This window comes from Eulemur rufifrons, chromosome 6 (assembly GCF_041146395.1).
Source record: "Eulemur rufifrons isolate Redbay chromosome 6, OSU_ERuf_1, whole genome shotgun sequence".
Lineage (NCBI taxonomy): Eukaryota > Metazoa > Chordata > Mammalia > Primates > Lemuridae > Eulemur > Eulemur rufifrons.
Genome location: NC_090988.1, coordinates 101,250,824 through 101,509,056, shown reverse-complemented (window position 1 = coordinate 101,509,056; position 258,233 = coordinate 101,250,824). Strand labels below are relative to the sequence as shown.

Here is a 258,233-nt window from a genome sequence, read left to right as displayed (position 1 = left end):
TTGGGAAGGATGCCCGGATGTGGAGTGGCTGTACCGGGGATACCAACAGTTTCAGGGCTCTCACTGTACATTGCTAAATGTTTCAACACTTGGCAGAGAATTTTTCAAATGTCATATAGAGTTCCAGAGAGCACAGCCGGAATCTATTACCAGATTAGAGTCCCTCGTGCTCACTCACTTGGGGTGTTCAGGGGGACTATCTCAAACTCTGTTGTGGGGAATATAGTGTAAATTAGAACAACTTTTCCAAACAGCATTTTGACAACACATATCAAAAGCCTTCAGAAGGACTGTGTCCTATGAGCCAGGGTTTTTTGTTTTGTTTTGGGTTTTTTTTTTTTTTTTTTCTTGAAACAGAGTCTTGCTCTGTTGCCCTGGGCCAGAGTGCCATGGCGTCATCATAGCTCACAGCAATCTCAAACTCCTGGGCTCAAGTGGTCCTCCTGCCTCAGCCTCCCAAGTAGCTGGGACTATAGGCGTGTGCTGCTATGGGCCAGCTAATTTTTCTATTTTTAGTAGAGATAGGGTCTGGCTTTTGCTTAGGTTGGTATCAAACTCCTGGGCTCAAGCAATCCTCCTGCCTCAGCCTCCCAAAGTGCTAGGATCACAGGCGTGAGCCACCAAACCCCACCCAGGATTTTTTTTAATACTTTTTTTTTAGAGATGGGTCTTGCTATATTGCCAAGGGTGGCCTCAACCTCCTGGACTTAAGTGATCCTCCCACCTCAGCTTCCCAAGTAGCTGAGACTACAGATACACACCACTTTGCCCAGTTGCCAAGCCAGGATTTTAAGAAAGCTATTAAATGCTGCATTATTTGTATTTCTGAAAAAATCACAAAAAACATAAATGTCCAACAAGAGAGGAATAGTAAAAGAGATTATGGTTATCCACTCAATGGAAAATTGGGGAGCCATTAAAAACTGTAGTAATGGCCAGGCACAGTCGCTCTTGTCTGTAATCTCAGCACTTTGGGAGGCCAAGGCAGGAGGATCACTTGAGTCCAGGAGTTTAAGACCAGCCTGGACAACATAGCAAGACCCTGTTTCTCTAAAAATATATATATGTTAGCTGGGTGTGGTGGTACACACCTCTAGTCCCAGCTACTTGGGAGGCTGAGACAGGAAGATCACTTGAGCACAGGAATTTGAGGTTATGGAGAGCTACGATTAGGCCACTGCATTCCAGCCTGGGCAACAGAGCAAGACCCTGTCTCTTAAAAAAATAAACAAATTATGGTAATAAAGGCTATGTGGAGATAAAAATTATAGTAATGAAGACAAGAAAGATGCTTATGGTATAAAGGCTTTTTCTTTTTTTGTGATAGAGTCTCACTCTGTCACCCTGGGTAGTGGGCGTTGGCATCATCATAGCTCACAGCAACCTCAAACTCCTGGGCTAAAACGATCCTCCTGCCTCAGCCTCCTGAGTAGCTGAGACTACAGGTGCACACCACCGGGCCTGGCTAATTTTTCTATTTTTTGCAAAGACAGGGTCTTGCTCTTGATCAGGCTGGTCTTGAACTCCTGAGCTCAAGCGACCCTCCCACCTCGGCCTCCCAGAGTGCTGGGATCACAGACGTGATCACGGCGCCCTGCCTGTATAAAGGCTTTTGCTTTCTCAAATCCAAAGGTTAACTTAGGGAAAAGGAAAGTTTGAGTATTTGGGCCAGTATTACCAAATAGAAAGCTGTCTGTGTTGTAGACTTCCCTCGAGGCTGCCTGATCATCTGCCAAGTGCCACACCCTAGCATTCCCACCTGCTCCCCTTGTTCGGGACACTTAGGTCCCTAACTACGTTTCTTTCTGTCACTGTAATTGACCTCTTTATGTATGGAATTCTGTCCCTACAAATAAACATTTTGAGAACAAGCTTTCTTACGTTCTGGTTAAGGAGAGGAAAATAAGTGACATGAAATGACATTAAACAAGGATCGTCTTAACTAAGAAATGCACTGATAGGGGAATGTGAATGAGCAGGGCTTACTGCATCTCTCTGCTGTCTCCTAACGACCTTGCCTATGGTCCTTGTGATGCTCCCTCCTACGCCCCTTTCTCTCACCCCCAGAGAGTGCCTGCCTGGGACACCCAGCAGGCCAGCGCGCGGGGACCACCCAGCCGCAAAGGCAGCCTCAGCATCGAAGATGCCTTTGAGAGCATCAGCGAGCTGGGGCCCCTGGAGCTGATGGGCCGGGAGCTGGACCTGGCCCCCTACGGGACCCTCCACAAGTCCCAGTCGGCCGACTCCCTGAACTCCATCTCCTCCGTGAGCAACAACTTTGGGCAGGACTTCACGCTGGGCCAGGTGGAAGTGAACATGGACTACGACGCCACTTCCCACACCCTGCACGTGGCCGTGCTGCAGGGCAAGGACCTCCTGGAGCGGGAGGAGGCCAGCTTCGAGTCCTGCTTCATGCGCGTCAGCCTGCTGCCCGACGAGCAGATCGTGGGCATTTCCCGGGTAGGTGGTGCTGGCGGGCAGAGGTGTGTGCCGGCTGCCAGCCTCCTTCCCAGGTCTGCGGGACCAGGCAGGACCCACGGAGGGTGCCAGAGAGCAGGCTGGATGCTGATGCCAGAGCTGAAGGGTGGGGACTGTAGAGGGAACAGAGCCAGGAGTTTGGGGCCTCCCCCTAGGGCTCTCCTGCCACAGGGATACGGTGTGTGGCAAGTGTCCGTTTCCATGTCCATCCCTGTGTCCATATGGGGTCTTGGCAGAGAGGGATGGCATAGGGCTGTTTAGAGTGCTGTGGGTGGGGTGTGGGGCCACCTCAGGGAGGCTGGCACCCGGTCTAGTACAGGAGGGGCTGAACGATGAGGGGAAGGGGAGGTTACCAGACCCAGAAGGAGAGAGGCCGTGGAGAGGGCCACCTTGACAGGGGCTGTGCCTTTGGTCAAGGCCATGGTCAGCCTGCAGCAATACTGCCGAGAAGGACCTCAGAGGATAAGTACTCGGACCTCCAATTTCCCTCTGCTCACGCCCACGGGCTGACCCCGCTGGAAGCCAGAGGACGAGGGGCCTGTTGATGCAGCCGATGGGGGTCAGCTCCTGCGTGGAGAGCAGAGTGGGGAAGGGTGGAGAGTAAACTAGGGGTACCCCCCCGGGCCCCCCTGCACGCCCCTCTGCCTTGCTGAGAGGGAGCCAAGCTGAGCTGAGACACGCCCCACTGCCCAGCAGCAGGTAGCTCTGGGCTGAATGGACACCGAATCCGGGAGCTGCTGAGATGGGCGCGGTCAGCACGCGGTAGCTCTGACCGGAGTGGGCGGAGCCTGAGGACCCGCAGGACCAAGTGCCCTCCGACTCCTGGAGACCCACCTGTGTCTGGTCACTTACCATGCTGAAAATTGGCTGGCCGGCCCTCAGTGCCGGACACCGTCCTCCCTCCCCCACTCCACCCTGTGCCATCATTCTAGGAAAGTCTAGAACTGACCGCCAGCCCTGTGTATGTGGGGCACCAAGAGCGGGTGGCCCAGCTTCCGAAAGGCAGTACAGTGGGTAGTGAGGAGCAGGACCTAGGAGCCTGACTACCTGGGTTCAAATCCCAGTTCCACCACTTCCTAGCAGTGTGACCTTGGGTAAGTCACTTTAGTGCCCCGTGACTCAGTTTCCCCAATCTGTCAAATAGGCATCATAATTATTGAGGAAGAGATGGGTCAATACATGTCAAGTCCTTGGAAGTGCTCAATTGGCTCTGAGGACCACGGAGGGCCCCTTTTGGGCCCGATCCATGTTCCCTGTGGCCTGAGCTGCCCAGAGGACTCTGGGTGGTTCAGGACACATCCCTTGAGGAGGGACGTTGGCAGACAGCAGCCACATAGCCTGACGCATGCTGAGAACCTGGCTCGCAGAGCCCCACACATCCATGATTCTCTCAGTAGTCCCCTGAGGCCAACAGGACAGACTGTTAGGGCATCTCACAGATGAGGAAGCTGAGGCCCAGGAATGCACTTTGCCCCAACAAGTAAGAGGAGACCCAGAACTTGAACCCAGGGTTCCCATCCTCCTCTACCACATGCCCATAGAGCACAGCACTCAGACAATGGGTGGCTGGGAGCCCGAGCCCCTACGGCAGGGGACAGCAACAAGACCAGTTTGATGGGCGGCAGGAGAGATGGAGCTGGAAGGGCATAAGGAGCCCAAATGCCAAGGTCGGGAGTTGGGAGCTGGGCTTTATCCCTTGGGGACAAGGCACCCTTGAAGAGCAAGGCATTGTGTGGGGAGCGTGGCTCCCAGGGAGCACTGCAAGAAGAGCCTTCCCAGAGCCCAGGCAGTGACAGAAGAGTGTGGTGCATGGCGGTGGAGGCGCTGGGGGATTGGTTCTGGGGAAGGCAGGCTTCTTAGCTTCACGACCTGGCCAGTCCCACCAAGTGGGTGCTGCCCCCAGGCTGGGCAGCCCCCCAGCTTCAGGCAAGGTGCCCGGGATGAGAGGTCCTTTCTTTAAATATCGCCAGGCAGTGACTCAGGCAGCCCCCATGAGAGGAGAGCAGTGCCCGCGAGCGCACCTTCCCAGGGGGCCTGCCCACGGCTTCCTGGGAGGAGGCCAGTGGCGCCCACCAGGCAGGACTAGGCTTGGAAATGGAGTCTGCCCAGCCTTGCCTGTCCCCTCCCTCCCTCCGTCCGCCCATCCCTCCTGCAGCATTCAGACCAGACAGTCCTGGGCCAGGCTCTGCAGGGGGCTGGGACATCAGTGGCTTTTGACTTCACACCCCCACTGCAGGCCTGGCCCAGGGCTGGACTCGAGCCCAGCTCAGCCAGAACACCACGAGGGTTCGGTGGCACCATGGGCACTGAGGGTGGAGATTAGTTGGGATCAGATTGTGGCAGCTTCAAATGCCAGGCCACTAGATCAGCCACCACTGAGGAAAGGACAGAGAACTTTTAAACTTTTAAGGCTGAACCACCAAAGGGAAGACTGGCTTTGAGGTTGTTGGGACTCTAGCGCAGGTCTCTGGAGTCCCTGCCCCGTGATCTCTCCCTGCTGTGGCCTCTCAGGCCCCTGGCTGCCACCGCCCCAGCTTCGGCACTCGCTCCATGGCCCTTTCTCTCTGCAGATCCAGAGGAATGCCTACTCCATCTTCTTCGATGAGAAGTTCTCCATCCCCCTGGATCCCACAGCCCTGGAGGAGAAGAGCCTGCGGTTTTCTGTGTTTGGCATTGATGAGGACGAGCGGAATGTCAGCACGGGGGTGGTGGAGCTGAAGCTTTCTGTGCTCGACCTCCCACTGCAGCCCTTCAGCGGCTGGCTCTACTTACAGGACCAGAACAAGGTAAGTCTGACCTGCTTCGGCCTGTCCATCTACCCCTGAAGAAAGCGCGCGGACGCATGCAAACTTCTGAGGGGGGCCTCCATTGTCCTTGCAACAACCTGAACCCTGATCATTAGGAGGGCAGAGAAGGAGACCTGAGCCACGTTTGAGGAAACTCTGATTACTGCAGGCAAGTGACAAAATCATCTTGACCACTGTTTATAGCTCGTCTACTGCTCTTTCCACCAAACTTTCAGAGGTTCAACTTCTGCAGAGCTTCTGTTAGGGAAACACTCCTCTGGCCCTAAAGGGGATTATTTCAGACAGAGGCCGAGCTGAAGTTTACCTTTATAAATGTAGGCGTGCTCAGGGAACATTGTTGTTAAAGCAATGGATTTAATGCCATTCCACTTGGATCTCTATACACTACCACCACATAGTGGTTCCTTGGCCTAGAATGAGGGAACAAAACTGCATTTGACTGCTACATTTGACAGGCTGCCTCCGGCCCTCCCTCCAAGGCACAGCTCACATCGCAGCCAGGGGAAGGGAGGGGTGGCGCGTGCTGCACGCAGTGTGGGGAGAGGGGGAAGTGTCCCTTTCTCAGTCCTGCCAGTCCAGTGCCCTGGTGTAAGGGGCCCCAAGGACGGCCACTCCCCTGTGGAGAAGGGAGCCTGTGCCTTTCCCTGGCAATCGAGGCCTTTCCCTAGACCGCTCAAGTCCTAGGGGGAGAAGCCTTCTGAGCCACCCTCCTGTCCACCAGGCCGCCGACGCTGTGGGAGAGATCCTGCTCTCGCTCAGCTACCTCCCCACGGCGGAGCGCCTCACCGTGGTCGTGGTGAAGGCCAAGAATCTCATCTGGACCAACGACAAGACCACAGCGGGTAAGGCCCTGCGGGCTGCCTGGCTCCTCCATGTGGCTCCGTGGAAGCTGTGGCCCAGCTGCTGTGCTGTGAGCCCTGGAGGCATCAGCAGGTGTGGGACACAGTGCCAGGGTCCCCCGTGGCTTCAGCTGAGCTCAGGACCCGTGCACAGTGGGAAGATTAGTCCAGCGGGGGAACCGTGGTAGCCCTGGAGGATGGCAGGGCCCCCTGTGAGGGCAGAGTGATGGTGGCCCAGGGTGATGGTGGCCCAGGGTGACGGGGGGCCCAGGGTGACGGGGGCCCAGGGTGATGGGGGGCCCAGGGTGACGGGGGCAGGGTGACAGGGAGGCCCAGGGCGATGGGAGGGCCAAGATGACAGGGGCCCAGGTTGACAGGGGGCCAGGATGATGGGGGTCTGAGAGCAGGAGGCAGCACTCAGGGCCGGGGGCGCTGAGCAGGGAACCAGGGAGGTGCCTGCTTCCCGGAGCTGGAATTCATGATGGAGGCTCCATTCTCATTCACAGGGCAACATCCCAGGGGACTGGGGCTGCTGGGTCGGGTGGGTGCCAGGCAGGACCTGATGCCCTGGTCTGCGAGACCCTCTGGCCCTCTCAAAATTGGGACCCGTGGAGGCAGCTGTACTCTGGGTAACCAAAGGCAGGGCCTGGGGGAGCCCGACCTACTGGGATTTGCAGGCAGGCTCAGCAAGGACACCCTCTGGGCAACAGGTGACGGCCAGAGGGCAACTTGTTCTTTCAGAGCTGCACACAGTTGCGTCAGGCTCTGCTGAGCGGGAGCCGGCTGACTCACAGCTGACGTCTGCACTCGGACCATTTATAGAATGAAAAGTGGCAGGTCCGCTGAGCCCCCAGAGCACCGCGTGAGGGGAGTGTGTGGGCGTGAGGCAGGCGCTGAGTCCAAAGCCCAGCCCTCTCCTGACGTGCCATGTGAGCCTCAGTCTTCTCAGCTGTGAAGTGGGAGAAAGGATGAAGGGCCAGTGGCAGGACTGTGGGAGATAAGGGCACTAGCCGAGGTGTGGGGAGTCTGGAGCCCTGGGCCGAGCGGGACTAGGCAGGCTGCGCCAAGCAAGTGTGGCCTGGCCCTCACCCCCTACCTGCCTGCAGACCCCTTCGTCAAGGTATACCTGCTGCAGGATGGGAGGAAGATGAGCAAGAAAAAGACGGCCGTGAAGAGGGATGACCCCAACCCGGTGTTCAACGAAGCCATGATCTTCTCGGTGCCAGCCATCGTGCTCCAGGTGAGGAGGAGGGGCAGGGAGGAGGCCAGGTCAGCCTGGGACTCGGGGGCCAGGCCATCTCTGCAGCTTCACTTCTCGGGGCTCCTGCAGGTGGTAATGGTTTGCCTCAAGCCATCACCCTTCTGGCATTTATTGAGCACCCACTGGGTACCAGCCCTGTGGTGGGTGCTGGGGCACAGGCACTGTTTTCCTGGTACACACAAGAAGTTAGGTCCCCAGACAGTTCTAATCCACTGAGAGCATCTCAGACTTCAGCAGTCGAGGGGTGGGGGATCCCGCAGGAGGGGCTGGCTCGGCTGAGGTCGGGGATAGACAGTCCCCAGTGGAGGGAACTGCAGAGGCCTGGAGATGAGCCGGGGTAACCCAAGGCCCAGAGTGCTGGCTCTAAATCTCCCAAGGCTCAACCACAGAGGCCCTGCTGGGCACCCCCATGGCTTTCAGAAGGTGATGAGCCCCAGGGAGACCCCCTCCCAGCAGGGACATCAAAGACCGTGGGTTGGGGGACTGCAGAGGATATGGTTGGGTCCTGCTTACATGCCTCAGAGGATGGGGATCTCACTACCTCCCTTCACTATCTTCTTCCATCCCTCAGCACTTCTGACAGTGAAAAAGTCCTTTGTGTCTTAAGCCGAAACCCGTGGCTGTTGTGGCCCTGGGGCTGTAGAAAGCCTACCTAACCTTCCCTCCCTGGGGCAGGCACCCAGTCTGGATCTGCATGCCCAGAACTCTGCCTCACCCTGGGTGTTCCTACCCCAGGCAAACATCCCAGCATCTCTGGCTGGTCCTGGGTATCGTAGCCTTGCCCTGCCCTTGTGGGACAGGCTTCCCACCTGTCCCCTACCTCCCCCAGGTGGTCATAGTGCCACCACTCCACAGCCTCTACAAACAAGATCATGGGGGAGGATGGGGAGGACAAAAGTCGGGCTGGGTTCTAGTCTCACTTTTACTGCTTTGATCTCAAGCAAGTTCTTTCCCTTCCTGGGTTGTGAGTGCAACATAGTGACGATATTCCTAATAAGGACAGACCTCTGTGATGCTCTGTGTACGGGCGCCACGCGACACATTTTAAGTCATTTTGTTCCCGGAACAGCCCTATGAGGTAGGAACCATTATTATCGTCACCATTTTACAGATGGAGAAACTGAGGTAGCAAAAGCCCAAGTCACTGCCTAAGGCCATGCAGCGAGGGGGTGGTGAGGCCAGCACTGGAGCCCTGGCGGTGTGGGAGCCACTGTGTAGGGAGGCAGCAAGAGAAGGCTGTGGGGACCTAGTCGAGACCCTTACCTGCCAGTTATTTCCTGGGTGACCTTGGAAAAGTCCCCTCACCTCCCAGATCAGAGGTGAGAAATCAGGGAGCTGCGCCTGGCCCCCCGCTGGGGCCTAGACATTAACAGCTTGGGACCCAGGAGCCAAGGGAGACCTCTGGTCGCTCCTGGTCCCCAACACCCATGTTGCCTCCTCCCCAGGACCTGTCTCTCCGCGTGACAGTGGCAGAGAGCAGCAGCGATGGTCGTGGGGACAACGTGGGCCACGTCATCATTGGGCCATCGGCCAGCGGCATGGGCACCACACATTGGAACCAGATGCTGGCCACACTGCGCAGGCCCGTGTCCATGTGGCACGCTGTCCGGCGAAACTAGCAGCCAGCGTGGGCCAGGCGGGCGGCAGAGCCGCTGGAGCCTGGCACAAACTCAGCTCTGGCCCTCTCCATAGCCCGCTGGAGCCATGAATGCTGGGGTCCCCGGGCAGAGTCCTCATGAGCCATCTCCGTCCCTTTGTGCAGATTGGAGCGGCCGTGGCTGCATGTCCAGCGACCCAGGGCTCTCTCCCACTGAGGACCAGCTGTGGCTGGGCCAGGACCCAGGGAGTGCAGCTGGGCACTGGCCAGTTGGGCTCCATCTCGAGCTCCCCCCACCCTGCTCCCGCCGGGAGGCGAGCTGCCAAGGCAGGCCACCGAGTCTTGGGTACAGTCACTGGGCTAGGCACCTAGGACCGGCAGGGGTAACACAAACAGAAGCCTGCCCCCAGGACATCGGGAAAACAAGACCCCTTGCCCCAGGGGCTCTGCTCTGTGCTGACCGGTGGCCCAGCCCCACAGGCTCCAGAGGGCGCTGAGGGAGGAGGGGGCGGCAGGGAAGGAGCTGAGCATGTCCCAGGCAGGGGCCCGCCTGGGAAAGGATGGGAACTTTCCGGCACAAACGCAGGCCTCAGCCCGCTGCAGTGGATCAGGAAGGGACCTCTCTGGGCAGGAGAGACGGAGAGACCAGGCCCAGGCGGAAGCCTGCAGGCCGCGTGAAACGTGGCTCCCGAGCTATTCGCTGTGAACTCCGCTCCCGAACCTCAGCCGTGGCGAGAACCCAGGTCCCCGCTCCGTCCCGCGCAGACAGGCACTGGCTCTGCAGGCGCTTGCTGCGGCCCTCCAGGCCAGGTCGCTGGCGGTGGTGGGGCCGGTGGAACACTGGCGGCAGAGGTCTTGGTGGGCCGCGGGCACCTGGAAAGATGTAGTGGACAAGGAAGCCCCTCGGCGGGGCCTTGGAGCCGTGGCAGTGAGGAGGGACTGTCCAGGTGGCTGAGGCATGATGGGAACTTGGGGAAGATCAGGGAGGTTGGGTGGCTTGAGGGACAGCCCGAGAAGATTGAATGCCAGTCTAGGAAGGGGTGGCTCTGGAGCATGGCTCCAACCCCCAGGACGCCAGGTGTCTAGGTCAAGTTCCCTGGAAGTAAAACCTGAGATGGGGACTCCTGCGCCCGGGCTTGTTGGGGGAGGAGCTCCCAGAGAAACTTGTCAGGGAGAGAGGGAAGCTCAGGGGGTGGAGGGGCGGTGGGGGGGGGAGCCAAGCACTTTGTGGCTTCAGGGACACTCAGCCTCTGCCCGATGGCTAGGGGGGGCCTGGAGTACAAGTGCACCCCCGGGGCTGCCCAGACACAGAGGGGCTGGCCTGTTACACTCCACAGGAGTCAGTCTTTGGCTGCCACCCCAGCCCCACCTGGAGTGAGGGCGTATACGCCTTCCCAGGTGTCGCAGGCTGAGGTGGCTCTTGGCCACCAGGGGCAGTCCCAGAGGAGCAGTAGCTTCCTGCCCTCCGCAGCTGAGGGAAGGAGGCCACCCACAGGTGAGGGCGTGGGCTCTCAGGCTGGCTTCCTGTTCCTTGGCCCTGGGCCAAGCTGTGGAGACCCAGGTCCAACCAGTTATCCCCAGTGACATGGGGAGTGTCTAGAAGAGGGACCCAGCGAGGTCATGGGCCTGGAGGCAGGACGGTGGCTCTCCCCACCTGACGCTGCCATGGCCCAGCCCTGAGGCCAGCTCCCTACCCTGTGGCCAGCAGGAGTGAGTACAGGCCAGGAGACACATGGCTGGGCGAGCCTTCGCCGCCTGGGCGACCCGACTCTCTAACCCGGTGGCTGCGCGGTGCAGGCCATCCGTGCCCCCACTCTCTGCCCTCCCTCTCACTGCATGACATGTTGACTGTGTACCCGGGATGGCCACGGTGGGGACTGTGTGTGCTGACTGGAATGATTCTAGAACCAAAATAAAGTTGGGGCAGGAAGAGGGGCTTCCAGGGAGCCCTGCTCACCTTTGTGTCTTCTCCGGGAACAGGGACTCGGGCTCAGGGCAGTTACTACGCAGCCTCCCTCCTCTGCTGCGGGGTGCCCGAGGACCAATGTCATCAGGCTCCTTGGGAAGCTCAGAAGAGAGTCCCTGAGCCGGTGCTGGCAGGGGAGGGTGGTGACAGGGAATATCGAGGAAGGCTTCCTGGTGGTGACACTCTGCTGAGTCTTCAGGGCCAGAAGGAGAATATTCCTGCCATGGATATGTCAGCAAAGCATTCCTGGCAGGGGGAAGAGTTTATACAAAAGGGCAGAGCGGGCAAAACCTGGCCAATTTATACACCTTGCCGGGCAGAGTGAGGGCCGGCGGGAGCGGGGGTGGAGGAAGGGAACAAACGGAGAGGCCCGGAGGGGAGACGGCCTCGCGAGTTCAGTGGACGCCAGTGCCCGGTCCACAGGCCCGCAACACTTCAAAGTAGGTACTGTTGTCATCCCCTTTTTGTAAACGTGGAAAGCAGAGCTCACAGAGGTTCGGTAACTAGCCCAGGGTCACACAGCCAGACAGGCGCAGAGTTGGGGTCCAAGCTCAGGCTGTCTGGCTCCAGGGCCTTGCCCTTGGCCACCAGGCACACCGCCCCTCCCCACTGCTCAAAGGGAGCTGAGGGGGAGCTGAGGGGCAGCAGAGAAGCCTGTCTGGCTCCAGGCTGCTGGCTTCTGCCACCCTTCCCCTGGAAGGTCACTAGCACAGGACATGAAGCGTGGGGAGAGAATTCCCAGCAGCCCTGGAGGCCTGCCCACCCCAGGAGCTGACTCTGAAGAGCTGCTGTGTCCCTCCAGCTGGGCAGACAGAGGTGACCAATGAGACAGGCTGTTGCAGGAGCCTGTGAAAAGGGCAGAGACCAGGGAAGGCTTCCTGGAGGAGGTGGAAGCATGAGAGCTTGCCTTGTAGGGCAGGAGGACTGTACACATGGAGCGGGGAGAGAGGCCTCAAACTGTCTGAGCAGGCCAGGCATGGTGGCTCATGCCTGTAATCCCAGCACCTTGGGAAGCCAAGGCAGGAGGATCTATTGAGGCCAGGAGTTCAAGACCAGCCTGGACAATGTAGTGAAATCCCATCTCTACAAAAAAACTAAAAAATTAGCCGGGCATGGTGGTGTGCACCTGTACTCCTATCTACTCTGGAAGCTGAGGCAGGAGGATCACTTGAACCCAGGAGTTCAAGGCTACAGTGAGCTATGATTGTGCCACTGTGCTCCAGCCTGGGTGACAGAGCGAGACCCTGTCTCCAAAAAAAGAAAAAGAAAAGTGCCCAAGCAAAGGTGTTGCATGTGTCTGGGGAGACACAGCCAGGCTGAGGCCTGAGAGGCCAGGTGGGGCTGGGCGATGGAGGCCTCCCATGTCCACGCTGAGGCAGTAGGTCCCTGCCCTGCCAGCAACGGGAAGCCATGCAGGGGTCCTGAGCCCGAGCAGGTCTGAGGGAGGGAGGGGGTCGCTCTAAGGAGCTCTGGAGGTGACATGGAGGTCCGGGTAGGCAGGGCAGGCGGGAGGCCTCTGAGCTGCCTTTAGGTTCAGGTTCACTCAGCAGGACGCAAACCCAGGTGCTTTCCTGGAGAGGAGTCAGCAGGGCTGGGAGAAGCTGTCTTCCCTCCGTCTTCTCTCTCTTGTAACCCTCCAACCTCTTTCCGTCCTTTCTCTGACCCCCTCTCCAGGCCCCCGTCCCTTCCTGCCCCTTCGTCTCCCCTCCTCCCGCCTGGGCCGTGGGCCTCCAGGGCCCCGTGCCTGCTGTTCGGGAGCCCACCCAGGGGGAAGGGCCGGAGGTCTCTGCGCTGACTGGCGGCCTTGCCTGGGCCAGGCCCGCGTCGGGGAGAAGCAGGATGCGCTGCTTTAGCACCCACAGTCGACAGCAGCTCCGAACTGCACTTCCTGTCTCCTGCCTGTAGACACCCAACGGGACAACCGAAAAGCCTAAGAATGTGCTAAGATCAGGCCACAGTGCTCCCTGTCTCCACCCACTCCCACCCCATTATTGACTCTCCTGTCCCACCTGAAAGATCAGTCATGGTGAGGCAGGGAGAGGACACGGGACAGGAGGCTGGGTCCCCACGGCCCTGGGCTCCAGCTAGATGACAGTAGGGCTTGAGTTGGTCTGGGGAGACCAGACAGAAGAAAATTGGGAGAAAAGGCTCTCTGGGTTTTGCCTGGCATAGACCTGAGTCTGCTGCTTACTTGCTGTGTGACAAGTTCCTTCCCCTCTCAGAGCCTCAGTTTCCCCATCTGGAGAATGAGGGTGTTAGATGAGATGGCCTGTAAAGGCCCCGGCACCTCTCACTTTGGGGGATTCTATGTGTATGGACTCTGGAGCCCAACTTCCTGGGTTCGAATCCCAGCTCCTCCACTTACTTACTGTGGGACCTTGGATAAATTTTCTGTTCTCTTTGGGCCTCAGTTTCCTCATTTGTCAGAGGAGGATAAGAACTGTACATACTTCATGGGGTGGAATGAAACGACATATGCCAAGTGCCTGGCACAAGCAGGTACGCGGTAAACGTGAGGTCAAGGCTTTGGGTGGAGGAGTTCAGGCCGAGGACAAGGGCCCTGGAGATCCGGTGTTCAGGATGACAGAGAGGGGAAGGTCCCAGGGAGGCACGCAGAGGAAAGGGCTTTGGGAACCACACACCGGGGCCATGCGCCTGCCACGGGCTGGGGACTCTGCCGCCGCAGGCAGTCTCCCCTCACTCCGCCCGGCACAGACACCCCGCCCAAGCCGGGACGCCAAGCCCTGCAGGCAGCCGGGTAAGGACAGTGCAGGGAGCAAAGCGGCCACACGGAGGCAGCAGAGAACGGACCCGACGTACAGGACTCGCCTCAGGATGGGGGTGGGGAGCCAGAAAATGGGGCGGACCCCCATTCAGGTCCTGCGCTGCATCCACGCATCCACGCAAGCATTTGTTCCTATTCACTTCTTCAGTTCGTCTATTCCTGTGAGCCAGCCCTCTGCCTGCCCTCTTCCCTCCCTCCCTCCCTCACTCTGTCCTGTCCTTCCCTTCCCTCGTTTGCCCAGCCAGGCAGTCCACGGGACATTACAGCTCACAGCTGAGTGCCAGTCTGGGACAGGCCCTCCTCTCTGGGCTGCAGCGATGGTCAGCCTTGGTGGCTGCCCTCGAGGTGTTCATGGCTTAGCTGGACCCTGAAAGATCCTGTCTGGCCACCTGTATCCAGGAGGGGACAACACGTCAGACCAAGGGCTGGCCTGGCCACCTCTGCTGTTCTGGAGTCTGCAGGGCAGTAGCCCACGGTGCAGGGTTCCCAGAAGACTCTGGGCTTGGGATTGGTGGGACGTTGAAGGGACTGAGTCACCCGCAGGCCAGAAGTCAAGAGCAGCCACAGTAAACGGCCAAACAGTAAACAGCACCCTGGCCAGGCAGACTGTGACCTGGGCCACCACTCCAAAAATAAACTCCAGGAACAGTATGGTCCAGGGCCCAGCGATGTCTGGGATTCGGGGAATTCCCTGCCAACAAGGCAGATGTCCGGGCAGGCGGGATCTCCCTCCTGCAGGAGCGCGAGCATGGGGGGCGGTGAGGCTGGGCTTGACACCAGAGATCCAGCCCTGGCTCTGGTCTTGCTGGCCCACGACTAACCACTGCCGCTGTCTGAGGCTCAGTTCCTGAATCTGTAAACTGGGGGAAGCAGATCATCCGCTCTGCCCACCGCACTGTCTGAGAGCTGCAGGAAGTAAGGAGTGTGAGGTGTTGATGTTGGGAGAAAGCCTGGCTTTGGGGTCACACCTGGGTCTCAATCCCAGTTCGGTCTCTTACTAGCTGGGGATCTTAAACAAGAACTTAACCTCTCTGGGCTCACGTTCCTCATCTCTAAAATGGAACTAATACTTCCTGCCTCCTAAGGGACAGTACCTACACATGGTTTGCAATCCATTAATGGGGCTGTTATTATTAGGAAATGCTCAGTGAAACTGTAAAGCATGACAGACATCAAGTGTGTCATTAGAGCGATTATCCCCATAGCAACCAAGGCCAAACACCTCTGCCTGACTCTCAGCTCCCTCCACCCCCAGTCCAGCCCCACCTGCCTCCCAGCCTCGCCACCCAAGGCCTGATGACAGCAGCAGTGGGGATGAAGAGGCTGACAGCTGATCAGAGGGGGACAGGGCCCCTCCCTACCACTCCCTGGGGCAGGGAGCCCTGCTCGGTAGCTTCACACCCAGCCCTATGGCAGTTTCGGGGAGGAAGGGACACCTGAAAGGTGGAGCCGTGCTGGGGAGGCTCTCTCCGTCCAGGTGAGGCTCCATTCAGCCTGCGACCACAGCCCTGGGGCGAGCCTGGGCTGGGAGCAAGGGCAGCTGGCCTCGGCCTCTCCCTGCAGTGGGCAGTGACTCCTGCCTGGGCTGCCTTTTTGGGCCACAGTGAGATTCGAAGGGGGTTGAATGTGCGTTTTCACCTGCCTGGCTTTGAACTCCATGGAGGATGATGTCATGACCAGCGTGGGGTGGGGGGCAGCAGGGACCCAAAGACCTCTGCCTCCGGTTCCTTTAAGCTTCAATGGAAACAATCCAAGATCTGGGGAGACCCTGTACCCATTTTTAAAAGACTTAAACCCTGGCCACTAAGAGGGGTGGAGAGGTCAGGTGACAATGAGTTTCCAGTTCAATGTTGGACTTATTCCGGCATCTGAAATGCTCCACCATCCAGCACCAGCTCCCCAACCCAGCCTCGCCCTCCTGTGGGGGCGGGGGCGGCATTCCCTGGCTCTCGCCTCCATACCTTTGCACCTGCTGTTCCCTCTTTTGGAATATCTTTTTCCCTCCTTCATCTGACATATCTCACTTCTTCCTCAAGACTCTGGCCCCTCTCTTGGAAGGGTTTCCTGACTCCCCCAACCTGGTGAAGAGCCCCTTTTGTCCCACCCCTACCCCCAATGTAGCTTCTGTCACACTGATGTCCTGTCTGTCTCCCATTCTAGGCCGTGGGCTTCTCGAGGCAGGGACTCTGTCTTGAACAGTTCAGGATCACGAGGCCCTCAATACCAGGTGGCCATATGACGGTTAAATAACACGAACCACTCACACATGGCACCAACCACAGGCCCTGTTCTAAGCACTTTATAGATGGAAGGTTCCATCACTTTCTCTAGATCATGCCCCAGTCAGGGTGAGACAGGTGGTCGCTCACCTGCAGCAAAGCTCCCTCCCTGGTGCTGGTTGAGGGGGGCTGTGCCAATGACTGACCCATAAGGGCATGTCCAGGTCACCTCCTTCCCACCTGGCCTGAAACACCTGGATGGAGGACTGTAGTGTGGTGTCTTCAGAGCCCTGGGAAACGCACATTCATTCATTCATTCGTTCAGCAAAGGCAGCCGGGGACCCAGCCCCTGTCCCCACCAAGGGGGGAAGGCCGACATGGTGACACCCCCCACGCCGCCCCCGCTTCCTCCCAGGGGCAGGGGGCCGCAGCCCCACCGCCACTGTCACTGTGCAGACGTCACGCGGCCTCGGCGCCCGGACGGGGCTGGAGGCGAAGGGCCCAGCCCGCCCGCCACGCCTCGCCGCCCCAGTCCCGGCTCGGGCCTCTCACCTGGGCGCGCCGGGGCGCCCGCCCGCCCGGCCGCCGGCTCGCACTTCCTCCCGCCGCCCCGCCCCTTCCACATTCCTGCCCCGCCGGCCGGCCCCGCGCCAGGCCCCGCGCCAGGCCCCGCGCCGCCGCGGGATGAAGGAGGCCCAGGCCGCGGGCGAGGAGGCGCCGCCGGGCGCGCGGTCCGCCAAGGTGGTCCTGGTGGGCGACGGCGGCTGCGGGAAGACGTCGCTGCTGATGGTCTTCGCCGATGGGGCCTTCCCCGAGGTGAGTGCCGGCGCCCCCGGCCTCGGCGCATCCCGCCGGTTCGGCGCCCCGGGTCTGCCAAGGCTGTGCGCCGCCCCGGCCTCCCAGGGGCTCCCAGCGGGGTGTGGGGTCAAGGGCAGAGTTCTTCTCCCTCTGCCTTTGGGAGCGAAGGCCTCAGTGATGTCATCTGTAAAGCGGGGGGAATGGCATCTACCTGGGACGGGTGTCACAGGGACTGACTGGATTAGGCAACCTGGGTGCATAGCGGGTCCTAAGAGAGAGCTTGGAGGCACAGCTTAGCTGAAAGGGACCGAGAACTTGGTGCCAGACCGCCTGGGTTGAAATCATGGCTCTGCCACTTACAGCCAAGTGCCCTTGGCTAAGTCCCTTAACCTCTCTGTGCCTGTTGCCGTAACTGCATAGTAGGAATAATGATAGTGCCCGCGTCACAGGGTCACTGTGAGCAGTTAGCAGAGAGGTCAGGCGCTCGGCTCCGAGCCCACACGCAGGGAGGACTCCCGGATCATTGGCAACGGCCTTCTTAGGGAACATCTCTCTTCTCCCGCTCTGGCTGCTACAACGCTCATCCCATGGGCTCTGCCTTGGAGGGTAAGAGCGCGCCAGGCCTAGCATTGGGTGGCTGGGTTGGCACCTCTACTCTCCTCTAACGGACCCTGTGCCCTTTAGTAACTTGCTTAGCTTCTCCATTTGCTCTCAACAGCCTGGCGGGGTAGAGGGACTGTAGATGGTGGTGAGGTGGAGTTCAGGCAGGACCAATAGACAGCTCCCATGCGGTCCCTGGCACGTCCCTGGCGCTCTGGGCATGGTGACCGTTCATCCTTTCCTGACATGACCACTGACTGTCCAGGCAGACTGCACAGGCACAGGCCAGGGGCAGGGCCTGGACCCACCTGCTCTGCCAGCCCTCAGCCCAGCTGCCCTGGGGTCCCAGAGTTGCTTCCAGTGTCTTTCCTTCTGCCTTTCCTACCCCAGCATCCTCCAGGCCCCTGGGGTCGTGTAGGCGCTGGGGAGTCTGACGGGGGAGGCAGGAGAGGCCGGGCCTGGGAACAGTGCCGGGCCTTGACTGTGTGCTTCCCACTGTGGCAGCATCGAGCCACTCTAAGTTGGGGGGACATGTTTCTGGGCCCCCAGATTCTGCCAATGGGAACTCAACAATTACGGCACCCTGGGGAGAGCCCACTGAGGGGCCAGGCCACTGGGGACCCTGGGCAGGGTGTCTGACAGCCTGGGGCTTGTGGGGGGGTGCCTCACCACCACCTGAGACATCTTTGATGGTGACATACTTGATGGCGACACCCATCCCAATTTCAGAGAGGACATGATGTGGAAATGAGCTTCTTGCAGTTGATGAAATGTATGTTTTGAAGGACATGCTGGGGCAGCCAGGTGAGAGAAGGGTATGCTTGTCACCAGGGGATGGACTGGCCTTGTCTAGGCTCTTGCCCTTCTGGAGGCCCTGCCTTTCCTGGAACAAGAGAGACCTCATCTTTTTTTTTTTTTTTTTTGAGACAGAGTCTCACTTTGTTGCCCAGGCTAGAGTGGGTGCCGTGGCGTCAGCCTAGCTCACAGCAACCTCAAACTCCTGGGCTCAAGCGATCCTCCTGCCTCAGCCTCCCGAGTAGCTGGGACTACAGGCATGCGCCACTATGCCCGGCTAATTTTTTTCTATATATATATTTTTGGTTGTCCATATAATGTCTTTCTATTTTTAGTAGAGACGGGGTCTCGCTCTTGCTCAGGCTGGTCTCGAACTCCTGACCTTGAGCGATCCACCCGCCTCGGCCTCCCAGAGTGCTAGGATTACAGGCGTGAGCCACCGCGCCCGGCCTCTTTTTTTTTTTTGAGATAGGGTCTCACTCTGTCACCCAGGCTGGGGAGTGCAATGGCCTCATCACAGCTCACTGCAACCTTGAACTCCTGGGCTCATGTCAGCCCCTGAGTAGCTGGGACTACAGGCATGCGCCACCATGCTGGGCTACTCTTCCCTTAAAGACCCATGGTGTCCAAGAGCTGGAAAGGCTTTATTTTGCAGATGGGAAAACTGAGGCCAGAGAGGCAGTCTTGCCTGAGGGCACATGACTGGGGGTGGCAGTGCTGATCTAGAGCCCAGGTCACCCTGCCTTCTACCAGGGCCCTCTCCCCAGCCCCCAGGGCTCTGCCTGCTGGACTCAGCCTCCTCCTGCCCCTGCCCTTCCCCAAGACTCTTCCTCCAGGCAGCCCTTGAAGCCCAGGGAGCTAGCAGCTAGGAGGCTTGGGGTCCTGTCTCCCCGTCTTCCTGCCTACGGCAAAGGGCAGAGAACAGGCTGAGGATGTGGAGGGCTTCAGCAACCCTTATCCAGCTGTGGCCCAATCTTGGGTTCAGGGCAGGGGGGCAAGGTGGAGAGACCTCCTAGGACAGAGAGGGATACCGGGGCTAGACGCCAGCCCCTGCCCATTTCTGGCTGGCATTTGGGCAACGACCATTCCCGCAGGGGGCAAAGCCCAGCAGCCCCCACACCAGGCGGTGGCAAGGAGCACCCAGCACTGCCGGGTAGAACCAGCTGAGTCCTTCCTGTCTGCACTCGGACTCCCATGGGTGTCCTACCTGGGGATACCCTGAGCTGTGTCCCGTCCTGTAATGATCCATTTTCTCTCTGAGAGCCCCGGGAGGGCAGACCCAAGGCTGAGTCATCTCTGTCCTGGTTCAGCACAGGCCCAGCCCTGACCTGCTGGCTGGGGAGAGCTTAACAGATAAGATTAGGGACTTAGTGGTCCCATGGACAGAGGGTAACCTTGCCTGGGGGTCAAAGAACACAACAAAAGGTAGAGACAGTCTCCAGGATGACATTCCAGAGGAAGGGGAGGGGCTGTGGCAGTTCCAAGCCAGAGGGGCAACCCAGCCCCTTTCCTGCTCCCTCCTGGCACCAGGAACTGGAGTTGGTGACCTCAGGAGAAGCAGGTGGCTGCAGACAGAGCCCGGTCCCTGGAGCCAGAAGGACTTGGCTCCATCACCAGCTGGCTGCCCAGTGTGTCACCTTAGGCAAGTCACTTCCCCTCTCTGAGCATGATCAGGAACATGGGGATTGCACCAGGTTTCCAGGCTTGTGAGGATCGGAGATGGTGCCGGCAAAGGGCCTGCACAGAGGATCCTTAGAGAATGGCGGGTGGTGATGTCATCACCGTGAGCATCTGCAGAGCACTGACACGTGGCAGGCCGCTCTGCAGCGAGGATCGGGAAGGGCGCTGTAGCTGGGGGTCCTATGGGTGGCCCCGCTGGAAGCTCAGACGCAGATGTCTGTGCCCTCCATGAAGCAGGCCCCCACTCCAGGGCAAGGACCAGAAGCTGGGGAGGGCCGGGGACGGTGGCACCACTTGGAGGGACAGACGGGGGCTGGTGTGGACATTGCTCCTGGCAAGCAGCTTTCTAAGTGGTGGGCATATATGCGGGGACCTCACCTGCCAGTCCGTCCTCCCTCCCACATCGTGAGCTGACACTCTTCCCCTTTAACCAGTGAGAGGACTGGCCCAGGGTCACACAGCCGGCAAGCGCCAGAGCTGGGCCCTAAGCCAGGCACATCTAATCCCAGAGCTAGTGCTCCCAGCCACCAGGTCACACTGTCTCCTGCCAGGCAAAGGCCTGAGGGAGGGGCCCCAGGCAGGCAAGGGGGTACAGGGAAGTGGGTCGGGCCCTTGTCTGTTCCTTTTGGTTCCTCTTGGAGGGAATGACAGGGTGGCTGGAGTCCAGGGCAGGGGCAGCCCCTACCTCAAGGCCATCCTGACTTCTGCGTCTTCCCTAGCTGCCCACTCTGGGACCTACTTTCTTCCCACCCGTCCCCTGCAGCTTCCCAGGTGTCCTGGAGGACAGCGCTAACCCACCGCTAAGGTGCTGCTGCTCCCAGCTGGCCAGGGCCTGACTCAGAGGGCCAGTGGGCAGGCGGGCAGGCATGAAGTCCTCCTGCGTCACGAGCCGGTGGGGGCCCCACCCAGCATGGGAAGGGAAGAAGACAGGGGCCCCCAGACTGTGGCCCCACCAGCCTAGCCCTGAGCAAGCAGTCAGGGCCTAGGGACCCAAGAGCAGGTGGTCCGTGCCCCTCAGGGCAAAGGGCTCGCACTGTAGTGGAGTTTTGAAAACCTCACCTATTGCTCCCACCCGTCTTGCAAAAGCTCCCTGTTCATTCATGCATATTCATCTGTGTACGATGGAACCTGTCCTGTTTCCCATCCATCTAGCCTTTGCAGAGAGGGAGTGAGCTCGGGCTGGGCAGGGCCGGGGGACAGGGGGCTCTGCCCGAGTGACCCCTCCCGAGGCCAGACAGGGCAAAGAAGAGGCTAGAACATGGGTGCTCGGGGTGAGGGGACCAGGACGGGCATCCCAGCATTGAAGGTTCTGGTTTGGACTTTGAGACATCGAGAGGCAAAGGAAGATCCCAAAAAGCTGCGATCTCCCCAGGGCAGGGACTGAGCCTTGTTTATTGCTCGTTCCTCAGTGTCCAGAACTGGGCCTGGAGAAGGTGCTAATGTTTGTTGAATGAATATAAGCATGAACGAACGAGCAAACGCAGGAATGAACAAACAGGTGTAGGCCAATGTCATCCCAGGAGGAGGAGAGGACAGCATGAATGAAGGCTCAGAAATGGGAGTCCCCAGTGGCGTGTGCCAGCTATTTGGGAGACTTGAGCTCAAGACTTCAAATTTGCAGTGAGCTATGATCATGCCTGTGCATAGCCACTGCACTCCAGCCTGGGCAACATAGTAAGACCCCAACTCCAAAAAAAAAAAAAAAAAAAAAAGAAAGAAGGAAATCAAAGTCCCCCACACCCGTCCAGGGGGACAAAGGTAAAAATAACAGCAGCTGGCATGTATAGAGTGCTTATGTTGTGCCAGGCCCTGTGCTAAGGGCTCCACATGGAGTACCTCATTGAATCCTTATAGCAACACTCTGCCGTAGGAACTTTTAATATTCCCACTTTGCAGCTGAGGAAAACAAGGCCAGAAAGGTTCAGGACCTTGCCGAAGTACACGGCCTCTCAGCCTCCCGCCAGGCAGACCAACTGCGAGCCTTCCCAGAAACAACTACACTTGGTGGGGCTGGTGCTGCGGGGGCTGCTTCCTCAGAAGCTTCCTCACAGCCTCCCTGCCCCCTTCGTCCTCAGAGCTACACCCCCACAGTGTTTGAGCGCTACACCGCCAATCTGCAGATGAAGGGCAGGCCTGTGCACCTCCAAATCTGGGACACAGCAGGTGGGTGTGCAGGGCTGGGGAGGTGCAGGGTGGAGGGGCGTCTGTGGGCCCCAGATTCCTGGGACAGAGTCCTAGCCGCTTCCTTCTGAACCAGGGAGGCCAGCCAATCTCCAAGGGACAGGTGTTGGCCAGGATTGGGACCATCAAGAACCTGAGCCCTCCTTGCTTCTGACTGGAGTCTGAAGCCCATCCCAGGGCATCCCACTGTGTCCTGGAGATTGGGGGAGGGTCCAGAGCTCCTCGCTCTCAAGGGGTGACAGTCCCAAGCATTCCACCCCGGTTTTAGCTTCTATATGACCTTCCTGACCTTGGCTTCTGCCCTCCAGCCTCCTGACCTTGCCCACATAAGGGTTAGCTCAACGCTAACCCCAGGGAGTCTCCGCAGCCCTCTTACTTGGTACTTTAAGATGTCTTTGCCCGGCTCCCCCTGCCCCTTCCTCATCGCCCCCTAAGCCCAGGGCAAAGTGGCTTCTGAGTGACGGGCCTCAGCCCCTCCAGGCTGCTCCAGGCCTGGCCTCTGCCCCGGCCCTCACCTCACTCCCCCTGGAACAGTGTCTCAGCAAGTGGTCCGGCACACCCCACAGGCAGGCCGGGGGGGACATTCATGTGGAGTAGCCACCTAAGGGCCAAGTTTGTGTCGGACACTGAGGCTCCAGATGCTCCCTGTCTGATGTGACATTGGGGAGCTGCCGGCAGCGGGCAGGAGGTCTGGAGGGAGTGACCATCCCCACTCTGCCCAGGGCAAGATGACTATGACCGCCTGCGGCCCCTGTTCTACCCTGATGCCAGTGTCCTGCTCCTCTGCTTCGATGTCACCAACCCACACAGCTTTGACAACGTCTTTAACCGGGTAGGTACAGGAGGGCGGGGAGGCACAGCGCCATAGCCAGAGCACTCCACCCCACCCCCCACCTTTGACCCAGCTGACTGTCAGAGCTTGGCTGGCCCTAGATGACATCAAGTCCAGAGCCTTTGGCATATATATGGGGAACCTGAGGCCCAGAGAGGAGCAGTGACTTGCCCAAGGTCACACAGGGATTTGGTGGCAGGGTCTGCCCTTTTGACTCCCAGTCCAGTGCTCCTGCCTGGCCTGGACTGCAGACTCGGTCGCTGGGCCTCTTTCCACTGTGAGTCTACCTGAGAAGGCCGGGTGACCCAGAGGCCCTGCATCTCCCCAGGCTGCCTGTCCGGGTCACATGAGCCGGAAAGCCAGATTCCTGCAGCTCCCTGCGTGACTGCCAGCCCTCAGGCGCCTCCCAGCATACTCCCCCACCATGGCAGGGGTTCCGAGGCTGCTCACAGATGTCAGGATGTGGTCCCTTGAGTTCCTCTGCTCCAGCCGCCTCTGGCCCTGGCATAGCCCCTCACCCACTGCCGTCAGGGCCTCCTTGCAAACGGCGCTCTCCAGGGTTCCTCAGGGCACAGCCAGTGGCATTAGCAGTAATAGCAGCAGTGACGGAAACATTTCTTGAGAACTCACCCTGTACCAGGCACCAGTCTGGGCCCTCACATATATTGACTCATTTACTCCCCTGACGACCGTATGGAGTAGATACTATTATTATTCCCGCCTGAGTCACCTGTCCAAAGATGCACGTCTGTTAAAGTGGTAACACCGGGACTTGAACCCAGACAGTCTGCCCTGTGCATTCATTCAGAACTACTGATTGAGCACATCTGTATGCCAGGGGCTGTTCTGGGCCTTGGGGACCGGGAGAGACAGTGGTGCCTAGGACCAGGCTGCTGGCGGTGGGGGTGGTGAGAAGGGGGTGGATTCTGAGTCAGTCTAGAAGGCAGAGCCGGCAGGATTTGCTGATGGCTTGGACGTGGGTTGGGGGAGGAGTTTGACCAGAGCCACCAGCAGGTGCAGTTGCCATTTCCCTGGCTGAGAAGCGCGGAGACGGGAGGCTTGCTGGCCATCCCAGCGGGGGTGTCAGGCAGGCAGTTAGAGGCATGAGTCCGCAGTCCCTCGCAGTCCCTCCCAGAGGGTGGGCCGGGCTGGAAAGCTCACGTGGGGCTCTGGTGGGGTAAAACCATGGCTGGGGGAGGCCACATGGGGAGTGAGAGCCCGTAGAGGAGAGGAGAGAGCACCGCTGAGCCTCGGGGAGAGGAGGAAGGTGGCAGGACCCCAGTGAGAGGCAGGAGAGCCAGGAGAGTGGGTCCTGGGGTGACCTGCAGACCGGGTCACAGAGGAGGGAGTGATGCCGGGTGTCAGGCCCGTTGAAGGCTCAGGCAGGAGCACAGCCAGAAATTCACTGTTGGATTTAGGTGGGGTCACCAAGGAGACCCTTTTCAAGGGAAGGGTGGGGGGTGTGGGGTCTTCCCAGGACCCCACACAGGCTGCATTTGGTCCGGAGCTGGACAGTTTGATGCCTGAACAGGGGGGATGTGCCCGTAGAGGCAGGAAGCCCCTCTCTGGGTTCCCAGCTCCCCAGCTGTCGTCCTGCCTAAAATAACCCGGCCCGGTGGCCTCACATTCCACAGAGCAGCCAGGGCCCTCCTTCCACCAGGCAAGCAGCTGAGACAGACAGCTGGGGCTGCACCCATTTCGTGAGCTGACTTTTTAAAGGATCACTTACTTGTTTCCTTATATATTTTGCCGGGTTTAGGAGGTGGCCGTGAGAGCCCTCACCTTGCAGAGAGGCAGGATTCTAGAGGTGGTGGGTGCAGGGCTCTGGGCCCACCCGCTGGGCTTACATCCTGCCATTTCCAGTTGTGCATTCCGGGCCAAGTTACATAGCCCCTCTGTGCCTCCATCACCGCATCTGTACAATGAGATCGATGATAGAACTTGCTGCCAGGGCCCCGGGGGTTAATGAGTTCTTACATGTAAATTCTCAGATCAGAGTCCGGCCCCAAGTCATTTCTCCCTAAACGGTTGCTGTGCTGCCAGGCTGGGGAGCAGGAGCGTGGCCCACTGAGAGGGACGGAGCTCGCAATGGCTCACACACACACACACACACCCCTCCCCCCCTGCAGTGGTACCCAGAGGTGAGTCACTTCTGCAAGAAGGTGCCCATCATCGTCGTGGGCTGCAAGACTGACCTGCGCAAGGACAAGTCGCTGGTGAATAAGCTGCGGAAAAACGGGTTGGAGCCTGTGACCTACCACAGGGTAGGAAACCCAGCAGGGGGTGGGGAGGGCTGGGAGAGGCCACCTGTGGAGACCTCCCAGTGGCAGCAGGTGTCTGGCACACTCGGGATGTGGGTCAGGAACCGCCAGCACTTGGAAATGGTACCTAGAGTACTGTGGGAGGTTCTGCCTGTAGGAGGGAGGACAAGGGAGAACTCCGCGTGTCACAGTGACTTCTGCCCAGTGCACCACGGACGGGGAACCTGAGGCCCAGAGAGGATGCCCGGCTATTCAGTCTTTGGGCCCTGCTCTGCTACGTGCCCGGGTTAGTCGGAAATTAAACAGCTGGTGCCTGGAGAGGCAAAGAGACGCAGCCTGGAACCGAGGCAGGAAACACAAGGGAGTGGATGAGAGCACTTGGTCAAGCCGGGGTGCAGAAGCTGTGGGTGCCCCAGCAAACCTGTCTTCCACTCTGGTCCTGGAGACCCCCTAGGAAGCAAAGGGCTGCAGGGAGGCCAGACGTGAGGCCCACCCAGCACCCCCACCTCACGGCAGTCCCGCCCACCTCTCCCCGTCAGGGCCGGGAGATGGCGAGGTCCGTCGGTGCAGTGGCCTACCTCGAGTGCTCAGCTCGGCTGCATGACAACATCCACGCCATCTTCCAGGAGGCAGCCGAGGTGGCTCTTGGCAGCCGCAGTCGCAACTTCTGGCGGCGGATTACCCAGGGCTTTTGCGTGGTGACTTGACTGGCGTGGGGCCCTCCCCACCCTGGACCACCTAGCAGCATGGGAAGGAGCTGGGCGCTGACCTTCTGCCGGTTGGTTGCGCTGTACCCAGTCCTCAGCTGTGGCTGCCGAGCTGCACCTCAACAGACGGGCGTCACCAAGGCTAGGCCCAGGGGCCTGGGAACCTTGGACTGAGGAAGGGGGTTCCCAGGCCCACCAGCCCTGTGGAGCGCTGGTCCTGCAGTCCCCTGGAATCACTCACAGACCCCCAGCGCCCAGTCCTGGACTGACATCCCGGAGTGGCCCGTGCAGCCTCGCGCCACCTTGTGGCTGTTCCCAAGGCTGCACCTGCAGGACCTGAAGATCTTAGGACTCTCCTGCCAGAACCCCACGCCCTGCCCCTTCCCCCTTCCCTCTACCCTTCCCAGTGGTAACTGTAACAACTACGATGACATCACTTGTCATTTGTGTCATGCCTCTTATTTCAAAGCAACTTTATACACATGCTCCAAGGTGGGTAAGGGCCCATCCCATGTAGGTACTAGAGTGGGACTGCTTGGATCCAAACCCGGCTTTATAGTTTCCAGGACCTTGAGCAAGTTCTTCTGGGCCTCGGCATCCTGACCTGTGAAATGGGAACAATCTCAGACTACGTTATGGAGCTTTGGGATGAGTAAGAGGGTCATGAGGACCAGCACATGCAAAGAGCTTAGCAGGCACCTAGCATGCAGTAAAAGTTTGCAAAAGGTTCAGCCGGGTGCGGTGGCGCGTGCCTGTGGTCCCAGGTACTCGTGAGGCTGAGGAGGGGACTCACTTGAGGCCGGGAGTTTGAGTCCAGCCTGGGCAACATAGTGAGACCTCATCTTTGAAAAAAAAGGTTCACAGTTTTACTTTTATTTATTTATCTATTGTATTAGGCTTCTCCAGAGAAACAGAACCATAGGATGTATATATGGATATCTATATAAATATAGAGAGAGGGATTTATTTTAAGGAATTGGCTCACGATTGTAGGGGCTGGCAAGTCTGAAACCTGTAGGACAGGCTGGAAATTCAGATGAGTTGGTGTTGCTGTCTTGAGTCCGAATTCTGCAGGGCAGTGGGCTGGAAACTCAGGGTCTCTGTTGCTGACGTGAGCAGAGTTCCTCCTTCTTCTTCGGAAAACCTCAGTCTTTTCTCTTTAGGCCTTCAACTGATTGGGTGAGGCCCACCCACTCTGTGGAGGGTCCTCTGTTCCACTCAAAGTCTACTGATTTAAATGTTAATCACTTCTAACACAATGCCTTCACAGCAACACACAGACTAGTGTTTGACCAAATAACAGGGCACTGTAGCCTACTCAAGTTGACATAAATTTAACCATCACATCTATTTATATCTCTACCTAATCATCTCATGCTTAATACTCATAATACTGCTGAGAGATAAGAGACAACAAGGCAGAACTTCTCCCACCATTTATCAGATAAGAAGAAGCCAATCACCACACCCACCTTCTTGCTAACACTCTCAGCCTTCGCCGTGCCCTCCTGTCTCACTCACTGGGCAAAACTCTCAAGCCTCCGTGATGAGCTCATCGTCTCTGTGCCACGCACCCCCCCCCCCCCAGGCTCTCTCCCCTGCTAACCGCCCAGCCACCCCTTCATGCTGGAGTACAGGCCCCTCCTCTGTGTTTATTCCAGGATGTTACAGACCTGGCTTCCTGATTAGGCTTTGAGGGCACAAACTGTGGGTCCCCTGTGTGACATTCCTAGCTCTTGTCATAGTGTTGAGCACATGAGAGAGCTCCTTAAACACCAGGCTGTTTATTTTATTTATTTATTTATTTATTTTGAGACAGAGTCTCACTCTGTTGCCCAGGCTAGAATGCTATGGCGTCAGCCTAGCTCACAGCAACCTCAAACTCCTGGGTTCAAGCGATCTACTGCCTCAGCCTCCCAAGTAGCTGGGACTACAGGCATGCGCCACCATGCCCGGCTAATTTTTTCTATATATTTTTAGTTGTCCAGCTAATTTCTTTCTATTTTTTAGTAGAGACGGGATCTCACTCTTGCTCAGGCTGGTCTCGAACTCCTGACCTCGAGTGATCCTCCCGCCTCGGCCTCCTAGAGTGCTAGGATTATAGGCGTGAGCCACCGCACCCGGCCCAGGCTGTTGAAGGATAGATGGTGGAGTCCCCGATCATCTCAGGGAAGGAAGCTGAGCCAGCATCCAGGTCTCGTGACATCCCATCAACATCTCGCTCTCATGAATAGGACACACTGTCCAGCCCAGCTCTACTCCGTACAATTCATTCCACGTTCCTGTACCTCTCCTCTGTGCCTAGTGCCTTGCTGGGCAACAAACGAGCATTTTGTCACTTCATCCTCACAGCAGCTCTATAGGATTGGCATGATTGAGATATTGAGGCCCAAAGAGGGAAACTCCCAAAAAATCACACAACTATGGGAAATGGCAGACTGAAATTTGTGCCCAGATCTGCCACTGACTCTGGAGACAGAACACTCTGAAACGCCAACAGGGCAAGCCACATCCTCACCTAGGAGCTGGGAACAAAGAAATGAAGGAGACAAGGACCCGACTTCAAGACAGCTGAAGTCTCTCGCAAGAAGAAGGTCTGCGAGAAGTCGGTGTAGTGATAGTGAAATAGTTATCAAGGGCTCCAGAAACACGGTTTGGGAAATTGGAGAAGAGAGCTGTCTGAGCTGGCATAGCTCCCCGGGCTTGAGGAGAGCAGGAAAGGTATTCTGGGCATGGGGTATGCTTAGGGGAAGAACAATCAGGCTAGAAATGGGGGCTGGGTTGTTTCCCATCCCTGAGCAGATTGTGCTAAAAACCCAAAGTGCAGCCTGTCATCTAGGTAGGGTTTCCCATATAGGCCCATAATACCATTTCACCTGCCGCAGCTCAGCCTGGGACCTGCGCCGTGAGCCCCACCTGGCTGATGTGGTCCCTCACCTGGAGCTGTTTCTAATGAAACCTCCGTGATGGGCGTCAGTGGCCCGTTCTCCTTGAGTGTTACGTGTATCGGCCCAAAAGAAATGGTCCAGTTCAGGTTCAGGGAATAATTTGATGTTCCAGGTTTGCTCCGACTCAGCAATGTTAGAAAACCAGGGGCCAGGGTTATTATGCTCCTCCCCCTCCGCCAACAATCCCCCCCTTCAATTCCTCACAACCCCGGCTGCCAGGGCGGGCGGGGCCAGACGAGTGGGAGCTGGGGAGGCACGGCCCAGGGGCCAGCCGGGGCCAAGAGCCACAAACCACAGTCTTCATTTCCCCACACCGCCTCCGCCCGGCCTTGGGGTTGTCTGCCGGGAAGGCAGAGGGCAGGGGTGGGGACCCCAAGTCATCTCCTCCAGGACAGACCACTCCCTGGCATCCTCAGGCAGGGCAGAGGGTGGGGCGCAACCGTGTGAGTCACAAAGCTTCCCTCTCCCCTCTGCCTGGGCCCCGCATCTGGGTGAAGGGAGGAGGTGGTGGCTAGCAGATCACCCCACTTCAGGCCACTCTCTCTGGCCTCCTCTTCCTCCTGGGGGTCATTCCTTTGGAGGATGAGCACTTATGGCCCCCAGGAAGTCACCCCGAAGCCGCTGGCTAGGGAGCCAACAAAGCTTTTGACCAGGCTGCTGGGGCAGTGAGATACCAAGCAGAGAGGAACAGCTGCTGCCCGCCCTGCACGGGAGAGCCCGATCTCCGTGCTGACGCTTCTCGTCAATAGGTCGGATTGTGAAGAGAAGGGGATTTTCTTGGGTTCACATCCTAGCTCGGCAATTTACCGGTTGTGTGACCTTGAACGAGACACCAGGGCTCTCCTACCTGTTGGTTTCCTGATCTGTATCTCTTTTGTGTCGGTCTCCTGATCTGTAAAATGTGGGCAGGGTAGTTCTGACTCCCAGAGTGGTTGGGAGGATTAGAATGGATGCAGATAGTGCTTATTCACTCACTCCACTCCTTCGTCTCAACTCCTAACTGGAGTTATTAACTAAGAAATGAGGGTAATTGTTTACTGCGCAGGGTTGTTGCAGGGCCTGCAAAGCAGGAACAAGCATGTAAGCGTTTGATGCTGGTCCCTTCTTCCCAATCTGGGTCACCAAGCCTGGGAGGAGATGAGAGGGGAGCCTCGGGCGGGAGAGGAAAGAGCAGGAAGCAGCCGGCTCTTTGCAGGCCCGAATGCAGGCAGCTAGGATGAGGTGGGGCGGGAATTTCCTCCAGGGCCCGGTTTGCAGGGGAGACACCAGGCTGGGCAGTGCAGAGCCCAGGGCTGACAGCGCATTTGATTAGGAAATAGGTAGTTTTGGCTCCTACCACATGCAGGCCCTGCTCTAGGCACTGACATCTTTTAGCACCAAGGGAGGCAGACATGGGGGTGCAGAGAGTCCTGCCATGGAAATAAACAGGAGGGGTTCACTAAAGCTGGTTGCCGTGGGACCCCCGCTCCTGTCTGCCCCCGGGAAGATCATCACCCAGTCATATCTGGCCAGGCAACGTAGGTGACATTCTGCCCTTCCTGCCTTATTCAGGACCCATAGTTCCCTCACTTTACAGATAAGGAAACTGAGGTTCAGAAAGATACAGAGCAGTAAGTGGCAGAGCTGGGCGCACAAGACCAGGAAATCCAGCCTCAGCTCCTGGCCTCCCCTGGGCGCCGGCCAGGCGGCTGGACCTCCACCAGCAGAGGGCAGCAGGGCCCAAGGAGCGAGACTTTCCCGGCTCGGGGGAGGCCAGCGGGCGGCTGGCAGACCTGCCCCATGGCTCCCGGGCACCACTCCCTCCAGTCACCGCCCACTGCACCCCGCCCACCCCACCAACCTTGCAATGAAACACTGGGGTTCAGTGTGGCCAAGTACCTTGACCCGCAGCCAGTCTGGTCACACCCAGAAGAGAATCATGCCGTCCGAGTCTGCCGTGGTTCTAAGGTCAGAGACTAGGCTTGGAATCCCGGCTCAGCACTTACCAACTCGCGGGTTTACAGTCAAGTGCTCAGGCAGGCTGGACTGAGATCAAAGAAGATGTCACGCCCAAGGTGAAGCACTTGCCACAGCACACCTGAGTACCATGTAGGCCAGCCTACCTTGATTTTGTCTTCGCTACATTATGGGGGGCACACTGGGACAGAGGGCCACCACTCCTGCTCTCTCCAGAATTTGCAGCACGGTTCAGGGTTCAGGGAGATGATGAAAGTACTTATGATTCACTGGGCGTGGTGTGTGCCTGTAGTCCCAGCTACTCAGGAGGCTGAGGAGGATCGCTTGAACCCAGGAGTTTGAGGTTGCTGTGAGCTAGGATGACGCCACAGCACTCTAGCCTGGGGAACAGAGTGAGACTCTGTCTCAAAAAAAAAAAAAAAAAAAAAAAAAGTACTTAAGAGTGACCAGGGCCGGGCGAGGTGGCTCACGCCTGTAATCCTAGCACTCTGGGAGGCCGAGGCGGGAGGATCATTTGAGCTCAGGAGTTCAAGACCAGCCTGAGGAAGAGTGAGACCCTGTCTCTACTATAAATAGAAAGAAATTAGCCAAACAACTAAAAATAGAAAAAATTAGCTGGGCACAGTGGCGCATGCCTGTAGTCCCAGCTACTCGGGAGGCTGAGGCAGGAGGATGGCTTGAGCCCAGGAGTTTGAGGTTGCTGTGAGCTAGGCTGACGCCACAGCACTCTAGCCCGGGCAACAGAGTGAGACTCTGTCTCAAAAAACAAAAAAAAAAAAAGAGTGACCAGGACAATCCTGGGGGGCTGGCAGGAGTAGGGGAGAAGCTGCAGGACCTCCCTGCAGGAGAACAAACCCCACAGAGCCCCAGCCCGTGTGGGGCGCTGGCAAAGTTCTGCTGAGCTGTGAACACTCTGCTCCCCCTACTCCCTCCAGCTGTGACAAAGGGCTGCTGCCTCCACAGAGCCAAGAGGTGACAGCTCTAGGGACTTCCATGTGGCCCAGCCCAGCCACTTCACACTCCCCCACCAACTCTTTTCACCTCCTTACCCCAACTCCTTCCCCATAATCAAAACAGAAATGTCCTGATAAGGAATTCTTTGCACTACTGTCGCTGGTCGTATCCCCTTGGTCCATCTCCCTACAAGTCCCACTCTCCTGACCTACGTCCCCACCCCCATCTCCAGGCCCACGACTCCAGAGGTCGAAGAGGGTAATGCCCCAGGACCACCCTGCCCATGTCTCAGGAGGTCACAGCAGAATCCTGGAGCCATCGCCCCAGAGTCCACCTCTCAACACACACTCATGGGCTTCTCTTTGCCCATCTCATTTTCCCCTCTCCTTCCCTCGCTCCTGCTTCCTGGATCTCCTCCCAAATGGCTACAGTATCCCCCCTTATCCATGATTTCAGTTACCCACAGTCAACCCAAGTCCAAAAATGTTAAATGGAAAATTCCAGACACACTTTGTAGGTTTTCAGTTCTACACCATTCTGAGTAGCATGATGAAATCTCTCGCCATCCGGCTCTGTCCTGCCTGAACGAGGAGAATCATCCCTTTGTCCAGTGTCTCCACGCGGTAGACGCTGCTCGTCCTCAGAGACTCAGTAGCCGGCTTGGTGATCAGATGGGCTGTGCGATATCACAGAGCTTGTAGTCAATGGTAACCCCTATTTTATTTAAAAATGGCCCCAAAGCACAAGAGTAATGACGCTGGCAATTTGTGCCATAAACTGCTTCCCTTAAATGGAAAGGTGAAAGTTCTCAGCTTATGAGAAAGGAGGGGTGTGGTGGCTCACTCAGCGCTTTGGGAGGCTGAGGCGGGAGGATCCCTTGAGATCAGGGGCGACAGAGTGAGACACCCGCCCCCATAAAAAATAATTAGCCGCTTTGCGGCGAGAGCCGGTCGCCCCAGCTCCTCGAGAGGCTGAGGCAGGAGGATCACTCGAGCCCAGGAGTTGGAGGCTGCAGTGAGCTAGGCTGACGCCACTGCACTCCAGCCTGGGCGACAGAACGAGACCCTGTGTCAAATAAATACATGAATGAAAAAGGGAAAAATAAAAGAAGATAGGGAAGGAAGGGAGGGAGGGAAAAAGGGAGAAAAAGAGGAGCAAATGAACAATTTTAGAAATAACTTGATTTTTATATTAAAAGTTAATCAAAACACATAATTTACCCCTGTGCTCATCCTTCCAAAAACCCATAACCCCCTGATTGTGAGAAAAACTTCAGACAAATCCAACTGAGGGACATTCTACAAACTGTCTGATAGGTTCTTCTCAAAACTGTCAAGGTCGTCAAAATCAAGGCAAGTCGGAGACACTGCCACAACTCAGAGGAGCCTGAGGGGACACGGTGACTAAATGCCATCGGTGTGTCCTGGATGGGATCCACGGACAGAAAAGGACATTAGGTAAAAACTAAGGAAATCAGAATACAGTATGTTCTCTAATTAACACTAATGTGTCGATATTGGTTCCTTACTTGTCACGAATGTGACCCTTTAATATGAGCTATTTACAACAGGGGACACTAGGCTCAGATGTATATGGAAACTCCTCACAATTTTTTTGTAAATCTAAAACTGTTCTAAAGTTAAGAAGTTTTTTTTTTTTAAGAGACGGGGTTCTCACTCTGTCGCCCAGGCTGGAGTGCAGTGACACAGTCAGCTCACTGCAGCCTCCAACTCCTGAGCTCAAGGGATCTGCCTGCCTCAGCCTCCCAAAGTGCTGGGATTACAGGCATGAGACACTGCTCCCAGCCAAAAGGTTATTTTTAAAAAATTAATCTAAGTAGTCCTCAGAAATCTTCATAGTAGTCAAGTGAAATCTTCAGAGTTGGTTGGACTTCTAGGACTTTGTTTAGCCCCGTTTTTATGTCGTTTGTCTATGCGGGGATAGATCCCCTAATCTTTCCACCTTGAGAGCTTCTAAAGGCCCTAATCTGTCAGAGCCTGAGCTGCGCCCTTGAGCACCTATTCCAGACTAGCGCACCACCATGGCTGGGTGGGCCGCCTGCGGGGCTAGCTGCCCTACCTCATCCAGCCCCTAGCAGGTCCCACAGCCTCCACGGCAATCCCTCTCTGCCTCTCTCAGGGCACGGCGTTGTTCAATAAACGCATGTGCCCTGATCTGCCTCAACTTCAGGCAAGACGGATGGGATGGGTACAATTCAACCTGCTTGTAGAACTATAGTGGACGCCAGCAGCAGCCCATGCGAACCAGGGAGACCTCTGGAGGTTTAAACAAACGAATGCTGGCAGCTGACAATAGAAACGTAAACAGTGCCTGATGGATTTGTTCACTCATTTTCCCTCCTGGTGCCTGTTCGCCCAGATTCCCTTGCCTATCCCTCCGGATCTCTGGGCTGTGGGTAGAGCAGCTCCTAGGGGCCTCTCCAAGCTCAGTGTCTCCTCTTCCCACCTCCAAATGGCTTTGTCAGCAGGAGAGATTACTGCAGGTATTAAAAGCCTGCCAGGGCGGGGCAGAGATGTCAGAGCCAGTGTAGTGGACGCCCCGGGCAGCTGCAGGGCCACATGGCTCAGCTGTCCACCAGCCAGAGGGGCTCTGACCGCCCACTCACCTGGCACCTGCCCCTCCCCATGTCTCTGGCCAAAATTATCTCTGTCCAGCTCACAGGGCAATGGTCTATGGTCACCTGTGCATGTGGCTGGGCTCTGGGATGCCAGGGTCATGTGGGAGGGTCAGGGAAGGACTTTGGGCTGAGCCAGGCTGGGGGACGCTGGAGCATTTTCGCAGCTGGGCTGAGGGTGGAGCAGAGTGAGATCGAGGCGGATGGGCTGGACAGACCTGCAGACCCATCTCGATGGTGAATGCTCGAGCACACGCTCAGGGCCCAGACCAGTCAGGGTCCAGGACCAAGACCTCTCACTTGAGAAACAAGGGACGAGTGTGTCCCTCGCCCTGCCACTTGAACTGGGGCAGAAACTGTCCTCTGTAGGGAGAGAGAAGTGCCCACACTGCAGGAGGATGCTGCAGGTCCAGGGAGAATGGTGACAGTCCTCTCTCATGAGCAACGAGGAAGATCGGTGAGTCTGGTACAGGGGCTGCAGCCTTCCTGCAGCAGGGCTACCCTCTGCCGCCTGCCCCTTGGCTGCAACCCCTGCAAACCCTGGCCCATCCGGGTGTGATCTCTGAGGAGGTTAAAGAAAAGGTAACTTATTCCTGGCTGCGGCTGTCTCTCGGAAGCGATCAGAACAAACTTGTCCCCTGCCCACCTCAGAACAAAGCTTGAATCCTGCAGCCCAAAGTTATCCTAGAACAGCTCCCGGGGAAAAGGGGTGCTCTTCATCTCGCACAGCTCCTCAGCACCCAAAGAGCCAAAGCATCACCCCAGACACAGCCAAAGCCAGGAGGGCTCAGGACTGAGAGAAAAGACCATGACTTCCTCACTCTGCAAACCTAGTGCTCATGACACCTGACACATGGTGACTTCCGCCTTGGGCTCCTCAGCCGTCTCACGTGGACGCGTCTCATGCCCCAGCCAGCAGCACTCCTGTCTCCCTCCTCTGCCCAGGGTGACTTCTTCCTCCCTAGTGCCCTGTGCTCTACCCATGCCCAGCTGTTCCAAGTCCACCTTCCCATGGGAGACCTTCTGCAGCCATCGGAACCCCAACTCATTTAGCAGATGTCACTTGTCATGTGTGTTAATAGAGCAGGAAAACAACCTCACCTACATTTTTAAATAACCCTTCTGGGGAGGTGGAGAGCCCAGGCCTGGGAACCATGCTACTCGCATTCAAGCATGCTAGAGCCGTAGTAACCTCTTAGTGTTTTTCCCTCAGTCTCTGAAGCTCGAGGATAATCACGCCTTCTTCACAAGGAGTCAAGGATTCAGTGCAACAGGGTGGGCCCTTAATAAAAGTCATTAGTTTAGGCCATCACAGTGGCTCACGCCTGTAAGCCTAGCACTCTGGGAGGCCGAGGCGGGAGGATCCCTTGAGCCCAGGAGTCTGAGGCTGCTGTGAGCTATGAATGCACCATGGCACTCTAGCCTGGGTGAGTCGCTGGTTTAAAGAGCACCTCTGGCTGTGGCTAGGGACCAGGCTGCAAGGAGGTGGGAGGCACTACCCGCTGGCCTTCCTATCACATGCCTCCTTCCTTCTTGACTGTCTCTTAGACGCCTCAGGCTGCCTCCCGTCAGTCTGGGTCCTCCCGAGTGGGACAGTGGCATAGGAGATTTTCTTTCCAACTGCCTTCCTATGCCACATCTGCAAGTTCAAACTCAAAACTCATCATCCCTAGAAAGCCTTAGTGAAGGATGTCTCTAAGTCTGACTTTCCCTCTGGACTGACCATTCCTTCCCAGTGCCTGCCATGCCCTGTCCAGTTCTCTCAGAGAACCTGTAGAACTCTCCACTGCATTCTGTAGCCCTGGACGTGGTCCTCTGCCATGGGCCCTTGCAGTCCCTCTCTGTGTCTCAGGCCATTGACTCTGCACACCTGGAGGACAGTGAATGCGACAGGGAGCCGACAGGCTCTGGAAGCAGTCTGCAACCAATGACAGATGGCAGCTGGTGGATGAAGGAAGACTTCGAGGCCTGTTCTACACTGTCTCCCAAGGTGTCCAGCCAGACTGGGCGCCAGTGACCTGCTGCAGTAGTTTGCGTGACCACGTACCCGTAGTGGGCTCTCTTTCCTTCCTTGTCTTACTTTCCCAGTCCCCTGGGACCATTTCCCAAATAAACTACTTGCACTTGACTCCTTGTCTGGGATTTGTTTCTGGGTGAATTCAAACTAAGACACACTCACTTGCCTACTTAAGACCAGGGTCTACTGTATTTGTCTTTCTGCCCCCAGTACCTGGCGTACAATGTCTGGCACATGTGTAGATGGATGAACAAACCTGCAGTGGTTCTGTAATATTCTACAAGGTGCACATCTGCATAGGAATCTGACAGCATTCTCACGCTTTAATTAACAGGAATGAACTCTTTGATTTAGGCAGAGATCTTGGTTGCAAGCAATAGAAACTGACTCCAACTAACCAAAGAAGAGAAGAGTTTAAGGGAAGCATGTGCCTGCATAGGTGTACATGTCGGGGGTGGTGGAGGTGGCTCCCAGAATTGATTGGGGACTGGAGGACCAGGTTTGGGAGAGCCAGGAAGCCAGGGAGCTCTGTGGTCCCACTGCCAGTGGCTTAGTGAGAAGAGGCTGCCTGCCAGTAGGAATGACCTCCATCTTCCCCACTTCCTAATGTCATCTGCTTGGCCTTGGCATCCTGAAAGAGAAGGTGTGCTGGGCCACACCTAAGCCACACCAGGGGCACTAGGTGAGCAGAGGATAAGCTGGCCCTTTCAGCTTCCATAGAGGGAAGATGGCTCTACTCCCTTCCTGGCCTCTCCAAGGGAGACCAGGAATCTGCAGGAACAACCCGGTTGAATGGGGTTGGATGGGGACCACCAAGAAATGCAAATATTTATCAGCCTTTCCTTACTCCTTTTCTTCCAATCATGGGGTAAAGCTCAGACTATCTGGGTTACCCCCACCTTCCTTGTCCCACACCCTCTGCCAAACACTGTTCTTTCTCTGACCCACTTGGACTCCTCACTCTTCCATCACTGGTCACTGTGTCACTCTAGTCTCTGCCCATCTGCACCTCCTCCCCGCAGGCATCTGGCTTCCAGCAACTGCTGCCAGGTGCCCAGCGCTGGTGCTAAGCTGCCCTGAGCATACTGCCCTTCCTAGAGCTTTCGTAGCTGTCAGTGACCAACTTATTCCCATCCTGAGCTCTAAACTTGCCACCAGCTCTTTCTCCCCAGGCTTTCCTCTTCCTTCCTCTTCTTCCTCCAACTCCACCCCTACTGGCTGGAACTTCCTAGCAGTGACTCAGTGTCCCCTCCCTCCCATAATTTTGCCCCCATTTGAGTCTTTGCTCAGATGCAAATACTTTATGTGCCTGCAATGTTCCAATCGTTACTTTTACAAATTCCACCTCCTTCCTGTCTCTGCTGCTCCCTGCCACTGGCTACTACACGGTGACCACTCTCAAGTTTCCCTTCACAAGCATTTAGTGAGTGAAGAACCGACCATTTTCAAGGCCTGATTCAAAACTCGGTGGCGGAAAGCAGCACACAGCAAGGCCCAGTCTGCAGGAAGCTTACTCCTCTGGACAGGGAACCAGACATACTCACTGGAGACCCTGAGACACAAGCAAGCGTGCAGTAAATGCCACACTGGGTGGGTGGGTCTGCAGGGCTGTGGGACTTCACATGGGCAGCAGGCAAGGCTTGCCGTTTGGAGGCAGAGGCAGCAACGGGGAGGAGAGAGCACAGCCTGAGCCAGCTCGGAGGGGAGGATGGGGCGGGAGCCCCCATTCCTTGCCAGCGATTCCAGAGGATCAACAGCAAAGTTGCCGGCTGGGTCGTGGGGGCAGGTCAGGGCCACGGTAGCCATGGGAGTCGAACCCACAGAGAAGATAATTGAAGTTGTGAGAATAGACAAGGACCTCAAGGGAGAGAAGAGCTGAGGGTCGAAGACTAGGCTTTGCAGAAAGCCCAAGGGCAGTGCTGGGAGAAGGGGCAGAGGCTGAGCCTGTTTATCTGTCATTGTGGGTCCTCGAGGCCTGTTTTGGATTCTAAGCCCTCCTTCCTGTGCAAGGCACCTGTGGGCAGTGCCTGGACCTGCCTGGGTCTCACTCACCCTCAGGCTGCTCCCCAAATCTACCCCCTTCTCCCTCCACTTCAGTGGGGTATAATACTATGCACAGAAAGTAGTCAGTTAAGAAGAGTAGTAAGATGTGGCTTCCGTCAGAGAGAAAGGGGTTGCCACTCCACTCCTGTCTGTCTTGTGCTGCTATAACAAAATACCCGAGACTGGATAATTTATGAAAAACAGAAATTGCCCAGACTTGGTGGCTCACGCCTGTAATCTCAGCACTTTGGGAGGCTGAGGCAGGAAGATTGTTCGAGCCCAGCAGTTCAAGACCAGCTCGAGGCCGAGCGCGGTGGCTCACGCCTGTAATCCTAGCACTCTGGGAGGCCAAGGCAGGTGGATCGCTTGAGGTCAGGAGTTCAAGACCAGCCTGAGCAAGAGCAAGACCCCGTCTCTACTAAAAATAGAAAGAAATTAGCTGAACAACTAAAAATATATATAGAAAAAATTAGCCGGGCATGGTGGTGCATGCCTGTAGTCCCAGCTACTCAGGAGGCTGAGGCAGGAGGATTGCTTGAGCCCAGGAGTTTGAGGTTGCTGTGAGCTAGGCTGACACCACGGCACTCTAGCCCAGGCAACAGAGCAAGACTCTGTCAAAAAAGAAAAAAAAAAAGACTAGCCCGAGCAATATAGTGAGGCCCTCTCTGTATGAAAAATAGAAAAATTAGCCCAGCATGGTGGTGTGTGCCCTAGTCCCAGCTACTCGGGAGGCTGAGGCAGGAGGATCGCTTGAGCCCAGGAGTTTGAGGCTGCAGTGAGCTATGATCGTGCCACTGCACTCCAGCCTGGGCAACAAAGCAACACCCTGTCTCAAAAAAAAAAAAAAACCCCAAAAACAAAACAAAACAAACAAACAAACAAAACAAACACCAAACAAACAAAAAACAAAACAAAACCCCCAAAATCAGAAATTGACTTTCTCACACTTCAGGAGGCCAGGAAGTCCAAGATCAAGGCGCTGGCATGTAGTGAGGGCCTTCTTGCTGTGTCCTTGCATGGCAGGAGATAGCAAACGCAGTCCTCTTTTACAGTAACGTTAATCCGTTCATGAGGGCTCTGCCATTGGCTCCGCCTCCTCTGTTGTCCTGGAGATTAAATTTCTAATACATGAATTTTGGGGGACACATTCAGACCATAGCAATTCCCAAGAATATTCCAGGGGTTTTCAAGTGCAAACTCCCTCAACCTCCTGTGCCCACATCCTCAAAATGATCTCCTTGCACGTGGCCCTGGTAACCTTTCCTTGGCTCAGAGGAAGACATGAACTCTCTCAGGCAAAACTAATCATCTCAGGGCCAGTCCCCACCCCCTGCTCTAGTCCCACCCCTTATTCCACTTATTTTGGTTTCTACTTTCACTCCCCTCTCTTTACTGACACCTTCTTGCAGGCCACACACAAACTATTTTCTTTCCCATTACAATCCCCATCCTGTCTTCCCTCTGCTCTTCTTTTCATAGCCAGGTTCCTTGAAAGAAGTGTCTACACTTGTCATCCTTTCTTCCTATTCATTCTCAGCTCACTGCATGCTGACACCCACACCCCTCACCCCAACTTTGCCAACATTGCTGTCAAAAGCCACCAGTGATGTCATAATGATTCCATCTGGGTGGTCCTTCCACTCTGTCACCCCTCGACCCCTCTCTCTGCGACACTCTCCTCCACGCTGCTCTCATTCTCTGTCTCTCCTGCCTCTCTGGTCTTTCCTTCTCAGATGCTTTCACTGGCTCCTCTTCCTCCACTGGTCACTTGGCACATCCATCCATTCTTCAAGCAGCTATTTGGCACCTACAGTGGGCTGGCCACATTCTCCTCTCCGCGGCCTGGGCCCTGGGACCCGAGCCTCCTTCTGCACGTGGTCCTCCTGCAACCTGGATCTGGTGCTGGCGGTTCCTGGACCTTCAGCTCCAGCGCAGACCACTCTCCTCCTTTCCAGTCCTCACAAAGCCAACAGCAGGGGTCTCAGAGTCCCTCAGACTCCGCGTGTCAAATGTGACCTTGTCCTCTTGGCCTGCCCGCTGCCTCTCCTGTCCCGCACATCTGAGTGACCAAATCCTATGGAATGTTCCTGCGTTACCTTTCTCTCATCTCTGCTCCCCTCTCCAAATCCCTTCACTGCCCGAAGCCACACTCCTAACTTCTCTCATGCGGATGAACAGAAAACCTTAACTCTCACACTAGCATCCTGCTATCACATCAGAGTTCTTTCTGACACATGAACTTGGCCTTGTCATTGCCCAGCTTCTATGCTCACCATGGGTTGCTTCTGCCTTGAGAGTACACTCAGCTTGCTGTAAGTCTTGTATGGCCTGGCCACCTGGCCAGGCCACTCTGACTTCATCTCACATCACTCTTTACCTCGGCCACGGTGCTCCAGTGACTCTGGCCTGCTGCTTTTTTCTTTTTTTAAGAGACAGGATCTCACTCTGTTGCCCAGGCTGGGGTGTGGTGGCACGACCATAGTTCACTGTAACCTCCAACTCCTGAGCTCAGCCTCCTGAGCAAGGACTACAGGAGTGCAAGACCATGCCTGGATAATTTTTAAATTTTTTTGTAGAGATGGAGTGTTCCTATGTTACCCAGGCTGGTCTTGAACTCCTGGGCTCAAGTGATTCTCCCACCTCTGCCTTCCAAAGTGCTCAGATTACAGGCCTGGCCTGCCTGCTGCTTTTTGAGTACACCAATGCCTGTTCCCACTGAGGGTCTTTGTTCTAGCCGTTCCCTCTACCTGAAATGTTCCCTTTTGTCAAGGAATCTCAACTCCACTGAAGCTGCTCCTCCTCACTGAACCTGCCTCTATTTTCTTCATAGAATTTATCTAGTAAGAGCAGGGTGCCGTGGCTCATGCCTGTAATCCCAGCTACTCAGGAGACTGAGGAGGGAGGATCACTTGAGCCCAGGAGTTGGAGACCAGCCTGGGCAATAGAATGCGATCCCATCTCTAAAAAAATGAAAAAAATTGGCTGGGGCTGGTGGTGCGCACCTGTAGTCCTAGCTACTCGGGAGGCCGAGGTGGAGGATCACTTGAGTCAGGAGTTAGAGGCTGCAGTGAGCTATGATTGTGCCACTACACTGCAGCCTAGGTGACAGAGCGAGACCTCATCTCTTAAAAAAAAAATTTATCTAATAAATCACTTGCTGTGATTTTCAGTTTTATTTCACAAACTCGCTTGCTATGTTCCAGAAGCTGTTCCAGCACTGGGAATATTAACTCATTGAGTTTCCTGAACAACCAACTATGAGAAAGAATTCTTATCCCCATTTTATCAGGAAACCCTGACAGCATCATGGCTTGAGCAAGGTGACAAGTTCACTGTGTGGTGCAGCTGCACTGGGAACACAGTGCATCTCCAGGGCCCCTGCTGGACCATTACACGATGTTACTCAGAGCAGGGATCATTGTGGTCCACGGTACTCCCAGTGCCCACAGCAGCACCTGCTGCACAGCAGATGTTCCATAAGTGTGTGTTCCCTGGGTGACCAAATACCCATCCCCAACAAAAGACAAAGCCCCATCTACTTGCTGAATATGGTGGGATCCCTCCTCTCCTCTGCAGGCTTAGCTCTAGTCTGTCGGCGCCATTCATCACGCTGCATCCAGAGCACACCAGAGGTGGGAAATGTCTTCTCCCACTGTCTTCTTGGTAACCAGTAATTTTTAAGTCAGCTCAAGCACAGCCTCCTCCTAGAAGCCTTCCCTGACTACGCACCCCTCCCCCTACCAGCAGATGGAGGTGGGCCCCTCCTACCTTTGTGCCCTCACAGTGTCCTGTGTAGACTGTGTATATATCCTGTACAGATCCATGATGGTACTCAGTCCTGGTGTACACCTGATGTGCACAAATAGCTATTATTAGACCCTCTCACTTTTTCAAAGGGTCTCAGTTTGGAGGCTGATTTTGATGTTTCCCTGACTTATCCCCTGACAATGTGGCCTCATGTCACACATGTTGTAACCCCAGTGCCTCGCACAGGCAGATGCTCCTTCTGGGAAAGGAATGAATAAATGAACATGTGATCTGATGGTGAGAAAATGCCATCAATTAGAGGTGTAGCAGAAAGTGCACGAGACCAGCTATCAGAAGACATGGTTTATGGTTCCAATTTCATTACTAAACTGGCTACATGACCTTGGCCAAGCTGCTTAACATCTTTGGGCCTCAGACTGCCATTTTTTAAAATGAACAGGTTGGAGTAAATGACCTCTGACCTCCATGCCAGCTCTAAGATTCTGTGATTCAGAGTTAATATCCCCTTAATAGATGAGGACCCAGCAGACACTACATGGAAGAAGTTAGTGAAGCACCACGTACACACACTGGGAAGTCCCAGGAGATCGAGCGTATTGCTGCAGCTCCTGGAGCTGTGCACGAACCATCTTCATTTTTCCCTTCTCCAGCTCTGTCATGCTGTTTCTGTCTCTGGTTAATATGCACAGTGGCTGGTCTTCTCCTCGATTCTGTCCAACTAAACTGCAAGTTCCTTGAGGGCAAGGTTCAAGTCTTATGTTTTAAATCTTGAGGACCCAGCAGGTAGTTAGAAATTGGCATATATTTTGTGGTTGATAATAATGGTCACATAGAGATCCAATGAAATGTGAGACAGTGGGTGGCATATTTAATCAGAAATAAACCAGAGAATGAATGGAAGGCGGTGAAAATTAGGAGCATTGTTCTGCTATCAGTAGCATCCAAATTATATCTCTGTGTATTAAGGAGCAACTTCAGTGCATATAGAAAGAAATATGGTCCCTTCAAGAGGAATAACATGGATTCAGAAAAAGAAAGCCACTCCAGATTCTATATTTATCTTCCAGCAAGTCAGAATTGTGAATTCCATTTGACCATTTTGAATTTGTTGACAATAAAAATGCATAAGATATAGATTATATTACATGAGTAGTAAATACTAAAATAAAATAGATAATGCTAAGAAATATAAAAAATACCAACATTTATGCAAAGCACAAAGATTCACCCATGGAAACATATGCATTAAAAACACAGGTGAATCTTGTCATTAGTTCCAGTAACAAAGGATTAAAGTATAGCTGTATGGTCTCCCACACTCCTTATATCAACCAAATTATGCAGAAATAGAAAGTTAACTAAGGCTATACAGCTCACCAAGAAGATAATTAGATCAACGGTAGAAGCAGATCTAGTAATTATGACCAAATCAAAACATGAACTCTAAGTTGTGGCAAATCAAGTATAATTGCAAAACATGTAACATAGAAATCTCACCTTAAACTCAGTCAATATTTTCTTGCAGTCCCTCAGAGAGTGCAAAAATAGATTTAGCCAGAAAGAAAATGAAGACTAAATACATTTCAGAGTTAAATACTTAGCAGGCATTTTGGGGAAAAAAAGATTGTTATTTTAAAGTTATACCCTTCTTAATATAATGAATGATATTAACATAATTAAAGAGACATTTTGAAAAATAATTGGAGATATGAAGTTTATAATATCACATCAAAAGCTGTGCTCCGATGTGGACTCTAAAGACGACGTCCTGAATTGGACACAGCAGAGAGAGATAAGTGGAGCAGAAAGACTAGATCACAACAGAAGCTGGAACAAAAAGAGAGTGAAGAACGTGGCCTAAGATTCGCACACTCACCTCCTGGCTTGGTTTGCAGTTGTAGGGGCATCAGTTTCTATCATCTCTAATCCAGCTACAGTGACAGCTGTAGGAACAGGTCCCCTGGAACAACTGTTATTGCATCAACCCTTTGCTCCAGAATATACGTGCCCCTACTACTCTATCAAAACCAAAACTTCTCTGCAACAAGTCAAAGGCCTCTAGCCTTCACACTCCTCCCTCCCTCAAAAGTGTCACAACTCTACTTTATTCATTGATTCAATAAACATAAATGAATGAGTGCCAGCTATGCCTGGCACCATTCTACACATCAGGAATGCAGCAATGAACAAAACTTCCTGTCCCACAGGGCTTACATCCCAGTGGAATTCTACATCCAGTTCTTATTGTCTACATCATTTTCCAACAATTCACTGTAATGATGATTGTTCTTTAAGTATGTTACATCTTCACAGTGTCTTCTGCATGAGGTGAAGTCTTCAAAGGTAAAAATCAAGTCTTCTAATTTTTCAAAATCTCCTTTCTCCATCCAAGTACTTAATTTAGCATTGGGCACAAGGTACTCAGTAAGTACCCAAATTCTTCATGTAGGAAAAAAAGAAATCAGAGAATGTATTGTGCACTTAAAGATTTGCTTAAAGAGTAGATCTCATGTCAAGTGTTCTTACTACAATAAATTTAAAAATAGGAGAACCAGCAATCCTTTTAAATATGTTGTCTTCCAATTTCCAAAGGATGTTCATGCCCATTAGTCCATGTGACTCCACAACAATCCTAGCAGGAAATAGGCAGGAATCATTCTCCCTGTTTTATTAAAGAGAGAACTAAGCTTCGGACAAGTCAAGGGGCCTGGGCTAATAATACACAGCTGGCAAGTACCCCTCGCAAAGCAGCTGAAGGAACACCAGCGTTAGTAGGAGCTAACAAAAGGCAGTGATGCCCTTGAAGAAGATGAACAAAGATCAGATCCACTGGGAGGGTCTGGGAACAGGTCTAAGTGCTTAGCAATTGGTCCTTTGGGGACGAGGCTAGAGCACTGCACAACCATCACAAGCAACCTGAGCCAGTGAGCACAAAATTGCAAACAGATCCTGAAACCCCAGAAACTTTCCCCTAGCAAGCACAGGTGTAGCTGAGGCATGGGGCATGAGGTTCTGCATCTTTCAGCCCCATTCCCAGGCAGGGCAGAGTCCTACCCTTTTAGAAGTGAGAAGTGAGAATTGAGGGTGGCCTAGCCCCAGAGCAAAGCTAAGGCTGCTAAGGAGCAGGTGGATCCCAGATGCTCCTGCAGCTGCCCCAACAGCCAAAGTCAAAACCCGTGGCTCAGGAGAGATGGGAAAAGACGGCAGCAAGGAAGCACCAGGACAGGAAAGGGTGTGATCACATGGTCCCAAGGAAAGGGTCAACCACACTCCATGCAATCGACAAGAATCTCATGTGATGTCCATGTTCAATGATAAAAGAATCTACAGGGCATTTCTGGCTTTTTTTTTTTTTTTTTTGAGACAGGGTCTTGCTCTGTCACCCAGGCTAGAGTGCAGTGGTGTCATCACAGCTCCCTGAAGCCTCAGACTCCTGGGCTCAAGCAATCCTCCTGTCTTAGCCTCCCAAAGTGCTAGGATTACAGGCATGAGCCACTGTGCCCGGCCCTGTTTTTTTTCTTGATCAGATCAATTTAGATTCTACTTCCAGACTTAAAAAGAAAACTTTCTATTACTTGAAGCTCATAATCACCCCACCCAACACTCAGTTTTTATTTCGCCTAGGGTTAAAGCAGCATGTAATATTAATTTTGGAAGGTCCTTTGAGGAATACAAATGTGGCCTGGTCCTTGTCTTCAAGGAACTTATAGTCAAGTAGTGGGGGAGGGCTAGAGGGAAACAATCTGGAAATGATTAAGTAACAAAACTAGAGAGCCTGTGATTAAGTGCACCAAATGGATGGTAAAGGGAAGTGGGCAGGCAGTTCAGTCAGATGGTAACGGCTCAGGAGAGAGAAAATGAACACGGGAGGTAGGGAGTGGGCAGAGTGATGGAGAGAAGGATGGAAACAAAGAGACTTCAGGAGGCAGATGATGAGAGAGAGGCAGCTGGGGGCAGGGAAGAGAGAAAAATGGACAGCAGAGACACCAGGGGCTGAGGACGTAAGGGAGACTAGGAGCTAGGAAAGGACAGAGAAGCTATGAGTAAATCAGTACTTAGCTTTGTATAAACTCTTGTGAACCATGTAAAAGCTCTTTAATTTACTTAAACACTGAAGCATCTTTACTCAAACTTTCCTTAAAACTAGAGGTCAGAAACATAGAAAATGTTCGTAAGTAAAGGCCATTATGTGCCAGACACTGAGCTTTAAGACATTATTCATTTCATCGTGAAAGTTTGGTATTTTTCCCACTTTTAGATGAAAAAGCGAGGCTTTCATTAAGATCGAATAGCTAGTAGCCAGCAGAGTAGCCCTTCAGTCCTGGATGCTGAAGCTTTTTAATCACTGGTTATGCTACCTCCTAGGGGGTCTTCAAGACCAGCTTCTCTATTTTGGTTTAGATCTACACTGTTTGGGACATCTTTACTTCCTCCTTAACATTTAAGGAGAAATTGGAAATAGTTTAACTTAGTTACCCAGATTATAGAGTTCTCTTCTCACCCCTTAAAGTCTCCCAAAAGAAGTGGGTGATCTGGCTTTTGACTCAGGATTTGTTGGGTCTTAGCTTTGCTCAGGAAGGCAGAGATTTGTTGATATCTTATTAAGGCACAGCTTATTCCAGGCAGGGACCCTCTTCTCAACAATTCTAGAAGGAATTTTTCTTTCCTTCTTCCCACATACCACTCTCCCCCCATCCCTGCAGCTGTAGTTGAAGTCATATAGTTCATAATTCTATCGGCCTTCTTGGGGACTCTCCCAAGCTCTATTCTCCTTGAACATGGCTCTTTCAGGGCACAGTGAGCCTCACAGAGCTGCCCTTGCCAATCAGAGCCACTCACTGTGATTGTGGGGGAATGACTGGCCATCTGCCTATCTCTTATTTCACCCTGCACATCTGCTTTGGAATATTAACAAACCCTGCCTGTGGAGAAACCATTGCGTGTATCTGTTTAAATGCCCCCTTCCTCCAAATCAGACTAGTTAACAAATGGTTTTCAACTGGAAAAGAGCTGGCTGCAATCTGACAAACTTTGCTCTATTTGCAGTTCTGTTCAAAATAAGTACTATTATTGTTCTGGGGCCTTCCTAGGTTTCCTCCCAGCATGCTCACCTGAGTTAAACTTGGAGGTACCTGTTTGCCAAAGGTGAGCAACTCAGTTCCTTGAGGGTTAATTACTTAAGGGGCTCTGGACCTTAAGAAAAACAGGGAGACCAAATTGAGTTACTGCTAGAGACCGCTCTCTCTCTTTGCCCCCAAGTATTCCCTGGGCTATAGGAATGAGTGGAAGGAAATAAAACTGTTTATTTTGCAAGCAGCAATGAGGCCAAACACTTAGTTAATCTGACAGTGGCAAAAGTCTTTCTTTCCTTAAAAACAAAACAAACCACTAAGTTTTTCTACACCTAGACAGAGCCAGATGCCTACGGTTGCACCAATGTGAAAGACTGGTGCTTTTTAAATATATTTTATTAGCCTGAAAGATTTCAAAAAGCTTTAGATCTGATAGTTTTGGTGATTATCCTCTTTGTATCAGTGCTCTGTACATTTAAGAAGTCTGAACAAAACTGTTATCAGAATAAACAATATTTTCCAGTGACCAGAATGCAAGAGGATGATACCACATTGACAAACCTTTTCTATTGTTTGAGATGTTTCAGTGGCAATTGCTGAGTGCTGGACTCCTCTCTGTCGGAGCAATTATGCAAACTGTTTTAACCTTTCTATACTTCAATTGTCAGTGTTTAAAATGAATATAACTCTACCTGGAACTTCAGCTTGTCTCCTAAGGATGCTGTGAAACAAAGCAGAGAATGTCTGTAAAAACTCTTAAGTTTGAATGTAGAAAAACCTTGTGTGGTAATAAATAATATCTTGCGTTTGTTTACGTAGCGCGTTTACCCTAGAGTTCAAACCTTAACAGAAATAGAAGGTATCATTATTTCAATTCTTTCGCTAACGTCTTCCTAAAAGAGTTGAAAGCTGCTTATGCAGGTTATGTGATTCACTCACTTCATGCCCTTCCTCTCGTCATTCCCGCCTCCCAGGAATCAGAGATTAAAGAGTGGGAAACCAAGGCAGGCAGGGAGAAAAAGATTCGTCTGACACCACTCAGCAAGGGCGCAGTGAAGCCAATAGTGCCAACCCTGAGGTGTAACGCCCAAGCCAGGGTCCTTTATGGGATTTACAATTTAAACGGGCCCCAAAGCAAGAGATTGGCTGGGGAAATGCCCGGATCGCGGTTGGGCTGCTCTCATGGCATTGCTCGGATACCTCTGGCCGGGCTCCGTCGACGTCTGGAGCCTGCCTGCCCGTCGGGCAGCTGTCGAGCCGCGGGAGCCCGTCCGTGGGCAGGGCCGGCGCAGCTCGGGCGGCCGCTGCCCCGTCGCTGACCCTCGCGCGAAGCTGCGCGCACCGAGAGGAGACATCTTCCCGGCCGGGCCTCCCGCGCCCGCCGCGGCCCAGGGCGGCGGGGTCGGTCCAGGGGCCGGGGGCGGCCCGTGCACCCCTCCGTTGGGGGCGCCCCGACTCGCCGGGGGCGGGGTCACGTCCCACCCGGGCCGCCGGGGGCACCGGCGCTGCGGAAACCTGAGCGTGGCCGAGGAGCGGGGGCTTCCTGGGCCACCTCCCCGGGTGCCTCCGGCCCGCGGTGGGTGCGCCGGCCGCCGCCGCCCCCGGGCCGTCACAGAGACCACTCCTGCGCTTGGTACCTGTGGACGCCCTTGTCAAGCGCCTGGAGCTCCCCCGGGGGAGCCGAGCCCAGGACAGACATGCTACTCTCGTTTCCTGCCCCTTCGGAGCTGCGAGGAGTGGGTGAGGCGGGGCCAGGCCGCTGCACCGAGGAGCCCCCCGAGCCGAGGGCGGATGGACCCCGCGGCGGGGGCACTGGGGCCTGCCCAGGGATGGCGGGCAGACTGGCCTCGGCCCACTGGCCAGCGCGCGAGGGGAGGGCAGCTGGCGGGAGTGCGCCCCTTCCCCGCACCCTCTCGCCCTGGGCAGGCCTGAGCAGGGCGCCCAGGTCCGGCGGGCCTTGCCCAGCAGCCTGACCCCGGGAGACCCCGCTCTGAGGCGGGCAACGACTGCCCTGGCCCAGGCCTCCCGGCCCTCAGGTTGTGTGACTCTGACGGGCCGCCTGGGACAGAGGGGGGTTGAAGAGGAAGGGGGCGCTTCTCCCCACTGCCGTTGGGGGGGGGTTGTGCTTTGTGGGGGGTCGAGGGTCACCACCCTCCCAGGAGAGGTGGGGGAGGGCCGCCGGCGCAGCTGGCCGCGAGGGGCGGGGTCACAGGCGAAGTGTGTGTGTTTGAGCGAGGGTGTGTTGGGGGTAGGGCGCGCGCGGAGGAGGATCGGCGCCCTGCGCGCAGGCGCGAGGAGCCGGCCGGGCCCAAGCCCTGGAAGAAGGCCGACGGGGGAGTGGGGGCGGTAGGCCCGCAGGAGGGCGGACAGGCTGACGCGCGGTGGGGCGGGGAGCCGCCTCGGAGTCGCGGGGCGCGGGCGATTCGAGGCCGACGCATCCGCGCGTGCGCGCGCTTGCGGTGTGTGCGCGTTAGAGAGTGACGCGTGCGCGTTCACGTGCGCCCAGGAGAGCGGTAAGAAGCGAAGGCTGGTTTGAAGGGGGGTGGGGAGTGGAGAGGCGAGCTGGAGGAGGGGGTGGGGAGGTGGCGCCTGCGCAGTGCGCCGCGGAGGAGCTGTGTGTATGTGAGAGTCTGACGGGTTCAAAATGGCGGCGGCTGCTTCAGCGGCTCCTCCTGTGTGAGGGAAACAACACCCCTCCCCGGCAGCGGCGGCGGCGGCGGCTGCGGCTTGCAGAGCACCTTCCCAGCGGCTAGGCCTGTCGCTGCTCTGTCTATCCTGGGCAGGGGGCGCTCCGGGAGGAGGGGCAACGCCAGGGGGCCCATCTCCCGGAATCCCTCCTCTGCGACTGGGGAGTAGCCGGGGGGCTCGTCCCGCAGAGCGGAGACCGGGCTAAGGGGGAGACGCTAGGGGAGCCCAGGCCCCCATCCCGGCGCGCCGCGCCGCTCCCGCTCTCTCCGCCCCCCGGCGCCGGGGCCCGCGTTCCGGGGGGCCGGGGCGGTGCGGGGAGCATCGGGCCGGCCGGTCTCAGCTGATCGGCCGCCGCTCCCGAAGGCGGCCAGCGCTGCCCGCCGAGGGCACGCGAGGAGGGCGCTCCCCGCGGCCCGGGCTGGCCCGGGGCTCGGGCTCGGGCTCGGGCTGGGGCTGCTGACCGCTGGCTCGGGGGAGGCGGGGGCGCCCTGGGCTCGGCGCCGAGGGGTCGTGCTCCCCTCGCCTGACGCCTCCGACTCCCAGTCTCCAAAGCCAGAAGAGGAGGTTTGATTCAGCAACTGTTTCCTCTCTTTTCCGGGTCTCTCTGACCCTCTGTGGATACTGGGTTGATCCACGGAAAAACCGAAGACGACGTTTGGGATTTAATTTTTCCTCTCAGCTTTTGGAATCTTTTACTTCTCACTTGGACAAGAACTCAAGAGCAAAATCCCCGGTGAGATTCCCCCTCCCCCCCTCATTTGGAAGTTTGGTTCACTATGTTATCTAAAGACTTAATGTAAAGTTTCTATTTCTTTTTCCTATGGGTGAACCATTGAAACACCTTTCCCTGGGGGAGCCCGGCGAGATTTGCCGTTTTTCCTCTCCGGCCCTGGCTGCTCCAAGCCTGGACGGTCCTCGTCCAGGGGGTGCAAACTCGGTTTCCCTCCCGACTTCGGGCTAGGGCTTCCTCCTGGAGGGCTCTGCCACGAACTGCTCTCACAAACTATGTCATCGGGTCCTCTGGTCTCGTCGTAGCAGTTTTGAAAGGATGCTGTTAACGTGGCTGTAATGTAGTTACAAAAAGGGGAGAATATCTGCGTTCCCAATGGAAGCCATTATCTATGAGAATATTTAGAAAAAAGAAAACCCTTTCTCGGTATTATGGATTGACCGCCGCGCCAACCGGTCTTTATTTAATTTTGGAAAAGATGTATTTTACTCATATCCATAGATCGAATCGTTTATTTTATGACTTTATCCAAAAAGATCAGATGGAATTTTTGTCCCTGATTTGCAACTCTCAAATTTGTTTCGGAGTTGTGCACATCTTGTGATGGGGTGGAGGGTAGGTTGGGAATGAAAGGATCTGGGGAGTCTAGGAAAGGAAGGTGGCGAGTGTATGTACGGCATTAATGGAGGGATATGGGAAATTGTTTTGGGGTCTTTTCTTTAAATATTAATTTCTTGTCCTCTTTTTATATGAGTAGTTTGCCCTTAGTTTCTAATTACCGTTGAGAAAGAACTAATTTGGTTAGGATCTGGATTAGTACAGTGCTGCTTCACCTGGTCAGCTCTCTAGAGGTAAAAGTCATAAAAGTCCTGGGCTTTTTTTTTTTTTCCAATGCTGCCATGAAGGGGAGCCTTGGTAATTGTAATCCACTGGGGAGAAACAAGTGGTGTGGCCCATCCACAAGGAACTGAAACCAACATCTCGTTTTGCCTAGGCCGCGGATAGTTGTGATGTGTTGATTAATGTTGAACATGACATGGATCCACTTGTCTAAGAGCAGAAAGGCCCCAAACTCGTGAAGAGGAACCTGATTTCTCAGAGAGCCTTAACTTATCACGTATTCTAAATGCTTTTTTCTGTGAACAGAAAGCATAAGTTTGAGAATGAGTTCTCATTTCTGCTTGTATCATTATTCTTTAGTGTTGCAATCTGGTTCCTAAGGAGGAAGAGGAAGGCAGCCCTGGAGTGGTTTCTTTACAGTAATTTCAACAGAAGAGAGAGAGATGGAACCCGAAGAAGAAAGGATTCGTTACAGCCAGAGATTGGTTAGTATTTTCTTTCTCTCTCTCTTCCCTCCCCCTACCCGAATTTTGAAGTGTAATAACTATTTTGTTTCCATTTGTGAACATACTGTGATTAAAACTTTTCAGGTGACTTTTCTGTGCACTAAAGGAGGTGGGGGAGGAATGTATATTAATATCTCATTTGGTTTATGGCCAAGTAGTTAGAGCCTTAATATTCATCCTATTTGGAAATGGAGTTGTATGTAGCCTTTAGCTTTTACAGAAAACATTGTAAATCGAAGGACTTTGTAGATTATAATGTGACAAGAATTTGTAATTTTACAATACTGACATTGTAATCTAATTGATTAAATTAGATTAGAAGATAAATTTTAGGGCCAAAACTGTTTGAGGAAGGATAGTTTTACATAATTTTTTAAGATTATGTTCTGCCAGGATTTGTGACTTTGAGCTGGGAGTAGAACTATGAATTATTTTCTTCTATTCTACAAATTAACACTTTGGTAGAGTTGGAGGGTTATTAGGGGGATTGATTGAGGAAAGGTAGGTAGAATACTGGATGCTGATAAAGTTCTGTATTTTGTATTTTGGGAGGAATGTATGAGATCTTGTTGAAAGAAATTTTAATCATAATATGAAGGAATTAGCTTGTGTGTGCATATGAATACTTATTCCCTTAAGTCTCCTTTCCTCTCAGGTTTTCCTTATTGGAGTTTAAGAATTTGATTTTTCTTTTCGTTAGTCAAAGAGAAGTTTATTAATATTCTTACCATATATTCATTTCAAAAATTTGAATTTTTGTTTGTAGAATGGAGTATGAGGAAAGTCACAGAATTGTATGTAGTATAAGAAATTTGCTGAACTGAAAGACCTAGAAGATTACTAAAGGAATTTATGGTGGTTTTATTTGGCTCTGTGTTTTAGACTGAGTGTGGAGGAAAAAAGAATGGTTCTCTAATCCATTTTCTGATGATCCCTATTTTTAACAAAAGACTTTTTTTTTTTTTTTTAATGTGACTGCAGAAAAGGTTTGGTACATATTGCTAAGTATATGCAGCAGACATGTATTCTGGTGAGCCTTATTTCAGGGATTTGCCTTTTCCCAATTCACGTGTTGAGATAATGATTCTTTATCTCTAACTTTTAGAAATTAAGTGTACCAGTGGAGTTTTGTATGTTTAGGATTTATTTTTGTTTTGACATTTCTTGAATCAAACTTTTCTTTGGGAACAGAAAAGAAGAGGATGCTGCAAAATTCCCTTCCCAGGCAGTTACTGCTGTATGGAATTCATTTTTATCATGTCGTGCTCTTAGGTAGATATCTAAGGGATCTTGCAGTCCACTCTTTAAAGGAAGATTCTTTAAGCTAGAAAAACTTTTGACATCTTTTAACAAGGTAGAGGTGGAGTGGTAAGATCCAGGGACTCTGTGACTTTTGTACTGGTAAGATTTTTCTTTTTCTTTTTTAAATTATAAGGTGATTGCTACCTGTTGTACACATGAACCATTTCCTTATTTAGGATATTTTTTCTTTTTTGTTAATGTGCTAACGTAGCAGCGTTGTGTAAGAGGTTACATCATATATTTTGGGGGATCTTTCTCACTTAGAATTTTGAGTATTAATTTTGAAGTTTACGGTGACTGATGTCTGTTTTCCTTTCTAAGATTACATGACAAAATTAATCTCAAGAGACAAAATTATATCTCAATCACTTCCATAACATAACTTTTGATATGAGAGCATGTTGGCAGATTATTTGAGTGGCAGTCTGCTTATCAAACTTTTAATGTCTCTGTCTTTGTGATGAGTACTCATATTACAGAATCCTTATTGATTAAGTTAGATCTTATTAGAGGAGTTTTAAGACTAACATAATGGCAGAGTGAGGAATTCTCATGGAAAGAAAGTACCGAGAAGCGTTTTTTCCATTTTTCCTAGTCCTTAAAGTGTTATGCTCATTTTTATAGTATTTAACTAGTGTGTATGTGTACATACATATGTACACAGACATACATACATATATATTTTAATAGTGTCTTTAAAGTATAGAACTTTTGTTTTGCTGTAATTGGCCATGAATCATAAAAGTTTGAAAGAGAGACAGAATGACAGGTTTATTAATTTGACATAATGTAACAAGGTTGTGTGGTCCCATACAATATACATTTGTTGAATTGAATCAGTACGTTGCGTTATAGTGTTATTGACTGTTACTTTCATGCTGTATTGGGGATAAAACCTACATGACCATCCCTCTGTGACATACCTTCAAAATAGCTTCTTGGGAGAAAAACCATAGTACCAGTATTAAAAGTCTGAGTCTACATTCATCTTGAGACAAGAATGACTTTTTTGTATTTAGGACCCTTTAAAAAAAAGTTGTATTCTTACTAATAAGGACTTCATGGCTTTTATTAATGTAGCTATTTTACACGCACAGCTGAATTGGGTACAGCAGATTTTGATATGTTTATGTCATCTTTTTGACAAGTCATTTTTATTATTTATTTATTTATTTATTTTTGAGACAGAGTCTCATTCTGTCACCCGGGGCTAGAGTGCCGTGGCGTCAGCCTTGCTCCCAGCAGCCTCACTCCTGGACTCAAGCGATCCTCCTGCCTCAGCCTCCCGAGTAGCTGGGACTACAGGCACACACCACCATGCCTGGCTAATTTTTTCTATTTTTAGTTGTTTTGGGTAATTTCTTTCTATTTTTTTTAGTAGAAACAGGGTCTCGCTCTTGCTCAGGCTGGTCTCGAACTCCTGAGCTCAAGCAATCTTCTTTCCTCGGCCTCCCGGAGTGCTAGGATTACAGGTGTGAGCCACCGCGCCCGGCCAGACAAGTCATTTTTAAAAAATCAGAAATATCTAGTTTAAAAAAATTGTCTTTTGCCAAACTTTTTTATCTATGTGGAAAAGAAATGTACCTTTGAAGGTGGTGTGTATGGTGTACATTTGGAGCATAAGCTCTACTTTCTGGATCTAGAATATTTAGTTTGAAATGTTGGAGTTGAACAGCTAGAAAATGACAAGGGTGGGTAAACAATGTTTGGCTTTTCTTAGGCAAGACTTAAATTTTTTTTTAATGAAAATAGTAGTACTTTCATGTATAGATTCCTAGAACAAAGTCAGATCTCCAAGGCCAGTTTATATACCTGAGGAAGTACTCAAGTGGGGAGGATAGAAGCTTCCTTTTGGTGATGGGGTGGGTATGTAGTGTCTGAGATAAAGATGATTTCTGTATTTCTAATGAATTTAGATGTAGGACCTTATTGAAAAACACTGGCAGATACTAAGGATGGAAATTTTTTTCTACATTTGGTTTCAGGAGCCAAAATGTTGCAGTAGTTTTAGGTTTTTATCACTGTCCCAATTAAGTATTCATTTATTGGGAATGCTCAGCATAATATCTTACAGTTTCTTTTTTTTTTAAGAGGCAAAGTCTTGCTCTGTCAGGCTGGAGTGTAATGATAATAGCTCACTGCAGCCTCCAACTCCTGGGCTCAAGCGATCCTCCTGCCTCAGCCTCCTGAGTAGCTTGGACTACAGGCGTGCGCCACCATGCCTGACTAATTTTTCTATTTTTTGTATAGATGGGGTATGGCTCTTGCTCAGGCTGGTCTCAAACTCCTGGCCTCAAGCGATCCTTCCACCTTGACTTCCCAAAGTGCTATGATTATAGGCCACTGCACCTGGCTTAAGTTAAGATTTCTACACTATGTAGTCTGATGACTTTCAGTTTTAATTTGGAACTTTTTCTATTTTGATTCGAAAAGATATCTTTGTTACATGTTTCAATATATTGGATTATAGTATCTTCCTCCAACCTTTATAGTATATTGCATATATAGTTAGTTACCTTTAGTATGGAAAAAATTCATTAGCCCCTGCTAAAGGCAATTGTAGAAACAAATGAACACTCAGATCAATGTAAGAGAGTGAAGACAATACACTTCAGAGTAAAAGGGATTATATAACCTAAATATTTTTTCTCTCAAAACTACCTAAGCCTGGTGGTGGTATCTGAAGGAGATGTTGATTTACTTGAGAATTTCATTTGCTTGTCAATCTTGATGATGAGATTAAGAGATTTTCTAAAAGATGTGATTATACTATCCTTCAATCCTGTTAACATGCCTTACATATAATTCTCTTTGAAATAGCTAAATCGTTTGTCCTTTGCAAGGAACTGGGGGCACTGAAACCCTGGTAATATTCTCACCTTTGGGTTATCTTTGAAATTATCTCCCCAAATTCAGCAGCAATTACCATATTATCCCTTTTACAAACATGCCCATTTGGAATGACCCCACTCTAAAGTCTTTCTGACCAGAAATGGACTAGACAAAAGAGAATATTTATTTTAAACTATTTTTTTTTTTTTTGAGACAGAGTCTTACTCTGTTGCCCAGGCTAGAGTGCCATGGCATCAGCCTAGCTCACAGCAACCTCAAACTCCTGGGCTCAAGCAATCCTTCTGCCTCAGCCTCCCAAGTAGCTGGGACTACAGGCATGCGCCCCCATGCCCGGCTAATTTTTTCTATATATTTTTAGCTGTCCAGATCATTTCTTTCTATTTTTTAGTAGAGATGGGGGTCACGCTCTTGCTCAGGCTGGTCTCGAACTCCTGACCTCGAGTGATCCTCCCGCCTTGGCCTCCCAGAGTGCTAGGATTACAGGCGTGAGCCTCCGCACCTGGCCTAAACTATTTTTTTTTAGCATGAAAGTATTATTGTTAACAGCTAGAAAAAATTATAGGTGGTTTAAATTAACTTGTTGAATTAGCTTATTTATAATTATTTTGTGAGATATAGCCTTCACTCTGTGTTGGTAGAGGAGTACACTGTTCTGATTATTGTAGCCTCCTTCCTAATGATGTAGGAAAAACTTGTAGCTCATTTTTGGGTGATTCAAAATGCATATAATGAGGAAACTAATTTTTTATTCTTACGTATCAGTCTTCCACAGTAAGCTGTATTTTGGGCACCTAGAAATGAGGACTGTGTTTAAGCCCTGTCACTTTCTCTTATTTTATTTTGCTGAGTACTAATCACTGTTGTACTTGTTTGTTTGTGTGTAGCTCTCCACTAGAATGTAAGCTCCTTGAGAGTTCGGACTTTGTTGTATACTAGATATTTCAGATAGGGCCTGACACACAGCAGGTGCTCAGTAAGTATTTGTTGATATTGTTGAAAGCCCTGATACATACTTTCCTTTGCTACCAGTTTTCTTGAGTGCTAGGAATAGGCCACTAGAGTGGAGGAGAGTTTGGTATACAGAAATGAGCAAGACAAGCTGGTTATTGGGTTTTGCAGTGTAGATAAGAACTAGAAGGTCTAAGCTATAACAAATAACTTAGCACGTTACACATGAACACATTTATGGTATTTGGGCCATTAGAACAAATAAGACAATGTCTAGTTGACTTTAAAAGTTCAGTCTGTATTTTATGTTATATATATTATAATATTATGTTATATATAACAATATTATGTTATTTTCAGATCTTGGCCATTAAGTTTATATATATATTTACAGTATAGCATGCAGAGGGACATACATTCTTTACGTCCTTTTATATTTTTCTTCTTGGGAAATGGCCATTCTTAATCAGGTTTTGTTAATTTTCTGTTTATCTCATTTTTGGAATAATACTTTATTTTTGCATTGTTAAAATTCAATAAAGATTTATTTGTGCCAGATACTAGGCTAGGTTCTTTCATATATATATTACCTTATTTAATCCTCAAAACAAGGTAAGTGGTGTAGTTTTAAACCTTAAGGTTTTTATTATAGAAATGGAGGGTGGCTCAGGGAGAGGCTATGACTTGCCCCAGGTCACAGAATTGGTTAGGGATGGAACCAGACCTTGAACTCAGGTGGCCTGACTCTAAACCCCATGTTTCTCCTCTCACACCATCCTCTCTTTCTTGTGTATTTCATACAGAAAACAAAAGGATACCCACTCTTACTATAGTAAGTTGTAGACTGAGTACCTTCTCTTTTTCTTAGGCTATTTTAAAATTTACTTCCCTAACAGCTGTCTGCTTAACATCCTAAATGAGATAGCTACAAATATTTGATAGTCACTGTCTGATCACATTTTTTAAAAATTGGCACATTTTTCTTTTTGTGAACTTTGAATTTATTGTACTTGATCTATTAAAACAGTAGTATTATGCAGTTTGTGTATATATCAAGCCTTTTATTTATGCATGTCACTCATATGCTTGTTTTCTGTTTTAAATTTTAGGTTCTTGGGGGTTTTCTCTGTGAGTACTTGGTAAAAACTTAAACCCTAAAGATAAAAGGCAGCAAATAGTGACCAAACGAATTGTTTTGGCAAATACAGTGGTGAAGGCCTCCTTCAGGTAGGTAGAGAGGAGGAGGGAAGAGGGTGGCCTTTCAGTTGGTATAGACAGCATAGGCTTTATACTACTATAAGGCCTATTTTGTGGATATCTAATAGATTAGTAGGACTAAAGTGGTTTGTTTTGGGAGGTACTGTTGATAATATTGGGAAGAAATCTTAAACAACTTTGAAAGCTAGATATGGACAATAGAGAGCCATTAGAGGTTGTGGCTCTCTTTCTTCTTTCTTTCTTTTTTTTTTTTTTTTTGAAGATAATGGGGGTCTCACTATATTGCCCAGACTGTACTGGAACTCCTGGGCTCAAGTGATCTCCTGCCTCAGTCCTGAGTAGCACATGTTTTTTTTTTTTTTTTTGATAGAACAGTGATTTGGTCAAAGTCATGTTTTAGGAGTAATATTTCTGTCGTTTTAGGTGAGGAGGATATCTAGAAGAGTATTGAAATAGGTTACCTTTTGAGGTGATGGGTACCCAGAACTCAAGGCAATGGTTCTCAAATTATGGTTCCCTTAGCAGCAGCAGCAGCATTATCTGGGTATCTGGAAACATGTTAGAAATTTTTGGCCCCACCCCATGAATCAGAAACTCTGGGGTTGTGGCCCAGCAATCTTTATTTTAATGAACCAGGTGATTCTGATGCAGGAGAAAGTTTGAGAACCACCGCTCTGGGGTACAGGTAGTAGAAATGCAGAAGAAGAGATAGAAGCAAGACACATTGGCAGTGAAAAACTGACAGAACTTGGTGGCTGTTGGATAGCAGCATGTTATGATAGAAAAGAGTGCTTTATTGGGGATCATGAGCCCTGCGTTCTAATAGTGACTCTATTAACCAACTGTAGTTCTTTGTTTTTGTTTTTATTTTTTTGAGACAAGGTCTTGCTCTGTCTCCTGGGCTGGAGTGTGGTGGCCATATCATAGCTCACTGCAACCTTAAACGCCTAGGCTCAAGTGATCCTCCTGCTTCAGCTTCCCGAGTAGCTGGGACGATAGGTGCATGCCACCACATCTGGCTAATTTTTCTGTTTTTTGTAGAGACGGGGTTTCACTATGCCCAGGCTGGTCTTGAACTCCTGGCCTCAGCTTATCCTCCCACCTTGGCCTCCCACGGTGCTAGGATTATAGATGTGAACCACTGTGCATGGCCTACAGATTTTCTTATTACTTCTTTTAACATATTCTAAGGTCACTTTATTTTGATAACCTAAGTAAGCATTCACTGTCTTGAGATCAATAATTAAGTTATAGCAAAAGATTTCCTTTTGATGTTCTCTTTGAAGGATAGGGAAATGAGATAAAAGCTGTGGTGTTGATGTGAGCAAATATTGAAATAATCTGAATTGCCCTGTAGCTGAATACTCCATGATCGTTCCTGAGAAATTACTTCATGAGCTGCTCATGGCTCTCAGCCTTAATCTATCTCTTTATATTCCTGGATCATAGAGGTTAGGAACTTTCTGTGTGTCAGGGCAGTAATCTGGCTAACCAATTCTTGTTTCTGACAGTGACTTCAGGAGAATGTATATTCATAAATGTAGTGATCATTTTATAGTACTTTTAGAGTTTGCAAAGTACTTCTCTGTCTCTTGTGTCTTTTTATCATCTTAGACTTTTGATCATCACAGTTCTTAGGATTGCCAGAAACTGTGGATAATGCTACCATGTTGCACAATCCCAAAAGTACCATTTACGTATCTTAACCTATGTGAAAGATGCCCTTGGAGTTCTGAAGTACACAGCCTGTGTCACTGTACATGGTGGACTTTTTTGGGGGGGATAAGGTAAAAGAAAAGTTACAGTGTACATTTGAAACTTTGGAGGGAAAAGCCCAATCTGATGGATAATAGCACTTTTTTTTTTTTTTTTTTTTTTTTAAAGGAGACAGCGTCTTGCTCTGTTGCTAAGGCTGGTTCTTGAATTCCTGGGTTCACGTGATCCTCCTGCCTGGGCCTCCCAAAGTGCTGGGATTATAGGCGTGAGCCACTGTGCCTGGCCATTAGCACTTATTAATTAAATGTATACTGTGTGCTTGGTACTGGCACCTTCCATATATTTACTAATTTAATTCTCAACAACTCTTTGAGATAGGTTCTGTGATTCCTATTTTACAGGTTTGCAAACAGATGCATGGTGCAGTTAAGTAACTTGTCCCAGGTTGTTACCTGGCAAAGAAGAGACAAGCCAGTGTTCAAAGTAGACATTCTGGTTCCAGAATGTACTAGGCTATATTGTTGCCTCTTTGACTTTTTGGGGCACAGTTTGTAAATGTTTTGCTGATGAATTTAGCCTGTTTCCCAAGTTGTCTTTTCTTATTCAGGAGATTCACTTAAACGAATGTTTGTCGAGTACTTACATTGTGCTAAGCATTTTACTTGGGTCTTATTTTTTTAGAATTTCCATATACTTTGGTTTTAAATAATCCTGAGGTCTTTGAAGAAATTATGAAGATGATGAGATACTTGTAGGGCAGGGATCACTTCTTGAGATTGGTGATAAGTGAAAGGCTTCTTGAGAATATGGCATTGTGTACTGAGACCTGAGTGAGAAACAGTCAGTTCTTGTGACATTCAAAGGCTCAGTGGACCAGATCTGGGTCAGGAGAGTTCTAGGTGGAGGGACCAGTTAATGCAAAACCCTGAGGTAGGAATGAGACAATATTACTAAGCATTTAACTATGTGTCAGATACCATGCAAGGCTTTTGGGATATGGTAATGAATAAGAGAGGCATAGTCCTGTCATAGAGCTTCTGGTCTGGTGGGAAAGTCAGGCATTAAACAAATATTAGTAATGTTAATTTTAGTTACACAACGAGCTGCAAAGTTAAATACAGGATGCAGTGAGAGTGTATAATAGGGTGACCTAATCTAGACTTCATTAGTGAGTAAAGACATCAGAAACACTTTTCCTGAGAAGGGCTTTAAAGCTGAGACCTGAAGGGTGAGTAGGAGGTAACTAGGCAAAGAGGAGGAGTGATTAGTATATGTAAAACCCCCAAGGTTGGAAAGAATTTGACATTCTTGAGAAACCTACCAACCAGCCAAAATGCCAAAAAGGCCAGTGTAACCAGAGAGACACGAGAGACATCACTACATTTATGAATATACATTCTTTTTGCAGTCACTGTCAGAAACAAGAATTGGTTGAGTGAAAGAGTGACACGGTAATCAGGGCTCAGGTCAAATAGGGTGTTATCCTGAAGGCATTGGGAAGGCAGAAGCTCAGCAGAGGAGTAGGATGTTTGGACTAATATCAGTGGCTATGGTATAGAGAAAGGGTCAGGGCTGGGTGCGGTGGCTCATGCCTGTAATCCTAGCACTTTGGGAGGCCGAGGTGGGAGTATTGCTTGAGGCCAGGGGTTCATGACCAACCTGGGCAACATAGCGAGACCTTATCTACAAAAAAATTTTTTTAAAAAGGCTGAGTGTACTGAGGACTGAAATTTCCATTGGATTTGGCGACATAGAGGTTATTGGTGCTCTAAAATGAGTTTTTCAGTGGCATTTGGGGCAGAAGACAATCTTCAAAATAAATGTGAGATTAAACAGGGACACTGAGTGAAGAGATGTTTAAAGAAGTTTGGCTGTGAAGGGAGAAGAGGAGCAAGCTGTAGCTAAAAGTTAAAGAGTGTAGGATCCATAGAAGTCTCTCTTTGTGTTTGTTTTGCTTTAAGATGGGAGGGACCACTGTATTTTTGGAAATGGCATTATCAAGTATATTTCTCTCTGTTATCCCCCATATTCAATCTGTGGCTAAGAGCTGATGGATTTTTTTTTTTTTTTTTTTTGAGACAGAGTCTCACTCTGTTGCCCGGGCTAGAATGAGTGCCGTGGCGTCAGCCTAGCTCACAGCAACCTCGAACTCCTGGGCTCAAGCAATCCTTCTGCCTCAGCCTCCCGAGTAGCTGGGACTACAGGCATGCGCCACCATGCCCGGCTAATTTTTTTGTATATATATATTTTAGTTGTCCATATAATTTCTTTCTATTTTTAGTAGAGACGGGGTCTCACTCTTGCTCAGGCTGGTCTCGAACTCCTGACCTCGAGCGATCCACCCGCCTCGGCCTCCCAGAGTGCTAGGATTACAGGCGTGAGCCACCGTGCCCGGCCTGTTTTAATATTTTTTGAGACAGGGTCTCACTCTGTTGCCTGGGCTGGTGCAGTGGCATCCTCATAGGTCAAACTCCTGGGCTCAGGTGATCCGCCTGCCCCAGCATTCCAAGTAGCTGAGACTACATCACGCCCAGCTAATTTTTAAATTTTTTTGGAGACAGGGTTTCGCTATGTTGCTCAGGCTGGTCTCAAACTCGTAGTTGATGCTCAAGTAATCCTCCCACCTCAGCCTCCCAAAGTGCTAGCATTATAGATGTGAGCCACTGCACCAGGCTCTGATGGAATTCTGATATCCTTGTAGTTCCCACAGCCATTCCTACTTCTGACCCTTAGTCTGGACTTTTGTAGTATCCTGCAAAATCCTAGATTTTTTTTTCAAATATCTTTTCCATTATTTCTTATTTTGTGCTTCCAAGGTTCTGATTATGTTGTTGCCCTCCTCTGTAACTTTCCCACTCTTTAAAGTTACTGGTGATATGGGATGGACACTGGACTTCAATTCATGAGACGTGTTTTTTAATTTCAGCATGTAAACTCTAACATTGGGCAAGTTACTTAAACTTGATGAACTTTTTCATCTGTGGAATAGCGAAAGTAAAACTCAACTTTTGAAAATAGTTCGTAAGTGCTTGGTTAACTTTAAAGGTTTTGCCATTGTGGGCACCAACTGCTTAGCCTGGCATCAGGCCGCAGTTGACTGCTACAGTCTTATTTTCTACTCTTAGCCTGTGTGCGTTCCAACAAAACCAAGCTACCTGTTTGTTTTTTCCATACACATGTGATATCCTGTCTTCCAGTCCCTACCCTAGTTCCCATCCTCTAAAGCCCATTTGCAATATTGTGTATTGAAGGAAACCTCTTTTCCTGAATCCTCATAATTTTTTCTTCCTACCTCTCATGATATCTAATTGGATACAAGATGGAAAGTTTATGTCTAGAGAGTATGCTTCTTAAGGGCAGGGCATGACTCTTCCATAGTACATACATAGCATGGTAGATCATATTACTGATGTGCATATCTAATATTACTGAGACTAATATTACTGATTGGTTAACTTAATGCATGGTTTCATGAAGGCAAATTAGAATGTAATTAAATTAATTTATTCTATGGTTAAGTGCTGATGGTAACACTATAATTATCAGAAGTGGGGTGGTCAAAACAAAAAGAAGGGGCACTAAGGAACAAGAATTTGCCATACCGAATTGCCCCACTTGTTCTGATCATTAGAGAAACGAGGAACAGACTATTTATGTCCCTTCAGACCATCCTGTTAACCTTTGTCTTATACTGTGCTCACCAGGCTACTTTCATAATTAGTGTGGTTCCCTTGGTTCTGTGATTTTGTGAAAATGGGTTGCCTGTATAACTGGCATGAGTATTCAGTCAATGCAAGGCACTGTGAAGAAGTTGACTGACAGTGCTTTTGTCTTGCTGAGCTGAATACTGGTCTACCACAATCCCTCCTTTAAATTTTAAAGGAGACAAAAATGTCCAGTTAATAGTAAACATAGCAATACAAACACTCTTCCTATGTGCGAAGGTTCTCCTGTGAAGGGCATTTGAACATGGTATGTGGAATACTGAGGTATCATTCTTCATATCTTAGCTCAGACCCTTTTCTCAGGGAAGCATCTCTTTGCCTAGGTCAGATTTTCCTATTATAAGTTCTCATAGGCTGGGTCCTAGCACTCCGGGAGGCCGAGGCAGGAGGATTGCTTGAGCTCAGGAGTTCGAGACCAGCCTGAGCAAGAGCGAGACCCCTGTCTCTACTAAAAATAGAAAGAAATTATATGGACAGCTAAAAATATATATAGAAAAATTAGCCAGGCATGATGGCGCATGCCTGTCGTCCCAGCTACTGGGGAGGCTGAGGCAGGAGGATCACTTGAGCCCAGGAGTTTGAGGTTGCTGTGAGCCAGGCTGATGCCAGGGCACTCTAGCCCAGGCAACAGAGTGAGACTCTAGCTCAAAAAAAAAAAACAAAAAAAACAAAAAAAAAATTCTCATAGTATAGAATACCTCTTATGCATAGCACTTGGATTATTATTTGATTGTTTTATATGTCCTTGGATTATTATTTGATTGTTTCCTTGTTAGGATATAAGCATTATAAAAGACTGCTACTATGTCTTTTCTCACCATTTTATCTCCATACTTGGTATAGTGCCTGATCCATGGTTGGTGCTTAATGAATTTTTTTTTTTTTTTTGAGATGGAGTCTCACTCTGTCACCTGGGCTAGAGTGCTGTGGCGTCAGCCTGGCTCACAGCAACCTCAAACACCTGGGCTCAAGTGATTCTCCTGCCTCAGCCTCCCGAGTAGCTGGGATTACAAGTGCATGCCACCTCTCCCAGTTTATTTTCCTATTTTTAGTAGGGATGGAGTCTCGCTTTTGCTCAGGCTGGTCTTGAACTCCTGAGCTCAAGCAATCCTCCTCCCTTGGCCTCCCAGAGTGCGAGGATTACAGGTATGAGCCATCGCACCTGGCCTTTAATGATTTTTTTTCTTGTGAATGTGCATATCTGAAATGCTCTTTTTCCCATCCCATTGTTTCTTCTTGGTAAGCCCCTAATTACCCTCCAGCGCCCCCAGATGTTGACCTTCTCTTGAATTCTCCTCATTTATATTCCCAAGGCATTTTATGTGTATTTTTGATGTAGGACGAGTCAACTTTGTGTTGTAATTACAGTCATGGTCACTTAACAAGAAGGATATATTCTGAGAAATATGTTGTTAGGTGATTTTATCTTTGTGCAAACATCATAGGGTGTGCTTACATAAACTAAGTGGTAAATGTTTTAGCCTGCTAAATAGCTAGGCTATGTGGTGTATCCTATTGCTCCTATGATACAAATCTGTACATGTAGCATGTTACTGTATAGTATAATATAGGCAATTGTGACACAGTGGTAAATATTTGTATGTCTATACATATCTAAATGTAGAAAAGACACAGTAAAAATACAGGTTTTTTTTTTTTTTTTTTTTTTGAGATAAGGTCTTGTTCTGTCACCCTGGGTATAGTGCAATGATGTCATCATAGTTCACTGCAACCTCAAGCTCCTGGACTCAAGTGATCCTCCTGCCTCACTCTTCTAAGTAGCTGGGACTGTAGGTGTGTGGCACCATACCTGGCTAATTTTTTTCTATTTTTGGTAGAGACAGGATCTCGCTCTTGCTCAAGCTGGCCTCAGACTCCTGGACTCAAACAGTCTTCCTGCATCTGCCTCCCAGAGTGCTAGGATTATAGGCTTGAGCCACTGTGCCCTGCCAATATTATAATCTTACAGGAACACCGTCATATATGCAGTCGGTTGTTGACTGAAACTTTGTTAAGCAGCATGTGACTGCATTTGACCATGAGTCTCTTTTTATCTAGCTAGAGTAGACTTCTTTAAGGCAAGGACCATGTCTTTTGATGCTCAAAAAGTGTCTCTTGAATTGAACAAAAATGTGATTTGCACTTCCTAAAAATACATGGAATATATATAACATAATTCCTGAATTCTAACAATGGAAAGAAACTTACGTTGCTAATCAATAAGCCTGGTTTAGTTGTCTAATTTCATTCACCTACAAGGTCCTTCTCAGTTCTAATCATTTAAACCAATTGTTTACAAAGTGTGGTCCCTAGACCACATTATCTGGAAACTAGTTAGAAATGGAATTCTTGGGTCGTACTTCAAACTTACTGATTCAGAAACTCCGGGGATTGGGCACTCAGCAACTTGTGTTTCAGCTAAGCCCTCCAGGTGATTGTGAAAAATGGTAAACCACAGGAGAACCACAGGAATTATTTTAGCAGTTTGTCTGTTTTTCTGTTAAAAAAAAAAAATTAGCTACCTTAATTTCAAACTTCACAGCTTAAAGTTATTTAAAAAACTTTTCTTCATATGTGTTTCCTATCAGTTGAATTTGCTGACATTTTTCTAAACTACTAATGGTAGTACATAGGCACAGTATCTTTGAATCAGAGGCAATAAATTCTTAAGTTTCTGAAGATTACTTAATGCTGCTTGCGCAAAGCAAAATTGTGTGTGTCTGTTTAGATTTATGTACCTAGCACACATAACATGCTTTTCTCTATATAAATGGAAACTTCTCCATGATGAGTGCTTAAGTGAAACTAAGGTAAAATACATGCCTTTATTAGGCAGATTTGAAAGAGTGATATGGAAGAATAAAAAGTAGAGGTTGGTTTTTTTTTTTCCCCCCAACAGGTATACATACTTATTTACCTCCTATCCTCAGGAGCTTTCTAAGCAATAGATATTTGCCTCCACATCACTTACAGGTTGTATTTGTGGAGTGAAAAGTGCTGATTATTACTGGTATTCACTTACTTCCTGTAGAGGGAGTTGCACACTTCACTGATGGAAACCATCATAATAGTCAACATATGTCAAATGTGAATTTTGTGCTTGGCACTATGATAAATGCTTTATATATGGCCCACTTCCACCATTGTTGTTTTGGCTTAATACCTTGAGTTTAAATTTGCTCTCTGTTGGCAGTGCATTTGGCAGTCCTACATATCTGTCCCTTGCTTCAACAGTGTTTGATAGAATAAACCAGGGGACTCCCTTTTTCCAGGCTAAAACAAAATATAAAGAAAAAGAAAAAAAAATTTTTACTCTATGTTAAATAAGGAGAACCTTTTGGAAATAGAGTTCCTAAAAAAGAACTCCTAAGATGTAGTGATGCTGCCTGGTTGAATAGTTTTTCAGGATTTGGTAAACAATGTTATGTTTACTCTATTTGCCTCTTATACCTTTAATTATAACTAGTCTCTGCCTTTGTAAATTGAAGAAGCCTATTTTCTTTAGTCTTTTCTTACATGGAAGTTGCTTCTCTCTCTTTTTTAAAAATCTTTAATTATTACGATTGCCTTTCTCTCCAAACCTTTTCTAGCTATTGACTATTTCTTAATGTGGTTACCAAAACTACAAGAATTGTTACAGGTTCAGAAGCTTTGTTCTTTTGGTATTTTGCTCATTTATTTATTTATTCAACAGACACACTTGGGTGTACCATTGGTGTTTAATGAATGTGCTGGGTATACAAAAGTGAATATCTTATACCCTATCCTCACAGACTGATAAGAAAAGCCATATAATCAAGTAAATCTGCTATACTGTGATAAATGAAATTTAGGAGGTGCAAAGTACAGAGGTAAGGAAAAGGAGGGAATAACTGAGGAGTGCAGAAAGTTTTCAGAAAGGAGTTAATTGCTGAGTTGAATATTGGAATATTAATGATTATCCAAGCAGACTAGAGGATGATGGTGGAAATTCCAAGCAGAGGAACTAGCATGTTCAAAGGCAAAGAAGTATGAAACAGCACCACAAGTTCAAAACAGTATTGCCAGTGTAGTTCACTGTTACTGAAATGTAAGAAGAGGAGTGGATCTGAGATGTGAGGGGTATGAGTCATGTTAAGTTGTTTGATATAATAGGTGATGGGGAGACATTACAGGAACTGTAAACATGTGAGAGACTTGATCATATTTCTGCTTTAGAAATACTGCCCTTAGAGGATATTGGGGAGGATAGTCTAGGGAGAATTGAAGAGGTCAAGAAATAAGATAAGAATTTATTATAATAGTTTAGAGAAAGATGGAACTAAAAGTCTTGGTACCAGGAATGGAGATGGAGGAGAGACTGAATCAACAGGCATTTTGGAACAGAGTTAATGGGACTTGGTGACCCTATAAAATGTTCTTGGATAGGAGCATGACTCCTGGGTTTGTGACTTGAGTTCCTGGTTGATTGGCGGTACCACTAATTGAGAGAGTTAAGAATATAGCCAGGCATGGTGGCAAGAGCCTGTAATCCCAACTACTTGAGAGGCTGAGGTGGGAGGATTGCTTGAGCCCAGGAGTTTGAATATAGCCTGGGCAAGACAGTGAGACCCCATCTCTTGAAAAAAAAAAAACAGAGAATATAATTTATGTACACACACACGCGCACACACACACATATTTTTTTTAGACAGAGTCTTGCTTTGTCACCCAGGATGGAGTCCAGTGGTGTGATCATAACTCAGTGCAACCTCAAACTCCTAGGATCAAGTGATCCTCCTGCCTCAGCCTCTCAAGTAGCTGGGACTATAGGTGCATGCCACTGTGCCTAACTAATTTTTCTATTTTTTGTAGAGATGGAGTCTTGCTCTTGCTCAGGCTGGTTTCGAACTCCTGGCCTTAGGCAATCCTCTTGCCTCAGCCTCCCGGAGTGCTAGGATTACAGGTGTGAGCCACGGCACCAGACCTCACACCCAGCTAATTTTTTTGTTTTTTTATTTTTTGTAGAGATGAGGTCTCACTGTGTTGCCCAGGGTGGTCTGAAACTCCTGGTCTCAAGAGATCCTCCCATCTCGGCCTCCCAAGGTGCTGGGAATACAGGCGTGAGCCACCAGGCTTGGCCACTGTGGATTTTTTTTATATTAACCTTTATGTCTCTAGTAGCATATTTAATTCACCAGTTACATCATCAGTAGCTACATCATCTTAACTTGGGAAGAGACTTCATTTTAAGACCTATGTTAAAGCAGAGCTATTGACTAAACTTTCTCAATCTCGTTCTGTTGTGATAATTATTTGAATGGCTTATGTGTGCCTACCCATATTATTCAAGTTAATTGCTTTCTGCTAAAGCTCTGATGGGAATAGAATGGCAAGTTGGTGCATGTCCATTTGAAGTGAAATCTGTCTGTTCATTTCACAAGCATCTGATAGGTCTTTGCCGTGGGACTTTAAATTAGGAGCGCTGAATTAGGTGTGAAATAGTCTTTATTCAATTTCTGAAAACAAGAAGTTCCTTTGGGTATAATCCTTTTTTATATGCTATTAAATTCCAAAAATATTTTATTGGCTAATTGTACTATGGCATTACTTTGATATTAAAAATAGTCCTATTGAAATTGTAATTAAATATAGGGGTAATACAAAGGACTTGAGAAAAATCCAAATAGGATATTTCCATGGGCAAAATTTTGTTCACTTTTTTCCATACCCATCAATCTTTTGGAAGGTAATACCAATGACTCTTCCACAACTTTTTAGTGTTTTTGCCTTTTTCCCTCAACTTTCATAGAATGGATATTTTCAGCAAGTAAATGAGGAAGACATTTTTAAGAGATCTCCCCCAACCCCCAATAAAAGTTGTATGTCTTGGTTGTGTAAATACAGGGAAGTTAAAGAAAATGTCACTCATAATCCCAAGCTTAACCATCCACTACTATTTTAGCATATTCATTCCAGTTTTTTTCCATGCATACAAGTATTTTTATATAGCTGAGATTGTACTTGATGTAGCTTTATATCTTTTTAAATTTATAGTCATTTTCCATGTCATTAAAAACTCTTATAAAAAGGCTTGTAAAAGTTGTGCTGTGATTTTCTATAGTTTATTTGTCCATTTCTTACTGAACATTAGGTTGTATGTACCTTTTATTTTTTTATTTTATTTTATTTTATTTTATTTTTGAGACAGAGTCTCACTGTGTTGCCCGGGCTAGAGTGCTGTGGCATCAGCCTAGCTCACAGCAACCTCAAACTCCTGGGCTCAAGCAATCCTACTGCCTCAGCCTCCCAAGTAGCTGGGACTACAGGTATGCGCCACCATGCCCGCCTAATTTTTTCTCTGTATTTTCAGTTGTTCAGCTAATTTCTTTCTTTTTTTTTTTTCAGTAGAGACAGGGTCTTGCTCTTGCTCAGACTGGTCTCGAACTCCTGAGCTCAAACAATCCGCCTGCCTCAGTCTCCCAGAGTGCTAGGATTGATTACAGGCATGAGCCACCGCGCCTGGCCCCTCTTTTCTTTTTTTAGGGCATTAAAAATAAAAATGCAATGAGCTCAGTTATATATTTGGTTTTTTTTTTTGTTTTATATTATATCATTATTCATAGAAGTGCAGTAATTAAAATTATGAACATTTAAAAACCTGTGGAAAAATTTAAACATATACAGAGTAAACAGTAATGTAATGAACTCCCATATATCCATCACCAGCTTCAACAGTCAACACATGGAAATCTTCTTTCATCTACATCTTCCATTCCCTCTCAGTTGTCTTGAATTAAACCCCAGCTTGCTTTATCTGTAAATACTTCAGTTATGTATATCTGTTCATTTCATGAGCATGTGAGAGGTTCTTGCCACAGGACTTTAAGGTAGGAGCACTGGCTTAGGTGTGAAATAGTCTCTATTCAATTCCTGAAAACTTACTTTTTGTGAAGTGTAATGCACATACAGAAAAGAGCATAAAACATAAATTTATATAGTTCAATGAGTAATTACAAAATAAATAGACCTGTGTAACTACCACTTAGTCAAGATTTGGAATTGTCACCACCACAAAAGCTTTTTTCCAATAACTATTCCTTTTTCTTACTCCATGGGGACTTCCAGCACCATAATTTAGTTTTTGTTGATTTTGAATTTTTTAAAAATGGGAGAATACAATGTATTCTTTTGTGTCTGGCTTGTTTTATTCAACATTGTGAAGATTCATCCATGTTGATCTGTAATATAAAAACTTAGAAAGCATAGCTACATTACTATTATCTCAGTAAAACATTGAAAAATTTATTAATATCGTCATTGCTCAAATTTCCCCAGTTGTCTTTTTTTCCCCAATGGTTGGTTGGTTCGAATCAGGAGTTAAACAAGATCTATCCACATGTTGTGTGTGGTTGATACATGTCTAAAGTCTCTCTTTTCTGGGCATGATGGCACACACCCGTAGTCCTGGCTACTTGGGTGGCTGAAACAGGAGGATTCCTTGAGGCCAGGAGTTCCAGGCTGTGGTGGGCAATGATCCTGCCTGGGCAACATAGCGAAACCTTGTCTTTAAAAAAAAAAAAAAAAAAAAAAGAGTCTCTCTTAACCTATAGATTACCTCTCCCTTTTTTGTTTTTCTTGTGGAGAAAAATCTGGTCACTTGTCCTGTAGAATTTCACAATTTCAGGATTTTACTGACTGTATACCCATGGTGTCATTTTTTGTAAAAATTGAGATATATGTAGCATACAATAAAATGCACAGACCTTAAGTGTTCAATTTGGTGAGTTTGACAGTGTAATCACAGTGTAATCATTCAAAACAAGATGTAAGTAGGGAATATTTCCATCCCCACAAAAAGTTCCATGGTGCCCCTTTGGAATTAGTGTTCCCGTCCATCCTTGTATGTAACTTATATCACCACAGACGGGTTTGTCTGTTTGGTTTTCAGGTATATGGAATCAAATCATGTGCTCTTCTTTGAGGGGCTGCTTTAACATGCTTTTGAGATTTTTCCAGTGTTTCCATAGTTTGTTCATTTTTATTGCTGAATGTATTCCATTGTGTATATATACTCCACAGTTTACTCCTTTTGATGGACATTTAGGTGGTTTTCAGTTTTTTTGCTATTATGAATGAGGCTGCAATAAATGTTACAAGTCTTGATATGGACATGTTTTTATTTGTCTTGAGAAAATACAAAAGAGTAATTGTTAGATTATACAGTAAATGCATGCATAATATTTTTAAAAATTACCAAAGTACGTAACTATTTTGCAGTCCTGCAGCAATGTATGAGATCTGCACTTGCTCTGTACCCTTGCCAACATTTGGTCTTTGATATTAGCCATTCTAGTTAGTGTAAAGTGGCATCTCATGATTTTAATTTGTACTCTGATGACTAATAATGTTGAGCCCCTTTTCATGTGCTTACTGGTCATTTGTACATCTTCTTTGATAAAGTGTGTGTTCAAGTCTTTTGCCTCCCTCCCCTTTTTTTGGTTTATTCATCTGTTCATCTTTTAATTGACCTGTAGTTCTGTTTATATTCTGGATACATGTTCTTTGTTAGACATATGTGCTGCAAATACTTTTTCCAAGTCTGTGACTTGTTTCTTCATTTTCTTAGTGGTATATTTTGGGGACCAAAATTTCTTAATAATTTTTTTCTTTTATGGTTCACACATGCTTTTTAAAATTTGATCCTTGAGATATCCCTTTGAGGAAGAATATAGTAGTTTCTCCATTTCTCTATTATGAAATTTGGGCTCACAGAGGTAAATTACTTACCCCAAAGTTATACAGGTAGTAAGTAGTAGAACAAGTTGAATTTCTTTCCATTACACCATATTCACCCTCTTTTCTTTTTAACTGAAAATGATACCATACTCAGCTTTCTCCTTTCTTCCTGTGCTGTGTTCTCTTACTTTTGGACCTTTGCATTTATAGTTCCTTCTGAGTTGAACTCTATTTATTCCTTTAACTCTATTTATTCTTCAGAGTTCAGCTTAGATGTTATATCCTCTTAGAAATTTTTGACGTCTCCCTCTGTTCCTGCTATATAAGGTATTTCTTCTTCCCATTTTTTTAACATTTGATTTTTCTGCTGTAATAGCAAATAATACCCTGATTGTCTTTCCACTTATTCTCTATAGATTCTGAGGGCAAGAACCATGGCAGTCTTACTTACCAGAGTATCGACAGTGTCTGATACATTGTAGATGTTTAAAAAGTTAATGAATTCAATTGAATATAAGTCTCTCCCTAGCTACTTGTGACAATTTTTTTTGTACTGTCAAACCCCATGATGTATTTAATTTAGCATTTTTGTGTAGCATCATAATGTCCCATTTATGATTTTTGAATTCCTGAAAGGATTGTAATGTATTTTAAAATCAGAGTTATAAAAATATATTTTATATTCCCTTTGTACTTAGTATTAAAAATTATTGAATATTTGACTAGCTTATAGGGAGTTTTCTTTATAATTGACAATGTTTTAAAGTTCAAAATAAACTAATTTGTAAATTTAATGATTGTTATCTTTGACTTTGAACAGTAAGCATTGATTTCATCTTCCATTCCTAAAGAGTAGATAGTTTCTTAAGAAGTAACTTAAAACATTTACTCAAATTGGCAACTGTCCTATGGTTAGGTAAAACAATATCCTTATTCTTAGGTAATACACACTTAAGTATCCAGGGGTAAAGGACCATGAAGGACACTTTACTCTCAGATGGTTTAGGGCTAAATGGGAAAATAGATACACATGTGTATCTGCACATGCATATATACGTATACATACATACAGGCAGTCCTCACTTTGCATGGTGTGGTGGGACTGTAAAAATGACTATGCAAGCTGAAAACTATGCAGTGGGAAAAATTCTGATCTGTAATTTACAACATTTTTTGTCAAAACATTAAAAACTATTTTTATAAATATGTAAGGAAATGAAAAAATAGTAAAACTAATATTTGGTATATTGTAATATAAAACATTAGAAACATTGAGTATTAAAGTGTTGTATTTCTTTGTTACAAATATATCAGACTAGTTTGAACAGTGATTGCCTACTTCTTTTATAACTTATGGAGCAAACATCTCTTAGATGCCTTGGCTTCCAACATTTTACCCTTTGCATTTTTATTTTTTAAATATATATATATATATTTATTTATTTATTTTGAGACAGGATCTCACTCTGTTGCCCAGGCTAAAGTACAGTGGCGTCATCATAGTTTGCTGCAGCCTCAAACTCCTAGGCTCAAGTGATCCTTTTGCTTAGCCTCCCTAGTACCTGGGACTATAGGCACGCACTACCATGTCCACCTAATTTTTTTATTTTTTTGTAGAAACGAGGTCTTACTATTTCCTAGGCTAATATCGAACTCCTGGCTGCAAGCTATCCTTCTGCCTCGCCCTCTGAAAGTGCTAGGATTACAGGCCTGAACCACCACACCGGACCCCTTTGCGTTTTTAATGTTGTAAAGTATTTTTGAGATATTCCTTTTTTTGCTTGTGTTCCTCTGGGACATCTTTATGCTTTTTCATCATAATTGATTTTCTCATTTATGCTGCTAAGTTAACTTTCACTAAATTTCTTTGGCTGCATGTAACTCTATTTACTTTCTGTCTGAATTTCACTTCTAGCATTATCACTTTTTATTTTGCGCGTCCATTTTCATCTTTGTTGACAGTTCCCTCTTTTGATTATCCATTTTTGTAAAATGTTACATGGGCTTATCATTGAGAGACAAGGAAGCAACACAACTACAAGCTTTGCTGTTTGTGCATTGACTGACTAACATACCTGTTGACCTATCACCGACAGACTTAGAAAGAAGTGATGTGATTGGTCATTGATTATGATGCACATCTGTTATTTACATAATGATTTTGCAGACTGAAGAGCTAGCAGCAAAGTTTATACTTTATGCAACTACTCACAGTTCATATACCATGGTAACTGTGTTGTTGGAACTGATAATATACTGTGATAAATTCATGAATATTGGGACCATATAAAACAAGCACTGCTGGTTTAAGGAGAGTGTGTGAATGAAAGAAGCATTTTAGGTATATTTTAATTTTATAGAACCTTAAGTAATTAGATTCAGGTTAAACATTTTGGCAAAAATATTACATAGGTGATGTTGTGTATTTATAGCATCATACCAGGTGTCTCATTCTTTTAAAATTTTTTTTAGAGAAAGTCTTGCTCTGTTGCCCAGGCTAACGTACAGTGGTATGATTATAGCTCACTGTAGCCTCTATAGAACTCCTGGTCTCAAGCAGTCCTCCCACCTCAGCTTCCCAAGTAGCTGGGATGACAGGCACATACTATCATGCCTAGCTAATTTAAAAAAAAATTGTGGGAATGGGGTCTTGCTATATTGCCAAGACCTGTCTTGAACTCCTGGCCTCAAGTGATCCTCCTGCATCAGCCTCCCAAAGTGCTGTGATTACACCATATCTGGCCCGAGTTTTCTTTTTAAATTGGCATCAGTAAGCAGAATATAGTACTCAACTGTAGAAACTTTTAAGAGAAGACAGAATTTGAGATTTACTTGACTGGTCTAGATGTAGTGGCAAAGATAAGAGTATTTCATTATTATAAGATGGAACTAGGGTGGATTGTGATGATAGGAATTCAGGAAACGGGATTAAATAATGGCTTCTATAGAAGTGGGGATCTTGAACTGATGAGGGAAGAGAGCCAGAGAAGTAATAGTTTTTTAAAAGGAAAGTGGAAAGGCATATTAGAGAACTTAGTTGTCTTGAAATCTGAGTGAATCTACTGCGACTCAGTGAGAAAATACCTTGATGTGAGGAGGAAGAGGGGGAAGAACTGGTTCAACATAGTGGAGAATAAGTAAAGTCGTTACCGTTTAAGGTTTTGATGTTCATTATAAAGTAAGTCATGAGGTTACCATTTGTAAGGAAAGGTGGTAGAACTGGGAATGGAGTTTGGGAAAGGAACTTGAAACAGCAGGTGTGCAATATGAACTGAAAGCCACCCAGTACAAAATGAGCATTATCGAAACTAGATGGAAAATTCCTGTTTTTCTTTTTTCTCTTCTCTTCTTTCTCTACTCTTCTCTTCTCTTTTCTCTTCTCTTGTCTTCTCTTCTCCTTTCTTTTCCTTTTCCTTTTTTGTTTTCTTCTTTTCTCTTTTTTTGCTGTAGAATATAAACTATAGGCTGGGCATGCTGGCTGATGCCTGTAAACCTAGCACTCTGGGAGGCTGAGGAGGGGGGATCGCTTGAGCTCAGAAGTTCGAGACCAGCCTGAGCGAGAACAAGACCCTGCCTCTACTAAAAATACAAAAATTAGCTGGGCGCAGTGGCGCACACCTGTAGTCCCAGCTACTGGGGAGGCTGAGGCAGGAGGATTGCTTTAGCTCAGGAGTTTGAGGTTGTAGTGAGCTGTGATGATGCCACTGGACTCTAGTTGGGGCATGACAGAGCAAGACTGTCTCCTCCACAAAACAAAAACAAAACCGTACTGCCTTGTTTTCTCCCTTCATTTTTAGTGGGTTTTATCTAGTTATTCCTTAAATGGAGGATTAGAATGTTTTATAAAAGTTTATCAAAAGTACAAAGCTTTCTGATCTTATTTGGGATCATGTTAATATGTTTGCAACTCCCTCAGAACCCAGCTGAAGACTGATGTTAATTTGTAGTATTAACAGTTAAGATTTCCTGAATCAGATATAAATAGCCAGAAAAGCTATGCAAGATGGAAGTTGAAACAGAGCTAAGATTTATGAGAGTGTCTGCCACGTAAGTCCAGAGTATGCAGTCACCTTCAAAACAAACACTGTTATTGACAGTTTGGTGTAAGAAAGTAGAAGGAAGCCTTGTTTGTATTTCATCCAGGCTTAACCAGATCTTTTATGCCATCCTGGGAAAGGTCAGGTTAAAAGATAGGCCTTTCACTGGATTTCAAGAGTCAGTGAACCTAGCTAAACCTTATTAAAGTAGGAAGGAATGAGAATTTTAAGGATCAAGGACTTTCCCCTAGGGACTGTGTAGTTCCCTCACATTAGAGATTCTTGTAGCAAGACTTATCTAGCTGATCTTTTCATGGTAATGTAAATCAACTCAGTACATACATATCGATTGATTCTTTTTTTCTTTTTCTTGTTTTTGAGGCATAGTCTTGCTCTGTCACCCTGGCTGGAGTGTAGTGGTGTCATCATAGCACACTGCAACCTCAAACTCCTGGGCTCAAGTGATCCTCCTGCCTTAGCCTCTCTAGTGGCTGGGACTACAGGCACAGGCCACCATGCCAGGCTAATTTTTTCTATTTTTGGTAGAAACTGGGTCTTGCTCAGGCTGGTCTTGAACTTCTGAGCTCAAACCATCCTCCCAACTTGTCCTCCCAAAGTGCTAGGATTATAGACATGAGCTACTGTGCCTGGCCTCAATTAATTCACTTAAAGTTTTTACTAGATCACTTATTTTTGATATAAGTATTTGTCACTATTTGCTGTCCTTCAAGAAAATTGTGTGTGGGTTTTTTTTGTGGGATAAAACTCAAATCATAGGTAATAATCATGTCTTTTGCCCCTCATTAGAAACAAATAATCCACATCCTAAAGTACAATTCAACTGAAATTGTACATTGTTTTGTCTTGAATTAACAAAAAGAGCTGGGGTAGGAGCTGATGGTGCATGGCTCAACACTGCAAATATGTTTAAATCTCTTAAATTATTTATAGGTTTGGGATGTTATAACCATGTTCAGCATTGTTAATGAGCCAATCAACAAATATCCCAAAATGTTTATTTTTACTTCCTTTACTAAAGCTGGCAGATAAATAAGCAGATATTTTTTCCCTGGAGCTCTTTAACAATGGCAAAAGTTAAAAGGTGTTTTCTCTTAATTCCTAAATAAACTGAATATTCCCTTCCTGAATAAACTGACTATTCCCTTAGTAGAGGTATAACCTGGTTTTGGTGGAATCCTTTTCAGGACCCCAACATTTGTGTGACCTTGATCAGGCTTCTTAACCTCTCTGATTCTCAAGTTTATTCATTTCTGAATTGGGAGTGGTAATGATACCTCCCTTTTTCGGGTTGTTTGAGTACTTATTGGAATAATGAATGTAGACTGCTTTGTAAACAATGAACTTTCAATAAATGGTTATCTATTACAATTCTCAAAGCTTAAATTATTTTATATCATAAGCCAGTTTTACATCTTTCAGATCTGATTGATTTTTAGTTATACAGGTAACATAGATGCATTATTACATAAATTAAAATATTATAGATAAGGCTGAAGAGCCCCTTAGCCTCTCTAATCCTAATCCCTTCACCAGAAGTAACCATATTATCAGTTTGTGTATCCTTCCATGTCTTTTTCTTTGTTTTTATACCCACACACACGTGCGTGCACACACACACGTATTTTCTACTTCATAGATTAAGAATAAAAAAGATAGTAATTTTGTAATTATAAATGTTATAATTACTAGATATTAGAATCAATATTTTATAGACTCGGTAACCAAAAGAGCAAAATTCAACAATTTTTCGTGTTGTGGCAGATCTTGTACCAAATCATAGAATTCTTTACAACCCTAGACAAGTTTAATCAAAGGGAAGAAGCTAGAAGAAGTAAGAAACAGCTTTAACTGTTCAGCTCAAAAATACACATTTGCTTTTCTGGCCAATAAATCAGAACCTATGAGATTCACTGCCTCTCAGTTTACCCTAAATTCTGCAACTAGGGGTCAAAGATACCATTTCTTAGAATGACAAGTGAAAAATAATGTTTTCTTTTCTCAGAAACAGGAAAATTTTACCACCACCTTTTTGGGGCAAGGAAGGGGTAGAGGGAGAATAGTAGAGAAGAGTAACTGAAACTGCTCTTCACATATCAGTGATCCTCAAGTGTATTTAAATTATTTTTGTAGTAAACTATGGCATTCTTGGTTTTTGTTAGTATGTACATATTGGGAAGTGGATCTCAAGTCACTCAGGGAAGGAGATTGATCTTGAAATGACTTTAGTTCTCCTAAAGCCACTTGTTCAAGTAAGGGAATGTCAAGAGGAAAAGGCCATAGTTATTTTGGGAGCAGGGATCTAAGAATTGGAGAATATGAATTTGATATGATCTCTCTTTGGGGAATTAGAGGTCAGTTAGAATTATGGGAGGGACAGTCAATGGACAAAGGAAGATGCCAAGGTAAAATGGTGGTAATTCTAACCGTTTTGGAGGTTGGGGAGGGGTGTAAAGTAGAGCATAAGCTTCTGCACCTCTTCTTTCATCTTGAAGCTGAACCTAGTGATGAAGGCCAAAGGACAAAATGCCCACACCCAACATGAGTGGAAGGAAATGTGTAGTAAAGCTTCTTTCCTTGCCCAGAATAGGGATGTGATAATCTCTTTTGCTTGGAGAGTATCATGGAGGATACCTGAAGCAGGGGTTGGGTTTAGGGTTTTCTTGTTTTGTTTTGTTTTGTTTTGTTTTGTTTTGAGACAGGGTCTTACTCTGTTTCCCAGGTTAGTGTGAGTGCAGTGGCATCATCACAGCTCACTGCAACCTCAAATTCCTGGGCTCAAATGATCCTCCTGCCCCAGCCTCCAAAGTAGCTGGGACTACAGGCACATGCCACCATGCCCAGCTAATTTTTTTTTATGTTTTGTAGAGACAGGGTTGCTATGATGCCCAGGCTGGTCTTGAACTCCTGGCTTCAAGTGATCCTCCTACCTTGACCTCCCAAAGTGCTAGGATTACAAGCATGAGCCATTGATGTCCAGCCTCTGAAGTTAATTTTACCTTTTAAGAAATATGGAAAAAAAAATAAGAAGCAACTTAAAAAAAAACCCCAATAAAAAGAAATATGGCTATTAGAAAATTTAAAATTATGTATGCGGCTTACATTGTATTTCTGTTGGACTCCACTGGCCTGGAACAATGTGCACCAGGGTTTAGTACTTCTTTTTTCTCGCGGTAGAATTTCATGTGGGTCATTCCATAGATGTTGAGTGATTTCAGTTCAATAAGAATATTAAGTTATAATTTAACTTTTATAGAATCAGGTTTTCTTTCTTTTTTTTTTTTTTTTTTTGAGATAGAGTCTCACTCTGTTGCCCAGGCTAGAGTGCTGTGGCATTAGCTTCGCTCACAGCAACCTCAAACTCCTGGGCTCAAGCACTCCTCCTGCCTCAGCCTCCTGAGTAGCTGGGACGACAGTCATGCACCACCATGCCCGGCTAATTTTTTCTATATATATTTTTAGTTGTCTATATAATTTCTTTCTATTTTTAGTAGAGACAGGGTCTCATATTGCTCAGGCTGGTCTCGAACTCCTGAGCTCAAACGATCCACCCGCCTCGTCCTCCCAGAGTGCTAGGATTACAGGCGTGAGCCACTGCGCCTGGCCTCAGGTTTTCTTTTGCTAGGGAAAGAAAAACATTTTAAATTTTATAAGCCAGTAGGAATATAGGATTAGAGTGCCAAACTGTGGTGTGTGTGTTATTTTCTAGGAATTCCTTTTGAGGTGCTCATGGTACCTCTTATACCTGTGTTCGCAAGGAACTGGTCCTACCAGTCTTCCTACATTAAGCCAGTCCTTGCAAAAGTGATGCTTTTTTTGTCCCAGAAAAGGATTGTAGAACCAGGTATATTCTTCAACTCAGTTCTTAGATGCCCTTACTCTCAAAGAATGAGGGAAATTAGGTTTAATATGTCATCAAATTTTGTATTCAGCTGTCTAGCACCAGTTTTCTGCACTCATGCAATATTATTTTCCCCAAACCCTTTTTATTTGGAATAAGTTCAAACACAGAAAAGTTGAAAGAGTAATATAATGAACATGTGTATATCTTGCATGTAGAGTCCCCAGTTGTTAAAGAAAATTGCCACATTTAAAAATTTCTATCTTTCTGGCTGGATTATTTGCAAGTAATTTGTACACATCATGACACTTTATCCTGAATAGTTCAGCATGCTTCTCCCAAGAATAAGGACATGATCTTACCACAGATCTGTTGTCATGCTGAAGAAAATAACGATTCCATAATATCTACTGTTCACAATTTTCAAAATATCCTAAATTAAAATTTATAGCTTTTCTGCCTGACTTCAAACCAGGTTTATGTATTATATTTAACTATTGACTCTTTAGTTACTGTTAATCTAGAGTAGAGGTAAACTACAACCCACTTAACAAATCTGGCTAGTCATTTGTTTTTGTACAGCCCAACAGATAAGAATGGTTTTTAGTTTTTGTTCCTATATTGTTTTTAAAAATTGAGGTAAAATTTGCATAGCATAAAGCTAACTATTAACCATTGTAAAGTGTACAATTCAGTAGTATTTAGTACTTTCAAAATGTTTTGCAACTATTACCTCTATCTAGTTCCAAGACATTTTAAGCACCCCAAAAGGAAACTCCGTGCCTATTAAGCAATCACTTCTATTCCCCGCTTCCTCCAGCCCCTAGTAACCACTAGTTGGCTTTTCATTTCTATGAATATACCTATTCTGGATGTTTCATATAAATGAAATTATTCGGTACTGTCTGACCCTTTTGTGTCTGGCTTTTTGCACTTATCATGTTTTTAAGGTTCACCCATATTGTTTCATACCAGTATTTCGTTCCTTTTTATGGCCGAATAATATTCCGATGTTGGGATTATTTCTACCTTTTGGCTATTCTGAATAGTGCCCCTGTTAACATTTCTGTACAAGTATTTGTTGAATACCTATTTTCAGTTCTTTGGTTTTTACATTTTTATATGGCTAAAAAAATGAGAATAATATTTTATGACATGAAAACTATATCAAAATTGAAATTTCAATGTCCATGAAGTCATGCTCATTCATTTACATGTTGTGATAGAGATTGTATGGCCCACAAAGCTTAAAATATTTACCCTGTGGCTCTTTTCAGTAAAAGTTTGTTGCCTCTGACCAGTCCCTCTTTTGTATGTGTAACATTGTTTGTGCCCATTGTGTGTATATAACAAGGACTTTTTTTTTAATACGTGGTAAACTTTATTTTTTAAAAAGCAGTTTTAGGTTTGCAGAAAAATTAAGCAGAAAGCACAGAGTTCCCACTCCCCAACCCCCCAGTTTCTCCTATTAACATCTTGCATTAGTGTGGTACCTTGGTTACAGCAGACGAACCGATACAATATTATAAACAGTATTGAAAGTTGCACGGTCACCTGTAGTCCCAGCTACTTGGAAGGCAGAGGTGAGAGGATCGATCACTTAAGCTCAGGAGTTTGAGTCCAGCCTGGGAAACATAGTGAGAGACCCAATCTCTTAAAAAAAATAAATCATTAATTACAAGCCATATATGACAAACCCACAGCCAACATCATACTGAATGGGGAAAAATTGAAAGCCTTCCCACTTAGCACTGAAACTAGACAAGGTTGCCCACTGTCCCCACTGCTATTCAACATAGTGCTGGAAGTCCTTGCGAGAGCAGTCAGGTAAGAGAGCAGAATTAAGGGTGTCCAAATGGGAACAGAAGAGATCAAACTCTCACTCTTTGCTGATGATATGATATTATATCTAGAAAACCCCAAGGATTCAACCAAGAGACTCCTGGAACTGATAAATGAATTCAGTAGAGTCTCAGGATACAAAATCAATACACACAAATCAGAGGCATTCATATATGCCAATAACAGTCAAACTGAGAACCAAATCAAAGACTCAACACCCTTCACAATAGCAACAAAGAAAATAAAGTACCTAAGAATACATTTAACTAAGGAGATAAGAAACACTGAGGAAGGAAATCGCAGAGCATGTAAACAGGTGGAAAACCATACCATGCTCATGGATCAGAAGAATCAACATTGTTAAAATGTCTATACTACCCAAAGTGATCTACAGATCCAGTGCAATCCCTATTAAATTACCAACACCATTTTTCACAGACACAGAAAAAATAATTTTACGCTTTGTATGGAACCAGAGAAGACCCCGTTTAGCAAAAGCAATTTTAAGCAATAAGAACAAAATGGGAGGTATTAATTTACCAGACTTCAAACTATACTACAATGCTGTGGTTATTAAAACAGCTTGGTATTGGCACAAGAACAGGGACACAGACCAGTGGAACAGAATCGAGAGTCCAGATATAAAACCATCCTCATATGGCCATCTAATCTTTGACAAAGCAGACAAAAACATACTCTGGGGGAAAAAATCCTTTTTCAATAAATGGTGCTGGGAAAACTGGATAGCCACACATAGAAGACTGAAACAGGACCCACACCTTTCACCTCTCACAAAAATCAAATCACAATGGATAACAGACTTATCCTTAGGAGTGAAACTATTAGAATTCTAGAAGAAAATGTGGGAAAGACTCCTATAGACATTGGCCTAGGAAAGAATTTATGAAGAAGACCCCAAAGGCAATCACAGCAACAACAAAAGTAAATAAATGGGACCTGATTAAATTAAAAAGCTTCCGCACAGCCAAAGAAACTGTCACGAGAGTAAATAGACAACCTACAGAAAATATTTTTGCATGCTACACATCCGATAAAGGACTGATAGAATCTATTTAGAACTCAGGAAAATCAGCAAGAAAAAAAATCAAACAATCCTATCAAAAAGTGGCCAAAGGACATGAACAGAAATTTTTCAAAGGAAGACAGGAGAATGGCCAAGAAACATATGAAAAAATGTTCAACATCTCTAATTGTCAGGGAAATGCAAATCAAAACCACAATGAGATATCACTTAACTCCAGTGAGAATGGCCTTTATCAAAAAGTCCCATAACAACAAATGTTGGCATGGATGTGGAGAGACAGGAACACTCATACACTGCTGGTGGGACTGCAAACTAGTGCAACCTCTGTGGAAAGCAATATGGAGATACCTTAAACAGATACAAGTAGACCTACCATTTGATCCAGCAATCCCATTATTGGGCATCTACCCAAAAGAACAAAAGACATTCTATAACAAAGATATCTGCACCCAAATGTTTATAGCACCACAATTCACAATTGCGAAGATGTGGAAACAACCCAAGTGCCCATCAATACATGAGTGGATTAATAAAATGTGATATATGTATACCATGGCATACTACTCAGCTATAAGAAACAATGGTGATATAGCACCTCTTGTATTTTTCTGGAAAGAGTTGGAACCCATTCTACTAAGTGAAGTATCCCAAGAATGGAAAAATAAGCACCACATGTACTCACCATCAAATTGGTTTCACTGATCATTACCTAAGAGCACATTTAGGAATAACATTGATCGGGTGTCGGGCAGATGTGGGTGGGGGAGGGGATGGGTGTATACATACATAATGAGTGCGATGTGCGCTGTCTAGGGGATGGACACGTTTGAAGCTCTGACTGGGGGGGGGCGGCAAGGGCAATATACGTAACCTAAATTTTTGTACCCCCACAATATGCTGAAATAAGAATAAAAATAAATAAATAAATAAATCATTATTAACTAAAGTCCATACTTTACATTAGGGTTCACTGTCTGTGTTGTAGAGTTCTATGGATTTTGACTAATGTAGATACCATTACAGTATCATATAAAATAGTTTCTTTCACTGCCATAAAAATTTATTGTGCTGTACCTTTTCATCCCTCTTCTCCCTCCCACCCCAGTAGCTACTGATCTTTTTACTGTCTGTAGTTTTACCTTTTCTAAAATGTCATATAGTTGGAATCATACAGTAAGTAGCCCTTTTAGACTGGCTTCTTCCACTTAGCAATATGCATTTGTGGTTGCTCTATGTCCCTTTGTGGCTAAATAGCTGATTTCTTATTATTGGTGAATAATATTCCATTGTGTGGATGAACCACAGTTCATTTATTCATTTACCTACTGAAGTTTGGTAATCTTGGTTGCTTCCAAGTTTTGACAATTATGAATAAAGCCACTGTGAACATTTGTGTGCAGGTTTTTTTGTGGATATAAGTTTTTAACTCAGTAAATACCAAGGAGTACAATTACTGGATTTTATGGTGAAAGTGTGTTTGGTTTTATAAGAAACTGCCAAACTGTCTTCCAAAGTGGCTGTATTTATTTTTTTAATTTTTAAAATTTTTTATATAGTTTTGAGACAGGCTCTCACTCTGTCACCTGGGCTAGAGTGCAGTGGTGTCATCATACCTCACTGTAACCGCAAACTCCTGGGCTCACGCGATCCTCCTGCCTCAGCCTCCCTAGTAGCTGGAACTATGGGCGTGCGCCACCATGCCCAGCTAATTTTTCTCATTTTTTTTGTAGAGATGGGGTCTTGCTCTTGCTCAGGCTGGTTTCAAACTCCTGGTCTCAAGCAGTCTTCCTACCTTGGTCTCCCAAAGTGCTACGATTACAGGCATGAGCCACCTTGAGCCAGTGTGCTCATCCTGTACTAGTTTTTATTCTCACCAGCAAAGAATGAGAGTTCCTGTTGCTTCACCTCGTCAATATTTGGTGTTGTCAGTATTTTGGATTTTGACCATTCTAATAGATGTGTAATGGTATCTCAGTGTTTTAATTTGCAGTTCCCTAATGATATGCTTATTTGTCATCTGTGTAGCTTCTCTGGTGAAGTGTCTTACTTACTTTTTAATTTTTTTTATTGTTGCATTTTAAAAGTTCTTTGAATATTTTGAATACTAGTGCTTTATAAAATAATGTATTTTGCAAATATTTTCTCTTAGTGGCATGTCTTTTCATTCTTGTAACAGTGTCTTTTACAGAGCAGAAGTTTTTAATTTTGATGAAATCCAACTTAACAGTTTTTTTCATGGATTGTTTTCTCCTGTTATCTTTTAGAAGTTTTGTAGTTTTGTGATTTATATTTAGGCCTATTATCTATTTTGAGTTAATTTTTCTGAAAGGCATAAGGTCAATGTTTAGAATTAGTTATTTTGCATGTAGATGTTCAGTTGTTCCAGCACTATTTGTTGAAGACTATCCTTTCTACATCTTTGGTCCTTTGTCAGAGATCAGTTGACTATATTTGTGTGAGTAATACTGCTTTTTAAAATATCCTATATTCTGGATTTGTCTGTTTCCCCTTTGTATAGTTTAATTTGTTTTCCTAAACTATATTATGTATAAACTGGAAATTGGGTCTAGAGGATCAGACTCAGGTTAAACATTGTGGCAAGAATGCTTCCTAGGTGATTGAACACTTCAAATTGTATCAGGTCAGGAGATATACAAGTTTAGGTTGTCCCACTAGTAGTGATGATTAAGATTGATTAAAGTGGTAATCTGTAGATTTTTCCACTGTAAAGGTACATTTTGCCATATGCAGTTACTAACATAATCTGTGGAATGATATTTCGGCCACATACACAAATATTTGAATATTTGTCAGGCATGTGCTAGGTGTTGAGGAGATAGTAGTGAAAAGAAAGATTTCTATTGTCATGGAACTTGCCTTTTTCCCTCCAAAGTTTGAAGACAATAGTGGGAATGGGTCTGTTCCTTCCACAGTGGGGAGCATTTGCAGTTTAGGGTATGTTGATAATCAGAAAAATAGGATCTATGAAAAAGTATATGCCAATGAATACAGAGTTTCTGTATGAGATGCTAAAAAAGTTTTGGAGATGGATAGTGATATTGATTGTATAACAATATGAATGTACTTACCATACACTTGAGAATAGTTAAAATGGTAAATCTTATGTGTATGTTACCACACACACACACACCCCCACACACACGTATATGCCACTGTGATGCATCACCGAATTTAGCCCTGCGTCACTGCCTTCTCTAATAATTTCCATTAGGCTTCCTGTTGATCTATTTGGACTAATTGGGAGAGAAGCTCTTTCTGACATCAAATTCCATAGCTTGGTTCTGGTAGAGAGGAAGAGACAATGATGTTATATTTCAGCCATTACCATTAGTAGAGCTTGTCATTCATTGTAAGCGTCTCAAGGAGACCATTGTTGAGATCTCTGGGTGTCTTGGATTATGCTCAGGCCGTGGGTCAAGCTTGAACTGCTAGTGAAGACAGGCTTTGCTGTTTCCATTTGTTGAAGTTTGCCAGATGCAGGTCGGCCTTTGCTAGGATAGGGAGAGATCTACAGCTTGAACCATCATCTGAATGCTGCTTTGACCCAAGAAATCCTATAGGTTTGGGATGAGAGCAGTAACCTTAATGCCAATAGCAAAATGATTGTTGACCAGTTTGTTAGAGAGGAAGCCCTCGTTTGGAAAGTTGACCTTATGATTAGTAGCAAGAGCCAGGTGTGGTGGCATGTTCCTGTAATTCTTAGTTACTTGAGAGGCTGAGGCAGGAGGATCACTTGAGCCCAGGAGATCAAGTCCTGCCTGGGCAACATAGGGAGACCCCACCTCTAAATAAATAAATAGATAGATAGATAACAAGAGCTCTGTTTAGAGGGAAGGAAAGAGCACCATCACTTATAGCTGACGGAGCTTGGATAACTGACTTTGCTTGCCCTCCCTTTTTGACTGTAGGGCAGGTGGTGGTAAAAAAAGACTTTAGTGATGGCTGTGATGACAGCACGGTATCATAGTAAGGTGGACTGTGACTTTCTTTAACCTACAGAAATTGTACCCAACTGAAACCTTTAATTGACTTCGCGTTGAGAGAGTATCCAATGTATCAAAAATGCTGTTTTCCCTCTACATATTATAGGTTGTGTGTGTATAGCCTTTGCTTAGACAGTAGATTAGGAAAGTTAGTATGTTGTGATACAGTGTTTTTCAGTTTTTGACTGACCTGCAGTAGGAAGTACATTTTGTATTGCTATTTAGTACTCTTATACATATGGATATTCGTAACTTTAACAAAAGTTTCAGGAAATGGTACTTATCCATATTATGTTTTCTGATCTATTCTATTCTAGTTTTATTTAAAACAATGCATACTATTATAACCTAGTTGACTTTTATGACCCATGGGTTAAATAAGATTGGTCTGGAACAGTGGTTCTCAACATGTGGTCCAAGCATATACCCAAAGATTCTTTTATAGTTTTGTCTGGGAAGTCAAAACTATTTTCATAGTAATACTATATTTGTCTTTTTCTCCCTCTTTCTCTAGTAAGCGGAGACTTCCCAGAAGTATAGTGGAGCTTTCCAGGACTATATGATGTGTGATGATAGTGCTGTCAACCTAATGGAATGTGTATTTGTGTATTTTTGTGTTTTCTAGAATTTCCTAATGTAGTAGGTTTATTATATAAATATGTACTTTTTCAGAGATTAACTCAGTTTTCAGTACTCATGATTTTAGTAGCTATCTTTGGTCATACTTTCTTCTGTAACCTCACTATATAGTCTAGTATTCATTATTTTGAAATCCTGAAATTTTCCTTGAGTCTCTTTGAAAATACAAGAAATACAGTTTATTGTCTTGTTTTGCAATTACATATTTAATTTCCTAGTTTTAATTTGTGATCAGCAAATACTGATACATATAACCCACATAAATAAAAGCTGTTTGAGATTCTCAGTAATTTTGAAGAGTATAAGGGGTCCTGAGGCCAAAAAGTTTGAGAGCTTCTGGTGTTGGGGTTAGGAACATAGACTTTTTGTAACAGCTAGACTTGAGTTTGAGTCCCACTTTGGCTACTTGTTAAGTAATTTTAAGTAATTCTGGCTGAAGTTACTCGACGTTTTTGATTCTTACTTTCTTCATAACTAAAATTGATGTTTTCCAGTCTTACCTCAAAAGGTTGTTGTGAGGATTAAATGGGCTTGAAAATGCTTGGTGCATAGGAAGCATTCATGTTAGCTGTTATTATAATAGAAGATGTAGTAACATCTTAGCCACATGGATATTTAGCCGTAGCATTTCTTAGCAGCAACTCACCTGTGTAAAAGTAGATTATCTAAACTTTTTCTTAGTTCTTGTTTTCATTTTGCTCTTGGCTATGCCTCTAGACTTTTCTTAGTTAAGTGTGTTTTATTTTCCAAATAAATCAGAAGCTTCTTGAAAATAGTAGCTCTCTTCTGTTTCTTTCCGTTGTGTTTTGGACGGTAGTCAACCTGTTGTAAGCACTCAAGACTTGCGCGTCCTAGTACAAAGGCCATGGGATATATGGCTTAGAATCCCCATGAAGATGGTAGGAAAAGAGCTCTCTTGCCTGTGTGAAATTCTAACATAGTTGGCATACTTTTTACCAGAGTTTCTCTCATTACATCCCAACAATACAAGAGAATCATAGCAATAGATGCTACATAATTCAGATTAAGTTGATTCTTGTCTGTAAATGTATATAATGATCACTTCTCATGAAGCACCATCTTCTGAGATTTACAGCAACACAGGCAAGCAGGTATGGATTTTTTTTAAGTTAGGAATTGAACTGTGTTTTAAACTTCATATTTTTTTAGTCACTTATCTTCTCCTGCAGTTTATCTTCAGCCTTCTGCTCAAGTCTGACTGTTTGATGTTCAGAAACTTGTTCTAATATAAGTCCATTGCTACTCTGCTTTCTACCTCTGCACTTCCCCTATTCATGTTTGACCTTCCCTTCAGTCTTTCTCAACCCCAGAGATCAACACGAGCATAACCAACTCTACCACTTAGAGCAGGGGCTTCTTCGCAAGCAACACTTTACAGAGATGACCACTTCATATTAAATTGCTGGCAGTGTGGGAATGGAGAGGATATAGTTGTTAGTTTTCAAAAAATGTCATCCCTATGGGGAGATTTAGAGATGATAGAATCATGAAAGAGTTCCTCCCAGAAGATGTGGACTTAGAAAACTTACTAGTAGCCTACCACTTAGGAGATAAAGAAGGAGAAATTCTTACCTGATAGTTCAATGCCATTTGAGCAGAAGCATGTGAAATATGACTTATTTCTAGCCACATAGGCCAGCCACTGTTTTTGGGAAAGATAGTTGATTTCCCAGTACAATGTTGATTCATGTTCAAAACCATAATTGCTAATACTTTTGGAACATGTGCTGGCTACTTTATATTTTTTATTTCATTTAATCCTCATACATAACCCTGTGCAGTGCTTCTATTGTCATTATTAGTTAAGTAGCTCATATACAATGAGAGACTGAACAGGATTTGAACCCTGGAAACCTGGTCCAGACCCTGCCAGTACTCTAGACAGCCTTCCCTTTTCCGTATAAGGCCAAGTTTGCAAAGTACTTATACATATGTTCTCATTTAAACCTTACAACCATCCTGTGCATTAGGTGAAAATCTTGACATTTTCACATGAGAAAATGGAAGGTTGGGGAATTTGAAGCTCAAAGTGGCAGTACCAAGACCCAGACCCACTCCTTTTTTTTTTTTTGAGACAGAGTCTCACTCTGTTGCCCAGGCTAGAGTACAGTGGTGTCATCTTAGCTCACTGCAACCTCAGACTCTTGGATTCAAGCAATCCTCCTTCCTCAGCCTCCTGAGTAGCTGGAACTACAGGCGCACACCACCTCACCTGCCTAATTTTTCTATTTTTTGTAGAGATAGGGTCTCACTGTTGCTCAGATTGCTCTTGAGCTCCTGACCTCAAGCAATCCTCCCGCCTCAGCCTCCTTGAGTGCTAGGATTACAGGTGTGAGCTACTGTGCCTGCCCCAGACCCACTTTTGACTCTAATCCCTTTATCTTCTCATTATGTAGTTTTGCTAAACATAATAAACAGGTTGTAACTGAAAGTGAATTTTTGATTTCAGATATAAGAATTTTAGCTTGATGGAAGGTGATTTGGTAATGTTTTAGATGTGATACTTAAGTCTGGAGAAATTTAGCAAAGATATGATCATTAACTTTAATTTTTAGTTTCTGTGGTGGCTTGAGATAACTTTTATTAAGTATTGCTTTTGTGGTGGACTTTTTAATGATGTGACTCAGCTTACCACTCTTAGAGTAACATTCTTAGAAACAAAGATGTAGTTTTTTGAGCTTTAACTTTAGTTGGCACAGATGAGGTGACTGCACACTTAGAAGGAAAGAAGTTTTGCCAGGACTATAATGTAGTGGTGACAGTGGGAGGAAGAGTATATGTGTTTGTGGGGAGTCATTTAGAATACCAGCTCTTGGTCTTATGCCAGTGCCTTCTAAAGCTTCTACTCCTAGATGTGAAATTTCATAAATCTGTAGTTTGGCAGTTTGAAAAAGAGGTCATACGTTAAGATGTTGATCTTTGTCTATGAATCAGAACATTAATTATAGCTCCAGAGAGAAGGATCGTGGAGGAAAGCATCCTGTTGAGAAGAATGTAGTACACCTGGAAATAGGTGCATTTATATAATATCTTCTGGTTTCAAGCGACTGCTTGCTATCTCCCTAAACTCATTTAAAGACTTGGGAGAAGCAGCATGTGTGACACATTTCATGGTTTATATCATTTACCTAGCAAATGTCTGCAGTTAGTGTTTTTCAGACAAGCGCTCCTTTCAGGTTCATACTACCTTTCTTGGCTGGCAAAAAGAAAGGTCACTCTTATTTCCCCTTTAGATTCAAAATAAACCTCTGGGGGCTTTCTCTTTTTCCATAAATTGTCCTTGTGTAACAAATACATTAGTCCTTACATTGTAGGAACTAAATTGGCATGTCCTGTACCATGTATCATACTAATGACTTACAGTTGCATCAGTTACAGAAGATGGTGAAAAAACTAGGCATTATCTTTGTTTCTGTGTTCTGGGTGTCTGTTACTATAGAAACAAATAAGGCAGTAAACAGAAGTGTTCAGGGAGTATTTGATTGTCAGTGAATGTTTCATTGACTAATGAAAGTAAAGTTAAGAAATTGGTTGACTTGAGGGAGACACTGAATATTTCTGAGTTATCATTATAGTTTTCATTTTTGGTGGGTGGTATTGTGTGTGTGTGCGTGTGTGTTGCTTTAAAGATTATTTCATAGAGACTAGGTCTTCTAAAATCCCCTTTTCTGCTCTAAGTGTTACATAATTAGAAAAAAGCAAACATTTTATTTTCATTTTGAGTTATGATTTCATTTAGTTTAGGCTAATTTTTAAATGTCAAATATTAAGAGTATTAAGTCTTAATATTGTTCTGGGACTACATAAAGTAAGTGAAGATTTGGAAGAGTGAGACAGAAGGTATAGTGAGGAATTGCACATTTTTGCTTCACAGAAAATATAACCCCAAGATGTGATTTGGACACTGACAAATGCTTTTACTTGCTTAATTCCAATTTCTCTGGTGGTTTGATTGATAGACCATTGCATGTTGGTAGAAAGTTTATTATGAATTACTGTTTTTGCTAGTACCCAAGGAGAAGGGTGTATGCATAGTCTAGTAAAAATCTTTGGGGAAACACAATGTCCTGTAGGTATAGCATCTATACTCAGATTATGTCACTTCAAGATGATGTTGAGATGCCTTATCTTCATCCTGAATTTGAGGGGGTAATTTTTTCCTGTGCAGAATTGTGGTGATAATCGTGGTTAAATATGCAGCAGGCACACTGAACAGTTAGTTGATCATATCAAATGGTATGTAGAAAATCAGGCATTGGTGGTGGAAGAGGTCTAGCACTTTAACTCATTTCTTGGCCAATTGGTTTTGTGAAGGGTATATTTGTGGTAAGGGTAAGTATATCCTGGCCTTTTGGAGAATTTTAGGATCATTTTTTTATATAGTAGCTATTTGACACTAGTGCTGAGGGGAGCTCTTGGGGGAAAGTTCACTTTGTTTCATATATTCCTTTTTTCTTGAGCATTCTACCTTCACGAAACCTTTTAGAATTTTTATTTATTTAATTTATTTTTAGAGAGAGAGAGTCTTGCTCTGTCACCCAGGCTAAAAGTACAGTGGCATGATCATAGCTCACTCTAACCCTGAACTCCTGGGTTCAAGCTATCCTCCTGCCTCAGCCCCTGAGCAGCTGGGACTACAGGCATGCACCACTATGCCCAGCTAATTTTTAAAAACATTTTTGGTAGAGATGAGGTCTTGCCCTATTGCTCAGGTTGGTCTCAAACTCCTGGGCTCAAGCAATCCTCCTGCTTTGGCCTCCCAAAGTGCTGGGATTATAGGCATGTGCCACTGCACCTGGCCCTTCTGTCTTTTTAAAAAAAATTATTTAATTTTTTTCAGGACTTGCCATATGTTTGTTTATTTTTAAATCAAAAGAAACTTAGGTGTGTATAAACTTCTTGCCAAATTCTCTAGGTGATGCGTTCCATTTATGGATTATACTATCTTATTGGAATTACCATGATCTCCTAATGTTTTTCATATATGGAAACTGTTTGCTGGGCACAGTGGCTCATGCCTGTAATCCCAGTACTTTGGGAGGCCAAGGTGGGAGGATCACTTGAGTTTGGGAGTTCTAGACCAGCCTGGGTAACATGATGAGACCCCCATCTCTACAGAGAAAATTAATACAAAAACTGTTCTACATGTACTGTTGATCTCTGCAGAAGTTGATCTAACTTGTTACAGAAGATATTTGAAGGCTGACCGGGGATTACCATGCTCGGTTAAAGCAGTTATGTTAAAACTAAATGTGTTCTTCCTTTATCTCTGTGCCCAGGGCTCTTATTTAGGGGCAAAAAGTTTTACATAGATCAAAAGGTAAAATTTGGCCCCAAGGTTCAGTCACTGTAGGGCAGTGATTTCCTGCTGTTTTTGTGCTACCATTAAAATCCCTCATGAGGTGTAATGAAATTATTAAACCTTCTAAACAAAGTTTAATAAGCTTTATTTCAGAAAAGTGGTTTTTATCTATATCTTATTAATATGGAGATAATTGAGAAATCCAGTAGGTATGGGGAAACCCAAAAAAAGTTTGAAGAGGTCACTGCTATAGAGGAGCAACACAAGTCTGTGTCCATAGTCTTTGGGACTTGGTATATGTTCAGTAAAATTATACTGAATGAGTAAACATTTTCTCTTACATTGCTTCTTATGTGGAGCCTTCCCGGATCCCTCTAAGTTAGTTGTTCTTCCTCCTGGGCTTCAGTAACAAATATCTCCCTATCTTAATACGTACCACATCGAATTGTAATATATAATTTATTTACATGTCTGTCGCCCCCTACTGGCCAGTGATCTCCTTGAGTGCTGGGACTGTGCCTTTTTATCTTTGTGTACATAGAGCAGGGGTGGGGAAAGAGAGACAGTGATCCCTGTGTATTTGCCCCAAAGTGTGACCTTGCAATAATGTTGGATTTTCAAACACTTGCATAGAAAGAAAATGAGAACAACAGCATTTTAAAGTTCAGTTGATTTTAGGGATATGTATGCATTCATATGTAGCGTGGGCAGCGGAGTGAGTGCCTGGGTTTGCTTCTTCCTTTAAGTGTGCTTGAGTGCACATTAAGACTATGAAGTAGGGATTTGGCATATGTAGCAAAGATGCAGATTTAATGCATATAGCTTTATATGATTTTACAAAATGATGTCTGCAATTTTTTTAAGTTGTATCTCAATGTAAGACATGGAAATCTAGTTGTTACTTGGCTTCTTATACCATCAGTAGCAAGAGGCTCTGTAATTACAGCTTTGCTCTGAAGCAGTGGAGTAAGATAGATGAGAATTTTTAATTCCTTAAAGAAAATGGGAGATGAAGAAATTAATCTTAATAAAAATATTGGCAATTTCATCTTTGTAAAAGTTGTATAATAAAGGTAACTCTGACTACAAATATACAGAATGAATACAAATTCTCATAGCATACTATAATAAATGCACTGAGTCCAGAACACTTTGTGATATAATATGGTTCTGGTTAGAAATACCAATATTTTTATTTCAGCCAGAATAGCTGAATAACCAGTAAAATAATTTGTCAAGTAAAGCTAGGATTAAGGCCGGGCGTGGTGGCTCATGTCTGTAATCCTAGCGCTTAGGGAGGCTGAGGCAGGAGGATTGCTTGAGGCCAGGAGTTTGAGAGTATCCTGAGCAAGAGCAAGACCCCGTCTCTACAAAAAATAGAAAAATTAGCTGGGCCTGGTGGTGTGCGCTTGTAGTCCCAGCTACACGGGAGGCTGAGGCAGGAGAATCACTTGAGCCCAGGAGTTTGAGGTTAAGGTGAGCTGTGGATGATGCCACTGCACTCTGGCCCAGGTGACAGAGCAAGACTCTGTCTCAAAAAAAAAAAAAAAGCTAGAATTAGACATTAGGAATGGTGGGGCGTTAAATAAACAGTGGCATAGCTAAAAATATACTGTCCTTTAGCAAATATCAGAAACTTCCCACCCTGGGGAAGATCCTTTGCTAATCCTCTATCTACCAAGCATGGTTTTCTGACTTATAGAAATTCTCCTTTGTTGCTAGCAGGTCCCACCACTTCACCTTCTCTCTGTGTCAGAGCCATTTCAGCTGTCTGGGTCACCTTTGACAATTTCTTCCAGCTGCCTCAAGATACTGGCTCAAGATACTTGGTCTGGCTCAAGTTTCATTCCAAACGTTTCAATAGTATAGAGCAATGTTGAGGGCTGTTGGCTCTAGAACCAAAATGCTTGAGTTCAAATCCTAGCCACACTAATTACTAGCTTTGTAACTTGGGCAAGTAACACTTCTATTCTTCATTTCCTTGTTTGTAGAGAGGATAATAATATCTCATAGGTATGTTGGATTTAAATGTTAATTCATGCATAGTGCTTATTAGAGTACCTGGCACATGGTGACCACTTAAAAACATAGTTGCTGTTACTGTTATTATTTTGCGCTGGCATCCTAATTCACCTTCAGAGCAGTAGCCTTTCAGGGTGGGGGAGGGTCATTAATAAAGAGCAATAGCCTTTTTCATACTTAAAACGTTTTCCTTCTCTGACTCCTTTGTGCCTCTTGGGAATGGGAATTGCCTAAACTCTCTATAAATAATTGCCTTTAACATCTGGTTGATTGAGATTTGAGATACATGGAGGTTTGTGTAACTTTTTTGGTGGTGGAGGTTGGGCATGGTTTGTGGAAGGCCCTAGCAGGGTTACCTGCCAACCCTACCACCAGGTCTCCCTCAGAGTTCCTAGTCAGGACAGAGTAGGCTGAGTCTGAAATAGATATTCTTTGAATACAAGATAAACAGACCTGAGGGATAATGTAACTAAGAACAAGGCTGAAAAGATCTGAGTTGGAATGAGATTGTAGAGGACTTTATTTTTTAAACACAAAGGGACCTTAAGTTGTTTACTTCTAGGGGAAAGGTAGGATCTAGAGAAGTTAAATGATTTACTGAACAGCAAAGTAGTAATAGTGGCATTGACCGGAGGTGAGCTATCCCTTTAGACACTTTTGCCTTTTTGTTGTTTTCTGCTATTATCTAAAAAGGTTAACTTAGGTCAGTTTTACCTTTTCGTTTCTTCATTTTTAAAGTAAATCTGTCATTTGTGCTAACTCTCACAGTGTGATTATCTTAGGCAAGAAAAACTATTTGATATAAAGTGATGTAATGGTACAGTGGTTCTCAAAGGGTGGTTTTTGGTATATTACATTATTTTTTAAAAATTGTAGTAAAAAATATGTAACATAAAATTTGCCATTTTAACCACTTTTTTTTTTTTTTTTTTTAAAGAGATGGGGTCTCACTATGTTGCCAGGGCTGGAGTACAGTGGCTGTTTCCAGGCACACTACAGCCTCGAACTCCTGGGCTCAAGCAATCCTCCTGCCTCAGCCTCCTGAGCAGCTGGGACTACAGGCACACACTGTCATGCCCAGCTCCCATTTTAAACACTTTTTAAAGTGTACCGTTCAGTGTCATTCATTATATTCACAGTGTTGTGTGACCGTCACCACTATGTATTTTGGAAACTTTCATTACCCTAAATACAAACTATAACCATAAAGCAGTGACTCCCCGTTCCTCCTCCTGCCAGCACATGGTAATCTTTATTCTACTTTCTGTCTCTCTGAATTTGCCTATTCTAGGTACCTCATATAAGTGAAATCATATGATATTTGTCCTTTTGTGTCTGGCTTATTTCATTTGGCTATTAGCAAATAGCTACAGGGTTCATCCATGTTGTGCCATGTGTCAGAACTTCATTTCTTTTTTATGCTGAATAATATTCCATTGTATGTATATACTGTATTTGTTAATCCATTCATCTGTTAATAGATTTTGGGTTGTTTCTGCCTTTGGGTTATTGTGAATGATGTAGTTAAGATCATTGGTGGAAAGTTAACATGTTTTAGAACCTGCTTTCAGTTCTTTTGGGTATATACCGAGAAATGGAATTGCTGGATCATCATATGGTAATTCTATGTTTAGTTTTTTGAGGAACCACCATGCTAATTTCTATATAGGGTGCACCGAGGGTTCCAATTTCTTCACTTCCTTGCTAATTCTCATTATTTTTGATTTTTTTTTTTTTTTTTTTTTTTGAGACAGAGTCTCACTCTGTTGCCCAGGCTAGAGTGAGTGCCGTGGCGTCAGCCTGGCTCACAGCAACCTCAAACTCCTGAGCTCAAGCGATCCTCCTGTCTCAGCCTCCCGAGTAGCTGGGACTACAGGCATGCGCCACCATGCCCGGCTAATTTTTTCTATATATATTTTTAGCTGTCCATATAATTTCTTTCTATTTTTAGTAGAGGTGGGGTCTCGCTCTTGCTCAGGCTGGTCTCGAACTCCTGAGCTCAAACGATCCGCCCACCTCGGCCTCCCAGAGTGCTAGGATTACAGGCGTGAGCCACCACGCCCGGCCTGATTTTTTGATAATAGCCATTCTCTTAATGGATGTGAAGTGATATCTCATTGTTTTGATTTCCCTAATAGTGATATTGAGTATCCTTGCATGCGCTTATTGGTCATTTGTATATCTTTTTTGGAGAAACATCTATTCACCTTCTTTGCCCAGTTTTGAATTGGGTTGTTTGTTTTGTTGTTGAGTTGTAACAGTTCTTTATATATTCTGGATATTAATCCTTGTCACATATATGATTTACAAATATTTCCTCCTATTCTGTGGGTTGGCTTTTCACTCTCTTGATAGGGTCCTTTGCACAGAAATTTTTAATTTTGAGGAAGTGCAGTTTATCTGGGTTTTTCTTTTGTTGCCTGTGCTTTTGGTGTCATGTTCAAGAAATTTTCACCAACGTCATGAAGATTTTCCCTGTTTTCTTCTAAGAAACAGTTTAGCTCTTATGTTTTATTGTTTTCGCTCTTACGTCTTTGATCCATTTGAGTTGTTTTTTAAAATAATATATGGTGTAAGTTAAGTATTTAACTTCATTGTTTTGCATGTTGTTATCTAGTTTTTCCAGCATTTTTTGTTAAAATGTGAATTACTTCAATAGATGGAGTGGGAATTCTCATAACTAACAAACTGCTTTTGCATTCCTGGCACATCATACTAGTAAATTAAATATTAGTACCTGCTTTTTTTTTTTTTTTTTTTTTACATTACTTGGCCATATTCCTTTTCATGTCAACTAAAATGGCTATGGAAATTGCTTAGAAAAGGATTATGCTTTCTCAAAAAATGTTCTTAAACCATGTTCCTGGCTGGGCACAGTGGCTCACATCTGTAATCCTAGTACTCTGGGAGGCTGAGGCATTTTATTGAGACAGAATTTATGTGCTGTATAATTTATGCTTTTAAAATGTATAATTCAGTGGTTTTCCGTGTATTCATAAAGTTGTGCAAACATAAGTCACCACTATCTAATTCCAGAACACTTCATTACCCCCAAAGAAACCCAGTACAGTTATGACCCATCTCCCTCCCAGCTCCTGGCAACCACTAATCTACTTTCTGTCTCTATGGATTTACTTATTCTGGACATTTCATATAAATGGAATCATATATGTCGTCTTTTGTGACTGGCTTTTTTCACTTAGCATCATGTTTTCAGTTGTAGCATTTAGCAGTAATTAATTCCCTTTTATTGCTAAACAATATTATATGGGTATACTACATTTTATTTATCCATTCATCAGATGGATCTTTGGGTGGTTTTTACCTTTTGGCTATTATGAGTAATTTTGCTATGAATGTTTCTGTACAAGGCTTTGTGTGGATGTATGTTTTCATTCTCTTGGGGAGATACCTAGGAGTGGAATTGCTGGGTCATATGGCAACTTTATGTTTAGCCATTTGAAAAACTGCCAGACTGTTTTTCAGAGGGGCTGCTGTGCTGTTTTACATTCTCACCGTGTATGAAGATTCCACTTTCTCCACATTCTCACCAGCATTTATTATCTGACTAGTAAGTATGAAGTGGTAGCTCACTGTGTTGTTTTTTTTTTCTTCCCTTTCAGCCATTTATTTATTTTTACCTACAGTTTGTGTTCAATGCAAATCAATTCTGTAACATGAGAAGTTACTATGAATCAAAGCATAAATACACAAACACAATATACAATCCAAAATAGATGTATGGCATTCAGGTATGAAGCAAAAGGGAGTGTTCATTCACACACACAGTAGCTTCAGATCTGTCTGTTCTGGTTGTTCCCATATAGGTTTTTAAAGATGGAAAAAAAAATGATTTTGGTCACCAAGACTACTGTGGCCACATCAGATACTGGAACATCTAAGCATTAGTGTGTGACCATGTGAATGAAAGAATTCATGGAGTGTCTATTTCTAAAAAGGTTTCTGTGTGTTGAGGCAGTGGCAAAAGACTTGTTGCAGAATCAAGCCCACTTTTTAGGCTTAGGGGGGACCAGGTTCTAACTATCTAAAAATACTGACTGATAACAAAAATGTTCCAAATGTGGCTATTCTGACTCATAGTTGTTGTTGATTTTTTTCTGAAGTATTTACAGAAAGAGTATAAAAGTTTTTGTGAATTTAATGAAAAGTTAGCTTCCAGTCTTCACTTCCCAAACACTTGATTTACCGTTTTGGCTCTTTTGTATTTTTGCCTTTTTAATTGCAAGATTTGTGATTTTGCCTTCAAAACAGATCATTTCTTAAATTGTAAAAAGTATTCAACGTAATGCAGAAATAAAAAGCACTTTGAGGCCGGGCGCGGTGGCTCACGCCTGTAATCCTAGCACTCTGGGAGGCCGAGGCAGGTGGATTGCTCAAGGTCAGGAGTTCGAGACCAGCCTGAGCGAGACCCCGTCTCTACTAAAAATAGAAAGACATTATATGGACACCTAAAAATCTATATAGAAAAAATTAGCCGGGCATAGTGGCGCATGCCTGTAGTCCCAGCTACTCGGGAGGCTGAGGCAGTAGGATCGCTTAAGCCCAGGAGTTTGAGGTTGCTGTGAGCTAAGCTGACGCCACGGCACTCACTCTAGCCTGGGCAACAAAGCGACACTCTGTCTCAAAAAAAAAAAAAAAAAAAAAAAAAAAAGCACTTTGAAATTAGTCAAAGTCAATGCAATTCTATCTACTCTTTGGAATCAGGTTAGCTAAATGAATCTGGTGCTCTTGTTGAATGGAAATAGGTTCTAGGAAATGCCTACCACTTGTGGCTCTATAAGGATATGCAAGAGTTGCTTATGATGCTTGGACTTGGGGGATATTCTGATCCTTTATTGCCCTGGCACATGTCAATTGCTACATAAAAGGTCAAATGCAATGTCTAATCCAAAGCCTCAGGGGAAAAAGAGTTCAGTTTCCAAGAGAACAGTGATAGCTTAACACTGTAGAACTTCATCTAGAGTGCATCTGCTTTAAATTAGTACTGCTGAAACAATACATTGAGGATTTACAGTAACAGCTGGAAGTTCCTTCTAATGTACACGTAAGTAGAATCATGGAAGCTTTTTATACTACCTGTTTTTATGGCCTTATAGAACTAATGTACCAAATGAAAACTGAATCTCCATTCCATATTATATCTTTTATTTCGAGACAAGATACAATCTATTCTTATCTTCAAGGTAGTTTTTAAGTGTCCATACTTCTTAAGCCACATTCAAGGAAATCATGTCTTGACTAATTTTGGATGCTGCCCCTCTTTTTCTTGTACATGAAATTCCAGCAGACTTAAAACTGGCATCCATCATCTAGTCAGACCCTTCACATGTTCTTTAAACCAGTTAATTTGAGATTCTCAACATTTTCTGTGTTAATAAAAGGAGGTATGGAATTAGTAGATTTGATGAAGACCTATTTTTTCCTTGCCACACTGGAATTCTAGATGCCATTTGGGGAAGTATGGATATTTCTTGGCCTGAGTCTCTTAACAGTGGAGATGTAGAAGAGAGAACGTGACCATGAGAAGACTGGCTGTTGACTGAAGGGCACTGCCAGCTGCCTCGATGGTGGCAGTAGCTGGGTTTGGGGCAGCACAGGTACTCTGGGAGGAGTTACTTGAAAGTGTTACAACAGTTGTTTGATTTGAATAAATCTTCCTGGGTAGGAACAGTGCCAGAAGCAGCAGCCCCAGCCCAAGCCTGGCCACCATCGCTCTGCCCATGTCCCTTCTATGGGTGCACATGGTGTGTCTTACAGGATGCTGGCTGCGTGGAGGACTGCTGGCTCCCGGCAGGTGCAGGCAAGGTTCATTGTGGTTTTGATTTGCATTTCCTTAATAATTAATGATATTGAGCTAATGAATAATGTTTTGTGTACTTACCGGCCAGTTGTATATCTTTGAGAAATAGCTATTCAAATCCTTTGCCCATTTTTTTCCCTTTTCTTACCTTCATTGTGTAGTATGCCTATTTTTTAATTTTTCCTTTTGTCTTTTTTATTGAGTTTTAAGAGTTCTTTAAATATTCTGGATACTAGATCCTTATTAGATATATGATTTGCAAATTGGAGAAAATCCTATTCCATAGGTTATCTTTTCACTTTCTTAATAGTGCTTTTTGAAGCACAAGAGATTTTAATTTCGAGGAAGTCCAGGGTTAATCTATTATGTTGTTATTACTTGTGCTCTTGGTGTCCTATGTAAGAAATCATTGCCTAATCCAAAGTCATGAATATTTACAGTGTGTTTCTTCTTAGAATTTTATAGTTTTAGATCCTACATGTAAACCTTTGAGCCATTTTAATTTTTTTTCTTCTTTTTTCTTTAATTTCTTTTCTTTTTTTGAGTGTGTGTATCCTCATTCTCAAATAGTAGCATTTTACTTTTTTTTGTATGTGGTGTGAGACAGAGGTCTAACTTTATTCTTTTGGGTGTTGATATCCTGTTGTTCTTGTACCATTTCTTGAAAAGACTTTTCCCATTGAATTGTCTTGGCATGCTTGTTGACCATAAATGTAAGGGTTTATTTCTGGAATCTCAATTCTGTTCCATTGATCTATATGTCTGTCCTTATGCCAGTACCACACAGTATTGATCACTGTAGCTTTTATAGTAAGTTTTGAAATCAGGAATTGTGAGTTCAACTTTTTTGTTATTTTTAAAGATTGTTTTGGCTACTCTGGTTCTCGTATTTCCATGTGAATTTTAGGATCATCTTGCTAATTTCTGCCAAAAAGAAAAAAAAAAAAGAAAGAAAGCTGTGCATTTAATAGAGATTGCATTGAATTTGTAAATCACTTTGGGGGAGTATTGCCATTTTAATAATACTGTCTTTCAGTTCGTGAATATGGTATGTCTTTCCATTTAATTTCTTTCAACAAAGTTTTATAGTTTTCCAGTATACAAGTTCTGTACTTCTGTTAAATTTATTCCTTAGTACTTCATTCTTTTTGATGCTATTATAAATAGAATTGTTTTCTTGATTTCATTTTTGGATTTTTCATTGTTGGTGCATAGGAATACAACTGTATTAGTTCTAACAATTTGTGGGGGGGTCGGGGAGAAATTCCTTACAATTTTCTTTGTATAAGATCTTGTCATTTTTGAGTAGAGGTAGTTTTATTTCTTTCTTTCTAAACTTTTATTTCTTTTTCTTACCTAATTGCCCTGACTAAAAGTGTCAGTACAGTGTTGAATAGAAGTCAAGAATGCAGACATCTTTATCTTGGTCCTGATCTTAAGGGGAGAACTTCAGTCAGTCTCTCACCATTAAGTATGACGTTAGCTGTGGGTTTTGGGTAGATGTCCTTTATCAGCTGGAAGAAGTTCCTTTCTGTTCCTAATTTGTTGAATATCTTTAACCATGAAAGAGTGCTGAATTTTTGTTAAATGCATTTTCTGCATCTGTTGAGATGATCATTTGGTTTTAGTTCTTCATTATATTATGTTTATAATAAAAATACTAAAGAGCTAGGAATTGAAAGAAAGATTGTGCAGGGAAACCTGAAATCCCTCTATCTAACACTAAAAGTTAACAGTTGTAGTCTGTTGTCTTCCAGTGTTTCTTTTTGATGCATTCTTTTTAAAAACAATGTTGTGATATTACAGACATAATGTCATATGCTGGTTTCTAAACTTATATTTCATAAGTACTTCTCAGTGTTTCTTGGTTGTAATAAGCATGCTAATGGTCACATTATAGTCATTGGAGCCATTTTCCTGTAGGACAAGTCTGGTTTTAGAAACCTAAAAATGGTTTTCTCTCAGCTTGTTCCACTCCCCCAAATATCTAAGAAAGGCAGATGGTTGTTGACATCAGTGAATATTTCCTTCTCAAAAGTCCTGATTTCCTGACTCCTATCTGCTCTTTTACTTTTTAGATGTATTACATAAAGACATTTTGAGAAAATACCCTTCCCACCATTCTGTTTTACCACAGCTTTAGAAAAGAGAATATCAGAAATTGCTTTGAAATGATTAATATCTCTTTGTATCTAGTGTTGCTTCATCATCTTTTCTTCTAACCATATAAAAGAGTGATATAAGTAGTATCCCTTCAAGTATTCATCAGTACTTAAATTACTCTAAGTTTTTCATTTATGTAGCCATTCTAACCATTTAATACAGTTAATTACCACTTAACTGGGGATGGTGAATTTTTTTAAGGCAGTTTCAAATTTCTTTTTATTTGGATTCTGAAAAACATGAGTTTGCTATTAATATATAATTTGGTAATCTAAATAGAATAAAGCGATTGCTTATTGGTTATTCAGGAATAAAATTCCCTGTTAAATGCAAATTGCTTTTAAGAGAAAATGTGGTTGAAATAGATTTTAGCGTTCAGTTTGTGGCTGCTTCTTACTGTGACACTGGGTCCAGTGAGGCCTGGTGTCTACAGGAGGCAAGTAACTTCCTCTAGGCTCCCTAAAATCACCTGTAATGAGAAGCACTTTTATTCTAATAAAAGCAGTAGTACACTAGCAAACCAGTTTGAATTGTTTGGTAATGTTGGAGATTGGTGGCTGATTTTGTTAGTGTCAAAGTGGCCTTGCCTTTTGGGTTTCATGAACTGTAGCAGAGATTGTATTATTGCCTACTGATATCCAGGGTTATCATGAGGATTCAATATGTTTTTAAAGTGCTTACGAGATATGTTATATAGAAGTTTACTTTGACTAGGTGTTTACATTAAGATGGGAGATAGAAGAAAAAAAACATTCTTGGCAGTGGTAAAACATCAGTAATTTTCACATTAATGCCAACTTCCCAGTTGCAATAATCAAAAAGAGATAAAGAATTCAAATTCAGTTTTCTGTTATTTTTAAGAAATGGGAATAGTTTGGATGCAGGAGGCTTCTCAGTATCCTTACACCCTCTATATTGAAAATGCAAGTGGAGGAAGGATTCTTCTTGAATTTAGAGAGAAGGAAAGCATTCAGAAAGATAGGAAAATCAGGGGAACTTCTAACTTCTTGTTCTTTCTAACTTCTTGTTAGAATCAGTAATGGTAGACCTAGGTTGAGGTTTGAAAACATGAGGGATTTTTTAAAAAAACAAGCATATTAGAACTTAAAGTGCAAATGAGTGCTTTCTAAAAGTGATTACTTTAGGAAGCTGCACTCATTCTAGTGGTATTGCCCTTGTTCAGTGATGTACTTAGAACTTGTCTTTTGGAGTTCTTCAGAGACACATGTATGAAATAAGGTAAGGGAGAGAACTGGATGACATCTTTGAAAAAAAAAAAAAAACAGCAAAACTCGTGTAAGAAATTGTGTAAGAAGCGAACATCCTCCCTAAAGATACCTAAAAAATATTTTGAATGATGATGGCATTATTATAGTAATGAAAGTACACCAAATTTGAGTCTTATTTTGGCCTTTGAACTGGGATTAATGGGAGCCAAGGTACTAGATAAGAGAGTGTAATAAGGCTTTTTACCAAATATGGAAAAGGATTTCAGATATCTTCTCACTGTTTCTGCCTAAAACTGAGAAGTTAAATCTTGCTCTCCTCTGGTGTATAACAGTGAAATTTATTTCCTTTAATTTTTATATTTTATTTTATTTTATTTTGGAGACAGGGTATCTCTGTCTGTCTGTCTCTCTCTCTCTCTATCTCTCTCTCTCTCTCTCGCTCAGGCTAGAGTGCAGTGTCATAATCATAGCTCACTGCAACCTCCGACTCCTGGGCTCAAGTGATCCTTCTGCCTCAACCTGCTGAGTAGCTGGGACTACAGAAGCATGCCACCACACCTGGCTAATTTTTAAATTTTCTTGTAGAGATGGAGTCGTGCTGTATTGCCCAGGTTAGACTCGAACTCCTGGCCTCAAGTAATCCTCCAATCTCGGCCTCCCAAAGTGCCAGGATTAAGGCTTGAGCCACCATGCCCGGACTAATTTTTATTTTTTATGACTTATTTCTGCCTTTTTACAGACCCCTACTCTCTGAGACCTTTTTCCAGTGTTTCATTTTCTTACATATTTATGTAAATTTAGGTGCTATGTAATCAATTCTGGATCATCAATACCTAGCTTTAAATTCCAGTTTTGGTGGTTCTTAGCACGTATAAGTTTAGGGATACTTTATCCTTGCGTCCACCACTGCCATACCAATTGTCCCTTGGGGGTATGTATTTAAGAAATTCCAACAAATTCTAACACTGGCTAAAGTAAAATACAATTGTGCATCGCTTAACAATGGGGCTATGTTCTAAGAAGTGCATTGTTTAGGCAATTTCATCATTGTGTGAACATCATAGAGTGTGCTTATACAAACCTGAATGGTATATAGCCTACTACATGCCTAGACTATATGGTATTGCCTGTTGCTCCTACCCTACAAATCTGTACAGCATGTTATTGCACTGAATACTGTTGGCAACTGTAGCACAATGGTAAGTATTTGTGTATCTAAACATATTATAACATAGAAAAGGCACAGTGAAAGTACCAAATAAAAGATAAAAAATGATGTGCCTGTGTAGGGCACTTACCATGAATAGAGCTTGCAGGACTGGAAGTTGCTCTGGGTGAGTCAGTGAGTGGTGGTAAGTGACTGTGAAGGCCTAGGACATTACTGTACACTTCTGTAGATTTTTATAAACACTTAGACTCTACTAAATTTATAAAAAAAGTTTTCTTCAATAGTAAATTAACCTTAGCTTTACTGTAATTTTTTTACTTTATATGTGATAATACTTAGCTTAAAATACAAACACATTGTACATCTGTACAAAAAAAATTTTCTTTCTTTTTATCTTCATTCTGTAAGCTTTTTTCTATTATTATTATTATTATTTTTTTTTTTTTTACTTTCTAAACATTTTTTTTGTTAAAAATTAAGATACAAGGACAGAGTGTGGTGGCTCATGCCTATAACCCTAGCACTTTGGGAGGCTGTGGCAGGAGGATCGCTTGAGGCCAGGAGTTCAAAACCAGCCTGGGCAATAGTGAGAACTCATCTCTACAAAAAAATAAAAAAATTAGCTGGGTATGTTGACGTGTGCCTGTAGTCCCAGCTATTGGGGAGGCTGAGCCAGGAGGATCACTTGAGCCCAGGAATACAAGGCTGCAGTGAGCTATGAGGATGCCACTGCATTCCAGCTTGGGTAACAGAGCCAGACTTTGTCTCAAACAAAATAAAACAAAAAACTAAGACACAAACACACATATTAGCCTAGGCCTGCAGAAGGTCAGGGTCATCAATATCACTGCCTTCCGCCTCGATATCTTGTCCCACTGTAAGGCCTTCAGTGGCAATGACACTTAATGGAGTTGTCATCTCCTGTGATAACAATGCCTTCTTCTGGAATATTTCCTGAAAGACCTGCTTGAGGCTGTTTCACAGTTTAACCTTTTTTGTTTTTGTTTTTTAAATAAGTAGAGGGGGAGTACACTCTAAAATAATGACAGACAGCCAGGGTGGCACACGCCTGTAGTCCCAGTTACTTGGAAGGACGAAGTGGGAATGTTGTTTGAGTGCTTGAGACCAGGAGTTGTTTTTTTGGAGACAGAGTCTCTCTCACTCTGTTGCCCAGGCTGGATTGCAGTGCTATCATCATAGCCCACTGCAGCCTTGAACTCCTGGGCTTATGCTGTCCTCTTGCCTCAGCATCCCAGGTAGCTGGGTCTCCAGGCACGTGCCACTAAGCCTGGCTAATTTAAATTTTTTTTTTTTTTTTTTTTTTTAAGAGAGGGAGTCTTGCTTGATTGCCCAGGCTGGTCTCAGACTCTTGGCCTCAAGCAGTCTTCCCTCCTTGGCCTCCCAAAGTGTTTTACAGATATGAGCAGCCAAGACCAGGAGTTTGAATCAAGCCTGGGCAACATATCAAGACCCTGTCTCTTAAAGTGAAAAAGTATAGTATAATAAATATGTAAACCAGTAACATAGGCATTTATTATCACTGTCAAGTATTATGTGGTATATGACTGGCAGCATAGTAGGTTTATACCAGTGCTACCACAAACTCGTGAGTACAGTCAGTCCCCGGGTTACAGACATTAGGCATTCTGTACTTAAGAGCAGGCTCCCAAGACTCTCCATAGGGATAATCTATAATTAAATAATTGAATTAATAATTTAGGAACTAGTTTCTTTTGCACATGTAAACAAACCCACATGGAGTAGGCCTGCGGTCCCCACCCCCTGGGCTATGACTGGTCCTGGTCTGTGGCTTGTTAGGACCTGGATGGCACAGCAGGAGGTTAGTGGCAGGCGAGCCAGCGAAGCTTCATCTGTATTTACAGCCATCCCCCCATTGCTCACATCACCACATAAGCCCCGCCTCCTGTCAGATCAGTAATGGCATTAGACTCTCATAGGAGCCCAAAGCCTACTGTAAACTGCACATGTGAGGGATCTAGGTTGTGTGCTCCTTATGGGAATCTAATGCTTGATGATCTGAGGTGGAGGCTAAGGTAGTGATGCTAGGGCTGGGGAGCAGCTGCAAATACAGATTATCATTAGCAGAGAAGTTTGACTGCACAATAAATGTAATGTGCTTGAAACCATCCCTCACGCCCCAGTCTGTGGAAAAATTGTCTTCCATGAAACCCACCCTGGTGCCAGAAAGGTTGGGGACCGCTGGCATAGGCGATTTATTGGTGCAGCATCTTTACTGTAGCAGCTAGTCTCATTGTTTATGTGGTCACTTATGCACAGGATCGCTTTCATCTTAACCTTTTTATTTGATTTTATGGGTCTATGTTTACCCCCATGACCCTGCCTCCAAAGGAAAAAGTCCACTGCTGGTCTAGGTGAGCCTGCAGCGAAGAGAAAAGTGATGACAATGGAAACAAAAGTAGAAATAATTAAGCATTTAGAGAAAGGCCAGACGCCATCATTCATTGGGAAAGCATTAGGCTTCAGTTGCTGGACTATCAGAACAATCATAAAGGATAAAGTGAGAATAATGGAACAAGTGAAAGGCTGTTCTCCAATGAAAGCATCAGTTACTGCTAAGCAGTAGCATCATGTAATTATTGAAATGGAAAGTTTATTGTTGATTTGGTTAGAAGATCAGAATAACTGAAACATTACTATTAACCTAGCATTGATGGAACATTTAGGTGTTAACCTTTAATGTTCTTTGAAATTTCTCCTATCTCCTATCTAAACTTTGCATAAGTTTGTTTTATGTTCTGTTTGTTTGAATTAAAAGAAAGAATCACAATACCTTCTATAAGTTATTACAGTATAGGGATATTACTATTATAGTATTACAGTGTAATATTACCACATATAGTATTGTTTTTATTATTATTACCATACATGCGCTGTTCATCAGGTATCCGAGTTACATAAAAATCCAATGTAAAGATGTTCTCAGGAATGTATCTCAGCTGTAACCCAAGGACCACCTGTAGTATGTTGTATTATGATGTTTGTATGGGCTACGGTGTCTCACTAGGTGACAGGAATTTTTAATTCCATTATAATCTCACGGGAACACCATTGTATTTACAGTTCATCGTTGATTGAAATGTCATTATGCAGTACATGATTATGTATTAAAAGGTAAATTTGAAACATAAGCAACATTTTTAAGTTAACAGCTTATGAGATAGAATTCGCATACCATTCCATTCGCTCGTTTAAAGTATACAAGTCGGTGGTTTTTAGTATATTCACAGAGTTGTACAAATATCATCACTATCTAATTCCAGAACATTTTCATTGCTCCTGGAAGAGACCTATACCATTAGCAGTTACTTCCCCGTCTTCCCTTTTCCTGGCTCCTGGCAGCCGCTGATCTACTTTCTGTTTCTAAAGATTTGCCTATTCCAGACATTTCATATAAATGAAATCATACAATATATGGTCTTTTGTGTCTGGCTTTTTTTTTTTTTTTTTAATTTGGCATAATGTTTTCAGAGTTTATCCACATTGTAGCTCACATCAGTATTTCATTCCTTTTGTGGCCAGATATTCCACTGTGTAGGTATACCACACTTTGTTAATCCATTTGTCAACTTATTGACATTTGGGTTGTTTCTACTCTTCGATTATTGTAAATAATGCTGGTGTGAACATCTATGTACAAGTTTTTATTTTGGAAACAAGATCATATGTTTTCATTCTTTTGGATATATACCTATGAGGAGAATTGCTGGATCATATGATAAATATGTTTGACTTTTTGAGGAACTTTCAAACTGTTTGCCAAAGTGGCTGTACCATTTTATGTTCCCACCAGCAATGTATGAAGTTTCTAATTTCTCCACGTTCACACCAACACTTGTTATTGTTCGTCTTTCTGATGATAGCCATTCTTGTGGATGTGAAGTGCTATCTCATTGTGGTTTTGATTTGTATTTCCCTAACAACTAATGATATTAAGCATCTTTTAATTTGCTTTTTGGCCATTTGTATATCTTTGGAGAGACATGTTATCTTTAAAGCTAAATATTGATGATACACTGTTTGAAATGCTGTTGTTTAGATTAGCTTTCTTCCTTCATCTGAGATAAAAGAGTTTTTGATGCATTAATTCAAATGTTTTTTATCTAGAGATTTTACAATGCTAATATATATATTTTTTTAATAGCAGTGGGATCTCACTCTGTTGCCCAGGCTTGAGTGCAGTAGTGTAATCATAGTTCACCTCAGCCTTGAACCTTTGGGCTCAGACAATCCTCCTGCTTCAGCCTCCCAGTAGCTGGGACTATAGGCATGCACCACCACATGTGGCTAAAAAACTAATCTTAAATGCAGCTCTCTCCTATGAAAATACTGTATTTTGTATCCTGGCTTGAAATGTCTATAAAGATAATTTGTCCCCACTATAATAAATAATGATGGACAAATAAAATATTTAGTAGACCCTATTTAAAAGTCATGTTTTTGTGATTTATATCTCTAGGCTCAAAGAACTAGCAAAGGAAAAATTTCACAGGTAGGGAACCCAGTGGCTCATTAAAACTTTTTTATAATCTTTTTTTTTTTTTTTTTTTGAGACAAGGCCTCACTATATTGCCCAAGCTGGTCTTGAGCTCCTGGTCTCAAGCGGTCCTCCCACCTCAGCCTCCTGAGTAGCTGGAACTACAGGCGTGCACCACTAAGAGTGGAATTGGAATGTTCCTGACACAAAGAAATGTTAAAGGCCTGAGGTGATGGATATTCCAATTACCCAGATTTGATTAATTCACATTGTATGCCTGTATCAAAACATCACATGTACCCTATAAAGATATACAACTATTATGTACCTATAATACATAAAAATAAAAAAAATAAAGCCATAGTAAAGTTTTGCTTACAGGTTTCTATGGGGAAAAAACCCCAACTTTGTTGTATGCTGTGCATTCTGAGAACATCAGCTGATCTTGAGTTGAGAGAAAGAAAAGATCTATAAGGCAAGGAAAATTGACACTTGACAATTAGCAGCTAAAGTTGAAACTAGCACTTTGCACATTAGGAAAATCTGTGACCACTTGTAGATTAAGATAGGCATGAAAAAGTGCATGATTTCATCTCTGTGTCTCTCCTCTCCCAGCGTGGGACCATGCGACGACGCTATGAAGATGATGGCATTTCCGATGATGAAATTGAAGGGAAAAGAACATTTGACTTGGAAGAGAAACTCCACACCAACAAATATAATGCGAATTTTGTTACTTTTATGGAAGGAAAAGGTCAGTATCATTTTGGTTCAGACCTGCAGACCCTTGATGTATAGGAAGTCATACACTCAGAACTATGGATTTAGCATTTATGCAGATAAAATATTGCCTGTTGATGTTATTTAACTATTTTCTCTTACTGCACAGTACAACTTGTACGCACTCCTGCCCCCCATCCTCCTGCCCTATGAATCACTCTCTGCTGTATTAGAAGTAATCTTTTATTAGGGCAGGAGTGTTGATGGAGTTTTTTCCTGTAGGCCTCTTCCCTTTTCTCCCATGTCTTGGTTTGAGTTTAATTAAAAGTAGTACAATAGGCCGGGCGCGGTGGCTCACGCCTGTAATCCTAGCACTCTGGGAGGCCGAGGTGGGCGGATCGTTTGAGCTCAGGAGTTCGAGACCAGCCTGAGCAAGAGCGAGACCCCATCTCTACTAAAAATAGAAAGAAATTATATGGACAGCTAAAAATATATATAGAAAAAATTAGCCGGGCATGGTGGTGCATGCCTGTAGTCCCAGCTACTCGGGAGGCTGAGACAGGAGGATCGCTTGAGCCCAGGAGTTTGAGGTTGCTGTGAGCTAGGCTGACGCCACGGCACTCACTCTAGCCCGGGCAACAGAGTGAGACTCTGTCTCAAAAAAAAAAAAAAAAAAAGTAGTACAATAAAAACCTTTTTATGTATATACCTACCCCACCAAAACTGAAGGTGGAATTCCATGCATGCAGCTTTGATCCTTGCAAACTGATATGGATATTATTTGTGTATTGTAGTGGTCAGAATTAACTTTTTTGGCTACTAAGAGACAGGGTGATGATAATTTCTACTTAGAATTTATGAGATGACTCATTAATAGTACTACACCTCTGTTTAAGTTCTGACTGTCCTGTGAAAATATAGACTTGGCAAACCCCTCAAGCCTTGCTTTTCAATGTGCTCTCCCTATTTCCTAAGAGATGCTTCTTAATAACAAGCATATATTTTATTGTCTAACAGAATATAACTGTATACACAAAACAGCAAACACCATCTACACCTTATTACTTAAGGTCTGGGCCAGGCGCGGTGGCTCACGCCTGTAATCCTAGCACTCTGGGAGGCCGAGGTGGGCAGATCGTTCGAGCTCAGGAGTTCAAGACCAGCCTGAGCAAGAGCGAGACCCCATCTCTACTAAAAAAAAAAAAAAAATAGAAAGAAATTATATGGACAGCTAAAAATATATATAGAAAAAAATTAGCCGGGCATGGTGGCACATGCCTGTAGTCCCAGCTACTCGGGAGGCTGAGACAGGAGGATCCCTTGAGCTCAGGAGTTTGAGGTTGCTGTGAGCTAGGCTGACGCCACGGCACTCACTCTAGCCTGGGCAACAGAGTGAGACTCTGTCTCAAAAAAAAAAAAAAAAAAATGTCTGTTTTATGGTCCTTTTGTTTTTTTCCAACTATACCTCTTGTCTTTCTAATAATTGTTTTCCTATGGTGACAGATTTTAATGTAGAGTATATCCAGCGGGGTGGCTTGAGAGACCCTCTGATTTTCAAGAATTCCGATGGACTTGGAATAAAGTAAGTGTTTTCAGTCTGGCTGGATATGGTTGCAAAATGACCATGTAACACCCAGGACTATAGACAATGGCAATATTGATAACGCAAAACAGTAGGTAATTGAAAATAATTTCCCATTTAGTTTAAAAAGTGTTATATTTTTCTTATTTTGGTACACAAATGATTCCTGTTACAGGTAAATGAGAAAATATGGGTGAGCTAAAAAGAAAACAAATTTAAATCTCCTAAAACCTACCACTCTTAGATAAACCATTAACAGTTTGTTATATATTCTTTTTTCCTATGTATACATAAATACATAATCATTTATGTTTAAAAATAATTGTAAACCTAAATGTGAAGATTGATGTGTCTTATTGGGGAGTTCTCAGTACTTTAAGAAAAAACTCACACTTAAAAGTTCTTTCTATTTATACTTACTGGTATTTGTTTCATAGGATGCCAGATCCAGACTTCACTGTGAATGATGTCAAAATGTGTGTAGGCAAGTATCAAGCTTTTGTCCTTTTTCTTTGAGGCAAAGATATAAGACTTAGGACTGAGTCCTAAATCTCTGGCTGAGACTTAAGGCTCAGGAACATTGAAATATATATTTGTTTAGAAACTATTTCATTAGCAACTGAGAATTTTCTCAAAGGGAGTTATGAAAGTTGCCTTATTTAATACTAATTAAACATAGAACATTTGCATCTCTACCTTTTTCCTACCTACCATTTTTATCATTGTGCATACTTCTCCAAGGCATGCCTGTGTTTCTGGACAGCCTACCCAGGAAACTGAAAACTTTTATCTCTGAGTCAAGAACGAAGCTTCAGTGATATCAGTGATTCTCTCCCTTTCCCTAAGAGCAGTAGAGAAATTTCCAGGAAATTCTCACCAATGATACATTTGATAACTTGTCTAAGACTTGAAACATTGTAAGCTGAGAATTAGATACATTAAAATTTCTCTTCATCAGTGACTAGTTAAATTGAGTCTTGTAATCTGATATATATTTTATTATGTTCAAAATAGAGAAAAAAGAAAGCAAATTAGAGCAGTCTAATTAAAGAAGAAAACTTTCTGGGGTCAGTAAAAGTTCAATTTAGTTTTCTATAGACAGTTGGTATTTCTTATGGCCCTAAGACACCCCTGGATCCTTAAGAATTCAGGGATGGTTGCTCTGCTGTACACAATAGTCAGTAAAGTGGAATAAAGTCTTTCTGAAATGTTTCCAACAAGACATGAAACAAAAATAATTTTTTGACTCTTTCCTCCTAATACTAGAACTTCTCATATGTTCTGTCCTCTCCACTGAAGCTCCAGTGCCATTCCTTTGCTTTGGAAATTAAGTATTGCAGTACTGTCTCTTATTAACTCTTCTGTTTATCCAATAGGTGAAAGCCACAGATAGCACAGGTTGAGGAAAGTTCTCTAATGCCTGTATTATTCATCCCCTCACTGTTTCTATGTTAAATTCTGGCCATCTGCCTATTACCATGTATTTCCTAGTACCTAGCACAGTCCCTGAAGTATAGTAGGTGCTCAGTAAATCTGCTGAATAATTAAAATGCTCTCCTGCTCTTCATAAGGCAGAACTTTCTCAGGGGGCCTCAGAAAACCTACTTGAATACTTATCAGTCCATCATTTGATCTCCTTTCTTAATGGAACTCCAGGACAGTAATTCCCTGGATCCATAAGGTAATAGACCATCATAGTTTCTCTGTTGGTTAGACATTCTTACGGTTTGTGGTCTACAAAAGACCTGCACCAGAACAGTATGTAATGCTTGTTAAAAATGTAGACTCCTAGAATATTCTGGGAAGATGGCACCAGGAACCTATCTCCCTACCTAGACAATAATTGCACTGGCAGAATCTGTCTGACATAACTATTTTGGAACTCTGGGGTCTATTGAAGGCTTGCAACTTCCAGGGAAAGGCTTGGACAGTAAAGTGCAGTTAATTTCAATCAATTTCAGGTCTTAGCACCATAGCAGCTACCCATTTCCCGCTGCCAGTCAGGCTCCATGGTAAGCAGCTATGCATGTATTTCCCAGAACAAGCTGCATAAAGCCTATTGGAGTCAGGGAGTCAGAAAAGGACCCTGTTCTCCAAATATTGGGAATCTGTACTGGGGTCATTGATTGCTGCTTCTGATCACAGAGGTACAAAGAGGCAGGCAACCATTGTTGCATCATCGCCGGATTGTTGCAACCCCCTTCTCTCCAGCTGAAATGATTTCCAGGAGATTTAAAGAGCTGTTGCACTTATATTACCTTCCCCCTTTCATTTTTCTCTTTTTCCTTTTGGGTGGCAGACGTTAAAGACCAGGGCATTCAAAAACAACAACACATATGGGGAAATCAGGAAGTGACTGTGCATGCCCAGGGACAGGTGCAAGCTCAGAAAAGACCTGAGAAAAATTTTTTTTAAGTTTACACCTCAGGTTGATCCTTGGCACAGCAACAGCCTACAATAATAAAAAAAACAAAAGCAATGAAACACAGCAAACCCTGGGGAAGAGAGAGAATCTGATTCAAGAGTTACTACATTATTAAATTCAAATGTCCAGTTTTCAACAACAAAAAAAAATCACAAGGAATGTCAAGAAACAGGAAATTATGGCCCATTCAAAGGAAAAAATAAATCAACAGAAACTATCTTTGAAAAACCTGATTGTGGATCTACTAGACAAAGATTTCAAAACAACTGTCTTACAGATGCTCAAGGAACTAAAGGAATATATGGAGAGAGTCAAGAAAACAGTGCATGAACAAAAGGGAAATGTCAATAAAGAGATGGAAAACCTTAAAGGAAACCAAAAAGAAATTCTGGAGGTGAAAAGCACAATAACTGAAATGAAAAATTGACCAGAGGGAGTCTACGGCAGATTTGAGCAAGCAGAAGAAAGAATCAGTGAACTTAAAGATAGGATGCTGGAAATTATCAAGTCTGAGGAACAGAATGACAAAAAGATTAAAGAAAAGTGAACAGAGCCTGCTATGATTTGAATGTTGTCCCCTCCAAAAGTCATTTTGAAATTTAAGTGCCATTGTAACAGCATTAAGAGGTGGGACCTTTAAGAGGTGATCAGGCTATGAGGGCTCCACCGTTATGGGTGGGATCAGTGCTGTTATAAAAGGGTGAGTTTGGCACCCTCTTGTTCTTTCTCATTCTCTCACCTTCTGCGATGGGACAATGCAGCAGAAAGGTCCTTCCCAGGTACTAGCACCTTGATATAAGACTTCTCGGCTTCCAGACTGTGAAGCAATAAATATCTGTTCATTATAAATTATCCACTCTCAGGTATTCTGTTATGGCAACATGAAATGGATTAAGACAGAGCCTAACGGGACATGTGGGATACTGTCAAGCAGACCAACATAAACATTATGGAAGTACCAGAAGGAGAATAGAGAAGATATTTGATCAACTAATGGCTGAAAATTTCCCAAATTTGATGAAAGACATGAATATAAACATCCAAATAGCTTAATGAACTCAGTAAGTAAACTCAAAAAGTAAGATGAACTCAAAGAGACCTTCACCAAGACACATTATTATCAAACTTTCAACAGCCAAACCGCCCCCCCCCCTTTTTTTTTTTGAGACAGAGTCTCACTGTGTTGCCTGGGCTAGAGTGCCGTGGTGTCAGCCTAGCTCACAGCAACCTCAAACTCCTGGCCTCAACCGATCCTCCTGCCTCAGCCTCCTGAGTAGCTGGGACTACAGGCATGTGCCACCGTGCCCGACTGATTTTATATATATATGTGTGTGTGTGTGTGTGTGTGTGTGTGTTAGTTGTCCAGCTAATTTCTTTCTATTTTTTCAGTAGAGACAGGGTCTCGCTCTTGCTCAGGCTGGTCTCGAACTCTTAAGCTCAAACGATCTGCCTGCCTCAGCCTCCCAGAGTGCTAGGATTATAGGCATGAGCCACCATGCCTGGCCCAGAAAGCCAAACTCTTGAAAACATCAAGAAAGAAGTGACTCATCACATAAAGTGATCCTCAATAAGATTATGAGCAGATTTCTCATCAGAAACTTTGGAGGCCAGGAGGTAGTGGGCCAACATATTCAAAATACTAAAATTAAAAAAACCTGTCAATCAAGAATCTTATGTCTGAGAAAACTGTCATTCAAAAGAGAACGATAAATTAAGACAGTCTCAGATAAACAGACGCTAAGGGAGCTTATTACCACTAGACCTGCCCTATAAGAAATGCTCAAGGGAGTCCTGCAAATTGAAATGAAAAGATACTAGACAGTAACTTAAAGCCATATAGCTCTCAGTAAAGGTAAATACATGGACAATTATAAAAGCTAATATCATTATAACAATGGTTTGTAGTTCTTTTTTTCCTACATGATTTAAGAGATATAACATTTTTTAAAAGATAATGATTAGCCTAAAAACATTATGGGAACTTTGGGTGTGACTCCACAGTCTATTTTCTACATAATTTAACAGGCTAATATATTTAAGTGAATTATTAGTTTATGTTTAGGGGCACATAGTATATGAGGATGTGATTTTGTGATATCAACAGCCAAAAGGGGTAGAAACAGTTGTAAAGGAGCACATTTTTGGTGTGTTATCAATGTCAAACTGGTATTAATTCAAAATAGAGTATTTCACTTTAGGATATTAGATGTAATCCCCATGATAACCAAAAAGAAAATAGATATAGAATATATACAGAGGGATATGACAGAGGTATTTATATGTTTCACTATAAAAAATTATCTAAATGCAAAAGAAGATGGTAATTCAGGAAACGAGAGACAAAAAAGCTAAAAGCCACATAGAAATCAAATAGCAAAATGACAGAAATATGTCCCTCCTTGGCTGGGTGTGGTGGCTCACACCTGTAATCCTAACACTCTGGGAGCCCAAGGCGGGCAGATTGTTTGAGCTCAGGAGTTCGTGACCATCCTGAGCAAGAGCGAGACCCCGTCTCTACTAAATAAATAGAAAGAAATGAGATGGACAACTAAAACTATATAGAAAAAAATAGCCAGGCATGGTGGCACATGCCTGTAGTCCCAGCTACTCGGGAGGCTGAGGCAGTAGGATCAATTGAGCCCAGGAGTTTGAGGTTGCTGTGAGCTAGGCTAATGCCACGGCATTCTAGTCCGGCAAACAGAGTGTGACTCTGTCTCAAAAAAAAAAAAAAAAAAAAAGGGGTCCCTCCTTACTCATAATTACTTTAAACATAAATGGATTAAACTCCAATCAAAAGACAAATTGGCAGAATGGATAAGAACAATATGATCCAACTATATGCTGTGTATAAGAGACTCTCTAAAGATCCAAAGATACAAATAGATTGAAAATGAAAGGATGGAAAAAGATAATCCGTGCAAATAATAACCAAAAGAGGAAGGGTGGCTGTACTAATACCAGACAACATAGACTTTAAATCAAAAATGATTACAAGAGACAAAGATATTAATAAAAGGCTCAATACTGCAAGAAGATGTAACGGGTATAAACATTTATGCACCTAATGACAGACCATCAAAAATACATGAAACAAAAACTGACAAAAGTGAAAGGAGAAGTAGACAGTTCTATACAATAACAGTTGGAGACTTCAGTTACCTTCCTCTCAGTAATGGATAGAACATTAGGCAGGAGGTGCCCCAGGGGGGCTTAAAAAAAATAAAGAATAGAACAACCTGACAGAAGATACAGAAGCAGAAGACTTAACACAATAAACCAACTAGATCTCACAGACATATACAGAATGCTGTACCCAGGCCGGGCGCAGTGGCTCACGCCTGTAATCCTAGCACTCTGGGAGGCCGAGGTGGGCGGATCGTTTTGAGCTCAGGAGTTCGAGACCAGCCTGAGCAAGAGCGAGACCCCATCTCTACTAAAAATAGAAAGAAATTATATGGACAGCTAAAAATATATATAGAAAAAATTAGCCGGGCATGGTGGTGCATGCATGTAGTCCCAGCTACTCAGGAGGCTGAGACAGGAGGATCACTTGAGCCCAGGAGTTTGAGGTTGCTGTGAGCTAGGCTGACGCCACGGCACTCACTCTAGCCTGGGCAACAGAGTGAGACTCTGTCTCAAAAAAAAAAAAAAAAAAGTATGCTGTACCCAACAACAACATGCACATTCTTCTCAAGTATACATGAGACGTTTTGCAAGATAGATCATATGTTAGGCCACAAATTAAATCTCAGGTTAAAAAAAAAAAAAGACATCAAAGTATTTTTTCCAATCACGATGGGAGGAAATTAGCAATCAATAACAGAAGTAAAACTGGAAAGTTCACAAAATTGTAGAAATTGAATCACACACTTTAATGAACCAAAGAAGAAATCAGGTGGCAAATGAGAAAATACTTAGGGATGAATGAACCACAACACAGTATACCAAAACTAATCAGAAACGAAGAAAGCAGTGCTGAGTGGAAAATTTTTAGCTATAAATGGTTACATTATAAAACAAGAAATTTCTAGACACAGCGGCACATGCCTTTAGTCCGAGCTGCCCAGGAGGCTGAGGGGTAGGTGGTTCACTTGAGCTTAGTAGTTCAAGGCCGGCCTAGGTAACATAGTGAGACCCCACCTCTAAAATAATAAAAACAGGCCGGGCGCGGTGGCTCACGCCTGTAATCCTAGCTCTCTGGGAGGCCGAGGTGGGCGGATCGTTTGAGCTCAGGAGTTCGAGACCAGCCTGAGCAAGAGCGAGACCCCATCTCTACTAAAAATAGAAAGAAATTATATGGACAGCTAAAAATATATATAGAAAAAATTAGCTGGGCATGGTGGTGCATGCCTGTAGTCCCAGCTACTCGGGAGGCTGAGACAGGAGGATTGCTTGAGCCCAGGAGTTTGAGGTTGCTGTGAGCTAGGCTGACGCCACGGCACTCACTCTAGCCTGGGCAACAGAGTGAGACTCTGTCTCAAAAAATAAAATAAAATAAAATAATAAAAACAGTAAAGAAAAAAATCTCAAATCAACCGATTTTCCTCAAGAACTTTATAACTTAAGGAAATAGAGAAAGAGCAAACAACCTAAAGCTAGCAGAGGGAAGGAAAAATAAAGCTTAGAGCAGAGATAAGTGAAATAGAGAATAGAAAAACAATAGAGAAAATCAAAGAAACCAAAAGTTGGTTCTTTGAGAAGATCAACAAAATTGACAAAACCTTTTTAGTAAGGTGGACTAATGAAAAAAGTTAAAATTACTAAAATCAGAAATGAAAGTAAGGATATTACTACTGATTCTACAGATACAAGAAGGACTATGAGAGTACTATGAACAATTGTTCTCCAACAAATCAACCTAGATGAAATGGATAAATTTCTAGAAACACAAAGCTTATCAAGATTAAATCACTAAGAAATAGAAAATTTGAATAGGACTATGCTGTAACTAGTAAGAAGATTGAATCAGTGTTCAAACATATCCCCAAAAAGAAAACCTTGGGCCTGATGACGTGGTGAATTTTACCAAACATTTAAAGAAAAATTAACACCATTCCTTCTCCAACTTTTCTGAAGAATTAGAGAGGGAACTCTTCTAAACTCATTCTATGAGGCCAGCATTACCCTAATGCCAAAGCCACACAAAGACAGTACAAAAAAAGAAACTTACAGACCAATATCCATTATGAATATTGATGTAAAAATCCTCAACAAAATACTAGCAAACCAAATGCAGCAGCTTATTAAAAGGATTATACAGCATGACCAAGTGGGATTTATTTCTGGAATGCAAAGATGGTTCAACATATGAAAATCTATCAATATAATACACATTAACAGAATGAAGGGGGGCAATCACATGGTCATCTCAGTTGATGCAGAAAAAACATTTGACCTTTTCATGGTAAAAACACTCAAACAGGAAATAGAAGGAAGCTACCTCAACGTAATAAAAGTTAAGAGAAATCCACAGCAAATATCATACTTAATCATGAAAGACTAAAAGCTTTTCCTCTAAGATCAGAAATAAGGGGAAGATGCCTGCTCTTACTAATTTTTTTTTAAATCTAATTGCTCAGGCTGGCCTCAAGCTCCTGGGCTCAAGCAGTCCTATTGCTTCAGCCTCTGGAGTAGCTGGGACTACAATGCATGTACCACCATGCTGGGCTTGATAATATGATCTGATGTATACAAACCCTAAGGAGTCCATCAAAAACCTGTTAGAAATAAATGGATTGAGCAAAGTAGCGAGATACAAAGTTAGCAAGCAGAAATCAGTTGCATTTAGGCTGGGCATAGTGGCTCACGCCTGTAATCTTAGCACTTTGGGAGGCCGTGGCGGGCGGATCGTTTGAGCTCAGGAGTTCGAGACCAGCCTGAAAAAGAGCAAAACCCCGTCTCTACTAAAAGAAAAACAGAAAGAAATTAGCTGGAAAACTAAAAATATAAAGAAAAAAATTAGCTGGGCATGGTGGCACATGCCTGTAGTCCCAGCTACTCAGGAGGCTGAAGCAGGAGGATCGCTTGAGCCCAGGAGTTGGAGGCTGCAGTGAGCTAGGCTCGCCGTGGCACTCTAGTCCGGGCAACAGAGTGAGCATCTGTCTCTAAAAAAAAAAAAAAAAAAAGAAATCAGTTGCATTTGTACACACTAAATGAGCAATCTGAGAAGGAAATTATGAAAACAGTTTCACCTATCAAGAAAGAATATTTAGGAATTAACCAAAGGAAGTAAAAGACTTATGTAATGAAAACTGTAAAACATTGCTGAAAGAAATTAAGACATTAATAAATAGAAACGCATCCTATGTTCATGTATTGGAAGACAGTCATTATTAAGATGTCGGTACTAACAAAAGCGATCTGCAGATTCAGTGCAATCCCTATCAAAACCCCAATGATGTTTTTTTCAGATATAGAAAAACCTATCCTAAAATTCATATGGAATCTCAAAGGACCCTGAACAACCAAAATATTCTTGAAAAAGCAGAACAAAACTGGAGGACTCACACTTCCTAATTTCAAAACTTATTATAAAGCTACAGTAATCAAAATAATGTGGTAATGGCATAAAGATAGACATATAGACCGATAAAGTATAATAGAGCCCAGAAGTAAACCTTTGCATGTGTAGTTAAATGATTCTGGACACAAGTACCAAGACCATTGATTGGGGGAAGGACAGTCTTTTCAACAAATGTTACTGGGAAAACTAGATACATCTAATTTTGCATATATCCACATGCAAAAGAATGAATAAAGTTGGACCCTTACCTAACTGATATACAAAATTTAACTCAAAATGAATCTACAACCTAAAACTATAAATTCCTATGAGAAAACATAGGGCAAAGGCTTTATGACATTGAATTTTGCAGTGATTTCTTGTATATTATGCCCAAGGCACAGGCAACAAAAACAAAATAGATAGATTAGGCTTCTTGAAAATTAAAAACATTTGTGCATCAAAAGATACTAACAGAATAAAAAGTCAACTCAGAATGGGAGAAAATATTTGTAAATCATATATTTAATCGGAGATTAATATCTAGAATATATAGAGAACTGAAAACAACAACAAATAACAACCAGCCTGTTTAAAAAATGGGCAAAGGGCTGGGTGTGGTGGCACTTGCCTGTAATCCCAGCTACTCGGGAGGCTGAGGTGGGAGGATTGTTTGAACACAGGAGTTTGGGATGAGTCTGGGCAATATAGCAAGACTCTGTCTAAAAACAAATGGGCACAGGACTTCAATAGACATTTCTTCAAAGAAGATATACAGATGGCCAATAAGCGCATGAAAAGGTGTACATCATAACTAATCATTAGGGAAATGCACATCAAAACTATAATACAATGAGACACCACCTCACACCTATTAGGATGGCTGCTGTCAAAAAAATAGAAAATCAGACCAGACATAGTGACTCACACCTGTAATCTCAACACTGTGGGAGGCTGAGGCAGGAGGATCACTTGAGCCCAGGAATTTGAGACCGTAGCGAGACGTTGTCTCTACCAAAAAAAGAAAGAAAGAAAGAAAATTAGCAGGCATGGTGGCACATGCCCAGGAGTTCAAGGGTGCAGGGAGCTGTGATTGTGCCACTGCATCCCACCCCATTTTGGGCAACAGAGTGAGACAATGTCTCTCTTAAAAAAGAGAAAAGAAAATAAGTGTCAGTGAGGATGTGGAGAAATGGGAACCCTTATGCCTTATTCACTATTGTGAATGCATTTAATAACACTGAACTGTACACCTAAAAATAGTTAAGGTAGTAAATTTTATGTTTTGTGTATTTTACCACAATTTTAAATATTTGGGAAAAAGAAAGTAGACTCATGGATATAATATTCAGATTTTTGAAGTATGTAAATATATAAGGTCTTATTCAGTCACCAGTCTTCCTTTGGATTTCTTCCCACTTCCTTGCCACTTTTTCGTTTCTTCATAGTCTGTTTACTGCTAATAGTCTTCTTTGGAAGCCCTTTGTAACCGTATATTTCCTAAATAGACCCAAGGATGCTCACAAGATATCTTTGCTATAATTTAAAATAAAGCAGTGATTATATCTAACCTAATAGATCTATCAGATATTTCAACTGGTAACTAACTTTCTGTCCAAGTTTTTTTGGAGTTAGATGTTTTTTTGTTTCTTGGATAGCTGGTGATTGTCAAATTGCAATGAACAAAATATTAATTATAATAATCCATTATCAGTACATGTACTTTTGCTAATCCAATTCTTCTTTCAACCTAAAGTAGTTTGTTACTTCTTCAATATCAGTTTATGTTCCAGAAAGAAGGAAACCATTTTATCATGTAAACTTCATGTAATAGGATATGTTAGTTGAGAGTATGGACTTGAGCAAAACTATCTGGGTTCAAATCCTGGCTCCACTAATTACTAGCTGTGTAACCTTGGAAAAGTTACTTAAATGTGAAGTGCTTAGAACAATGTCTGGCATGTACAATTGAACCTTGAACAACGCAGACACAGGGGTTAGGGGGGCTGATTCCCTGTTCAGTCAAAAATCCACATGTAACTTTTGACTCCTCCTGCAAAACTTAACTACTACTAATATACTGTTGACCAAGAGCCTTACCAATAACAGAAACAGTCTGCTTAACACATATTTTGTATGCTATATGTATTATATAATGTTTTCTTACAATAAAGTAAGCTATAGAGAAGAAAACATTATTAAGAAAGTCATAAGAAAGAGAAAATGTTTACTAAGTGGAAGTGTATCATCGTAAAAGTCTTTATCCTTGTCATCTTCACGTTGGGTGAGTTACGGTGGAAGGGATGGGATTAGTCTTGCTCTCTTAGGGGTGGCAGAAGTGGAAGAAAATCCCACATGTAAGTGAACCCATGTAGTTCAAACCTGTGTTGTTCAGAGGTACTGAGTGCTCAGTAAATACAATGACCATGATTACTTTAAGTGCTCTGGTACATACACAGGGTACAGGCATACTTCATTTTATTGTGCTTTGCGGATATGTATTCTTTTACAAATTGAAAGTGTTTTACAACCCTGTGTTGAGCAAATCTGTTGGCACCATTTTGCCAACAGCATGTGCTCACTTAATATCTTTGTCACATTTTGGTAATTCTTGTAACATTTCAGACTCTTTCATTATTATTGTATCTGTTATGGTGATTAGTGATCTTCGATGTTACTATTGTAATTATTTTGGGATGCCATGAACTGCATCTGTATAAGAGTGAACATAATTGATAAATGTTGTGTGTGTTCTGACTGCCTCACCAAATGGCCGTTCCCATCTCTGTCCCTCTCCTCGGGCCTCTCTATAGCCTAAGACACAATAATATTGAAAGTAGGCCAATTAATAACCCTAAAATGCTCTTTTAAGTGCTCAGGTGAAAGGAAGAGTCACACATCTCTCGCTTTAAATCAAAAGCTAGAAATGATTAAATTTAATGAGGAAGGCATGTCAAAAGCTGAGAGAGACTAAAAGCTAGGCCTCTTGTGGTGGTTAGCCAAGTTGTGAATGTAAAGGAAAAGTTCTTGAAGGAAATTAAAGGTGCTACTCCAGTGAACACAGGGATGATACGAAAGTGAAATAGCCTTAGTTGATTCCAACCTTCATGGATGACTTTGAGGGTATCTGAGACTTCAGTGGAGGAAGTAACTATAAGTGTGGTAAAAATAGCAAGAGAACTAGAATTAGATAGTGGAATGTGAAGATGTGACTGAATTGCTGCAATTTCATGTTCAAACAGATAACAAGTTGGTTCTTATGGATGAGCAAAGAAAGTGGTCTCTTGAGGTGGAATCTCCTGGTGAATATGTTGTGAACATTGTTAAAATGACAACAAAGCATTTGGACTATTACATAAACTGAATTGATAAAGTAGCAGCAGGGTTTGAGGAGATTGACTCCAATTTTGAAAGAAGTTCTACTATGGGTCAAACAGCTGTCAAACATGCTACAGAGAAATCTTTCATGAAAGGAAGAGTCAATGGGGTGGGCCTTATTGTCTTATTTTAAGAAATTGTCAACCGGGCGCAATGGCTCACGCCTGTAATCCTAGCACTCTGAGAGGCCGAGGCGGGTGGATCGCTTGAGGTCAGGAGTTCGAGACCAGCCTGAGCAAGAGTGAGACCCCGTGTCTAATAAAAATAGAAAGAAATTATCTGGCCAACTAAAATATATATAGAAAAAATTAGCCAGGCATGGTGGCGCATGCCTGTAGTCCCAGCTACTCGGGAGGCTGAGGCAGGAGGATCGCTTAAGCCCAGGAGTTTGAGGTTGCTGTGAGCTAGGCTAACGCCACGGCACTCACTCTAGCCAGGGCAACAAAACGACACTCTGTCTCAAAAAAAAGAAAAAAAAAAAAGTCACAGCCACCCCAACCTTCAGCAGCCACATCGAGGCAAGACCCTTTCTAGTAGCAAAAAGATTATAACTTACTGAAGGGTCAGATGATCATTAGCATTTTTTAACAATAAAGTATTTTTTAATTATGGTATGTCCATTTTTAGATATAATACTATTGTATACATAATAGACTACAGCATAGTGCAAACATAATTTTTATATGCACTAGGAAACCAAAAAATTAGTGTAATTTTATTGCAGTATTTGCTTTGTTGCTATGTTCTGGAACTAAACCCACAATATTTCTGAGGCATGCCTGTACTTAGTATTCTGGTAGCATTAGAAGAATGGTGCTTTGAGGTTGGACATGGTGGCTCATGCCTGTGACCCCACACTTTGGGAGGATGAGGTGGGAGAATTGCTTGAGCCCAGGAGTTCAAGACCAGCCTGAGCAACCTAGCAAGACCCCATGGCTACAAAAAATTTAAAAATTAGCCATCCGTGGTGGTGTCTGCCTCTAGTCCCAGCTACTTGAGAAGCTGAGGCAGGAGGATTGCTTAAGCCCAGGAGTTTAAGGTTGCAGTGAGCTATGATCCATGCCACTGCCCTCCAGCCTGGCGACAGAGCAGTAGCAAGACCCTGTCTCTTTAAAAAAAAAAAAGAAGAAGAAGAAGAATAGAATTTTGCTTTGTTCTACATTCTTGAAGGAAACCATTCATTTTTATTTTTAGTTTTTAAAATTGTGGTTAAATACAGATACTATGTAATTTACCATATTAAAAGTATATAATTCAGCGGCATTATGTGTACTTACAGTAACCAGCCATCACCAACAATTCTAGAACTATCTGGTTCTAGAATTTTTTCATCACCCCAACAGAAACTCCATACCCATTAAGTAATCATTCCCATTCCTTCCTCCCCTTATCCCCGGCAACAACTCATCTACTTTCTGTCTAATGTGTATATTTCATATAAACGGAATTGTATAATATGTAGCCTTTTGTGTATGGCTTCTTTCATATAGCATGTTTTCAAGGTTAACCCTTATATCGTGTATTACTATAGAACTTCATTCCTTTTTATGGCTGAATAATATTTCTTTGTATGGATAGACCACATTTTATTTATCTGTTCATCTAGTGATATACTTTGATCTATTTTTGCCTTCGGCTGTTGTGAATAGTGCTACCTTGAATATTCATGTACAAGCTTTTGTTTGAACACCTGTTTTAGATATATACCTAGGAGTGGAATTGCTGAGTCATGTGGTTATTCTGTTTAATTTATTGAGGAACTGCCAACCTGATTTTCATAGCATCTGCACCATTTTACATTTACACCAGTAATGTATGAGGGTCCCAATTTCTCTGCATCCTTGCCAGCACTTGTTATTTTCCAATTTTTAAGTAATAGCCATCCTAGTGGGTATGAAGTAGTATCTTATGGCAGTTTGGAGTTGGCATTCACTTTTTTTTCCAAAATATGAAAGATATGTTCAGTCCATTGCCCTACATCATCAGTTATTTATTTATTTATTTATTGAGACGAGGGTCTCGCTCTTGCTCAGGCTGGTCTCGAACTCCTGAGCTCAAATGATCCGACTGCCTCAGCCTCCCAGGTGCTAGGATTATAGGCGTGAGCCACCGTGCCCGGCCATCAGTTACATTTTTATGTATATTCTGCCCTGTGCACTTCACTGTGGCAGTATTCTCCTCTTGATGATTATCTCATCTCTTTACTAGACTGTAAATTCCTTGAAGGCAAGGGATCAGGTTCTGATAATACCTGTTATATCCACAAGACCAGGTGTATAGTAGGTGTTCATCAGTCGTACAAGTCAGACAGTATTGACAGCTTTTTTATTCTCTCTCTCCCACCCTTGATCATCATTTTCTGAATCTTTTAGCTTATGCTGTTGCCTCTTCTTGGAATTGTCCCTGTTGATTCTTTTCGGAATTCTATTTATTCTTCCCCCTGTTTCTCCTAAAGCCTTTTCTGATTGGCGTAATGAAAATATAATATTCTCTTTTTGTTTCCGCTGTGCAATTGAGGACCAGCTTTGTGCTGAACATTTTACTTCATTGACTTTAAATCTTCCCAGCGGCCCACAATGTAATACTAACCCTCAAGAAGATATTAAGATTCAGAGAAGTTACATAACCTGCCCAAGTAGTATTAGAGCTAAGATTTAAACTTAGGTCTCTTTGGCTTCAAAGCTATTGTCCTGTCCTACTACTATTTTATGCTAACTCTTGTGGCATTCTGCATTTTGTTGTACTTACTATAGTTAGTTGAGACTCTGTTATAAATATTTGTGTCCATCATGGTGTCTTTATCATTCTGTAAATATTTGTGGAATGAATGAAAGGAGGCTTTTATATTAGAAATAATTATGAACAGGTTTGGGAAATAACCCTATGGATCAAGGAATGATTTATTTGATAACAACTAGCTAAATAACCTAGGTAAATAACCCTATGGATCAAGAGTGGATAAATTCACATTCAGTCTACTACCCACTAACTAGTAGATCTATTTAAATTATGGGATAGATTAGGTCGATCTTCAGACCTGCATCAAAGCAGTATAGCTCAGCGGATTAGAGCATTGACTCTAGAATTAGGCTTCCTGGGTTCTTGTCCTGCTTTGTCTTGCAAGTTACCTAACACATATTTTCTCATGTATGAAATGGAGATTAGTACTTAGCATTTAGAATTGTTAAGATTAAGTGAGATATCAAATAAAAGATTCAACAACTGACATTGTAGTAAACCAGCTGTAGGCTGGCCAATGGAAAGCTGTGAGAAACAAAAAGAAAAAGAAAAATTTAAAAAAAAAAATAGGCCATAGGGAGTGATTTTGTTTTTCACATTTCCTGTTGTCTTTCCCATTTTCTGTGATATTACCCATGTTGAGTGAGAACTTTCTCCTTGTCTATTACTAAAAATAAGAAAGGGGAGTTTGTTTCTTTCCCCTGTGTTTTATATTCCTAATATATTTAAGGATTTAGTGGCTCGCCAGAGATGATCGATGCATCTTTCATGGCAGGGAGTCGTCGCATGGTGGATGTCATGGATGTGAACACACAGAAAGGCATTGAAATGACCATGGCTCAGTGGACACGCTACTATGAGACCCCAGAGGAGGAGCGAGAGAAACTCTATAATGTCATCAGCCTAGAATTTAGCCATACCAGGCTGGAGAACATGGTGCAGAGGCCCTCCACGGTTAGTCTAATCATTTTCTCCATGTTGTCATTGTCACCAAAAGAGTTATTTTTATACTGGGAGAATTTATAAATTTCTGCACATACCAAGATTAAGCTGAAGGTAAACAAGACTATTTGATAAGAATAATTTGTATTTCTAGAAGACTCTGCATTTTCTTTGAGATGATGTAGCAAGTTAACCTTAATAGTTGCTCCTCATTTTGCTTATTTCTTCCATGTCATTGATGATCCTTTCTAAATACTCTCCCACAGTTAACATCTGGGTGTCCACAGGACAACTGCCTTATATAATGCACAGATTGTATGTATTTGTCTAGCTACACACTGTAATGGAAATAAATGATCAAATATATAGATGTTGTTATAAAGCTTACCAGATACATGTTTTTTACAACTGTAAGTTAGTTAGTTATGACATCAACACTGTGCTGAATTCATGTTGTTTTGCTCTCACACTTTATCTACCTGGAGCTGTTTCTTTACCTACCTGGAGTTCAGTGGTTGGGTACAGACACTTGAAGGTACAGGACATGCTATGGTTTAGTGTAAAATGTTAAAATAGTTTCATACTGCATTCACTTTTTTTTCAGCAAGTATTATTTAAAACAGATTCCTAAACTTTGATAACATTATTTTGGAAATTTTAACATGTATTTACATTTAATCTGTACAACTTACCTTTGAGGTAATTATCTTAGTTTTATAGATGAGTTCCAGGGCCTTGCATAATCTTTCAAAAACATGAAAGACATGGAGTTTCTGATTCCTAACCTAGTAGTTTCTATAATACATAGCCTATGTGAGACTACAAATCCATATTGGATTTATTTCTTTTTTGGTTTTTGTTTGTTTAACTTTTGGCATCTTAGCTGCTCTCACAGTGGTATTTCTTTTGGTGAGTTTACAGCTACCTTTCAGATAGCACCTTTTATTAGACCAAAAAATACAGTAAATTATGCCAGTTGACATAGAAGAGAATATTTGGACACTACTATATCATTTAATGACCCCATTTTTTATTAATACTGATTACAATTATGGTGATGGAACCATTAGTCTTTATTCTTATTTAATAATTATTTCTAGAATGTTTGCCTAGTGACCCTAAGATTCACCAACAGATTGTTTTAATTTGATTATAATTAAATTATAGTCTTTTAACGTATATTTCACAAAATTCTATTTTTCTTAACTTTAAAATTCTCTTTAACCCCAACCCTTCCTTTCGAGCCTAAATGTTTCCTCCATTTTAAAGGTGGATTTCATTGACTGGGTAGACAACATGTGGCCAAGGCACTTGAAGGAAAGTCAGACTGAATCAACAAATGCCATCTTGGAGATGCAGTACCCTAAAGTTCAGAAGTAAGTGACGTACCCTGCATTTTCCTCAATGTGCCATAGAAGACCAAAGTGATAGTAAGGAATGGTTCCTCTCTTACGAGCTTTGTTCTATGTGCTGAATGATCAAAAAGATGAATTATTTAAAGAGTAGACTTTGCAATTCCAAAAGGAAGAGTGTGTGTGAACATAGCATATAATCACATGATTAAAGGAAAAAAAAAACCTATAACCTCTGATAATGTGATGACTTGAAATTGCATTCCTCTCACCTATCAGGAGTTGATTAGGTGAAAGGTTGAGGGAGTACACAAGGGGAGAGTGTAGCATTTCGGTGGGACAGGTCCTCTTTTTTTCATCAGTACACTAATGCTGCTGCTTTTTTTGGGTCAGGTACTGTCTAATGAGTGTTCGAGGCTGCTATACTGACTTCCATGTGGACTTTGGTGGTACCTCTGTTTGGTATCACATCCATCAAGGGGGAAAGGTACGGTCATAGTTGTGATAGGGGTTGGAATCTGAAGTTGGTTATATGACTTTGCTTTGGTTCATGTATGGTTAATATACACTGGAAATGAATCTGTTAGGAAATTGTCCCTATTCGTATCTGGAAAGAAATGTAAATTAACTTGACCTTCTTGGCTAGTATTCAGTAGGAATTAGTATTCATCTAGTCCACTGTCATTACACCAATATTGGCATAGTACTTAGTAAGTCTCAACAGTCGTATTTCTAGATTCGCAAAACAGAGTTCCCCAAATGAAGCCAAGAAAGTGATTTTAGGAGGACAAGATAATTCCTGTACTTGGAAATGTAGTAACATGTTGGAAAAGAACATAAAATTTAGATAGATTGACAATGAAATCAGCGAATTAAAATCCAAACGAACTTCTCCTGTTATGGAGGCATTGGTCTCAAATGTGACCAAAGGAAACCTTGGGTCCTTTTTGAGGATGTAAATATAAATATGTTTTGGAGGACTGTCCTCATTCATAAAGAATTACATTCCAGCTTGTCAGAATATTTCTGAATGCTACATAAGAATGGAAATCTAGAAATAATACCAGAGGTGTATAGTATTATACTCTATTGTTACCCTTTTTTCCTTTACTAGAGTGTATTCATTTGTGAGTGAAAAGTTAGAACTAGAATGAAAACATGGCCGGGCGCGGTGGCTCACGCCTGTAATCCTAGCACTCTGGGAGGCCGAGGTGGGCGGATCGTTTGAGCTCAGGAGTTCGAGACCAGCCTGAGCAAGAGCGAGACCCCATCTCTACTAAAAATAGAAAGAAATTATATGGACAGCTAAAAATATATATAGAAAAAATTAGCCGGGCATGGTGGTGCATGCCTGTAGTCCCAGCTACTCGAGAGGCTGAGACAGGAGGATCGCTTGAGCTCAGGAGTTTGAGGTTGCTATGAGCTAGGCTAACGCCACGGCACTCACTCTAGCCTGGGCAACAGAGTGAGACTCTGTCTCAAAAAAAAAAAAAAAAAAAAAAGAACTAGAATGAAAACAGATAATACTTTGTAAAATGTGAAGTCTTACTCTAGAATGACCATACCTCCAAATCCAAAAAATCATGTTGTTTACTTTAGATACGTTTAAGTCCTGTTGGTCTTAATTATTACCTTGGGAACAGAGCAACCCGGACCAGTCTTTTGAAGATACGGTACCCAACTGACTGTGCTTTTTAGGACCCTAGAAGTCAGTCAGGGGTGTACAAAGGACTACCTAGGTAATGAACCAAATGCCCCTCTTCTCTCTGAGTCCTGGATGGGTTCTGGGTTCTGCAGTCAAACCCCAGGGAAGCCCTAATGCTGTTTGATCAAGTAGAGAACAAGAAAGATCTACTTCCCTGGGACTTCTAGAGTTTCCCAAATAGTCAAGTTCTATAGGCTGGGAGAATTGCTAGTCTGTCTTCTACCTGGTAGTCTTAACTTTGTACCTGTTTATCAGTTGAGGGAGATGACTGGGTCATGTCAATGGCTGTTAACAGACTGAAGTTTTTTAACTCACAGGTCTTCTGGCTCATCCCCCCTACAGCCCACAACCTGGAGCTGTACGAGAATTGGCTGCTGTCAGGGAAACAGGGAGACATCTTTCTGGGTGACCGGGTGTCAGATTGCCAGCGCATTGAGCTCAAGCAGGGCTATACCTTCGTCATTCCCTCAGGTAAGCGAAATGGGGAAAAGTGGGTTGTTTAGCCACTTCCTTTTCTTAAAAAGAAATTAATGAATTACCACCAAGAGTGGTTATGATGCTGGGTGGAGAAAAAACAATGGTGTCTTTTCCTGTCATTATAGAGTATTTTTAAAAGCAGTGGTTTTTCCAATAAAGAAGTATCTGAATTGCCAGCAAAGGCTTTTCAGTTCTACACATTTGGGCCCCACATTAGCTTTAGTAATTCAGAATGTCTATGGATAGGACCTGTTCTGCAGGTGATATATGACCTACTGAGATGAAGAGCTACCTTCTAGGGAATGGCTGTGAAGGCTAGACTGCTGAATCAGGAATATTTTTGATCAAGTCATTAGTTCCAAAATAAGTGCTTATGGAAGAGCACGTGGCAGGGCACAGTGGCTCATGCCTGTCATCCCAGCATTTTGGGAAGCCGAGATGGGAGGATCGCTTGAGTCCAGGAGTTCCATACCAGCCTGAGCAGCATAATGAGACTCTGGCTCTACAAAAAATAGAAAAGAAAATTAGCCGGGCATGGTGGCACATGCCTGTAATCCCAGCTACTCAGGAGACTGAGGCAGGAGGATCACTTGAGCCCAGGAGTTAGTGAGTTGTGACAACACCACTGTGCTCTAGATAGGACAACAGACCCTGTTTCCAAAAAAAAAAAACTCACAGATTTTGGAGTCACAGACCTGTATTAGAATTCTGATGATACATTTACCTGCTAGATACCACTTTACTCAAATATTTAAATCAGTGTCTCATTTTGTTGTGAGGAGTAAATGAGGATACATGTAAACTATCTTGTACAGAGCTGGCTCATAGTTGGTGCTCCAGTAAATGGTAGCATTTATTAAAAGTTTATTAAGTGCTAAACACTTTACATGTATCTCTCATTTAATGCTCACCAACGACAATATGAGATATAATTTATCTTGGTTTTAAAAAGGAAATTGAGGCTGTGAGAGATTAATTTGACCAACCACTATGTAGCAGAATCAGAGTGAAGAGTGTGATATAGGGTCTTATACTGAGAGAGCCTTATTGTAATGTGTGCTTTCAGCCACTGCCCTCCATTCCCTTTCTTCTAGGCTGGATTCATGCTGTGTATACTCCTACAGACACGTTAGTGTTTGGAGGTAATTTTTTGCATAGCTTCAACATCCCCATGCAATTAAAAATATACAACATTGAAGATAGGACACGGGTAAGTAATTTTATGTAACAATTGAATGTGAAGAGGTTTACTGCATTTAAGACAGATGTTGCAAGTAATTCATTGATAGTTTGTCAAAACTTCAGTTTTTCTTTAAGTTAACATACAGTGTTGACATTTTTGGAAACAGAGAAATATAAAATTTTTTATTTTTCTTAAAAGGATTTACATGCTTGGTTTGGGAGACTCTAATTCTTTAAGGTTCTTAGTATCTTGGGTTTTTATAGGGCCAAAAATGGACATCTGGTAATTTTTTGAGCCATGTTTTTCATTTTTGTTCTCATAGAAGAATTTGGTATAATGGAGTTTATCAACTCAGGTTTAACAACTTTAAATTCGTGTGTCTTTTTTTTACTCTGATTACTGTGATTATGGTCAGTGAATCATTATGGTGCCTATTTTGAAAATTTAGTTTGGTTTAGGAGCTACATATCACCTGATATACAAAATTGATACTGTTGGAGTTACAGGAATTGCCCTATTAATAGAATTAAGAGAAGAAACACTGCTTTTCCAAAATATTTTATAACAGTGAATTTCTGCTTTTCTGTTAAGAGTAAAGTAATGAAACTATAAAGGATAATAGTTTAGTAAGTTTGACCTTATAATAAAAGTATATCTGCAAAAATAGGTAAAATGCTTCAAACAAGAAAAATATATATAATTTTATAGTAAAATATTCTTGTTTAATTTATCTTAGGAGGTAACTCTACCCACCTGTTATAAAATTCAGTCTGAAAATTAGTTTTTTGAATACATTCCTCTTTTGTGGCTAAAGATACCCAGGGCTTAATTGGTTCAGTTTCACAGAAGGAAGAAGAAATACATATTCAGTAACATAAATAAAATAAGCACCTTATCTCCAAAAAGTTTCCTGCAAATGCTTAGACTAATAATAAATGATCCTGATATACCTAATTCCTAGACTTTATTTATTAGAAAGTGTCAAATTTCAGGCCAGGCACAGTGGCTGACGCCTGTAATCCTAACACTCCGGAAGGCCAAGGCAAGAGGATTGCTTGAGGTCAGGAGTTTGAGACCAGCCTGAACAAGAGGGAGACCCCATCTCTACTAAAAATAGAAAAAATTAGCCGGGCATGGTGATGCATACACATAGTCCCAGCTACTTGGGAGGCTGAGGCAGGAGGATCACTTGAGATCAGGAATTTGAGGTTGCTGTGAGCTAGGCTGACACCATGGCTCTCTAGCTCTGGCAACAAAGAAAGACTGTCTCCAAAAAAAAAAAAGAGAGAGACAAGAAAATGTCAAATTTCAGTAAACCCTAACCATATTTTTCTTTTTTTTTTTTTTTTGTATGGTTTAATTATTTCTTTCCAAATAAGGAATCTTTCTGTTTTGCTATAAAATTTCATTGGGTCCCCTACATATGTACACACAGCAATTTTTTTATTGCTTTCCATAACCACCCTTTTATGTGCCAATACCAACCTGCCATCCATTTAATATATTACTAATCTCTATAAACTTACAAAGTTTAATTTAAAAGAGAATATATACAGAATGTTTTGCAAAAAGAAATATAAAGCATGTTGTAAATAAGGCAATGTTTTGATTACTTTTGCCATACCAGTATAGAAATTTACTATTTGAACTTAAGTGTTGGTAATTATTCTGATAGTGCTTAAAGGCTCAGTAATTTTGTAATGAGGATTTATTAAAAATCTTTCAAAAAAAATTCTAACCAAGTCTTAGAAATTGATATGCTCTGTGCTTTTTGGCAGCATAGGTAAAATGTAATGAGGGCAGGTTAGGTGTGTGATATCTTGGCTGTTATTAATACAGTCTCATGAGTTATAAGTAAAAACTCAAAATTTTACTGCCATTATTTTATATTTTCATCCCTTTTTTATTTCCTTCTTTTCTACCTTCTTGTTTATTTATTTATTTGTTTGTATTTTTTTTTAGAAATGAGGGCTTGCTCTGTCACTTGGACTGGAGTGAGTGCAGTGGCCTGATCATAGCTCACTGTAACCTCGAACTACTGAGCCCAAGCAATCCTCCTGCTTCAGCCTCCAGAGTAGCCACGACTATAGACACGGGCCACCATGACCAGCTAATTTTTTAATTTTTTTTTTTTTTTTGGTACAGATCCCGCCTTGGTCCCCCAAAATGCTGGGCTTGCAGGCGTGAGCCACTGCACTGGCCTTACTTGACTTTTAAGTAAGGGAATAACCCTTCTAGTTGTTAAAGCTATAGCCACATAAGAGACCCAGATTCAGGGTCTGGCTACTCTACATTGGAAAACTAATTAGGGCTGACTATGAAAAATATGCCTCTCTATCCTCGCAATGAGGAAATGATCTCCTCATTCCTTAATGATGCCCTATGACCTTGCGAAGGCTTTTGAAAGGGGAGTCTTATGCGGTTCTCCTTGATTCAGGAAAACAACCTGATACAGTGCTTTTAAAAAGGGGTAGATGAGGTCATCTCTTCAGGATGGGAACAGTCTCAGGAGTTGCATGTTCACAATGATCTTGAAAGTATTGTTTGGCTTCTTCTTTTGAAAGATGGCCTCTCTAAAAGAAGGGGGCAAAATATATTTAGGATAGTCTCCATTATTGATTTTTGTAACTGATTAGTCCATGCTGATTTTCCTTGAGTATGGCAGATCTAAAGGATGTGTCTTTTTAGTATTATCCAGCTGAAAAAATAATAAAAGTGCTATTTGTGGGAGAATAGAAAGAAAACTCATATTACTTTTGGAAGAGAATGGAAAGAAAACTAAAGACAGTGGTTGATTAGGCCATATGGAACATTAATTTGATTTTTAGACATACCATCTTGGCAAAGTACAAAGTATGAGGGAGGCAAACTGAGAGCTGATGGTGGGGAAAGTACCAGTCTTATGTCCTAAACTAGACACAGCTTGAGAATGAGTCTCTAATCAGTCATACTTTAATATATGTAATGACATTATATGAACATGCAACTTCATCTCATGTCCTGTTTTTCCATTAGATTCTTTGTTCCATGGCCTTCTGATTCAGAGTAAAGCTATAGTATATAGCAAGAGTGCTTGGCATGCCTTTGTATCCAAGAACCCTAAAATAATGTCCTTAAGTAATTTGTGTCTTTCTGTAACATTTTACTTTTTATCCCAAAACCGAAAATTTCTTTTTGATGCTTTCCCACTCATTGGTGGTTCTAAATGGTCTTTTCAAGTACCCATTGTCTTTAGCGATTGTTTCCCAAGACCAACATTTTCTGAATTAACAGATCAACTTAAGTTCTTGCTTCATATGCCAATCTGGGTTTGCAGGTTGACGGGTGAGAGTTCTTCCTGGGTTAATGACTGTAATAATTCAGTTTTTTGTACTCTTTTTCCTTGAAAATTGTCATCACTTTGCTTTTCTTATTATTGTATTTCTGTGTAGGTTCCAAATAAGTTTCGATATCCATTCTACTATGAGATGTGTTGGTATGTGTTGGAGCGCTATGTGTACTGTATAACCAACCGCTCCCACTTAACTAAGGAATTTCAGAAAGAATCCCTCAGCATGGGTAAGTTTTCTGCCTGTATAAACTTTTTTGTGTTTTGGTTTTTTTTTTTTCTTTTTTGAGACAAAGTCTCTTGCTGTCACCCAGAGCTAGAGTCACCCTCAGTCCTAAGGGGTGCTTAGGGTGCTTTCACATATTGGGTGAGCATTTATTTTCAAATGAGAATATAAACTATGGGTAAAGTTATGCAGTAAAAGGCAAATCCTAAAGCACAAAGTTATCTTGCTTGAAGATTCAATAGACGCATGTGATTCGAGGATATTACAGTGTTGGCTCCTTGCCAGTTTAAAACCTGGAACAGTCTGGGCTGGGCGCGGTGGCTCACACCTGTAATCCTAGCACTCTGGGAAGCCGAGGCGGGAGGATTGCTTGAGCTCAGGAGTTCGAGACCAGCCTGAGCAAGAGTGAGACCCCCCCGCCTCTACTATAAATAGAAAGAAACTAGCCAAACAACTAAAAATAGAAAAAATTAGCCGGACATGGTGGTGTGTGCCTATAGTCCCAGCTACCTGGGAGGCTGAGGCAGGAGCATCCCTTGAGCCCAGGAGTTTGAGATTGCTGTGAGCTAGGCTGACGCCATGGCACTCTAACCAAGGCAGCAGAGCAAGACTCTGTCTCCAGAAAAACCCCCACAAATATATAATCAAAGTCATACACATATGCATAGAAAAAGGTGGAAAGAAAATACATTACACTGTTTAGTGTTTATCCCAGGGTAGAGGGATAGGGATGACTTATTTACTTCTTTGCACCTTCTTGCATTTTCTAAATTATTGATAGCAAACATGTATTACTTTCATAATAATGAAAAAGACCAGAGGCCAGGTGGGGTGACTCACACCTGTAATCCTAGCACTCTGGGAGGCGAGGCAGGAGGATCGCTTGAGGTCAGGAGTTTGAGACCAGCCTGAGCAAGAGTGAGACCCCCATCTCTACAAAAAATAGAAAAGTTAATTGGGTACGGTGGTGTGCGCCTGTAGTCCCAGCTACTCAGGAGGCTAAGGTAGGAGGATCGCTTGAGCCAAGGAGTGTGAGGTTGCAGTGAGCTATGATTATGCCACTGTACTCTATCCCAGGCAATAGAGCGAGACCCTGTCTCAAAAAAAAAAAAAAAAAAAAAGACCAGTGAATATTATCTCTGTGTTACAACTGTCAAAATCTTCCTTTTTGGTCGCTCACGCCTGTAATCCTAGCACTCTGGGAGGCCAAGGCAGGAGGATTGCTTGAGGTCTGGAGTTTGAGACCAGCTTCAGCAAGAGTGAGACCCCATCTCTACTAAAAAGATAGAAAGAAATTAGCCAGGCAACTAAAAATAGAAAAAATTAGCTGGGCATAGTGATGCATGCCTGTAGTACCAGCTACTTGGGAAACTGAGGCAGGAGGATCCCTTGAGCCTAGGAGTTTGAGGTTGCTGTGAGCTAGGCTGACGCCACAGCACTCTAGCCCCGGCAACAGAGTGAGACTCTGTCTCACAAAAAAAAAAAAAAAAAAAAATCTTCCTTTTCAAAAACAGTCACTTCATTTTGTTTTTTATGTTGCTAGGATTTCAACTCCAAAGCTTAATTTTAAGATCAAAACTTAGGACAAAACTACTTTTAAATGTATGTGCTTCATACTGTCTATTCTTTTAAAAGCTAATGAGATCATAATCCCAAAATCAAGCTTAAATTTGAAACTGATTTACAGCCACTTTCATAAGTAACTGGTTTCTAGTTAAAAGACTTGAGTCCTTTCCTCAATTGTCATACTAAGTCAGGATCCTATTTCTGCCTTTAACTGTGATTTTCAACACTGGACAAATCGGTTGGAATAAGGAGAGAACATTTTTTAAATGTGATAACTTTGTCATTTATAACCTCAAGGCCCCTACCATAGTGCCAATTTCTCTTGTTGATCACATGGGCCAAGTGGCATGTTCTTACTGCAATTTTTCTTCCTATTGGTAGATTTGGAGTTAAATGGGTTGGAGTCTGGAAATGGGGAAGAGGAAGTAGTGGATCGAGAACCTCGACGCTTGAGCAGCAGGCGTTCTGTCCTCACTAGCCCTGTAGCAAATGGGGTCAACCTGGATTATGATGGACTGGGCAAAACCTGCCGAAGTCTTCCAAGTCTGAAGAAAAGTTTGTCTGGGGACTCATCCTCTGACTCTAGTCGGAGCTCCCATAATGGCCAGGTGTGGGATCCCCAGTGTAGCCCTCGAAAGGACAGGCAAGTGCATCTGACCCATTTTGAGCTTGAAGGCCTTCGCTGCCTTGTAGATAAGTTGGAGTCTCTGCCACTGCACAAGAAATGTGTCCCCACAGGGATAGAAGATGAAGACGCTCTCATTGCTGATGTAAAGGTAAGGTTTGTTATGTTGCATGACAGCTGTTAATCTGACTAGGGCAGTCGGTTCATGGATTCAGAAGGAGGAAAGTACAGGATTTGAGTAATCTCTGGTTTGACCAGAGAGAAGTTAATATATGCATGTGTTTGTTAGTGCTGCTCAATGTTTTAATTCCTAGAATGAGGTTAAGTCCCTGTTTAGAAAATACTAACATTTTGTGTGTTCATTGAGGACTTAAATTTTGCCCTAAAAGCCTGGATTTCTGAGTGACCCCAAAAGTAAAAAAAGGACCTAAAAAAGTGTTTGTTACTTTAAACTTAGGTTGCTTTCAGATAAAGAGCCTATTGCGGGGCAAAAGTGACTGAAAGCAGTCTCTCCCAAGCAGACTGAGAGAAAAGAAATTGTTCGTGGCTGGTTTATGTTGAGTAGCTTTAGCATCTGTAGTTTCACATTTATGTAGTATTAAGACTTAAATACATTGGTACAGCTTCTGAGGAAAGTGTTAATGGCTTTATCAAGTTTCTGCAAATTGTATATGTTTTCTTTTTCAAGAGGTCTCCAACATTAGTATTCTTCAAAGCCTACCCCACCTCTCGTGTATTAGCCTCAAAGAAATCAGCTTATTTTTAAGGAATCCAGATTTGAACCATCTAAACTAGAGGGAATTCTTTTAAGTCTTTCCTCATAAATAACCATTAATGTGAACACCAAAAAGTGTAAAGCCGGGAATAACAATTTTGTTTTTAAATCAGTGTTTGGAACTATGTCTTGGGTGCAGGGCATGGTTTGTGTATTAGAAAGTTAGTCTACAATTTCTAGTAAGGGTTTTTTAAAAAATCTGTCACATAGATTATTTTAAGAACTTTTAGGGAGTAATTTTGGGGCTTCAATGATGATAGACTAATGTTTCAAAATAGGTCTTTCCTATCCCTGATTCAGGTTTTCCGTGGCCACCATATAGCCAGCTGAGGTGCTCCCCAGCTTCTGCCAGCCATCTCAGGAAGAATTCTAGAGACTGGGATGGGACCTCATCTTTTTTTTCTTTTTACAATTGACATTTTAAGTATATCTTACATTGTTTATGCATCAGTGAAAAGATAAAAAATAACAAAGGCAAACAGGGTGATAACCTAGTAAGACTGGTCTTCTGCAGTAGTGATAGAAGCTGGACAGTTGGTGTTATAGGTTGGTTTTATAAGATTTGCTCTAGAAAAGACAGAGCTTGTATTTAGGGGAGGAAATGACAAAGTTTCAAGTGGGTGAGGTCCTATTTCTGTAATGATTAATGTGAAACAAAACAAATTCAGCCATATTTTTCCACACTTAGACAAACTAAATCCCAGACTCATTTCATAACCTTGAATGAGCAAAGGACATTTAAATTTTTCTTTTCCATTGTGGTAGTACTTATATAATTGTATAATCCTATCGGTTTGATTGAGTGTAACATCATCTTTTTACAGAATTCTCCTTTTATGTAGTTATTCCATCATGGATGCATGTGGGAAACTTTAAATTGTGACTTTGGAGACTTGTTAACTTGTATAACTGTTGTTAACACTAAGAAGATAGATTTCCAAGATTATATCTCATAATAATTCTCTTGGCCTGGGTATTTATGTTTGTGATTCATGAAAAAGAAATATGTCCTTGTAGCCCTAGGATATGTCTATAGTTAGATTTGACTCCACTGAACCCTTGTAGAAAGCCATATTATAATCTAGTAATCAATCGTACAAGGTCAAGTGTGGTAGAAATATACAAACTCCCTTAAGTAAAACCACTGGAGTAGTTTAAAGCTAAATGAGGAAGTTTGAGGAGACAGAATGGTACAATGGTATACCAAGGAAAAATGTATTAATAGAAAGATTTAGGTCAGTTATTAAGAAAGCATGCAGAAAGCATGAAGAGGAATGAGTTAAGAGACAACCAAAGAGACCTTCTAGCATTATGAAAGTGTCCAGAGAGAGCTTCCTTATGTTTATCAGGGATTGCCGGAAAATATGGTTGCCATCACTGGCTAAAATACAGTGGGAGAGGCCAGAACATGAAGAATGAGTGGCCAGAGGGGTGGCTGCATAGGCTGACAGTGTTTGAATTCTTCCTCTGGAGACTTGTCCACATCTTCTCGTTCACCTAAAACCATAGTCAAAATGCAGCCAGCATCAGAAGACAACAGATTTAGCTCCCAGCTCTGCAGGTAGTTTCACTTAAGAGCAAATTAGATTAATTATTCCTATATTTGGCCAGTTATATTTAATCCAGCATTCAGATATAACGAGCTTAGAGCTTTAATACCTTGAGAATCTGAGCATTATTCAAAAGAAAAAAGCATTAGATTGGGTAGATGCTGAATCACTGCGTAGCTAAGGGCTCTGCAGTGCTAGAGAACTTGGTGCTTATAGCACTGATGGCTACACTGCAGTAGGGGACAAAGCACAAAAAGTTTACCCTTCCTGCAGAGAGAAGAGTTATTTCCTATTATAACCTATCTGTATCTCAGACATAACTTGTAGAAGAGATGAGAGGAAAAGTAGTGAGATGAGATATTCATAATTACATATTCCCTGGGGGAAAAAGCTCATTTAGTACAGTGTTAAAAGGGTTTTGAAGATTTAAAAGGTTAAGTTCTACGGTGTTGAAGAAAGAATCATAAATATAGAGTTGGAAGGGGATTAAATGAAAAATGAGGCGTTAAAAAGTGTTGACTTATTGATAAAGTTAGTCAGTGTGTATAAAGCTCTGGGAAGGGTGTAGGTAACCTTGACTCTTAAGAATGTACTGTAGAATGGGGTTTGTTCCTGCTGAGAAATATTCTCGCATTTCTCAAATTGAAAAGTTGTATCCTTGATATATGTTGAATAAAAAGGCAGGACATGGAGCAGAATGTATAGTACAGTCCCATTAATGTAAGAAGACAGTCCGTGTATTTGTGCATTGCAGGGTGCCTGGAAGGGGTACCCCAAGCTGCTCATGGTAGGGCACAGCAGGGTAATGGAAGGCAGCTGGAAGAATTTGAATTTTTAACCAGACTCCATTGTTTTGTTTGTGTTTATTTTGGTGAGAAAGGAATTCTTAATATATATTATATAAGCTTTTAATATAGCAATGTATCTGGCTGCACAGCTCACTTAATGAAACAAATTCAGTGTTGTTGAATATTTTTCTACTTTCCCATTTTCTCTGAAACATTTTGATAAGCCTGCCAATCATACTCTATGACTTTTGGGCAAATTACTAAATTTATGAAAGCCTGTTTTCTCCTGTATAAAATATTTCTATGATTTGGGAATGGTGGTGAAAGGTGAAAAAAAGAAGAAAAAATAAATAAGAAAGAGAGAATGCTTTTTTCTATAATTAAAAAAAATACATCTCCATGGGATTGTAAAAATTAATACTAGTAAAGTACTTAATAAGCAAGAAAAAAATTAGACATTACAAATCTTTGAAATTCCTTTATCCCACTGCTATGAATAATGCCTGCCTATTCTGTCAAGAACCAGACGGTGTTGAGAAAACCGTGCAGACATGCTGTGATCAAGGCCTTCAAGGGCCTTATATTCCAGGGGTGGAGCAGACATAAGTAGGCTAAGAAATAAGTGCAGTCAAGGTTTACAGGTGCCTGTCATGACACAGGGCACAGAACAAACACTGAGGGAGGGAGGTGCCAGTCTTCTTAATTTATCAGCTAATAAACTTTCTTGGTATAGGATACAAATGTATTACTACAACATTAAAAGCTTTCAGTTTATAAATTGGAAAATTGTTCTTTGTGGTACAATAGGCTACTGCTACTCTTATCTAAGATTTTAACATTTTATTTTGTAACTGTGATTTAAAAATTTACATTAGGCTCCATCCCAGGAGTATGATGGGAATGAAGCAGAAGGAGTTGCAAATAACTCCAGAAATACTAATCAGGGATTTTCTTCATCTGACATTTTGTGGGTGATTCTGACATGGGGAGAACTGGTAGAAGACCTAGTAATAATTACCTCTTAGTCATTAAATCGGTTTTTTTTTTTTTGCTCTTTTTTTTTTTTTTTTTTTTTGAGACAGAGTCTCACTCTGTTGCCCAGGCTAGAGTGAGTGCCGTGGCGTCAGCCTAGCTCACAGCAACCTCAAACTCCTGAGCTCAAGCGATCCTCCTGTCTCAGCCTCCCGAGTAGCTGGGACTACAGGCATGCGCCACCATGCCCGGCTAATTTTTTTTTTCTATATATATTTTTAGCTGTCCATATAATTTCTTTCTATTTTTAGTAGAGATGGGGTCTCGCTCTTGCTCAGGCTGGTCTCGAACTCCTGAGCTCAAACGATCCGCCCACCTCGGCCTCCCAGAGTGCTAGGATTACAGGCGTGAGCCACCGCGCCCGGCCCGGTTTTTTTTTTTTTTTTTTTTTTTAAAAAGCAACCTATACAAATAAAACTTCATTTGCAATTTTTACTAACAAGATATTTGTGATAATTCATACATTCATAATGAATAAAAAGTTTTAAATCTAATTCAGTTGTGAAGAATATATGGTTAAGTTAAAATATATATAATTATTTAAAATATTTTCATTATATTCCTGTATTATGTAATGTCATGGTCTTATTAATTCTTATCTTTGTTACCTGCCTTCTTTTATTCTGCATTAATAGGAGGGGGGAAATTAGGGCTTCTTTAGTTTGTGATTTGGAAACTTACTAGGAGTGATTTTCTTAGCACTCTATCTGACTTTTGTCCTTTCCTGGGGGCCTCTAGAATTTGTACTGTCTACAACTTGAACTTGTATTTGTTTTGGAGTAACATGTTTGTCTTAAGTGTTTGTTCTTTATTATCCTTCTAGGTTAGATAGCACTAAAGACAAAAATAAGCATTTTCCAAAGAAGACCTCTCATTAGCTAGATCACTGTTAAGGAAAGCTTTTCAAACAAAATAAGCTGATTGCACTGGGTCTTTGAGTCTTAAAGTGCAAGGGAGAGGTTTAGGATTAGGATAAACATATAAGCATTTCCAGGAAGAGCTCAACCAAGAGCAGTGAAGTCCCTCCCTCCCTTGGTCAACTACTGTAAAAATAAACATATGCAGCGCTTGACAGTAAAGTCCCAGACCCCAGAAAGCTTGTTAGGCCACAAAGCTGTACAAGAACTCACTGCAACAGCTATCCTGGAAATAAGTAAGAATGCATTCAGTGGTAAGAGCTAGGTGTTTATGTCAAAGCAGCATCTGCAGAAAGACAAGATACATTTGTGAGGATCTAAAAATTGCATAAATTCAGACCCAAACTGCTGCTTAGGCTTCTGTTCCTACCGAGCTGCTCCTGTGCTGACATTTGGTACCCTGTAGTTTGGTACACTGTAGATCACTGGAAACCCGGCCAGTACTGCACCCTCCCTTTCTCCCGGAGCCGGAGCCGTAGCCGGAAGAGAGTGTGTGTTCAGTCAGAGCTTTACCCTGGCCAGGATTGGTGCATGGAGGTGTGAGCAACATGTGTCAGTCGAATGGCTGTAAAAAAAAAAAAAGTGGCAGTGAGGTGTCTGACAGGATGCAGAACTGGCTGCCCCATCTAGGGAATGTCAAGAATGAGGCAGGCAAAACAGACTTGAGTGGAAATGGAAGTCTGGGAGTACTGGTACCCTGAGGGTGGCGTCATCTGACAGCCCTGGTTTCCTGCACCTTGTTTAGAGGCAGGAAGACAAAGTGTGTGGACCTGAGGTTGTACCTCAGCTGTTTGAGTTGGTCAAGCTCGAACTGCTCAGGGATTGCTATAGACATTTCTAGTACTGTACTGTGGTGGAGTTCCTTGTTGGAACCAGAGGCAGGCAACTGTTTTAGACGTAGCTAATATGAGACGACCGTATTTTATTGAATATCTCAGTATTGGCTGAAATTTGCCATTTCTGAAGGTTTTTCTGGAACACTCAGGCTGGTTCTGGATGGCGGGTTGGGAGCATCCATGAGGGAGGTGAAGCAGGCAGTGCGCTGGGCGAGAGACGGTAACTCAGGAGGAGCTCAGCTCCAGTGCCTGCTTCATCCAAAGAGGCTGGACATTGGGCCATGCCCTGTGTTTGCCAAGAGGAGAGAGAGAAATACGTGTGTGCAGTCAGCGAGAGAGCTCTGGCTGTAACAATAAGAGGTCACCCTGAGGGGAAGGGTGTGGACTGAGACAAGGACAAATGTGGGCCAAGGTGCCTAAGTGTAGCCTGCAGAATGAGTTAAAGCCTTCTCTTTCGCTGGCGCCTTCAGAAGTCTGCCACCGGAGCCCTCTGGGGGCTGGCCCTGGCTTCTCCTATTGCAGTGGTGGTGGGAGGGAGACGGGGCGGGGCTGTGGCTGAGCTCCCCTCCCTGGCAGGGCCTCTTCCAATGGCGAAGAAGAGAGCAGTTGCCGAACACACCCTCTCCCGGCTCTGCAGCAGAACGGCTGGGCCGTCTGCCTGGCTGGCTCACTCAGGCTCTGCTCCCCCTCCTGCCATCTTCCGTTGCAAAGCATTTCTGGGAGCTGCATGTGGGTGACGCAGCAGCATTGTTCGCAGGCACAGGAAGCCGCGGCTGAGCTGAAGGGCTTGAGAAGGAGCCCAGAGCGCTGCACGCTGCTCCCTCTGGGTAGTCTAAAGGGTTAGAGCTGGACTGCCCTGCCTTATGTGCTCTGGGAGATTTCAGAATTTTCAAGTAAATCAGGATTTTCTTAGAGGCAGAAAACCTAACTCCTTCAGGACAACTTCCAATACAGAAAACAAAACAAAGACGCTGGGGAAACTTCACCCAAGAGCCTCGGCAGCTCCAGAGCGACGAAAAACGAAAGGTCAGGCCGTCGGTTGGCAAACCCTTTCTGGTTTGGGGTGTGTGTAACTGTAGGGACTTTTGTCTCAGCAAAGAGGCAGAAGAACTGCCTGGCGGGTGAGTCCAGGACAATGCTTACGTTACTTCGTGTTGCTTGAGCCGTCATTGCACTTGTTCCCTCACCTGGTGGGATGTGCTTTTGAATTGGGTTGCTTGGCTTTTCGGAATCCTTTCCCCCTCTTTGCCCAGGCGCCCTCTGTTTTTTTCCCTTCCTGTGATCTGTAGGGTGTGGGCCTGTGTTTGAATGTTCTCCCGAATGCCTGGAGCCTAGATAGGCGTCAGCCTTTCCCGCACTCCACCCCCGCTCCCCCATCCCAAACCCCCTCTGGTAAAGGGTGGTGGCTTCTTTATATGGTTTCTTGTAGGGCCTCAGCTGGAGTCTGCCTTTTTTTGATAAAAGCAAAGCATGCTTGGTTGAATGGCCCCAGCGAAATAAGGCTTGGAAGGAAATCTGCATTTCCCTCCACACCCACACATACCCCAGTAACTGAGTCGTGTTATGTGTGAACAGCTGCCCCCCCACACACCCCCACACAGTTTTTCTGCCTACCGTTCCCTGTCCCCACCACAAAAAATCTTGCAGGTAGAATTAGATGGCTTTTGGTGAATAGTTAAGTTCCTTTTCTACTCTCTTAAACAATCGCAGGTCTTACTGTGCAGTCTGTTTTGCTGAAAGTGGAAAGTCCCTGTTTGTGGACAGCTCGGTTCTCTTCGGCAGAGGAAATGGGCAGAGTCCTACTCCTCGGCAGTGCGAAGTGGGGGAGGGGAGCCATGTACTCCCTAGCACACATTTTGAATGGACTTGAATTTTTCACCCCAGGGAGATTAGAAGCCCATACCAGAGCTTTGTCCCACGTGGCACCACACCCCGCCTCTTCACCCCCACGCAGTATGGTGCTAACAGGAGGCTCCAGAAGAGGATGCCATAGCAACTTGAAGTAAATAAAACGTCTGCAAATGAAATCAGTTTGGGACGGTGAAAGGCATCTGGAGACTTGGCATAGAAGGGATCTCCATAGATGAGCTTCTTGGTTATGAGTTAAAGGGTCTTTCCAAGTCCCAACTCTGGGATTTGGAGCATGAAAATACTTACAAATCCTGGTCTGCGGGCACAGAGCACACAGGATTATGAGAATGGTTACTAAAGGTGGCCCAGACTTGCTAACCTTTTCAGGATCAAAGTTTAGTTTTTGTGGAAAAGTTACTATCCTGTACATACCTAAGGCAACCAGAAAGGGAATGGTGTAACTTGGCTCCCAGATTTGAGTTCTTTTGCTGTTGATGTTGCTTTAGGGTTCGAGAGGTCAGAAGAAGAGGGATTTCATTATGCTAGAAGGTTTGGGCTTCAGAAATTTCCATCTAAAACATAAAAGGTTTGTTTCAGAATAACAGCCAGTGTGATTCATTTAAGTGGCAGTTTCTTACTGTAGCATTGTTCCTAAGTCATTCAGACTTGATTAGTTAAAGCCATGAGAACTATTGCTCCTAAGATTGTTTCTGCCCCATTTATAGGAATAAAGGCAAACAGCAGACTGTACGTGCATGTGTGTATGTGGCAGAGTGAGAGAAACAGAGATTTGAGATCAGGGTTTCTGTAATCAGCCTTAGAAGAACAGAGTCCTGGGTTGAATCAGGAGATTAAGGCTCTGCTGTTGATCTTATTAATTCCATATTAGCCAATCATTTTTATGCCATCTTGCTCGCATCTGCAAAATAAAGGCAATATTTAACTACCTTATAATATTCACTAACTTGTGTAGAAAAGGGAAGAGGCGAAGTAAAGTCTTACTGTCATATAGAGGACTGTATAAGTAACACTTGTCACCCCAATAGCTAGTTGCTTCCGTGTGTTAGTACAATGAGTATACAAGTAAGGGGTTGGGAGCAAAGGTAAGTTCGAAGTCTTGATAGTACTGCAGTAGTTTAAGTTTCGTCTTTGATTTGCTTGTTTTGCAGTGAGTCTGTATGAAGGGAAAACACAGATAGTTGCCAGCCTGCTTCCCTTGGTGCTTCAGGGAACTGAAGCTGAGTCTGGATGCTGTTGAGAGTAGTTGGTTCTTCGTTCACTGTGCCTTGCTTTTTCCTTCTCTTCTCTCCTACTCTTAGATTTTGCTGGAGGAGCTTGCCAACAGTGATCCCAAGTTGGCCCTCACTGGAGTCCCCATAGTACAGTGGCCAAAAAGGGATAAGGTAAGACACTATTCTGCTTGATCTTCAGGCTGCTCAAGCTTTTTGCTAGTTGGTCATTACTATTCTGGGAAGAAGAAGAACTTGAGACAGATGGCTTTTGGTGCATTAATACAAACTGACAGAAAATCATTACTCAGTTCTGTTTTGACTCTTGGGTCAGGATAATTGGCTATCTTTGGAGGTGACTCTCTTAACAGAACTATCAAACTGGGAGGCCTCCAGAATCAGATGCCAGGTTGCCCATTTGTTCACCAAAATGGATCAGCTCCTATCCTTCTGACCCAATGACTCAGTTATCTTCACAGATATGATTTAAAACTAGTTAAAATAAGTACATATATATCTAAAAGACCAGAGTTTTTCTTTGTGTGGTGAGATCTTACTCAAGATTCCTCTTCATTTGGACTTCTCAGTATGGAATTAGTACGAGAAGAAAGGAATTACCATCAGCTAATAAATTGTCGGTTATGAATTTTTATTTCATTTCTTATTTAGGTCCTGTATAATTTTTTCCCATACTGTTCTCTGTCAAGGTTGCGTATTAAATAAATGATAGCATTCTGATCCTGGCCATGAGTTTGGCAAATAAATTAGGCCCCTCTTTGTTCCGAAGCTGAAACTTGCAAAGCCATCACATTCTAGGGGTGTTTAGGCAGAAGACAAAAGTATGGAGACAAAATGATATCTTTAAAGAACCACCTTCTCCTTCCTAGGGGAAGGAGTCCCATTCGGCCTCTGCTTGGCCACAGAGGACAGCCTCAAAACAATTCAGTCATTTCTAGCTATTGAGTATTTTGTGTCAGAAAAACGTTTAAGACATGGTGGGAAATTGAAGTAGAAGACATGATCCTTGTCCTTGAAAATACCACCAGCAGGGTACATACCAATGCTAAAATGACAAACATATAACTGAGAGATTTATTCCACACTTCAATATTGGAGTGTCTGCTGTGTACCAGGTCATATGCTTGGATTTGGCATACTAAAGAAATGAACACCCTCGAGTAGTTGACTGTCTTGTTTAGAGTATATTCTGAGTAGTCAGGATAAGGAAATATTGGAGGGCCTCTGGGGTGACTTCAGTACATGGCACTTACACAAAAAGCTTCAGGGAGGGGTGAATATGACAGCTCTGCAAAATGAAAGGGATGTGGCTGAAGTAGTAGGCCAAAGGTCTAGGACGGAGGCTGGCAAGTTTTTCTGTAAAGGTCAAGGTAGTAAATAATTTAGGTTTTGTACACCATACAGTCATAGCTTCTCAATTCTACCATTGTAGCATGAAAGCAGCCATAGACAATACATAAACAAATAAGTTTATACCAATAAAATTTATTTATAAAAACAAGCAATGGGCAGATTTGCCCACAGGCCATAGTTTGCTGTGCCCTGGGCTAGGTACTCTACCATGTAATCATCTACCCTCTTCAGTCTTAAAATAACCTGATATGTTTGACCTCACTGCTTTCTCTTTCCAGCTTAAATTCCCCACCCGGCCAAAGGTGCGGGTTCCTACCATCCCCATCACAAAGCCTCACACTATGAAACCAGCTCCACGGTTAACACCTGTGAGGCCAGCTGCTGCCTCCCCCATTGTGTCAGGAGCCAGGCGGAGACGAGTGCGATGTCGAAAATGCAAAGCCTGTGTGCAAGGAGAGTGTGGTGTTTGCCACTACTGCAGGGACATGAAGAAGTTTGGGGGGCCTGGACGCATGAAGCAGTCCTGTGTCCTCCGACAGTGCTTGGCAGTGAGTGATCTGCTTGGGTAAAGAATTTGGGGGAGGATTTGTGGTGTCAAAGGGACTGAAATACGCATAGCATAGAGTTAAGGAGATTTCAGAGTTGGAAATAAAAAATTATGCCCTCTTTTTAGGTTTCTTCATTTTGTCCCTTTTCTCCCTGGGTAAAGAAGGAAGGTGTCTAGTACTAAAAATGGTTTAATTTGGTCTTTTGGCCTTACTTGCCTAATTTTCAAACAATAGAGCAGCATTTGAAGGGCAAATCACTACCTTCTTTCCCCTCTCTAAGTAGATTAGAAAGGACCTGTGTTGACCAAGGACAGGATAACTGAAAATAACTGGTCTCTGTTGGTCCCTAGTGCTCAGGTAGTTGAGTCATCAGTCGTCTTCTACCAAAACCCTCTCTCCTTTCCACCCTGCCTTGATGGTTCCCTAAGTGTTTACTAGAGAACTACAGGAACCAAAACTCCCATCTTCAGTTGAAGGGAAGTTGAAATGATAAGGATCTAAGTCTGCCCTCTTGGTTTTTCTATCTTTGTCTTCCTATAGCCCAGACTGCCTCACTCAGTCACATGTTCCCTCTGTGGAGAGGTGGATCAGAATGAGGAGACACAGGATTTTGAGAAGAAACTCATGGAATGCTGTATCTGCAATGAGATTGTTCATCCTGGCTGCCTCCAGGTGAGGAAAGGCCTAAGGGGTCCCTGAAGTCTCAGCTGATAGTATCTAAAGATACTGAGTGGAACAACAGGAGAGTGGAACACCTGTCACAGGAGGCTGCCAGCATCCCTACTGTGGGCCATTAGCTCCGTGATCATGTAGTAGAGTGGTCTAACATCAGCCCTTGATTCAAATATCTACAGTGTGTCAGGCACTGTGCTAGACTGAAGATAGAACAATACACAAAATAGAACTGGTTCCTGCACTCGTGGAGCTCACAGTCTGACCTCTGGACAGTGCGTCTGGAGTCCCCAGGCAATCATGGAACTGCATGGTGTGTTTTTGGATGCCTGAAGCCTTTAGGCATCTCTGCTACATACTTCAGTGTATGTCTGGATATTGGTTCTAAGGGATGGTGAGAGTAATAATATCAGCAACCATTTAATGAGTGCTCATCTGTATCAGGCTCGGTGCAGAGCCCAGGAGCTCAAAAACAGTAATAAGGAAGTTTAGACCTCAGTCTCAGAGATTGAGTTAACTGCTCCAGTATGAGCCCTGTGTTCCCAAAGCTCCCCAGGTGACCTAATGGGCAGCCCGGTGGAGAACTACTGTTGTACATGAATTCTGTTTACATTTTAAATAGAGAACAATGTGAAGTTCGATCTGCCATATTTCTTCAAAGTGCATGGGTGCTGGTACTTTCTTGGCCTTTCCAGAAAGTCTCAACTATGTCATGACTGTCACCTGACTGACAATGATTATATAACACTGTCAATTATGAGAAGCAGCCCAATTTCAGAAAGATTAAAATGTTAAAAGTAGGCATCTTAGAATTGATAAAATACGGTATTAACTCCATGGTGACAATGGTTAATACAAAGCATTTACTGTATACCAGGTACTTTTCTAAATACATAATACAATTAATTTAATCTCACCACAACCCTATAAGGTGGATATTGTTGTATCCCTGACAGTTGTTACCGTATATATCCCCGCTTGACAGTTGAGAACGCTGAATCACGGAGACTAGATAATTAGCCTCTAAACTCAAGCTCTCAGAACTATACCCCACCTTGGCATGAGACTACCAGGAGAGTATGTGTCAGGAAAAGAGACCACAAATTGACCCTGACTCTTGGAAGTCTCCTCACGGAGCCTAACGCAAGTAACCAAGAGTGAGGGTGGCCAGTTCCCCAGTGGCTGGAAGTGGGTGTTAGTGCCATTTGGGGTGAATACGTCTGTCTCCCCTATGGACCAATGTGTTTAGAAATGGGTAACTCCTCCCAGCTCTGTTATAGGAGGCTTAAGAGACAGACTTTTTTTTCCCAACATCTCTATCTGCCTATAGATGGATGGAGAAGGGTTGCTTAACGAGGAATTGCCAAATTGCTGGGAATGTCCAAAGTGCTACCAAGAAGACAGCTCGGAGAAAGCCCAGGTAAAGGAAACTTATCCAGACTTGCACTGTGACAAGAAAGGAATGATCAAGTTTGGGAGATTGCTATACGTTCACACGGTTTCTCTGACCTGGGAGATTATTTTTGTTTTGTTTGTTTGGTATCTTTTTTTCTTTGGTAAATTATTGGTATTTTCTTTGTTAGAGTTTTTAGTGTGTTTTTTTTTGTTTTGTTTTTTTGTATTACTAAATATTGTTCCAGTTGGGATCTGCAAACTCCTGAGGTCCTTTTATATTCTGGGGCCCTAGAAAGAGGAACCACAGCTGGGCTGTTTGAGGAGGGAAATCAGGTGAGCAGGGTCTCTCCTGAGGAATGTACCTAGAGAGAGGCAGCGGCCTGAGGCAGACAGTAAGTACAGTGGTGTGCTGGAGTTTCCGGTCAAACAGGTTCACATGTTTGTCATATTCACCCTTGTGGCCTTGCAGAAAGCCCCGCCCTGCCCACCTCATGTGCCCAAATGTGTCATACAGAGGCAGCCCCTCCCCTAGAGGGGACCAATGCTGTGACCTTGGCCCAGAGGAGCTGAGGTTCCTGGTCCAGTGGTCACTAGTAATGTCAAAGAGCCAGGAGGACTCTGGTTACTCAGCCTGGCAAGGCAAGACCTGCTGAGGGCACATACAGGAGGAGGTGGCTGGTCTAGTGTTGGTCCTCCAGGGCAACTGCACAGAAGTGGGGAAGCGAGTAGAAGGGAATTTTCTTACCTTCTTTTTATTTTCTACCACTTAAACACGGAGGTGGTTGGAGGGCAAGGATCTCTGGAGTTGACTAGTGCCAAGGTTCTCCCAAGTTCTTCAAGTTCTTGCACTAGTATCTTTTAAATTTGTGGTTTTGTGGGGGGTTTTTTTGTTTTTGTTTTTGTTTTTGTTTTTTTTTGATAGAGAGTCTTGCTCTGTCACCCTGGGTAGAGTGCAATGGTGTCATAGCTCACTGCAGTCTCCCATTCCTGGGTTCAAGCGATCCTCTTGCCTTAGCTTCCTGAGTAGCTGGGTGGGACTATAGGCATGCACCATGACACCATGCTGATTTTTCTATTTTTAGTAGAGACAGGGTTTCGCTCTTGCTCAGGCTGGTCTTGAACTCCTGAGCTCAAGCGATCCTCCCACCTCAGCCTCCCAGAGTGCTAGGATTACAGGCATGAGTGACCATGCCTGGCCTACATTTGTCTTCACTAGTGGTGTTGAGTGTTTATATCTCTGTTGTAGCAGGTGAGTTGGTAGATGCTGTGCTTTATTATTACCTTCTAATACATTGTAAAAGCAAGCACCCAAAAGATGGTCATTCTTTTCCAACCATGGTTTTCAAAGAATGTAAGTTGAAAAAGGAGAGATCAGGATTGTTGCTTAGGAACATAAATTGTCTCCTTGAGGAAAACCCTGAATTACTGATATGGTTCCTAGTGGAACATACTGACTGGGCTTTGTCACAGGAGAGCCAAGGTAGGCTCCAGGAAAGGACAAGTGTCTGGAGAGTACAAGTGCCACAGGATGAGGTTGTGGGCTCCTGTGGAATTTCTCACCATAATCCTGAGCAGATTCTTCTGTAGCAGCCCATTGTCTCATGGAGGTTCTCATTCTCTGCGTTATCACTCACGTGGGGCATGGAGTGGAAGCAGCAGCCTGCTAGAGCCAAGCTTAGACACTGGTAGAGCTAGAAGTCAGTGGCGTTTACTGCTATCAGACTTGTCATCCTGGTTCAAATGGTATATATAGGCTTTTTCTTCCACCTACCACTAAAATGAGACACATCTCTTGGGTAAAAAAGGGAAATTAGAAATAGGATTAAAAATTGTCAGATTACATAGGGGTAGAGTTGTGGCCTCTTTAAAGAATATTTTTACCCAGGGAATTATAATCCAGAAATAAGGACGAGATGAATAAGGTGGGGTATGGATTCAGGCAGCCCAAATCTGGGTCTCACTCCTCTGTACTTGAACACAAACCTTTTTGTCACAGGTGTATTTCCCAGGTGACCCATTTTTGTTCTGTAATCCATGTTCCTTGGCACAGGCATGAGCTCAGTTGCTGATCTTTGCAGAGTCTGGATTGCAGACTCCGAGGAGATGACCCCCTCTAGCAGCAGTGACCTGTCTTCTCTCTGGTCCCCTGAGTGCAACGGTGAGCTCACCCTGTCAGTTTAGAGGGTTTGGAAGAAAGGAAGCACTAATGTTGCTTTTTTGGACCTGCTTTGCAGAAACGGAAAATGGAAGAGAGCGACGAAGAAGCTGTGCAAGCCAAAGTCCTGCGGCCCCTGCGGAGCTGCGACGAGCCCCTCACACCCCCACCTCACTCACCCACTTCCATGCTGCAGCTCATCCACGACCCGGTTTCCCCCCGGGGTATGGTGACTCGGTCATCCCCTGGGGCTGGCCCCAGCGACCACCACAGTGCCAGCCGCGATGAGCGCTTCAAACGGCGGCAGTTGCTGCGGCTGCAGGCCACAGAGCGCACCATGGTACGGGAAAAGGAGAACAATCCCAGCGGCAAAAAGGAGCTGTCTGAAGTTGAGAAAGCCAAGATCCGGGGATCGTACCTCACTGTCACGCTACAGAGGCCCACCAAAGAGCTCCACGGGACATCCATTGTGCCCAAGCTGCAGGCCATCACGGCCTCCTCTGCCAACCTTCGCCATTCCCCCCGTGTGCTAGTGCAGCACTGCCCAGCCCGAACCCCCCAGCGTGGGGATGAGGAGGGACTGGGGGGAGAGGAGGAGGAAGAGGAGGAGGAGGAGGAGGAAGATGACAGTGCAGAGGAGGGGGGTGCAGCCAGGCTGAATGGCCGGGGCAGTTGGGCTCAGGATGGAGACGAAAGCTGGATGCAGCGGGAGGTCTGGATGTCTGTCTTCCGCTACCTCAGCCGCAGAGAACTTTGTGAATGTATGCGAGTGTGCAAGACGTGGTATAAATGGTGAGCAGGGATACAGGGGTCAGGAGCCAGGGGCATGGGAGCAGGTGGCAGGTTTTCAAAACGAGAACAGCATGCACCTTACCGTCTGAAGTCTGGCGGGGTCCTATGAGGAGTGAATTGACCCAGTCTGTTTCTCAGACTATGGGTCCTGTTTAAAGATGTGGCCAGTTGTGCCTGCAGATGTCATTATGGAAATTTGGCTTTTTGTCTCCTCTCCCTGCTCTATACGATCCCGTCTCTCTTTGCTGGGGGGAGGGAAACTGATTTGGGGGATACATTTGTACAGCTTGTCCTAAAACTTAATGGTCTTAAGGGCTGAAAATTGCGCCCCCCACCCCCAAGTCAGCTGAGCTCTTCACGTGTTGGTTGAGAGCCTGTGATGTTCCAGTCATTCTTCTGATGCCGGTGACACAGATGACTGCACTTAAGCCTCTGCCTCAGTTACCTCTCCATTCAGTGAGAGAAGCGGGCATGCTTTTCAAAATGAATTGAAAGGTGCTTACCTTTCTCTGCAGTTTTCTCATCCCCCAAACCTGGATCAGAATTCTGTTCCCAGCAAGCAGGGTCCAGTTTTGAAGCTTACTTAACGAGACCTAGCATTTCTTCTCAAGTTGAACAGACGCTTTGGAAAAAATTCCCTAGTGACGGTGAAGAAAGAGCTTCCCATCTAGCATCATTGGCTTTTCCTTAAGCTCTAGAATATATACCCCAGGAAATATCCTTTATATCTGCATCACACCCTATTACAGTAGTTCTCAAAGTATGGTGTCCTGACCCGTGGCACCCCCTGGGAACTAGTTAGAAATGCAGATTCTCTTACGGCACCAGTTCTTGGGGAAAAAAAATAAAAAGAAAAGAAAAGCAGATTCTCAGGGTCCATCCCAGGCTTCCTGAATCAGAACCTCTTGGATGGGTGCAGCAGTCTGCTTTGGTAAGCCCTCCCCCAGGGGGTTCTGATGCGTGCTCTGTCGTCAGCAGCTTGCTTCTGCCATGGAAGTTTCGTGTACCACTGGTAAAATGCTTTCAGTCTTTAAATAAAGGCGCTATTCTTTGCAAAACATGAGTTTATTTCCCAAATCTGAATTCATGTGTGATCTGCCCAAATTTAATATTTCTCTTTTTAGGGCCAGTGGGCCTGCCTGGCTCTACCCCTAGGTTTCTAAGCCAAGGTACATCAGACTTCCATTATGTGCTGTTTCCCCTTCCCCTGCCAGCCAGACTCTGAGCCTGGCTAGGGGGCAGAGGTTGTAAAATATTAATCGGAAGCCTGCATAGTACAGTGCTGTTTGTGGCCTGTGGATTTATAGACTACAGTGGAAAATCAGGTCTCTCCCTTTCGCTTCTGGTCTGGACTAGCTAGAAAATGTCAAGGTAGTGCAGAGGCAGAAACTCGAGGATGGGAGAGGACTCTCCAAGCCTGATAAAGAGCCTCTTTCGGCCTGATACAGTAATGGCCTTAAGACAAGTTGAATTGTGAGTGTGCTCAGTGGCACCCTGCATCTCAGGCAGCTGCAAGTGATTCAAGGGAAAGAATGGCGCAAGCCTGGTAGTTTCAGGCAGTATGAAGTCAAGAAATTTTAAAATGCTCCCTTATATATACTTCAGCAGGAGCCATGCCATTTTAATGCAAATGAAGGGGTTATAGTATATTGTTTGCTCTGTGTCCCTAACAACTGTGTTGTGTTCTCAAACACTCCAGAGTAAATCAGGGTGAACTGGTCAAGTTATACACGACTTGGCATGTAGGTTTGCAAAGTATCTAGTTGCCGTAGAGATCAAGGCAATTTTTTGCCCTATTCTCTGAGGCAAAAAGTGATAGGGTGTGATCCTTGTACACTTGTTGAAGAATCTGTGTAGGTGCTGTGCTTTTCCCAGAAGCCTCCAGCAGCCTGTGATAGGAGCTCCATTGATAGGATATCAAGTTAATGACAGCTAGTTCTTTTCCGTCTGTCACAGGTGCTGCGACAAGAGACTTTGGACAAAAATTGACTTGAGTAGGTGTAAGGCCATTGTACCCCAGGCTCTCAGTGGCATCATCAAGAGGCAACCAGTTAGCCTCGACCTCAGTTGGACCAACATCTCCAAAAAGCAACTGACGTGGCTCGTTAATAGGCTGCCAGGTAGGTGAGCAGCCTTGCTGCTGTCCTTCCAGGGGCCCAGAAGGAGCAGGCAAAGCAAGCTGCATTGTTGCCAGTGCTTTTTAGAATCACCTTAGGGCAGCAGTCCCATGCCATTGTTGCCTTCTGCTTAGCAAGAGATGTACCCAGGGCCACCCTAACTGCCAGTCTCCAAGGCATCACTCTGGACTGGCAGGCCAAACACTGTGCTGGACAACAAAGAGAATGGGATCAGGTGTTGCTGCCAGGTCTCCTCAGCATAGCCTCTGAAGAGGAAACTTGAGTCAGATGTTGCCTTAGTCAGCCCCTTGTAAGCCCTTGTTCTCTTCAGCATTTTGAGCTCTTGGAAAGACAGGAAGTCACTCACTCTTGTATTGCTCTGGTAGGAACTAAGCAATCAATTTAACACCAAAGCTAGATGTGACATAGTATATCATGGAAATCTTTGAGCTGAATTACTGGATTAGGACATAGTCCTTCCCTCCCATTAGGCTGGAAGTTCATTCACCTTGCTCAAATCAGCCAGTAGTTGTGGTTCTGAATGTGCTGGTAAACAGTATGTTAGTGCCTGCCTTGCTCCATCCATTGCAGGACTGAAAGATCTCCTCCTAGCGGGCTGTTCCTGGTCTGCAGTCTCTGCCCTCAGCACCTCCAGCTGCCCCCTTCTCAGGACCCTTGATCTTCGGTGGGCAGTAGGAATCAAGGACCCTCAAATTCGAGACTTGCTGACTCCACCAGCTGATAAACCGGGTATGCTCTAGGCCTGACTTCTCTGTGCTCGTCTTGGGGTAGCTTTGTCTTCAACAGACCTTGTCCTCAGAAGCTAAGGTAGTCTCAGAAACGATGCTCTGGAAGAACAGAAGAGCACAAAATGAGAACAGAATGACAGGCTGTGTCCAGTTACAGGTTAACTATTTACACGTAGATAACTCCCTACAAACAAAGGAGTAAGTCCATTTTGTGGGTCAGTGGAGTTTGGGGCCCAGAGAGTATAGCTTGAGGAAGGCTGGGATGGCTTCGCGGTGGAGGTGGAACATCAAAAGCTGATTGCATGATGGCCTAGAAGAGTGTGAGGGTGTGGGAAGGGGAGGAACATTTTGCTTGTAGCCTTTTGCTGCGTATGTGAGGCATAATCTAGCAGTTTGGGAAGAAAGAAAACTTGTCTGGTTTCCTAGAAACTGCCCCCACGCACACTGCTCACTCCCTGAAGGCAGGGCTGGGTGTGGGCAGCTCTGTTTAACCCCTTCAAGAGGGCCTGGCCAGCAAGTAGCTGATGCTGCCTGGAGCTTTGGAGCTAGATTAGAGAATTAGAGTTTCGATCTAGGCTCTTCTTGCCTGTGCAGGTCAGGACAATCGCAGCAAGCTCCGGAACATGACTGACTTCCGGCTAGCAGGCCTTGACATCACGGACGCCACACTTCGCCTCATCATTCGCCACATGCCCCTTCTGTCTCGACTCGACCTCAGTCACTGCAGCCACCTTACAGATCAGTCCTCCAACCTACTCACTGCTGTCGGGTCTTCCACACGTTACTCCCTCACAGAGCTTAACATGGCAGGTATGCTGTGCAGTCTTCCGTGATAAACAGTGCCCCCTGCCTCCTGCAGTTTCCAGCCCTCCCTGGAACTTTTTTTAAGAGACAGGGTCCCACTGTGTTGCCCAGGCTGGAGTGCAGTGGTGCGATCGTAGCTCACTGCAGCCTGAAGCTCCTGAGCTCAAGTGATCCTCCTGCCTCAGCTTTCAGTAGTTAGGGCTACACAGGCACACCACCATGCCCGTCTGATTTTTTAAATTTTTTGTGGAGACAAAGTCTTGCTGTTTTGCCCAGGCTGGTCTCAAACTCCTGACCTCAAGCAATTCTCCTGCCTTGGCCTCTCAAAGTCCTGGGATTACAGGCTTGAGCCACTGCGCACAGCTTCTGTCCCCTTTTTTAACAGATGGGGGACTGAGGCCTGCAGTGGTTTAGTCAGGTGCTTATTTGTGCAGCCACCATCCAGCTGCAGTTTGATCAGCCTTGCAGCCCTTGTGCAGCCTTGTGTCACGTGGCAATGGAAATGAGACAGCAGGGGCCCTTTAGAGCACACATTGCTGATGGTACTTCTGGTCTCTGAGCCAGGTAGTTATGGGACAAAGAGGGCTTTTGTTTAGCATTTTGAGGGAAAGAGCGCTGGGGGAATTGGATGGCAGAGGAAGGCTTCTCTGGCTGTGGATGTGCAGTCATTGTCCTTATGGCCACTCTCCCCACAGGTTGCAATAAATTGACAGACCAGACCCTGATCTACCTACGGCGCATCGCCAACGTCACCTTGATTGACCTTCGAGGATGCAAGCAGATCACTCGAAAAGCCTGCGAGCACTTCATCTCAGACTTGTCCATCAACAGCCTCTACTGCCTGTCTGATGAGAAGCTGATACAGAAGATCAGCTAAGACACACCTAGGCCAGACTAAACAGGAAACAGATCTTCCCCTGACTCCCCACCGAGGAGAGCCTCTCTCCCCGACCCTGCACGGGCTCTGAGGCCAGCGTCACACTCCCTCTCTGCCCTCCTGTCCCTTGAGCCCTTCCTCTACAGGCGGGGCAGAGAGGGCGGTGGACACCAGGCTTACCTGCCTGCTCCTGTCCCTCCTGAGAAAAAGGGAGTAGCAAATTGATTCGAGGGGAAAGCACAGGCTGTGCTGTCGAGGTGCCTGCTTGCTTGCTCACCTGTTAGGAGGCCGGGCTCTCAGTTTGGGGTGTTTGTGCAACCTTCATCTGCACTGGGCCCTGGGCCCCTCCTCCCCACCCGTGGTCCGCAGCAGTGCCTGGTTCTGAGCAACTCCCAGGGAAGAAAGCAGCCCTGTATCCACGGCCAGGTTCTCCTTGTGGTGTCCAGTGCGTGTCTCTCCTCCATCACACTCTCCCGACTTATGCAGGAGGGGCTGGCAGCCCCAGGAATTCCAGACTCGTGCAGATCACACTGGTGCTGTTGAGGTGTCCCCAACCTCACGTCCATGTCTGTGCTCTCCCTCCTGTCCTCTCCCCTTAGCTTGATTCTGTCCAGCGCTCATGCTCATTCACATAGTGAGGTTTCCCACCGAACCCTACCCCAGACTTCCCTGCTACTCTCTTAGAGGTCCTTATTGCACTTATTGGAGTTGAAGCTCTTCAGAGGAGCTGGAACTGTCTACCCCAGGGACACACCCATTCCATTGCTACCCAGGCGGATTCTGAGACAGGCACCATCTCCTTGTTTCCCCGTTCTCTTTTGCCTCCCACTGACTGCCCTTTTCCACATGTCCTCATTCCTGCCTGAGTAGGGCTTTTCCAGGATGCATGTCCTCAGAGGGAGCAGCTTGTCTCCCCCCAACTGCGGGGAGCAGAGGACTGGGCCAAGTCCCCACCTGCCTCCCGGCCAGGCTCCTGCAGGCCTCTGGTTTAGGGTAGCCCCCCAGAGCCCAGGCCTGTGTATAGCCCCAGCAGCTCATTGATCTGGCACCTTTTGTGGGGGAGGGGGTCCTGCTTAGAAGCCAGTCACCTGCCCTCTGCCTGCAGCTATGGAAGGGGGTGTGCATGTGCCTCTGTGTGTGTGGCTGAGTGTGTTCCGCGTGTGTGAGGAGGGAGGTTGGGAGGGAGCGTGGTGTCTCCCACTCCACCACCCTTTGTCCAACCCCATCAGCTGCCCCCTTTTACTTTGCATTGAACGGCCTGTCCAAAGATCCTCTCTCTAGGGCAGCAGAGAGCTTTTTGCACTTTAAAAAAAAAAAAAAAAAAAAGGAAAGAAAGAAAGGTCGGAATTTCTTTTGGGTCAATATTTAAGTGTGTGAGGAGATGCTCTGTAGCAGCAGCCTGTGGCAAGAGCTTATTCATGATAGATGCAAATTTGCACTCTGCTCCCCATCTGTAAGGATACTGATAGCACAACCTTGCCCCCACCTTCTTGTCCTCCAACCCCATCCCTTCCTGGCCCCTTTCCCGTAGCCCAGTCTTAGGCTTTCCTCCTCCAAAAGCCCTATGGGGCGAAGGGACAGAGCCCAGGCACCAGGGGTCTAAAGTGTGAGCCACCCAGAGGAGAGACGCCAACTGCACCCTTGCCACTTCCAAAGCAATAGAGGCAGAGGGGTCCCCTCTTTGCCACCTAGCCCAGCTTTGACCCTGGCATTAACTGGCTGCCTTAGAGGAAGTTGGGTCCTGGTAGCGGGTGGCATTTTGTCTGTTTCTTCCAATCTGCTGATTCTCTTGGCTGCACCTTACAAACAGCAGTCTGCTCCCATGCCCCTCCGCCCCTCCGTGGTCTACGGCCCAGTGATCTGGGGTTGAAACTTTGAGGAAGTGCCAGTGACTCATTCCAGAGTGCCTCAGTTGGGGGACTTCTCTGTAAAGAACCCTGGGTATTGAGCAAAAACCTTATTAATATTATTGTTAATGACCTATAATTGGAAGCTTCCTGCCTTTTTTTTGGTTGCTCCTGTGGAAAATACTGAAAAGATTACTTCGTTTTGTTTTGTTGTCTTTTTATAAAAGGGGAGGTGGAGAGACCCCTTCAGAGCAGGGATTGTGCCGGGAGAGTGCCTCTGACTTTGGGACATTTCATCCACAGAAATTTCCAAGCTGATGGTTTGTTTTGGGTTTTGGTTTTTATGTTTGTTTGTTTTTTGGCTTGGAGAAACAAGCATTTTTACCGTGCACGTAAATTGGTCGGCAGAAAAGCGAGCCCAGGAGTGGCGGCGGATGGACAATGCCCTTGCTGGGTCTTACTTTTCTTTGGGACTGTGAGGGGGAAATGGTTTTTAGAGGTAAGGGTTGGTCCATGTGGAGGAAAGAAGTGTCTCCGTTGGGGAACAGAGTGACCTGGGGAGTCCATCACATTTCCTACAATCTGCTCTTAGACACGGCCCTGCCTGGAGAGCCTGCCCTCCCTCCTCAGACTGCAGGACCAGACCCCCTGCCTCCATCTTTCCAAGCACCGGGGCGAAAAACCACAAAGGAAAGGAAGAAAATTTATATATATATAATATAAAATCACTTGGTGATTAAAAAAATAACTGCTCCATAAATAAAACTCCTAAAGTCACTATGTTTAAAGGGTTTGGTTGTGTTTTTTGTTTTTCGGAAAAATATTGTAAATATATATTTTTTGTTGCTGATTCAGAGTCAATCTACAATGTTGTGCTAAAAAATTTAAATTAAATGTAAGCATTAAGGGGATAAGTCTTATGCTATCTCAGTTGACACATTGGGGTTATTTTGGGCCAGGGAAGGAGGGAAGCTTATGGGACTTTATTTTCTAAAAGTTCTCCATTATTGGTTTTAGAGAGAGCAAGGACATCTTTCCTCCGACACGTGGGAATGGGAGATATTTGTGTAATAAAATTTTTAAAAGACAAAAAAAGTAGCCTCCAGTGGGAAATATTTTGATTTAAGTTTTGATTTTGATTTGGGGTTTTTTGGGGGGGGGTCTTTTTTTTTTTTTTTTTTCCCAATAAAAAGGCTTTAAACACAAAAACTAAACTTTTTGTGCCTTGGGGTGTGGGTGTGTGAGAGAGAGAGCGATCGCGCGTGCAAATGAGAGGCCATGGCCAAGGCCGGGGACTGCCTGCTTTGCCCCTCTGAGCAGAGGCAGTAGAACTGTGGGATGTCCTTACTACTTGCATTTCCTTAGCTTTTTTAACATTAAAAAGCAGCACTTGTTTCTAGAAATAGAACATTAGCTTCATCAAGATGAACTTTTTTTTTTTTTTTTTGTTGAGACAGAGTCTCACTTTGTTGCCCAGGCTAGAGTGAGTGCCGTGGCGTCAGCTTAGCTCACAGCAACCTCAGACTCCTGGGCTTAAGCGATCCTACTGCCTCAGCCTCCCGAGTAGCTGGGACTACAGGCATGCGCCACCATGCCCGGCTAATTTTTTCTATATAGATTTTTAGTTGTTCATATAATGTCTTTCTATTTTTAGTAGAGACAGGGTCTCGCTCTTGCTCAGGCTGGTCTCGAACTCCTGACCTCGAGCGATCCACACGCCTCGGCCTCCCAGAGTGCTAGGATTACAGGCGTGAGCCACCGCGCCCGGCCAAGATGAACTTTTTAATGGATGTAAAAAATTTAAGTGTGAGATTATCTGATCCCTCCTCTCCAAAACAAGGCAGTGCTTGGAGCAGCCCTGCAGCGGCATCCCAGTGTGCGCTTCTGAGAACAGGCCTGGGGATTTCTCATCTTCCATCCCCTCTGCGCCCAAGCCATTAGCCAAGGCCAGTCTTGAAAAGTCACCGCACATGTGGGCCAGACCAGCTCTGACACATTTGTCCCACTTTATCCCACTGCTTGTCATCACTTGGTATGTTGAGTATGAGCTTCCAGCCTTTAAACATGTGCCAGGTGCTGCCAGAGAACTGCCACGTTTCAAGAGGGCTGAGGTCCGGTCTGGGAGGTCCTGAACAGGCTTTCCTCACTATCTTTAGAGGAACTGAGGGATCCCAGCCCATCCTGCTCCCTGAACTGAGAGTTACAGACCATCTCCAGTTCTGCTGCTTGGCCTAGAAATAGGGCCTTGGACAATGGGCTGGTCTCATGTTGCTTTCCTGAGGATGCAATATGGATACACCCATGTTTGGATGTCACCAGAGAAAGAAGAGTGTCGATTTTGCCTGCTAAATACCTCATCTGCCTCTTAGTAACCTCATCCCTGCCACCCTAGTGGAAGCACAACCACTGTCTACAACCTCGACCAAAGCAACAGCCCCAAGTGGCCTTCCAGCCTCTGGTCCAACCCCCTGTCCTCCATGTTGGCAGCCAGAATGTTTCTGTTAAAAGATAGGTTTGACACTACTCTCCCCTGCTTAAAACCCTTCAGTGTGTTCAGCTCAGGATAAAGTCCATGTGGCCCACGAGGATGCCAGGCTCCCGGGGCTTCGTCACTCACCATTTGCTCCCCTACTCCTCTCCACCCATTGCCAGCTTCTCAGTTCTGCCATCTCTGGGCCTCTGCCCTCCACCTGGTGTACCTTCCTCAGTTTCCATGTTACTTCTGGGAAGCATATGCTCCCACAGTACCTCCGATAAGGTCAGTCTCCCCACTTAGCCTGGAAACTCCCCAAGAAGAGAGATCAGTCTCTGTTGCTCACCATGTCACCTCCAGCAGCTGGCACTGTGCTTGGGACATACTAGGTGCCCAGGAAACATGTTGAGTGTTTCCAGCAGCTTGGATTCCTAGAGGCTCCTCCAGCCCTGATAAATGGTCAATCTTGCCACATTCTCCAAATTCACCTTTTCCACTACCTCATACATCTTTCTCTTCCTTTCTTGTGTCGATACTAAAAGGCTTTTTTTTTTCTTTTCCTATTTCCTTCATTCAGCTATGAATTTATGACATACACAAAAATATTCAGCAACCCTCTGAAGTCATGTCTAAACTCAGTAAACTAGAGCTGAGCACAGTGGCTCACAGCCTGTAATCCCACCACTTTTGGGAAGCTGAGGTGGGAGGATCACCAGAACCCAGGAATTTGAGACTAGCCTGGGCAACACAGCGAGACTCTCATCTCTACAAAAAATTGAAAAAAAATTACCCGGGCGTGGTGGGGTGCACCTGTAGTCCCAGCTACTCAGGAGGCTGAGACAGGAGGATTGCTTGAGCCCATGAGTTCAAGGTTGCTGTGAGCCATGATGACGCCACTGTACCTCAGCCTGGGCAACAGAGCAAGACCCTGTCTCTGGAATAAAACAAATAAGCTCAGTAAACTCATACTGCCACTGCCTTCTGTAAAATGGTTGGCCCATAGGTGCTTCTAGGGGTCCTCGAACTGGGTATCTCTGTGGTTCCTAGGCTTGCTGTTGAGGCTATGCCACCCTCACCGCAAGCATGAAAATCTATCCTTCAAGCACCTCTTCCAGAAGGCTTTTCTATTTGTCCTCTAATCAGAAGGGGTTAACCTGGACATTCTGTGTGCCTTTCATAGGCAGTAACATCGTGATCACAGCTGACATCTAAAGGCCCTTACTAAGTGTTGCCCACTGTTCTAAGCACCCTACATGTAGTAACTCATGTACTCGCAACAACCTTACTATTTTCCCCACTTTAAAGCTGAGAAACTGAGTTACGCACATAGAACAATTTGCCCAAAGTGATGTGGCTAGTGAAACCCTGAGACAAGCTCCAGAGTTGGCCCACCCAGCCTGCGGGCCAGCCTATGTGCACGTGAGCACGTTTCACACTCGAACCCCCACCACCGTGAGGCAGGTGTCTTCATTCTATGGATGACAAAGCCAAGGCTCAAGAGAGGTGAAGTGCCAGTCCCAGGCTCAGTGGCAGAGCTGGGCCGCTGGATCCTCTGCCCCAGCTCTCTCGTGCCCTGCTGAAGCATCCTCCCCCATAGCATTTCCAACTCTTGGAAGTTGGAGCTGGCCTTAGCTAGCTCTAGCCGCATCTGTCCCAGGAGTGAGGGATGAGGAAATTTGCTGACTGTAAAGAATGGCTGATGTATGGGGAGTGGGGGTAAGACCAGCTTCATAGGTGAGTGACCTATGTAGTCACACAGGGACCTGCACCCTCCAAAGGGCCCCAGCTTAATTTTATGCTCTGCTGTCGCCATCCTGAACTCTTTTTTTTTTTTTTTTTCTGAGACAGGATCTCACTCTGTTGCCCAGGCTAGAGTGCAGTGGTGTCATCCATAGCTCATTGCAACCTCAAACTCCTGGGCTCACAAGATCCTCCTGCCTCAGCCTCCTGAGTCACTGGGACTACAGGTGTGCGCCACCACACTCGGCTAATTTTTTGATTTTTTGTAGAGATGGGGTCTTGCTATGTTGCCCAGGCTGGTCTTGAACTCCTGGCTTAAAGCGATCCTTTGTCCTCAGCCTCCCAAAGTGCTAGGATTACAGGCATGAGCCACCGTGCCTGGCCCGAACTTCATAATTTTTGAAGGGGCCCTGCATTTTTTGCACCAGGCTCTGCAAATGATGTAGCTAGCTGGTCCTAGGGGAAGGGGCAATCCAAGCTCCCCCCAGGCCAGGTCTGTGCCAGGTATGGTTTGGGTGGCCAGCAGCAGAGCAGGCTGGCACCTGCTGGCTAGGTAGGCCAGTCCTCACACCATCTTTCCAGGCCACATCTCTGAGCCTAGGGCTGGCAGGAAACCTCAGCGCTGACACCCACATGTGGGCAGGAAACAGTGAGAGCAGGCACCAGAGGCCGGGGAGCACCTGGCTTTACCCTCTGCCCAATGCTGTCACCCCATCTCCCACCAGCCCCACTCTGAGGCACAGGGGGCAAGGAGTTCCAGCTGCCACGTCCCCAAAGTGTGCCATGAGAAAGCTAGCACAGCAGACAGAGGGACGTGGAGAGAAACACACCTTGAAAGACCCAGAAGAGGAAAGACAAAGAAAGAGGTTGAGAGGGAAGAGAAATGAGAGCAACGAGACCATGGAACACACCAAGGGGAGACACAGCAAGGCCCAAGGCATTCCAGAGTGACGGTGGCCACTCGGTAGGCCCAACACTTCACACACCTTATCTCAGTTAATCCTTAAGACAATCCAGGGAGGCCACTCTGGGAGCGTCCTTTGTACAGATGAAGAAGGCAAGGTTCGAGCGGGTAAGTAATTTCCCTGGGGCACCCAGCCAGGTTAGTAGGGCATGGCCCTGGGATCGACCCCACACACGGCAAGTACCAGCGGCCGCAGTGCGGGCCCGGTGGGGGCTACGAGACCGTGAGTCGGACACTCGCTGGCCGGTTTGGAGCGTCAAGGCACAAAGACGCCTGCAAGGACCACCGCAGGACCTGGGGCCGAGTTGAGCGGTGGGCGCTGGGGCGCATGCGCGCTGGGCACAACTTGGGTGGGCGGGGACTGGGCTGGGAGGGGACCAGCAGCGGCGGAGGACTGGGAACCTACCGGGGGCAAAGCCTCAAAGGAGGGAGAAGAGACTGGGGCCGGTGGCCAGGCAGTTCGGGGACCATATGACCTTCTGGAAGGTTCCAGGGAGAGGCCCTTCTCCCAGGAAGGAGGAACCAGAAGTCTTGAAGCCCTGCAAGTGTTGTGGGCTGGCACCGGTGGGCTGATGGCCCACGACGGCCCTTGCTGTGTGCTGGAAGGAGCAGAGGACCCACATCCTGTTTTCCTCAGGGCCTCCGCATTTGCTGTTCCACGTACCTAGAAATCTCTTTTCCCTGCCCCTAAGACAACCACTGCTCTCCCATCCTCTGGCTCTGGCAAAAAATGCTCTTGCTGGGTTTTCCCTGACTTCACCTGAGGAGGCTCCTGGGATAACCTGTCACGTGTCTCATAGGGATGTTTCCAACATTGAATGAGATCAGCTGGGCTCCAGGAACAGCCCTGCACATGAGACCCCAATGGATGCCAGTGGCTATTACCATGTATAGTCTGCCCACAAGCTCAGTCTTCCTGTGCCGGGTACCCAAGGCCAAGCACAAGTGCCTGGCATGTAGCAGGAGCTCAACAAATATTGTCTAGTGAATAAGTAAGTGCATGAAGCGAACTCCCAGAGGCCCAGCCAGAGCCTGGCACTGTCTGGACATCTGACCTCAGAGAGGTGGCGGCCTGTGCTGGGCAGCAGTTGGGCTAAGTCAGTCGGGCACACACTTGCTGAAGTCAGGGAAGCCCCCAAGCTCACCCTCCTGCTCTTCAAAGCCCAGGATGGAGGTGGAGAGGCCTCAGCAGGAGCGAACTCACACTGCTGGGCCTTGGCACGTGCCAGCCCTTACTCCCAGCCTCCCTCACATCCACGCATACATGCCATGTTCAGGATTTTCCCCAGCCCTTCCCGCCCGCCCCCTGACCTGAGCTCTCCTGAGTGCCCTTGCATGATAGCTCTCGCCAAATTAATCAGACATATGTGTTTAGGGGTTTTCTTCCCCTCCAGATGGGCCAACACTGAGTCCTATTTCTTTTTGCTCCCCTAACTTTGTGCCAAGCATCATGTTGGGGGCGAGGGGTGCAGCAGGGACCACAACAAACGGGACCCCAAAGGGAGAGCCCTCTGAGCTGTCAGCCCATGGGATGGCAGGATGAGCAGGAGCTGCCACTCTGGAAAGGGACTGTAAAGTCAGGACCCCTGGCGTGGAAGTGGACTTGACTTGTTCTAGTGGCAGAAGGAAGACCAGAGAGGCCAAGGACTCGGGAAGAGGAAGGGAGGAAGTTGTCAAGAGGTGGGCAGGGCCAGGCCCCAGGAAGAGGGTGGGTTTATCCTAAGTGCAAGGACAGTCATTGGAAGGGTAAAAGCTCTGGCTGCCAGAGGGGCAGGGAGCCCTGACGGGAGGCTGGTGCAGCATCGAGGCGAGAGAGGACTGGGACTCAGACCAGGGTTCAGCAGGGCACAGCGGAAGGAGTCAGAGGATACTCAGGAGACAGACACACCGAGTGCCGGAGGACAGCAGGTTAAAAAGTTTGTTCACCTAACCTGCTTCAGGCAGAGGGTGTTGAGGACCTAGAGTCCCCCTCTAGGTCCTTCACTCTCAGGAAGGAGGGGGCAGGGACAGGTGAGGAGAGAGAGGAGTGGAGGATGACTCCCAGGTTTCTGGAAGATGGAGGATCCACAACTGAGACGGGGAGGCAGGAGAGAAGCAGGTTGGACAGGCGCTGGGTGGTGGGAGCAAGAGCTCGTGTGGGACGTGCTAAGTTTGCAGCGTCTATTAGTCATCCAGTGGAGATGCCAAGCACTGATGTGTCTACGGGTCTGCCGGCTGGTCAGGGACCGGGCTCCACTCCTCTTTGCACTCCTGCGTCCTGGCGACAGCTGGGAGCCGTCTGGGCACCAAACAAAGGTTTGTTGAGAGAAGCAATGACTGAAGCTGGCCCGAGAAGGCACGTTTCCAGTGGGCCTTCCCCAGACCACCAGAGGGCAGCACCACCCCAAAAACCAGCCTTCCCAAGCCAGGGACACGCCACCTCTCCTGAACCTGGGGCTTCCTGAAGCTGCTTTCCTGGGCACAGAAATCAATGAGGGGAGACCAGCTCTCTCCAAGGCCCCCAGCTTCAAGCCTGGCGGGGGCTGCGGATTGGGCCATGGGCGGGAGGGCCACCTCCTGGAGCAGGATGGCTGGCATTTCAGAACCCACATACAGACTCTGGTCTGACAAGTTCATCAGGCAAAATTTTAAAAATAGGGGCTGTTCCAGAAGACCCAGGCCAGCATGTGGCTGTCCTCCCAGTCCCAGAGTCAGGGCAGGGCAGTGGGGAGAGCAGGAGAGAGGCCGCCTGTTGTAGCATCTGGCCGTGTTCCGTCCCTTACTCCATGTTCTAGTCATTCACTCATTCACCCAACATCGATGCCTCTCTGAGTCGGGTCCTGTGGTGGGCACTGCAGGCAAGAGATGCCACGGGAACGCCAGGCACAGTGGGGGAGAGTATGTGCCGTGTGTTCACGCATCAGCGTTCCCACGTCAGGATGCATTTTCCAATTGATGCAAACATGTAATAAAGCTTCACTCCCCACTGTCAAACTCACAATGATGCATCTTGCAGTGGATAATGTGTTCAAATCAAGGAAACAGGGCCCAGTAGGTGGTAAGTATAAAATCTGAGATGTACCCAGTTGGGGTCAGGGAGTCAGGGAAGGCCACCTGGAGGAGGTGAGTCTTAAAGGATAAGCAGGAGTTGGCCAGGGAAAGGCACACAGAAGAGCTTCTAGGCCCAGGGAACAGCAAAGGCACAGAGGGGAGGCTGGATGGGTGGGTTGGTAGGGGAACTCCAGGTGCAGGGGACGGTGGCAAAACAAACCGGAGAGGGGAGCAGGGCCCAGTCATCCAACACCTTGACTTGCAGGTTCAGGAGTTTGCTCACCTAATCTGAGTTGGGCGGAGGACCTGGAGCCTCCCTCTAGGTCCTTCCCTCTCAGTAGCCCCAGAAGCCTGGGGAGCTGCTTCTTGGTGCTAAGCAGGCAGTAACTCCATCAGACCTGGATTTGGGAAAGGTGTCTCTGGTCACAGCCTGCATCAGCGCAGTGGCCATGGGGATCCTGAGAAGTGGGCAGGTTCAAGAAGATTCTCAGGAGGCCAGACAGGAGGGTATGATGACAAATTAGATTAGGGGAGGGGCAGAAGAAGAGGCAGGAGTCAAGGAACAGAAAACTGGGATTCTGACTTGGATATGTGGGTGTGTAGGGGTGTCACCCACTGAGAAGGGGACCTTGCCATCTCTGATGAGCTCTGCTGGGGCTGATCCAAGAAGTGCACAGAGACGGGTTCCCTGCTTTGTAAAAGGGTCTTGGTTGCTGGTCTACGAACTGGCATGAGAATTGAGCTCCATGTGCCAGGGCTGGGAGGAGGGTCCCAGAGAGGGGCATTTGAGATAGGAACACTGCCTTGAAACGTGCAGCTTTCCCCCGTGGGTGGGCTCTCAGCAGAGTGGCTTTCCCTTGCCAGGAAGCACTGAAAGTTCTGTGCTGGGAGGTTTGACTCCACACTGTGGAGTCATCATGAATTGGGGTGCAGGGAAAGGAAGCTGAACCCAGTGTGCTGGCCAGGGACCTGGGTCTACAAGCTGGTCAGCAGGGTGGGGTTGGGTGCAGGGTCCTTGATCCTGAGGTGTGGGGACAGGATTGGGTCTGGAGCAGGAGGGGTGGCGTTTGGGGGTAGAGTAAGCCTGGAGTCTGACTGCAATTGTCATGTTCCAGATTCTGGGTGACCTGTTAGGATTCTGGGTTCGGTTTGGGTCCTAGGCTACCTGTCCTGATCCTGAGAGTGTTTCCAAAGTTCCAGGTGTTGGGTCTAGGATGCTGGTCTGGAGTTGGTGGTTCAAGTCTAGATCTGGGCCCTGACCCCAAGTTTAGGGTTCAGGGTCATGGTAGTGATCTGGGTCTGGGACCAGAGTCCAGGCTGGGGTTAGTAACCAGGATTGGATGGAGGTGATGGTCCAAAATCTGGATTGGGGGTCTGGGGTCAGGATTGTAATCCAGGCCTGCGCTTTGTGACTCTCTGAGTATGGAGTTGGGGACCCCAGAGTGTGATCTGAGGTCACAGTCGGGGTCTGAGGTAGAAGTCCCGGACTGTGTTCTGAAGTCTGAATCTGCGTCTTGGTCAGGGTCCGGGATCCTTGTGATCCACGTCTGGGGTCGGAGCCGCGGTCCGATCGCAGAGTGTGGGATCCAGAGGTGCGATCCGAGGCTGTGGCCAAGGGCTAGGTCCAGGGCTGTCTTCGGGACCGGGTCGGGGTCCAGGATCGAAAGCGGAGGTCACGGCCAGGGTCTGAGGTCGTGGTCCCGGGTCTGGTCTGGTGCCCCGAGGTCAGGCTCGGCCCCGGCCCGCGCGGCCTCCAGGGGGCGCCGCCGCCCGCCCGGCTCGGCCCCTCGCGGGCTCGCTGGCGCTGTGCGCGGCAGGCGGGGCCGGAGGCGGCGGCGGCTCCCGGGCGCGGGCGGCGGCGGCCCCGACTGCAGTCCCGGCGGGAGCGGAGCGCGAGCCGCGGCCGGGCCCGAGCCGGCGCCATGGGGCGGCGCCGCCTGTGAGCGGCGGCGAGCGGAGCCGCGGGCGCCGAGCGGGGCCAGGCGGGCGGCGGCGCGCCCAGGCCGAGCGGGCCGCGGCCGGGCCGGGCCGAGCGCCGACGAGCGGGAGCGCAGCGGAGCGGCCGCGGCGGGAGGAGGCAGCGCCGCCGCCAAGATGGCGGACCTGGAGGCGGTGCTGGCCGACGTGAGCTACCTGATGGCCATGGAGAAGAGCAAGGCCACGCCGGCCGCGCGCGCCAGCAAGAAGATCCTGCTGCCCGAGCCCAGGTGAGGGGGCGCCGCCGCGCGCCCGACCCCGGCCGGTCGCCCTGCCCGGCTCCTCCCGCAGCCCGCGCCCGAGACCTTGGCCCCACACTCGACCCCGCAGCCCCAGACCGCCCGGGGCTGGCCCCGCGACGCCCTGCGGCTCCGCAGCCCCGACCGGCCCGCTTGGTGCCCACGGGTCCAGAGCCCCGAGCCCCAGGCCCCGCGCGCCTGAACTCGGAGCGCCGCCGGCCCCCGGACCCGCTCCGCCGCTTCCTGCATCACGCTCGGCCGGCTCCCCGCCGCTGTCAGCCCCTGGCTCCTGCCTTCTCCCACAGCGGCCCGGCGCGCCCCTTCCTCCGAGCAGCCCTCGGTCCCTGTGGGTCCCCTCCGCGCCGCGCGCCACCATGTACCCTGCCTGACCATCTCACCCATCCCTTGGCTGCCCCCGCTCCCAGCATCCCCCATCCCCCGGGGTTTCCACTGCCCCCACCCGACTCCCCTCCAGTCTACACACTAGTGTGAGGTTTGAGGGGGACTCTTCCCCACTCCTCTGGTGCGGTCACTGTCCTGGGGTTGGGTCGGAGAGTGCTTTCGGGATGGTGCTGATGAGGAGGACCCTGGTGTGCGCACACCATCTCCCCCAGCACACCTGCAGCAGCTGGACCACGGCTGCCGCCTCTCTGTATGACAACTGATGTCATCACACCTGGCATCGAAGTTTAAACTGTTCGGGATGTAGGTGCAGAAGTGTAGAGGGTGTGAATTAGAGCTGTGGCTTGTCCAGCGTTTAATGGCTGAGAGTGTTTTCCCATTGTCTGAGCCTTAAGCAGCCCATGGGGTGAGTAGGTGTGGTTTTGTCCCCATGGAACAGGTGGGGAAGCTGAAGCCCCAGAAGTGAGTGGCCTGCCCAGTGTCACAGGTAATCCCACGTGGCACCTGGCCACCAGATCAGGGCTTCAGACTTCTGGTTCTACATTTTGTCCACTACTTTGGGCTGAGCCAGGGCCTGGCAGATGTGCCCACCACAGTTCTTTGTGTCATGTGGCAAAGCCCGTGCCAGCAACTCCTCGTGCCTGCTGGTGCCCCAGTGGGCCGGGGACTGGGCCTGTCCTTGCTGCCATGGTCTTATCAGGTGACTTTGGGCAAGTCTTTTCCACTTCTGGGCCTCAGTTTTCTCATCTGTGAAATGTGGATAGTGTGAAGTAAGGGCTGCGACTCTGTGATGTCCCCAGCCTTCGAAGTGGGCTGCAGGGCTGCCATGCCCATGGCTCTCGCTGGCCCCCTCCTCTGTGCCCTGCTCACTGGGTTTCAGATTGACTGAACCCCAGGCCTGGGAGAGGAAAATTGGTGTGCGTTTTGAAAAGGCCGTTAGGGCCCTTTTTTTGCTAAGACATTTGCAATCAGATTTCTCAAAACAGGAACCAGACTGACTGTCAGCTGGGGTTGTCCAAGGAGCAGTGACAGTTAGAACAAAAATGAGTTCAGAAATGACAAAGCCACGAGGGAGGAAACGGGGGAGTCAACCTCTAGGGTTCAAAACGGCTCTCTTTGGTGGCCACAACCTTGAGACCCTCCTGCAGGTTGGAGTTCTGCAAAGTGGGAGGTGGGGCCTTTTCTGGAACTCTCTGCGTTTGGGTAACCTCCCCAGAATGCATTGCTTCTGATGGGGCCCCACCTTGAGTTGGCTCTGCAGGTGTTAGAACCCTGAGAAACAAGCTGTTCTTCTTTTCCTGTCCCCTTCCCATCTGTGGTGGTGATGGTGGTGATAGGAGCAATGATGGAAACTGTAATAACTTATTGTTTATTCTGACGTCGGTCATCTCAGTTCAACAAAAACCAACCTGTGAAGTTGGCAAGGCCATGCCTTGCATGTAGTAGTTGTTTAAGAAATATCAGGGCTGTGTGATGTCTCGTCTAGTCCTGAATGGAGACAAGGTACGCCGTGAGTTTTAGGGGAACAGCAGGAGAGCCAGGCATCAGAGTTTCTGCATAGAGTCACCATCAGCAGTGTGACACTGGGCAGACTGCTCCCATCTGGGAAGCGGACCGGAGGCTCTAGCACTGTCCGTCGGCATCCAGCCCTCCTGCGCGACAGAGCGCGCCACCTTTGCTTTACCCTTGGCACACGCAGTGGGTGTGATTGTGAAGGTGAGCGTGACCGAATCTCGTGTTTGCATGGTACTTCCCAGTTTGCAAAGTGCTTTTTACTCCATTTTCTCCAACCGTGGGCAGCAGGCCCAGCAGGCGGTATTCTCCCCATTTAACAGTTGAAGCCACTGAGGCTCAGGGAGGGGAGAAGACTTGCCCTGGTCACAGGGCTGGCCGGAAGTGGACCTCAGCTTTCTGGGTCCCCAGTGTTCTCCCCTGCTGTGCTTCATCGCTGCCCGCCCCTGAACACCTCTTCTCGGGCCCCTGTCCACATGTTGTGGCCTGGGCTGCCGACACCCCTGTCTGCAGAGCTGCAGGGCAGGCCCCAGTGCTGTCAGCTGTCTCAGCCCTCAAGGCCCGGCTCCCTCCCCGTGCAAAGCTGTGCACAGAGAGGTAGCTCTGGGCCAGGGGTCCCCGCGGATACAGGGTCCTGTCTTCACACCAGCAAGGCCAGGGTCAGGGAGTGAGGCCATGGTATGTCCCCATGGCAAGGTGCTGTTGAGAGTTGTCACCACCGTGGGGTGGTCTGTCTTGGCAGCCTCCCCAGCCACGAGGGCAGCCGTGGATTGTGGCTTGGCTGGGAGCTGGGGCTGGCATCTCAGCTTTCACTTCCCAGGGCTGGGGAATGGGAACAGTGGGCACCGTGCCACTTTCAGTTGGCACAGGGGCCTCCCCTTCTGTCACCCTATAGAATCCAAGGAAACAGACCCATTTCCTGACCTTCTCGTAGAAGGAGGCAGCGCTGTGTACCTGGGAGACAGGACAATTTAGCGTCTCTTCCCCCTGCCATATCGGCTCACCTGGGACCCAGGCAGGCCCCTTATCCTGGCTGGGCCTGCCTCAGTTTCCACCTCAGTAAAATATGCTCTGGCGTCTGAGGTCTGGGCGGGTCCTGAAGGGGCTACTGTCTCCCTCTCCCCACCACGGGAGCAGCAGCCTGGTAATTATCATCATTTGCTGAATATGACCGCTGAGGCCTCCTGTAATTAATCTCTGGGCTCCTGGCTGAGGAGCCTTGCCCGGGCGTCCCAGGAGGTGCCCCTGCTCTCCCCAGTGACAGTGGCAGCCCGGTGGCAGATTGTGGGAGCTGGGTGCCTCTTGCAGCCTCCCGTTTTCTTGGCTATTTCCTGGTCCCTCCCCCACCTCGAGTTTCCTCCTTCCGGCCCCTTTCTGGCTTCCCTGGCTCCCCAGACCCTGCCCCTGTTCCTCTGCTGCGCTTCGTTCCTGTTAACTCTTTGTAGCCAAGACTTCCTGCCCTCCATCTGTAGGAGAACGCTCCCCCTCCTCCCTCCTCCGCTTCTCCAGCCTTCCACTCCAGTGGCAGCGTCCTCCCCATCCTGCCCCTGAAAACAAGATTATCTTTTCGGCAGTCACTCCCTCTGGGCCACTGAAGCTGCTGCTGTTCCCCAGCAATGGGTCTCTGGGATGTCTTTTCCCATCTGTTTTCCTTTCCAGAGCATGAGGTTTCACATATTTGCCATTAAGCCGCCCGGCTGCCGTTCCCGGGTAAATGGATTTGAAGGGAGCACGAGCACTGCAGCTTGGGATCCGTGCAGGGGAATCTGGGCTCTGTCAGCCTGGAATGATGTGTCCTATTAATGCACAACCAGGTCCTAGTAGTAGGTTCCCAGTGAGGTCAGGTGCAGGCACGCTCGCTCTCTTGGCCCAGGTGGGCTGGCAGAGGGGCTGAGCTCGGGCAGTGGGTGCAGGCTGCAGGCGCATGGCTGCTGCTTCCAGGACACCAGCTCCTGCTCGGGACAAACAGCGGGAGCGAGAGCACGGGACAGTCTTGGAGGCGCACACGGCCTCCATCATATCTGCCCTTCCTTCCTGGGCCCCTTCCCCACTGGCTCTGGATGTGTTGGCTCCCTCCGCCGCATGGAGTTACATTCAAGTTATTTCTTTTCTTTTCTTTTTTTGAGACAGAGTCTCACTCTGTTGCCCAGGCTAGAGAGCTGTGGTGTCAGCCTAGCTCACAGCAACCTCCAACTCCTGGGCTCAAGCGATCCTTCTGCCTCAGCCTCCCGAGTAGCTGGGACTACAGGCATGCGCCACCATGCCCGGCTAATTTTTTTCTATATATATTTTTAGTTGTCCAGATAATTACTTTCTATTTTTAGTAGAGACAGGGTCTCACTCTTGCTCAGGCTGGTCTTGAACTCCTGACCTCAAATGATCCTCCAGCCTCGGCCTCCCGGAGTGCTAGGATTATAGGCGTGAGCCACTGCACCCGGCCCATTCAAGTTATTTCTGATCTGCTTCAAACGAGATACTAAAAATGAGGTGCTTGGCTGCAGCTTTTTTTTTTTAAAACAATAATGTCCTTTTCTGTTTTGCCGCTTACTGTAGAGAGATGTGTCTATGCTGGTAGAGGTGAGTTTTCTGGTATTGACATGCTGGCAGCTCTGTTCTCTGACTCCAGAAGCCAGCCCGGGTTTGGGGCGGGGGACAGACCCCTCCTAGGAACTGTAGGGCAAGGAGTTCTGGAAGTTTGTTCTTGGTGCAACTAAGGTGATGGCAGGTTATGGTCTCTGTGTTGGCATTAAATTGCAGGGTGTGGGTGCTCATGTCCTATTCATGAAGAGGCCGTCACGTTTGATGAGGGCCCAGAGCGTGTCTTACCGAGCATCCCTGCAAGGAAGCCTGGGCCGCTGCAGAATCGGGGGCGCTCGCGTACGCAGGGCCGCTGTCCTTCCAGTCCCCCTGCTTAGGGCTTGCCCCGGACTCTGCTGGTTGGGGTTGGTCTTCCCCATTTGCTTCATGGCCCCATCCTTGAGCTCTCAGGACATTGTCAGCCCCAGGGAGAGTCATTGAGAAATATTAATAAGAAGCCCCAGGGGACTTCCTCCTACCGCTGCCACCTCAGTGCCAGGTTTCCTGGAAATGCCACAGGGAGCTCCTCAGCTGCAGCCACAGGCCCTGCTCCTCTGGCTCCCTAACCGTCATCTCCCAGAGCGTGGTGCTGCCCAGAGTGGCTGCACCAGACCGCTGGGCCGGCCGGTGGCCTCCGTGCCAGCTTGTACTGTCCTGGGATGTCGAGGCTTTGGCATCACTGGCACACGAGGGGCCCAGGGACCAAGGCTGCTTCCTACCCTGGGCTCCCAGGAGGCTGCTACCTGTGTCCTGCAGCGCTTGGTGGGGGTAGGGGACGGCAGCCAGGGCACAAGCTGGGCACAGTTGGGGTCCTCTGAGACCCTGCACCCCGCTCTTCCCCAGAGACTGGGGGAGGGCTGAGGGTGTGTGCTGGGAGGGTTTGGACGTTTTCTTTGCGTCTAACTCACTGTGGGCCTCTGGGCCAGTTGCCCAGTCAGCGTCTTCTAGCCTGGTTTCCTCGCCATTGGCATGAGCGTGTTTGCCTCTGACTCCTGCGGTCCCCTTCCAATCCACACGGCTGCTGCCTCTGGCCCTGAGCAGGAGCCCCCTGGGCGGCCCCAGACCACCACGCCACAAGAGCGTGGGACTTTGCTTCTCTTCTGAACCGTGAGGTATATATTGGAAGGTACCAGAAGTTCTCCGCCTCAGCGCTCACCCCCTGCCTGTCTATCGTCCTGCCACCCAGCCCTCAGCGCTCAGCTGCTGGGAAAGGAAGTGAGGCTGGGCCCCCGGAGCAGCTGGTGCCAGAGCAGGGCTGGGCTGCTCCCTCCCACCGCTGGGCACGGAGCACCTCTGTGCCAAGGTGCCCTTGACGCCTTGGCCGGGCAGGTTTCTGGCTCTACCCCCTGGAGCCGCAGGTGGAGCAGCCCCGTGCCCAAGGCTGTCTGTGCAGGGGCAGTGGCAGCCACCCGCCTGGTTCGGCCGTTGGGCCCAGCCCTGGCCAGCAGGAGGCTGCCTGGCCACAGGCCCCATCCTCCAAGCACATAGCAAGTGTGGGACACAGGCCCAAACAAGACCACTTCGCATATGATCCCCTTCTAGAAGGAGCAGCGCAGGCTGGCGGCGAGCTGTGGGGCACCGGGGAGTGGGGCCTGGGCAGCGCTCTCCCGAGGCCCAGGAGGTGGGCGCGGGCTGAGTGCCTGGCGTTTTAGGAGAGCTCCTCTTCTGCCATGTCCTCTCAGGCTTCTTAGTTATTTTTCGTCTGTTTATTAATCAAAGAGATGAACCTAATTAAACCAACACTTTGAAATAGTTGCATGTAAAATGTTCATGATAAAGATAATTGAATACAGTAATGGGGGAAAGCAGTGTGGAGATTTGATTTGATCATTGAACTGAGCTTGTTCATTCTTGTAACCAATTCCTGCCCAAAGTGATGATGGAATTTTTATTCTACTTTTTCATAGACCCAAGTACAGGTGACCTTGTTTATGATACGGTCTACCATTAATATCCCCCCTTTCAATTTTCTTTCTTGTTTTTTTTTTTTTTTTTTTTTTTGAGATAGTCTTGCTTTGTTGCCCAGGCATGAGGGCAGTGATGTGATCATAACTCACAGCAACCTCAAGCTCCTGGGCTTAAGTGATCCTCCTGCCTCAGCCTCCCAAGTAGCTGAGACTACAGGTGCGTGCCATGACACCCAGCTAATTTTTCTATGTTTTGTAGAGATGGGATCTCACTCTTGCTCAGACTGGTCTCGAACTCCTGGCCTCAAGCAGCCCTCCCACTCTGGCCTCCCAGAGTGCTAGGATCACAGGCGTGAGCCACCCAGCCAGCCAGTTTTCTTCTTCTTGTGCTTTCCTTCCCATCCCGTTCCTGATGTTGAACGAATGCGCCATCTGTAAAGTTGCAGTCTGAGTTTTTCTGCCATCAGCTGTAGTTTCTTCAAACTTCTCTCCCAGGGTACAAGAAAACTGTGTTGTTCTCAAAGTGCTCTCTGTTTTCATGGTGAGGTTTTTGGTGTCGTAAGACATGCTACAGTCTGGCTTGGGCATTGCTGCCATCTTTTGCGGAGCCAGTCCCACTCCTGGTTCCCTCACATATTCAGCAAAGCCCTTGCTGTCCACCAGCCACTGTCTTCCTTCCAGCTGCCAAACAGGGGCTGTTGGCCATGGTGGGTGCGGGCGGGCGTGTCAAGCAAGCAGACCAGGATCCTGTATAGGGAGCATGCTGTGCCCTCTCAGGTTTTTAAATGGACATCATGGTGGTGGCAATTCAGCATTTTATTGACATCCTCAATTTATAAATGGGGAAACTAGATATTTGAAGTTTGTGACTTGGCCTGACCTCCTAGGGAAGGAGGTGGGCAGAGCCATCTGGAACCCAGCCTGGGCACCCATCCAACTGCCAGAGCAGAGGAGGCTCTGAGGCTCTTCCCCAAAGGGATTGGGAACCGTGAGGTCCTTCTGTCTGGGACTACTCAGGCCTTTTGGTTCTCTTGACAATTTAGAGTGGGTCTTGGGAGCCACGTGCCCGTGGATATCAGGGCTGTTGACCTGGGTGGAGGCAGGGGTGCCGCTCTGGGCTCATTGCCACTCTAGACTCTGCCAGTATCAGGGAGCGGGTGTTGGACAGGAAGGTGACCCAGCCCAGGAGGCTGCCCCTGCCTCCTGTGCCCGCCCGTGCTTGCCACCCTGGCCAGAGCTTCCTCCAGTGACACATTTTTCTAACCTGCCAGCTCCCTCGGCCACCAGCCCCATGGGAATAGACAGGAAACCCTAAAAATTGCCACTTTGAGGGCCTTCCATTCACGGACTCTGCTCAGGCCTGGCCTCGAGTTTGGGCTTTATTTGTGGGGGTTGTTTATTTTATTTAAAAAACATTTTTTTCTTTTTAAGGAAGAAAGTGCAGTGGTGTGGGCTGGGAAAAATGCTGTGGCCATGCCCAGGCGTGGCTTGTGAGGGGAGGGCCAGTCTTGGAGTCCAGGGTCTCGCTTCCTGCTCTTGCCCGGGCCTGGCCGACAGCAGAGCCCCGGGAAGGAGGCAGGCTCTGCCCGGCAGGCTCCCGGCTGTCGCAGGCAGGGTCTCTTGGTGAGCACACTTCCCCGTGGGAGACCTTCCGTGCCGGGTGATTGCTGCTCTGGGCTGTGTGGCGGGAAGTGGCAGTGGCTACGCCCTGGCTGCCGGGTGGCCATTCCCTCTGCCAGGTTGGCACCAGCTTTGGCGGTTCCCATGAAGCAAGCCTGGGTCTCAGGAGGGCGTGCTAGTGAGGCCCCAAGACCCCCATTCCCAGGGCCATGCCCAGCTCTTAGTGGGCTCCCCTGCCAGCTGGAGCTGCTTTGCTGCCATTTGCACCTACCTGTCCACACTGCCCACGGGGCCAGCACCCGACGTGTCCATCTGACCCCCACCGCCTTCGGAGATTGGTGTTTTGTAGTATTTTTTTCCCTCTTTATTGCTTTTTCCCATCCCCTCTGTGGATCAAAATGTCCCGCAACATGAGAGTCGGGTGCAAAAGTGGAGCTCCCAGAGCTCAGCCATGGGTGGTGAAGGTGCCGCCTTCCCAGCCCTGCTCACAGTTGAGATCCAGGGCTCTGGCCTGCAGGTTCCCGGCTCCGCGCCCCTGTCTCCCTCTGCCTAGTCTCTCAGAGGCCTCCCCGGAGCTCGGGCCTCTGGTCTCCAGGCCCGAGGGCAGCGACTGTGTCTTTCTCAGTTTAACAGATTTTTACCAAGCTCCAGCTGTGTGTGAAGCACCACGTGAGACTTGGTTTCTGTCCACTGTCTCCCATGTCCCTGTGAGTCCCAGGAGCCGGGAAACGTGTCCTTGGCAGTAGTTGATGGACATGAGCCAGTGTGTGGTCCCCAGAAGGGGAGGGTGTGCCGGCGTGGATGAGGGGCCCGTCCCAGCCTCGGAGCCCCTGCCAGTTCCAGGGGGGTGTCCTTGCTTTGCTGCAGGGAGAGGACCACCTCGGAAGTGGCCGCACAGGGGCCCCAAGCCTGGGCTCTTCTTTTCCCAGCTGGGCAGGGTTTGTGCCCAAGGAGTCACAGGATGAGAACACAGGGTCACCAAGGCCTATCCTTGTCATCAGCGCCATCCTTCCTGTTGGAGACAGCTTCGGGGGAGGTCACGGCATCTCCCAGCCTCTGAGGGTGGGGAGCAGGCGAGGGGACCCGGCTGCGGTGTTATGTGAGTGACAGCCCCACGTGCTCGCCTGCTGTCTCTCCTGGCCCTTCCTGAAGGGGGCTGGGCTGCAGGTGACAGCCGGGAGGGCCGGCCTGGGTTCCGCTGCAGCCCTTGGAAGGACAGTGCCGAGCAGAAACAGGCGAGAGCCTCCAGGCTGTGCCGGCCCTGCCCGGAGCCCGCGCTCCTCAGACCTTCCTCGCTGTGGCCGACTTCTTCCAGACCCCGGCCAGGGCCTGGCAGCCCTTGTAGGGCTGTCCTGGTACCAGCCAGCCCGACCCTTCTTCCCCTCCTCCGTGGCCAAGTGTCGCCGTCGGCCTGGGCTTCCTCCTGTCGTGCCCAGCAGAGCTGGTCTGCCCGCCCCGGACTAAGCCTGCTCCCTGCCCCCTCCCTGGCTCTGCCCCCCGCCCCCCGTTCTACCTGCCCTCCCCTCTGTGTCCTCCTCCCTGCTCCCTGCTCTCCTGCTCATCTCTGGGCAGACTGTCCCCTGCCTGTTCCCATGTCCACCCACCTGTCCTGGCTTCACCACCTGCCGATGTCCTGTTGGCACTTGGGGAACCCAATGAAGTTTCGCCTTCTCCACACGGCCTCTCCGGCGACACACAGGCGCCCCTTCCCGAGTCTCGCACCAACCGTGGGGTCCAGTGAGGCTTCTGCACTTGCTTGTCGTACCACAGCCTCAGAGCCCGCACCCCGGGCACGACGCACACAGGGCCTCGTGTATACATGTGTGGTGGGTTCTGGTGACAGCGGCCTGGGTGACCAGGCCAGCCAGCCCTGGGCTGGGCTTCCAGGGATAGTGCCAGGGGCTGTGCCGAGCCCAGAGAGCCCAGACGTGCGGGTCCGAGTGCTCCCCAGTCTCTCCACGGCCCGCTGGCAGCCCATGGGTCCCGAGGGCTGTGTGAGCGTGGCATGGGCTCCGAGCCCAGGCTCGCCAGGGCCCGCTGTGGCAGGGCTGGGCTGGAGGTGGCCCAGGAAAGGGGAGTAGGGGACAGCAAGGTGGTGTCTGAGGCATGGAGTGTGGCCTGGTATGGCTCTCTCAGTGTTGGGGGTGGGACAAATAGGGTAGGGCATGTCGGGCTGGCTTTGGGGGGTCACAGTGGCCAGCCCCTCCCCTACGGCCCTACCAAGCAGTCCAGGGCAGAAGTCTTGTTTTTTATCCAAGTACGAGGGACACACAAACTCAGGCGTGGCTTTTTTTTATTAATTGAGATACAATTCATATAACATATTCATCATTGTAAAGTGTACAATTCTGTGGTTTTCAGTACATTCACTATGTTGTGCAGCCCACACCCCTATCTAATTCCAGAACATCGCCATCACCCCAAAAGGGAAGCCTGTACCCACTGGCAGTCACTCCCCTTCCCTCCCCCCGGGCCCTGGCACCACAGATCTGCTCTGTCTCTGGGGATGTGCTTGTTCTGGACATTTCGTACAAATGGGATCATGCATGTGGCCTGGGTCTGGCTTCTTTCCCTCCACATCATGTTCCCAAGGTCCACCCGTGTGGTAGCAGGTGTCATGCTTGGTTCCTTTTTCTGGCCAAACAACGTGTCGTCGTGTGGACGGGCCATGTCTTGTTACTCTCTTCACCCGCTCGTGGACCGGGCCTGGCTTTTGTGATTCGGCCCAGTGCCCAAAGCCGGTGTGCAGTAGCACCGGGACCGAACTCCTGCAGACAGCGCGCTCTGAGCAGGAGGCCCTGCTGGCCTGACCTGCGGTCGGGATGAGTGAGCAGGCCCCACGGCACGGCCTCCTTCCTGGAGGGAGCAGTGTCACCCGCCAGCAGTGCCCTCAGCTGAGAAACAGGGCCTGGGCCTGCAGCCCTGCCGGGCACAGGGGCTTCCGCTCACCACACGTCGTCCCCTGTCACACAGCATCCGCAGCGTCATGCAGAAGTACCTGGAGGACCGAGGCGAGGTGACCTTCGAGAAGATCTTCTCGCAGAAGCTGGGTGAGTACAGCAGCAGCTCTGCCAGCCCCGAGGCTGACTTCCTGCCCCTACCCTGGCCACAGGCAGTGATCCCACTCCCGGGAGGGTCGGCCTCCCATCCACTCAGGACAGGCCAGCCGGCAAAGCCCAGGTGGCCACGGGCTGCTCCAGGTTGGGCTGTGTGACCTCTTGTGCCTCCAGCCCCTGGCTGTCAGCCTAGGGAGCCCCGTGGTGGGGGTGGGGGCCCAGCAGTCTTCCAGGGCCGCCAGGGAAGTTCCTCCTTTGGGGTTTTTGTTTTTGAGAGTTGCAGCTTCCCCTTGGCGAGGCCACAGCTGCTCTGGGCCGTTGGTAGGACTGACAGGAAGAGGCGGGGCCCTTCCTGTGGCGCCTGCCGAGCTGTGGTTGGCCCGCCCCCGCCCCATGGGTCCTTTTGTGAGTGACCTGCCCAGTGCTGGCCCCTCGCTCTTCCTCCTCCTGGTGCCTGGTGCCTGTTGTCTTGCAGGACCGGCCAGGCCCCAGCTGCTCCCAGCTCTGACTGCCCTTCCAAGAACAGGCCCTCGGCTCCGGCCTGGGCGTGGCCTGGCCCGGGCAGTGATGTGTCAGGAAGCACACCACCCTTTGGGTCTCTGGCCTGTGCTCTGTGACCTTGGGCAAGTTTCTTCACCTCTCTGGGCCCAGTGGTGTCCTCAGCTGGGAAATGGGACTCACGAGCGTCTCTGCCCAGGACTGTCAGGGTCAGATGGGCGGTGTCGGTGAGAGCACTCTGCCTGCCCTGAGCCCTGTTTACAAGTCGCCCAGGCCAACCTCACCAGAAATGATGGTTGCACACTCTGACAGAGTGCCCAGGCGGTGCCCCCAGAGTCGTGGGAAGCCACCCAGCACGAGCCCGGTCACCCGCGTCGGACTAGAGGCCTGAGTGGGGCTTAGCTCCCTTTTGTCCTCCGGCAGCTGCCCTGGGCCCAGGACCCAGGCCCCCACTCCCTGGGAGGGGCGAGGACGTCCCGTCCGGGGTCTCCTGAGAGCCCTTCCCCCAGCCCGTCCTACCTCTCCCAGTCTCCTGTGGACCGTCCCCCTGCAATGAGGCCCCAGTCCCACGGTCTTTCCTGGGACTTGCCACTGGGCGGAGGAGCCCTCAGTTCCGCTCATGACTCTGCCGCATACCACATCTCTGCCAGCTTCCTTGAGCCTCAGTTTCCCCAACTGAACCCACCCTCTCTGCCTGTTTGTCAGGGCTGCTGTGGACAAGAGCCAGACAGTGGGGGAGGAACATGGTCCAGAAGAGGGGCACAGCCCCCTTGGACCCTCCTTGCCCTCCATGGCCACCCTCCTCGACCTGGTCCAGGTGGCTGGGGCATCTGAAGGGCCCCCAGGCATGACCTTGTGCACAGCCTGCCTTTGGGGGGTGTGGGCCTCATGGCGCAGGTGCAGGGCCCTGGGCTGCATGGAGGGGGTGCCCAGGCACCAACCCAGGGCTCTCCGACGCCAGAGCCAGCCCCCTCCTCTGCCTCTCCACGTGCCCATCACTTTCCAGCCTCCATATAAGGAAGCAGATTTGGGAAGTGAGTAGAAACGCAGGGACCCTGACCTGAAATTCAAGAAATCTCCAGATTGGCAACAGCCTCAGCGGCTACCTTGCCCAACCCCTGCCTGGGACAGAGACCACATTTTGCCCACGATGATAGGGAGGCCCCTGAGAGGAGGTGTGGCTCAGTGTGACCCAGCACGGTTACTTTCAGGGTACCTGCTCTTCCGAGACTTCTGCCTGAACCACCTGGAGGAGGCCAAGCCCTTGGTGGAGTTCTATGAGGAGGTGCGGTGGGACCTCACCTGGCGCTGGGTGGGTTGGCAGGGCTCAGTGGGCCCAGGCCCTGCTCTGCCTAGAGAGGGGGGAGGAGGCTGGGTCAGCCTTTGTTGAATCCGTAAGACACCTGGTGCTGGCGCCCCTGTGCCCTGCTGGGCCACAGATCACCTGTGGGACTCCTGTCTTCCAGATCAAGAAGTACGAGAAGCTGGAGACAGAGGATGAGCGCGCGGCTCGCAGCCGGGAGATCTTTGACTCGTACATCATGAAGGAGCTGCTGGCTTGCTCTCACGTGAGTGTCCCCGGCTGGCTCACCCTCGGGCTCTGTCCGACCTGTGTGCTGGCCCAGAGTCACCTGGGGGTTGGGAATGGAAGAAAGGACCCTGTGGAGAATTCACAGCCACCTTTGTCTTCCCCAGCCCTTCTCGAAGAGTGCCACCGAGCATGTCCAAGGCCACCTGGTGAAGAAGCAGGTGCCCCCGGATCTCTTCCAGGTGTGTGCCGGGCTTGTTCCCTGCTGCTTCCTGGCTCCTGCCCAGACAGGGTGGCCCCTGACAGCCCCAGGTCGAGGAGCCTGGCCAGTTCAGGGTAGGGCCTGGGCAGCCATGGTCCTGGGGGGCCCCGTCACCAACTTCCAGCTTCCTCCCTTAGCCATACATCGAAGAGATTTGTCAGAACCTCCGAGGGGATGTGTTCCAGAAATTCATCGAGAGGTGAGTGCAGGGGCTGGTGTGGGGGAGGAAGAGGGGGAAAGGCCGCCCTGATAAAGGGTGTGGGTGGTGTAGATGGAAGCCAGCCTGTGGTAGGCTTGGGGCAGCCGGGTGCCTGGGCACATCAGTGGCCCCGTTGCAGGGCCTCCTGAGCAGTCAGACAGGCTTCTGATCATCCTGGGCACCACCCTGCTCAGCACCAGGCAGCTCAAACCTGTCCCGGGCAATTCTTTGGGGAGCCAGGGACCACCTATGCCTGCTGCCTGCCATGGCCCACACAGCTAGAATCGGCCAGGTGGGTGGGAGTTCTAGGCAGATTTTAGCTAAATATAAGCAGCAGCTTTTTTAGGGTCACAGCTGCCCAGCCATGGAGTGAGCTCTGCGTCACAGGAGGTATGCAAGCACAGATAGGTGGGCACTCATCCAGAATATGGTAGCAGGAAGTCTGGGTTAGACTTGAAGACCTGCTCCCTAAGCTGATCTGATCCCGACAGGAGCCCATAGCTAGGTGGCTGTGGCACCTGAGCGCAGGCTGGCCAGCACTGAGGATGGGCAGGCCCAGCACATGTGGCTCCCACAAGATCCCAGAAGAGGACACCAAGGCTTGGGATGTTTCCACATCAGACGGGACCCTGGGGAATGGCAGCAGCGTGGGGCAGGCCCACGCCAGCATCCTTCTGCCCACTCTCTGAGTCTCTCTGAGCCTGGGTTCTTCTCTTGCAGCGATAAGTTCACACGATTTTGCCAGTGGAAGAACGTGGAGCTCAACATCCACGTGAGTGGGTCCGGGTGGGATGTGGAGGGCCGTGCTCCCTACTGCTCCTCTCCAGGAAGCCAGGCCCGTGGCTTGGCAGGGGTGGGGAGGTCAGGGGCGTCTGCCTTTCAGCCCCTGGGGCGGTGGCTGTGGGGGTCAGTGCCAGGACCCCAGCGGCAAGGGTGGCCAGGACATGGGTTTGGGGGACCCTGGCACAGGGCCAGCCCCTGCAGCCCAGTACCTCTACCCCGGGGCTGGGCCAGGCAGCCTGCAGTGACCCCAGCTGTTGCCACCCCATAGCTTACCATGAACGACTTCAGCGTGCACCGCATCATCGGGCGCGGGGGCTTTGGTGAGGTCTACGGCTGCCGGAAAGCCGACACGGGCAAGATGTGAGCACCCTGCTCGGCTGGAGTTTGGGGGGATGCCTGAGGGAGGGGCAGGGCTCCTGGGTGGGGCGTGAAGGCACGGGGATTTACAGGGGGTACTGGGCGGGGGGGTTGTGCTTCTGGCTAAGGGCTCTGACAGGCAGGTCTCTGCACAGGGCCCTGCGCTGTTCCCTCTATGCCACAGTGTCCCTCCCTCCACCTGCTGGTGCCGTGACCCTCCGGCAGGCTCCCCAGAGCCCCCAACCTGCCACACTTTCTCCTGCCCTCTCTCCCTGTCACATGCTTGTCCTGTGTCCTGTCATCCCAGCCAAGAGCCCCCAGGGCAGCCCTGGCTCCACTCCGCAGGGGGTGCTGATCACCGCCGTCCCCACAGGTACGCCATGAAGTGTCTGGACAAGAAGCGCATCAAGATGAAGCAGGGCGAGACGCTGGCCCTGAACGAGCGCATCATGCTGTCCCTTGTCAGCACCGGGGTGAGCTGGGTATGCCGGGCTGCCGCCAGGCCAGCATTGGCCCCGGGACCTCGGGCAGCCGCCTCTGACCACCCGTCCCCTCCTAGGATTGTCCTTTCATCGTCTGCATGTCGTACGCGTTCCACACACCAGACAAGCTGAGCTTCATCCTGGACCTCATGAACGGTGAGTGCGTGCTGGGCCCAGGGGGGACAAGGGCCAGGGCTGGGGCTGGGCAGGAAGCTGAGCGCCACCCCGTGGCTGCCTCCCTTAGGTGGGGACCTCCACTACCACCTGTCCCAGCACGGGGTCTTCTCCGAGGCTGACATGCGCTTCTATGCGGCGGAGATCATCCTGGGCCTGGAACACATGCACAGCCGCTTCGTCGTTTACCGGGACCTGAAGGTGACGCTGGCACAGACGCTTCGTTATCTGCCCTGCTGCCCCCTGGGACGAGGCTGCCTGTCCTCCTGCCCTGAGCTACTTTCTGGGTTTAGTTGTGACTGGGAGAAGGAGACCCTGCCCGGGCCCTCTCCCTGGACACCCACGATCCTCTCAAGCGAGGAGAGTGACCACTGGCGTCGTGCCCGGGCGGCGGCTCACTGAGCTTCCTCCACAGCCAGCCAACATCCTGCTGGACGAGCATGGCCACGTGCGGATCTCGGACCTGGGCCTGGCCTGCGACTTCTCCAAGAAGAAGCCCCACGCCAGCGTGTGAGTGCCCCGCGCCTCTCCCCTTCCCTGCCCTCTGCCGCTCGCGCTCATGGCCTCCTTGCTCCCACAGGGGCACCCACGGGTACATGGCCCCTGAGGTCCTGCAGAAAGGCGTGGCCTACGACAGCAGCGCCGACTGGTTCTCCCTGGGCTGCATGCTCTTCAAGTTGCTGCGGGGGTGAGTGGGCCATCGCAGGTGGGCAGGTGGGACGGGGCAGAGAGAAGCTCTTTTCCAGTCCAAGTAGGGGGCAGGGGGAGGGGAGCCCACAGCCGCCTGGGTGTCTGGGGTGGCACCTTCCCTGGCTCTGGACAAGGCTCATTTATCTGCTTGCCTCAGTTTCTCCATTCCTGTCCTTTGACCTGGGTCTTCGGCCCCTCTTACCCAGGCACAGCCCCTTCCGGCAGCACAAGACCAAAGACAAGCATGAGATCGACCGCATGACCTTGACAATGGTGAGTGTAGGCTCTCAGTGCGGGACCACAGTGAGGCTGGGGTCTCTTGTGTGCCAGGGTCATGACTCTTGGTTCTCACCAACCAGCAGAGATCTCAGGCCACTGAGCTTCTCTGGTCTCTATGAGACAGGCCTCCTGCCCCGCACCGCAGGTCTGGCCCTTCCTGTGTTGTCAGAGCACACACAGCCGCTGGGCCAGTGTCTCCCTCCGCCGGGGCCCGGACACCCCCGGCCCTAGCTGTGATGGGGCCAAGGGCTTTTCCTCAGCCCCTGCCGACAGCCTGCTCCTCTCTCAAGGCCGTGGAGCTGCCCGACTCCTTCTCTCCGGAACTCCGCTCCCTGCTGGAGGGGTTGCTGCAGAGGGATGTCAACCGGAGACTGGGCTGCCTGGGCCGCGGGTGAGTGCCCTGGCTGCTCGGCATGCTGGGTGTGCCATCACCTGGATGTCCCCATGGGTCCCTGCCTCCTTTGAAGAGCTCCCAACACGGGGCACGGCCACCCTGTCTTTGGGCAGAGGGGCTGCCTGGGGTGGAGCTGCTGGACCTGGCTGGCGCCCTGCTTCCAGAGGGGCCCTCGTAACAAAGCTGACAGTGATGGTCGCAGTTTTGTATGGTTTTTCAACCTCTACTAAGTGCTGGCCGCGGCACTGCAGGATTTGCCAGTGTTAAAGCTCCCCACACCCTGTGATGTAGGAACTGCTGTGCTCCCATTCAGACATGAGGAAACAGGCTCAGGTTTAAGGAACTTGCCTAAGGTCACAGAGCTAGAAAGTGGCTGAACCAGGAGTTAAACCTGGGCAGCCTGACCCATGGCCCAGACTTAGCCCCCGACTTCGGGTGCTCCGGAGCCCGGGTGACAGGCATCTCCCTGCAGGGCTCAGGAGGTGAAGGAGAGCCCCTTCTTCCGCTCCCTGGACTGGCAGATGGTCTTCTTGCAGAAGGTGATAGCCTGTGGCAGGGGCTGGGGGACACCCTGCAGCGCCTACCCCATGCTAAGGCCCGATGACCCCTGTTCTGCTGCAGTACCCTCCCCCGCTGATCCCCCCGCGAGGGGAGGTGAACGCAGCCGACGCCTTCGACATTGGCTCCTTTGATGAGGAGGACACAAAAGGAATCAAGGTACTGGGCCTTGCCTGGCCTCTCACCTGAGCCCTGATCCTGGCTGGGGGGACCTTGTCCCTCGAGGCCCCTGCGAGCCTCCATGCCAGCCCTGCCAACCTGTGGCCTCAGCTCCTCCGCCCCACACTTCCCCGGGGCTGGCGGGTGGACCAGACCGTCCCTGCCCCTCCCTGGGTCTGGGCAGGCTTGTGGCTGACGGATGTCCTGGCACCTTCTGTCCATCCATGCGTCCCTGCCCTGTCCACCTGCTGAAGTTACTGGACAGTGACCAGGAGCTCTACCGCAACTTCCCCCTCACCATCTCGGAGCGGTGGCAGCAAGAGGTGGCAGAGACTGTCTTCGACACCATCAACGCTGAGACAGACCGGCTGGAGGCCCGCAAGAAAGCCAAGAACAAGCAGCTGGGCCACGAAGAAGGTGAGGGTCACCGGCCCCTGCCCACTTTGGAAGTGAGGAACCGGCTCAGGCTTAAGGCACTGACCTTCTGGCCAAGGTCACAGCCAGAAAGTGGCCAAACCGGGACTTAAGCCCAGGCTGGGCCAGGCTGAGCCCCCTCTCTCATCTCTTGCGTCAGACTACGCGCTGGGAAAGGACTGTATCATGCACGGCTACATGTCTAAGATGGGCAACCCCTTCCTGACCCAGTGGCAGCGGCGGTACTTCTACCTGTTCCCCAACCGGCTGGAGTGGCGGGGCGAGGGCGAGGCCCCGGTAAGAACTGGGGCTGCGGTCAGGGAGCCGGGCGCCCAGTGGCCGGCCTGGCCCTCACTCACCGCCTGTCCCTCCGGCCCTGCAGCAGAGCCTGCTGACCATGGAGGAGATCCAGTCCGTGGAGGAGACGCAAATCAAGGAGCGCAAGTGCCTCCTTCTCAAGATCCGAGGTGGCAAGCAGTTCGTCCTGCAGTGCGACGTGAGTGGGGGCCGGGCGGGCGGGCGGGGCGGGGCGGCCTGGGCCGAGCCTGGCTGACCGAGCCCGGCTGCGCAGAGCGACCCCGAGCTGGTGCAGTGGAAGAAGGAGCTGCGCGACGCCTACCGCGAGGCCCAGCAGCTGGTGCAGCGGGTGCCCAAGATGAAGAACAAGCCGCGCTCGCCCGTCGTGGAGCTGAGCAAGGTGCCGCTGGTCCAGCGCGGCAGCGCCAACGGCCTCTGACGCCCGCCCGCCTTTTATAAACCTTTAATTTATTTTGTCGAATTTTTATTATTTGTTTTCCCGCAAAGCGGAAAAGGTTTTATTTTGTAATTATTGTGATTTCCTGTGGCCCCAGCCTGGCCCAGCCCCCAGGGAGGGGCCTGCTTGCCTTGGCTCCTGCTGCCACCAACCCAGCCACTGTCCAGCGCCCTCTGTCCCGACCCGGGGCCGCCTGCTCCCAGTATCTTCCCGTGGGGGGAGCAGCAGCCCCCAGTAGCCCTCCCGCCCTCCCCTGGGGGACAGTGCCACACCAGGTTGTGCCACCTCAGGCTCTGAGCTGTGCTCTGTGCCCACGGGCACTGCCGGGGGGCCCAGCATCCCCCACCCCCAGGGAGGGCACAGCACAGGGATACTACTTGAATTTGCCCACCGAAGCCCCTCTTGCAACAGAGGGACAGAGCCCTGCACTGTCCTGCCCTCTGGCCACTGGCGAGAGGAGAGGGCCTGTTGTCTCCCTGGCCCCTGGCCTCCCAGAGTGACTTGGGCTCCTGTGCCGTTGTTCAGGAAAAGCCCTGTGTCACTGGCTGCCTCCATTCCCACCTTCCCTGGACACTGTGGGGCTCAGCCTGGAGGGTGGCATTGGCAGTGGGTGCCGCTGCCCTCCCTACAGCTCCCCTCACCCCCACCCAAGCACCCGGGCTCAGGGACCACAGAAAGGCAGCTGTGGATTGGGCCACACTGGCCTCGCCTGGCTCCGAGGTCCCCCTGTTGCTGGGCTGGGTGAGACCTCATCTGCGCAGGACCACAGGGGGCCGGCGGCAGGTGGGCAGGACAGTGTGAGGGGGCCAGCCCTCCCTGCCCCGGGCCCGTCAGTGTGCCCCCGGGCTGTCTTGTCCCATAGCCCACGTCATGTCAGTGCCACCACCCCAGGGCGCCAGCTCGCCCGCCGCATGCCCCCTCGTGCCAGTCGCGCTGCCGTGTGTGGTGTCGCACCCCCCGCCCCCGGGGCTGGGTCAGTGCGCCCTCCCCTTTCGTCCACTCACTCCCTGGGGCGTTTCTTTGCCGATTTTTGAATGTGATTTTAAAGAGTGAAAAATGAGACTATGCGTTTTTATAAAAAATGGTGCCTGACGTCTTGGCCGTCTCAGACTCTTTTTGTGCCTAGTGACCATTTTGCAGCCTCAGCTAGGGCCTGAGGGGAAGGTCTTGTGGCAGGTGCCCTCCCTGGCCACCGCAGCCAGCCAAGGCCAGCCTGCCCAGGGTAGGGTGGGGGCTCCTGCTCCCCACTCGGTGGCTGTACAGTGCCCTCTCCCCAGGTAAGCAGGAGGCGGTGCCAGCAGCTCCGTGCTTGGCGTCATGTTTGGACGGACTGGGACCGTCTCAGCCTCACTGAGCACCCCCTGCTGCCAGGCACTGGGCTGAGCCGCCCCTCCCCAGGGACAGTCACAGTGAGGCACTTCTGCCCTCTGGGTCACATTGCATCCTTTCTGACCTTGGCCTCCCCTCTGGCCTCACTGTGCAGCCCTCAGTAGGGGTCCCTGAAGCCCGAGGGGTTCCCCAACATCAGGCCTCTCATCTACCCAGAGGCTTCTGGTAAACTTCCTTTTCCCAGTGTCCCTGCCGTGCAGGCCCCCATGGGTGACTGAGCAGATGTGTGTGGCTGCCCACTCCAGGCAGGGCTCGGCTGGGCAGGCTGAGGCCCAACCTCATTGTGCCAGGCAGAGAAGGAAGGCTGCTGGGACGGATGCTCTAGGGGGAGACTAAGGAGTCTTGGAGGCAAGAGCCTTTGTGTTGGGCCTCCAGCGGTGGGTGGGGAAGTGGGGAGGACATTGCTGATGCAGGGAGGGTCCCGGCACTCATGAGTGGCTCAGGTTGGCGGGAGCACTGTGGGAAGGACCCACACCTGAGAGGCCCTGAATGCCAGGCTTAACCTGGCACAGACCCTGGTGTGTGCTCAGTGACTGCAGAGTGAAGATATAATGGACATGAAGTCTGAACTTTGCCAGGCTCTGGTGAGTCCCTGATAGCTGAGCAGGGCTGGGGGTGATGAGAGCTGGTTCCTGTGTGCACGGCGTACGGAGGGAAGCAAAGGACAGGAGGCAGGGAGGCAGGCTGGGGGCAGCAGCTTCTGTCCAGGAAAGAGGCATCCTAAAGACGGTTGGTGGTGGAGGAAGGGGCGAATTGAGGCCAGATGGGAAGAACGTGGCCCAGCAGGGACCTGGAATGAGCAACATGGGCGTCCTCCAAGATGGAACATGGGAGGTCTGTGGTACCTTTCACAGAGCCCAGACAGCTGGGAGCTGAGATAGCCTTGGGGGAGGACGGTAAGTGGCTGGATTTGGCTTCAGACACACTGATGGGACAGCATGGAGCACCTGGGCACAGAGATGTTCTGGAGGAAGCTGAGATGCAGGCCTGCGCCAGAGTGATGGTGGGAACACAGGCCCGCAGCCAGGGACGGGGAGAGGGGCCCTGGAATAGGGTTGAGGAGGTGCTGTCAGGGAATTAAGGGCCCGTGGGGAGTCGTGTTCGAGACTGCAGAAATCAGGAGAGGCTGGGCCCAAGAAAGTCCTGTCAGGTTTGGGCTTGAAAAGGGCTTGGGGAAGGGACAGCCTCTTGGAGAAAGGTGGAGGCCAGAGAGGGCTGCACAGCGGCGGCCAGCAGAGCCCATCTTAGAGCTCTGGACATTTGGAAGCCTTTGGGCTGCTGTCAACCTCAGGACATCACAGATGACCAGATGACACCACAGGGTACAGTGTCAGCGATCCCAGATGGCACAGGAGCGGCCTGACTGCAATGAGAAGGTGGGGTAAGAATGACAATCGGGCCTCCTCGCCCAGAGACTCCCTGGAGCAAGGGGTGACCCTAAAGCTATATGGCCCTTCTAGACCAGCTATCGAGTCATTTTACAAGTAGGTTAACAGACCAGAGGGTTAGCCATGGCCAAGAAAACCAGGATCAGAGGGACCCCAGGCTAGGCCTCCAGTAACCAAAGGCCGGAACCAAGCTGACTGAGGCCTGCACCCTAGTTCCGGTGTGGGTGGCGGCCCGCCTGGATTTCGCAACTCTCCTTCCTCTCTTGACACTAGCAGCAAAGTGCAGCCTCTGCAAAAGGGACCCATGTGGTGAGCAAAGGTAGCTGGGAGGGTCCTCCATCAGGAAAGCTCAGCTGCTGCCCGGGCCTGTGCCCCTCGCTCCTCAGTACTCCCGTCCCTGACTCCAGGGCCCCGGGGACCGCCTGTCCGCATCGCTGGGCCCCAGACGCCGGCCCAGGTCCCAAAGGAAGGTGCTTCATGCTCAGCCAGACAGCATTAGTGGGGTGTTGTGCGGGGCATGTGCGGGGTGTTCATCTCCAAACTGGGCACTTGGAGCTCCGCTCGGCGATGATGGCAGAGGAGCCAGGACCTCGCACTTCTCCCGCACTCACAGGCGGGAACGGGGGCACGCGCGAGGGTCTCCCACGGGAAACGCGGGGAACCCAGCGGCACATGACCGCGGCCCGCTGCGCGCGCATGACTCAGGGGCCCAGTCCCCGCCCCGCGCCGAGTCGCTCCGCCCCCGGGCCCCTCCCTCCCCTTCCGGACCCGCGGGGAGGGGTCTGCGCAGGGCCTGGGGCGCCCCCTGCAGGCCGCGGGCGGAGCTGAAACCAGGCCCCGCCCTCCGGACCGCCCCCCGCAGACCCTTGTCCGGCTGCGCCGGGCGGAGACCCGGGTGCGGGCTTGTACCCGGGTGCGCGTGGTGGACCCGGAGTCTGGGCAGCGCGTCCCCCCCGCCCCGGCGCGCGCGGGGCGGCTGCGGTTGCCATGGCTGCGGGAGGCGAGGGGGCGCGCGGCCCGACGCCCCGCCCCGGCCCGGCGCAGCCCCGCCCCAGCCCCCGCCCCGCCCCAGCCCGGCCGCCTGCGCCGGCGCCGCCACGGCCGAGCCGCTCCTGCCGGGGCCGCGGGGGCTGCGGTGGGCGCTGCCGGGGCGCGGCTGGCAGGGGAGGCGAGGGGGCCGCGCCAGGCCCGAAGCCAAGGCGGGGCCGGGATGCGGCGCTGAGGCCCAGCATGGCCGGCCCGGGCCCCACCTTCCCGCTGCACCGGCTCGTCTGGGCGAACCGGCACCGCGAACTGGAGGCCGCGCTGCACAGCCGCCAGGTGAGGCCCGGCTGGGGCACCCGGCCCGTCCCCCGAACCTCACACCCAAGGCTGTGGTCTCCATCCTGGAGGCCAACCTTCCCGACTTAGCCCCGCAAGCGCATCCTGACCTCCTCCCCAGCCCGATCGAAGCCCAGGTCACCTGCCCTTCGCGCCTGAGCCCCTGGCCTCGCCTCCCAGCGTTGGGCCTTACCCTGCTTGTCTGCCCTCCCCACACTGCATCAAGCCCCCAAACTCGCGCCCGCATCGTCCCTGAGCCAGACTTAGAACAAGAACCCTGGTCCTGGTCCCCAGGCCCGTCCAAACTCTTGACATGCTGCACCTGCACCAGCACCTATGCCTTACCAGGCCTCGCCACCAGGGACCCACCTCTAACTCCTCCCTTCCTCTGCCATCTCCCTGCCTTGTCTGCCATCCTTATTTCCCACATGACTCCCAATCCTGTTCAACCCCATAGCCTCCTGGGCCTCTTCTCTCCTGCCCTTTGCTGAGTGTCCCATCTCCCCTAGCACGACATTGAACAGGAGGACCCTCGGGGGCGGACCCCGTTGGAGCTGGCCGTGTCCCTGGGAAACCTGGAGTCCGTGAGAGTCCTCCTTCGACATAATGCCAATGTGGCCAAAGAGAGCCACCAGGGCTGGGCAGGTACTGCAGAGGGCAGAGGGGCTCCCCCCGAAGCTGGCAGCAAGGTTGGAGGGTGGGAGTGAGCAGCCAGGCCTAGGGCCATCAGGAGGGCTCCCCTCAGCAGCCTGGTGTCCCCAGTCCTGCAGGAGGCAGTCAGCACTGGAGACCCTGAGATGGTGCAGCTGGTGCTCCAGTATCGGGACTACCAGAGAGCCACGCAGAGGCTGGCTGGCATTCCGGAATTGCTCAACAAACTCCGCCAGGTACAGCAGGGCACAGAGACTTGGACAGTAAGGGGGTGGGGTACCATGGCAGGGGACCGCCTTGGTCACCTGTGCCAGGCCTGGCCTCGGAGGAGCAGCCAGTGTGTGCAGTGTGTTTTCCCGCCTCACTGCAGGAGAGGAGTTCAGGCCCAAATGGATGAGATTGGGCCCTCTGGAAGAGAAGCCTTTGCCAGCGTTGAGGGGCCCTGGTGCCAGAAATCGCTAAAGAGCTTTAGCTTTGGGCTGGGCACGGAGGCGGTGGCTCACACCTGTAATCCTAGCACTCTGGGAGGCCAAGGCGAGTGGATCGTTTGAGCTTGAGAGTTCAAGACCAGCCTGAGCAAGAGCGAGACCCTGTCTCTACTAAAAAAAATAGAAAGAAATTAGCCGGACAACTAAAAATATATAGAAAAAATTAGCCGAGCATGGTGGTGCATGCCTGTAGTCCCAGCTACTCGGGAGGCTGAGGCAGGAGGATCGCTTGAGCCCAGGAGTTTGAGGTTGCTGTGAGCTAGGCTGATGCCACAGCACCCTAGCCCGGGCAACAGAGTGAGACTCTTGTCTCCAAAAAAAAAAAAAAAAAGAGCTTTAGCTTTGGGCCTCCTGGAGAATGCAGATTTCCTGGAGAGGGGACTTCAGGTCTGCTTGGTGGATATGGCCTGAGTCCCTGGAATGCCTGGTACTATGCACCCTTCTAGAAGCATACAGAGGGGCCAGGCTGGCAGAGCATGTGGCCTCATGCTCCTTACCCTAGGGGCAGGCTCAGATGGGGCCATTGTTTCCCCTTTATAGATGAGGACTCTGAGGGGCAAAAGCTCCTCCAGGGTCCCCCCAGTGGGCTCATAGCCAGATTGAGACTGGCTCCTAGGCCTCCACATGCTTATAGCCTCATTGTGGATGGACCGTTAGGGCCCCACTTGGCCCACCCTCTCCTGGGCAGGGGTGGCTGGGTGTAGCTGGGCCATGGCAGTGCATCTAGACTTGCTGAAGGGCTGGGCTCCCAGAGAGTGACTGTGGACCAGGAGTTCCCAGGCCTGTTGGCCCCCAGCACCAGGCAGGGTCCTGATGGGCAGCTCTGGTCTCTCTCAGGCCCCCGATTTCTACGTGGAGATGAAGTGGGAGTTTACCAGCTGGGGTGAGTGGGGACCACTTGGCTCCCAGGGGCTTGGGGTGGGGCCTTTGGAAGACCCCCAGTGACCTCGGTGCGCCCTGCAGTGCCCCTTGTGTCCAAGATGTGCCCGAGCGATGTGTACCGAGTGTGGAAGCGGGGAGAGAGCCTGCGCGTGGACACCAGTCTCCTGGGCTTTGAGCACATGACCTGGCAGCGCGGCCGGAGGAGCTTCATCTTCAAGGGCCAGGGTGAGCTCTGGGGGCACGCACTGCAGTCCTCGGGTTCTCCGGTGGCTTGTGAGGATGAGGCGATCCTTTCTCTCCCCTTTGCAGATGTGGAACCTGAGGTTGGGGTGGAGAGAATCCAGGGGCTGAGGTGGACCCACTGAGCAGCAGGTGGCAGAGGGTGGCGTGACAGCTCTCTCTGTGCTGGGGGGGGCCTGGCTCTGATCTGTGCCCCCTCTTGTGTTCCCCGGCTGGCCGGCCTCTAGAGGCAGGAGCCCTGGTGATGGAAGTGGACCACGACCGGCAGGTGGTGCACACGGAGACGCTGGCGCTCGCTCTGCACGAGCCTGACGTGCTGCTGGCTGCCATGCGGCCCAGCGAGGAACATGTGGCCAGTCGCCTCACCTCTCCGATCGTCTCCACGCACCTGGACACTCGCAACGTGGCCTTCGAGAGGTGAGTCGGGGCAACATGGTGGGACGGGAGAGGGAGCAAGCGCCACTGTTGATGAGAGCAAGGCTGTCCTTGAGGCTCCCGCCTCAGCGGTGGGCGGCTGAGCAACTGCCGGGCTGCTCAGACTGCTGGCTGGTGGTCGCTCCACTGTGCGCCTGCCTGACTGGCAGCTGTCTTCCTGGGGAGGGGGCTAGGTCAAGATGACCTCATGTTTCTCCGTAAGACAAGGATTTAGGCTGTGCTGCAGGACCGCTGTGTGTACTCATGTTGGCTTCTCCTTAGTACGGCCGTGTTTAGGCCAGAGTGCTTTGTGGATAACCTAGGCACTTGACCCTTCTGGCAAGAGTGTTACTTCTCTGACAGTGTATGCCTCCAGTTGCAATAACAGATTTTGGGAAAAATAAAAAAATTTTTTTTAAGAGACAGGGTCTCGGCTGGGCACGGTGGCTCATGCCTGTAATCCTAGCACTCTGGGAGGCCAAGGCGGGTGGATCGCTTGAGGTTAGGAGTTCGAGACCAGCCTGAGCAAGAGCAAGACCCCGTCTCTACTAAAAATAGAAAGAAATTATCTGGCCAACTAAAATATATATAGAAAAAAATTAGCCGGGCATGGTGGCGCATGCCTGTAGTTCCAGCTACTTGGGAGGCTGAGGCAGTAGGATCGCTTGAGCCCAGGAGTTTGAGGTTGCTGTGAGCTAGGCTGACGCCATGGCACTCACTCTAGCCAGGGCAACAAAGCGACACTCTGTCTCAAAAAAAAAAAAAAAAAAAGGGACAGGGTCTCACTCTGTCACCCAGGGTGGAGTGCAGTGGTGTGATCATAGCTCACTACAGCGTCAAACACCTGGGCTCAAGCGATCTTCCTGCCTCAGCCTCCTGAGTAGCTGGGATAACAGGCACATGCCACCATGCCTGGCTAAGTTTTAAATTTTTTGTAGAGATGGTGTCCCACTATCTTACCCAGGCTGGTCTCAAACTCCTGGCCTCAAGTGATCCTCCCGCCTTGGCCTCCCAAAATGCTGGGATTACAGGCGTGAGCCACCATACACAGTCAGAAACACTTTTTAAAAAAACAGCTTTATTGAGATATGATTTTATACACCATATAGATCACCCATTCAAAGTGTACAATTCAATGGTTTTTGGTATACAGATTTGTGACATCACCACAGTCAATTTTAGAACATTTTCATCACCTCTGAAAGAAACCCCCCATCCTTTAGCTGTCACCTCCACAAGCCCCCATCTGCTGCCCAAGTCCGAAGCAACCACTGATGTACTTTCTGTCTCTATAGATTTCCCTGTTCTGGACTTTAACATGAATGGAATTTTATAACATGTGGCTTTTTGTATCTGGCTTCTTTCACTTAGTGTAGTGTTTTCAAGGTTCATCCACGTTGTAGTGTATAACTACTTCATTCCTTTTCATGGCCTAATCCATTGTGTGAATAGACCATATTTTGTTTATTCATTTGTCCATTGATAGACGTGTGGGTTGTTTCCATTATTTGGCTGTTATGAATAATACTGCTATAAATATTTATATACAAGTTTTTGTATGGACGTATGTTTTCATTTCTCTTGGACGTATACCTAGGAGTGGAATTGCTAGGTTACTGATAACTCAGTGTTTAATTGCTTGAGGAACTGCCAGATGGTTTACCAAAGAGGCGGTGCCATTTTACATTCCCACTAGCAGTGTATGAGAGTTCTAGTTTCTCCACATCCTCATCAACACTTGTTATTGTTCATTTGTTCATTCATTCATTTTGGATTGTAGTGATCCTAGTGGATGTGAAATGATAGTTCATGTTTTTTTGGCTTCTTTGCTTTAATTTTTTTTTTAAAGACAGGGTCTCACTCTGTTGCCCAGGCTGGAGTGCAGTGGCGCTGTTGTAGCTCACTGCAGCCTCAAACCCTGGCTCAAGCAATCCTCCTGCTTCAATCTCCTGAGTAGCTGGGAGTACATGCCCATGCCATCATGCCTGGCTAGTTTTTAAATTTGTTTTTTTTTTTTTTTTTTTTTTTGAGACAGAGTCTCACTTTGTTGCCCAGGCTAGAGTGAGTGCCGTGGCATCAGCTTAGCTCACAGCAACCTCAGACTCCTCGGCTTAAGCGATCCTACTGCCTCAGCCTCCCTAGTAGCTGGGACTACAGGCATGCGCCACTATGCCCGGCTAATTTTTCTATATATATTTTTAGTTGTCCGTATAATTTCTTTCTATTTTTAGTAGAGACGGGGTCTCGCTCTTGCTCAGGCTGGTCTCGAACTCCTGACCTCGAGCGATCCACCCGCCTCGGCCTCCCAGAGTGCTAGGATTATAGGCATGAGCCACCGCGCCCGGCCTAATTTTTAAATTTTTTGTAGAGGAAAAAGCTTAGGGGTCTCGCTGTGTTGCCCAGGCTGGTCTCAAACTCCTGGCTTCAAGGTTTCCTCTTGCCTCAGCCTCCTGGACCATTGTGGCTTTAATTTGCCTTTCCCTAATGCCTAATAATTTCGAGCATCTTTCCGTGTACTTATCGGTCATTTGTATATCTTCTTTGGAGAAATGTCTATTCAGATCTTTTACCCATTTTTTAAATTGGGTTGTCTTTTTATTTTTGAATTGTAAGAGTTCTTTATATATTCTAGATATAAGTCTCTTATCATATGTGATTTGCAAATATTTTCTTCATTTCTGTGGGCTGTCTTTTCACTTTCTTGATGGTGTCCTTTGAAGCACAGATGTTTTTAATTTTGATGATGTACGGTTTACCTGTTTTTCTTTTGTTCCTCCTTATTTTGGTGTCATATCTAATAATATATTTCCAAGTACAAGGTCATGAAGATTTTCCCCTTTGTTTTCTTCTAAAAGTTTTATCGTTTTAGCTTTTACATTTAGGTATTTGAGCTATTTAAGTTAATTTTTGTGTATAGTGGAGGGTAAGAGTACAACTTCATTCTTTTGCATGTGACTATCCAGTTGTCCTAGCCCCATTTGTTGAAAAGACTGTGCTTTTCCCATTAAATAGTCTTGGCACCCTTGTCAAAAATCAGTTGACCATAGAGATTTGGATTAATTTCTGGATTAATTTCATAGACCAATTCTATTCCATTGGTCTGTGTGTCTGTCCTTACACCAGTATTGTCTTGACCACTGTTGCTTTGTAGTAAGTTTTGAAATAGGAAAATGTGAGTCTTCCTACTCTGTTCTTTTTTTCCAGAATTATTTTAGGTATTTTGGGTCCCTTGAATTTTATATGACTTCCTGATTCAATTTGTCCATTCTTACAAAGAAGTCAGATGGGATTCTGGATAGGGATTGCACTGAACCTGTAGATCAGTTTGGGAAGTACTGCCAAAACCTTGGAAGACAATGTTAAGTCTTCCAATCCATGAACATGGGATGTTTTTTCACTTACTTAGATCTTCTTTCATTTCTTTCGACAATGTTTCATAGTTTTCAGAGGATAAGTTTTATACTACTCGTATTAAATTAATTCCTAAGTGTTTTACTCTTTTTGATGCAAATTTTGATGTGAATCAGATTGTTTTCTTAATTGCATTTTTTAGACTTTTCATTGCAAATGTATAAAATTATAATTTATTTTTATGTATTGATCATGTGTCCTACAACATTGCTGAACTTATTTTTTAGTTTGAATAGATTCTTAGTGGATTCCTTAGTAATTTTAAACATGTAAATATAGTTTTACTTTTTCTTTTCCAATCTAGATCTCTTTTATTTCTTCTTCTTGCCTAATTGCTCTAGCTAGGACCTCCACTATAAGGTTGAATAGAAGTGGTGAGAGTGGATATCCTTGTCTTGTTCCTGATCTCAGGGGGAAAGCATTCAATCTCACCATTACCTATGATGTTAGTTGTGGGGCTTTGGTAGATACCCTTTATCAGGTTGTGGAAATTCTAATTTGTTGAGTGTTTTTATCATGAAAGCGTGTTGGGTTTTGTCAAATGCTTTATCTGTGTCTGTTGATATGATTATGTGATTTTTAAAGAATTCTATTGATATTATGATTACATTAATTGATTTTTGGTATTGAAGCAACCTTGTATTCCCAGGATAAATTCCACTTGGTCATGATGTATAATTCTTTTCATATGTTACTGGATCCAGTTGGTTAGTATTTTGTTGAGGATTTTGTGTTCATATTCATAAGCGATATTGGTCTTTAGTTTCTTTTCTTTTCTTCTGGTGTCTTTGTCTGGTTTTGGTATCTGAATGAGGCCTCATAGAATGAGTTGGGAAGAGAGGACATTGGTACTGTAAGACAGGAGTCTACCAACCTCCTCATTTGCCAACAAATTAATAAACTTCTCTTTCCTTCTCCTCAGGAAAAAAAAAAAAAAAAGAATGAGTTGGGAAGTGTCATCTTTTAGTCTATTTTTTGGACAGGTTTGTGAATTATTATTAATAGTATTAATTCTTTAAATGATTGGTAGGATTCAGTGGTGAAGCCATTTGGGCCTAGGCCTCTTTTTGTGAGTAGTTTTTGTTTTTTGAGGATTTTTTGTTTGTTTGGTTTTTTTTTTTTTAGATATAGGGTCTCACTCTGTCACCCAGGCTGAAGTGCAGTGGCCTGATCATAGCTCACCGTAGCCTCAAACTCATGGGCTCAAACTATCTTTTCTGCCCTAGCCTCCTGAGTAGCTGGGACTACAGGTGTGTGCCACCATGTCCAGCTAATTCTTCTACTTTTTTGTAGTTGCTATGTTGCCCAGACTGGTCTCAGGCTCTTGGCCTCAAGTGATCCTCCTGCCTCAGCTCCCAAAGTGCTGGAATTACAATCTTGAGCCACTGCACCCAGCCTTTGTTTTTTTTAACCAATCAATCTCTTCACTTATTATAGATCTATTCAGATTATCTATTTCTTCTTAAGTTAGTTTTGGTAGGTTGCGCCTCACTAGGAATTTGTCCATTTTATCCAAATTATCAAATTTCTTGGAGTATAGTTATTCATCATAGTCCTTTATAATCCTTTTTATTTCTGTAAGGTTAGTAGTAACGCCCCCCGCTTTCATTTATGATTCTTCTAATTTGAGTCTTCTCTCTTTTTCCTTAGTCAAGCTAGTTAAAGGTTTGTCAATTTTGTTGATGTTTTCAAAGAACCAGCTTTTGGCTTCATTGTTTTTCCCTATTGTTTTTATGTTCTCTAAGTTCATTAACTTTCACTCTAATATTTATTATTTCTTACTTTCTGCTTGTTGTGGATTTAGTTTGCTCTTTTTCCAGTGTTTTAACATGAAAGGTGAGGTTATTGATATGCGATCTTTTTCTATTTACTTATTTTTTTTCACTTTTTATGATTCCTCCTCTTCTTTCTTAACATAGGCATTTGCACCTCTATTATGTTCACACTTCTAAATGTATCTTTAGCTGTGTCTTGTAAGTTTTGATATGTCATGTCTTCATTTTTATTCATCTCAAAGCATTTTATGGTTTCCCTTTTAATTTATTCTTTGAGCCATTGGTTATTTAGGAGTACGTTGTTTACTTTCTACATATTTATGAGTTTCCAAAATGTTTTTTGTTATTGATTTCTAATCTTATGCCATGGTAGTTGGAAAACATACTTTTCGTGACTTCTGTCATTTCAGCTTTATCGAGGTTTCTTTTATGGCCTGGCATGTAGTGTGTCTCACAGAATGTTCCATGTGCACTTGAGAAGAACGTGTGTCTGTTGTTGGGCGGGTGTCCTAGGAATGTCTGTGAAGTCTAGTTAGCTCATAATGCTGTTCCTAACTTCTGTTTCTTTGTTCATCTTCCATCTCCTTGTTCTATCCATTATTGAAAGTGGGGTATTGAAGTCTCCAGCTATTATTGTTGAATCAGACATACTTTTAAACTTCTTCTGATGGAAAATTTCAAACACATATGAAGGAGAGATAATGTACTTACTTATCTCCCAGCTTTAACATTTATCAACATTTTGGCCGGGCGCGGTGGCTCACGCCTGTAATCCTAGCACTCTGGGAGGCCGAGGTGGGCGGATCGTTTGAGCTCAGGAGTTCGAGACCAGCCTGAGCAAGAGCGAGACCCCACCTCTACTAAAAAAAATAGAAAGAAATTATATGGACAGCTAAAAATATATATAGAAAAAAATTAGCCGGGCATGGTGGCGCATGCCTGTAGTCCCAGCTACTCGGGAGGCTGAGACAGGAGGATCGCTTGAGCTCAGGAGTTTGAGGTTGCTGTGAGCTAGGCTGACGCCACGGCACTCACTCTAGCCTGGGCAACAGAGTGAGACTCTGTCTCAAAAAAAAAAAAAAAAAAAAAACATTTATCAACATTTTACCAATCTTATTGAATCTATCCTTCCTCACTTTTTTCTTTTCTTTTTTTTTTTTTTTCTGGAGTATTTTAAATCACATCCCAGATTTCATATTATTTCAACAGTAAATGCTTCTGCACATGACTCTAAAAGATCAGGATGTTTTTTAGCCCCACCACTGTTATCACACCTAACAAAATCAACAGTAATTCCTCAGTATCTTCTAGTCCCCAGTCGTGTTCAAATGTCCCCAGCTGTCCAGGCACCCTCTTCAAGGCCCCTTCATGTTTCACAGTGGGAAGGTCCCAGGAGCTGGGCAGCCAGGGCAGGCTGATCGGAGGGGAGGTTTTGGAAGGGAAGGCTTCGGCCAGGGCGTGGGGGGTGCAGGTCCTCACGAGCTCCTGTTTGGTCTGTTTCAGGAACAAATGTGGTATCTGGGGATGGCGGTCTGAGAAGATGGAAACTGTTAGCGGCTACGAGGCCAAGGCAGGAGAGGCTAGTGGTGGGGGGCTGGGGGCAGGAGATGAGGCCCAGGAACTCAGCTCCTTCTCCACATCCACCCCAGAGTACGGAGGGAGAGACGGAGTAGCCCTTGGGCCCCGGAAACCCTGAGCCCGAGTACCCAGCCCCTCCTGAGTATATGGGGACCGCCCATAGCGCAACCCCACCCAAGGAACCCAGATCAAATGAGGAGCATTTTCCTCTTGACCCTGGGGCTGTATCTCCCTACTGGTGACTCCCTGGGGTTCAGACCCTGCCACCTCCTCCATCGTGGGGAGCAAGATCTCGGCTGTCTCTGGGGACAGGAGGATTTGGGTCCTGTGCTGGTAAGGCTGAGCGTGGGGAACAGGCTCTGAGCCCCCAGCTCCCCATGTCTCCCCCCCTCGCAGGTGTACAGTGCCACCAACGTGGAGCTGGTGACACGCACGCGCACGGAGCACCTCTCTGATCAGGACAAGTCGAGGAGCAAAGGTAAACCCAGGTGCGCCTGCCTGCTGCCCGGTCACACTGTGTGGTGGGGTCACCCTGGTCTGGGGTCAGGGGCCAGAGCTTCCCAGGACAAGCTGGGAGGGCTCACCATTCCCATCTGTCCCCTCTCCCACCCCCGGGGAGCTTCCCAGGGCAGAGGGCCAGTGGAGCAGTCTGGGGGCAGCGGCCCCACACGCCCTCATGGGCTCCACCCTTCTCCTAGGTGGGAAGACTCCGCTGCAGTCCTTCCTGGGGATGGCCCAGCAGCACTCCTCCCATGGCGGGGTGAGCCCGGGCTGGGTGCGGGACCCGTGGGCCGAGCCTGGGGGGCGGGGTGCCGCCCTCTGTCCTGAGTGCTGAGTCTGGTCCTGGGGCCCACCCAGGCCCCTGTGCAGCAGGCAGCCAGCCCCACCAACCCCACGGCCATCTCCCCTGACGAATACTTTGACCCCAACTTCAGCCTGGAGTCGAGGAACATTGGCCGCCCCATTGAGATGTCCAGCAAAGTACAGAGGTGAGGGGGCTGGCTGGGGACTTGCCTCAGGGATGGGGACCCTGCCTGGACCCCCTGGGCCCTTGTCGACTCCTGTCACACACAGGGCCCGTCGTAGTAAGGGACCTGCTCACTCAGCTGGCTGCTCCCTGGACTCTACTCCCTGCGGGCAGGAGCCACGTCTGTCTTATCCACGGTCCTCAGCACCCGGCAGGGGCTTGGCCCACAGAACTGGCCACAAGTCTCTGATGAATGAATGAGTGGGTGGCGCCACCCACGTGTGGTTTTCTATTGAATTTAATGAGCACCTGCTGGGGACCAGCATGTGGCAAACTGGGGAGGGCCCGGTCCCACAGCACCACGGCCTCCTGCTGTGTGGCCCGAAGACACGTGTTCCCTCTGAGGGTCTGGTTTCCTCCTCTGTGAAACAAGAACGGTCCCGCGTGCCCGCCTGCCTCACGAGGCCCTGACGAGCCGGCGTGAGTGGTAACAGCACACGGAGGCCTGCAACAGGCCCCGCTGGCCACCTCACGTGGATTCTCTTAGCCACCCAGTGGTGGGGCTGGGATTCGAACCCTAGCAGTCCTGCCCTGGGCTGTGCAGGACACAAAAGTGCGGCAACACGTGAGGTGGGGTCCAGCTCTGGGCTGAGGAGGAGGACGGGTCTGTGGACCAGGCTCGGAGAGAAGCCCACGGCCTGGCCCCTGCCCTCCTCATCCAGACTGGATGAGCTGACACAAAACCATAATGAGCCCCAGTCTGGGCCCAGGGTCCGGGGACAGCTTGGCCCATAGGGACAGGACACTGGCTCCCGGGGGGGGCAGGCAGGGGCTGCTGAGCAGAGGAGGGTGCCCCAGGCAGGTGGGAGGCATGAGTAAAGGCAGGTGACCAGAGAGCCAGAGAGGGCAGGCCTTAGTGGGAGGGCCACCCGCGGTTCCTTGACCCACGCCCTGTGGTTGGCCGGGCAGGTTCAAGGCAACACTGTGGCTGAGTGAGCAGCACCCGCTCTCGCTGGGTGACCAGGTGATGCCCATTATTGACCTGATGGCCATCAGCAATGCCCATTTTGCCAAGCTGCGTGACTTCATCACCCTGCGCCTCCCACCTGGCTTCCCCGTCAAGATTGGTGAGAGAGTGGGGCCCGGGCAGTAGAGAACTTTGGGCACAGTGGCCTCCCCTTAGCACAGCCCCCAGGGAGAGGGGTGGACACAGCACTGCAGGGGGTCAGGGGCAGGGGTCTCCGTCTGGGCGGTTCAGGCTTGGCTGTCCCCTCTGTGTCCTCTCAGAGATTCCCCTTTTCCACGTACTCAACGCCCGCATCACCTTCAGCAACCTGTGTGGCTGTGACGAGCCCCTGAGCTCCGTGCGGGTGCCAGCCCCCAGCTCTGCCGTCCCAGCTTCAGGTAGCCCTACGGGAGGCAGAGGGAGGCTGCCTGGCTGCCTGGCTGCGGAGCTCTGGGGTTGAGCGTGGCCCCTTTGCCATCTGCCTAGGGAGCCCTTTCCCATGTGAGGTGGATCCCATCGTGTTTGAGGTGCCCGAGGGGTACAGCGTGCTGGGCGCAGAGCGCAGCGAGCCCCTTCGAGATGAGGATGATGACCTGCTGCAGTTCGCCATCCAGCAGAGCCTGCTCGAGGCAGGCACAGAGGCAGAGCAGGTAGGACTCGGGCAGGGGTGGGCCCTGGCCCCTGCAGCCACTGGGCAAAGGTGATGGCTCTGCACTCTGGCTGTTGTAGGTGACTGTCTGGGAAGCCCTGACCAACACCCGGCCTGGTGCCCACCCTCCTCCCCAAGCCACGGTTTATGAGGAGCAGCTTCAGCTGGAGCGGTGAGGCCCTCGACGGACCTACTGGGTCCCTGTCGCAGCTGCGTCCTGCCTTGAGCTCCCAGCCAGCCCTGGCTGGAGGGTTGGGGTGGGTAGCATTGGAGGTGCTGGGCCCAGGACCCCAGGCCCACTCCAAGGCCCCTTCCATCAACAGTGCTGGTTGCCACCAAAAGTGGCATGAGGGACCAGCGACAGGGCCCTGCCTCATCTCTTCTCTCTGCCACCCTGTCTTTGTCCTCCAAAGCCACGTCCCCAGCCCCTTGCCTTCTGCCCCGAGCCTTGGCGCTCACTGGTCTGCTCTCCTACCTTGTGCCCTGCCTACAAGGGCCCTCCAGGAAAGCCTGCGGCTGTCCACGGAGCCTCACAGGACACCCCCAGCCCCCGCCCCCCCAAGCTTTGAGGAGCAGCTTCGCCTAGCCTTGGAGTTGTCATCACGGGAGCAGGAGGAGCAGGAGCGGCGGGGGCAGCAGGAGGAGGAAGACTTACAGCGGATCCTGCGGCTGTCACTCACAGAACACTGAGCCGCCTGGCCCCCGGGAGGGCTGCCCAGGGCTGCTCCCTTCACCTGCTTTTGTAATTTATTTATTTATAAACTGTCTGCTGCTGAGCTGGGGCCTGGAGCCCCGTGTGCGTAGGCTTGCAGTGGAGACAAGATGGAAATAAAGACACGGTCAGCAGCAGGCTTGCTCTGCTCAATGGGCTGGAGCCACGGCACACTTTCCAGTGGGGCGCTAAGGGGAGACTCCATGGGCAATGGCCTCAGACCCGGGTTTGGATCCTGGCTGTGCCCCCTTGAGCCTCTCTGTGCCTCAGTTTCTTCAGCTGTAAAAGGAGGAGACCACTCCTACCCCCAGGGTAGTTGGGAGGGTGAAAGGAGCCAACTCAAGTCAGGTGCCCTCACCTGAGCAGATGCTCTGTGGACATCAAGGGCTCCTCCTCTGAGCCTTGTCCCACCTACTGGAGACCCAGGTTCATCCTGTCACCCGAGCTGGCCTTCCTGGAACCTGGCCCATGATCCACTGGGGAGGGGGAAATGCGGGGCCTCCAACCCTACGGACAGCCATCTGGGAAGAACCTCTACCCGCTGTGGCCCCTGCCCTGTCTCCAGCATGTTCTGTCAGAGTGACTTTGGGCAAGTCACTTCCCTCTGCTGCAGCTGTGAATCAGGCTCAGCCCTGCCCTGCTCACTCCCAAGGTGGACCTGAGAATCCCTTGTGAGCTTCATTGCTTACTTCTAAATTCCATCTCCATTTTCCCTGAAGCTCTGCTTGTCTCCCTGTGGTTCAAGCAGACGGTGGAAGCATGAAGCCAACCAGCAAGGAGAAATAAGTTTGGGTTGAGGGCCCCCTGACTTAAGACCCATTGTGGCTGATCCTCTCTAAGACTTGTGTCCCCAGCCCCTGCCTCCCTCCGGCCCACCTCTGCCGAGCAACAGACCGGTCAAGGCCCCAACAGCTCAGGTGATCTACCTGGGCGGGGCTGGGAAGAAGGGGCCGGGAGGAAGGACCAGCCCAGGAATGAATGCGCCGGGCAGCTTGGGTGCCTGGGCTCAGCACCTGCGCCCCGCCCCCGGCCTCGCCCCCAGCGCGCGTGGGGGGCGGGCAGAGCCGCGGAGCCCCGAGGGGCGGGGCCGTCCGCTGCGTGCCGGCTCCACCGGCCCCGCTGGGCGGGTGCCTGGCCCTTTAAGGGCCGCCCCCGAGGAGGTGCCAGGCCCTGGTAGCTCCGCTCTCCTTCCTGGTCCTGCGAGGCCGCACTGTCCGTAGGGCTGTGGCAGGGGGCCGTGCCCGGTGCCCACCCAGGTGTCCCCGGCCTGGCCCCATGGCTCTGGTCACAGTGAGCCGCTCGCCCCCGGCCAGCGGCCACTCCACGCCTGTGGGGCCCACGGTGAGTCTGGCTTTGCTATGGTCCTGCCCACGCAGTTGGCTGCCAGCTGGGCCTGGGGGAGCACGTCCTGCCCGCCGGCAGACTCCCCTCAAGCTTGGCCTGTGCGAAGGGGGACCTCAAGTCTCGGGGTGGGGGAGAGGGGGGTGGGGGAGTTTTGAGGTTCTCAGGAACTCGGACCAAGGCAAGATCTGGAGCCCTGCGAGCCAGCCCAAGTCTGCGGAGGCCCAAATTTGGGCTAACTCTTCCGCCACCCTCAGCGCCCTCCCAGCCCCCCCACACCTGGGCTTGGGCCAGGGCTCCTCCAGTGCCTCCCGGCGGGGAGCAATGGGAAGAGGATTAGCTTCTGGCCCCTCTCCCCCCGACGGAGGGCAAGGTGATCCCCAGGGCCCCCACCCCAGCAGCCCTGAGAGAGGAGAGAGTCCCTGCTCTCACTCTCCCTGGGGGCTGCTTTCTCAGCAGGAGCAGGCGGTTAAGCGGAGAAACCGACTCCAGCGCCGGTGAGCACCTTCCTCCCCAGCACAGACACTCCATGCAGTCCCCAGGCCTGGCCACTGCCATTCTGAACTCCAGGTGTCAAGGACAGAAGGCTCCCTACTGAATCTGTGGGGCGATGCTCCCGGTGGGCCCAGCTGCTGGGTTCAGCTTGTGGCAGCAGGGCCAGCCTGACTGCCTTTGCTTCTACCTTCCCCCCAGTCACTTAGGGCTCCTTCACCCACTTCCCCAGACCCTAGCTCAGGCCAGTGGTCACAAGCCAAAGGGCAGGATGGGATGACAGGGCCTGAGGACGCCTCGGTCCCTAACCAAGTTTACAGTATCTCCTGAGTTAGGCAGGTGGGAGGGGAAAAGGAGTACTCCCACCCCCCTCAGGCTAGCAAGAATAGAGGGGCTGGGGCTCAGGGGCCCCCAGGCTGCTTCCCAGAGCACTGGCAGCATCGCCAGAGAACTGGTTAGAAATGCAGTCTCAGGCCTCCCTTCCAGACCTACTGACTCTGGGGATGGAGCCCAACAGTCCATTCCAATAGGCCCTCCAGGTGATGCCGCTAAGGTTTGAGAACCTGCACCCTAAGGGGTGTGAGGAGCATAACGGTTTCCCCACCATCCTGCCAGGCAGAGCTTTGCGGTGCTCCGTGGGGCTGTCCTGGGACTGCAAGGCGGAGGGGACGATGGTGATACAGCTGAGGCCAGCCCCGAGCGGGCAGAGGAACCCCTGGGTGAGGAGCAGCCCCACGGGGACCAGACAGACTACGGGCAAGGCCTCCAAAGTCCCCAGAAACAGGAGCAGAGACAGCACCTGCATCTCATGGTGGAGTTGCTGAGGCCGCAGGATGACATCCTTCTGGTGAGGGGTCCCATCCAGAGCTCACCAAGAGAGGAGTGGCCCCTGAGAGGGTGGGGGAGAGGGTGGAATGAAGCCAGCATGTGTGTCTGGGGACCAATGAGTGGTGTGAGGGCAGGCACCCTGGGGAGTGTAGGGGTCACCCAAACCCTGATGACCCTGCAGTTTCAGGTAGAGATGTTCTGATAGGACCAGGTCATGTCTGCAGGTCTCTGGAGGACTGAAAGGACAGGGAAGGTTTGTCCTGCGTGAGTCAGTAGAGCCCAATTAGGTCCAAGGGTTGGGAATTACACGGAGGTAGGTTTCTGTTCAACCAGCAGGACTTTTCTGATAATGTGAGTTGTCCCTAAGTGGACCAGAGCACCGGAAGGGCTTGCTGAGCACCCCCTGGGGGGCCACGCAGAGGGAAGGAGGACTCCAGCATCCACGTGATGGGAGTCCAGCTGGGAGCCTGAGGACCGCTTCCCAAAGGCCGTGGAGAGAGCTGACTGTGGCCAGAGGGGAAGAACAAGATGAAGCCAGACTTCTGTAAAGCTGAATCTATAACAGAAGTACCGAACTTTGTTGTGAGATGATGTCCTTGATATTTCTTTGTTGATAAACATTTGAGTGAAATGATGGCAATGGCAAGTGACAGAGTTTTTAAAAGACCCTCCTTCCTAGGCAAAAACAAAAAATAGGCAACTTATGTCAGTCCCGTGCCCCACTTTTAAGAAAGATCTTTTTGAACATTTTGTTGGAACATGAATCCAAAAGTTGGGAAGCATGGGAGTGTGCCCCTGACCCTGGATCTGGAAAGAGGGGGTGGGAATGGAGGGAGCAGGGGCAGGGCTGTGCTGGGCCTGGGGTGTCCAGGTGGAGTGGGGGGAGCAAGGTCCTTGGGCCACTGTGACTCGGGGCACATCTTCCCCAGGCAGCCCAGTTGGAGGCAGCTCGGCCACCCCGGCTCCGCTACCTGCTGGTAGTTTCCACACGAGAGCACCCGAGCCAGGATGAGACGGTCCTCCTGGGGGTGGACTTCCCTGACAGCAGGTGGGAGCAGGGAGAGGAAGGGAGGGGGCGAGGAATTGAGGTGCTGGGGGACAATGGCTTTCTTTTTGTCCCCTGCCAGCTCCCCCAGCTGTACCCTGGGCCTGGTCTTGCCCCTCTGGAGTGACACCCAGGTGTACTTAGATGGAGATGGGTAAGAAATGGCAACTGGAGAGGGGAGGGAGAGAGGAGGGGCCAGGAGGGTAGAATACCAAGTGTGACAGATGTGACTCAGGGAATAGCCACTAGGGACACAATTCTAGGCTGGGAGTCTGGGGCCTGGGGCCTGCTCTCAGCTCCACCTCAGATTCGCTGTGTGGTCCTGGGCAAGTCACCTAACTTCTCTGGGCCTGGACCTCCCACATCTGGCAAATGGGCAGGCTGCCTGTCCCAGAGCTTGGAGTGTGGTTCCACCTAACCTGGTCTCCTGCAGGGGCTTCAGCGTGACGTCTGGTGGGCAGAGCCGAATCTTCAAGCCCATCTCTATCCAGACCATGTGGTAAGAGCTGGCCAAGAATCTCCTCTGGAGGTGGCTGCAGGGCCTGGGTAAGGGCAGCAGGGAGGACAGGGTGACCCAGCCTCTCCTCCTGTCCCAGGGCCACGCTCCAAGTGTTGCACCAGGCATGTGAGGCAGCTCTAGGCAGTGGCCTTGTACCCGGTGGCAGTGCCCTCACCTGGGCCAGCTACTACCAGGACAGACTGAACTCTGACCAGAGCTGCCTCAATGAGTGGACGGCCATGGCTGACCTGGAGTCTCTGCGACCTCCCAGCACCGAAGCTGGCCGGTCAGTGCAGGGAGGGGAGGGTCTGGGTGGAGGGGGAGGGCAGGAAAAGGCAGAGGGGTGCCATGGCAGAGAGGAAAGGGCCCCTTGACTTAGGGATGTGCTCCCAGGCCCTCGGAACAGGAGCAGATGGAGCAGGCGATCCGGGCTGAGCTGTGGAAAGTGCTGGACACCAGCGACCTGGAGAGCATCACTTCCAAAGAGGTGGGCATGGGGCCGAGGGGCCGGGCCCTTCCTCCAGGCCTGAGCCATTCCCGGACGCCTTGGCCTCAGCCCCAGTCTGTGTAGATGGGACAGGGAGCCGTCCTCAGAGGCCCAGCGGGAAGAGGGGCAGTTAGGAGCCTGGGGAGCGGCCTGAGCCTCTCCTCCCCTTGGGCTCTGCCCACAGATCCGCCAGGCCCTGGAGCTGCGCCTAGGGTGTCCCCTCCAGCAGTACCGAGACTTCATCGACAACCAGATGCTGCTGCTCATGGCGCAGCAAGACCGGGCCTCCCGCATCTTCCCTCACCTCTACCTGGTGAGCTGCAGGCCGAGCAGGGGGCCGTGGGGACTGCTTGCAGCTGGAGGGGAGAGGGTGAGTGGGGGGCCAGGAAGCAGGGGCTGGAGGGAGGGAGAACAGTGCTGCTTCCCTCTCCGCAGGGCTCAGAGTGGAACGCGGCCAACCTGGAGGAGCTGCAGAGAAACAGGTAGCAGTTAGGGCCCCTGGGGCCTCCCCCCGGGGGTTGCCTGGCCAGCTTCAGAAACCCCTAGAGCACCCTCAGCAGCTGCCAGCTCTTTTTCCACCTCCGCCCCTGGGGATGTCACCCTTGCATGGGCTCTCAGGCCAGGACAGGCCAGTAACCCTGCTGCCCCACTGGCCAGCCCTCTGCCCACTCTTCCGCCCGCCCCACGCAAGTGTGGAAACAGAGGGCCCCAACCATGCCAGGAGGAGCAGCAGGGCCCACTGCTGTGACTGCCTTTTCCAAGCAGAGAAAGGCTCCTCTCCACCTAGTCCTGTCTTGGGAGAAGGAACTGCTCTTCTCCCAGTGGGGACCTGGCTTCCTGCTGTGATAGGTTCCTGTCATTTGCCCACCGTGGGCTTCTGAGAGACCTGCCATAGTTAGTCCCTGTCACCCCACTGCTGCAGATCCACCCACTTTCACCTTAGTTCAAAAACTGTTCTCTAACTAGTTTCCGAGAGTAACAGAAGGGTAGCGTTGCAGTTGACCTCAGCTATCTGGGCTCGGTGGGGAAACTCAAGCCTCGCAAGGTAGAACGATTTACTCAAGGTCACAGTCATCTGACAGCTGGGTCAGTTCTCTTCCCACCATAACTGCTGCCTCCACGTGACTGGAAACTAAGAACCAAACAGAGAGGCCCAGGGGCTGCCAGGTCGGATGGCCAATGGGCCTGCTGCCCCTGCCCACATCAGCCTGGCCTTGGGCCCTCTGGGACAGGGTCAGCCACATCTTGAACATGGCCCGGGAGATTGACAACTTCTACCCAGAGCGCTTCACCTACCACAACGTGCGCCTCTGGGATGAGGAGTCAGCCCAGCTGCTGCCCCACTGGAAGGAGACGCACCGCTTCATTGAAGCTGCAAGGTCAGGCTCCTCCCGGCTCCTGCTGCCCACCGGGTCCTGCGGGTGCCCTCGGCCCCCTCCCCGACTCGGCGCCTCCTGCCCACTCTGCCGTCAGCTCTGTGACCCTCCCAGCCCCCAGTGTCCTTACTTCCTGTCCCTCTGCTCTCAGTCGTAAGCCTCTCACTGTGAGGGAGGGGTGGGGAGCTGACCAGGTCCCGCCTCCACAGGGTGCAGGGCACCCGGGTGCTAGTCCACTGCAAGATGGGCGTCAGCCGCTCAGCTGCCACGGTGCTGGCCTACGCCATGAAGCAGTACGGCTGGAGCCTGGAGCAGGCGCTGCACCACATGCAGGAGCTGCGGCCCATTGCCCGCCCCAACCCCGGCTTCCTGCGCCAGCTGCAGACCTACCAGGGCATCCTGACTGCCAGGTATGGAGTGTGGAGGAAGCAGAAGGGGTGAGGGTATGTGTATGCTGGGGGTAGCTGCTGGGTCACTCAAAGCTGACTCAGGGCCACCTCCTCACAGCCGCCAGAGCCACATCTGGAAGCAGAAAGTGGGTAGGGTCTCCCTAGAGGAGCCCCTGACACCCGAAGTCTCTACACCATCCCCACCTCTTCCGCCAGAACCGGGGGGTGGTGGGGAGGTGAAGGCCATGGGCTTGGAGAAGAGCCAGGCAGCCCCAGAAGAAGAGTCTGGGCCAAGGCCCCGTATCAACCTCCGAGGGGTCATGAGGTCCATTAGTCTCCTGGAGCCCTCCCTGGAGCTGGAGAGTGTCTCGGGGGCTGGTGACCTGCCAGAGGTGAGGCTGGGGCTGGGGGACCTCCGTCTGCGGTGGCAGGGACCACAAGGGGGGAGGAGGGGGAGAGACCAGGACTGGTGCTTGGCTTTAGGCCCTGAGCAGGGGGATACCTGGGTTCGGTCTCAGCCCCCTATGCGAGGGTCTCCTGAGAGGTCAGGCCCCCTGGGGGCCCGGTCCTTGCCCCCTCCACAGTCTGCCCAGCAAAGGGAGCACCTTCCCAGGCTGTGAGCTCCACAGCCTACTGGCGAGGATTTCTGCCCTCGGTGGGGGCAGATAAGATGATCTCTGAGCCCCTCCCTGACCTGAGGAGCAGCAGGCAAAGGATGCGGGGCTGGGGTAGGTCTCAGCACTCACACCACCCAAGTGCTGACTAAGTGAGCACCCTCTGCGCTAAGTGCTGCAGGGCACAAGTCTAAGGCCAGAAGCTGGTCCTTGCCTTAGGAAGCCAGACCCCAGGCCAAACGGGGGACATTTGAAGTGGCTTCCTGGGGGCGGCTTTGGGTGTGGAAGGATAGAGAGGCATGCAAGGTTGATGGATGGGTATGGGCGTTGACAAAGCAGAGGGTCATCGCGCAGCACCTGGACACATGCGTCCGCACAGCCCAGTTCGGGGGCTGGCACCAGGTGTTTCAGCTGTGGCTCACTGGGCAGGCCACACAAAGGCAGAGGAGGAGAAGGAGCAGGGACCCAGAGAGGCCCAGCAGGGGGTGGCAGGTGCAGGAGGGCTGAGGAGGGCTTCTGGGGACCAGAAGGAAGCCAGGCAGGTAGGGGTCAAGGAGCAGGGGCAGTGAAGCTGGAGCACTGTCTTCCCTCCCCAGGCAGTGCGGCCTGCGAGCCGCTCAGCTTCCCTGTGTGCATTCCAGAGACACTCTGCACCTGCCCTTTTCCTGGCTCTGCCCCGGAAAGACTTCTCCACAGCTCTTCTTCCTTATACTTTCACCCATGCAGGTTTTCTCTTCCCACGAGTCTTCAGACGAAGAGCCTGCGCAGCCCGTCCCTCCACTCTCAAGGGCGAAGGGAGGCCAGCAGCTCTGCCAGGGGCCTTGGCCTGCCCTGAAGTCCCGCCAGTCTGTGGTTGCCCTCCAGAGCGCCGCCCTGGTGGCCAGCCGGACCCGAGCCTTCCAGGAGCAGGAGCAGGGGCAGGGGCAGGGGCAGGGGCAGGGAGAGCCTGGCATTCTCCCCACACCCAGGCTCCGGAAGGTGGTGAGGCAGGCCAGCGTGGATGACAGCAGAGAGGGGGGCGAGGCCTGAGCCCTCACACACTCATGCCCCCCAGACACTAAATGGAGGATCCACAGCTCTTCCGAGGAACACCCCTCACACCTGTTGCCCGCACACTCTGCTCTTAGCTCCTCCCAGGAGTCCCCATACCCGTCACTACAGCTTCACCTCCTACAGCCTTAAGTCTCGGACCCATGTCCATCTGTCCAAGGGCTCAAGACTTTATAACTGGGATGTGGTAGAGACTGAAGGTGCCTTTGGGGGCACTAGCACCCTGCTTTCATTTTCAACTCTTTCCCTGAGATGCTCACCTGTAGCCACGGAATAAAAACAGCTTCCCAGTGGGGAAAGGCTCATGCCTCCGCACAACTCCCCACTTCACTCCCGGAGCCAGCCAGGCCAGGGGCGGACGGGAACCTCAGTTCCCAGCCCTGGGCGGCCTGAGGAGGCTGGCAGGCCACCTCCCTCACCCACCTCACACCTGGCCCGAGTCTTTTGCCACTACCCAGTTCTCCCACGGCACCACACTGGGTCACAGGGCACCAGGCCAAAAAGGATCATCTTTCTGTCCTTCATGGCCTCTGGCCAGTTTTTCATAGTCTTAATAGTATCTGACTTTGTACTGAGAAATAAAAAAACATTTTCTTATCATTTTCAATTTTATGATAAAGCCATCTGTCTTTCCATCAGATCTTTCTCTGTTACGTGAGGAGTTTGGTCTCTCCTCACTCCTGACAGTTTCTTCACAATTCCCAAGTGTCTCCAACAGACCTGTTTGGGGGAGTGGCCTTTTTGGGGGTGGGGTGGGAGGAAGAATGGGGAAGAAAAGAGGGGAGGCCAGTGCTATCTCCCTCATCTCCTAGGGCAGGGCCTGGGTAAACGGCAGCTGCCCACACCCCCTGAGGTGGGTCGGGCAGGGGAGCAAGTCCACACCAGGCAGCAGGGATGTGGCTCTGCTGGGACAGCTGAAGGGCGTTACCCAAGAGGAAGTGAAAACTGCTGCCCTGGACAAGAGCAAGCCTGTTCCAGAAGCTAAGACTCCTTTTGGACACTTGGTGCTAGTTCTCAAGCATATCTTCGGTCCCAAGAATCCTGCTATAACGCAAGAGAGCTCAAATTTCCAAGCCAGCGGTCTGCTGCCTGGGAGGAAGTACCCTTGACCCTTTCTCTCCTGCCCAGGGGTTCCTTCTGCTCAACTCTGGTGTTCAAGAAGAGTTAATGGTTCCATCGTTGTCACTTCTATCCCCTCTTCCCAAAGTCATTCTCTCTGCCCTATGACACACTACACTGCTTTGGGGAAAGGGGTGGTACCCAACTCCTTCTCTCAAAGCAGGCCTCAGAGGTAGGAGCCAGCACCAGGCATCCTCATTGAGACTTCATGCCCAGTTTTAAGAATGAATCTCTTGGCCAGGCGCGGTGGCTCATGCCTATAATCCTAGCACTCTGGGAGGCCACGGCGGGACGATTATTCGAGGTCAGGAGTTTGAGACCAGCCTGAGCAAGAGCAAGACCCCGTTTCTACTAAAAATAGAAAGAAATTATCTGGACAACTAAACATATATAGAGGGGGAAAAAAATTAGCCTGGCATGGTGGTGCATGCCTGTAGTCCCAACTCCTTGGGAGACTGAAGCAGGAGGATCACTTGAGGCCAGGAGTTCAAGACCAGACTGAGCAACATTGTGAGACCCTGTCTTTACAAAAATAAAATAATTAGCCAGGCATGGTGGCGCACACACGCCTGTAGTCCCAGCTATTTGGAAGGCTGAGGCAGGAGGATCACTGGAGCCCAGGAGTCTGAGATTGCAGTGAGCTATGACAATACCACTGCACTCTAGCCCAGGCAATAGAGCAAGACTCTGTCTCAAAAAAAAAAGAAAAAATTGGACAAATGATTAAGAACCATATGCATACACAAAGCTCACACAAACTGCTAAAGAGGCAAAAAATAATACAGGATATAAAATGAAAGTCTCCTATCCTGTCCTCCAGCTTCTTCTGAGTCCCTCCAAAAGACACTCCATGCTTATGTAATCAAATATATCGGTATGTGTATTCTTATTTTATTTTTAATTTTTTAGAGACACTCCATGCTTATGTAATCAAATATATTGGTATGTGTATTCTTATTTAGTTTTAATTTTTTAGTAGAGACGGGGCCTCGCTCTTGCTCAGGCTTGTCTCGAACTCCTGAGCTCAAGCGATCCTCCTACCTCAGCCTCCCAGAGTGCTGGGATTACAGGCGTCAGCCACCGCATCCAGCCATCTTTTTAAATATGGATAATATATTAACATACTATTCTGCATTTTGAAATTTTTTTCATATCATGGTGAGTTCCATATAGGTACATAAAGATTTGCCTGACTTTGCGCAACATGGTGGTGCACACTTGCATTCCCAGCTACAGGGGAGGCTGAAGCAGGAGGATCACTTGAGCCCAGAAGTTGGAGGCTGCAGTGAGCTATGATCAGGCCACTGCACTCCAGCCTGGGCAACAGTGAGACCTTGTCTCTAAAAAAGATGAAATAAAAAAGTAAAGATTTGCCTCGTTTAAAAAATAACCACACATTCTTCAATGATAGGCTGTCATGACAAATAAATAAGTGAATAAAAACCACACATTTTCCATTTTATGGAAACTATCATTTATTTAAGCTGTCATTTATTGATGAACTTTTAAGTTGTTTATGGTTTCTTCCCCTGATTCCAAGTAATGCCTCATTAAGTACCCTTGTATATACTTTCTTGTGCAAACATGACTATTAAATCTGTAGGACATAGTTCTAGAATTGCTGAAGGAGAGGCATGTGCATTTTTAATTTTGACAGGCATCACCTAATTTCTTTCCAAGAAGTTGCACCAATTTACAGTGAATGGGAATGCCTGTCTTCTTAAAGGGCCGTCCTATGTTATCACCTCGCAACACTCCCAGAGGGAAAGGGCAGGCATTAGTTACCCGAAAGAAGTAACAGTCTCTAACCGAACCTGAATCAGATCCTAGGTGTTTAGATTCTCAGTCCAGAAGCCTAACTCGGGAGTGGGGAAGGTAGTTCCTGGGCAATCAACTCGCTAATTTCACAGTTCTGCCCAAGGCAAGCCCTGGGTCCAGAAGTGCCAGGAACTCCCTGGAGTTCCCATTCAACTCCCACCTGATACGCCAGCCTCTTAGCAACGGGAGCGGTCGCCCTGACCAGCGTTGGAACACCAGCTGCGTCGAGGAGCCTGAGTTTCGGGCACAGCCTGTCCATCCCGGGCCAGCTCCCACCGTCAGAACGTTCTTCCACCCAAGCTGGGGCGGGAACTCGGACGCCGCCGCCCTGTCCCCCAATCAAGGCAGCCCTTCGTTAGGCCAAGTTTTCAAACGGCAAAGTCAAACGCGCTGAAGAGACCGGACTCCGACCCTTCACCCTGCACCCCAAACACCTCAGAGCCTCAGCTGTCCAGAGAAGCTACCTTTCAGGCCTCGGCGGGCTCTCCTACGCGGGCGGCGCGGGTGCCTGGAAACTTGGCTTGTCTAAATCGACTGCGACGTTCGGGCGCCATCTTGCGTCGGTTCCTTTGGCCTCCAGTAAGAACACGGAAACCACAATTTCCAGCGTGCCTCGCGCGTCTGCGCAGGCGCAAAGAGCTTCCTCTCGTTTCCATGGGAACCTCGACCCCCAGAGTCCTCGACCCTTGACTCAGTGGAGCAAGAAGGTGTTGCTTCTTCCTGAGGTGCGCTGGAGCTGGGACAGGGTCTGCAAACGGTTGAGGGGGCAAAGTAGGGGGCTTGAGGGGAGGAAGCCAGGCCGGCCTTGCCTCCTGGGACCGGCGTTTCCAAATTCTCTGGGGCGTCCGGACGTCCTCGTGCTCCTGAGGCCTCGGCGTTCTGAGGCCAAGGGGCTGAGGGAAGCCCGGGTCCGCTAGGCCAGCGTCCGGTTCTGGCCCGCGCAGCCCCGCTCGGCCTGCCAAGGGCCTGCGAACCGCCCACCGGTACCCCAGGGACGCGGGCCAGGCGCCGGCAGCCTCCGGGATGGTTGGTGCCACAGGTGAACGTGGTGGTAGAGCGTCGGGCGGATAACGAGCGCACCCAGGGCTGGATCTGGCTCTGCCTCTAATGGATTTGGGATCCGGGGCAGCTTCCAGCCCCTGTGGGGTTCCGCTCTCCCCTCTGTAAAATGAGACTTGGACAGGAATTCTAGTGGCTTTGCAATTCTGTTGCACAGCAGCCCCCGGCTGTGTGTGACCTGGAGCAGCGGTCTCCAACCTTTTTGGCACCAGGGACCGGTTTCGTGGAAGACAGTTTTTCCACGGACGGGGGCGGGGCGGGGGGAGGCAGAGCTCAGGCGGTGATGCGAGCCATGGGGAGCAGCTGTAAATACGCTCACCTGGCGCCGCTGCTCACTTCTTTTTTTTTTTTTTTTTTTTTTTTGAGACAGAGTCTCACTCTGTTGCCCGGGCTAGAGTGCTGTGGCGTCAGCCTAGCTCACAGCAACCTCAGACTTCTGGGCTCAAGCAATCCTCCTGCCTCAGCCTCCCAGGGTGCTAGGATTACAGGCGTGAGCCACCGCGTCCAGCCTGCCGCTCACCTCTTGCTGTGAGCCCCCCTCCAAGTTTCATGGAGGACAATTTTTCTACAGATGGGGGTGGGGCGGGTAGGGGGTGGCGGAGATCTGCGGCCCAGTCCCTAATAGACCATGGACTGGTACCAGTCCGCGGGGGTACCAGAGGACCCAGAGGACAAGTTCCTTTATCTCTCTGAGCCCGAGTTTCCTTCTCTGTAAAATAAGGGGACCAGGGGACCCAGAGGACAAGTTCCTTTATCTCTCTGAGCCCGAGTTTCCTTCTCTGTAAAATAAAAAGGTCGAAGCAGATGCTCCCTAAGGTCTCTTCTAGCGCTGTGGTGTTTTACATACAGCTGGGTTCATTGCCCCTTATTGCACACCAAGTGTAAGAAGAAAGAAAAATAACTGGCATGGTTTGAGCAAGAATCTCAGCTTGGAGTCTACAGTCAGAGAAACTTGAGTTTGTGACTTTGAGTACAGTTATTACATTTCTCGAGCTTCAGTTTCCTCACTTGCAAAATTAGGGATAGTAGCACCACAGGTTTTTGAGGATTAAATGAGATAATGCATGTAAGTATTTAGCCCAGGGCCTGCACATAGTAAGTGCCATCCCAAGTCCCAGCTTTCATTTCTGATAAGTTTTAAAACATTCCTTAGCCTTTTCCTAATTTCTAAAGTCACTTCCTTTATTTCTGGGCAAATCCATTCTCTGAGGCAGGATGATTTTATTGGCTGATTTTGATGCGGAAGCCAGAGTCTTCTTATCCAAGGTTGTATACTCACGGCCATTGTCTCACCTCTCTTTAGCTGTCTTGTGGATTATATCATTACTGCACAGCATCTACAAGGCCCAACACCACATAGTAGGGAAGATACTTTCCCTTCCTTAAGTTTCACAGGATGTGAGCACCTATAGATTATCATGCAAAAACAGCTAAATATTGAACAATAATATATTTACATAAGACTGGATGGACACCCGAATATAAGGAATACCCAAGAATTCTATGCTGCTGGTATTGAATTCAAGCTTTGTGTTAATTGGGAACATCCTGACAAGGAGTTTTAAATTAGTGATAAAATGTATTTGTTATTTTTTTTTTTTTTAAATCTGGGTACTCCTAGTAGTTGTGCAAACAAGTCTTCATCCAAAAGCATCTTTATGTGGAAGCTGTATTCCATGAGCATTTTTTGAGCACCTATCATGTACGTGGAACTGTGGGGGGGGCTATGAGGGATACGAAGATGTATAAGACAATCTTTGCCCTCAAGAAACATAGAGTCTAGTAGAGAAGATCAATTATGCATACAAAACAGGTAATTCAAGTAGAAAGTGATGTGTCATAAGAGAGGTCCAGGTAACTGTGCTATGAAGATTCAGAGGCAGGAGATACCACTACTGAGTCACCATATAATGACAGAAGCAAGGAGAAGACACCATTTGAACCTCCTAAAGCATGTGGAAAATGTGGCTATGCCAAGAAGTAGGGAGAAGATATTCTGGGCACCCTTTCCACAGCCTTGAGATACATGGAGAAGAAGTGTCTGTAGCCCTGATTAAATGGTGAGCTCCTAGATGACAGGGACTGGGTTTTGGTCAGTGTTTTCCTCCCCTACTTCGTACCTGGTTGGCCAATATTAGTGAATATTAGTGGTAAATACTAGTGAACAAATAGGAGCTATGAGTTTCCTACAGGGAGGAACTGAGCTGTGATCTCTGTATTACCCTGAGGCCCTTTTATTAGGCTTGCATGCCCTCTTACAGCCACTCTTCTAGGGAAAGAATGTGAATGGGCAGATAATTACAGTACAAGGGCCATACTATTGGCATATTTTATACATACCAGCCAAATGAGAGCCCAGTGAACAAGGTCTCATAAATGGATAGGTGGGTTTGTGAGCCTCTTTCCCTGGAACTGAGGGGAAGAACCATGAGGGGAGGAAACAGAAGCACAGGATCCTGAGGTAGGCTTAGAGGACCAGTGATGGATATTCTTTTGGCTCTTGTGTTCATTCTTGGCTCTTCTTTTTCTATGGCCCACTACTCCCCAGGGACATTCTTTCCCACCTGTGACCCACCTGGGAGTGGGAAACTATGTCTACCATGCCAATAGGTTGCCAAGGCATGCATCCGCTGCAAAGGACTGAAGCTGGCTTTAGCACCACCATCTTCAGGCTGATTTCTGGGGCCCTGCCCTTCTCCAGTCCTGCCCAGTGCTGAATCTGTGCCAGGCGCTAGCTCTGAAGTAGACTCTGAGACAGGAGTCTAATGACCCATGGAAGGGAGAACCACCTGAGGACCTGGTATGGAGGTGTCTCTCTTGAGAAGGGCACAAGTAGAGAAGGTTGAAAGGAGAATGGCTTGAGGACAGGGAAAACCCTTCTAAGTCCTGTGTAACCTTTCAAGGGTCTAGATTGCTCCTGGAATCCTCTCTTGCTCAGAGAGTGCAGTGATCCTCAGATCAAGGAAGCTGGGGAGAGGTTAAACAGGTGTAATCAGAGAGGGGATAGGGCACAACTGACTGCCTTTTTTGTCCCTAGATATGGGACAGTACAGGACTTCTGGAGGCCACAAACGCTCCTTTTCCTAGAGATGCAACCCAGTGTGACCCATTACACCATCCTGGCAGCTTATGCTTTCACGCCAGAGCCCTGCTCTTCCTCTTCGTCCTGCTCCCCAAGTTGGCTCCCACTCCACGGCTGCAGGTAAGTAAGTGCCTGTGTGGTGCATCAGGATTTCTTTGTAGCTGAGTGCTGTGTAAAGCCTTAGTAACTCCAGGCCTGGTACTTGAGAGGAGGTTATGACACCTCAGTGCCTACCATAGAGGCCTATGTCAGCCTACATCAGGGGCATTATGGCCCTTTCCAGAGCACTGTCACTTACTTGTGATGTCACTTTATCTTAACAACAGCTGGAAGGTCTTATGTTACAACTTTGATTTTCCATGTTAGGGGTCTGAGTTCTTAGGTTGTAGGTCAAAGACCTAAGTGATGGCACTGACACCAGTGATCTTTCCACTGCCTCTGTTATCACTGAAGGGATGCCATCAGCCTACTGGTGAAGCCATGGTCCTAGGCTAACCTGAAGGTAGACCAAGACTCTCCTTCTTTCCCATTCAGCTAGAATTTCCTGCCCATTTTCCTGTTTTCCATCCCAGCCTAGCTTCTCCCTGTTGGACACATTGTTGATCAGAGTCTCTTACTGTCATGTCCTCACTAGATGCTGACTGCTTTCATGATAGCAGGTCCCATGAGAAAGATAGTACTCCTCCCCTTGATTCTCCTAGGTTTGCCCTCTCCCGGGTAAGTACCCTGGATAGCTGGGGTACTAGGGGATTCTGTATCTGGGCTAGAGAACCAGGAGTAGGAAAGCTGCTCCCCAGCTGGGTGGGGAGAAAAGTTAGCAAAAGTTTGCCTGGTAGGATTGGCCTGGGTAGTAATGCCACACCCTACCCCATTGGCACCCCTGGCAGCACCTCAGTGAGCCTCAGAGGTAACAGTGGAGAGGTGAGTGTGGCAGGGAAAGAAACAAGGTGCAAACCCAGGCTAAAGCAGGGTCTTACATGCTGGCCTAAATCAAGCCAGAGACACTTGTGGGGGTGGCAGATGGGTCTGGGTGAAGGAAGATGCTCCTAGAGGCTAGGGTGGGGACAGGGACTGATTATATACATCCTACATAATTTATCTTCTTGTGGCCTTAGAAGGCTTGCAACTGGGCAGGTTTGCTCAAAACAGCAGCTGCCTGTCTCTGAAGGCAGCTCACATTGCTGTGCAGCTCATCTCTTGGTTTGGCAGACTGACTCCCATCCTAGGAAGCTCCTCAAAAAACCTTCTCCACACCCTCCACCCTCATCAGAGGCTCAGCAAGATGTCTCCTCCAGCTCTGTTCTCAGTCCGAAGGTCTCATCATTCCAAATGTTCTCATGCTAGGCTGAACTCTGTCTCCTGAGAATGTCCTTACTCCTGCCAACCTAAAGCTCTTATTTTCAACACAAGAGATGGGAAATTTGGAGGGAGGCTGAGTTAGGCATAGAGAAGTGGTTTTGGGACAACAGATGGAATTATTTTGGGGTCAGTGGGATTCCTGAGCTGGTAAGCAGAGATCTCCCTACCCAAGTACTTCTGAGTATCCCGTGTAGTGGGTGGAACTGGGCTAGAGCCAGGCCTACATGCTGTTGTTGCAGCAAGATCTGCAGGTGGTCCCCACTGGCCCACCACGCCATTCCGCTCCAGCCTCACCCTCCACCTCAGCCGTGTTCATTCATCTCTTCCCTCTTTTCTTCCTCCCCTCCCTCCAGGCAGTGCCAGCAGTGGTCACTAAGCACAAAGACAAATACCCTTGCCTGGCCCAACCACACTTGAGCTGCCTAGGAGTGCCCGCTTGACCTGCAAACTGTAGGACTTGTGCTCCTTGGTAGATACCTCTGATTCCTCTCCTCTTAAAAAGTAAAAAGTACTCAGACAAGAGAGGAAGTTAGAGCAAGAAGACTTGGAACTATGTGGATGCTAGATGTAAAGGAACTAAGTTGAAGGAATGCTACTAGAGAAGAACTGAAGGCATCAGGAGCCTGGGGGAGCTGTAAGAGCCTGACGGTCCCTGGGAATGGGTAGTAGGGCAAGGTGAGGCTGGTCTGATGGAGAAGCTGTCCTTGGAAGGAGAATTCTGTTTCTGGTTGGACTCCTGTTTGAGTCTGTGGGACTGTGAAGGATCCATTTGACAGGAAGCCTGGGATAAAGTTAAACTCATTCTTTTTTCTTAAAGTTCATTTCTGAGTCTTGAGCTCGAAACCAGCCCCTCCTGCTGACTTTTCCATTTCCTCTATTCTCCTACACCCTATTGCTGCTGGTCTCCTACACCCAGACATAAACTGCAGGGGGATAACTCTGACTTTCCATACTTAATCAATTATTAAATTCTGATAGTCCTTCACAAAACAGTTGCCTTTTATTCCCACTTCCTCCACCTAGCACAAGCCCTTGTTGCCATGCCTCAACTACTATAATCACCTCCCAGCTAGTCATGCCCTTCAGTCTGTCCAGAGCATCGTGACTACATAGATTCGTCCTTCAGAAGTATTCCATCACTTCGCATGTGATACTTTTACATTCAGTGCCTTCAGTAGTGCTCTCCATTGCCTACCAAGTGCAGTACGGACTCTCTGTTCTTTTGCTCAGGGCCTTTCCCAACCTGACACCAACCTACCTTTCTGGCTTTATCTCCCAGAACATCCTAGTATGTACCTTTCACGCTGATCAAACTAGACTACTGACTATCCCTTGAAAACACTTTTTCCACCTCTTCACCTTTGCTCATGCTATTTTTTCTATCTAGGAGCACCCCCTCTCCATTTAAAAATTATTTATTGAGCACTTTCTTTTTATTTTGAAAAATTTCAGACCTACAGAGAAGTTGAAACAATACCCATATACCATACATCTAGATTCCACCAGTTGTTATTGCCACATTTCTTTTCTCTCTCTTTTTTTTCTGGACCCATTAAAAATAAGTTGCAGGCATTATTACACTTCACCCCTAAATATTTTGGCTTGTATATCCTAAAAATAAGGACATTAGCCTATCTAACCACAATATCCTTTTTAAAAAAACTGATAAAATATACATAACGTAAAATTTACTATTTTAACCATTTTAAAGTGTATAATCGTGGCATTAAATACATTCACAATGTTGTGCAACCATCACCACTACCTATTTTCAGAACTTTTTCATCATCACAAACAGAAACTCTATACCCATTAAACTATAACTCCCCATTCTCCTCTGATAACCTTTGTTTTACTTTCTGTCTCTGTGAATTTGCCTCTTCTGGTTACCTCATATAAGTTGAAACATACATTATTTTGTCCTTTTGTGTGTGCCTTATTTCACTTAGCCTAATGTTTTCAGGATTCATCCATGTTGTAGCATGTATCAGAATTTCATTCCTTTTTAAGGCTGAATAATATTCCCCCTCTGGATATACTACATTTTGTTTATCCATTTATCTATTGATGGATATTTGGATTGTTTTAACCCTTGGCTGTTGTGAATAATGCTCCCATGAACATAGGTATCTGTTTGAGACACTGCTTTCAATTCCTAAGAATGGAATTGCTGGGTTATATGGTAATTCTATGTTTAACTTTCTTAGGAACTGCCAAACTGTTTTCCGTAATGACCAAGAAATAATAATGCAATGTCATTATCCAGACTACAGACCATAATTACATTTCTCTGAATATCCCTAGATTTTCCATTACAGCTATAAAAAATGTGATTCAAGATCAAATCTGGGATCACTGATTGCATTTGGTTGTCATGTTTCTTGATTCTTCTTGCCTTTTTGGTTTTCATGATGTTGACATTTTTGAAGAATCCAAGCTAATTGTCTTGTAGAATATCCCTCAATTTGGGTCTGTTTGAATGTTTCCTTACAATTAGATTCACATTAAGCCTTTTTGCAAGAATACTACATAACAATACTATATAACATGTTCTTCCTGTTTGTTGCATTATTTTAGTCATATAATATTGCTTTATCCATTTGTTGGTGACACTGAGTTTATTTACTTGGTTAAAATAGTACCTGCAAGATCTCTTCATTGTCAAGGAACTCTTTTCCCTTTATAATCATAAGTAATCTGTCAGGTGGTAAGTTGAGATCATGTGAATGTCCTGTTCCTCAGCATTCTGTCAACCAGTGGTTTTAGCATCAAGTGATAATCTTTGCCTAAATTATTTATTTCATTGTTTTTTATTTTTATTTAATTATTTATTTGTTGAGACAGAGTCTGGCTATATTGCCCAGGATAGAGTGCAGTGGCTATTCACAGGTGTGATCATAGCACACTACAGCCTTGCACTCCTGGGCTCAAGCAATCCTCCTGCCTCATGGTCCTGAGTATCTGGGACTACAGGCACACACCACTGTGCCCAGCTGTTTTTTAAATTCTTTCTATATTTATTATGCATTTAATATGATAAGCTATTATTCTTCAGTAAGGAAAAGTTTTTCCCCATCCTCACTTCTGGTATCACAATAGATTCATCTATTCTTTTTTTATTCAATATGTTATTATAATAGAAGTCATTGTGATCATTAGTTTTGGTGCTCAAATTTTCCTATATTTGCCCAATGAGAGCTCCTTCAAGCTGGATACACCTTGTATTTTCCCTGTCCCATACATGGAATCAGCCATTTGTCCAAAGATCTCTAGTTTCTTTAAGAAGGGAGAGATACTTAGAAACTAAAATCTAGGTTCTAGGTGTATTCATTGCTACTAAGGTTTTATTGTTTCTAGGCCTTTTCAACAGACAGAGAATGAAAAACATCTTTTTTTAAATCACTGAGTTTTAGGACTTCTGTTTCTGATCATATCAGAGTCTTCCCATGGTAAACAACTATAAAACTGGGTTAAATATATAGGGCAACTATTTTTGGGCTTTCAGCAATAAACAGGACTGTAATTACTAAGAGAAGGAAAATACTTGAGGTGAGCCCCACATTAACCCTGGCCCATAACCCTCTGCCTGGACAATTTGATGACCACAAAACAGAGATGAAGCCCATGCAGAGCACAACAGTTCTGCTGAGCTGGTAAGGCAGAGCTCACAGTTGAGGGCTGCTGAAGCAGGGCAGGTGTACTGGAAAGGTGGGAGCTGTGCAGACGAGGGATGCCCAGAAGTTCATATGTGGATTTTCTATGAATCCTTAGCTGACAGTTGGGCTGTATGTATGCAAGGTGAGACGTTATGAGACCTGGCAGAGAGTTGCTGCTGCTGTGGGGTTGGGAGTTATATGGCGATACTAAATGTCACACAGTGCTGGGAGAATTTGAGTTCAGGTCTAGCCAGAATGGAAACAATTCATTAATATCCTGGGCATTGAGCTGAGATACCAGAAGGGCCATGCCTTGGGAATAAGGATCATGACCTAGAACAGAGGCAGGCAGACTACAGCCTGCCCAGGTCTTGCCACCCATGAGCCAAATACAGCCATGTGTATTTATTTACATATTGTCTGTGGCTGATTTGACACTGTAGTGGCAGAGCTGAGTAGTTGTGACAAAGACCTATGGCCCGAAAAACTGAAAATATTTACTATCTGGCTTTTCACAGAGGTCAGCTCTTTCCTAACCTCTTCTATAGAATAAGAGTTACTCTAAACCTGCCCTAACAAAGCCTAAAACCAAGTCTCAAAAACATTAAGGAGAATTGTCAGAAATGAATTACCTACCAGAACAAAACTCAACTTCCTTTAAAAGAAAGTATTGTTATCCAGACAAGTCTAGCATATAATAAAAAATTGCTAGTCATTTAAAGAAGGAGGGAAATGTAATCCATAATTAAGGAAAAAAAGCAGTCAGTAGAAACATACCCTGAGATGACCCAGATATTGAAATTAGTGGACAAGGTCTTTAAAGCAGCTACTATAAATATGATTAAAGGCTTAACAATATGGTGGCCTTAGTGGGGAATCTCAGCAGAGAAATTGAAACTTTAAAAAAGAGCCAAAGAGAAATTCTAGAATTGAAAAGGGTAATATCTGAAATGCAAAATCCATTAGATGGACTTAACAGAAGGTTTAAGAAGGCTTGGCAGGAGAAATGGCCGTGAACTTAAAAATCAGGTCCAGAGAAATGATCTCAACTGAAAATCAAAGACAAAAATGTTGAAGAGAAATTATTGGAGTCTCAGTGATCTGTGGGACAATATCAAACAGTCTAATGTATGTCTGGAGTACCAGAAGGAGAGGAGAAAGAGAATGGGACAGACAAAACTATCTGAAGAGATGATGGTCAAGAAAATTAGAAATTTGATGAGAAATATTCACTTACAGATTCCAGAAGCTTAGCAAACCCCAGACAGAATGAACACAAAGAAAATCATACCTAGACTAGACATATCATAGTCAAACTGCTGAAAACCAAAGGTAAAGAAAATGTCTTGAAAGCAGGCAGAGAAAAAGATGTATAACATAAAGGAGAACAATGATATGAAAAAATGGAGGACAGATGACAATGGAATCACACCTTTAAAGTGCTGACAGAAAAAGAATTTCAATCTAGAATTCTATATCCAATGAAAATATCTTTCAAAATGAAGAAGAAATAAAGTCATTTGCAGAAAAATTAAAGCTGAGAGAATTTGTTACCAGCAGACCTGTATGATGAGAAATCCTAAAGGTAATTATTCAGGCAGAAAGGAAATTTGGAAACTTGTATCTATGGGAAGGAATGTAGAGCCACAGAAATGATTATATCTGAGTTAATAGAAAAGAGAATATCTTTTTTCTTCTCTTAACCATGAAAGACATATGAGTATTCATAGCAAAAATACCATTATTGTGAGATACATGTAAAATACATGATAATACTACAAAGAGTGGGGCAGTAAATAAAATTACGTGGCTGTAGATTCCTATATTTGTGAAGTGTCAAAAAGTGCAATTAGACTGTGATAAATTAGTGATGCATATTATAATTTCTAGAGTAACCATTAAAAATAATAAAAAGAGATATAGCTAAAAAGCAAATAGAGGAAATAATTTGTTGCCAGCAGACCTGCACTATGATAATATTAATTATATTCCCTATATATTCTATATTATACATATTCAATATATAATTATATAATGAATATCAAATTATAGGTAAATATATTACTTATAGTCGATTCCTCAAAAAGAAGGCAGGAAAAGAAGAACAGAAGAATTTTAAAAAGACATGGGCAGGGGGGATGGGGGAGGAGGGGATGGGTGAAAGCCTACCTAATGGGTACAATGAGTGACGGGCACACTTATAATCCTGACTCAAGCATAACAAAATTGATACATGTAACCAAAAACACTTGTACCTCCATAATTTTTTGAAATAAGAAACTACACATATATGAATATATATATTTAAATATATGTATATGTCATATAAATTAAGATAAAAAATAAATAGATCTATTTTGTTCAAAAAAAAAAAAAAAAAAAAAGACATGGGGACAAACAGAAAACAAATAGCAAGATGATAGACTTTTTTATGGGCTGAATTGTGTCCCCCTCCAAAATATGTTGAAGTCCTAACCCCTACTGCCTCAGAATACAACTATATTTGGAGATAAGAGTCTTTACAGAGGTTTTAAGTTAAAATGAGGTCATTAGAGTAGACCCTAATACAATGAGTGGTGTCCTCATAAGAGAAAATTTGGACACAAGACAGTACAGAGGAAAGACAGTGTGGCCATCTACAAGCCAAGGAGAGAGGCCTAGAACAGATCCTTTTCTCATGGCCCTCAAAAGTAATCAACTCTGCCAACAACTTGATCTCAGACTTCTGGTCTCTAGAACTGTGAGAAAATAAATTTCTGTTATTTAAGCCACCCAATCTGAGGTTCTTTGTTATGGCAATCTGTCTTGTTCTGTTTTTTGCTGCAATAACAGAATACCTAAGACTGGGTTATTTATAAATAACAGAAATTTATTCTCTCACAGTTCTGGAAGCTGGGAAGTCCAAGATCAATGTGCCAGCATCTGGTGTGAGCCTTCTTATTGCATCTTCACATGGCAGAAGGTGGAAGGGCAAGAGAAAGTGAACTTTGTGTCTTCACATGGCAGAAGAGCAGAAGGGCAAGAGAGTGAACCCACTCCCATTAGCCCTTTTTGTAATGGCATTAATCCACTAGGCTCTGCCTTCATGATCTAAACACCTCCCAAAAGACCTCACCTTCCAACATTGTTACATTGGGGATTAAGTTTCCAACATATGAATTTTGGGGGACATATTCAGACCATAGTAAAACTCCAGCAAATTAATGCAGACTTATACCCAACCGTATTAACTCCATTAAATATAAACATTCTATGTAAAAGAGATTATCAGACAAGATAAAAAAATGAAGACTCAACTATATAATATCTAAAACAGATATACAGTTAACCCTTGAATATCACTAGTTTGAACTGCAGAGATCCACTTATATGCAGATTCTTTTCAATAAATATAATGGAAAATTTTTTGGAGATTTGCAACAATTTGAAAAAAACTCACAGATGAACCACATAGCCTAGAAATATCAAAAAAATTGAGGAAAAGTTAGGTATGTCATGACATAAAATATATGTAGATACTAATCTATTTTATCATTTACTACCATAAAATATACATAAATTTATTATAAAAAGTTAAAATTTGGACAGGCACAGTGGCTCACCCCTGTAATCCTAGCACTCAGGGAAGCCGAGGTGGGAAGATCGAAGATTGCTTAAGGTCAGGAGTTTGAGACCAGCCTGAGCAAGAGCAAGACTCTGTCTCTACAAAAAAATAGAGAAAATTATCCAGGGGTGGTGGCATGCACCTGTAGTCCCAGTTACTCAGGAGGCTGAGGCAGGAGGATCACTAGAGCCCAGGATTTTGAGGTTGCAGTGAGCTATGATGATACCACTGCACTCCAGCCCAAGCAACAGAGTGAGAGCCTGTCTCAAAAAATAAAAAGTTAAACTTTATCAAAACTTATACACAAGCTCACACATACTGTACATGGCACTATTCACAGTTGAGAGAAATGTAAACAAAATATTAAATCATAACTGCATAAAATTCACTTCAGTAATACTGTACCAAGTAACAATTTGATTGCCATCTCCTGTTGTTATTGCAGTGAGCTCAAGTGTTGCGAGTAGCCTTCTGTGACACTAATTATTTCCACATGAGCAGTTTCTCTCTCTAGTAAATTGTGTATCACAGTAAAAAAGTGATCTCTCACAGTTCTCGTGTATTTTGCATTGTGTTTAGTGCAATACCATAAACCAAGTTTTGAAAGATAATACCAGGGGACTCACATGAAGTGTCACTAGTGATGCTGGAAGCACTGCCAAGAAGCAGAGAAAAGTCATGGCATTACAAGAAAAAGTTGAATTGCTTGACATGTACTATAAAGTGAGGTCTGCAGCTATGGTGACCCACCATTTCAAGATAAATGAATCCAGCAAAAGGACTGTTGTAAAAAAAGAAAAGGAATTCATGAAGCCGTCATTATAGCTACACCAACAAGTGCAAAAACCTTGCACTTCTTACAAAGTACCTTTCTTAATGCATTTTTCAGCACAAGGTATATTATCAAAATCTCCATGCTACTGGTTCGGCTTTAGGAAAAACATATAACCTAATTGGCAAAGTCAGTCCCTAACAATCCACTAGCCAAATGAATTTTTCAGATACACATAAATATATACCCCTAGTTGATGTTCTTATTTCTGAATTATAGTACAAATAAACCATTGCCATACAGATGAAATAAGGTATATCCTTTCTCCATACTTTGGGGAACCTCTTTCTCCATCCTCTCATGGGATTCCCACAAGTTCTAGAAACGCACTGCAGAAAGATGCTCTGGCTTACCAGCAAAGCAATTACAAGGTAGGAAGTTGAAGATCTGAATATGAATCCTGGAACAGCTTTGAAGCTATCCAAGTGTGCATTTCCTCTTGATGTCACCCACCAAGGGTATGAACACCTCAGTCTAAGTCACTTCCCAATGTGCTCCTCACTAACAATGTGCAGTTTTCCCGTACTCTCTTAGAGATCTTCACCCATATTTAGGATGCCAACTTAAACTTGGCCAGGTTGAATTAACCCAACACCAAATGCCTCCCCTCCCTTTTTTCACACACCTATGCAAATTGGGAAGGCCAAAGGTAAGACTGCAAGAGTTAAAGTTTAAATTACACAGGTAAGCTTTCTTTCCAAGGAAAACATTGTGTGGCAGTTCACATTTGAACACTTGGTATAACATACACAAACCCCCACCCTATCTGGCACAGATATACTCAACATGTTCTATTAAGTGTAATTTCCATTTTATTGTTTTCCAAAGGATAGTTTTTCTTCAGTCCTCAAGGACGCAACTCCTTACATGGGCTTTGGTGGAGTTTGTGGGGCAGCACCTGCAGATCTAAATCGGGGTGGGAGTGTTCAGTCCTTGGGGGCTTCCCGAGAATGACTCGTGACCACCTTGTGTGAATGGCACAACTCACGTAGTAATGTAGCTTTGCATACAGCTTGGGAAGCACATGGGCATTGAAGACACTTGCTTCAAAATGTCCCTGACACCTGTGGCCTCCACTATGTTCCAAATGGTGAACTTCTTTATAGCTCTGTCTTTAGGCACTCATCAGGTGCAGTTGGTGCAGGAAATAGGCTGCACGTGGCCACGGCCCTTTTGGCACAACCATTGTTCCTTCTTTTCTTTGTCATTTTGGAAGCGAGGACTCAAAAGAGGCAAAATACCTTTTTATCTCATATTGAAAATGCAACTTTTAGGTGGGTACAGGATTACTGTAAGAAAGGCAAACCTAATAACATGTTTTGAGAAAAAGTGAAGTCATTATATGACAAAGCAAAAAGGAAGGTGAAGGATCTAAAGCTGGAGAATTTAATGCCATCAAAAGATGGTTCGATAATTTTAGAAAGAGGTTAGGCTATAAAAATACCAAGGTAACAGGAGAAGCAGCTTGTGCCCAGCAGATGAGATCCCAGATGCCATTAAGAAAATCATTGAGGAGAAAGGATATCTGCCTGAACATGTTTTTAATGCAGACAAAAGTACCCTATTCTGGAAAACAATGCTACAAAGGATATTTATTAGAAGAAAGAGAAGTGAGCACCAGGATTTAAGTCAAGAAGGGATAAGCTAACTCTCCTGTTTTGTGCAAATGCAGTTGGGTTTATGATCAGGACCACCCTTATCTATAAAGCTGCTAACCCCTGAGCCTTGAAGGGAAAAGATAAACACCAGCTGCCAGTCTTTTGGTTGTATGACAAGAAGCCCTGGACAATGAGAACCCTTTTTCTGGATTGATTCCATTGATGTTTTCTCCCTGAAGTCAGGAAGTACCTTGCCAGTAAAGGACTACCTTTCAAAGTTCTTTTGATATTGGACAATGCTCTTGGCCACCTAGAACCCCATGAGTTTAACACCGAAGGTGTTGAAGTGGTCCACTTGCCCCCAAACGCAGCACCTCTAATTCAGTCTCATAAGGACCTTTGAGGCTTATTATATATGACACTCTATGGAAAGGACTGTCAACACTATGGAAGAGAATCCCAGTAGAGAGAATATCATGAAAGTCTGGAAGGATTACACCACTGAAGATTCCATCACTGTGATATTAATAGAAAAAGCTGTAAAAGCCATGAAGCCCAAAACAATAAATTCTTGCTGGAGAAAACTATGTCCAGATGTTATGCATGACATCATAGGACTTACAACAGAGCCAATCAAGGAAATCATGAAAGAGATTGTGGATATGGCAAAAAATATTGGGGGTGAAGGGTTTCAAGATATGGATCGTAGAGAAATTCAAGGGCTAATAGACACCACACCAAAGGAATTAACAGAAGACAACTTGAATCTTAGTATTTTGGGAGACTGAAATGGGAGGATCGCTTAAGGCCAGGAGTTTGGAACCAGCCTAAGCAACATAGTGAGACTGTGTCTCTACAAAAATAGGAAAATTTTCCAGGTGTGGTGGGCACCTGTAGTTCAGCTACTCAGGAAGCTGAGGCAGGACAATCACTTGAGCCCAGGAGTTTGAGGTTGCAGTGAGCTATGGTAATGCTACTGTACTCTAGTCCAGGCGACAGAGTGAGACCCTGTGTCAAAACAAAACAAAACAAAAAAGATGATGACTTGATGGAGATAAGTGGTTCCAAACCAGTGCCTGCCCAGGCTGGAGGGCAGTGGTGCAATCATAGCCCACTGTAGCCTTGAACTCCTGGGCTCAAGCAATCCTCCTGCCTCAGTCTCCTGAGTTGCTGGAATTACAGGCATAAGCCACTGTACTTGGCTCAAGATTGCTTTTAACTTCTTTTGTAACATGCACCCTTCCATGATACAGGCACGGAAACCAAAGAAAACTGGAAGAAAGATTGGTACTGTATAGAAACGTTTTAGAGAAATGAAAAAGCAAAAATGTCAGACAAGTTACAATGTATTTCTGTAAGGTTACACCAAGTGTGCCTGCCTCTGCTGTCTCCCCTCTACCTTCCCCATGTATTTCCTGTTTCACCTCTGCCACTCCTAGACAGCAAGACCAACCACTCCTCTTCCTCCTCCTCCTCAGCCTACTCATCATGAATACGATGAGGATGAAGACCTTTATGATGACCCATTTCCATTTAATGAATAGTAAATATATTTTTTCTTCCTTATGATTTTCCTAATAATGTTTTCTTTTCTCTTTTTTACTTTATTATAAGAATATAGTATATAATATATATAACATACAAAATATGTGTTAATCAACTTTTATTATTAAAGCTTCTGGTCAACTGTAGGCTATTGTAGTAAAGTTGGGGGGAAGTCAAAAGTTATACACGGAATTTTGACTGTGCAGGGGCATTGGCACCCGTAAGCCTTGTGTTATTCAAGGGTCAACTGTATTTTTAATATACGGACACAGATAAAAAATAAAAGGTTGAAAAAAGACACACTATGCAAATAGAAAGCACTAGAAAGCTGGTGTGACTATATTAATATCAGACAAAGTAAACTTCAAGACAAAGAGAATTAGCAGAGATAAAGAGAGATTTAGAAAAGGGTCGATTGTTCAGAAAGATGTAATCCTAATAACAGTTAATATCAGAGCTGGAAAAACTGACAGAACCAAAGAGAGAAACAGACAAATGCACAATTGTCAGAGATTTGAAAACGCCTCTGTTGGTAATTGATAGAACAACTAGACAAAAAAGCAGTAGTATATAAAAAATCTGAACAGGGGCGGGCATGGTGGCTCACGCCTGTAATCCTAGCAGTCTGGGAGGCCGAGGTGGGCGGATTGTTTGAGCTCAGGAGTTCGAGACCAGCCTGAGCAAGGGTGAGACCCCGTCTCTACTAAAAAATAGAAAGAAATTAACCAGACAACTAAAAATATATAGAAAAAATTAGCCTGGCATGGTGGCGCATGCCTGTAGTCCTAGCTACTCGGGAGGCTGAGGCAGGAGGATCACTTGAGCCCAGGAGTTTTAGGTTGCTGTGAGCTAGGCTGATGCCACGGCACTCTATCCCTGGGCAACAGAGTGAGACTCTGTCTCAAAAAAAAAAAAAAAAAAAAAACCTGGACAATGCTATCAACCAACTTGATAGAGTTGACATTAAAGAAACTCCACCTAGTAATTGCACAATGTACATTTTTTTCAAGCACACAATGACCATTAGCCAAGCTATATTATATCCTGACCCATAAAATAAGTCTCAATAAATTTTAAAATATTTAAATCTCTCAGAGTATACTCTCTGATAACAATGAAATTAAATTAGAAACAAATATAGCTAGAAAAATCCCCAAATGTTTAGAAATTAAAGAATATATTTCTATATAACTAAGGAGTCAAAGAAGAAAACACAAATGAAATGAGAAACTATTTCAAACGGAAGGATAATGAAAGCACAGCATTTCAAAATGTGTGTGGTGCAGCTAAAGAAGTGCTTAGAAGAAATTTTGTAACTTTAAATGCCTATATTAGAAAAAAAGAAGGTTTTAAAATTGTAATTCTCTGTTTCTACCTTAAGAAGCTAGAAAAAATTTGGCAGTTTCTCCAAAAGTTAAACAGAATTACCATTTGACCCAGAAGTTCTACTTCTAAGTATATACCCAGGATAATTGGAAACATGTTCATACAAAACTTGTACATGAATGTTCAAAACAGTATTAGCCAAAAAGTGGAAAGAATCCAACTGTCCATCAACAGATGAATGGATAAACAAAATGTGGTATATCTACACAATATTATTCAGCCATCAAAAGAAATGAAGTAGTTATATGCTACAAGATGGCTGAACATTGAAAACCTTATGCTAAGTAAAAGAAGCCAGACACAAAAGGCTACACATTGTATAATTCCATATATGTGACATGTTCAGAATAGGCAAATCCATAGAGACAGAAAGTAGATTAGTGGTTGCCAGGGAGAATTGGGACTGACTGCCAATAGGTACAGGGTTTCTGGAGTCATGGAAATGTTATGGAATTAGATAATGGTAATGGTTGCACAGCATGGTGTATATACTAAAAAACACTGAATTGTATTTAAAATGGTGAATTTTATGTGATATGGGTTATATCTCAAAAAAAAGAACGTAAGCCAGACACAGTGCCATGCACCTGTAGTCCCAGCCACTCAGGAGGCTGAGGTGGGAGGATTGCTTGAGCCTAAGAGTTGAAGTCCAGCTTGGGCAATGTAGTAAAATATCCTGTCTCAAAAAAAGAAAAGTCATTTTAAGAAAACCTTATGAGATACGACATCTCTATGGTTCTCCTGGAGAGAGTTGGAACCCATTATATTAAGTGAAGTATCCCAAGAATGGAAAAACAAGCATCACATGTACTCACCAGAAAATTGGTTTCCCTGATCATCACCTAAATACAAATCTGGGAACGACACCAATTGGACATCAGACTGAGGTGGGGGGTGGGGGAGGGGATGGGGGTATGCCTACACAATGAGTGCATTGCGCACCGTTTGGGGAGTGGTAACACTTGAAGGTGCTGACTCGGGAAAGGGGGGGTGGGGAAAAAAATATGAAACTGTTGTTTTTAACTTGCACTGTTCACTTAATAATTTATCATGAATATTTCCCATATTAAAAAAAAAAAGAAAAGAAAACCTTATGAACATAGATACAAAATCCTCAACAAAATATTAGCAAATAAAACCCAACAACAGAAAAAACTGACCAGCCCAATAATAAAAATTAGTTTACTGTTCAAAATCACTAGATGTGATAAATGATATGAACAGAATAAAAGGGAAAACCATTTGATTATCTCACAGGTGAAGGAAAACCATTTGATGATACTCCACTCTCATTTGTATAAGAAAAACTTTCAGGAAATACAAATGGAAGGTAATGTTCTTAATTTGATAAAGGAATACTTATGAAATGACAGCTAGTATTACACTAAATCATGATATGTTGAAAGCTTTTCCCCTAAGATAGGGAAAAGGAAAAGCTATCTGTTCTTAAGCACTTCCGGTCAACATTATACTGGAGGCATTTGAGGCACGACAGACAAATGAAAGGCATACAGATTGGAAAGGAGGAAGCAAAATTCTTTATTTACAGATGGCATGATTATTTACATAGAAAATGCAAGGAATCTTTTTAAAGACTACTAGAATAAATAAGTGGATTTAGCAAGGTAACAGGATACAAGGTCAGTATACAAAAACCGATTGTATTTCTATATTCTAGCAACAAACAAACAATAGGAAAATGAAACTTTTAAAAAACCCACTTACAATAGCATAAAAAAATTGGGAACAAATTTAACCAAAGACAGGCAAGACATCTATACTTAAAACTAAAAAGCATTCTGAGAAAATTAAAGAAAATAAAGAAGAGAGTGCATGCAGAAGTATACCATGTTAATGGTTTGGAAGAATCAATGTTGTTAAGATGTGTCAGTTTTCCCCAAATTGATCTATACATCAATGAATGTAATTCCAATAAAACTCCAAGCAGGTTTTTTGTTGTTGTTGTTGTTGTTGTTGTTAAAATTAGCAAGCAGATTCTGACATTTATAGGAAATACAAAGATCTAGAAGAAAAAAATTTTTTTTAAAAAAAAGAAAGTTGGAGGACTGTCTGCTTTAAAGGTTTATTGCGAAGCTACACTAATCAAGACTGTGTGATACTGAGATAAGGATGGACAAGCATATCAATGGGACCAGAATAAAGACTTTGGCCAATTGATTTTTTGTGCTGCCTTCCCCCTCAACTGATTTTTGGTGAAGGTGCCCAGGTACTTCAGTGGATAAAAGAAATCTTTGAACAAATTGGGCTGGAACTGGATATCCATATTTAAAAAGAAAATATTTTTGAACCTTTAATCCTAGCTCTATTAATGAAATAGAAAATATACAAAAAAAGTAGAGAAAATTAGCAAAGCCAAAAGTTGGCTTTTTGAAAAAAATTAATAAAATTGGTAAACCCCTAGCAAGACTGATTAAGGAAAAATACAAATTACCAATTATCAGGATTGAAAGAATGAAAATTAATTCAAAATAGATCTTAGACCTAAATGTAAAAGCTAAAACAATAAAATAACTAAAAAAAAAAGGAGGTAATATTTGTTACTTTGGGGTAGGTATTTGTTAGGACATTAAAAAGCAGTAACCATAAAAAAATTGATAAACTGGATTTCATCAAAATTCATTAAATAAAACTTTGTTTCTTTAAGAGACGCTATTAAGGCCATGTGTGGTGGCTCACGCCTGTAATCCTAGCACCCTGGGAGGCTGAGGTGGGAGGATTACTTGAGGCCAGGAGTTGGAGACCAGCCTGAGCAAAAGCGAGACCCCATCTCTATAAAAAATAGAAAAATTAGCTGGGCATGGTGGTGCATGCCTGTAGCCCTAGCTACTCAGGAGGCTGAGGCAGGAAAATCGCTTGAGGTCAGGAGTTTGAGGTTGTTGTGAGCTATGATGACGCCACTGCACTCTAGGCTGGGTGACAGAGCAAGACTCTGTCTCAAAAAAAAAAAAAAAAAAAAAAAAGGCACTATTAAGAAAAAGCCATCCTAAAATTTATATGGAACCACAAAAGATCCTAAATAGCCAAAGCAATCTTGAACAAAAAGAACAAAGCTGGAGGCATCACACTACCTGACTTCAAAATACACTACAACCTACAGTTCACTACAGTAACATGCTGAACAGGTTTGTAGTCTAGGAGCAATAGGCTATGTCACATAGCGTTTAAAAAAAGACACACTGCAAAGCCATAGTAACCAAAACAACATGATACTGGCATAAAAACAGACACACAGACCAATGGAACAGAATAGAGAACTCAGAAATAAATCCACATTTTTTTTTATTTATTATTATTTTTTTTTTGAGACAGAGTCTCGCTCTGTTGCCCAGGCTAGAGTGAGTGCCATGGCGTCAGCCTGGCTCACAGCAACCTCAAACTCCTGGGCTCAAGCAATCCTCCTGCCTCAGCCTCCTGAGTAGCTGGGACTACAGGCATGTGCCACCATGCCCGGCTAATTTTTTCTATATATATTTTTAGTTGTCCAGCTAATTTCTTTCTATTTTTAGTAGAGACGGGGTCTCGCTCTTGCTCAGGCTGGTCTCAAACTCCTGACCTCAAGTGATCCACCCGCCTCGGCCTCCCAGAGTGCTAGGATTACAGGCGTGAGCCACCGCGCTCGTCTAAATCCACATATTTATAGCCAACTGATTTTCAACAAAGGTGCCAAGAACACACATTGGGGAAAAGGCAGTCTCTTCAGTAAGTGATGCTGGGAAAATTGGATATCCACATGCAGGAGAATGAGACTAGATCCTATCTCTCACCTTATATAAAAATCAACTCAAAATGAATTAAAGACTTAAATGTAAGACCTCAAACTATAAAACTACTAGGAGAAAACACAGAGGAAGTACTTCACAACATTGGTCTGCGCAAGGATTTTTTTGATAGGACCTCAGAAGCACAGGTTACAAAAGCAAAAATAGACAAATGGTATTACATCAAACTGAAAAGCTTATGCACAGTAAAGAAAACAATCAACAGAGTGAAGAGACAACCTACAGAATGGGAGAAAATATTTGCAAATTATACATCCAATAAGGAGTTAATATCCAGAAGATATAAGGAACTCAATTCAATAGCGAAAAACCAAATACAGCAAGTCCTCACTTTACATTGTCTGTAGGTTCTTGGAAACTGCAACTTTAAGTGAAACCAATTTTTTTTTCTCATCAACCTTATAACAAAATAACATTGAAAGAAAGGATGTTATTCGAGGAATTGCTATGTACGCCTTTTCATTTAAAAGTTGCAGTTTCTAAGAACCTGTCGACAACATTAAGTGAGGACTTCCTGTAATCTGATTTTGAAAATGGGCAAAAGACCTAAATGGACATTTCTCAAAAGAAGACATACAAATGGCCAACAGGTATATGACAAAATGCTCAACATCACTAATCATGAGGGAAATGCAGATCAAAACCACAGCGAGAGGGCCGGGCGCGGTGGCTCACGCCTGTAATCCTAGCACTCTGGGAGGCCGAGGTGGGCGGATCGTTTGAGCTCAGGAGTTCGAGACCAGCCTGAGCAAGAGCGAGACCCCATCTCTACTAAAAATAGAAAGAAATTATAGGGACAGCTAAAAATATATATAGAAAAAATTAGCCGGGCATGGTGGTGCATGCCTGTAGTCCCAGCTACTCGGGAGGCTGAGACAGGAGGATCGCTTGAGCTCAGGAGTTTGAGGTTGCTGTGAGCTAGGCTAATGCCACGGCACTCACTCTAGCCTGGGCAACAGAGTGAGACTCTGTCTCAAAAAAAAAAAAAAAAAAAAAAACACCACAGCGAGATATTACCTCACCCCAGTTAGAATGGCTGTTATCAAAAAGACAAAAAATCACAAATGCTGGCTAGGATTCAGAGAAAAGGGAACGCTTATATACTGTTGGTGGGAATGTAGATTAGTATAGCCATTGTGGAAAATGGTATGGATATTCCTCAAAAAATTAAAAATAGAACTACAATATGACCCAGCAATTCCACTACTGGGTATATATCCAGAGAAATTGAAATCAGTATGTCAAAGAGATATCAGCACTCTCGTGGTTATTGTAGCACTGTTCACAGAAGCCAAGAGGTGGAATCAACCTAAGTGTTCATCAGTGGATGAATGGATAAAGAAAACGTGGTATGTATACACAATGGAATAATATTCAGCTATAAAAAGGAGTGAAATCCTGACACTTGGAAGAACACGGAAGACCTAATGTTAAGCGAAATAAGCCAGGCACAGAAAGACAAATACTGCATAATCTCACTTATATGTGGAATCTAGGAAAATTGATCTCATAGAAATAGAAAGTATAATGGTGATTACCAGAGGTTGGGAAGGTGGGGAGAGGTCAGTCAACAGGTATAAAGTTACTATTAGATAGGAGGAGTAAGTTCTGATATTCTATTACATAGTAGAGTGACTATAGATAATAATAATGTATTGTCTGTTTCAAGATAGCTAGAAAAGAGGATCTTGAGAGTTACCACCACAAAGAAATAATAAAGGTTTGAGGTGATGGACATTCTAACTATTCTGATTTGATCATTATACAATGAACACATGTACTGAAACATCATGCTGTATCCCATAAACATGTACAGTAATGTGTCAATTATAAACAAAATACACAAAGACACTATTAAGAAAAATGAAAAGGCAAGCTACAGACTGGGAGAAAGTACAGTCATGTGAAGCTTAATGATGGGATATGTTCTGAGATATTTGTCATTAGGTGATTTCATCGTTGTGTGAACATCATAGAGTGTACTTACACAAACCTAGGTGGTATAGCCTATTGCTTCTAGGCTACAAACATGTACACTATGTTTCTATACTGAATACTGTAGGCAATTGTATCACAATGGGAAGTATTTGTGTATCTAAACATATCTAAACATAGAAAATGTACAGTAAAAATATATTTTCTTATGGGACCACCATCATATATGTGGTCAGCTGTTAATTGAACCATCATTATAGAGTACGTGACCATATTCACAGTACACATATTTGACAAAAGTCACATATCCAGAATACATGAAGAACTCATCACTAAATGATAAGCAAAAAAAAAAAAAACCTGATTAAAAATGGGCAGAACTGGGCATGGTGTCACATGCCTATAGTCCAAGCTACTCGGGAGGCTGAGGCAGGAGAATCACTTGAGCCAAGGAGTTCGAGTATAGCCTGGGCAACATAGTAAGACCCTGTCTCTTAAAAAAAAAGGGGCAAAAGGTTTGAAAAGATACTTCATCAAAGAAAATACATGAATGGCAAAAAAGCCCATGAAAAGATGGTCAATGTTAGGAAAATGCAAACTAAAACCATAATGAGATACTGCTTCACATAAGAATGACTGAAATTTATGTTGGTGAGGATATGGGGCTACTAAAGCTTTCATACTGTGCTGATGGGAGTGTAATATGGTGGAACCACTTTGTAAAACAGATCAGCGTTTAAAGTTATATGTATACTATATAACCCAGAAATCCAATTCCTTGGCATTTACCCAAAAGAAATGAAAACCTACCCATGCAAAGACTCATAAATGAATGTTCATAACAGCTTGATTCATCAGAGTCCCAAACTAGAAACAACCCAAATGTCCAACTGATAGATCGATAAATACATTTTAGTATATTCATACAATGGAATATTACTCAGCAACAAATATGAATAAACTACTGATACACATCAACAAGGATGAATTTCACAGATATTATATTAAGTGACATAAGCCAGATACATACTGTATGGTGGCATTTATATGAAGTTCTAGAACAGGAAAAAAAATCTTTGATTATAGAAATAAAATTGCCTGGGATGAGGGAAGGGAAATTGGGTGCAAAGTAGAGTGAGGGAACTTTCTGGGCTGATGGAAATGTTCTAGATCTTAATGGGATTGGTGGTGTATATACTGGTGTATACGTTTATCAAAACTATATACTTAAAATCTGTAATTTTGCTGTATAATTTATCAATTATACCTCAGTAAAGTTGATTTGTTAAAAATCTGCATACTGATATCTCCAATTCAAATCCAACACTTGAGGATTCTTTGTCACCTTTCCCAATTCTATATTTTATCTCCATTTTTTCATAGTGTAATCTCTGGTTCCCAATATTTATGTGTTTATTCATTTTTTCTATGCTTAATACAAAAGTAGCAAAACAGTTTTAGGATTACTACACCAATACCATTATCAACAACAAACCTACTAAGTAAAGTTCAAGTTTTTGTTTTTGTTTTTTTTGAGACAGGGTCTCACTCTGTCGCCAGGCTACAGTGCAGTGGCGTCATCATAGCTCACTGCAGCCTCCAACTCCCAGACTCAGGTGATCCTCCTGGCTCAGCCTCCTGAGTTGCTAGGACTACAGGCGCATACCATCATGCTCAGCTAACTTTTAAATTTTTTGTAGAGACAGGGTCTCGCTATGTTGTGCAGGCTAGTCGTGAGCTGTTGGCCTCAAGCAATCCTCCCACCTCAGCGTGAGTCACTATGCCTGGCCTATTTTTTTTTTATATATATAGCTACACAGTATTCCATTGGGTGAGTTTATTTAGTCTCCTGTGGACAGGAACTTCAGTTGTTTCCAATATTCTGCTATTACAAATAATGCCACAGTGATTAAGCTTGTGCATATGTTGTTTTAAGTTTGTGGAAGTGAATCTTCAGGGTAAATTCCTAAAAGTGGCATTGTTGGGTCAAAGGGTAAATGCTTTGTGTTCTTATCAGCACTACCAAATTCCCCTTCATGCGGGCTGTGCCATTTTGTGCTCCCACCTCAATTTCCCCCAAGCCTTTGCCGGCAAAGTATACTGTCCAAGTTTTTAGCTTTTGACAATCTTATTTAGAGTGAAAATTGAGCATCTTTTCTTATATTTAAGGGAGGACTGAAAAATCATTAAGGGGTGGGACCCAAGCCATATATTCTACATACTACTCACACTAACAGGTGCCCCATACGCACTTTTGTTTTTCTTCTTGAGACAGAGTCTCACTCTGTCACCTTGGCTAGAGTGGTAGAGTACAGTGGCTCATTGTAGCTCACTGCAACCTCAAACTCCTGGGCTCAAGCGATCCTGTTGTCTCGGCCTCCCAAGTAGCTGGGACTACAGGCACACGCCACAATGCCCGGCTAATTTTTCTATTTTTAGTAGAGATGAGGGTCTAGCTCTTGCTCATGCTGATCTCGAACTCCTGAGCTCAAGTGATCCTCCTGCCTCAGCCTCCCAGAGTGCTAGGATTACAGGCGTGAGCTACCGCACCCAGCCCACATGCACTTTTTAAATGAATCATTAAATGAACTGGTTGGATTACTAGACTCATCCTGTTTGGACTCCTGCGAAACCTGTTGTCTTGAAAAGTTGACCTTTGTCCCAGTGTGGGGCAGTACCAGGTGCCTGACAGAGATCTAGCGAAAGAGGAGGTAGGCCTTTTAGAAGGAGCACGTCTTGGACCTTTCCTCTGCCAGGACTCCACCACAGAGACATGCAGAACACCCTTCTGTCTCAGTGTAATGTAGTAAAAAGTGGAGCATCTTGAGTCCAGGGAAAGCCACAAAACCATAGCGTTACATGGTACAATGGTGGAATTATTTCCTTTTTTTTTGGTGCTCGGTAAGTGGCACAGTGAATGTTTATCAAATTGACTCCACCATTAATTATAGTAGTTGTTAAATACATCAACATAGACATGGTAAGAATTTTTTCTTATTGATTGATTGAATAGATACTAGAGTTAAATAATTCAAAATTCAAAACTATTACTCAATGAAAAATGTCCTCTTGTTCCTAATTTCTGAGCCATCAGATTACCTTCCTCTCAAAGTGTCAATTTCTTGGGTGTCCTTTCAGAGGTACTGTATGCATAGTACAAATAAATACACATATTTTTAACCAAATTGTAGCATATTATATACACTTGGTGTAAATCCTTTTTCCCCCTGCTTAACTATATATTTTAGAAACCATCCTCTAATGTATACCAATGCATAAAGAGCTTCTTGGAACTTTTTCACAGTATCGTATCCATTGTGTGCTATAACTTACTTTACCAGTCCCTTATTGATAGACTTTTAAGCTGTTTATAGTCTTTGCAGTTACAAAGAGTTTTATAATAAATGACCTTATATATGTTATTTTATACATACAAGTGTATCTATAGGCTAAACTTCTAGATATGGACTGAAAGGGACATGTGCATTTGTAATTTTGATGGATGATGCCAGTTGGCGTCCTTGGAGTGGTACGAGTGTACACTCCAGCATCCTGGAGTGTGGCTACAATAGCAGGTAGGGTCTTGGCCAGCCCTCCTGAGAGCATGTAGAGATGTGGGCTGGGTGGCCCACTGCGATGATGATTGTCTCTACTCTGCACCTCAGAGGACCTTAGCTGAGCACTCAGTGAGTTGACAGCTTTGATGCCTTCCCTGCTGAGAAGGCCCTAGGAAAAGATGACTCCTGCCATCAAGGCTACACAACCCCCATGGAGAAGTGACTTAGGTAGAGCCCACATTTCACAGCTCTCACACAAGCGATTCTCACAGGCTGGATGGGACCAGCAGGCCAAAAAGTAGGTGTGAGTGAAATGGGAAGGTTCTGTGAGCTTTGGGGAGGTGCTTACTGTATAGCTGACTCTGTGATAGGTATTCACCAACAACGATAAAATACTCCTCAGCAGTGGGGACAGTGAAATGTATTGTTGCAGCAATGTGGCATGCTGTAATAAAATATAAACAGGTTACCATGGGGAGCAGAGGAAGAATCCTTAACTCTTGGAAAAGGCTGCACAGAGAGAGAAATATTATGCAGTCAGGGGTAGGGCTCGCAGGTGTAGGAACCATCAGCACCCTAGGTGATGTGAAGGAGGCATCTACCCCAAGGAAGGTTTCTAGGAAATGCCTTTTCCTTCAAGAGACAAAGGACCAAAGTCAGGCTCAAGAAGGACCCAGGACCCAACACATGGTCCACTATCACGTGTCCACCTTGTGAAACCCCTACTCATCCTTAAATACTCAGCTAAAGGGTTGTCCTCAGGAACCCTCTGAGATCCCACAGGCCAAGCTCAGACCTGTCTTGAAGCATCATTGGAAGTTCACTTGCACATCTTTTTTCTCTCTCCCTACTACAGTAAGTTCTTAGAGCTTAGGGACTGGGGTTCTAATCATTTGCATCTGCCATGACTAGCACAAAGTTGTTTTTTAGTTTAGGACTCCGGTGGATAAACTGGAAACCTACTTACATAGAAAAGTAGGGATCATTTTGAGACTCCCTTAAGTCCTAAGGGTGGTTGGTGGTAATGGTAACTCAAATCTGCCTCAAGCTGGCACTGTTGCAGCTTTCTTCTGCTTCTAGACCAATTCAGAAACTTGTTCTTTCCCTTGTTTACTTTAGTTTCTTGGTAAATTAGCTCCTTAAACCTTGAAGTTACTAGTGGGTTTGTCTGAGGGTGGATAAATGTTGCCACACCTGAGTCAATAAAGAATGAATCAGGTGGCCCTCACGGATGGGTGTGGTACTGGTAGTTACTATGACAGCTGGAGATACCAGAGAGAACTACAAAATGGGACCGAGGAAAGTAGGAGTGTAGGAGTGGAATTAGGGGAGGCCGTCCTGTTCTCTTTACATTCCTCCTGACATTATCTTCTTTGACCTCTCTGCAGCATCGCACCTTTGACTTCTGTGATACTTCTCTACCTTGGTTCTCCTGTCACTCTGACCACTCTTCCCTCTGGTTTACTGGATCTTCTTCCACCTTCTTCCAGAATTTTCCCAAGTGCCATCCTTGATCTTCTCTTTGCACATTCTTCCTGTCTCTCTTTACTCTCTTACAGAACTCTTCCATGCCTGTGGGTTCATGGGTCAGCTCTATGCTGGTGATTGCCCTCTGTCCCCTGAATACCACCCTGTCCCCTGACCTCTCTGCTGGACTCGAGCTCTGTGTTTCCATTGCCTACCAGATGTTTCCATTTGGGTGTCCTGTCATCATCTCAAGCTAAACATGTACAAAACTGAGCCTGTTTCCCCCTTCCCAGTTTCCATTTTTTGCTCATGGCATCTGTATTCTCTCACCCACCCAAGCTCAAAACCTGAGTCATATTTGACACTTCTTCTCCATCCTTCCCTTCCTGAATGTAAGTTTTGCCAACTTCTTTGCAACATCTCTTATAGTTCTTTGTCCTTTCCAGCCTGTGTGCTAATCCAGGGTCTTAGCACAAATGTCTTGAATATTTAATAGCTTCCCACTTGGTCTTGCCTGGAGTTTCTTCCCCGTTTCATACCTGGCCAGACAGATTTTCCAGGATAATTACTTTTATCCTGTCTTTCTCCTGCTCAGAAACCTTCGGGTGCTCTCATCACAGTAGATGAAGTCCAAACTCCTTAGCCTCAGGCTCAAGAGTCTTTTTTTGGCCCCAGCCTGTCTCACTGGCATCATTCCACAAGATTAAGAGTGCAGGCTCTGGAGCCAGTCTCTGGGATCAAATATCCCTGACAAATGCTTTGTGACCCTGGGCAACTACTTAACCTCTCTGTGCCAGAGTTTCCTTCTTAAAATCCTTTTATAAAAAGTTTTATCATTGCTTCTAAGGTTTGTGTGGGGATAAAATGCACTTAAACCAGTGCTGGATACACAGAAAGCACTCAAATGCTAGTTTTGTATTGTACTGGTTTTCACAGAGGTATGCACAGTGCACACCTAGCCCCTGGACACACATGTCGAGCTCCTCCTTGTTGCCTTTGCTCAGCCCATTCCTTCAGTCTAGAATGCTGCTCTCTGCCTGCTGGCTTTTACTCTGCACGGGCTGGTTACCTCTCATTTCCTTCTATAAATGCTTATTTACTATTTCTGAAGCCCTGCTCAAACTGAGCAAGGTGGTAGTAGGTATGTCAGGGGCATATGAAGCCAGCCACACATGGCACATCTTTCTGGAGGGTTCATTTTACTTGATAAATAATTTCATCTATTTTTATGTTAAAGCAACTACTCCAGACATATCAGGGAAGTAGAATGCAAAATTGGCGGAAGAAACTACTACTAATATTCAGAGTGGAGCTGTCTAGGGCCATCCCCAGCCCCAGAGAGGAGCCATTCATCCTACAGTGGAAAGGTCTGAGAAGCAGGGACATGTGAATACAAGGGGCTAGGCGCAGATGAGGTAAGGCAGGGGTAATACCAGTGCAGCAGGAGGTGACAGTCCCTGTGCTCAAGACCCCTTTTCAGGAGGGTCCCTGTAACCAGTGGTACTCTCTCCTTCCTGAGAACTCAGATAACTCAGTGTCTATATCACTCCTAGGCTGTCTCAGCGTAGCACTTGTATTACACAGTTTTTTAACTTTCGACATACGTAGTCTTCATCTCTTCAACAACCCTTGTCCTGCAACATCTGGGGTGCAGGTGTGGAGTGACTGAGTGGGAAAACAGACCTGGCTGTGAATTCAAGCCCTGGTGTTTACTGATTGAGCAAGGCACCTTACCTCTCAGCCTTGGTTTCTTTATCTGTAAAACATGGGTAATACTAATGAGACTGTTCTGAGGATTCAACTAGATAACATGTGTGTAGTATTTAGCATAGCAGATGGCACGGATGTATGGCACTGATAGGCACCTAGTAAACATCAGCTCCCACCCAGCAGTGCTGGGCTCTCAGTAAACATATGATTCTCTAATGTTCCCATCCCCAAATGTATCCCCCTACCTGCATCTACTCCCATATGCTCTGCCTCCCTGCCTGTCACAGTGGGTGCTCCTCCTGAAGGCCACCTCTTCCTGTGTACTGGTTCCCAACCCCCCTTGCCTTCATCAAGATCTCACTCATGCAACTGCCTCCTCTTCTCCTACAGCATCAGTTTCCCTCCCTATCAGCTCTCTCTCTTCATTGAGCAATTGTGCTATAGTAGTATCACTCTATCTAAAACAAAAGACAAAACAACAAATAAAAAACCCTTCCTGATCCCTCATCCCTTCTAGCTACCAGTCCATTTCTCTGCTCCCTTACAGTAAGAAACCCCTGAAAGAACTGGCACGCTCCCTGTCTCCCCTTCGACTGCTTCTCCAGGCAGGCCCTTACCTCCGTCACTCCACAAAACTGCTATTGTCAAGGTCTCAATGTCCTCCGCATTGCCAAATCCAGTGGGCAGTTCTCAGGCCTCTCTGGAGCATCTGAGACCTTGAGACTCCCCTGCCCAGCCTCCCAAACCCTCCACTCTCCTGATTTCCCTCCAGTCTCACCAGCCACTCTTCTGTCTCCTTTGCTGTGTGCCCCCTTCCCCTGACCTCTAAGTGTAGGAGGCCCCAAGGGCTATCCTTGGACCACTTCTCATCTCTGTCTACACTCACCCAGGTAATCTCATCTACTCTCATGGCTTTCAGTGCCATCTAAAAGATTCCCAAATTTTTATCTCAAGTCTAGACTTCCCCAGAATCCCAGACTTCCATACCCACTGCCCATACCCCATGCCCACTTGGATGTGTCACAGACACTTCAAGTTAAACATGTTTAAAACAGAACTCTTGATTCTCCAGCCCAGCCTAGCCTTCCCACAGTCTTTCCCATCTTAGTAATGGGAACTCTGACCTTACAGTCGCTCAAGCCACAGCCTTGGGAGTTATCCTTAGTTCCTCTCTCTTAAATCCCACAGTCAACTGATCAGCAAGTCCTGTCAGTCAGTTCTCCCCTCAAAATACAGAGCATCTGGCCACTTCTTACCAGCTCCATCACCCCACCCTGGTCCCTGGCTCCATCACCTCTCACGAGGCCAACTCCAATAGGTTCCCGAGTGGTTTTGCTACCTCTTGCCTTCCTCCAACTCCACAATCTGTTCTCCACCAACAGCCAAATGAATGTTTTCAAAACATAAGTTTGATTATGTCATGTATTGGCGTAAAGCCTTCCAGTGTCTTCCCCTCTCACTGAGAATAAAACCCAGATTTCTTATCATGGCCTGCAAGGCCCTATGGGACCTGCCTGCTACCTGTCTGGCCTCATTTCCCCTTGCCCTCTGCCTCTCTTCCTTGACCAGCCACACCAGCCTCCATGCTGTTCCTTGAACACACTGGAAACACTCCTGCCTGGGAGAGCTTCTACTTATTGTTCCTTCTGCTTGGACACTCACATGGGTGCAGGCCTTTCTCTCTTACTTCCTTTAGGTCTCTGCTCAAATGCCACCTTGGCAGAGGGCCTTCCCTGACCAACCTCTCTAAAATAGCACCATTGGCATTCTCTGACCCCTTTTGACCCTAACCCTAATTTTGCTTACCACTGACCACCACCTGACATAATTAATATACATGTTTGTTTTTGTCCATCTCTTCACTGTTGATAACACCCCAAGAGGACCTTGTGTGCCTGATGCATACTAAGTGCTCAGCAGATGGGCAGGGGGCATGGTATAGACTAGAAGAGCCCCTAGTCTCTGCATTACCACTTACCTGCTGTGTGCTTTTGGGCAACTTTATTTAACCTTTCTTAGCTTCATTTTGCCTCTCTGTAAAACCTACCTAGAAGGTTTTTTAGGAGGATTAGAGATCATACACTTAAAGCACCTCAGACATGGTCAGTGCTCAGTAAGATGGGGCCTACAAAGTCCACAGAGCTGCTGTCTAGGCCTGTTTCCAAGGAGTTAGTCCTGCTGTGTCTGTCTGCCCTCAGGGTGGACGTCCGATGTAGCAAATGAAGGTAACGCTATATAAGCGGTTACTGATTCCATTCTCCATGTCATACCCTGACCCAGGGTCCCCTAAGCACTGTTTCTGGCTCCAGCCAATTCCCTACCAAAGCCCCTTAGATTATGGCCATGTCTGAACAGGTCCTGCAAATTGAGGACCGCGCTAGCCCAGCTTTGGGTCCAGGTAGTCCCCATTGTAGGAAGCAGAGGTGCTTGCTGGGAATGCATGAGCCATAGGCCCCAGGGGCCCTTCTCTGGCAAAGCGCCCATGTCTGTGAAGTGAGCAGCAATAGGCAGGCAGGTGGCAGGTGGCTGGTCAGCAGCGGGTCACTGACGTTACTAAAGAGTAATTCCCTCATGGACCACCAGGGGGAGGCAGAGATCGCTCAGCTCCTGAGAGGACTCTGGGTCTGTCTCTCTTTTTTTTTTTTTTTTTTTTTTTTTGGAGACAGAGTTTCACTCTATTGCCCCGGCTAGAGTGCCAAGGCGTCAGCCTAGCTCACAGCAACCTCAAACTCCTGGGCTCAAGTGATCCTCCTGCCTCAGCCTCCCAAGTAGTTGGGACTACAGGTGTGCGCCACCATGCCCAGCTACTTTTTCTATATATTTTTAGCTGTCCATATAATTTCTTTCTATTTTTAGTAGAGATGGGGTCTCGCTCTTGCTCAGGCTGGTCTCGAACTCCTGAGCTCAAACAATCCACCCTCCTCGGCCTCCCAGAGTGCTAAGATTACAGGCGTGAGCCACCGCGCCTGGCCTGGGTCTGTCTCTTAAGGCATCTGTCTTTCCTCCCTCTCAGGCCTGGGGCTTCCTTGCAGGAAAAAGGGAGGTATGGTGCTGGCTCTCTCCCACCTACTAACTTGCTGGGAACTGCCAGCCAAAGCAGGACCACATTAAGGAACTGGAGGTCAGGATTCCACGCTCAATATTCTTTATTGATAAGCTTTGGCAAACCCCTTGCCCTATGAGCTCAGTGAGTCCTGCCCTGAGATTCCCAGCTGTAGGCGGGGAATGCATCTTTGCCTCTTAGATCATCTGCCTGCTCAAAGCTATGCCTAATTTGCCACACTGTAGGTCAGGGAGGCATGTGGCAGGCATCAGAAGGGTCATGGCCAGGTCCTTGTCCCTCAAGACCATTCTTCATTTAGGAGGTACTCAGCTTCACCTGAGTAGGCTCTCAGAAGGGCTCCAGGAGCCTGTTGGTTAGATAGAGGAGCTTAGCCAGAGACTTCCAGATGCAGCTGCCAAAGGCTCCTCCACAGCAGAGCTGAGGTGAGCGGCAGCAGCTGGCTCTCACTTCTGTCCTGAGGTCCTCAGGTGGCCAGCAGGAGTGCCAAGGGCAGGAGGTCCTAGGTGGTACCTCACAGGGGATAGAGATGCCAGAGGCTGTGGAAGATGGGATGGGAGGGAGAGGGAGAGAGAGTCAGTTGAATCCCTTGATCTGATTTCACCAGCCCCAGTCCTTGGCCATACCTGTAGTCCTTGGCAAACCCGTCAGTACTAAACAGATAGTCCCTGGGTGCTGAGTGCACCTTCCCCCACCATGAGCTCATAGAGATGAGAATTATTAAAGCAGCCTGTCTTCCTGAGCCAGGTACCTTGCAGAACCTTCTTGCCTGCTCACCAAGGACCCCCAAGCCTGCATCCATTTCTCCCTCAGGTCAGGGCAACCCCACCCAAGCCAGTAAGGCAGTGATGCCTGGAGAAGGCCCTGGCTCCCCTGAAAGCCCTTCTGGCCTGTCTCTGACCTGAACTGGAAGCGGGGGTCTCCAGGGTGGGTCTTCAGCACCTGATGCACCTCTGGAGGAGGCTCCAAGCCCATCTTCTCTGCCCGATGCCAACGCTGCAGCCGTGTGATCCCTGCAAGGGTGGGAAGAAGACTCTGGGGGCCGCATGGAGGATGGGGAAGAGGCCAGGCTAGAAAATGTGTGTGGGTGTGTGTGTCTTGGGAGCCTCCACAACCCCAGTCGCAGGAGACAGTGCCTGAGAGTCAGGCAGGTGTTTGGGTCACTTCAGAGACGTGTAGGTGACAGGACTGGTTCAGAAATGTGCTCTGGGGGACCTGAGTGGGGTTCTCACCTGTGCAGGGCCCATACTGCCAGGCCAGGTCAAACTGCCTCAGCAGCTCCAGCTCTGCTTCATCCTTGTTGGGGGACTGGGGCTCCTCTCCTGCAATGACACGCTGCTCCTCAAGCCTGCCCAGGCCTTTGCCCTGCGAGGCTGGTCTCGGCCCCCTGGCCCTCGCCTCACAGCTGTGCCACTGTTCCCCAGACCTCCTCACACCCCTTGCCTCTGCCCTCCCGCGGCCGTGTGTCGGGAGTAGAGGACATACTACGCTTCCCTCCACCCTCGGCCTCTCAGCTCCCCCGTGTCCACTCCTCCTGCCTCCCCCACACCTCAGAGACCTAGCTCGGGTGCCAGCTCCCCCTTGCAGTGCCCAGCGGGCCCCTCCCTCCTCTTCACAACAGGGTAGGAGTCAGTGATGAGCCGCTTCCGGCCCATGGCGGCCACCCAGGCAGGCAAAGAAGGCGACTGCGGGAAGAGAGGCACCAGCAGGCGCGAGAGAGACAGCTGCTGAGAGAGGGAGTCAGAGAGAGAGATGGGGCCAGCGACGACGGGCAGACGAGATGACCCAGACAAGCAAAGAGAGGAAGTCTCCGAGTTCCAGGGAATGACGCCTCTCTCCCACCCCCACAAACACGCAAACATCAAAGACTTAAGCCAATGGTAGGCCGCCTCTGCAGGGCGGGGCCCTGGCTCTAGCCAATGGCAGGCAGCACAGGGTGAGGGGGCGGGGCAGCTGCAGCAGCTGTGTTCTAGGGGAGGCGGGGTCAGGCTGGGGTGGGGGACCTGTCACGGTGCCCCCAACTTCACCACCTCCTCCTGCCCCCCACTGGTCTGCAATGGGTCCCGAGGGACTTGCAGAGCGTTATCCTCAGCCTCTCACTTCCCGTTTTCCCTTCCTAGGCAAATGTTCTTTTCAGCTTCGCTAATCCCCGTGGCCGGTTTATAACTCCCCAGAGCCCAGCTGGAGCCTTCACTCGGCCCCTTGGCCCAACCAATGTTGTGGGGGCAGGTCTGGAGGTTTAAAGAGAGTTTGGGCGAATCCAGCCCCCTTCCCTGCTCCCACCCCACCCCCACTGGCCCCAGGAGACCGGGCTGGAGAAGCCCATGGGTTCTGGAAGTGCCTTTCTCACAGTCTGCACCCAGAGACACTGCCCACTCTTAGTCCAGACAAGCGTTTGCCTTTTTGGCTCTCCTGGGGTCCTGTATCCTGCCCCTGTCCACCGTACTAGTCAGGAAGATTCCATTCTGAGCAGGCCAGAGCAGGGTCTTAGTTCCCCCTTGCTATGTGTTTGGATCCCTAGTTCTTCACTGGCAAAATCTGCCCCATCTCTCATAATAATTTGAATGTGAGCAGAAGATACTAACAACAAACCTAACACTCATATTGCACTCACCATGTGCCAAGTACTGTTCTAAACACTCTCCTGCATATCACTCAATTAAAATAGATGTAATAAGGTTTTTGAAAGTAGGAAGTATAAATTATCATCACTGCTGATAGTCAAAGGCATTGTGAGGCCCCAGTCAAGCCACATCCCTCCTTGCTCCCCAGGATCTCACAGGCTCACAGGGCAGGTGGGTACCCAGTTGTCAGTGAGAGGCTGGAATTCCTAACAAACAGAAGAAAGGGGGAAGGGTGGGTCTGAGATTGATTAGGACAACAGGGGTGATTAGCATTGGAAGGCCTCCTGGAGGAGGTGGGCTGCTGTAAACAGTGTCTCTCAGTTCTCCACCCATGACCTTTGTCCCTTGGGCTCCTGTCATCGCTGACTCACCCCTACTGCTGCCTCCCCCTCACCAACTTCCTGGCAGCAGGCAAAAGTGCTGGCCAGTGGGAGTCTGGGAACCAGCACAGGAAGCAGCCCAGCTCTAATCACCCTCTAGAGATCCCATCCGGTTCTTCCTTCCAGGGGTACCAGGAGGGTGGGGCAGAGACGCCAGGGCTGACGCCTGCTCAGAGCCTCTGTCTGCCTCCTTCCCCACTGCTCTGGGGTCTGGGTGCTCTGTGTTAGGAAGAGGGCTAGGATCCTGGTGCACATGGAACCAGGGAGGAGAACTGCTCTGGAGAGTAGACCACCAAAGCGGAGAAGGAGCAGGCCATGTCTTCAGGGCCACCTTCTGCCTGACTGTCTGTCAGCTTCCTTGAGGAGGGCTGAGTGGAAGACAGAGCTCGAGAGGTGCTGCATAGAGCTGGAGGGCCCTTCCCTGCTGTGCTGTTTGGGCTGGGACTGTTCTAATCCCCCCATGTGACTTGTGGGCTAAGTGGGGCCCACATTCAGGGAGACAGGGGCCCTGCTGAGTTGGGGACAGAAGCAGAGAGGCCCTCTCCTCCACGGCTGGGAAGGGCTTAGGTGTTGAGTCCAGTGAGGCACCAAGCACTCTGTGGGGGGATGGCACCCAGGCTCTGTGGGATCGACTACCTCCTCCCCAGAGGGTCTCCACAAGGGGCTCCTGGGCTCTTCCCAGAGGTATGTGGCACCTACCTCCTGAGTCCACAAATCCCTGAGGGAGTAAGGAGCCATGGGTGGGGCAGACCCCTCCTCATTCCTGGTCCCTCCCACCCCTGAAAGCTGATAGCCGTGGGGCCCTGCCACCGCCCAGGGAGCGTGAAATGGGGTGTGCCGCTGAGCGGCCACAGCAGCTCCTACTGCTGCCTGGGCCTATTCCCTGCTCTCCTTTGGCAACCTCTGGAACCCTGACCTGCTCTGTGGATGCTGTCTGAGCCATCTCTGCCAGCCTTCCCCAGCTCTGCCTGGCTCAAGCCCTGCTAGGCTCTTCTACCCAGCCTGGAAGATGTCTCCCTTGGGCTTCAGCTCACACCTGGCCCAAGAAAAAGAAAGAGTGGTCAGCTCAAGTGCAGGCACCCTAGGCCTGGCTTTCTGGCCTGGAGTTGAGGGAACTCACCACAGGCAGCATTGGCCTCCTCTCTTGGTCAGATAGCAGAGGGATTGAGCCCTAAGGGAGCAGTTGGCACCCAGGGATTTTGGAACCATCCCTGTCCAACTGGCATCCTTCCCTGACTCAGCGTCGGGATCCTTAAGGTGTGCTGGCATCTAAGCTGGACCTTGGCCTGCCCATCCTTGGGTCTTTTCCTTCTTTGCTCTCCAACCCTGTCCACCTCCTATCACCTTCTTGCCTAGAACCCCTTCCCCTACTCAGGCAGCCTCCTGGGCCCGTCCCCAAAACTGCTGTCACAGTTCAGGCTTCAGGCTGGAGGGCGGGCTAGGCCAGAGGTCTGAGTTGGGGGCTAAGCTCTCTCTCCTTGTGGTAATGTCCTGAGACCCAGCCATAGGTTCCTTATGTCAGCCTCAATGCCCAGAGGCTGGTGATGTGACTAGGAGGAGCAACCTTTGCACCTTGGCCTGGATATACTCAAGGTCCTCGCTTCAAGGGCAAGGCCAACGTCCTGGGGAGCCCAGGAGAGAAAAGAACTAGAACTAGCTGAGACCCACTGCTCACTGCTCCAGGGGAAGGGGGACTAGGCCTGGCTTAGCTCAGACAATGTGGCGGACAGGGGGTCTCAGCACTGCTCAAACACCCCGAGAGCCCCTTCCCCTCCCCCAGCTCACGATGCGGCTTGCGGGGAGAGCCAGATAGAGCTGGGTAGGTGGAGGCAGGTGGTGGGAAGGGAGCAGCTGCCTGGGGCCCAGTGGGCTGTGGGGTGTGTCAGCAGCCCCCTTCCTCAGGCCCCACCACCCACCCTGAGGAGATTCTGGGCAGCCAGACTAACAGCCCCCGGCCCCCAACACACTCACACCCCCTGGGCCCCATTCCTCACCCTGGAGCCAGAATGCTTTCAGGCAGCCGCTCCTAGTCCCTCACTGCCCTCCCAGCACCCTTCCTCTCCCTGTCCAAGTTCTCCCACCTAGTGGGCTTAAGGAATGGGAGCCTGGGGGAGACAACGGGGGAGAAAAACGTCTCTGGGTTTTTCTGCCACTGCTGCCTCTTCTTCCCTGGCCTCACCACCCTCCACACCTCCGTTCTACACCTCCCCTTTCACCTTGGCCGTACTGGCTCTGGACAAGTTCTGGGGAGATTTGAAAAGGGGCCCTTCTGGCCATTCCTCACCTTGGCCACCAGGTGTCAGACTTTGTCCAGCTGGGAGGACAGTCCTAGTTAACCATTTCCACCCCATCAGCCAAGCCTTGGAGATGAGGGCTATTTGGGAGGAGCCTAGAGGTGACCTCTGACCCAGCAGGGCTGAGAGACCCTGAAGGCTGAGACTGGGGAAAAAGGACTGAACCTTTGGCTCTAAAGCTTTCTCACTGTCCCCACCCCCACCCCACTGACAAGGGCTTTGTCCCCTGCTGGGAAATTCAGGAACCAGGCTGAGTCAGGGAGCTCAAGAATTGAAGGAACAAAGGCAGGGACAGTTGTAGCTCCAGAGAAGAAGGGGGAGCTGAGGGAGCCCCCTGTCAGAGCCAGAGCGTCAGAGCACACAGCCAGGCCTGAATCACTAGCCCTTGCCCTCTAGGTTAAGGGGAACAGAGGGCCTCCCTTTGCCATTCCTCGTTTGGGGCGGCTCTGGCTGTGATGTGTGTATGTGGGATAAGTGCTCAAATGAGTCTCTCCGCATACTGAGGAGGCCCCTGTGTCCCAGGTCAGTCTTTGCAAAAGCAGGAGGCTGGCAAGGTCTGACTGTTTTGCCCCCTCCCATCAGAGCCTCCTCTATACCTGCTCCTACCCTCTCAGAAGTTGCCCCTACCCCAGTCGACAGTTCTTCACTTTGTGCTCATTCTCGCAGACGCAAGCACCCAAGATGGCAATGAAATGTCTAATCCACACGTGCTCTCTGGAGCTGACAGGCTGACAGGGAGGAGGGCCTTCTCTGCCTCTCTCTCACCCGCTTTCCGTAGCCTTGTGAGGACGTAAGGACTTCTAGAGATAATGTGCCCGCACCCCCTTGACACTGCAGGGCCTAGATTCTTACGTTGGCCTCTGGATCCCCAAGCCTCTGACTCTACAGCCAGACTTGAGAGGTGGAAGCTAGATAACCAGCAACACGCATCATTGCCTGAGGCAGCTATGGATGGAGAGCCAGTGACAAACTCACTCACAGAAAATACTGGTGATCTGTCATTTACCAGGAGGTCCCTGTCCCATGGAGCTGGCATTTTTACAGGAGGCCCTGTGGTACACAGTGCCAAAACCCAAAGGAGGGGCTCACACCTCTGTCACCGTCATTAGGAGCTATTTGGGAGAGGGTGAAGAACTCAAATTCTGAAATGCCCTCTCTGACCATGCTGTCATCTGTTTCTACC

At 47.3% G+C, this 258,233-nt stretch overlaps 7 protein-coding genes and 1 pseudogene across 12 annotated transcripts in view; 6 read left to right on the top strand and 2 right to left on the bottom strand.

Moving 5' to 3' along the window:
• Nucleotides 1-10,512, top strand: part of SYT12 (synaptotagmin 12) — a 21,680-nt gene extending 11,168 nt beyond the window's left edge. The window contains exons 4-8 of the mRNA XM_069471789.1: nucleotides 2,068-2,460; nucleotides 5,049-5,264; nucleotides 6,007-6,127; nucleotides 7,231-7,364; nucleotides 8,831-10,512. Coding sequence (XP_069327890.1) covers nucleotides 2,068-2,460; nucleotides 5,049-5,264; nucleotides 6,007-6,127; nucleotides 7,231-7,364; nucleotides 8,831-9,004 — 1,038 coding nt within the window. The 3' untranslated portion in view covers nucleotides 9,005-10,512. The remainder of the gene's footprint in view (nucleotides 1-2,067; nucleotides 2,461-5,048; nucleotides 5,265-6,006; nucleotides 6,128-7,230; nucleotides 7,365-8,830) is intronic.
• Nucleotides 10,513-16,618: 6,106 nt separating this feature from the next.
• RHOD (ras homolog family member D) lies at nucleotides 16,619-26,220 on the top strand. 2 transcript variants are annotated; one of them, XM_069470343.1, is made up of 5 exons: nucleotides 16,619-16,768; nucleotides 21,901-21,988; nucleotides 22,729-22,838; nucleotides 24,968-25,102; nucleotides 25,639-26,220. In XM_069470343.1, exons 1-5 carry the CDS (start codon nucleotides 16,637-16,639, stop codon nucleotides 25,804-25,806), a joined length of 633 nt encoding a protein of 210 aa, XP_069326444.1. In that variant the 5' UTR covers nucleotides 16,619-16,636; the 3' UTR covers nucleotides 25,807-26,220. The 2 variants fall into 2 exon arrangements, with proteins under 2 accessions (XP_069326444.1, XP_069326445.1); XM_069470344.1 differs by lacking the exons at nucleotides 21,901-21,988; nucleotides 22,729-22,838.
• A 23,133-nt stretch (nucleotides 26,221-49,353) lies between these two features.
• On the top strand, nucleotides 49,354-162,298 carry KDM2A (lysine demethylase 2A). 3 transcript variants are annotated; one of them, XM_069471763.1, is made up of 21 exons: nucleotides 49,354-50,620; nucleotides 51,818-51,942; nucleotides 110,706-110,844; nucleotides 112,314-112,392; nucleotides 112,830-112,876; nucleotides 128,212-128,390; nucleotides 129,648-129,754; nucleotides 130,124-130,217; nucleotides 131,753-131,906; nucleotides 133,007-133,122; nucleotides 136,527-136,653; nucleotides 138,597-138,991; nucleotides 147,909-147,992; nucleotides 149,468-149,737; nucleotides 150,278-150,409; nucleotides 151,740-151,829; nucleotides 154,039-154,751; nucleotides 156,708-156,871; nucleotides 157,460-157,618; nucleotides 158,212-158,427; nucleotides 159,117-162,298. In XM_069471763.1, exons 2-21 carry the CDS (start codon nucleotides 51,901-51,903, stop codon nucleotides 159,296-159,298), a joined length of 3,489 nt encoding a protein of 1,162 aa, XP_069327864.1. In that variant the 5' UTR covers nucleotides 49,354-50,620; nucleotides 51,818-51,900; the 3' UTR covers nucleotides 159,299-162,298. The 3 variants fall into 3 exon arrangements, with proteins under 3 accessions (XP_069327864.1, XP_069327863.1, XP_069327865.1); XM_069471762.1 differs by having other exon boundaries at nucleotides 112,830-112,880; nucleotides 128,216-128,390; nucleotides 159,117-159,785; XM_069471764.1 differs by lacking the exons at nucleotides 49,354-50,620; nucleotides 51,818-51,942 and adding exons at nucleotides 58,214-58,293; nucleotides 110,167-110,319 and having other exon boundaries at nucleotides 159,117-159,785.
• Nucleotides 162,299-171,224: 8,926 nt separating this feature from the next.
• On the top strand, nucleotides 171,225-191,265 carry GRK2 (G protein-coupled receptor kinase 2). Its single transcript, XM_069470342.1, has 21 exons — nucleotides 171,225-171,559; nucleotides 182,560-182,636; nucleotides 184,352-184,425; nucleotides 184,607-184,708; nucleotides 184,836-184,910; nucleotides 185,068-185,129; nucleotides 185,850-185,901; nucleotides 186,181-186,272; nucleotides 186,643-186,742; nucleotides 186,829-186,907; nucleotides 186,996-187,126; nucleotides 187,341-187,435; nucleotides 187,506-187,613; nucleotides 187,822-187,888; nucleotides 188,185-188,285; nucleotides 188,761-188,827; nucleotides 188,910-189,005; nucleotides 189,260-189,422; nucleotides 189,580-189,716; nucleotides 189,802-189,915; nucleotides 189,991-191,265. Exons 1-21 carry the CDS (start codon nucleotides 171,447-171,449, stop codon nucleotides 190,153-190,155), a joined length of 2,070 nt encoding a protein of 689 aa, XP_069326443.1. The 5' UTR covers nucleotides 171,225-171,446; the 3' UTR covers nucleotides 190,156-191,265.
• Nucleotides 177,948-179,898, bottom strand: LOC138383622 (fatty acid-binding protein 5-like; annotated as a pseudogene).
• A 2,757-nt stretch (nucleotides 191,266-194,022) lies between the features above and the next one.
• Nucleotides 194,023-207,180, top strand: ANKRD13D (ankyrin repeat domain 13D). The gene is made up of 15 exons (XM_069470341.1): nucleotides 194,023-194,270; nucleotides 194,780-194,915; nucleotides 195,033-195,157; nucleotides 196,247-196,292; nucleotides 196,373-196,516; nucleotides 196,759-196,948; nucleotides 203,635-203,701; nucleotides 204,106-204,187; nucleotides 204,408-204,469; nucleotides 204,568-204,698; nucleotides 205,646-205,803; nucleotides 205,964-206,080; nucleotides 206,169-206,332; nucleotides 206,412-206,503; nucleotides 206,826-207,180. Exons 1-15 carry the CDS (start codon nucleotides 194,181-194,183, stop codon nucleotides 207,019-207,021), a joined length of 1,800 nt encoding a protein of 599 aa, XP_069326442.1. The 5' UTR covers nucleotides 194,023-194,180; the 3' UTR covers nucleotides 207,022-207,180.
• Nucleotides 207,181-208,221: 1,041 nt separating this feature from the next.
• SSH3 (slingshot protein phosphatase 3) lies at nucleotides 208,222-215,723 on the top strand. Of its 2 annotated transcripts, none has more exons than XM_069471761.1 (14): nucleotides 208,222-208,384; nucleotides 208,844-208,881; nucleotides 209,492-209,723; nucleotides 210,634-210,752; nucleotides 210,832-210,903; nucleotides 211,183-211,248; nucleotides 211,346-211,534; nucleotides 211,642-211,735; nucleotides 211,920-212,048; nucleotides 212,171-212,217; nucleotides 212,968-213,114; nucleotides 213,321-213,521; nucleotides 213,619-213,892; nucleotides 214,841-215,723. In XM_069471761.1, the coding sequence occupies exons 1-14, from the start codon at nucleotides 208,319-208,321 to the stop codon at nucleotides 215,141-215,143; spliced, it is 1,977 nt and encodes a 658-aa protein (XP_069327862.1). In that variant the 5' UTR covers nucleotides 208,222-208,318; the 3' UTR covers nucleotides 215,144-215,723. The 2 variants fall into 2 exon arrangements, with proteins under 2 accessions (XP_069327862.1, XP_069327861.1); XM_069471760.1 differs by having other exon boundaries at nucleotides 208,229-208,384; nucleotides 208,841-208,881.
• Nucleotides 215,724-251,825: 36,102 nt separating this feature from the next.
• Nucleotides 251,826-253,576, bottom strand: POLD4 (DNA polymerase delta 4, accessory subunit). Of its 2 annotated transcripts, XM_069470340.1 has the most exons (4): nucleotides 253,311-253,576; nucleotides 252,985-253,074; nucleotides 252,654-252,765; nucleotides 252,204-252,291 (listed from the first exon to the last, which is right to left on the bottom strand). In XM_069470340.1, exons 1-4 carry the CDS (start codon nucleotides 253,405-253,407, stop codon nucleotides 252,267-252,269), a joined length of 324 nt encoding a protein of 107 aa, XP_069326441.1. In that variant the 5' UTR covers nucleotides 253,408-253,576; the 3' UTR covers nucleotides 252,204-252,266. The 2 variants fall into 2 exon arrangements, with proteins under 2 accessions (XP_069326440.1, XP_069326441.1); XM_069470339.1 differs by lacking the exon at nucleotides 252,654-252,765 and having other exon boundaries at nucleotides 251,826-252,291.
• Nucleotides 253,577-258,233: the final 4,657 nt, after the last annotated feature.

Bases quoted from the DNA above. Each gene is read 5' to 3' on its own strand.
- RHOD (XM_069470343.1), top strand. From the start codon at position 16,637: ATGAAGGAGGCCCAGGCCGCGGGCGAGGAGGCGCCGCCGGGCGCGCGG. The intron at 16,769-21,900 runs GTGAGTGCCGGC...CTTCGTCCTCAG, and splicing joins CCGATGGGGCCTTCCCCGAG to AGCTACACCCCCACAGTGTT. The intron at 22,839-24,967 runs GTAGGTACAGGA...CCCCCCCTGCAG, and splicing joins TTGACAACGTCTTTAACCGG to TGGTACCCAGAGGTGAGTCA.
- KDM2A (XM_069471763.1), top strand. From the start codon at position 51,901: ATGGAACCCGAAGAAGAAAGGATTCGTTACAGCCAGAGATTG. The intron at 128,391-129,647 runs GTTAGTCTAATC...TCCATTTTAAAG, and splicing joins TGGTGCAGAGGCCCTCCACG to GTGGATTTCATTGACTGGGT. The intron at 133,123-136,526 runs GTAAGTAATTTT...ATTTCTGTGTAG, and splicing joins ACATTGAAGATAGGACACGG to GTTCCAAATAAGTTTCGATA.
- GRK2 (XM_069470342.1), top strand. From the start codon at position 171,447: ATGGCGGACCTGGAGGCGGTGCTGGCCGACGTGAGCTACCTGATGGCC. The intron at 184,709-184,835 runs GTGAGTGTCCCC...TGTCTTCCCCAG, and splicing joins AGCTGCTGGCTTGCTCTCAC to CCCTTCTCGAAGAGTGCCAC. The intron at 188,828-188,909 runs GTGATAGCCTGT...GTTCTGCTGCAG, and splicing joins AGATGGTCTTCTTGCAGAAG to TACCCTCCCCCGCTGATCCC.
- ANKRD13D (XM_069470341.1), top strand. From the start codon at position 194,181: ATGGCCGGCCCGGGCCCCACCTTCCCGCTGCACCGGCTCGTCTGGGCG. The intron at 194,271-194,779 runs GTGAGGCCCGGC...CATCTCCCCTAG, and splicing joins CCGCGCTGCACAGCCGCCAG to CACGACATTGAACAGGAGGA. The intron at 204,699-205,645 runs GTGAGGGGGCTG...TTGGCCGGGCAG, and splicing joins ATGTCCAGCAAAGTACAGAG to GTTCAAGGCAACACTGTGGC.
- SSH3 (XM_069471760.1), top strand. From the start codon at position 208,319: ATGGCTCTGGTCACAGTGAGCCGCTCGCCCCCGGCCAGCGGCCACTCC. The intron at 208,882-209,491 runs GTGAGCACCTTC...CCATCCTGCCAG, and splicing joins AGAAACCGACTCCAGCGCCG to GCAGAGCTTTGCGGTGCTCC. The intron at 211,249-211,345 runs GTAAGAGCTGGC...CTCCTGTCCCAG, and splicing joins ATCTCTATCCAGACCATGTG to GGCCACGCTCCAAGTGTTGC.
- POLD4 (XM_069470339.1), bottom strand. From the start codon at position 253,407: ATGGGCCGGAAGCGGCTCATCACTGACTCCTACCCTGTTGTGAAGAGG. The intron at 253,075-253,310 runs GTCTCTGAGGTG...GTGTCATTGCAG, and splicing joins GGAGCTGGCACCCGAGCTAG to GAGAGGAGCCCCAGTCCCCC. The intron at 252,292-252,984 runs GTGAGAACCCCA...CATCTTCCACAG, and splicing joins GCAGTATGGGCCCTGCACAG to CCTCTGGCATCTCTATCCCC.